The sequence below is a fragment of the Mobula birostris genome, chromosome 8 (genome assembly GCF_030028105.1).
Source record: "Mobula birostris isolate sMobBir1 chromosome 8, sMobBir1.hap1, whole genome shotgun sequence".
In the NCBI taxonomy this organism is placed as follows: domain Eukaryota; kingdom Metazoa; phylum Chordata; class Chondrichthyes; order Myliobatiformes; family Myliobatidae; genus Mobula; species Mobula birostris.
This window is the reverse complement of record NC_092377.1, coordinates 148,771,800-149,015,646: the sequence shown is the minus strand read 5'-3', so window position 1 is coordinate 149,015,646 and position 243,847 is coordinate 148,771,800. Positions and strand designations below refer to the sequence as shown.

The 243,847-nt window shown below is 44.5% G+C and overlaps 2 protein-coding genes across 2 annotated transcripts; both read left to right on the top strand.

The window, feature by feature from the left end:
- Window positions 1-11,122: 11,122 nt before the first annotated feature.
- On the top strand, window positions 11,123-157,833 carry LOC140201823 (lysyl oxidase homolog 2-like). Its single transcript, XM_072266527.1, has 14 exons — window positions 11,123-11,297; window positions 25,715-26,091; window positions 27,908-28,083; window positions 87,773-87,984; window positions 102,343-102,556; window positions 115,853-116,036; window positions 120,492-120,640; window positions 125,018-125,185; window positions 126,317-126,482; window positions 127,881-128,124; window positions 138,634-138,749; window positions 140,975-141,111; window positions 142,886-142,997; window positions 157,228-157,833. The coding sequence occupies exons 2-14, from the start codon at window positions 25,794-25,796 to the stop codon at window positions 157,305-157,307; spliced, it is 2,256 nt and encodes a 751-aa protein (XP_072122628.1). The 5' UTR covers window positions 11,123-11,297; window positions 25,715-25,793; the 3' UTR covers window positions 157,308-157,833.
- A 26,415-nt stretch (window positions 157,834-184,248) lies between these two features.
- On the top strand, window positions 184,249-229,826 carry LOC140201822 (mitoferrin-1-like). Its single transcript, XM_072266526.1, has 4 exons — window positions 184,249-184,535; window positions 219,481-219,709; window positions 225,347-225,403; window positions 226,782-229,826. Exons 1-4 carry the CDS (start codon window positions 184,317-184,319, stop codon window positions 227,306-227,308), a joined length of 1,032 nt encoding a protein of 343 aa, XP_072122627.1. The 5' UTR covers window positions 184,249-184,316; the 3' UTR covers window positions 227,309-229,826.
- Window positions 229,827-243,847: the final 14,021 nt, after the last annotated feature.

Sequence of the window (243,847 nt, the reverse complement as noted above, 5' to 3'; positions counted from 1 at the left end):
TCGGACAAAGTCAGCATGGATTTGTGAAAGGAAAATCTTGTCTGACGAATCTCATAGAATTTTTTGAAGATGTAACTAGTAGAGTGGATAGGGGAGAACCAGTGGATGTGGCATATTTGGATTTTCAAAAGGGTTTTGACATGGTTCCACACAGGAGATTAGTGTGCAAACTTAAAGCGTATGGTATTGATGTGGATAGAGAATTGGTTGGCAGACAGGAAGCAAAGAGTGGGAATAAACAGGACCTTTTCAGAATGGCAGGCAGTGACTAGTGGGGTACCACAAGGCTCAGTGCTGGGACCCCAGTTGTTTACAATATATATTAATGACTTAGATGAGGGAATTAAATGCAGCATCTCCAAGTTTGCGGATGACACGAAGCTGGGTGGCAGTGTTAGCTGTGAGGAGGATGCTAAGAGGATGCAGGGTGACTTGGATAGGTTAGGTGAGTGGGCAAATTCATGGCAGATGCAATTTAATGTGGATAAATGTGAGGTTATCCACTTTGGTGGCAAGAACAGGAAAACAGATTATTATCTGAATGGTGGCCGATTAGGAAAAGGGGAGGCGCAACGAGGCCAGGGTATCATTGTACACCAGTCATTGAAAGTGGGCATGCAGGTACAGCAGGCAGTGAAAAAGGCGAATGGTATGCTGGCATTTATAGCAAGAGGATTCGAGTACAGGAGCAGGGAGGTACTACTGCAATTGTACAAGGTTTTGGTGAGACCACACCTGGAATATTGTGTGCAGTTTTGGTCCCCTAATCTGAGGAAAGACATCCTTGCCATAGAGGGAGTACAAAGAAGGTTCACCAGATTGATTCCTGGGATGGCAGGACTTTCATATGATGAAAGACTGGATCGGCTAGGCTTATACTCGCTGGAATTTAGAAGATTGGTGGGGATCTTATTGAAACGTTTAAAATTCTAAAGGGATTGGACAGGCTAGATGCAGGAAGATTGTTCCCAATGTTGGGAAAGTCCAGAATGAGGGGTCACAGTTTAAGGATAAAGGGGAAGCCTTTTAGGACCGAGATGAGGAAAAACTTCTTCACACAGAGAGTGGTGAATCTGTGGAATTCTCTGCCACAGGAAACAGTTGAGGCCAGTTCATTGTCTATATTTAAGAGGGAGTTAGATATGGCCCTTGTGGCTAAAGGGATCGGGGGTATGGAGGGAAGGCTGGTGCAGGGTTCTGAGTTGGAAGATCAGTCATGATTGTACCGAATGGCAGTGCAGGAGCAAAAGGCCGAATGGCCTACTCCTGCACCTATTTTCTATGTTTCTATGTCTCACCCTTGCCCCTGTTGCAATTCAAACCCAGGGAGGAATTACTACTGACAATCACTCAATCGTTTACACCAATCTCACACTAATTCCATTTAATTCTTGCCACATTCTCATGAATTCCCTGCTGATTCTACTTCCCATCTGCATACTAGTGGTAATTTACATTCCGCGGCCACTTTATTAGGTAACTCCTGCACCACTGAGAGTATGTTCATTTCTATATCTGGCAGTAGTCCTGCAGCACAAGGCACTTTCCAGGGTGTAAGAAGCACGGCTATTAAGATGGTGAAGCAGTATAGCCTGTTAAACAAGGACACAGGCAGTTGGCCGTGTACGCAAGGGTCAGTGTTTGGAGATGTAACTTGTTTGCAGCGTAAGAGAAAGAATCTAAACCTTGCTTCTTGGAAGAGTGGAAAATTGGATGTGAACCAATTTAACAGTCTTAGAGGTTAGATACACTGCTTTGAAAGGAGAGGCCCCTTGGGTAAGAGTGACCATAATATGGTGGAATTCTTCATTAAGATGGAGAGTGACACAGTTAATTCAGAAACAAAGGTTCTGAACTTAAAGAGGGGTAACTTTGAAGGTATGAGACGTGAATTAGCTAAGATAGACTGGCAAATGACACTTAAAGGATTGACGGTGGATATGCAATGGCAAGCATTTAAAGGTTGCATGGATGAACTACAACAATTGTTCATCCCAGGTTGGCAAAAGAATAAATCAAGGAAGGTAGTGCACCCGTGGCTGACAAGAGAAATTAGGGATAGTATCAATTCCAAAGAAGAAGCATACAAATTAGCCAGAGAAAGTGGCTCACCTGAGGACTGGGAGAAATTCAGAGTTCAGCAGAGGAGGACAAAGGGCTTAATTAGGAAGGGGAAAAAAGATTATGAGAGAAAACTGGCAGGGAACATAAAAACAGACTGTAAAAGCTTTTATAGATATGTAAAAAGGAAAAGACTGGTAAAGACAAATGTAGGTCCCCTGCAGACAGAAACAGGTGAATTGATTATGGGGAGCAAGGACATGGCAGACCAATTGAATAATTACTTTGGTTCTGTCTTCACTAAGGAGGACATAAATAATCTTCCAGAAATAGTAGGGGACAGAGGGTCCAGTGAAATGGAGGAACTGAGCGAAATACATGTTAGTAGGGAAGTGGTGTTAGGTAAATTGAAGGGATTGAAGGCAGATAAATCCCCAGGACCAGATGGTCTGCATCCTAGAGTGCTTAAGGAAGTAGCCCAAGAAATATTGGATGCATTAGTGATAATTTTTCAAAACTCATTAGATTCTGGACTAGTTCCTGAGGATTGGAGGGTGGCTAATGTAACTCCACTTTTTAAAAAAGGAGGGAGAGAGAAACCGGGGAATTATAGACCGGTTAGCCTAACGTCGGTGGTGGGGAAACTGCTGGAGTCAGTTATTAAGGATGTGATAACAGCACATTTGGAAAGCGGTGAAATGATCGGACAAAGTCAGCATGGATTTGTGAAAGGAAAATCATGTCTGACGAATCTCGTAGAATTTTTTGAAGATGTAACTAGTAGAGTGGATAGGGGAGAACCAGTGGATGTGGTATATTTGGATTTTCAAAAGGCTTTTGACAAGGTCCCACACAGGAGATTAGTGTGCAAACTTAAAGCACACGGTATTGGGAGTAAGGTATTGGTGTGGGTGGAGAATTGGTTAGCAGACAGGAAGCAAAGAGTGGGAATAAACGGGACCTTTTCAGAATGGCAGGCGGTGACTAGTGGGGTACCGCAAGGCTCAGTGCTGGGACCCCAGTTGTTTACAATATATATTAATGACTTGGATGAGGGAATTAAATGCAGCATCTCCAAGTTTGCGGATGACACGAAGCTGGGTGGCAGTGTTAGCTGTGAGGAGGATGCTAAGAGGATGCAGGGTGACTTGGATAGGTTGGGTGAGTGGGCAAATTCATGGCAGATGCAATTTAATGTGGATAAATGTGAAGTTATCCACTTTGGTGGTAAAAATAGGAAAACAGATTATTATCTGAATGGTGGCCGATTAGGAAAAGGGGAGGTGCAACGAGACCTGGGTGTCGTTATACACCAGTCATTGAAAGTGGGCATGCAGGTAAGGCAGGCGGTGAAAAAGGCGAATGGTATGCTGGCATTTATAGTGAGAGGATTCGAGTACAGGAGCAGGGAGGTACTACTGCAGTTGTACAAGGCCTTGGTGAGACCACACCTGGAGTATTGTGTGCAGTTTTGGTCCCCTAATCTGAGGAAAGACATCCTTGCCATAGAGGCAGTACAAAGAAGGTTCACCAGATTGATTCCTGGGATGGCAGGACTTTCATATGAAGAAAGACTGGATGAACTGGGCTTGTACTCATTGGAATTTAGAAGATTGAGGGGGGATCTTATTGAAACATATAAAATCCTAAAGGGATTGGACAGGCTAGATGCAGGAAGATTGTTCCCAATGTTGGGGGAAGTCCAGAACGAGGGGCCACAGTTTGAGGATAGAGGGGAAGCCTTTTAGGACCGAGATTAGGAAAAACTTCTTCACACAGAGAGTGGTGAATCTGTGGAATTCTCTGCCACAGGAAACAGTTGAGGCCAGTTCATTGGCTATATTTAAGAGGGAGTTAGATATGGCCCTTGTGTCTACGGGGATCAGGGGGTATGGAGGGAAGGCTGGGGCGGGGTTCTGAGTTGGATGATCAGCCATGATCATAATAAATGGCAGTGCAGGCTTGAAGGGCCGAATGGCCTACTCCTGCACCTATTTTCTATGTTTCTATGAAATCAATGCAAGCCGTCATTTTTTTTGTATTCTACATATTTATTAAGCATTTGATGTGCTGGTTTCATTGCTCCATTTTGGTGTTTGTGCTGGCATTGTAGCTCCCAAATGGTCTGCACAACTGATACGTGACAATGTTCATGCTTCAGCCTACATCTGGTTATTTCATATTCTTGCTAGTTCCAATACAAAGGCTGCCGCTTTTGCAGCCTCTCCATAAGTCCAGCGCCAGGAAGGCGTTTGAATTGTCTTGGCTTTTGAGCTGATTTCTGTGCAGTCTGCAAGTTCAAATTCATTCACAGAATGCGGTGGTAAGGCTGTCATTTAATCCCCTCAGCAGCCTCTCATGAAACTGGTGTATTGCTAAACCTCTGCAATCCATATACATCAGTGGTTACTTTATCAGGTGCACGTGTACACTTTATTGATGCAAATATCTTATCAGATAATCATGTGGTAGCAACTCAATGCATAAACATGCAGACATGGTCAAGAGGTTCAGTTGTTATCCCAACCAAACATCAGAATGGGGAATGAGTGTTTGTGACGGGGTCCCGAAATATCCCTATGAACTGTGCTTTTGAAAAGAGAGAGAGAGAGCTGCTCAACAACAGACACCTTGTTAAAAAGAGAGAGAGAGAGAGAAAGAAGGAGAGAGAGGGACGAAGACTGCTCAGAGTTTGTTTATACTTTCCCAAGGACATTGCCTGCTTGTACGTTCTTACAGACAGAAAAGGGAGGAGTTATTTGAGAGACAGTTGGTACTCAGCACAGGCAGATAAATAGAAGGTCAGATGATAGACCTGAGACACATGGTTTTGGACACTGAGTGAGCTTTGTTGTGCCACAGAAAAAGTGGGTTTTGGAGGATCAATCAGGCGGATCGATCAGTGGCTCTTGCAGTGTGAACAGCGTGTGACCGGTGGGGAGTTATTTGTGTGTCCAACCCTCGCCTGGGTTGATAGCTCCACCACAGAAGAACGGTCCCCTTTTGTTGTGGTCACAGTCGGCGACTTCTAAAGGAATTCGGAGGACAACGGGAAGATCGATGGTGTCAGCTCACCTGAAGACTCAAATCTTTCCCTCTATCTCTCTCTCCATCACTACTCAACTCAATACCTTGAACTGAACTGAACTTTACCCATCATCGTAAGACTGTATCTATTTGCCCCTAGACCTAAAGAAGCTTGGTTTTCATATATTTCCACACTTACTGAAATACTTACTTATATATAATCATTGCTAATCTGTTTGATTTATCTGCATTTATATTACTGATTGTGTAGTTACTAATAAATATCATTAGTTAGTAGCAATACTGGACTCCAAAGTGTTTTCCATTTCTGCTGGTTCTTTAACCTGTCACGGGGTACATGACAGTGTTAGTGCAAGGCAGAGTGATTTGAGTATCTCAGAAAATGCTGATCTCCTGGGATTTTCACACACAACAGTCTCTAGGGTTTACAGAGAATGATGCAAAAAACAAGAAAGGTCTGGTGAGTAGCAGTTCTGTGGGTGAAAATGCCTTGTTAACGGGAGAGGTAAGAGGAGAATGGTCAGACTAGTTCAAACTGACAGAAAGGCAACAGTAACTCAGATAATCACGTGTTGCAACAGTGGTGTGCAGAACAGCATCTCTGAACCACAACATATCAAACCTCGAAATGGATGGATACAACAACAGAAGACCATGAACATACACTCAGTGGCCACTTAATTAGATACAGAAGGTACCTGCTAAAGTGGCCACTAAGTGTATGTGATAAGTTTATAGCTTTGAGTGGAAGTTTCAGGACTGAGACTCTTGATGTATTTATCTGGTCAGGGTGCAGTATAACTCAGAGAAACTTCCAGGAGGCTGTGCTCCCTTGATAAAGCCCAGTTCCCAAGGAATGAAAAAATAAATAAAATTTCTGGTCTCATTGCTCCAGCATCATTGAGGTGGGTCAATGGCTGAAAGGCTTTTCCTGTCCTGTATGACAACATAATTTTACAGTTGTGTTATTTTGTATGTTTCCCATTGTTGTCACTGAGCTCAGAAACCCAACAGCTTTACCCTCTGTTATCAGAGCTGAAAAAGAGCCTCACTGGGGTTCTTTCATTATCATGATGGACGGCTCTTAATAATAAGACAGCAGCAAGGCCTGACTGCTTGGCCTTAACACTGCCATGTGTCGCTGGATTCTGGATTTCTTGACAGAGAGACTACAGTCAGTCCGTGTTGGCAGGAACATCTCTGACTCCATCACACTGAGCACTGGATCCCCACAAGGCCGTGTGCTTAGCCCATTGCTGTTTACACTGCTAACACATGACTGTGCAGCCAGATTCAAGGAGAACCTGATCATTAAATTTACTGATGATACCACAGTGGTGGGGCTCATCAGCAAAAATGATGAAACAATGTACAGGGAGGAGGTCAAACACCTAGAGAGTTGGTGCAGGGATAACAACTTGATGCTTAATGTCACCAAAACCAAGGAGATGATCGTCGATTTCAGACGGTGTCAGCCTGAGCACACACCCCTCAGCATCAGCAGCTCCACAGTGGAGAGAGTGGAAAACATCAAGTTCCTTGGGGTGCAGATCTCAGACAATCTCATCTGGTCCAGGAACACCACTGGGATTGTGAAACGGGCCCAGCAGAGATTGCACTTTCTGAGGAAGCTTAAACAAGCATCACTCCACACTAACATCTTAACTACATTCTACAGAGGCGTGGTTGAGAGTGTGCTGACCTCTTGCATCACAACCTGGTACTCCAGCTGCAGTGCTGTCGACAAAAAAGCCTTGCAGAGGGTGGTTAGGGGAGCAGAGAAGGTTAATGGGGTCTCCCTACCTTCTGTCCAAGACCTCTTTCAGAGTCGATGCCTCCAGAAGACACGGTACATCATTAAAGACCCCTCACACCCTCTCCATGAACTGTTTGTTTTTCTGCCATCAGGCAAACGTTACAGGAGCATCAAAACTAAAACCACAAGGCTACTAAACAGCTTCCTCCCACAGGCAGTCAGACTGCTAAATAGCTGCTCTACCTGACTCTGCTTTGGACACTTTTAACTTGCACTGGACACTTATAACTTGATTTTAACTGACATGTGGCTGTTGTGTTTTACTATTTATTGTTATGTTTATTATTTAGTGTTGTGTTTGTTATGTTATGATTGCACTGCCCCTGAGAAACGCTGTCTCATTCTGCCCTGCAGAGCTGATGTATGGTTAGAATGACAAAGTTTTTTGAATCTTTGAATCTTTGATGCCTTCAAAGGAAGTTATATTCAGTACTGGGTCCAAATTATATAAATACTATACATAGTACTTGGAGCAGAGAAGTAACTTTTCAGACCATGTGGCTCTGACTGTTGATAATGCTTCACATTCCATTTTATCCTGTCAACATTAATACAGGTTATATAAGATTAATGCAGCGTAGGAAAGGCTATTCGGCCCACAGTATCTCTGCTAGCCACAGCAAATGAAACTAACCCTATCTGCCCGCACATGATCCATCTTCCTCCAGTACCATCATCTTCATGTGTTGTCTAAACATTTCTTAAACAACACTGTCATATCTGTTTCCACTACAATCATGGTAGGGTATTCAGACACCTGCCGCTCTCCATATAAAAAAAACTAACCCTTCCTATCTCCCTTAAACCTCCCCGCTCACGCTTCAGAGCTACAACCACTAGTATTTGACATTTTCTATCCTGAGAAAGAAACTCCCTTCATGATTACATAAACTTTTATCAGCTCTCCCTCAGCCGCCAGTTCTCCACAGAAAACAATCCAAGTCTATCCAACTTATTATTCGAAAGGTCTAATCCAGCCAGCATCCTGATGAAGTTCCTGTGTGCTTCTCTTCTTATCTCCCTTACATGCACCTTAAGCTGCTTTGGTCTGTGTTACAGTCTTCCAGTCTTAATATTGAACTGTACTACAGGTTTCTCACTTTTTCTCTTTGTGTCACTTCTGGCCATTTCCACTGTAAGTGATCCATCTGCGAAATTGGCCCGGTTGTTTGTCTCCTTCCTTAGATATAGCCTAACATATTGACTATGTCCTACTTTTTTTGAGCTATCTTAAACTTTGTTTTTTGGTGGTGCTCTCTAACTGTTGCCAAAAAAGTTCAACATTTTAAAGTTTGATGTACATGGATAATCAAAGTGTGTATACCATATGCAACCTTGAGATTCGTCTCCTTGCAGGCACCCACAAAACAACCCATTAAATAACTGCGCACAACAAAGACTGTTGAACATCCAATGTGCAAATAAAAAAAAACAGTGCAAACAATAAAAATGTAAAGCAAGTAACACAGAGAACATGAACCCTAGTGTCCTCAAAAGTGAGACTAAGGACTGTTCAGCACTGCAGCCAGTTTGGGTGCCTGATGGATGCAGGCCACAGCCACGGAGCTAGTTCAGCGCTGAGGCAAGTGCTGATGTTTGCAGGCCACAGCTGCAGAGTCAGTTCAGCGCTGAGCCGAGTAAAGCCTCATGCAGTAATGAGCTGAAGATCGGCTTAGTCCTTCACCCTCGACCTTGACCTCTTGATCTTTTTAATCTGGCTCAGCGCTTCAATTGGCTAAACATCAGTTTGTTCATCACTCTCAGGCATGGGCCCCATTGTTTCAATCTGGCCTGAAGTCCGCTGCAGCAAAGGCTGCTGCACATGTACCGGCATTCCCAAGAGACCAGTTTGCGGAATCTTTCAGTGTACCCCCAAAACGGCAGGTCACTCAGAAGGTTCAAAAGCACAAATCCCAAAGGAAAATTACAGGCTGTGGATTGGAGTGATTGTAGTCCAGAAAAAATAGAAAGTAGTTTTGTTTGCTGCCTGCAAAGCATCACCATGTCCTATCAGCACCATCTTCACGGATCCACAATCCACTGGAGCTGATGACGTGAGGAGAATAAAAATGGAATTAGTGTAGGATTGGTGTAAATTGATGCTTAATACTTGGCATGGATTCAGTGGGATAAATTGACTCTTTCTATGGTCTATGGTTGGGCAAGGGTATAGAGCAGACAGGTATCCTTTCTGAGAGGTTTACAGTCCTTCCCAAAAGGCAGCATATCATTGATTGCAACTTGATAATTAGTAAAATTTCTGGAGCGGGCTTGAACCTCTGACTCCTAACCAAGAACTCGGTTTGGGATTGAAGGCAGCTGAGCAGTAAGAAGGTGTCCTCTCCGTTTCACCATGAGTGTCTGTGGTCTTGCCAGTGGTTCAGTGGAAATTATGAAGCATATCATCTGTACTAAACATACATGCAGCCAACTTGGAAAGCCCTGTGACTGAGCCTTGAGAGTGAAATATGTCTGTGCCTTTATTCTTCTGTCTTCATCCTCCGTGGATTTGAGTTCCTAATAAATACAGCTACACGTGTCCTGTATCACATCCAGATATTTTCACCAATCAGCCATATCATTCTCCCCTGATCTGGCAATGCCACAGTTAAATATTCTCCATGGTCTCAGCCCTCCCCATGTCTGTAATCTTCCCAAGTACTTAAATTCTCTAAGGTCACTGCAATTGCATATCTATTGCAGCACCATTGTGAACTGTACTTTCTACTTCTCCGATCATTGAAATTATTTTCCTAAACCTCGCTGCCTCCCCATCTCTCTCCTCATTTAATATGCACCTCACAGCTTCTTATTTGAACAATAACATTGCTTTGTTATTGCACAGTATCAGTTTTTGTTTGATCATGCTCCTGCAAGCTTTTGTCACATTAGAGGCACTGAAGTGTGCCCCCCCCCCGCACACATGAACACACTAACAATTGCCAGCAGTAGTGCATTGTTCAGACCAATTAATCTCCATCACCGTACAATGTACGTTGATTGAATTCCATCACTGTGCAATGCCCCTATTATTGGTGCAACGTGACATACCACAACAATGGAAAGATAGCATGGTTGCCCATTTCATTGCATAGTTCTTACACAGTGGAGAATTGTTGCTTGCTTGTCATTGGGCAGTTGGGAAGGAAAGGGAAGAGGTGACCACACTAGCAGAAGCTAGCAGCTTGGAATTGGTGCTAAAAGAAAAAAGAGTTCTCACACTCATAAGAACCAAGGGAACCATACTGTAAGGGTGAAGATGTTGCTGAGTGATATAGCCACATGGGTAGGTAGGGTTATGGGCTCAAATTGAGCAATTGGGAGTGGAGGCCAGAGAAATGTTAGTTGAGCCAAGTGGCAACTTGTTGCCCAGTTTTAAAAAAGTCCAAAATATATCTGTTGTACACGTCTCGGTAGGTGAACCCTTGGGATTGAGAACATACATCTACCCCATTTCTGCAGGTTTGGGACCAATGTAGCATTCAAAGGCTTTGCAGTTGTGTAGCAGAATGTATTGGTGTAGAGTGTGCAGGTAATTCCTTTTGTGCAGGTTTCTGCAGAGTTCTGTTTACACTGAACCTCTCTCTGCTCCCACTCACTGTCAATCCAAATAATCTGAATGATAATGGACCAAAGATTCCCAGGAAAGAGCAGGTACACTGCACTTTCTCAAGGAGTCATAGAGAACATTTTGTATTTTTTTTCCTTCTGTCCAGATGATAACCTCGTCTACACATATGAATAAACTATGAATTTCTTAATGTGGTGTATGCATTTAAGTAGGTAGGGTTTGTGTATGTTCATATATTTGTGGAAGTGTGGTGTATGTGTGGGGAAAGTGGACTTGAAAGTTTGCCTGGAAGGGTTTGTGGGTATGTGTGCGTGCGCTTAAATTTGTGTATATATTGCATGTGTCTGCTTTTATACGGGAATTTATTTGAGTGGTATATTTGTGAGTGTATGGATATGTCAGGGACTTCGTGTATGTGTGTGTGCCTCTAGTCTGTGTGATTTCAGCAGGGGGCCGGGTGACCCCTTGTGCGACCACCTCCCAAACCCAAGCTCCGCCCCAAAAAGTTTCACATCTGGAAACTTTTTTGGGGCGGAGTGCAGTTTGAGGGAATCCCTTCGCTCAGTGGCTACCGCCGCTCAATCTATTACATCATCGTCCTGAGCACCAGTGAGATGTGGCAGGCAGGCGGCTGTAAATGACAAGGCACGGCAAGATGCAGCAGTAGAGTTGCGGGATCCGAACTGGGCAAACCGTATTGACTTTTTGCACTGGTGGCGGCAGCGCTCGGGTTCCAGCTCCCTAAATTAACGGGAGATCGGAATCTCTTTCGAGCGAGAGGAGCTGGATAACTTTTTCCCGGTAAGTACATGAAAATTGTTCCATGTCTTCCACTCGCAGAAACTTTCACTGCACTTAACCGAATAAGGTCGGTATACGCTGGATGTTATTAAGGAAACGCTAATGAAATCACAGATGAAACCACAGATGAAATTAAGACGTGGAAGTATTCAGGAACAGCAGCGAAGACGGGAGAATTGTGTGAAGGTGATTTCGGAGGGAAATCGTGATTTACACTTTCTTTGAGGCTCTGAAGTACCTTTTCTCAGCTTCTCCCCCAGCGGTTCCCGCAGACTGCGGAAGAGGCTGCGGAAGGAGTTCGGTCGGGTGATTGTCTGAGACACCAACAAAGAGCCGCACGAATAAAAAATGCAATAAACGGGAGAAAGATCTCTTTTAGTGGTGAGGCAATCGCCCAACACACCGAGGGGTTTCAGGAGAAACCATTGTACACAGAGAGGACCGAGATATGGAACTGACGGAGCATTGGAAGGGATATATTAGTAAAGGTAGTGGGAAAGAATGGAAAACGGTAAACACAAGAGATTGAAACCTTGAGCAACACACAAGAACACGGGAGAAACTCAACAACCCAGACAGCATCTACGGAAGGGAATAAACAGTCGACATTTCGGACCGAGACCCTTCATCTTGAATGGAAAAACAGTGCTGGTGACGAATTTCAGGAGAGGTCGTTGACTTGAAATGTTTCTTTTTTTTTGACTCAGCAAATGCTTCCTGACTTGCTGAGTATTTGAGGTATTTTCTGTTCTTAATTCAGATTCCTCCTGTCTGCTGGCTGTTGCTTTTGTGGGGGTCATGGTGATGGGCGCAGACAGGGAAATGAGTGCTGTACGCACCACGTCTGTCTGTGTAATACTCATGCACTGAAATCAGACAATCTGATGCTTCTAAGATTTGGCCGAGAAGGGGCGAGCGAAGCGTTAAACTTCAATATGTAAGGGGACTGGGAAAATCACGTCAGTGTCGGATCGCAAGGGAGGGAATTTGTTGAATGCCTGCGAGAGATGGCTTTTTAGAGCAGCTTGTGCTTGAGCCTACTCAGGGAAAGGCTTTCTTAGACTAGGTGTTGTGTAATAACCCAGATCTCATTAGGGAGCGTAACCTAAAGGAACCCTTAGGAGGCAGTGATCATAATATGATCGAATTCATACTGCAATTTAAGACGGAGAGGCGTAAGTATCGCAATAGAATAAAGGGAATTACTGAGGATTGAGAGAGGAGCTTGCCCGGGTGGATTGGAGGAGAATACTGGCAGGGATGATGGCAGAGCAGAGGCGGCTGAAGTTTCTGGGAATAGTTCACAAGGCGCAGGATAGATATGTACCACAGATGAAGACGTTATCAAATGGCAGGGGTGGGCAACCGTGGCTGACAAAGGAAGTTAAGAACTGCATAAAAGCCAGTGAAATGGCAAGTAAGGTAGCAAAAGTGAGTGAGAAGTTGGAGGAGTGGGAAGCTTTTAAAATACAACAAAAGGCAACTAAAAGAGCATCAAGAAGGGAAAAGATGAATTATAAGGATAGGCTAGCCAATAATATAAAGGATACCAAAAGTTTTTTTTCTGTTATATAAACAGTAAAAGGGAGGTGAGAGTTAATATTGGATCACTGGAAAATGCTGCTGATGAGGAAGTAATGGGGGCAAAGAAACGGCAGATGAATTTAATGGGTTCTTTGCATCTGTCTTCACTGTGGAAAACACTAGTAGTGTGCCAGAGGTCCGTGAGTGCCAATGCTATTACAAAGGAAAAAGTGCCAGGAAAACTGAAAGGTCTTAAGGTGGATAAGTCACCTGGGCCAGATGGACGACATCCCAGAGTCCTGAGAGAGGTTGCTGAAGAGATAATGGATGCATTGGTCATGATCTTTCAAGAATCACTTGATTCTGGCATGGTCCTGGAGGACTGGAAGATTGCAAATGTCACTCCACTCTTTAAGAAGAGAGGAAAGCAAAAGAAAGAAATGATGGGCCATTTAGCCTAACCTCAGTGGTTGGGAAAGTGTTGGAGGCTATTAGTAAGGATTAAGTCTTGGGGTTCATGGAGACTAATGATAAAATAAGTCAAATTCAGCATGGTTTCTGAGAGGGAGATCTTGCCTGACAAACCTGTTAGAGTTCTTCAGAGAAGTAACAAACAGAGTGGACAAAGGAGAGGCAGTGCATTTCAATCACTTGGATGTTCAGAAGTTTTTTTTTTAAATAAGTTGCCACACATGAGGCTGCTTAACAAGTTAAAATCCTATGGCATTACAGAAAGACACTGGCATAGATAGAGGAATGGCTGACAGGCAGGAGGCAGAGAGTGGGAATAAAGGTTGCCACTGGTTGGGTGCCAGTGACTAGTGGTGTTCCTCAGGGGTCAGTATTGGGACTGCTGCTTTTCTCATTGTTTGTCAATGATTTAGATAATGGAATTGATAGCTTTGTGGCAAAGTTTGTGGATGGTATGAAGATAGGTGAAGGGGTAGGTAGTGCTGAGGAAGCATTGTGATTGCAGCAGGTCTCAGACAAATTGGAAGAATGGGCAAGAAAAATGGCAGATGGAATACAGTGTTGGGAAATGTATGATAATGCATTTTGGTAAAAGGAACAATAGTGTGGACTATTATCTAAATGGGGAGAAAGTTCAAACATCAGAGGTGCAAAGGGACTTAGGAGTCCTTGTGCAAGACTCCCAGAAGGTTAATTTACAGGTTGAGTCTGTGGTAAAGAAGGCAAATGTAATGTTGGCATTTATTTCAAGGGTAGAATAAGGAGATAATAGTGACCCTTTATAAGACTTTAGTCAGGCTGCACTTGGAGTATTGTCAACAGTTTTCGGCCCCATATCTCCAAAAGGATAAATTGTCATTGGGGAGAGTCAAGTGGAGTTTCACGAGGATGATTCCAGGTATGAAGGGGTTAACATATGAAGATTGTTGGCAGCTTTGGGCTTGTACTCACTGGAATTTAGAAGAATGCGGGGGGATCTCATTGAAGCCTTCCAAATGTTGAAAGGACTATATAGGGTGGATGTGGAGAGGATGTTTCCTATAGTGGGGCTATCCAGAACTAGAGGGCACGGCCTCAAAATTGAAGGGCAACCCTTGAGAACAGAGATAAGGTGGAATTTTTTTAGCCTATCAATCTGTGGAATACTCTGCCACAGACTGCGGTGGAGGCCAGGTCCATGTGTATATTTAAGGCAAAAATTAATCATTTCTTAATCTTCCGGATCCTGAAGCTTCTCCTGGATTGTAGTACTGAGCAGGGGGCATGTGCCAAATGGCGAGAGTTCTTAATGGTAGATACCATCTTCCTGAAAATGTTCTCAGTGATGTGGAGTGCTGGCTGGTGACAATTGGCTAAGTAATCAACTCTTCACAGCCTCAATACCCAGGCTGTATTGTAACCAGTCAGAGTACTGTCCGCCATACATCCATTGAAATTTGTAAGAATCTTTGCTGACATACCAAATCTCCTCAAACTCCCAATGAAGTGGAGTCACTGGCATGCCTTCTTCTTATTTGCCCCTTGCTCTATATCCTGAAACTGAAAACCCTGTGTCCCTTGTTAACCTCTGGCTTATTAGGAAACTGAATTGCCCTTTCCACTTGTGTCACTTTGGTAAGTTTGTCGTCTGTGTCCCAGTAGCTAACTTTCTCCCCTCTGTGCCAGAAAGAACCTGGGTTCAGCTTCCGTTCCCAGACATGACCACTTGAATCTCGGCTGGTTCATTGGGTACAATGCTGAGGGAGCCTGATGTTGAAAAGCAGTTGTTTAGCTGAGAGGCTGCAGTGGGGTCTCAGGCAGATATGAAAGATCCATCTCGTACCAGCCTGAGTAGGGTGAAGGGAAATGGAGATTGTGGGGAGCTTCCCTCATGCTCTGTTCAGTAAAAGGTAGCAGCAAAACATGTTGACTGTTGTTTTTGCTGTTTGTGGAGCAAAAAACAAGCTGCTGCTGCAATCTGGAGCAAACATCTATCTGCTGGAAGAACCTAGTGAGTCAGGCAGCATCCGTGGAAGGAAAGGAGGTGTTGATATTTCAGTTTGAAACGGCAACAGTTCATTTCCTCCCACATATACTGTTTGACTCACTGAATTCCTCCAGCAGATTGCTTGAAACTGCTGGAGGAACTCAGCAGGTCAAGTACTGTTTGTAGAGGGAAACGGACAGTCAATGTTTTGGGTGCTATTTAGACCCTAAGACGTAAGAGAAGAATTATGCCATTTAGTCCAATGAATCTGCTCTATCATTCGTTTATGGCTGATTTATTATCCCTCTCAACCCCATTCTTTGGCCTTCTCCCTGTAATCTTTGATGATGTTACTAATCAAGAACCTATCAACCTCTGGTTTAAATATACCCAATAACTTAGCCTCCACAGTTGTCTGTAACAACGAATTCCACAGATTCACCACCCTCTGGCTAAAGAAATTCCTCCTCATCTATGTTCTAAAGGGATGTCCTTGTATTCTGAGTCTGTGCCTTCTGGCCCTAGACTCTCCCACTATAGAAAACATCCTCTCCACATCCACGCTATCTAAGCATTTCAATGTTCAATAGGTTTCAATAAGATTCCCTTCATTCTTTTAAACTCCAGAGCCACCAAATGCTATTTGCTACCTGCTGTTTATGGAATCTTTCTGTGTACAAGTGTGCATTTGCAACATTACATGGAATCTGTTCTTCAGAATTACCTCATTGACTGTTAGGCATTTTTGACATGTCCTGAGATTGTAAGCAACACCACAAATTCTTTAAATTTCAGAATCAAAAACTAGAAATAATTTACTGCTGCAAACATTTGTCAGCATACTTTATTTGCTTATGTGGAACAGCTGCGGAACTCTGTGGTTCTTGAAGTGACTGAGAGATAATCCACATAATTTATATAAAAAAAACTTTTGGGGTTCAGGAAAGGCCATTATTTATCGCTCATCACTAATCGCATTTGGGTGCAATTTCAACCACTGCAGTATTTCTGGCAAAGTGCTGAAACTAATACAAAAACTTGCAGATGCTGTCAGAATGGATCGTAGAGTTGGGAGTTCAAGGATTACTTGGGTTTTAACATTGCATCTAATTGCATTTTGAAAGATTATTTGAAGCATGGATAGGTTATACATTATGCAAACTCCACAGGGTCAACACTGGAGGTCAGGATTGAATCTGTGAAGCTGTGACCCAGTAACTCTACTAGCTGCACCATCGTGCATCTCTCTCTCTGTCCTCCATTCCTTTCCACCCAGAATCTCTCTCTACTCTCTCTCCCTCCATTTCTTGCCTTCCCTCCCCTGCCTCCCTGTACCTCCTCTATTTCCATGCTCTTTCCATTCTCTGACATTCCCCCCTCTTGCCTGCTGTCTTTTCCACTCACCTTCCAATTTTGCACTGTTCCCAATGAAGGAGTCATTTCCCTCGAGCTGGAGATCGCTGCGTCAAATCTAGTCTGTGAGTTGTGGAACATAGTTACTGTGGGGTAGTGTAGTGGGGCAAAATAAATGGTTTTGAACAGCAGATTGTGGGGTGGCAAGGAGAATTCAGGGGAGGGATGAGCAGCTTTAGCTTGGGGGTTTGAAACAGATGGTCGGGCTCATTTGGGCAGAGGGCTCTCTGTTCTCAGTGTAATCGTGAAAGTGGGGAATAAAGTTGATTCAGTCTCGACACTATTCACACAATGTCACTATTTTCACGATTCATTCAACTACCTCAGGATGCTGAAGAAATCTGGCATGACCTTGTTGGTACTCATCAATCATATAGCACGGTAACGTAACAGTGAGTGGACAGTATTACAGCACATGGAGTTGGGGTTCAGAGTTCAATCCTGGATTCCTCTGTAAGAAGTCTCTCCGTCCTCCAAATGGAATGCATGGGTTTTATCTGGTGCTCCTGTTTCCTCCCACAGTGCAAGGGTGTACTGGTTAGTAGGTTAACAGGTTATTGTAAATTGTACTGTGATTAGGTTAGGGTTAAATCGGGTTGTTGGGGGTTTCTGGGTGGCCTGGCTCAAAGGGCTCGGAGGGCATATTCTGTGCTATATCTCTAAATAAACAAATAAAGTAAGTAAGTTTTATTGAAGCATCACAGCTTGGTTTGGCTGCTGATCTACATGCGACCACAAGAAACTGCGGAGAGTTGTGGACACAGCTCAGCGCGTCACAGAAACCAGCCTCCCCTCCATAGACTCTTTCTGTGCTTGTCGCTGCCTCAGTAAAGCAGCCAAAATAACCAAAGCCCTCACCCACCCCAGACTTTCTCTCTCCTCTAACAAGCAGACAATACAGAAGCCCGAAAGCACGTGCCACGAAGCTCAAGAACAGTTTCTATCACACTGTTAAGAGATTATTGAATGGTTCCCTAGAACAACAAGTTGGATTCTTGACCTCAACATCTACCTCATTATAACCTCGCACATTATTGTGTACCTGCAATGCATTTTCTCTGTAGATGTTACAGTTTATTCTGCGTTCTGTTACTGTCTGACCTTGTACTACCTCAATAGATGTAGACCTGTGTTAACACTATGCAGGACGAGCTTTCCACTGTAGCTCTGTACATGGGGAATAGTAGGCCAATTCCATATTCAGTTCCAATTCCAATTCCAACTCCAACATAAAGGCTTTGAAGAGAGAACCAGTGAAGTACACAACCCAGGAAACTCTCTTCTAGGTAACTGGTACCCCTTCACTCTATATTTAGTCAATAGACAATAGACAATAGACAATAGGTGCAGGAGTAGGCCATTCAGCCCTTCGAGCCAGCACCGCCATTCACTGTGATCATGGCTGATCATCCACTATCAAAATCCAGTTCCTGCCTTATCCCCTTATCCCCTATAAGATATATAATATATCTTATTATATTTGTTTATTTTGTGTTCAAAAGCAATTTCTGATTACAAAAAGGATTTTTCTTGCTTGTAGGATCTTATGGCACAAAAGGAGGGTGCGTCATCATTACTGTAGTGTCTCTTTAGTCACCCTCTCTAGCTTTTGTCTCGTTGCCCTGAAAAGATATTTTTAATATTCCTGTCCTGATGAAGGGTCTCGACCCAAAATTTTGATTCTTTATTCCTTTCTATAGATGCTAGTGGACCTGCTGAATTCCTCTAGCATTTTGTATGCTTTTAGTACTAAATTAATTTAGACTTTTATGGTTTCCTTTTCACAGATTCCTTTCTGAAAACCATATGTTAGAACTGGAGTGAGAAAACAGACCTATAGGTTTTCTAGTTTATGCATAAGTCTCTTGTTGAACTTTTCCATCTGTCAGAGATGGATTTGAAGTTTTATTTTGGTCTTTTGTAGCATTATTGCATCATAAAATTAAGAACCTTTTGCCTTTCTTTCTCCTGCCCTCTTCTTCTGTTTTCCATTTTTCTGGCTTTCAGCTCTATCATTATTTCATCCTCCCTTAAATCTCTGGTACCCAATACACTGCCAATCCAGTTTAAACCCATCCTTGTAACACCAGTGGACACACCCAAGTTGATACTTGGCTTGGTCCTGCCTGGATGTAACCGGTACAGTTTGTGCAGGTCTCATCTTCCCAGAGCTGATCTCAGTACCTTAGGAATTCTTTTCTCTCTCCTGCACCATTCCTCTGTCCTCTGTGTCTACTCCCATACAGTGCATGGCACTGGCAGTCATCCTGAGATTACTATCTTTGAATTCCTGCTTTTCAATTACCTCGAAACTCTACACTTGCAGGACTTCATCCCCTATTTAACCTGTTACTGACCACCGCCACTGGCTGTAATCCTCCCCTCCAGATTTCCATGATATCCTCATCCCGAACACCAGCAAGACAGCATACCATTCTGGAGTTGGGTTCACAGAAGCAGAAATGTTTATTTCTTCCCCTTGTGATTGAATCTCTAGTCAATATTGATCTCCCATTCTTCTCCCCCCATATAGTGCAGCTGAGTCACAGACATTTACTGCATGGTGGTATGTTACCGCAAGGTATCGTCTGTTGCAAGGAGAATTGTTAAGTTCTCAAGGTAATGTAACAAAGAAGTGTTGATCATGGTGCAAGTCTGACCCAAGAAAACCAGGAAAAAAAAATGAGCCATAACCTGTTGGAATTCTCTCTCAACAGTTTCTTCCCCACTGCTACTGGAACCTGGACCCGTCACCCTTTCACACCCACTTCTATTGATGTTGCCACATTTTCGGATGCTTAGCTCACCCTCTCTCAGTTAGTTCATTATTGTATCATTAGCTTTTTTTACACACTACAATCTTTTCACCATTCTGCTTTGTTCTGAATTCCTATAAGACCATAAGACATAGGAGCAAATTTAGGCCATTTGGCCAATCAAGTCTGCTCCACCATTCAATCATGTCTGATCCTTTTTTCCCCTCGTCAATTTCATTCCCCGGCCTTCTCCCTTAACCTTGATGCCGTGTCCAATCAAGAACCTATCAATCTCTGCCTTACGACCATGCATCCACAGCTGTCTGTGCTAATAAATTCCACAAATCCACCGCCTTCTGGCAAATGAAATTTCTCGGCATTTCTGTTTTAAATGGACGCCCCCTATCTTGAGGTTGTGCCACGATTCCCCCACCATGGAAAACACCTTTTCCACATCTACTCTGTCTAGGCCTTTCAACATTTTAAAGGTTTCAATGAGATCCCCCCTCATCCTTCTAAATTCCTGCGAGTACAGACCCAGGGCCATCAAACATTCCTCATATGATAACCCTTTCACCCCGGGAATCATCCTTGTGAACCTCCTCTGAACCCTCTCCAATGCCAGCATATCTTTCTCAGATGAGGAGCCCAAAACTGTTCACAACACTCAAGGTGGGGCCTTATAAAGTGTCAGAATGATATCCCTGCTCTTGAATTCAAGATCTCTTGTAATGAATGCTAACATGGCATTTGCTTTTCTCATCACTGACTCAACCTGCAAGTTAACCTTAGGATGTTCTGCACAAGGACTCCCAAGTCTCTTTGCATCTCAGATTTTTGGATTTTCTTCCCAATTTAAAAAATTGTCTGCACATTTATTTCTACTACCAAAGTGCATGACAATGCATTTTCCAACATTGTATTTCAATTCCTACTTTCTTGCCCATTCTCCCAATCTGTCTAAGACCTTCAGCAGCTTACCAATTTCCTCAACACTACTTGCCTCTCCACCAATCTTTGTGTCATCAGCAAACTTGGCAGCAAGGCCATCTATTCCATCATCTAAATTACTGATATGCAGCATAAAAAGAAGTGGTCCCAACACCAATCCCTGTGGATCACCACTAGTCACTGGCTCCCAACCAGATAGGGATCTTTTATTCCCACTTGCTGCCTCCTACCAATCAGCTGGTGCTTTAACCATGTTAGTAACTTTAATGTAATACCATGAGCTCTAACTTGGTAAGCAGCCTCATGTGTGGCACCTTGTCAAAGGCATTCCGAAAGTCCAAATTTACAACATCCACTGCATCCCCTTTATCTATCCTACTTCTAATCTCCTCAAAGAATTCCAACAGGTTCGTCAGGCAAGATTAAGGAAACCATGCTGACTTTGTTCTATCTTGTCCTGTGTCACCAAGTACTCCATAACCTCATCCTTAACAATTGATTCCAATACCTTCTCAGCTACTGAGGTTAGGCTAACTGGTCTATAATTTCCTCTCTGCTACCTTCCTGCTTAAAGAATTGCAATTTTCCAGTCTTTTTGCACAATGCCAGAATCCAATGATGTATGAAGATCATTACTAATGCCTCCACAATCTTCACCGCTACCTCTTTCAGAATGCTAGGGTGCAGTTCATCTGGTCCGGGTGACTTATGTACCCTTAAGTCTTTCAGCATTATGAGTACCTTCTCCCTTGAAGTTACTCCCAGAAGTAATCGCACTTACTTCTCTTCCCTCACACACTACAACATCTGGCACACTGCTAGTGTCTTCCACAGTGAAGACTGATGCAAAAAGCTCATTTAGTTCATCTGCCGTCTCCTTGTCCCCTGTTATTATTTCTCCAGCCTCATTTTCCAGCGGTCCTGTATCCACTCTCAACTGTCTTTTATTGTTTACAAACTTGGAAAAGCTTTTACTATCCACTTTTATATTGTTTGCTAGCTTGCTTTCATATTTTATCTTTTCCCTTGTAATGATTCTTTTAGTTGCTCTCTGCAGGTTTTAAAAAGCTTCCCGCTAATTTTTGCTTTGTTGTATGCACTCTCTTTCATTTTTACATGAGCTTTGACTTCCCTTGTGAGCCACGGTTGTACTATTTGCCATTTACGTATTTCTTAGTTTTTGGAATACATCTATACTGCACCTTCTTCATTTTTTCCCAGATTCTCAAGCCATTGCTACTCTGCTGTCATCCCTGCCAACATCTCCTTCCAATTTACTTTGGCCAACTCCTTTCTCATACCACTGTAATTTCCTTTACTCCACTGAGTATTACAGATTGCCAGGTATGATGTTGTAGCGATCACTGAATGGTGGCTGAAGGATGGTTGTAGTTGGGAGCTGAATGTCTAAGGTTACATGTTATTTTGGAGGGGTAGGAAGGTGGGCAGAAGGGGTGGTGTGTGGCTCTACTGGTAAAGAATGGCATCAAATCAATAGAAAGATGTGACATAGGATCAAAAGATGTTGAATCCTTGTGGGTTGAGTTAAGAAACTGCAAGGGTAAAAGGATGTTGATGGCAGTTATATACAGGCCTCCCAACAGTGATTGGATGGTGAACCACAGGTTACAACATCTGAATCAAAAGGGCAATGTTATGGTAGTCATGGGAGATTTTACCATGCAGGTCGATTGGGAAAATCAGTTTGGTAATGGATCTCAAGAGAGTGAGTTTGTTGAATGCCTAAGAGATGGCTTTTTAGAGCAGTTTGTCGTTGAACCTACTAGGGGATAAGCTATACTGGATTGGGTGTTATGTAATGAACAAGAGGTGATTAGGGAGCTTAAGGTAAAAGAACCCTTAGGAACCAGTGATCACAATATGATTATGTTCAACTTGAAATTTGATTGGGATAAAGTAAAGTTTGATGTAACAGTATTTCCCTGGAGTAAGGGAAATTACAGTGGTATGAGAGAGGTGTTGGCCGAAGTAAATTGGAAGGAGCTCCTGGCAGGGATGTCAGCAGAGCAGCAATGGTGTGCATTTCTGGGAAAAATAAGGAAGGTGCAGGACATGTGTATTCCAAAAATGAAGAAATACTCAAATGATAAAATAGCACAACTGTGGCTGACAAGGGAATTCCAAGCTATTGTAAAAGCAAAAAAAGAGGCATACAACAAAGCAAAAAATAGTGGGAAGACAGAGGATTGGGAAGTTTTTAAAAACCTACAGAGAGCAACTAAAAATCATTAGAAAGGAAAAGATGAAATATGAAAGCAAGCTAGCAAATAATATCAAAGTGGATAGTCAAAGCTTTTTCGAGTACGTTAAGAATAAAAGAGAATGAGAGTGGATATAAGACCGCTAGGAAATGAGGCAGGAGAAATTATAATAGAGGACAAGGAGATGGCTGATGAACTAAATGAGTATTTTGCATCAGTCTTCACTGTGGAAAACACGAACAGTATGCCTGATGTTGTAGTGTGTGAAGGAAGAGAAGTGGGTGCAGTTACTGTTACAAGAGAGAAGGTGCTCAAAAAGCTGAAAGATCTAAAGATACATAAGTCACCCAGACCAGAGGAACGGCACCCTAAGGTTCTGAAAGAGGTAATGTTGGAGATTGTGGTGGCATTAGAAATGATCTTTCAAAAATCATTGGACGCTGGCATGGTGCTAGAGGACTGGGAACTTGCAAATATTACTCCAGTCTTTAAGGAAGGAGGAAGGCAGCAGAAAGGAAATCATAGACCAGTCAGCCTGACTCAATGGTTGGGAAGATGCTGGAGTCAATTGTTAAGGATGAGGTGATGGAGTACTGGGTGAATCAGGACAAGTTGGTACAAAGTCAGCATGGTTTCCTTCAGGGAAAATCCTGCCTGTTGGAATTCCTTGAGGAGATTACAAGTAGGATAGATAAAGGGAATGCAGTGGATGTTGTATATTTGGACTTCCAGAAGGCCTTTGACAAAGGCCACACATGAGGCTGCTTACCAAGTTAAGAGCCCATGGTATTACATGGTTAGAGCACTGGCTGATTGGTAGGAGGCAGCAAGTGGGAGTAAAAGGATACTTTTCTGGTTGGCTGCCAGTGATTTGTGGTGTTCTGCAGGAATTGGTGTTGGGACCACTTCTTTTTATGCTGTATATAAATGATTTAAATGATGGAATAGTTGGCTTTGTTGCCAAGTTTGCAGATGATACAAGGATTGGTGGAGGGGAAGGTAGTGTTGGGGAAATAGATAAGGATGCAGAAGGACTTAGACAGGTTAGGAGAATGGGCAAGAAAGTGGCAAATGAAATACAATGTTGGAAAATGCATGGTCATGCACTTTATTAGAAATAAGTGAGCGGAATATTTTCTAAATGGGGTGAAAATCCAGAAATCCGAGATGCATGGGGACTTGGGAGGTGGTGAGGAAAGCAACTGCTATGTTAGCATTCATTTCAAGAGGTCTAGAATACAAGAGCAAGGATGTAATGCTGAGGCTTTATAAGACACTGGTAAGGCCTCAGCTTGAGTATTGTGAACAGTTTTGGGCCTGTCATCGTAGAAAAGGTGTGCTGGCATTGGAGAGGGTCCAGAGGTGGTTTACAAGGATGATTCCAGGAGTTAATCTGTAATAGTGCAACAAGATCATCCACCTTATTTCCTATACTCCGTGCGATGAGATATAACACTTTGAGTGCTGTATTTGCTACCCTTTTTGATCTTGCATCCCTAATGCACTGATACCCTACTGGCTGCAATTTTGTCCTATCATCTTCCTGCCCTTCCTGACTGTCTAAGTGCACACTATCTTTGTTTTTTCCCATCTGTCCTATCCTGAATCCCTTCATTCTGGTTCACACCCCACTGCCAAATTAGTTTAAATATTCCCCAACAGCTCTAACAAACCTGCTCGTGAGCATATTGGTCCCCCTTGGGTCCAGGTGCAACCTGTCCCTTTTGTGCAGGTCATACCTCCTCCAGAAGAGATCCCAATGATCCAAGTACCTGAAACACTGCCTCCTGCACCAGCTTCTCAGCCACACATTTATCTGCCAAATCATCCTGTTTCTACCCTCACTAGAACGTGGCACAGGCAGCAATCCAGAAATTGCTATCCTGGAGGTCTCAGCTTTCTACCTAGCTCTCTAAATTTTCTCTTCAGGACCTCATTTTTTTTCCTTCCTATGTCATTGGTACTAATATGTACCAAGGCATCTGGCTGCTCTCCCTCCCTCTCTATAATGCTGTGGATACAATCCGAGATGTACCTAACCTTGGCACCCGGGAGGCAACATGCCATCTGAGTATCCTGTTCATGTCCACAGAATCTCCTGTCTGTTCCTTTGACTATTGAGTCCCATATCACTATTGCTTCCCTCTTCTCCCTTTTTACCTTTTGCACCATGGACCCATGGTCAATGCCAGCAACCTGGTCTCCATGGCATTCTCCTGGGAGGTCATCCCCCACAACTGTATACTTATTTTTGAGGGGAATGGCCACAAGGGTGCTCTGCGCTAACTGCCTATTCACATTTCCATTTCTCCTGACGGTCACCCAGCTACTCACCTCCTGCAATTTCAGGATGACCACTTCCCTGTGTCTCCTCACTCTCCTGTATAAGCCAAACGTCATCCAGCTGCTGCTCCAGATCCCTAACACGGTCTTCAAGGAGCTGCAGCTGGATGCACTTCACACAGATTATTACTGTTTATGAGGAATTTCATTCCAAAGCGATTTAGATTAGACTATTGTCATATACACTCAGTGGCTTCTTTATTAGGTACAGAGTGGAAGCCAGTGTGGCCTTCTATTTCTGTAGCCCAATCCTCTTCAATGTTCGACGTGCTGTGTATTCATGTGGTAACATGTTGCTATTTGTGTTACTGTCACCTCCCTATCAGCTTAAACCACTTTGGCCATTCTCCCACGATCTCTCTCATTAATAAGACTTTTTAACCACTTTTTTTTTCTTTTCACAGCATGCTCTGTAAACTCTAGAGATTGTAGTGCACTATAATCCTAGGAGATCGGCAGTTTCTGAGATAACTCAAACCACCCCATCTGACACTGACAATCATTGCATGGTCAAAGTCACTTATATCACATTTGTTCCCATTATGATATTCAGTCTGAACAATAACTGAACCTCATGACCATGTCTGCATTGTTTTATGGATTAACGAGAAGGTGTACTAATAAAGTAGCCACTAAGTGTACACCAGGAGCTCCTCCAGCTTGATGGCCCCACACACAATCAATGGCAAAGACCTTCCATAATCCAGTAAAACATACTGCTAACAGTGACATCTGTGTTCCCTGCTGAATTTGTGTGTTTCTCTGTTGTAGGATTCTTGAGCTGACCTTTAGAAGTCAAGCGCAAGGAGTAAGACATAGGTTTCTTTGCTGCCCGAGGAAGTGAGGAAGTATGAAAACCATCCTTTGCATTCTCCATCAATGTTTGGCCCTGGTGTTCCTCCACTGCGCCTTGGAGCTACACTGCTTGGAACAGAGCAAAGCGCAGCCAGTTCCCAGAATTCAACTGCGGCTGGCTGGCCGGAGGAAGAAAGGGAATGAGGGCCGGATTGAGGTCTACTACAATGGCGAGTGGGGCACTCTGTGTGATGACGATTTCTCTGTTGCAACAGCGCACGTGATTTGTAAGGAACTGGGCTTCATTCAAGCGGAAAGCTGGATGCCTGGCGCCAAGTATGGCCAAGGAAAAGGTAACCAAAGTTACTATTGTACCATATCTATTGGAATGGAGGGTTTGAAGATCTGTGGAAATCATTCATCTGGTGCATTACGTGATAACAGGTCCCATCACTTGGTCAAACCCTATGAGGCTGTTTCACTTTGACTAAGAATACAGTTGAAGTTCTCTCTCAAGTGTATTGTCCTGCCCAAACCTCCTTTGTATAACTTCTATATAGATAGATAGATATACTTTATTAATCCCTAGGGAAATTTGGTTTCGTTACAGCCGCACCAACCCAGAATAGAGCATAAATATAGCAATACAAAAACCCCCAACAATCAAACAACAAAATGCAAAACTATGTCAGATGGAAAATAAGTCCAGGACCGGTCTATTGGCTGAGGGTGTCTGACCCTCCACGGGAGGAGCTGCACGTTCGATGGTTACAAGCAGGAACGACCTCCCGTGCCGCCAGGTGTTGTATCACGGTGGAATGTGGCCGAAGTCCAACAGTAAAAAGTTCAATATCCAGTCTGCAAACACGTTCCTCGATCGTAATATACCCCGGATTGCACCATCCGTTGTTAGCCAGATCAGTAAGCACCCAACCCCTTTACGCTTACTGCTCTCAGTGCACTTCCGGTCAGCCGGAATGGTATTACCCACCGAACTCCTCTTCTCCAAAAGTCTCTGTTGTCTCAACCCAGTCCTCTTTCCTCGGCTTTGTGATCCCCCTCTGTGTGTTTTCCTCTGGATTTCAGCAGGGGTGTCCGCCACTCTGTTCGCTAAGCCGACCGGAATTTGCCGGTCCGTGGAATACACAATGTGACCTTGCTTCTGTCCCGCGTGTCGGGATGTAACCATTTCCAGCGTTAAAGAAAACCCAAATAAAACTCACTCTACCAGCATATTAGAGAGGGTGCAGCTTCAACGTGTTACCGTGAGAAAAAAATACAAAAAATATCATAAATTAAAAAGTAAGAAGAAGAAAGTAAAAGAATGGATCGGAACGGCTGTACCAGGCTGCATGCACGACTGGTGCATGCGTATTATACCTGTCAACCTGAGATGTGAATATACTCAATTGTGAACGCATAGGTGTCTAAAGAATCCAAAAGGTTCCCAATTCTCTGAAGGAAGAAATTCTTCCTCTCCTTAGATGATGCATATCCTATCTTGGACTCCTCACCTATCTCTCTAGCCCTTTAATGATTTAATGCTTCAGTAAGGTTACCTTATTCATCCAATCTCATAGGCTCATTTTCCTTGTTTCGCATCATGGTCCCTCTTCTCAAATTGAGAATCTTTGTTGTAAAACCTTCTCAAGGCAAGTTTACTTTTTGAAAAGGCCAAAAATGGATGCTTGTTCATATACATCGGGAAATTTAAAATCTAAGCCCATCCATTACATAACCGCGTTAACAACTCGGACAATATAATTGCATCCGGGCATAGTAAGCGTACTGGGAAAAGAGCAAAATTCCTCAAAGTTTCTCAGCTTTAAATAAAAATCCAAGTCCAGCTGATATGCACCGGATCAGTATATCAACCTGTGCTCCATCAGTAACTATAGCCGTTAATCCTAACTTGATTCACCGGGAAATAGGGATAGCTATTGAACCACACAAGTGGTTAGTGTAGCTGAATAAAGAAGGGCTTGGGTTTTAATTTCGGGGATTATTGGGCAAGAAATATCTGTAGATAGCTGAGGGAAGATAAGCACTTCCTAAACTTGTCCATAAGCACAATTGGATTTGCATGACCTGTGAAACTGAACTGATAGGCTGTTCCCCCAGACAGCTGTTGCCTCTGGCAGGGAACTAATAGTTTATTGTTGCCCACAGGCCGTATCTGGATGGATAATATCCGATGCACTGGTGCCGAGACCACCCTTGCTGCTTGCCAGTTCAATGGCTGGGGAGTCACTGACTGCAAGCACTCAGAAGATGTCGGAGTAGTGTGCAACGAAAAGAGGATACCTGGCTTCAAATTCACCAACACTTTTATCAATGATATAGAGGTGAGAAGATTGCTGTTTGTTCCTTGTTGTTCTGTTGGACGGTAACTACAGTGTCTGTACATTTGTAGAGGATCCTTTCGTTGAGCAGGCTCTGAGTTTAGCGGACTACTAACCATTGATGAAATGGAGAATGCGTTGCTTATGTCACCTGACACTCCATGCTACAACTGAGTTATTGATTTTCAGAGGTATACAGATGGACAGGGGTGCAGACTCATAGAAACAAATCTTCTGTAATCCAAACAGTCAAGGTCTAAAGGCCATTTTCACTGAAAAATCTCTCTCACTCATTTTAGGAGGTCCTAATGCCTTTCATGGCCAGTGATTTACTTCTAACAAGAAATGACAATCAGGTTTCACACAGAAAACTCTCAAATACTGACCACAGGAGGTTCTGCAGGTGTTGGAAATCCGGAGGGACACATACAAAATGCTGGAGGAACTAAGCAGGTCAGGCAGCATCTACAGGAAAGAATAAGCAGTTGATGTTTCAGGCCAGTGAAGGGCCTCAGCCCAAAACATCGAGTATCAAATACTTCATATTTTTTGTCAGGTTCCTATGGGATAAATATTGTCAAAAACATCCGATTCCCTGTGCTTTCTCATACTCATATTGTGAGATCTTTTCCATGTGTTTAGGAGAGCAGGTGGAGCCCTGACTAATATCTTACTTGAGAGATGACACACCCAAAAATTGCGGAACTCACACACCGCTGCACCGAGAGTATCAGTCAGATGTTATGTGTTCAAGCCTCTGGAATGGGATTTGAAACCTTAATGAGAGTGTTGACAGTTCCAGGGATGAAAAATGAGGTGAGAAGGTGAAAGGTTATACCAGTAAAGTGATGCCAGGGTTTGGGTTTGAAAGCCAAACTTAGCTCTGGTGGGAGTGGAGCTAGAATAGCTTTAAGTTCCTCGGGGTTAATATCACAAATGACCTGACTTGGTCCAACCAAGCAGAGTCCACTGCCAAGAAGGCCCACCAGCGCCTTTACTTCCTGAGAAAACTAAAGAAATTTGACCTGTCCCCTAAAACCCTCACTAACTTTTATAGATGCACCATAGAAAGCATTCTTCTAGGGTGCATCACAACCTGGTATGGAAGTTGTCCTGTCCAAGGCTGGAAGAAGCTGCAGAAGATCGTGAACACGGCGCAGCACATCGCACAAACCAATCTTCTGTCCTTGGACCCAGTTTACACCACACGCTGTCAGAGCAGTGCTGCCAGGATAATCAAGGACACGACCCACCCAGCCAATGCACTCTTCGTCCCTCTTCCCTCCGGGAGAAGGCTCAGGAGCTTGAAGACTCATACAGCCAGATTTGGGAACAGCTTCTTTCCAACTGTGATAAGACTACTGAACGGATCCTGACCCGGATCTGGGCCGTACCCGCCAAATATCCGGACCTGCATCTTGGTTTTTTTTTGCACTACCTTACTTTCCATTTTTCTATTTTCTATTTATGATTTATAATTTAAATTTTTAATATTTACTATCAATTTGTAATCCAGGGAGCGGGAAGCGCAGAATCGAATATCGCTATGATGATTGTACCTTCTAGTATCAATTGTTTGGTGACAATAAAGTATAAAGTATTAAATATTGTAAGTATTGCAATGGATAGGAATATAGCTCAAAAGCAACACCTCTAAATTGTGTACAGTTTTTCCAGTTGGGGTAAGTTTCTGTATTCCAAAACTTTGCACTGTTCAGACATGTTTGTATGTATTATCAGTCGAGTGACTCATCAGATGATAGATCAGATCTACCTGAGTGGACAGTTTATCTATCACCCCATCTGGAAAGCTAGATGGTTAAACCAAGCAGGTACAAGACTAAAGGGAAAGCAGCCTGTTGCCCCCAGTGTAGCCTGTGCTGGCTTTAATGCTCCATTCAAGCCTCCTTGCTACATTTTCATCTCACTCTCTCCATATGTTCTTCAAGTCCGTTACCCTGCAGTGTACATCCAGACTGACCTCTGAAAAACACATCTCTGCTTGTTCACCCCTTCATCTACTTCACATCCTTCATTCACCTCACCCTCTGGGTAAAGTTTCTCCTGAGTTCTCTCCTGGATTTAGTAGTGACTACCTTTCCTTGATTCAAACCCTTTCAGATTCAGATTCAGGTAGATTTATCCAATGTACATGGAAACATAAGGTGAAGTGTGTCATTTGCGTTAACAACTACTGCGCCTAAGGATGTGCTGGAACTGCTCTCAATTGTTGCCATGCATCCTAGCACCAACAAAGCATGCCCACAATGGTATGAAAATAAAACTTTTACATATTTTTGCTCCGTTTTCCTCACATATTTTCCTACCTAAACTTTAACAGTCTGAATTTCCTCTGTGAATTTTCTCACAGTAGTGTGAGTTTCCTCTGTCCCTACCTTTTGTGGGAACAAGGCCTACATTTCTTGTCCTGAAGAATTCCTTAAATTTCAGACCTTAATCACTTTATTTCTAAGACCATGATTGCTCGTATGGATTCTCTCCCTAGAGGAAATATCTTCTCCCTTTTATCAAATCCCAGAATACTTTAAGCATTATATTGCCATTACACACTCTCATTATGTGCAATACCCAGCTGGAAGCAATGAATGGGATTATAGCTCCATGCCTATTGGATCTGTGTACCCCACAGGGTTTTGATACATTATTGAATGGAGCAGTAGGCTCCTCCTCATTAAGGCTAACTAGAATTGGACTTGAATCCAGAACCTTGTGACTTTCCAGTTCTTTGAGGGCTCATTGATTCATGTAACTATCCAATATTGAACTATCCAAATCCCCGATTCCAAAGTTCCTAACTGTGTCTGTTAAAGCGCAATAACTGCTGAACTCCCAAGAATGTAGAGTCCACTACACTTACACCATCTCACTGCTTTGTACAAAGAAAGCAAAAACGATGATAATTTTCTTTAATATTTCACCTTCAAGGCACCATAAATGGACGAGAGTGGAGACGTTTACGGAGCAAACCTCGAAGCATGGATCTTAAGCAGTTTTAATATATGAGGAGTGTTTGACGGCTCTGGGCCTGTACTCACTGCAGTTTAGAAGAATGAGCGGTTAATATTGAAAGGCCTAGATAAAGTGAATGTGGAGAGGATGTTTTCAATAGTCTAGGACCAGGGATCACAGCCTCAGAGCTGAGATGAGGAGCAACTTCATTAAGGGGATGAATCTGTGGCTACATTCATTGCTACAGACAGCTGCGGAGGCCGTCATTGGGTATGTTTGAAGTAGAGGTTGATAGGTTCTTGATTTGTAAGGGCATCAAAAGTTTCAGGGAAAAAGGCAGGAGAATGAGGATAATCATTCAGTCATGATGGAATGACAAAGTAGGCTTGATCACTGAATGGCCTAATTCTGCTCCTATGTTTTATGGGCTTATGACTTAGCTATTTATTGGTCCTGATTAAATCTGGGATGCTTAAGACACTAGAGTTAGAGCAGCATGGAGAAGTGAAGATAAGTAAGAAAGATAGGGAGCAATGCACAATTGAGTTTATGGTGCAATTTGCTGTTAACAACCAAGTTAATGGGGATGGTTACTGGGAGTATTTTAAATTATGTAGAGACTAGTGGATAATGAGCTCACTTTTACAAGAACTTATAATTATTTCCTTCTGGCATACTTGTCGGGATGTTTCCCATGTAATACAGAACTTCAAGAAGTTAAGATGGAGAGAGCTGAGGCTTCGACGGAGCAAAGTTTAGAATCAAACACTGAAGACCTACTTGCATGGTTATTGTTACCTTTGCAGGAGGTACACCTGTGCTAAGCATTGAACTCACATACTCAATCTCTGTGTTGTTTTCTAAAATTACGTTCTCCAAAACTGAAATGCAGATCTGGATTTCCTGTTAGCCAAATGTAGCAACTAACCAATATTATCGGCAACTTGATGTTAATGTCTCTGTTAGTTAAAAATAAAAGGGTAATAGACACCAAACATTTTTCACTGAAGCTCACTCAGCTGGTTCATTGCTGAGTCTTTCTAAAGTTGGCAGCCGTTTGGTTGCTTGTAAATAAATGTAGTCCATTTATACTTTGGGATTAACCTGTCTTTGACTGAATTATGTAAGGAGCTTCTGGTTTTTTAAACGACACTGTGAGTTGTTTCACAATCTAGTCACATGGTTGTTATAAATCTATTTCTGATTTGATGGCGGAGAAAATTGCAATTGTTTCCTTCACTGGGAGGGGTAGCGCAAAAATTGCAGAACTAAGATTGATCTGCTGAGGATGTCAGGGGATCAAGCAGCACTTTTGGGAGGATGGGAAGCGCTGGATAGGAATTGTTAATGTTTTGCATCAAAACACTACATCGGGACACGAAACGTCAACAGTCTCTTTCCGCTGACAGATGCTGCTCAACCCGCTGAGTTTCTTCAGCAGATTGATTGTCGCTCCTGATTTGAGCATCTGCAGTGTTAAAAAAAAGGCTTGGCATGAACTGTCACATGTACGTCAAGATGGAAAGAGTGTTTGTGTCAATGTCCAACATAGTCTGAGGATGTGCTGGGGGCATGTTCATGCCACTATGCATCCAGCGCCAATGCAACATGCCCACAACTTACTAACTCTAACCCACATTTCTTTGACATATGGGAGCTAATTGGAGCACTCGGAGAAAAACCCTCATGGTCATGGAGAGAATTGACGGACTCCTTCCAGGTAGCAGAGAATAGCTGGTACTGTGAAGAGTTAAGCTACTATGCCACCTCCTCTGTGCTTTTGTGCCACTCCTCTATGCTACCATGCCACCCCTCTCGTGTCTCCTAAGACCGATCGGTTTTCACTATGGAAGTGAATCAACACAAGGCAAGTAGACGTGCACTTGAAGACCATGTTCTGCAGGGCCATGAACCTGGCTCCTGGAAGGTGACCTTGGTCCAGAAAGCTATTTTTTGACCAGCACTGACACTGTGTGCCGTGGCACCCTCCTGTATGGTAAACTGCAGGCCAGTGAGGTTTGGGCATTAATTTTTTGGGCTGTGTGAAAGGCAGAATGGCCTCCTCCGATTTGTGGTTTCTCGGATGTGGTTTCCCTTCTTTAACATTGGCTACAGATCATATTCCTGTTCTTGGCTTCATTGCCTCCAACATTCCCACTCTCCTGCCAGCATATCAGACAGAGCCATCGACCACTCTATTTCCACCAAGACGATTACTTTGCAAAAACAAACATCTTTGACCATTGCTGGATTAGTTCCACTGGACTCCAAGTCAATTTTAGTTTCACTATTTTTGTTTTGTTTCAATTACTTTATCATGATAATTTTGAGTAAGCATAACTTAATGTGCCTTAGAGAAAACCACTTGCAAGACATCTGTGGCCAGACTGCATTCCTTCCAAGTTATCTGGTTTATGGAGAGATCTGTTGTTCCCATTCTATTTCCTCCTGGTATTTAAAATTGCCTGGGAACTGAGGTATTGGCATAATTGACAATTGTCCTCATGACATCGGACTATTTTGTCCAATTTTTTGTCCAAGATTTTTTGCACAAATCTTTTCCAAGTGAACGTTAGGGCATGTGTGTCAATGTATATATCAGGGTGATGTCAGTAAGGAATACAAGAGGAAGAGGGCTTCCTAGACCTTTGTTCTTGTAACCGTGTCAAATAATGGACTGGATTTGATGAGATTCTATGAATTAATGCTGGAGCAAGTCTTTTAAGTTGCCCAGTGTTGTTGAAAAAGCCAGCATGTATTGTCCATTCATAACTGCCCCTTGAGAAGGCTGAGTTGAGAACCACCTTGAACCACTGCAGACCTTTGTTGACGATGTTTCCACAGGGCTGCTGGGGACATAGTTCAGGAGAGTGAAGGAGTGATGATATATTTCCAAGTCAAGGTGTGGCTAGGAGTGGAACCTGTGGGTGGTGGTGCTTCCTTAGTAGTAGTAGAGTCTGTGGTGTTTGGGCTTGCTTATGGACAGATATATCAGAGTACTACAGTGATCTCTGTGCACTGCTGATGAAGGAGTGTGGTTTAGGCTTGGTAATTGAACATAGAACATACTGTAGAACAGTACAGCACAGTAGGCCCTTTTGTCCACAATGTTGTGCCGAGCATTTAACCTACACCAAATCAGTCTAATACTTCTCTCCTGCATACTTTCCACTCATGTTAGCTATAATACAAATATTGGCGGTCAGTAAAGCAAGCTGCTTTGTCCAGGACATTGTCGATGCTCCTAAACGGGACAACACCTCTCTGTCACACAGAAAGAAATACTATGCAAACTGGAAATCTGAAATTAAAGTAGAAAATAGTGAAAATTAAAGCAATTAAAATGAAGAGAGAGATTGAAACATTAAGATGAATGTGGAAGGTGAGCTCTGGCTACCTGCTTTTTGACCGCTGATGGGATTGCTCTGTTGCCGGAGAGGGGAGACTGCCTTCTGATTGCTGGGGGATCGTTCTGCTATCAGAGGGAGGAGAGGCTGCACTGTGCCTGGAGAATGCAACCCAGGTTTTCTGCATTTTGGATATGGACTTGGAGTATAGACTTTTTTTTAGACTTACAGTTTTTGTTTATATTCTGTGTTTTTCACTTGATCTTTCTCAGTTTTGTATGCGGACGGGGGCGGTGGTTGGGGGGGGGGGTTGATGTGCCTGTGCCATTTTTGTTTCTTTTATGCAGAGAGGAGAGATTTATGGGGTTGATGACCGTGCTGCTGTTCTTTTCTTTCTTGATTTTGTGGCTATCTGGAGAAGAAGAATTTCAGAGTTGTATGCTTTAATAATAATTGAACCTTTGAGCCTTTAAATAAACCTTTGAAATACTCAGCATTTGCAAACTGCTGAATACTCTGTTTCACTCTTTGATTATAGGTGTTGAAAGTAGGTGTTGAAAGGACTCCGCCAAATGCACACATTAAATGTCTGAACCTATGGCTCCAATTGTACTGAGCAGGAGTACTCAGTCAGCTTATACAGCAGGTCCAGTTATATTTTGTGTGGAAACACTGATGGTAGAAGCAAGTCCTTTTGCAGTGACTCTGGAATAGAAATTCACCTTTTGCTGTAAGCGGTAAAAATGTGGGTCATGTGAGTGTTGAACCCCGCTGAATTTTTCTTCCATCTGGCACACCTTTCTCCTGGGCCTATGTGTTTTGCGAAGTGAAAAGGCTGGAAGCACTCAAGTTGTCAGGCAGTCTTTGTGGCAAAAGAAGAGGAGTTAATGTTTCGGATCTGAAACCCTTTGTCAGAACTGTGAAAGGGATATAACCAAGTTAGTTATAGCAGAGAAGTGTGAGGGTAGATGGGCAAGTGGGATATACCTCTGACAGTGTGAGAACAAATGACATGATGTAGCAGTCTGTGCCTGCCTGTGTTACGTGATGCAAATAGCAGAGTGCGCGATATGCCCAGAAGACCAGGCTGTACTAATACAGAAAGAAAATGGAACCAAAATCAGAGACGAATGATGTCAAAAATTGCCAAGTTGTTTCTTAAGAGTACTACAGCACGAGTACAGGCCCTTTGGCCCAAATGGTCCATGCTGACCAAGATTCCCAACTGAGCTGGTTCTATTTGCCTGCATTTGACCCATAACCCCCTGAAACAGAGGATCCCAACCATTTTTATGGCATGGTCACTTACCATTACCTGAGGGGTCCATGGATCCTAGGTTGGGAACCCCTGCTCTAAAACCTTCATATCTACCTATCTGTTCGAGTACTTCTTAACTGTTGCTATTGTACCTGTGCCAACCATTTCCTCTGGCAGCTCATTCCATATACTGACCACCTTTTGGGTGAAAAGGATATTCCTCAGATTACTCTGCTCTCACTTTAAACCTAGACTCGCTGGTTCTTGATTTCCCTGCCCTGGGGACCCTGATAAACTGTAAAAGGAAGAGACTTTCCTTCTGCAATTTGTCTGACTCCCTTCCTGCTGCACTCACAATCCCAATATTCGTCCAGATGCAGAGATTCGGGAGATGAGCTTGCTAGAACTTTGCCCTGTGATCCAAGAGGAATCCATTCCAGGTTTTTCAGATTCCCACATCCAGCAATTCAATTAAGTTTTAAAAACTGGGACAATTTTTCTTGTCAGGTATGAATATGTCTCCCAAACGTGGGCAAAGTAGCATGGAGCGCGGGAGTAAGAGATGGGGATTAGTGTGCGCTCACTGAGGCAGTGAGCTCTGTTTCTGATCACGCGCCTCGCCTGTGAGGGCGTTGAAGATGTGGTGAGGGGGATGGGGTGGGGGAGGGGAGGTGACTCTGACAGGGAAATGTCAGGTCCGTGCCTGCACGAGTGCTTCAAGCACCACCCCCTGCCATCTCCGCACAGATGTGTCTGAAGCTGCCGAGAAACGGCAACAGGCTTACCACTGGACCCAGAGGGGCAGTTTGAACAGAAAGAGGTATTTGTTCCGATCATCGTGTGAGCAGTGAGCTCATGGGGATGGCAGCTCTCAGTTTTCATTAGCAATGGTTGAAGGGAAATCTTAGGATGGGGCCTTCCCTTCTTTGTATTAATGCAGGCAAATCCCTGTTGGGCTTCAGTAAGCTGGAAATGCAAGAACCAGTATTCATTCTGTATATTCTATTAAAAGAGTGATGGTCCATCACTAAGAACCCTCACCATTTGGGACATGCCCTCTTCTCATTACTACCACAGGGGAGGAGGTACAGGAACCACACTCAGTGCTTTGGAAGCAGCCTCTTAAACTCTGCTATCAGGTTTCTGGAACAATCCACAAACATGGCTATGTTAGTCCTTTTTTTGTAGTGCTTTTTAATTTTTGTAATCGATCATGATTTAATTCTTTACACTGTACTGCTGCCACACAACAACCAATTTCATGTCATCTGATTCTAATCCTCAACTCTCCCGTGTCTCAGATTGCTGCAACACAGCATGGTGGGACTGTTTACTATGCTGAAGGCATCACGTGAATGAAAGTAGTTGTCGCTTCTCCTCTTGCTCTACACTTTCCTTCAGGTGACCCCCCCCCCCCCGCCCTGACGGTACGCTGACGCTCTCTGATTCCGCTTGACTTGCTGCAGTTCCTGGTGTGTGCTTGGGCATTCCGAGACGGTCTGGAAGCATCAGAGATGGGAGGAAGCAGATCATGGGTGGAGGGTTGGTTGGAATGCGGCGGCCAATCCGCTTCCTTCCCTATCCTTCCTCCTTACCAACCAGGTGTATTGACGGGCACAACAGTTAGTGTAATGCTATTGATGAGAGATGAGTTTAAAGGCCTGGTTGAAAGGCATGGGCAGAGTGGATGTGGCAAAGTTGTTTCTCATGATGGGGGAGTCTAGTACGAGAGGGCATGACTTAAGGATTGAAGGGCGCCCATTCAGAACAGGGATGCGAAGAAATTTTTTTAGCCAGAGGGTGGAGAATCTATGGAATTTGTTGCCATGGGCGGCAGTGGAGGCCAAGTCAGTGAGTGTATTAAGGCAGAGATTGATAGGTATCTGAGAAGCCAGGGCATCAAAGGTTGTGGTGAGAAGGCGGGGGAGTGGGACAAAATGGGATAATGGATCAGCTCATGATAAAATGGCGGAGCAAACTCGATGGGCTGAATGGCCGACTTCTGCTCCTTTGTCTTATGGTCTTATGGTTAGTAGTTAAGGCAATTTAAATTCTGTTCATGGTCAAGAATATTGAAAAAAATTGCCAATTAGTTTTAGCAATGACAACCACAAAACCCAATAGCCAGATTGTTGTGTGGAGTGATAGGTTTTTGATTAGTTAGGTTGTCATGGATTAGACAGGAGAATGAAGTTGAGAGGGAATACATGACCCTAGTGGACCAGACTTGATGGGCCGAATGGCCCAATTCTGCCTCTATATCTTATGGTCAAAACACTCCCAATTATATGTACCTGTGCCATGCATCTTATTTACTCAGTATATTGCAGGCCAATGGGACTGTCAGATGGACATGTTGGTCAGCAAGAATACGTTAGGCCAAAAGGCTTGTTTCCCTGCTGTATGACTCCACAGTTCTATATTCCACTGCTTCATTGTGTCAATGTTTCCAAATTTTTTGCATTCTTAGTTATTTCTTACTTATTTTTGACCTGCAGATATCTTTTTAAATGTCAATCTCGTCTGTCCAGCAGTGAGTAATCACTTTGGTTTCAATGTGCATGCCAGAGATTTTTGTAACTATAGTCTCCCATCAAGATCGAGCCGAATAAAATCTTTCTACTCACAGGGTTGAACAGAAGCTGCTACCAAAGAGAATCTGAGCCTTTGTCTCCAAGTGGCTCCCACATTTGTTCTGTTTGCAGCTTTCCCTGTTCATGAAGTAACATTTGCATGTGGCCAAGTAGTTAAGGCACTGGACTAGCGACCTGAAGGTCGTGAGTTTGAGCCCCAGCCGAGGGAACGTGTTGTGTCCTTGAGCAAGGCACTAAATCACACATTGCTCTGGTGCCAAGCTGTATGGGTCCTAATGCCCTTCCCTTGGACAACATTGGTGTCGTGGAGACGGGAGACTTGCAGCATGGGCAACTGCTGGTCTTCCATACAACCTTGCCCAGGCCTGCGCCCTGGAGAGTGAAGACTTTCCAGGCGCAGATCCATGGTCTCGCAAGACTAACGGATGCCTTTATTTTATTATTATTTATTATTTATTTGCTTCTTCAGACTAAGTTTTCTCTCTCCTGACTGTCCTTTCAAAAGAAGGAGGAAAGTGGATGGGTGGAGTGGGGGGGGGGGAGCAAGAAATTAAGGAGGCAGGATTTTTAAAGGGGCTGCAATTCATGAGGACTTCTGCTGTCCCTGTGACCTTTGGAAAGCTTAAGCTAAAACATACACCCTATCTGTCACTGGCGCATCATCCACGACATGCTTATATTACTCATCAAGGGCCCTTTGACATCTCGTCTTCAATTAGTAACTTCTACCAGCTGAACAGGCGCAGGAAGCAAGGATATCTACAGGATGTGAGTGCCTCTTCTCCCCTACCCCTGTGGTTCGAGGATGGCTCTTCACAACTTTCTCAGAGATGTTTTGGAATGGGTAATCAATGCTGGCCGATGACCTCCTTGTTATATGGATGATTGAGAGGTGAACGGTTAAGAAGGAGACTGAGTCAGATACTGACTCCGATTCAAGTTTATTTCTCCCGCGTACTGTGATATGTATCAGTTGCGTTATCAACCAGCATAACATAGGGATGTGCCGGGGGCAAGAGTCAACACACATTCCAGTGCCAACATAGCATACTCACAATGCTCGGCAGAACAACACAGAAAACAACACGCAACAAAACAGTAACAGCAATTTCCCAAGCTATAGTTCTATCTACTTCCTTGGAAGCTGGAAAATGTGTGAACTGTCAAACGGTTCAACTTCTCCCACCATGTATAATGGGCACAGACCCTTTCCACTGTACCCACTCCAAAGTTTAGCTTTATCAGAATCAGGTTTATTATCACCGGCATGTGACATGAAATTTGTTAACTTAGCAGCAGCAGTTCAATGCATTACATAATCTAGCAGAGAGGGAAAAAAATAATCATAGTAAATAAAATAAACAAGTAAATCAACTACGTATATTGAATAGATTTTTAAAAATGTGCAAATACTGTATATTAAAAAAATTGAGGTAGTCTCCGAAGCTTCAATGTCTGTTTAGGAATGGGATGGCAAAGGGGAAGAAGCTGTTCCTGAATCGCTGAGTGTATACCTTCAGGCTTCTGTACCTCCTACCTAATGGTAACAGTGAGAAAAGGGCATACCCTGAGTGCTGGAGGTCCTTAATAATGGATGCTGCCTTTCTGAGACACTGCTCCCTAAAGATGTCCTGGGTACTTTGTAGGCTAGTACCCAAGATGGAAATGACAAGATTTACAACCTTCTGCAGCTTCTTTCGGTCCTGTGCAGTAGCCCGTCCATACCAGACAGTGATGCAGCCTGTCAGAATGCTCTCCACAGTACGACTATACAAGTTTTTGAGTGCATTTGCTAAAATGCTAATTCTCTTCAAACTCCTAATAACTGTCTTGTGTTGTCACACGTATTTCTGAATAGCAGAACATACAGTGAGCTGCATAGTTTTGCGTCAATGACCAACACAGTTGTTCCTTGGAATGTGCTGGGGGGCAGTCCACAAATGTTACAGTGATTCTCACACCAACGTAGCATGCTCAGAACTTACTAGTCCAAACCCTAACTGCACGACTTTCGAACGTGGGAGGAAGCCCATGAGGTTGCGAGGAGAATGGAGAGTGGCAGGAATTGAACTCCAATCGGTGATCTCTGGCATTGTAAAGCAATTGCACCAACTTCTGCACTACTGTGCTGCCCTGGTGCTATACCAACTTTCTTTGTATGCATTCTAGGCACTCACATCGGCTACATTTGGCCAATAATATCCCTGCAAAGTGCCTTGAGAACTCACATAACCTCATTAAATATGCTTGTGCAGCTGTGATTTATTGTAGCTTTGTGGATCACAAATTAAATTGTTGTATGTTTATTAAATTTTTCATTTAATTGATCCAACATGAAGAAAGTTCAGATTAAACCAAGTCTACATAATACAAACAGGAATCATTCCAATGAACATCTGTTTCCCATTCTAAGGTGTCCAGTAGGGTTTTGGAATCACTGCCAGTTAACTTTTATACACTTCCAATATTGCCTTCCAGCTGAGGATTGCCACATGATTAAACTGTCATCTAGGCTGGTATTTTCTGGGAGGAGATTCCTTTGTAAGGGTGGTTAGTACGGGAGATAGCTTCTTCCCTTAGGCCATTAGGCTCCTGAACTCACTGTTCCATCACATTCAAAGTGTCACTGGTTAATCTGTTCGCTACCATACAATATTTAATATATGCACTTTATTTATGCTAATGCATTTGTAGATTTCATGCTTATTTTCATAAATTATTATGTGTTATGTGTCTTATGCATACTACAGTGCTTTACACCATGGTTCAGAGAAACATCTTGTTTGATGGTGTACATGATTATAGTTAAATGACAATAAACTTGACCTGACTTGAGACAATAACATAACCATAATTTTGAATGGGTCAGTACGAGGCTCTTGCAGAATCAGGCTGCCTGGGTTGAACAATACACATGATGTTCCTCAAGCTTTCAAGTTGAAGTTCAAGTTTATTGTCATAGGCATACATACCGAGGGTATAAATGTCACAAAAATTCAGCAGCAACACAATGCATTACACAAAGTTTTTTGTTACAGCTGTGGAGTGTTAAACTGCATGATTCCCAACTGAGTTTAACACATCTGTACATTGAGTAAATAGAATACTTTTTGATAAATGTTAGCACATTGAATATATAACCAGATGTGTACAGAGAATAGAGCGCTATTCCCCTGGGAACTTTCAAATACAATCATGTAGGATAAAGCTGAACTTTTGATGTCTTGCCTGTGCTTGCTATCTTGTATATGCTGTGTGTGCTTTGTGCTGTGACTGTTGGTACTGTGTTTTGCACCTTGACCCTGCAGGAATGCTGCCTTGATTGGTTCTATTCATGGCAATCTATGTCTGGTTGAATGCCAACTAAATTTAAATTGAAAACGGAATGACAAAGCTTGAAGACATACACCACCAGGCTCAAACACAGCTTCTATCCCTCCTTTGTCAGATTCTTGAACAGGCATCTCTGATGCTGAAGATGATTTCTTGACCTTCCAGCATTGGACTCCCTCTGTAGCTGCAGTACTCTATTTTGCATTGTTTTGCTTTTTATCACCTCAGTGTACTTATTTATGGCATAATCTGACTGGATGGAATGCAACAAGAGCATATCACTGTATGTTGGTACATGTGACAATACAAATACCAATGTTCTCTTCGGTGTTAACACTCTACAGAGGACTGAAGTTACATTGTGGGCTAGCATGGCACTGTTGTTGAGGCAGAAGGCACAATGGCTCAGTTGGTAGAGTTGCTGTTTCGTAGGTTCAGTCCTGAGCTCCACTGCTGTCTGTTTAAAGTTCCAAGTAAATTCATTATCAAAGTACATACATGTCACCATCTACAACCCTGAGATTCATTTTTGCAGCATATTCAATAAACCCATAATAGAATAATAACCATGAAATGAAAGAGTCCATCAAATGGGAATTCAACCAGTGTGTAAACAAACTGTGCAAATACAAAAAAATAATAATACCAATAAATAAATAAGCAGTAAATATCAAGAACATGAGATGAAGAGACTTTGAAGGTGAGTTCATAGGTTTTGGGAACTTTTCAGCGGCAAGACAAGTGCAGTTATCCCCTTTGGATCAAGAGTCTGATGGTTGAGGGATAATAAATGTTCCTGAACCTGGTGATGTGAGTCCTAAGGCTCCTGTACTTTTTTCCTTTCAAGAACATTGGTGTTTCCATACCAGACTGTGATGCAGCCAGTCAATATACTCGCCGCCACACATTTACAGAAGTTTGCCAAAGTTTTATGTGTCATACCAAATCTTCACAAACTCCTAAGGAAGTTGAGGCATTCTTGTGCTTTCTTTGTAATTGCACTTACGTGCTGGCCCAGGACCGGTCCTCTGAAATGATAGCACTGAGGACTTTAAAGTTGCTGACCCTCTCCACCTCTGATCCTCCAGTGAGGACTGGCTCATGGACCTCTGGTTTCTTCCTTCTGAAGTCAATAATCTGCTCCTTTGTCTTGCCGACATTGAGTAAGCGGTTGTTGTTGTGGCACTACTCAGCCTGATTTTCAATCACCCTCCTATATGCTGATTCATCACCATCCCTGTTTTGATCTACGACAGTGCTGTCATCGGCAAACTTACAAATGGGTTTGGAGTTGTGCTTAGCCACGCGGTCATAACGGTAAAATGAGTAGAGCAGGGCACTAAGCACGCAGCCTTTTGGTGCACCTGTGTTGATGGAGATTGTAGAGGAGATGTTGCTGCCAATCTAAACTGATTGGGGGCTGCAAGTGAGGAAATCGATGATCCAATTGCACAAGGAGGTATTAAGGCCGAGGTCTTGAAGCTTATTGATTAGTTTTGAGGGGATGATAGTACTGAGCTATAGTCGATAAAGAGCATCCTCATGTATGCATCTTTGCCGTCCAGATGTTCCAGGGTTGAGTGGAGAGCCAATGAGGTGGCACTTGCTGTGTAGGGTCTGTGTAGCGCTTGCTACGACTGCAGGTGTTTCCTCCGGGCGTTCTGCTTTCCTCTCCCGTCCCTGGGTGGAGGTTGGCTACTGTAATAAATGTCTGGGTGAGCAGTAGAAGCAGAAGAGTACTGAAGGAAATGGGAAGAGTATAAACTATGGTGCAAAAACAAATCATACTACTAGAGAACCTCAGCTGGTCAGTCAGCATTTGTCTGCATGGGATTACTGAGATTAATGTAAAGGGTGATTGGTGAACTTTGTGGACTCAGTAGGCCAAGGGCCTGTTTCTCTGCTTTATGCCTCTATAACACAGTAGCACTATTAGCAAACAAGATAAAATCTGCAGATGCTGTAAATCCAAGTAACACACACACAATGCTGGAGGAGCTCAGCAGGCTAGGCAGCAGCTATGGAAAAGAGTAAGCAGTCGACATTTTGGGCCCAGGAGTGCATTTTGTGTGTGTGTCGCACTATTAGCATTTGTTCCCCTAGTCTAGGGATAGGAAACAGCCCCAGCAGCTCAGATTGGCTTTATTTGTCACACATACATCGAAACATGCAGTGAAATGCATTGTTTTTGCATCTAATCAAATCAGTGAGTGCTGTGTCAGGTAGCCCAAAAGTATCGCCACACTTCTGGCGTCAACATAGCATGCCTACGACTCACTAACCTGAACTTGTACATGTTTGGAATGTGGGAGGCAATCCAGTATGCCCAGAGGAACTGAAGCAGTCGCAGCGAGAGTGGTCAAACTCCTTACAAACAGCAGTGGGAATTGAACCCCGATCTTACAGCTGGCACTCTAAGGCATTGCCCTAACTGTAATGCCGTTGTACCGCCTTACTGTATGCTAGTAAGATGTTGGGTTAATGGGTCAATAAATTGCTCTTCATGTGAATCTGTAGGGAGGAAATGGGAATGAAGAGAAATTTTTAGATGAAATAGAGTGAGTATAAATAGGTGCTTGATGGTTGGGGTGGAATCAGTGGGCAAAAGCATATGTTTCCATGCTGTGTGACCTTGACGCACAGACTTGTGGAGAGTACTGGATAATAAGGTACTCTTCTCATGTTGTAATCAAGTGGAAAAGTGCTGTTTTCACCCTTGAGTTTAACAGAGAAGGCTTTGTGGCAATCCTCTGTAACAGAACTTGGGACTCTGGCAATATCAGGGCAGCTACTCATGCCTGGAAAGTGAGAAGAAACTGGAACACTTGGAGGAAACCTGTGTGGTCACAGGGAGAATGTACAAACTCCTCACAGACATCTCCAGAGGTCAGGGTTGTCTAGGCTGTCATACCGACACTAGAATGTGTTTGCATTTTGAATGGAAGTACTCCCCTCTCATTGCAGGAGTGATATCTCGCTCTTCCTCGCTAGTGAGAGAGATAGAGCCTGTCTAAGTTGTCGAAGAGTTGGGTTGGACAGTAGTTTTTGATAGACTCTAGATTGTGGTTGCTTTGAGGGCTTTGTTATTGCCTGCTGGGTGGGTAGCTGGGGGGGCGGGGTGGTGGATGCTTTTACTGGAGCAAGTGGGGGAGGGGGAGGGGGAGGGATAATGCTTTTGCGGCTATTTGTGTTTGGGAGGAGTTGGGGGGCTTCTAATGTTTTCTGTCATTTATTCTTTGAGTTTTTTTTTGTTTTGTGGATGAATGTGAAGAGTAAGAATTTCAGATTATATACATTCTCTGATATTAAGTTGAACCATTGCGTTTCTACCCATTACGCCACTGGTGTTTAGAGCAGCAGTGAAGGTCCTCCATCTCTAGCAGTGGTCAGGGCTTCCTTCATCGTGTCAGTAGCCTCCTCTCGGTTTTCACTACTGTCAGACATGCGAGTCCCAGGTGGAGACTCAGGAATACCATCACACTCAGATGTTGAAGGTTCCTTCATTGCTGTTTCAATAAAAAATTAGTTTTACCGGTCAGGGTTGTTAGCCCTGAGCTGAACCCCCGAACCTGGAGGACTGGTGGAACGCTCTTAGCCTGGCCTCTACCCTTTGACCTGTTTGGCATGGGTGACCCTACCAAGAGCCAAAGCATACAGGCTTGACTCCAGCCAACATTGCTGTCCGGGTCATTGAGGCACACAAGCCTCCAAATCACGACACGTTTGTGGTCTTCTTGGAGGATTGAACCATTAGTGTATGGAGAACTATTCCAATAGTAGAAATAAAGGATAATGATTGATGTAACTTGTACATGTTGGACAGTCACAATGAATTGGAGATCTGCATTTTCACTGTGTGGATCAATTGTGTGGTTCCATTATGTAATTGACATGAGGGCTGAGCAGAACATGTCCTTCAGGAATAAAACTTTTCTTGCTTAATTATGCAATTTGTGTTAGTTTTATGTCCCAGCTATAGTGGTAGAGAAAGGTGAACCTTAGTCAAACTGCCACAATGTACAAAATAAAGCTTCTCGCCCAAACAGCATAGTTACACGCAAAGTGTTGGTGCTTTTTGTAATACAGCAAAAACCAAGCACCATGAATACTACAAATTCTTTCAAAAACATGATCAAGTCATGGACGAGATAGTTGGAAAGGGATTTTTATTGCACATAATTTCCCAGAAAGGAAGAAGTGGCATATCGGGAGAAATATAATAACTGTGGCTAAACCCTGAGCAACACGCACAACACGCTGGAGGAACTCAGCAGGTCGGGCAGCATCCGTGGAAACGATGGGCCGACGTTTCGGGCCGGAACCCATCGTCAGGACTGTAGGGGGAAGGGACAGGGGCCCTATAAAGAAGGTGGGGGGAAGGTGGGGAAAAGAAGGCTGGTAGGTTCCAGGTGAAAAACCAGTAAGGGGTAAGATAAAGGGGTGGGGGAAGGGAGGCAGGGAGGGGATGGGCAGGAAAAATGAAGAAGGAATGGGGAAAACACAATGGGTAGTAGAAGGAGGCGGAACCATGAGGGAGGTGATAGGCAGCTGGGGGAGGGGGCAGAGTGACATAGGGATAGGGAAAGGGAGGGGGAGGGAATTACCAGAAGTTGGAGAATTCTACGTTCATACCAATGGGCTGGAGACTACCTAGACGGTATATGAGGTGTTGCTCCTCCAACCTGAGTTTAGCCTCATCATGGCAGTAGAGGAGGCCATGTATGAACATATCTGAATGGGAGTGGGAAACAGAGTTGAAGTGGGTGGCTACTGGGAGATTCTGTCTGTTTTGGCGGACGAAGCAGTCCCCCAATCTGCGTCGGGTTTCACCGATGTAGAGGAGGCCGCACCGGGAGCACTGGATGCAATAGATGACCCCAACAGACTCACAAATGAAGTGTTGCCTCACTTGGAAGTACTGTTTGGGGCCCTAAATGGTGGCAAGAGAGGAGGTGTAGGGACAGGTGTAGCACTTGCGCTTACAGGGATAGGTGCCAGGTGGGAGATCAGTGGGGAGGGACGTGTGGATCAGGGAGTTGCGGAGGGACCGATCCGTGCGGAAGGCGGAGAGGGGTGGAGAGGGAAAGATGTGCTTAGTGGTGGGGTCCTGTTGAAGGTGGTTGAAGGTGGTGGAAGTTGCAGAGGATAATGTGTTGGATCCGGAGGCTAGTGGGGTGGTAAGTGAGGACAAGGGGAACTCTATTCCTGTTGTGGTGGTGGGAGGATGGGGTGAGAGCCGAAGAGCGGGAAATGGAGGAGGTGCGGGTGAGGGCATCATTGATGACAGCAGAAGGGACACCGCAATCCTTAAAGAAAGAGGACATTTGAGATGTCCTGGAACAGAAAACCTCATCCTCGGAGCAGATGCGACAGAGACGGAGGAACTGGGAATAGGGAATGGCATTTTTGCATGTGGCGGGGTGGGGAGAGGTATAGTTGTAGTTTCAAACAGTATTTCCAAGTGAGGCAACACTTCACTTGTGAGTCTGTTGGAGTCATCTATTGCATCCGGTGCTCCCGGTGCGGCCTCCTCTACATTGGTGAAACCCGACGCAGATTGGGGGACCGCTTCATCGAGCACCTCCGCTCCATCCGCCAAAACAGACAGGATCTCCCAGTAGCCACCCACTTCAACTCTGCTTCCCACTCCCATTCAGATATGTCCATACATGGCCTCCTCTACTGCCATGATGAGGCTAATCTCAGGTTGGAGGAGCAACACCTCATATACCGTCTAGGTAGTCTCCAGCCCCTTGGTATGAACATAGAATTCTCCAACTTCCGGTAATTCCCTCCCCCTATCCCTAAGTCACTCTGCCCCCTCACCCAGCTGCCTACCACCTCCTTCATGGTTCTGCCTCCTTCTACTACCCATTGTGTTTTCCCCTATTCTTTCTTCACCTTTCCTGCCTATCACCTCCCTGCCTCCCTTCCCCCACCCCTTTATCTTTCCCCTTACTGGTTTTTCACCTGGAACCTACCAGCCTTCTCCTTCCCAACCTCCCCCCCCACCCACCTTCTTTATAGGGCCTCTGCCCCTTCCCTCTACAGTCCTGATGAAGGGTTCCGGCCCGAAATGTCAACTCATTGTTTCCACGGATGCTGCCCGACCTGCTGAGTTCCTCCAGTGTGTTGTGAGTGTTGCTTTGACCCCAGCATCTGCAGATTATTTTGTGTTGCTAAACCCTGAGATAAGATGTTTGTAGGATTAGCTAAAGCTTCAATCAGGTTCATCAGGATCAGGTTTACTGTCACTGACATGTCATGAAATTTGCTGTTTTGCAGCAGTAGTACCAGGCAATACATAAAAGTTATTATAAGTTACAATGAGCAGAAACTAACGGTCCATTCAGGAATCTGATGGCAGAGGGGAAGAAGCTGTTCCTTAATCCTTGAGTGTGTACTTTAAGCTCTTCATCTCCTCCCTGTTGGTAATAATAAGAAGAGGAGATGTCCTGTTTGGTGAGTTCCTTAATGATGGATGCTGCCTTTTAGGGGCATCGGCTACTGAAGATGTCCTCAAGAAATGCCCCTTCTCAGTTCCAGAGCTCAAAGGAATGCTTAACAGTAATTTCATCATCCAGAAGAATCTGTGAATTGGAGATGAGTTAATGAACTCTGTTAGTATGGTGCAGAAAAGCTTGGAGGAAAATGTGGTACTGCAGAGTTTGTGGAACACAAACAGAATTGAATTTCTAGCAAGTATTTGATATTGACTAGGCAATAGAGACAGTAGCCAAGTTGATGGAGACAGAATTAGGAACATCATACAGTGAAGGTCCAGAACATTTAACAAGTTGAGGCAAAGGAAAGAACTGTCTGAAAAGGAGATGTTAACGTTATGGACTTCTGGAGATTGTTTACCATTGTCATGGAATCAAGGACACTTAGCAATAGTTTGCTAGAAAGCAAGGCAAAACCAAAGCAAGATTAAGCAACCAAGCAGATGAAGTCTATTAGGAAGAACAACAAAGGGTTTTATGTATGTGAACTAGGTGAAGAAACTGGGGATGTAGGTGGATTGCATGTGCTGGTTCATTTCCTGAGGAATTGTGAATGGAATTGACCATTGTACTATCATGGGTGAACAGCTTCACTTCTGACCTTATGATGGAAGGAAGATCACTGATGAAGGGGCTGAAGATGGTTAAGCCTAGTTAGGACAATAGGAGGAACTCCAGCTATGCTGATCTAGGGCGGGGATGATTGATTTGTGAAAACCACGACCATTTTACTTTGTGCAACTTCTGAGGCTTTGATCATTTGATTGTTTTTCTTGATGTCCATTAGCTTCAGTTTTACCAGGACTAGTGAGGCCGCACCTGGAGTACTGTGTGCAGTTCTGGTCTCCTTACTTGAGGAAGGATATACTGGTTTTGGAGGCAGTGCAGAGGAGGTTCACCAACTTGATTCCAGTGATGACAGGGTTAGACTACGAGGAGAGTTTGAGTTGCCTGGGACTGTTCTCGTTGGAATTCAGAAGAATGAGAGGAGATCTTATAGGAACATATAAAATTATGAAAGGGGTAGATAAGATAGAGGCAGGAAAGTTGTTTTCAGTGGTAGGTAAGACTAGAACTAGGGGACATAGCCTGAAGATTCAGGGGAGTAGATTGAGGACGGAGATGAGGAGAGCTGCTTTTCCCAGAGGGTGGTGAATCTGTAGAATTCTCTGCCCAATGGAGCAGTGGAGGCTATCTCAGTAAATATATTTAAGACAAGGTTGGATAGATTTTTGCATAGTAGGCAAATTAAAGGATGTGGGGTAAAGGCAGGAAGGTGGAGATGGCCAGATCAGCCATGATCTTATTAAACGAAGGAGCAGGCTCGACAGGCCAAATGGCCTACTTCTGCTCCTATTTCTTATGTTCTTATATTTATGCTCACATTGAATCAGATGCAACCTTGATGTCAATGGCATTCACTACCGACTTACCTCAGAAGTTCAGCCCTTTGCTCCATGTATGGTCCAAACTCAAACTCAAACTCAAACTCAGCTTGAATGACTTGGAGTCTATAATTGGGGCTTGATAGTACTGTTGATGATACCTTTTGAAAGCTGTTCATGTATTGCTATATGCCAGAAACGCTGCTGTAAGAATGTTTTTCATTGCATCTGTGCATACATGAACTTGTCCATTTAACAATATAACCCTTTTACGCTCTGAATTTTTTCGATGATTTTAAGTTCCCTGGCCCCCACTGCTTTATTTTCACCATGGATGTCCAGTCCCTATATACTTCCATCCCCCAACAGGAAGGTCTCAAAGCTCTCCACTTCTTTTTGGATTGCAGACCTAACCAGTTCCCCTCTACCACCAGTCTGCTCCATCTAGCGGAATTAGTCCTTACTCTTAATAATTTCCCCTTTGGCTCTTCCCACTTCCTCCAAACTAAAGGTGTGGCCCTGGGCACCCGTATGGGTCCCAGCTATGCCCGCTTTTTTGTTGGCTTTGTGGAACAATCCATGTTCCAAGCCTATACTGGTATCTGTCCCCCACTTTTCCTTTGCTACATCGACGACTGCATTGGCACTGCTTCCTGCACGCATGCTGAGCTTGTTGACTTCATTAACGTTGCCTCCAACTTTCATCCTGCCCTCAAGTTTACCTGGTTCATTTCCGACACCTCCCTCCCCTTTCTAGATCTTTCTGTCTCTATCCCTGGAGGCAGCTTATCTACTGCTGTCTACTGTAAGCCTACGGACTCTCACAGCTATCCGGACTATTCCTCAACTCACCCTGTCTCTCGCAAAAATGCCATCCCCTTCTCGCAATTCCTCTGTCTCTGCCGCACCTGCTGTCAGGATGAGGATTTTCATTCCAGGACGAAGGAGATGTCGTCCTTTTTTAAAGAAAGGGGTTCCCCTTCCTCCACCATCAACTCTGCTCTCAAACACATCTCTCCTATTTCACGCACATCTGCTCTCACCCCATCCTCCCGCCACCCCACTAGGAATAGGGTTCCCCTTGTCCTCACCTACCACCCCACCAGCCTTCGGGTCCAACATATAATTCTCCGTAACTTCCACCACCTCCAATGGGATCCCACCACTAAGCACATCTTTCCCTCCCCCCCCCCCACTTTCTGCAGGGATCGCTCCCTACGCAACTCCCTTGTCCATTCGTCTCCCCCATCCCTTTCCACCGATCTCCCTCCCGGCGCTTATCCTTGTAAGCGGAACAAGTGCTACACATGCCCTTACACTTCCTCCCTTACCACCATTCAGGGCCACAGACAGTCCTTCCAGGTGAGGCGACACTTCACCTGTGAGTTGGCTGGGGTGATATACTGCGTCCAGTGCTCCTGATGTGGCCTTCTATATATTGGCGAGACTCGACACGGACTGGGAGATCGGTTCGCTGAACACCTACACTCTGTCTGCCAGAGAAAGCAGGATCTCCCAGTGGCCACACATTTTAATTCCACATCCCATTCCCATTGTTATGTCTATCCACGGCCTCCTCTACTGTCAAGATGAAGCCACACTCAGGTTGGAGGAACAACACCTTATATTCCGTCTGGGTAGCCTCCAACCTGATGGCATGAACATTGACTTCTCTAACTTCCTCTAATGCCCCACCTCCCCCTCGTACCCCATCCATTATTTATTTATATACACACATTCTTTTTCTCTCTCTCATTTTTCTCCTTCTGTCCCTCTGACTATACTCCTTGCCCATCCTCTGGGCTCCCCCCTCCCCCTTTCTTTCTCCCCGGGCCTCCTGTCCCATGATCCTCTCATATCCCTTTTGCCAATCAACTTTCCAGCTCTTAGCTCCATCCCTCCCCCTCCTGTCTTCTCCCATCATTTTGGATCTCCCCCTCCCCCTCTCAAATCTCTTACTAGCTCTTCTTTCAGTTAGTCCTGAGGAAGGGTCTCGGCCCGAAACGTCGACTGTACCTCTTCCTAGAGATGCTGCCTGGCCTGCTGCATTCACCAGCAATCTTTATGTGTGTTGCTTGACTTTGGCTTTGTGATTTTTCCTTGGACCAGTGGTGGTAGGTGTGCCACAGGGAACATTGGTACTCCTCTGAAATTCTACCCAACTTTCAGAATTGGAATGCAACAAACTGACAAACACTTCATCTGGTAGTTGCATTGTGTGCATTGTGGAGACAACAATGGCCACCAAGCTCAGGAGCAGTTATTACCCTTCAACTAGCGTGGACAACTTCACTCACCTCAACTCTGAACTGATTCCACAACCTATGGACTCACTTTCAAGGACTCTATAACTTATGTTGTCAGTATTATCTATCTATCAATGTAACTATCTTTTTTTTTGTTCACACATATTGTCTTTGTTTGCACATTGGTTGTTTGTCAGCCTTGTGTGTAGTTTTTCATCGATCCTGTTGTATTTCTTTGTTCTACTGTGAATGCCTGCAAGAAAATGACTCTTTGATATTAAACTTTGAATTTTGAAAGCATCCACCTAAATATTTCTAAATATCATCAGGCCTGTGTAGTCAATAGAAAAAGTATGTACATTAAGATTTGTTTATGGGATGAAGAGGACAGTGGAAGGGGGCAGCTGCTAAGTATAAGAGATTAAGCAATGATGTTATTTTAACCAGGCAGCTGAACTTTAAGCCTAATGTTCCATAAATGAAAAGTTTACATGCAGGAATGTTTGAAGTCATTAAGATTGTAAGATAAACATGGATGAGGATTGTTGAGCCTGTCTTCAGCAGGTACTGTACATGGAGACACCCTTTGTTTCTTCCCAACTGCTGAACTCAAACCTGCACGTAGCCCTCTTATCCCTTTGTCAATTAGTAGTAGGCATAAAGAGCCTCCAACCTCCTAACCCTGTACATCTTGGAGAGCAAACTGAAATGTTTACATTAAGTGTATTGAACACTTGGAGCTTGCAAAGGGAACCCTGCCAGCATCAATCTCCAGGGCCCCTTTCTTGGAAGTGATGATGGATTCTGAGAAAGCAGGGCCTCCCCAGAGGAGGTTTCGCTCTTCAGGAAAAAAAACCCTTGCCCCTGCATTCTAAAATGCAAATTTCCATCACTCTGTGCAGCAAAATTCAGTTGCACCAACACTGCCATCCACTCTGGTTTTGGTCTATCCCTATTTCAATCACCTTGCATAAAGATTAAGAAGAGCTTTATTTGTGACATGTACATCAAAACGCCGATACGTACACTGGAATGCGTCATTTGCATCATCATTTTTTTTGCAATATGTTGGGGGCAGACCACAAGTGTTGCTATGCTTCCGGCATTAACATAGCATATCCACCACTCACTAACTCTAACCGTCCGTCTTTGGAATGTGGGAGGGAGCCTGAGCACCTGGAGGAAACACATGTGGTCATACGAAGAGTGTCGGGGATCGAACTCCGATCAGTGATCAGGGGTGCTGCAAAATGATTGCACTAACCACTACGCTGCCGTGCCGCCCATTAAGTGTAATGTATCCTAAGGTGATGCACACAAAATGCTGGGGCAACTCAGCAGGCCAGGCAGCACGATGAGGTCCTGATGAAAGGTTTCGGCCTGAAACATCGACTGTTCACTCTTTTCCACAGATGCCCCCTGGCCTGCTGAGTTCCTCCAGCATTTTGCGTGGGTTACTTTGATTTCCAGCATCTAGAGGTTTTCTCTTGTTTGGTGTGCCAAGGTGATGCTGGATCTTGCTGGAGCCTTGGTGAGCGCTGCTTACAGTAACAGTAACGGGAGGTTCAGTCTGTTGCTTGGCTTCCTTAGACAGTTTGACATCCTCCATAGTGTGTTGTAACTGAGGAACTGGCTGACTCTTGACCTGTCTCTTTACTGTTCTATGACTCTGGAACTGTAAATGACTCTGTTTGATGGAGACACAAGAGCACGAGACACTCCAGATCCTGGGATCTGGGGCAGCAAACAATCCACTGGAAGAGGTCAAGGGGTCAAGAGGCATCTGTGGGAGGAAAGGAAATGTCAAAATTTCAGCCCAAAACCCTTCACAAGGACCTGATGCAGAGTCAAGAACCAAAATGTTGACACAGTTTTGACAGATGTTCTTGAACGCCTGCTGTTTGACCTGCTGATTTCTTCCAGTGGAATGTTTGTGACTCAGTTTGATGTAAGGAACAATTTCATCAAAATATGTAATGCCCTATATGTCTTTTACTAGCATCACATGGCCCACGTGGACATCTCCAACATGATTTCCAGTACAAAGTTTGGAACTGTTTATTGTTAGTCCCGTTGTTCAGTCTGTTTATTGTTTGCTGGTCTGATAACTCTAACCCTCACTGAGTCAAAATTGTTTTCCTTTCCCTTGAAACATTATGCTTCAATCACTGTCTGCCTAATTACCTCTCAGTTAAGCTGTACCATGTGCAATTACATAGTACAGAATGGAACCTAAGATTAGCCAAGTTCTTACTCATCACAAATCTGAAGTAAACTTGGAGATCTCGCTTTGTTTAACACCTGTAAGTGGTGAGTGGGTGACCTGATAGAGGTATTTAAGACCACGAGGGCATTGACAGGGTGAAAGCACACAGTCACTTTCCTGGGGAGGAGGCGCTAAAAGCAAAAGGGCATAGATTTAAGATCAGTGTCAAGAGATTAAAAAGGGATGTCAAGGGCAGTCACCTACCAGCTCCGACTAGGAGTTGAGGATGCCATCATCTACCTGCTAAACCGTGTCTATGCCCACCTGGACAAGCCAGCGAGCACTGTGAGAGTCATGTTTTTTGACTTCTCCAGTGTGTTCAACACCATCCGCCCTGCTCTGCTGGGGGAGAAGCTGACAGCGATGCAGGTGGATGCTTCCCTGGTGTCGTGGATTCTTGATTACCTGACTGGCAGACCACAGTACGTGTGCTTGCAACATTGTGTGTCCGACAGAATGATCAGCAGCACTGGGGCTCCACAGGGGACTGTCTTGTCTCCCTTTCTCTTCACCATTTACACATCGGACTTCAACTACTGCACAGAGTCTTGTCATCTTCAGAAGTTTTCGGATGACTCTGCCATAGTTGGATGCATCAGCAAGGGAGATGAGGCTGAGTACAGGGTTACGGTAGGAAACTTTGTCACATGGCGTGAGCAGAATTATCTGCAGCTTAATGTGAAAAAGACTAAGGAGCTGGTGGTAGACCTGAGGAGCGCTAAGGTACCGGTGACCCCTGTTTCCATCCAGGGGGTCAGTGTGGACATGGTGGAGGATTACAAATACCTGTGGATACGAATTGACAATAAACTGGACTGGTCAAAGAACACTGAGGCTGTCTACTAGAAGGGACAGAGCCGTCTCTATTTCCTGAGGAGACTGAGGTCCTTTAATATCTGCCAGACGATGCTAAGGATGTTCTACGAGTCTGTGGTAGACAGTGCTGTCATGTTTGCTATTGTGTGCTGGGGCAGCAGGCTGAGGGTAGCAGACACCAACAGAGTCAACAAACTCATTCGTAAGGCCAGTGATGTTGTGGGGATGGAACTGGACTCTCTCACGGTGGTGTCTGAAAAGAAGATGCTGTCTAAGTTGCATGCCATCTTGGTCAATGTCTCCCATCCACTACATAATGTATTGGTTGGGCACAGGAGTACATTCAGCCAGAGACTCATTCTACCGAGATGCAACACAGAGCGTCATAGGAAGTCATTCCTGCTTGTGGCCATCAAACTTTACAACTCCTCCCATGGAGGGTCAGACACCCTGAGCAGATAGGCTGGTCCTGGACTTATTTCATAATTTACTGGCATAATTTACATATTACTATTTAACTATTTATGATTCTATTACTATTTATTATTTATGGTACAACTGTAACGAAAACCAATTTCCCCCAGGATCAATAAAGTATGACTATGACTATTTCTTCATACAAAGGCTGGCGCATATTTGGAATGAACTGCCAGAAATAGTGGTTGGGGTCAGCGCATTTGCAACATTTAAAGGCCATCTAGATAAGTACATGGTTAGGAGTGGTGTAGAGGCCTAGCAGCCAAATGCAGGCAGATGAGACTAGTTCAGTGGCCTCTTGGATGCATTTTTCTAGATGGCCTGAATGACTCTATGACATGTTGATACTGCTCTGCTGCCTTCTGAGAAACAGCGTGTAATGGGGGAAATCAATCAATGTTATATGCTGTTACACCCTATAGCGCTCTCAACTAAATGTAAAGTGAACTTTGATCCATTGTCAGGCAATACGTCTGTCGGTATATCAGGAGTTGCATGGATCCATCCCAACCTTTCAAGGGTGTGGAAGGTGTTGCCTTAGGAACTTTGGTGTGTCGTTGCAGTGCATCCTGTAGATAGTACACACTGCTGCAACTGTCCGTCGATGGTGGAGGGGTTGGATGCTGTGAATAAGTTGTGATAAGATGCAGCTCCAAGCCCCTTGCTCTACTTCCCGGATACACGTTAACCCTGTGGTTAACCAAACCCCTAATGCCATACACAAATTCACCACTGACAGCACTGTTGTTGGACGAATCACAGGTAGCGGGGTAGGACACCTGGTTAAGTGGAGTGGCACCAGCAACTTCTCACTCAGTGTCAGTAAAACTAAAGAGCTGATTGTTGACTACAGAAAGGAGAAAATGGCAAATATGTACCAATCTACATTGGTGGATTAGCAGTTGGGAGGGTCATCAGATTTAAACTCCCGGGTGTTAACATATCAGGTGATTTGTTCTTTTTTAGAAGGTTAAGCAAGTTTCAGCAAGCGACCGAACACTCAAACTTCTCCAGATATACTGTTAAAAGTATCCTGACTGGTTACATCATGGTCTGATGGAGCAATTCTAATAGGCAGGAATGTTAGAAGCTGTGAGAGTAGAGGACTCTGTCTAATACTTCACAGCACATCCCTCTCCACCAGCAGAAGTTCCTGGAAGTTCCTCAAGAAGGCAACATCCATTATCAAAGATCCCCAGCATCTGGGCCACGCCATCTTCTCGCAGCTAGCAATGTGCAGGAGGTGCAGAAGCCTGAAGTCTCACACCACCAGGTTCAAGAGCAGCTACTTCAGCCATTTGGTTCTTGAAGCAACCTGTGCGCCCTAATCCCTACCTTAGTATAGCGACACTAAGACCACTTTGATCACTTTGCACTACAATTGACTTTCTTTTTTTTCCCTCTAATTGTATATGACTATTGTCTTGACTTTGGAAATACAGTATTTTACATGTTGGACTTGAATCCAATTTGATTGTGTGTCGATAAGTACAAGGAAATAATTGTTCCTATCGTAAAGCTCAATGTAAACTAATTGGAATGGAATTCTGACAGCTCAGTCAGTGGCTGGAGCAGGCCACAACAACGAGGTTTCTCGCAGGTCGGAGACACTTGTTTAAAAGTACAGAAGGGACAAGCGGGATGTCCATTGCTGGGTTTAGGCAAGTGGTGACTGTAGGAGTGTCAGGCTTTGTCTCAAAGGAGGCTTTGGCTCTGTGTAAGCTTCTGTTAAGGTTCCCTTTTTTGTTCCCTTACTGTACCTAGTATGGTAAATGGCAGATGTGTGTTCTTCATGCTGTTGGAGTCATGGGAGACCCAAAGTCTCCAAGGGAACTACTTCTGAGTGAAGTGCATCCGGCTGCAGCTCCTTGAAAACCGTGTTAAGGATCTGGAACAGCAACTGGATGACCTTTGGCTTACACGGGAGAGTGAGAAGATAACCGATCAGAGTTACTGGGAAGTAGTTACCCCAAAGTTGCATGAGACAAGCAGCTGGGTGTCTGTCAGGAGAAATGGAAATATGAATAGGCAGTTAGCACAGAACACCCCTGTGGCCACAGGTATACCATTTTGGATACTGTTGTGGGGGGTGACCTCCCAGGGGAATGCCACAGAGACTGGGTTACTGGCACTGAGCATAGGTCCATGGTGCAGAAGAGAAAGAGAGAGAGAAGAGGGGAGCAGTAGTGACAGGGACTCAATACTCAGGGGAACAGACAGGAGATTCTGTGGACGTGAACGGGACACCCGAATGGTATGTTGCCGCTCAGCAGCCAAGGTCAGGGACGTCTCGGATCACTTCCACAACATTTTGGAGAGGGTGGGAGAGCAGCCTGATGTCTTGGCATATATTGGTACTAATGACATAGGAAAGAAACGCAAAGCCGTCCGGAAAAGAGATTTTAGAGAGCTAGGTAGAAAGCTGAGAAGCAGGACCTCCTGGGTAGTAATTTCTGGATTGCTGCCTGTGCCACACGTCAGTGAGCATAGAAACATGATGATTCGGCAAACTAGTACCTGGCTGAGAAGCTGGTGCAGTGGGCAGGGCTTCAGGTTGTTGGATCATTGAGATCTCTTCTGGGGGAGGTATGACCTGTTCAAAAGTGACGGGTTGCACGTGAACCCGAGGGGGACCAATATTCTCGCAGGCAGATTTGTAGGAGCTGTGGGGCGGGTTTAAACTGATTTGGCAGGGTGTGGGAACTGGAGTGAAGGGGCTCAGGATAGCACGGATGGTTAAAAAGCAAAGATAGTGTGCAGTCAGACAGTCAAAAAGGGCAAGGAGATGATAGGACAAAATTGCAGCCAGCAGGGTGAGTATCAGTGCGCTAGGGATGCAGAATCAAAAAGGATAGCAAATACAGCACTCAGAGTTTTATATCTCAATGCATGGAGTATAAGAAATAAGGTTGATGATCTTGTTGCACCATTACAGATTGTTAGGTATAATGCTGTGGCCATCACTGAATTGTGGCTGAAGGATGTTTGTAGTTGGAACCTGAGTGTCCAAGATTACACCTTGTATCCGAGGGATAGGAAGGTGTGGCTCTGCTGGTAAAGAATGGCATCAAATCAATAGAAAGATGCAACATGGTAAAAGATGCTGAATGCTAGTGGGTTGTGTTAAGAAACTGCAAGGGTAAGAGGTCTCTGATGGCAGTTATATACAGGCCTTCCAACAGTAGCTGGGATGTGAACCACAGATTACAACAGGAAATAGAAAAAGTGTGTCAAAGGGGTAATGTTATGATAGTCATGGGAGATTCCATCATGCAGGTTAATTGGGAAGATCAGGTTGGAAGTGGATCTCAAAAGAGTGAGTTTGTTGAATGCCTAAGAGATGGCTTTTTAGAGCAGTTAGTTGTTGAGCCTACCAAGGGAACAGCAATACTGGACTGGTTGTTATGTAATGAACCAGAGGTGATTAGGGAGCTTAAGGTAAAAGAACCCTCAGGAGGCAGTGATCACAATATGATTGAGTTCAACTTGAAATTTGATAGGGAGAAAGTAAAGTTTGACCTAGCAGTTTTTCAGTGGAGTAAAGGACATTACAGTGGTATGAGATAGGAGTTGGCCAAAGTAAATTGGAAGGAGATGTTGGCAGGGATGACAGCAGAGCAGTAACGGCATGAGTTTCTGGGAACAATGAGGAAGGTGCAGGACAGATGTATTCCAAAAACTAAGAAATACTCAAATGGCTGACATGGAAAGTCAAAGCTAATGCAAAAACAAAAGAGAGGCCATACAACAAAGCAAAAACTGGTGGGAAGATAGAGAATTGAGAGGATGAGGACGGTACAATATAGAACACTGGCCAATGAGCCATAGCATGCTCAAACCATCCAACCATTAACCCTCCCTACCATCCCTCATCACCACTACATGCACTTCATCTAGCATCACTTTATGACTTTATGTATGTACATACAGTCAGTCTATGTATATAACAGTTTTATATATATATATGTGTGTTATAGGACTGCTTTTATATTTATATTTACTGTGTTTTTAAAATTGTGTTCTTCATGCTTATTGTGTTTTTTTTCAACCGCATCAGATCCGGAGTACCAATCATTTCATTCTCCTTTACACTTGTGTACTGAAGAATGACAATAAACAACCTTGAATCTTGAAGGAAGTACTAGAGGACATACCCTTAAGATGAGAACGAGTGTGTTTAAAGGAGATATGCTTGGCAATTATTCTATATCGAGAGAGGCACAGGCTGCCGACAGGAGTGGAGGAAGCAGATGCTGCCGTGGTGTTTAAGTTACATGAACATGCAGGGACTGGAGGAATATGGATCATGTACAGGCAGAAGAAATTTAGTTTAGATTGGCATCAGTTTATTGCAGACGTCATAGGGTGAAGGGCTTGTTCATGTGCTATACTGTTCTATGTACTCCTCTTAAGTGGGAATGTTTGTGGGTGAGTGCTAAGTATTGGCCCAGAACACCAGTCTATTTTTCTTCAGAACAGTAGCAGACAGGGCAGTCATCTAACACCTCATTCAAAGAAGATTTTGAAGATTAGCTTTTATTTGTCACATGAACATTGAAACATTGAACCGTACAGTGAAATGTATCAGTTGTGCCAAGGACCAATGCAGTCCAAAGTTTCTGCTGAGAACAGCTCACAAATGTTGCCACGCTGCTGGTGCCAACATAACATGTCCACAACTTACTAACCCTTGCTTGTATTCCTTCGGAACCTGGGAGGAGACTGCAGCACTCAGAGAAAACCCACGCTGTCACAGGGAGAGCGAATAAACTTTTCTTAGACCGCTGTGGGAATTGAGTCGGAGGCGAGAGTTTGAAAGCAGGGAAAAATGTGTAGTCAGTCTGTGTTTGAAGAAGGGAAATTCTGCATTATGTTTTATGTTCAGCTTCCACAGCCTTCACCACATCCTTGCAGAAGCAAACCTTCACATTCTTCTTTAAAGCACTAACACTATTTCATTACAGCTAAGCAGTGAATGGGTGTGATGCTGCCGTGTTTCAGTTGAGCCAGATTCTAGGCAGCTGGATTTTATTGGAATTATGTTTTTTCCTTCACCCCTGCCACCTGGAATCAATCTGCTTAACAGTAATCTCACTGACTGCAGTAGGTGGGGCCCAGGAGTGACCCTAGTAGGGTCAACAATTGAACCACGTGCCTTGCTTGGTCCCTACTTTTAAAGGAGCATTCCAATGCATCTTTAACAACTGGTGAGAAGGCTAAATCAATATGGAAAGATAAAGCATGGTGGTTTCAAGTTGCCTTTCAACTAGCTCTGCTTTGTTGCCTTTGGAAGTAGATGGAGGCCTCACTAGATTGACATGTTCATTGTACAAGCAGAGATTATGCAGACTCAATGTGATCCCTTCTACCGTCAGATTTCTTAATGATCCATGAACACTGTTTCTGTTGCGCACAGAAAGATCCCACAAGTTGCGAACTGATGGTCCATTTTGGTGTTGTTGATTGAAGAATATGTATTCTACTGGATTTTGTTGTAAAATTCTCCCTGTTCTAGGAGGTGTTTTTGTTGGGAATTTTTGCAGCTAGGGAATAGTTTAATAACTTCAAAAGACATTAGCCAGACATTTGTGCTCAGGTCTGTGGAGAGGAGCCTGCTTTTGCAATTCCCTGACTCAGAGGGTATTGCTCACCGAGCTACTGGTCTCATTATAAGTCCGCAAAGTACAGATGTGAACTTGAGGAACACCACACGACTGGAATAAATCATCATATTTCGGAGGTTTTGTTATTTTTAAACTATTTCATTCCTTTGGGATGACTGGCTTGCACTGAAATTCAACACTCCATTCAACCTTGGGGAGACCTACCCAGTATGGTAGCTTCTCATTTGGATAGAACTTCCTTCATAGAGGAAACAATTCTTAATCAATCTAGTCTGCGAAAGAAAGTGGAGGCGACCTGTGGGAAAACAGTGCAGCAAGCTGTGGTGACTTGGAATGTGCAGTTTGAACGGGTGGCATGTTCAGGAGGGATTTTTGCTTATAGGTTTCAGATTTATTTATCGCACGTACACTGAAACCTGCAGTGAAATGTGTTGTTTACGTTAACAACCAATATACCCAAGGATTTACTGGGGCCAGCACGCAAGTATTGCCAAACATTCCAGCACTAACAACATGCTCACCATGTTCGGCCTAACCACACAAGTAGCAACAATAGCAACAACAATAAGACCCTTACCCACCCTCTCTCACACACACACACACACACACACGCACACACAGGCCTTCACCCCCCCAGGACAGGCCACCTTCCTGGCCTGCAGTCCTTGCCCCCGGACTCTCTGATATCAAGTTTCCAGCCTCCAGTCCCGGATCCAGCGTCGCAGACTCGGCCTTTAGGCCTCTCTCTCAGGGTTCACCAACTTTGGTCTTCAGCCTTCGGGCTTTCTACTTCCAGACTTGCTGAACTCTGGACTGAAATGTTTGATTTTGCCCTTCAGACTATCCCATTTTCCTTCATTCTCCCCATAATCCTTAACACCTCAACCAGTCTCTGCCTTGAATACGCACAATGACCTGGCCTGCACAGCCATCTGTGGCAATCATAAACACAAGAGATTCTGGAAATGTAGGAAATCTTGAGCAACACAGACAAAATGCTAGAGGAACTGAGTAAGTTGGCAACATTTACGGACGGCAATAAATAGTCAACGTTTTGGGCCAAGATCCTTCTTCAAGACTGGAAAGGAAGAGGGCAGAAGCCAGAATAAGTAGGTGGGGTGTGGGGGGGGAGGGGAAGGAGTGCAAGCTGGCAGGTGATAGGTGAGACCAGGTGAGCAGGATGTGGGGGGTGGAATTAAGTAATAATCTGGGAGAGGATAGGTGGAAGAGAGAAATGGTTGAAGAAGAAGGAATCTAATTGGAGAGTATCTTGAGACAAAGGGAAGGAGAAAGTGAACCAGAGGGAGGTGATAGGCAGGTGAGGAGAAGAGAATGGGGTGACAGCTGAACAGATTCACCACCCTCTGGTTTAAAATTCCTCCTTATCTCAGTTCTAATTGGATGTTCTTTTGTTCTGAGGCCACCCCCTCTGTCCCACACTTTCTTCTAAAGGAATCATCCTCTCCACAATCCACTATATCAAAACCTTTCAGTCAACCTTTCAGGTTGAGTCAGTAGTGAAGAAGGCAAATGCAATGTTGGCATTCATTTCTAAAGGAGTAGAGTATAGGAGCAGGGATGTGATGTTCAGGCTCTATAAGGCACTGGTGAGACCTCACCTGGAGTACTGTGGGCAGTTTTGGTCTCCTTATTTAAGAAAGGATGTGCTGACATTGGAGAGGGTACAGAGAAGATTCACTAGAATGATTCCGGGAATGAGAGGGTTAACATATGAGGAATGTTTGTCCGCTCTTGGACTGTATTCCTTGGAGTTTAGAAGAATGAGGGGAGACCTCATAGAAACATTTCGAATGTTAAAAGGCATGGACAGAGTGGATGTAGCAAAGTTGTTTCCCATGATGGGGGAGTCTAGTACAAGAGGTCATGACTTCAGGATTGAAGGGTGCCCTTTCAGAACAGAAATGTGAAAAAAATTTTTTAATCAGAGGGTGGTGAATCTATGGAATTTGTTGCCACGGGCAGCAGTGGAGGCCAAGTCATTGGGTGTCTTTAAGGCAGAGATTGATAGGTATCTGAGTAGCCAGGGCATCAAAGGTTATGGTGAGAAGGCAGGGCAGTGGGACTAAATAGGATAAAATGGATCAGCTCATGATAAAATGGCAGAGCAGACTCGATGGGCTGAATGGCCTACTTCTGCTCCTTTGTTTTATGGTCTTACATTAAGCCTTTCATTCTTGAAATTATTCCTAAGGCATACTCTTATACCTAGGTTCCAACATGCAGGGGTTGAAAATCTGCATTGTTTTAATTCAGTGGTCTTCTGAGATATTAAGACTGTTTCCACAACTGTTGGAACTAAAGTTTATTACACTGAAGGTACAGCTGTTGAGGCTGGGACTTGCTGTTTTGACTAAAGTGGAAAATAAAACAGTGGAGGTTAACAAATGGAAACTTGCAGTCATATTGTGCAGTAGCGTCTAATTACTCTGACAGCAAGGTGCCTAAGTGACTCATTGGAGCTTTATGTGAGGTTTCATCACATAACTTCATGCCTCTACGCACCGCCCCAAATTCTCCCCACTTTGTCTATCAGTCCCAACCTTCCCAATCCAATTGGAAGCTAAATGAATTCCAGATGACTCAATTGTAAACTACAATAATCAATCAAACAGCTTTTTTGTGTTCTCTTTCCAAATAATGCTGGAAGAAATTAAATAAAAAACTATCATCGTACTCTCTGCTGGCCTTTTGAAAGTCTATCCAATATACCTCATTTCCGACTCTTCATAGGTTTGTAGGGTCAGTCAATGATACAGCACAGGAGAATAGTAATTCAACTTCAAATCTACACCAACCCTTTAAGAAAGCTTTCAATTTCACCCAGCCCCACTCATCATTCCCTGCTCTTCCTCTTCAGCAGTATAAATATCTCTTCTAGAAATATTTATGCAATTCCCTTTTGCAAGTAGAATCAGGTTTATTATCACTGATATATGCTGTGAAATTCATTGTTTTATTGCAGGGGTCCCCAACCTTTTGCACTGTGGACCGGTTTAATATTAACAATATTCTTGCGGACCGGCCGACCGGCGGTGGGGGGGGGGGGGGTGGTAGGGTTGCCAACGAACAAGAGTAGCAGTCAAATGCTTTACTCACTCTTCCTTCAGTTAGTCCTGACGAAGGGTCTCGGCCTGAAACGTCGACTGCACCTCTTCCTACAGATGCTGCCTGGCCTGCTGCGTTCACCAGCAACTTTGATGTGTGTTGCTTGAATTTCTAGCATCTGCAGAATTCCTGTTGTTAGCAGTCAAATGCGTTGTTTACTCTAAAGACTACAATGACCATGAAGCCTTGCGCGTGCACCAATGCGCATGCGCGTCATGAGCTGCCGATTCCCCCACCCCTAGCAAATCCATTTTGGCGATTCTGTTCGTGGGGGTGGGTGTTAACCACTACCAGAATGTAGGTGATAAGTGGGTAATACACTCAATTTTGTTTCTAATAGGGTTTATCTAACGAATTTAATATTAAACACAGAGCGCATTTTCCTCGCATGAATATAATGATAAGTCAATTATCGGGGAGCTTGAAGTAAGTGTTGAACGAACTTCCAGTAGAAGTGGCAGAAGCAGGTTCGGTATAATCATTTAAAGAAAAATTGGATAGCTATATGGACAGGAAAGGAATGGAAGGTTATGGGCTGAGTGCAGGTCGGTGGGACTAGGTGAGAGTAGCGTTCGGCACGGACTAGAAGGGCCGAGATGGGCTGTTTCCGTGCTGTAATTGTTATATGGTTATATAGGTCACTTATAAGGCAATAGCATCATAACATTTTAAGTAACGTTTGGATATTAAACACACAGCACATATTTTTCCCGTATGGACATATAAAATCATTGCAACACACCAATATCGCTGAATCAGTGGGAGCCCTGGGCTTGTTTTCCTGCAACAAGACGGTTCTGTCGAGGGGTGATGGGAGACAGCGATACTCGAAGGAGGTTCCTTATGTCCAGTCTATTCCGCAGTTTAGTTTTCGTTGCATTCATTGCAGAAAAATGTTGGAAATGGAAGCAACGTTTTCCCTGCTTTCGTGGCTATCTCAGGATATTTAGCCTTGACTTTGATCCAAAATGCCGACAGAGATGTTATGTCAAACATACTTTTCAGTCCGCCGTCATTTGCAAGCTCGAGGAGTTGATCACCTTCTCGCCCTGACACGGATGACGCACGGGACATGACCTCGCGTGCGTAATGGCTGATCAGTGGCCGTGACAGGGAATGAGGAAAGGTGCAGCTGACTCATATCACCAAATCATATCGCCTCCTCGCGGCCCGGAGGTTGGGGACCGCTGATTTACTGTAGTGGTACAGTGCCAGACATTAAAATTACTAGAAGTTACAAATTAATATTACATATATATACTTGGCACGTGGCCAAGTGGTTAAGGCATTTGTCTAGTGATTTGAAGGTGGCTAGTTTGAGCCTTGGCTGAGGCAGGCTGTTGTGTCCTTGAGCAAGGCACTTAACCACACAGTGCTCTGCGACGACACAGGTGCCAAGCTGTATGGGCCCTAGTGCCCTTCCCTTGGACAACATTGGTGGCGTGGAGAGGGGAGACTTGCAGCATGGGCAACTGCTGGTCTTCCATACAACCCTACCCAGGCCTGCGCCCTGGAAACCTTCTAAGGCGCAAATCCATGGTCTCATGAGACTAACGGATACCTATATATAGAAAAAATAGAAAGGCAGGGTTGCTCTGGAATCTGCTTTGCCTGCCTTTCCAGGCAGTGCATTCCATCTGACTGCAGAAGAAAATTCTACTCACTTATTTTATGGTTTTTGTACCAAATGTCTGAAGTCTGTGTCCTCATGCAACCTATATTCCAACTATAAAACATCAATTTTCTCCAGTTTTGGCAGCTGTTTCTATCATCAAACTCTTTTTCTTGTACACTCTGCAAAGAGTAGTACATAATTATTGTCTGTGCCTTGGATCAGGAGCTGTTGTGAGTTATCTGCCTGTGCTTGGCATCTCCTTTTCACACTGAGGTTGTTTAGAACGCTTGTGAATGAACAGATAAGAAGCCTATACTCTTCCCCATAGTATATTGGATGGTCCATCACAGCCAGAGCTCTCTCCGTCCCTGAGCACATTTACAAGAAAGCAGAATCCATCATCAGTGACCGCCATTATCCCAGTCATGATCTCTTCTCACGGCTGTCATTGAGCAGGAAGCACAGGAGCTTTAGGTCCCACACAGCAGGGTTCAGTAACAACTACCACCCTTCAACTATCAGGGTCCTGAAGCAGCATGGATAACTTTACTTACCTTCACTCTGAACTGATTCCACAACCTGCAGACTTACTTTTTAGGACTTTGGATCTCATGTTCTCAGTATTATTTATTTAGTTTTAAAATTTATTATTTTCCTCTTTTGCACATTGGATGTTTGTCATTCTTTGTTTATGTATAGTTTTTATAGACTCTATTGTATTCATTTTCCTGTAAATGCCTGTAAAAAAGTAAATGGCGACATATATGTACTTTCAATAATAAATGTATTTTGAACTTTCTAATTAGCTTTTCCTGTCCAGCCCACAGACCCTAACACGGTTTCCTAGAATACTCAAGCCATAAGTTCATGGAACTCCACTAATCTTATAGTGATGGGCAACTTTAAATTTAAAACTTCATGAAGCCTGAGATCCATCCAGGGAGATTCTGCTCTGTCTGGGGTCTGTACTTCTTACCTCAAGTCTTCCATGCATTCTTGATGTATGGCTTTCAGTTACCCAGCTACTGTAGTTGGAACATGCTCACATGTGCATGCAATTTCCAAGCACTGAGACAGCCTCTATGTAGTTAATGTAGTCCAGTGCTACGTTTGTCACTGGGCTGTTGTGAATGGAAGGCAGCACTGTTCGTGGTTTGCTGCCACTTCAGTCAGAATTATCATGAAAAGCCCAGCAGTGAGAAGAGACCTTGACTCTAATTGTCAGGGACTACAAATTGCCTCTGACACATTGAATCCAGATGGAGCTTTGCTGACAGATTATCTGGCAGTTTTGATCAGAGGAGCTTCCTAGATATATTAAGTGATTATAATGGTGATACATCAGTAGGGCTAGGGCTCGCAGATGTGTCCAGATCAATGTGTCTTTCTGCTGTATATGAAGGGGACAGTGCTAGTCAACGTGTTGGAGGGGCTGGGTTGAAGAGTTCCTGACATGATGCACATTAATGAACATGAATGAGCTTGGTGAATCAAGATCAACTCTAAATTGGGCCAAAGTACTGCACCATTGAGTGACAGGGAGCCAGACCAACACTCTTCAGGTTGAGGCTTATGGAGCCTCTGAAGCCCCAGACAGCCTGATCAGGAAATTGCCACGTGTCTTCCCTTGTTACCTTTTGTAAGCGTTCATGGTTACTTCTCTATGGCCATATCCAGGGCATCAAGTTGGACTGATGGGTTTCATGCCTCAACTTCCGACTAGACAGGTCATGGTTTAGCATTGGCATTGTGCAGGTGAAACCCTGGAGACCGTCGTACTGAAGTCAGTTGGGTGGACAGGTCAGCAGCCTCCTTTATAAAGTTGATGTGTGGAACGTGGCATGAGGAAGTGTCAGCCTGGAATCCACAGAGGATTGCCTGGTCTAATGGCAGGTCACCAATGCCTGGTCTAATGGCAGGTCACCAATGCCTGGCCTAATGGCAGGTCACTAATATCAATGTTGCACAAGGTCTGAGCAAGCTCAGATCTGTTGCTCTGTCTTTTCTGAGTTTTTATACCCACCAGGAATGGTGTGGGGGTGGGTGGTGAGAGGGAGCAGAGAGAGAGAGAGAGAGGGGTGGGGGGTGGAGGGGAGAAGATTTTGTGAATGTGAGAGAGAAAGAGCGACAGAGAGACAGGGACAGAGAAATGCAGAAAGAAAGAAAGAAAGCCAGAGAAAGAAACAGGAACACAGGTGTAGTATGTGATTGAGGGATGGGAGGGCGGTGAAGATATATATATATATAACCAGGATAGTAACAGTGCCCAGGAAGTCCAGGTCAACCATCAAACACTCATATACACTAATCCTATACTAATCCCATTTTTATTCTCTCCACATTCTCTTCAACAACCTAAGATTCTACACTCTTATAACTACTAAGGGAATGACAGTGTTCAACCAACAAATCTTTGAGATGAGGCAGGGAGCTGGAGTGCCTGGAGAGAATATGCAAGCATACTGACGGCACTGGAGGTCAGGAATGAATATGGGTCACTTGTCTTTTATACTGTTTTTACAGATCAAATCATTGCACAGTGCCCTGAGGTAAAACAATGACAATGCAAAATAAAGTGTAACATCTCCAGAGAAAGTGCAGTGCAGCTAAACAGCAAGGACAAGATCATAATGAGGTAGATTGTGAGGTCCAGAGTCCATTTTGTCATATTAGGGAACTATTTCATAGTCTTATTGCAGCAGGGTAGAAGTTGTTCTTGAGCCTGGCAAGTACGTGCTTTCAGGCTTTTATATCTTCTGCTTGATGGGAGACAGGAGAAGAGAGAATATCTGGATTGGGTGGAGTCTTTGATTATGCTGGCTGATTTACTAAAGCAGAGAGGGAACACAATGGGGAGACTGGTTTCCAAGACAGGCTGAGCTACAGTATATCCACAACTCTCTGCACTTTCTTGTGGTCACGTGCAGATCAGTTGCCTTACCAAGCTGTTATGTATCCAGATGCTTTCTATAGTACGTTGATACAAAATTATTGTATACGTCCTACCCCTATTTGACTTCCCAAATGCATTACCTTATAATTCTGCCAATGCTTCACACAATTTTCAATCTGACCTATGTCCTGCTCTAAACTTAGACAATTCTGTTGCTATCCCTACTTACTTACTTACATGGGCCCTCAGCTCCCAGTGAAGCATAGACCATTGATGACCTGCCGTCTCCATCGTCCTCTGAAGTTGATCGTATGGTTGGAGTTAGACCATAAGACTATAAGATATAGGAGCAGAAGTAGGCCATTTGGCCCATCAAGTCTGCTCCGCCATTCAATCATGGGCTGATCTAATTCTTCCAGTCATCCCCACTCCCCTACCTTCTTCCCATGCCCTTTGATGCCCTGGCTAATCAAGAACCTGTCTATCTCTGCCTTAAATACACCCAATGACTTGGCCTCCACAGCTGCTCGTGGCAACAAATTCCACAGATTTACCACCCCCTGACGAAAATAATTTCTCTGCAGCTGTATCCTAAATAGATGTCTTTCAATCTTGAAGTCGTGTCCTCTTGTCCTAGACTCCCCTAGATGAGAAATAACTTTGCCATATCTAATCTGTTCAGGCCTTTTAACATTAAGAATGTTTCTGAGATCACCCCCATTCTCCTGAACTCCAGGGAATACAGCCCAAGAGCTGCCAGATATTCCTCGTTCCTGGAATCATTCTCGTGAATCTCCTCTGAACCCTCTCCAATGTCAGTATATCCTTTCTAAAATAAGGAGCCCAAAACTGCACATGATACTCCAAATGTGGTCTCACGAGTGCCTTATAGAATCTCAACATCACATCCCTACGCTTATATTCTATACCTCTAGAAATGAATGCCAGCATTGCATTTGCCTTCTTCACCACCAGCTCAACCTGGAGGTTAACCTTTCAGGTATCCTGCACAAGGACTCCCAAGTCCCTTTGTATCTCTGCATTTTGAATTTTCTCCCCATCTAAGTAATAGTCTGCCCATTTATTTCTTCCACCAAAGTGCATGACCATACACTTTCCAACATCGTATTTCATTTGCCACTTCTTTGCCCATTCCCCTAAACTATCTAAGTCTATCTGCAGGCTTGCTGTTTGCTCAACACTACCCGCTCCTCCACCTATCTTTGCATCATCGGCAAATTTAGCCACAAATCCATTAATCCCATAGTCCAAATCATTGACATACGCCGTAAAAAGCAGCCTTCCCAACACTGACCCCTGTGGAACTCTACCGGTAACCGGCAGCCAGCCAGAATAGGATACCTTTATTCCCACTCTCTGTTTTCTGCCAACCAGCTAATGCTCTACCCGTGCTAGTAACTTCCCTGTTATTCCCTGGGCTCTTATCTTGCTAAGCAGCCTCATGTGCGGCATCTTGTCAAAGGCCTTCTGAAAATCCAAGTACACCACATCTACTGCATCTCCCTTGTTTATCCTGCTTGTAATTTCCTCAAAAAAGTGTTCATCAACAATTCTGCAATTCATTCCATCCACTGTATGGGGGATTGGCCTATACAGGGTTACCAGAGCCCTTTAGGCCAGCCTTACCCATTTCCACCTCGCACAACGGGGATGTAGGGTTGGGCTTTGAGAGGCATTGCTATTCGTAGCACCACCAACTTTCAGCATTATTTGTGTCATTATTTAAATGTGAAAAGGTAGCTTTATACCTGATCTTTTTTTTTCTGCAAAGTTTAGAAGTTTTTGTTATATAACACAGAAGAGATTAAAAGGATTCCTTAGCAAGTTTGATCTGATTACTCACAACATGCAAAGTCCAAGCTCCACAGGGACTTGGGTAAGTTCTCTCACAGCGGCCTCGGTTTAGGGAACAAAGGAACCAGGAATGGTGAAAACAAAATGCATTTCTACAAACAGTTGGACAGCTTGTTAACAGATGTCAGCCAGTACCTTGATGTCAACTCATGTAAATATGAGCTGCTACATTAGCATGCAAAATGGAGGCAAATGATTTTACAATTTTTAATTTTTAAGCATCATTTGAACAGTTCATCAACTGTTCAAATCTGTTCTTACTTGGTTAAAACTGAGTGCAACATCAGGCCAATGAACTGGACAGATAGCTTCTGCTTTCCTCCAACTTTCAAATCCCTTACTCACTCTTCCTTCAGTTAGTCCTGCCGAAGGGTCTCAGCCTGAAACGTCGACTGCACCTCTTCCTACAGATGCTGCCTGGCCTGCTGCATTCACCAGCAACTTTGATGTGTGTTGCTTGAATTTCCAGCATCTGCAGAATTCCTCTTGTTAATGTTTTGTTAAGATACTTTTCCCATGAAGTCAGCATTTCTTTCAGATAGCAGGTGTGAGCCCAAAGGTTCCTGTCCCTGCCAGATCTAATTATTTGATGCTTTTTGGCATGGATTAACCACAATGTTATATAGTTCTTGAGTTTAAGAACTCTAGATTCTGGAAATCTGAAATGAAGAATAGATTGTGGTGGATATACTCAGCTAGGAAAGCAGAGCAGTGGAGAAAAAATAGTGTAACTGTTTCAGGCTGAAGGCTTTCATTTGATGAAATACCCACCTAAAATATTCTCATTGTCTCTCTCCCCACAGATGCTGCCTGACCTTCAAGGCACTCCGGGTATTTTCTGTTTCTAACTTAACTTTGTTTCTGGACAAAATCCAGACTTGATAGTGTATTCTTTAGAAGCCAGGAATACTTAGCGGTGTTGGTGGCCTGTGACTTACACAATTATTAAGTATGGAGGTGTTGTTGGTATTGTATTGGTTTATTATTGTCATGGCACTGAAATTACAAGAAATGTTGGGATAAGGTGTGACCAACTGGACCTAAATCAAAGTAGTTCTGATATTTGTTAAGTTAGTTTTGGACATTTAATGAACTTGTTAACAGATGCCAGAAGAAACAGACAAAGGCATAGGAAGATTTATGAAGTGCCATCGTAAATGGATCTTGCCCAGGTAATAATGCTGGGATGCTTAAAGTCCATTGCAGAGTGATGGAAGATCTTCTTCCAAATCAGACTCAGATTTATTATTACTGCCTTATACTCAGTAGCAACTTCATTAGGTACACTTGTACACTTGCTCATTAATGCAAGTATTTAAACAGACAATCATGTGCAGGAACCCAATGCATTAAAAGCATGCAGACGTGGTCAATTCTGTTGTTGTTCCCACCAAACATCAGAATGGGAAGAAATATGATCTAAGTGACTTTGACTGTGGAATGATTGTTGGTGCCAGACAGGGTGGTTTGAGTAACTCAAAAACTGCTGATCTTCTGGGATTTTCACACACAACAGTGACAAGTGTTTACAATGGTGCAAGTAAGAAAAAGACATCCAGTGAGTAGCAGTTCTGTGGACGTAAATGCCTTGTTAAAGAGAGGGGTCAGAGGAGAATGGCCAGACTGGTTCAAGCGGACAAGAAGGCAATAGCAAATCAAATAACCAGTGTTAAAACAGCATTAAAACAGTGGTGTGCAGAAGACCATCTCTGAAGGCACAATGCGTCGGACCTTAAAGTGGATGGGCCACAGCAGCAGAAGACCGCGAACAAGACTCGTTTAGTGACAGAAGTACAGGGCAAAGAAATAAAATAATTATAAATTACAGTAATAAATAAATACGGCAAAGAAAAGGAATAATAAGGTAGTGTTCATGGGCCATTCAGAAGTCTGATGGCAGAAGGGAAGAAGCGTCCTTTTGGGAAGGTGAACAGAACGTTGAACCTTTGATTACCCTGCTTCACTTCTGCATCCATACTTCTGGGGGTGTTACTGAACAAACCTATTCCTCTGATTCCAGTGATGCAATTTAAATAGTTAGACTCCGCAGATGCTGGAAATCCAGAGCAGCATACACAACATGCCAGAGGACTGGCAGCATCTGTGGGGAGGAATAAATATAATCAGAATCAGAATTGGGGTTATTATCGCTGGCACATGTGAAGTTTGTTGTTTTGTGGCAGCAGTATATTACAATGCGTAATAATAAAAACTATTAATTACTATAAAAAGTACATCAAAATAAATTAAATAAGTATTGCAAAAAGAGAAGGGAAAAATACTGAGTTAGTGTTCATGGGTTCAATGTCCATTCAGAAATCTGATGGTGGAGGGGAAGAAACTGTTCCTGAAACATTGACTGTGTATCTTCAGACTCCTGTACCTCGTCATTGACGGTAGCAATGAGCTCATGATAGAGTTGGCTGAGTTTACATCTTTCTGCCAGTTTATCTGATTCTGTGCAGTTGCCCCTTCCTACCATACTGTGATGCAACCAGTTAGAATGCTGTCCATCATACATCTGTAGAAATTTGCGAGTGACTTTGGTGATATACCAATTTTACTCAAACTCCGAATGAAATGTAGTCACTGTTGTACCTTCTTTGTAATTGCATCAATATGTTGGACCCAGGATAGATCTTCAGAGATGTTGACACCCAGGAACTTGAGACTGCTCACCCTTTCCACTTCCGATCCCTCGATGAGGACTGGTATGTGTTCCCTCAACTTACCCTTCTGAAGTTCACAATCAATTCCTTGGTCTTACTGACATTGAGTGCAAGTTTGTTGCTGCATCATCACTCAACCAGCTGATGTCTCATTCCTGAACTCCTCCTCGTTCCCATCTGAAGTTCTGCCAACAATAGTTGTGTGGTTGGAAATTTATGGATGGTGTTGGAACTGTGCCCAGCCATGCCATCATGGGGGTAAAGAGAGTACAGCAGTGGACACAGCACACAATCTTGAGGTGGGCCAGTGTTGATAGCAAGGAGAAGATGTAATTTCTGATCTGCATAGACTGTGGTTGCTCAGTCAGGAAGTCAAGGATCCAGTTGCAGAGGGTGGTACAGATGACCAGATTTTAGAGTTTGTTGATTAGAACTGAGGGGATGATTGTGTTGAACTCTGAGCTTTAGTCAATAAATAGCAGCCTGGCGTAAGTATTACTATTGTCCAGGTGATGAAAGGCAGATCGGAGAGTCAGTGAGATTGCATCCACTCTTAATGTATTGTGGCATTAGGCAAACTGCAGTGAGTCTAGATTCCTGCTTATGCAGGAGCTGATTCTAGCCATGACCAACTTCATCACAGTAGCTGTGAGTGCCACTGGGCGACAGTTATTGAGGCAGCTCATCTACTCTTCTTGGACACTGATATGATTGTCACTCTTTTGAAGCAAATGGGAACCTCCAACTGCAGCAGTGAGAGATTGAAGAGGTCCTTGAACATTCCCGCCAGTTGCTTGGCACAGGTTTTCAGAGCCCTGCCAGGTTCACCATTAGAGGCTAATGCCTTGCAAGGGTACACCCTCTTGAAAGATGTTCTGATCATTGGACTCTGAGACAGAAGTATCAGGATCATTAGATACTGCATAGATTTGCATAGATGAAGTTTTATTCTCCCTTTCAAAATGTACGTAAAAGGCATTGAGCTCATTTGAGAGTGAAACATCACATCCATTCAGGATGTCAGGTTTCGCCTTGTAGGGAGTAGTCACCTGCAAACCCTGCCAGAGCCGAGGTGTATTTGATTCTGTCTAACCTCAATTGGAATTAATTTTTTCATCCTTAAAATAGCTTTCTGTAGGTCATATCTGGACTTCTTGTATAGTTATGGATCACTGGTCTTGAATGCCACAGATCTAGCTCTCAGCAGACTCTGAATCTTCTGGTTCATCCATAGCTTTTGGTTTGGATAATGTCTGATATGTTCTTGAAGGCACACACTCATCCATACAAATTTTCAGTAACAACTGTGGTGTATTCATTCAGACTTGAAGACGAATCCCTGAATATTGTCCACTCCAGCGACCCAAAGCTGTCCTGTCAGCCCTCCTCTGCCTTCCTTGACCATACCATCTTGGTCCTCACCACTGGTGCTGAGGTCTTTAGTCTCTGCCTATATGCTGGGAGTAGAAGTACAGACAGGTGATAGGATTTTCCAAAGTGTGGGTGCGGGATGGCATGGTAAGTGTTATTGGTGGTGGTATAACAGTGGTCAAGAATGTTAGCTCCCCTGGTTCTACAGGTGATATGTTGGTGGTAGATATTCAGAGACTAATTCAAGCTGAAATCCCCCAAAATGATAATGAAGACATCACAGTATCATGTCTGCTGATATGTTATTCAGCTGCTCCAATGCCTGCATGACATTGGCCTGAGGTGGAACGTACATCACCACCAGGATGATGGCAGAAAATTCCCTCGGTAGATAACATGGATAACATTTGGTCGTTAGACCTTCCCGGCCAGGTGTGCAGGACTGAGACAAACCTGACACATTTGTACACCACAATGAGTTCATCATAAAGCATACTTCACCTCCTCTGCCTTTAAGAGGCTGAGCTGTCCAGTTTTTGCGGAAAATGGTGAAGCCATCGAGCTGCAGCATTGCATTCAAAATAGCGGGTGACAGCTATGTTTCCACGAAGCAAAGTACACAGCAGTTCCTGATGTCCCTCTGATACAGCAATTTTGCTCAGCCGTATTTTGGGCTGAGACCCTTCATCAGTACTGGACCTGAAGGGGGAAGAGGTCAGAATAAGAAGGTAGAGGAAAGGAAGGAGTACAAGCTGGCAAATGATAGGTGAAACCAGATGACGGGGGAGGGAGGATAAGAGATAATGCAATTAAATGCACTTATTTACACAAATCCTTCAGCAATCTCATTTTATTCTACCTTCAATTCCCCCAGATTCTACTATTTGCCCACACACTAGGGGCAATTTATAGTAGCCAATTAACTTGACTGCCTGTCTTTGGGATATGGGAGCTACTAGTCTTTGGGGATGAGGGAGAATATTGGAGCACCCAGAGCAAACCCACATGGTCATGAGATGGTGGGGCTGAGTGAGGGGATCAAGGACTGAGGACTGGAGTCCATGGTGAGTTGGAGCTGAATGAGGTGTTTGAGGGTTCCAGATTTAGACCAAAAACCATAGTAGTAGTGGGTGAACAGGGTATTGGGATTAAAGATCCAGGTATAGAAATTGAGATTCAGGATTGAGGATGGCCTGGAAGCCATGTGGCTCAAGGAATAGTCAATGATCACCACTTCTTGGGACAGCGTAATTTGAGCTACCCAGCAATGTTTCAAAGGGAGCACAGCCCATGGGCTGAGATTGTCCTGCGTGCCCTGAAGCATTTGCAACCAGGTCAACTACCATTGGTGTGAAATGACCTAGAAGTGTCTTTATTTGCATTACTCTGGCAAAAATACAATTGGTTTTCAACCGCATAACTGAAGGAACAATGCATAATTATGTGATTAAACTTACAGGAAATAGTTCCTTGAAGTTTAATTACATCCATAATATGTCAAGCTTTGATCTACTGCTGGTCCATTTGCAGATCTCAGCAATGCACCTTTGTAGAAGAATTGCCTGTTTTACAATCCTTGAAGTTTATTTTCCTACTGTCTGATCGAAAAGCTCACTAGAAAACTTAGGAAAGTCATGTATTCCACTACCTCAGCACATCCCAATGTGTCCTTTCTGGCTAAAGAAATGATTTTCAAGTGTTTTTGAAGGCAGATACCACAGTCTGCAAATCTTGTGAGGCAGCTGGGCAAGGTGAACCCCAATGTCTGCAAGTTCGAGTCTGAGTCTGGATGCTGAAGAGGATGGCTTGTCCCGGGAGGGAGGTTTTCCTGTTGTTCTGTTGCTTGTTGCCTTCTGCTTTGTTGTGTTCTGTGTTGTTCTGCCAGGCTTTGTGGAGACATGCAGGCACCAAAATGTTTGGCAATACTTCCGGGCTGCCCCCCAAGACATTCTCAGATCTCTTGGTTGTTAATGCAAACAATGCAATTCACCATATGTTTTGATGTAGATGTGATAAATTAATTTGAATCTCTTTGTTACAAACATGAAAAAATCCTCAGATGCTGAAAATCCAAGACAACACACACAAGATGCTGGAGGAACTCAGTAATCTAGGCAGCATCGATGGAAAAAGAGTGCAGTCAACGTGTCAGGCCCAGGGTCCTTCATTAGGAATGGAAGAAAGATGAGAAGTCAGATTAAGAGGGTGGGGGCATGGGGAGGAAGAAGTACAAGGTGGTAGGTGATAGGTGAAGCTGGGAGAGTGGGGGGGGGGTGTTGAAGTAAACAGCTGGGAAGTTAGTTGATGAAAGAAATAAAAGGCTGGAGGAGGGGAAGTCTGATAGGAGAGGGTAGAATCTCCTCCCTTTTCCCTTTCTTCCATTGTCTTCCATAGTCAAATTCCGCCTTTTCCAGCCCTTTCACCTATCAATTTCGCAGCTCTTTACTTCAACCCCTCCCTCTCTCCCGGTTTCACCTATCACCCTCCACCTTGAGCTTCTTCCTCCTCTCCCCCACCTTCTTATTATGACTTCTCATCTTTCTTTCCAGTCTTGATGAATGGTCCCAGTCCCAGCCTTGACTGTTTACTTTTTTTCCATAGATGTTGTCTGGCCTGCTGAATTCCTCCAGCATTTCGTGTATGTTGCCTTGAATCTATTTGTCATCTCATTTGTGCACAACAGGCTCAATGATACCACAAATAAGCAGATGTTCATTGAAGTTAAGCATTTGGTCTAAGAACCAAGGGTGATATAACCATATAACAACTACAGCCATCTCGGCCCTTCTGGTCCATGCCAAACCCTTACTCTCAACTGGTCCCACCGACACTCAGCCCATAACCCTCCATTCCTTTCCTGTCCATATAGCTGTCCAATTTAACTTTAAATGACAACATCGAACCTGCCTCAACCACTTCTGCTGGAAGCTCGTTCCACACAGCTACCACTCTCTGAGTAAAGAAGTTCCCCCTCATGTTATCCCTTAACTTTTGCCCTTTAACTATCAACTCATGTCCTCTTGTTTGAATCTCCCCCACTCTCAATGGAAAAAGCCTATCCACATCAACTCTATATGCCCTCTGCTGCTCTGCTTGTGGGAGAGCAGAGGGGAATTTGGTTTATATCTCATCCAAAGGTAGTGTATGATAACATACATTCAGGGGCCACTTTATTTGGTATCTCCTGCACCTAATAAAGTGACCAATGAGCGTATGTGTGAGGTCTTCTGCTCCTATAGCTCATCCACTTCAAGGTTTCATGTGCTTCAGAGTGGCTCTTCTGCAAGCCACTGTTGTAACGCGTGGTTATTTGAGTTGCTGTTGTCTTCCTGTCAGTTTGAAATGGTCTGGCCATTCTCCTCTGACCTCTCTCATTAACAAGAGGTTTTCGCTCACAGAACTGCCACTCGCTGGATGTTTCTCACGTCATTCCCTGTAAACTCTAGAGACTGTTGTGCATAAAAATAAAAAAGATCAGCAGTTCCTGAGATACTCAAACCATCCTGTATAGTACCAACAGTCATTCCATGGTCAAAGTCACTTGGATCACATTTCTTCCCCATTCTGATGTTTGGCCTGAACAGCAATTGAACTTCTTCACTGTGTCTGCATGCTTTAATGCATTGGGTTGCTGCCATATGATTGGCTGATTAGATATTTGCATTAACAAGCAGATGTACAGGTGTACAGGCCTCTAAGTGCATCAGTACTTTGATAAGTTCACTTAGAACTTTGAAATGTTGGCTCTTCCTGCAATGCAGCATTTACTTAGCATGTTTGGAGGGATTCATTCTGTAGAAGTTGCAGATTGAATGCAGCAGCATAGAAGAAGCCTGTTTTGTCCGTGCATACTTCATTTTCAACATATGGCTTTTATCCTTAGCTCCCAAACATGGAATGAAATAATTCTGTGATCCAGTACATTTTGTTCCTTATGCTCAGCTTCTCCAAGAGTCCATCCCTCCAACAGGCCACTCAGGATTGCTACAACTTTCAACAGCACATTTGCTTTCATTTCATTTCTGATGGCAGTGAGTCCTGGAAAGGTTTCCTTAGTTTAACACTGTTCGCCCCCGATCAGTGGCTCAGTGCACATGGAAATTGAAAGCAAAGTATTGTGGTGCTGGAAATCTGAAATAAACCAAAGTGCTGAAAATACTGAAAAGGCCTGTCTGAATCTGTGGGAGAGAGAAACTGAATAAATATTTCAGATGAAAAAAGGGAAAGCTTTGTAGTTCTGTATCCAATTCAAGATATCCCAATACAATTTAAAAGCTATGAACTATTTCTGATGTGATATATATACTCAGTGTCCTCTTTATTAGCTACTTGATAAAGGGTCTCAGCCTGAAATGTCGACTGTACCTCTTCTTAGAGATGCTGCCTGGCCTGCTGTGTTCACCAGCAACTTTGATGTGTGTTGAGTGTAGTTCATGGTCGTTTGCAGCTGTAGCCCATCCACTTCAAGGTTCAAAGTGTTGTACAATCAGAGGTGTTCTTCTGCACACCATTGTTGTGATGCGTGGTTATTTGAGTTACTGTCACCTTTCTGTCAGCTTGAACCAGTGTGGCCATTCTCCCCTAACCTCAGAATCGGAATCTGGTTTAATATCACTGGCATATGTTGCGAACTTTGTTGTTTTGTGGCAGCAGCACATTGCAATACATCATAATAAAACCCCTATAAATTACAATTGGAAATATATAAAAAATCAAATTAAATATGCTCTCTAAGGTACATCTGTAAAAATTTGCGAGTACCTTTGGTGACATACCAGGACTTCTCATGCTCTTAATGGGATGTGGGCATGCCTTCTTTGTAATTGCATCAATATTTTGGGCCCAGGGTATATATTCAGAATGTTATCACCCTGGAACTTAAAATTGCTCCCCCTTTTCACTTCTGATCCCTGAATGAGAACTGGTGTGTGTTCCCTTGACTTGCCCTTTCTCAAGTCCACAATCATTGGTCTTACAGACTCTGAGTGCAAGGTTGTTGTTGCAACACCACTTCACCAGCTGATCTGCCTCGCTCCTGTACACCTCCTCGACACCATCTCAAATTCTGCCAACAATAGTTATATCACTGGCAAACTTTTAGATGATGTTTGAGCTGTGCCTAGTAACGCGGTCATGGATGTAGAGAGAGCAGAGCAGTGGGCTGAGCATGCATTCTTGAGGTGCGCAGGTGTAGGTTGTCAGCTAAGAGATGTTATTTCCGTTCTGCACAGACTGTGGTCTCCCGGTGAGGATGTCAAGGATTCAGTTCCAGAGAGAGGTGCAGAGGTGCAGATTTTGGAGCTTGTTGATTAGAGTTGAGGGTATGGTCGTGTTGAACGCTGAGCTGTAATCAATAAACAGCAGCCTGGCATAGGTATTGTTATTGTTCAGGTGAACCATGGTAGACTGGAGAGCCAGTGAGATTGCATCGCTGATTAATAAGGTGTTTGCGCCCACAGAACTGCCCCAATGGATGTTTTTTTTTTGCATTTCTTCCCTATTCTGATGTTTGGTCTAAACAACTGAATCTCTTGATCATATCTGCATGCTTTTATGCATTGAGTTGTTGTCACATGATTGGCTAATTAGATACTTACATTAACTATCAGCTGCCCCATCTTGGTATATTTTAGAAATTTATGATTTCTCTTTGAGTTACCCACACCCTTCCACCAGTTGTCCTCATCAGCTTAATTGCTCATTGCTTAAACAAATATCTCCCAAAAAATGGTTAGCTTCTGTCATCACTTGGAATCAATTAAATGTACCTCAGCAGTAGTCTATTGGCTGTAGAGTGCTTTAGGACATAGTGAGGTTACGTCAAGTGGAGTTTATTTTCATGTGCAAAAGTACGGTGAGGTACTGGTGCAATGAAAACATGAATGCTGCAACGTTACAGGCACAGAAGTACAAACAACACACAGAATATAAATTATACAAAAAGCTACATCACACAGTGAAAATGAAAAACTACACAAAGTCAAGACCTTAGTGCAAAAAGAAACACAAAAGGCTCAATTGAAATCAAAACCATACTTGCTGAAGAGGTGGCTGTATTGCTCAGGTGGGGCTAGGGCGGTGCAAATCAGTTCAAGAACCTGATGGCTGTAGGGAAGTACCTGTTCTTGAACCTGGCGGTATGGAACTTCAGGCTTCTGTACCTCCTGCCTGACAGTAGGGCGAGGAGAGGGCGCGGTCAAGATGGTGGGGATCTTTTATGACAGATGCTGCCTTGAGGCACCAACTCCCATAGATGCTGTCAGTGGTGGGTCAATGGTGGCTGTCATAGAATATAGGACATAGAACAGGACAGCGCATAGAACAGGACAGCCCTTCAGCCACAATATTGTGCTAACCCATATAAATCTACTCTATCATCCATCTAACTTTTTCCTCCTACATAGACCGTTGCCCTCCATTTTTCTTACTATCTAAGTCTCTTCAATATCCCTGTTGTATTAGTCTCTACCAGTGTTCTGGTCGTGCATTCCATGCACCCACCACTCTGTGGAAAAAAACCTTCTCCTGTCATCTCCTCCACTGAACTTAAATGGATGTCAGTAGCCACTGCTACTCTATCTAAATTTCTCATGATATGATGACGATGATGATGATGACGTTGACTCAGACCTGACAGGCCAATGTTGGGCATTTTTGTGCCTTACGAGGCGCAGTTCGAAAGGCTGTGCGGGGCGCCACTCCTCGCACAGACATTGCGCAGTATTATTTTACGAGGCCGAGTTGCGAGCTCGACATCAACCCGGTGCAGATGGAGAGCACGCACGGGGGCGGCCTGTCACTGGATCGAACTCGGGAACCTCCATTCTCGAGCCTGGTGCTGATCTCACTGCGCCACCAGCCGACCGATATTCTACACCCCTAGAAAGTCACCTATCATCTTCTATTGCTCCAAAGAGAAAATCTCTAGCTCATAGAACCTTTCCTCAAAAGACATGTTCTCTGATCCAGGCAACATCCTTGTAAATCTCTTCAGCATCCTTTCTAAAGCTCCCACATCCTGCCAATAATGAAGAGACGAGAGCTAAATTGAATAGCACCCCAATGCCTGAATTTTGTCATAAGTGGGGTGCTTCCACATTTAAAACTGAAAAGCTGGAAGCTATTCTGCCTTTGTAACTTGTTGAAAGTCCTGTCCAGTTCATTTCTCCTTGTTCCGTTTTACCTTCATAGCCTTGGAATAGATTCAGGACAATGTATCTTTCTCGAAAAAAAATGGGAGCGTGGGCAAACTCCATCCTAGCTTTGAAGAATGTTACCTGTGTCATGGGTTCGAAGCCCTGGAACTCTCTCTTCACCAGTACGACAGGAGCATCCTCACTAGAAGGACTGCAGCTGTCTGAAAGTGGATTTTGCCAATGCCACCCATTTCTAGTGAATGAATGGAAGGGTGCTCTCTATAATACCTCAAAAAAGGGTCAAGATAGCATTACTGTATAAAAAGAGCAGTGGTACTAGGTATGTTTTCTGATGTTATTGCAGAGAGAATACATAGTAGAAAGGCTTTCCTTCCATTCATTTACTGGATGTGAATGTCATAGGTTCTGCCTTTTTCCAAGATAGCCTCAGGGTAATGCTGTTTGAACATTTGTCGCATGAAGATTAGAAAAGAGAATTGCAGATAATTGCAATGAGAAAAAATCCAGTGTTTTGGAAGGACTTGAGTTTTATGTTTAGTTATAGCAGTGAGGAATTACGATGTGTTTGCTTGTGGGAAAGACAGCTGCTCAGAGGCAAAGTGAGCTAATTAAACTGGGAGATGTTCATGTAGAGGCTGCGTGGGAAAGTGGAGAACCTGGCAGCCCTCCTTTTCAGTGGAGATCAGTTGATCCTGAAGAGACTGATGATTGGTGGCTCCTAGAGCAATGTGGCCAATTTCAAATGCAATGCTCCAGAGGAACATGAAGGAATAATTCAATATTTTTAATGTCATAGAATAAGGCCATTCAGTCTATTAAATCTGTGCTTCTGGGGAGCAATCCATTTTGTTCCTTTCCTCCTTGTTTGCCAATACCTGTTCAGTTTATTTTCTGTCAAAAATGCCTGGGTTAGTAAATTTGCTGATGACACAAAGGTTGGGGGTGTTGTGGATAGTGTGGAGGGCTGTCAGAGGTTACAGAGGGACATTGACAGGATGCAAAACCGGGCTGAGAAGTGGCAGATGGAGTTCAACCCAGATAAGTGTGAGGTGGTTCATCTTGGTAGTCAAATATGATGGCAGGACATAGTATTAATCATAAGACTCTTGGCAGTGTGGAGGATCACACATTGGGGTTCGAAGTCCATAGGACGCTCAAAGCTGCTGCACAGGTTGACTCTGTGGTTAAGAAGGCATACGGTGCATTGGCCTTCATCAATCATGGGATTGCGTTTAGGAGCCAAGAGGTAATGTTGCAGCTATATAGGACCCTGGTCAGACCCCACTTGGAGTACTGTGCTCAGTTCTGGTGGCCTTACTACAGGAAGGATGTGGAAATGATAGAAAGGGTGCAGAGGAGATTTACAAGGATGTTGACTGGATTGGGGAGCATGCCTTATGAGAATAGGTTGAGTGAACTTGGCCTTTTCTCCTTGGAGTGACGGAGGATGAGAGGTAACCTGATAGAAGTGTATAAGATGATGAGAGGCATTGATCGTGTGGATAGTCAGAGACTTTTTCCCAGGGCTGAAATGGCTAGCACAAGAGGACACAGTTTTAAGGTGCTTGGAAGCAGGTACAGAGGAGATGTCAGGGGTAAGTTTTTTACACAGAGAGTGGTGAGTGTGTGGAATGGGCTGCCGGTGACGGTGGTGGAGGCGGATACGATAGGGTCTTTTAAGAGACTTCTGGGCAGGTACATGGAGCTTAGAAAAATAGAAGGTAATGGGTAACCCTAGGTAATTTCTAAGGTAAGGACATGTTCGGCACAGCTTTGTGGGCCAAAGGACCTGTATTGTGCTGTAGGTTTTTCTATGTTTTTATATTTCTAACTCCTCTTTGATTCCTGTTGCCTTTCACCTTCACTAACATGTTAAACACAAGAGATCCTGCAGATGCTGGAAATGCAGAGCAACTCACACACAAACCACCTGAGGAACTCAGCAGGTCAGGCAGCATCAATGGAGTGAAATAAGCAGACGACATTTCAGACCAAGACCCCTGAGGCACTAATATGTCAATGTATTGTATCCAACTAACCCAACAGCTCATCTTTGGGTTGTGGGATGAGGCTGCAGTTTCTGGTCGGGGCATACTGTCACAGAGGGAACATGCAAACTCCACAGAGACAGTGCTTGTGGTTAGGTTTAAACTAAGATCACTGGAACTGTGGTGTATTAGCTCTATTCACTGCACCGCTGTTCCGTCGTGAATGCGAGTGAATGGATGCACGGATGGATCATTCAGGGAGCAATTGGGGCAACATGAAATAATCCGGAAATGATCATCATCAAATCTCATTTTAGGTAAAGTTATTCTCATCTGAATAAAACAATATCGGTGAAATTGAATCTGCAGCATTCAACTTCCACCGCACTTCCATTCCTAGCTCCTGACTGTTTTTCAGTACAGCCTTACCCAGGAGTACAAAAAAAATATTTTGGCTGGTGTAGTGGTAAGTCTTGCAATGAGTCAATGTTCACGTCCTATCGCACTGATTGTAGGAATTAATTCTTAAAGGGGTGCAGTGTTAAAAGATGCCCTGACACTAAAGCACACTGATTGTATTCTTAAAGGAATGCAATCTGTCACCTGTTCATGATCCAGGTCCACAACTGACCTGAGTTGAACTCGGTGCCCGCACCAACATAGTCGGGCACAGTTCTGGTTGCCCAGCTATAGGAATCAGAATCAAGCTTATTATCACTGATATATGTTGTGAAATTTGTTGTTTCCTGGCAGCAGTACAATGCAAGACATAAAAAGTATTATAACAATAATTAATAAATAAAATAGGGCAGAAGAGGAACAGTGGGATCATGTTCATGGGTCCATGGACCATTCAGATCTGATGGCAGAGGGAAAGAAGGTCCTAAAATGTTGTGTGTTGGTCTTTGTACCTCCTCCCTGATGGTAGCAATGAGAAGAGGGCATGTCCTAGATGGTGAAGGACATTTATGATGGATGCTGCCATCTCGAAGCACTGCCTTTTGAAGATGTCCTTGATGTTGGGGAGAGTTGTGCCCATGGTGGAGTTGGCCGAGTCTACAAACCTGTGCAGCCTCTTTTGATCCTGTGCATTAGAGCCTCCATACCAGGTGGTGATGTAAGAAATCAACATAATTGTGCACAGTCCTTGTCACCCGGCTACAGAGAGGATGTCATTGAATTGGGAAGGGTGCAGGAAAAAAATTCACAAGGATGCTACTGGGACTGGAGGGTTTAAATTATAACAATATGCTGGATTGACTAGTACCTTTTTTCCCCAGGATCATAGGAGGCATAAATAAGGTGTGTGACCACAATCTTTATAATGAGAAGTAAAAGATGTAAAAGGGACCTGAGGGAAAACTATTTCACTCAGAGGGTGCTGAGTATATGGAACGAGATGCCAGCGGAAGCCATAGAGCAGGTACAACTGCTATTGTCAAAATACTTTTGGACAGGTACATGGATAGCAGGAGTTTAGAGGGACATTGGCCAAACACGGGCAAGTGCCACTAGCTCAGGTAGACTTTTCAGTCAGCATGGATAAGTTGAGCGAAAAAACTATTATTTCACTCATCACTGCACTTTGAAGTAATCTGTTAGGTCATACAGTTGTATGAAAACTGCTGCTGTTGTTGCATAAGGCAACACCTCTGATCCAGAAATGAGCTGTAAATCTTGGTAATATTGTGGATAACCCAAAAGTATCCTGAGGATGAATAAAAAGGTAAATTCTTGATAGTCTATTGTATCATAGCAATTATTATTCTGAGGAGCCAGACCATAAGAATGTTATCACACCCCTCCTACTCCATAACATTGTGAGATACCAACGTTTCTCCAACCCTGGCATTTGGTACATCTCCAGGTTTAATTTCTGCCCTAGTGCTGGCCATGCCTTTGGCTACTAAGCTCTAAAGCTCTGAAATTCACTCCTCAGCCTCTACACTTCTCTCTTCCTCTTTTTCTCCAAACCACAGCTAAGGCCTCCCATATTGACAACATTTTTGGTCACTTGCACTAACATACTATGTGGCCTATTGTCAAATCATTGATTGCTATGTCCTTTAGACAATCTTCATACTTAAATAGTTACATAAATGCAAGTTGTTATTGTTAAAGATGAGGAAACATCCAGTTCCACAGCACCCTTCTTTAAAGTTCCTGCCATGTGCCCACTGCATTAAGCCTTGTAAATCTGAGGTGAAACTCCTTTAAAATGTGTAAAGTCTTTGGTTTTGCACAAAAAGTTGATTCAAGTCAGCAATCGGTTTTATCAGACAGTGAGGAAGCAAGGATGTGGGGAAGATAGCAAGGAAATATATTCACGTTGTGGATCTCAGAATAGGCATGGGCTTTGTTTATTTCAAGTACCTGTGTAGGCTGCTAACAATTTAGTACCCAGGTTTGGTGTGGAGATTTCTTTTGTCACTCATTTGATCGAAACCTCAGAGTCCAATACATAGTATAATCTCACCTTGTCAAAAACAGCTTGATTGGTATGTCACATCACAACTTGATCCCAGGGGTTGCAACTTTACATATCTTCTTTTGTTTTTCCAAGTACTACCTCCCTAAACCAGGCATCCTTCCATTTCTCCAGGTACTCCCCACCCTAAACCAGCCAAATCAGGAAGCATTTCCCTCTGAGAAACCCCTGGTTTGATCTGGGAGCCCCAGCTCTTTTTCTATCATTAACTTCTTTCTTCTCCAACCTTTAGATGTCTATGTACACTGGGGCAAATAATGTGAGGTGATCTCAGTGAAACACAAAACACAAAACAAATTTACTCACTTGCATGGAGAAGTAGGACAATGTTTTCTCCTTAAATGTGATGATCATAATAGTCCAATCATTCAGGGCATAGAGTTTTGAGTCTTTGGCATTCTCAACCCAAGACACTGAGTTATTAACATGAGGGCTTCATAGGTTTTTGCATACTAAGGGTTACAAAGGAGATAGGGTTAGTGTAGAAAATTGAAGAAGACATTTGTCATGCTTGCCCTCACTGGACTGGATCTTGAGACTCGACTGGATCTTGAGTACAAGAATTGGAAAATAAGTTACATTTGTAAGGATGTTTATGAGACTGCACCCAAATATTATGTGTAGTTCTGTTCTCATAGTCATTGTTATAGTCATACTTTATTGATCCCGGGGGGAAATTGGTTTTCGTTACAGTTGCACTATAAATAATACATAGTAATAAAACCATAAGTAGTTAAATAGTAATATGTAAATTATACCAGTAAATTATGAAATAAATCCAGGACCAGCCTATTGGCTCACTATAGGAATATTAGAGAGGGTGCAGTAAATATTCACAAGGATATTCCTGGGACTGAAGGTCTTGAGTTACAAGTAATGTTTGGATTAGTTGAAAGGAGGAGGCCAAGGGATGATACACATGTAGAGGTTTACATGAAATCACGATGGATGTAGATAAAAAGGACGGTCTAAAATTGGAGGGTATAGAGTTAAGGCGAGAGGAGGAAGACTTAAAAGGGACCTGAGGGGCAAAATGTTCACAGAGGGTGATGGATGTATGTAATGAGCTTCTCGAGCAAATGGTAATGATGAGTTCAGTTATGATGTTTAAAAGACAATTGGAAAGGTAAATGGATAGGAAAGTTTTAGAGCGATATGCAGGCAACTCGACCTGGCTCAAACAGACATTTTGGTCAACAAGGACGAATTGGGCTGATGGGCTTGGTTTCATGATGCATAACTTTCTGATTCTAAGACTCTTTGACCTTGTGGACATTTGACAGAGATTGTATGAATGCGAAATTGGTTAAGTTAGTCGTGGTCAGCAATTGAATTGGGGTCTCGGCCCAAAACTTTGACTGTTTGTTCATTTCCATGGAATCTGCCTGACCTGCTTCCTCCCGCATTTTGTGTTTATTTCCAGCACCTGAAGAATTTATTTGTTTAGGAATTGAATTGCATCAATTTGGCAGTGGAAGGGAATATTCTGAAGGGAAGTAGAAAAGTAGCATGGCCAGAGTGAAAGGAAAGGATGAGGCTAATGTCTATTTCTTCAATAGGCTAAATGGTCACTTTCTGTGTAGTAATATAGTACATTTTAATGCCTTCTGACTCAGGTGTAAAGCAGGTGTTAGAAGTGGAGGAAAGAACAGCACGTGCTACCTAATAACAATCTTTCATTTTAACTTCAGGAGGCGCAGCAACACGTAGAAGACATTCGCATTAAGGCGGTCTTTGGATCCTCCAGGAGGAGCTTGCCTGTGACCGAGGGTTACGTGGAGGTTAAACAGGATGACCAATGGAAGCAGATCTGTAGCACGGGCTGGACGGAGCTGAACACAAGGGTGATCTGCGGCATGTTCGGATTCCCGAAGCACAAAAGCTATAATGCCAGAGTTTACAAGTAAGGAGAAAGTTGGGCTCGTTGGAGCTTTCAATGTGATGTGGAAGAGCAGGTAGCTCACAAAAGGATAGGTATGCATCTCTCCCTCCTGTAGGATTCCGAGGCTGTACCCTACTGGTAGGAGTGAGACTCGTTATGTGGGATTGCGGAATGTGGTGTGAGGCTGCGGAGAGGAGATGAAGTGATTTAGGCCACCCTGTGTCTGAAATAATACCTTCATTGCACATTAAATCAGAATTAGGGCTTCCTTTGTTGATGAGTGCAAGCATCCTAAATCTGGTACAGAGCAGAGACATACATCTTTCAGCCTATCTAGTGCCTTCCAGTGTATATTCTCTACCATATCTTCACCCTAATAGTGTGCCTTTCCATCTTCTCTCCCCATGTATATCCAGGTTACCTTGGACGACCTGTCTGCCCTTCACTTCATCTGTCCTTCAGTCCATATTCTCCATTGGCTTTATTGGTGATGGTCTTCCATTGATGACATGAAGCCCTGACCTCCTTTGTAAGTGGAGACTGGAGCTTCACGTCACATTGTGTAACATTTTCTGTCTCTCTCTCTCTCTCTCCCTTTCTCACATCAGCCCTTTCATTGTCTAAAGTCGAAAGGCCAGATGGCTTAATTCTGCTCCTATATCTTATGGTCTTCAGTCAGATCACTCCTCAGTTTAGGGCTATTCAACATATCCTGATAGGTATAACCTCATGCTGCTGGCATCATCTCCTGGAATCTTTTTTTGTTTGCTCATTCTACAGTGGTGCTACATTTCATCTTCCTATAGAAACTGTGGTCTTGGTGGTCCCAGAGAACATAACTTACATTTCATCTGCAACCCTCCAGGAATGAATGCCAATGTTCAAAATGAAATTTATTATCAGAGTATGTACATGTCACCACATACAACCCTGAGATTGTTTTTCTGTCGGCATATTTAGCAAATCTATAGAACTGTAACTATAAACAGGATCTGTAAACTGTAAACACTCCATGCAAATGCAGGTTATAAACAAATAGCAATAAAAACCAAGCATGAAATAACAAGATAAAAGAGTCCTTAAATGGGTGTAGTTATTCCCTTTTGTTCAAGAGCCTGATGGTTGAGGGGTAGTAACTGTTCTTGAAACTGGTGGTACGAATCCTGAGGCATCTGTAATTTCTATCTGATGAGAAAAGAGTTTGGCAGCAATGAGAAAAGAGCATGGCCTGGGTGGTGAAGATCTTTGATAATGGATGCTGCTTTTCTATGGCGATGTTTCATGTAGATGTGCTCAATGGGCGGGAGGGCTTTACCTGTGAGGTACTGGATCGAATCCGCTACGTTTTGTCTGACTATCTGCCTAAAGGCATTGGTTTTCCCATACCAGGCCATAATGCAGCCAGTCAGCACACTTTCCACCACACATCTATGCAGTTTGCCAAGGTTTATGATGACATGCCAAATCTCTGCAGATTCCTGAGATGCTGTCGTGCTTTCTTCACAATTATATTTCTATGATGGGTCCAGAATAGGTCCTCTGAGATAGTAACACCCAGGAACTTAAAGTTACAGATTCTTTCCACCCCCTGATCCTCCAATGATTACTGGCTCATGGGCCTCTGGTTTCCCTCTCTTGAAGTCTACTATCAGTGAGAGTGAATGTTTGGTTCACTTTCCTATCTCCTCAATGTATCAGTATGTAGATGATAGATGAATCTCCCCACCTACTCTTTACCTGTTGCTGAGGAATATTATTATTTTCAAAATGCACCATTACATATTTATCTCTATTGAAACAGACTTGACCATGAAATGCTACTTTACAAGGTGTCTTGTATTTTGTCTTAAATTCCCCTCTGTGAATTATTTCTCCCAAAACAAATATAAGTGAGTTAGAAATTATTCCTCCTCCTGCCACTTATCCCTGCAAGCAGCAGAAATTCTACACCTGCTCATTCATCTCCTCCCTCAACTCCATTTGGGACCCCAAACAGTCCTTCCAGGTGAGGCAACATTTCACTTGCAAGTCTGTTGGGGTCACCTACTGTACTTGGAGCTCCCAAAGTGGCCTCCTCTACATTAGTGAAATCTGATGTAGATTGGGGGATGCTTTGTCGAGCACCTCTGCTCCATCCACAAAAAGTGGAATTTCACGGTGGCCGACCATTTTAATTCCTATCCCCATTCCCGTTCCAACATGTTTGTTCATGGCCTCCTCTTCTGCCACAATGAAATCGCTCTCAGGTCGAAGGAGAAACACCTCATATTCTGACTAGGAAGCCTCCAACCTGATGGCATGAACATCAATTCACTACCTCAAAGACTACCATCCAGCGGCACTGACCTGTACAATAATGAAGTGCTTTGAGTGGTTGGTTATGTATCACATTAAGTCCCATCTTCCTGCTACATTGGACCCTTTCCAGTTCGCTTGTCGCTCAGACCATTCCACTGATGATGCCATAGCTCCTGCACTCCACTCTGTCATGTCCCTGATATGCCAGGATGCTGTTTTATCAACTTCTGCTCGCCATTTAATATGTTCATAAGAACGTAAGAAACAGGAGCAGGAGTAGGCCATCTGGCCCGTCGAGCCTGCTCCGCCATTCAATAAGATCAAGGCTGATCTGGCCATAGACTCGTCTCCACCTACCTGCCTTTCCCCCATAGCCCTTAATTCCCCTACAATGCAAAAATCTATCCAACCTTGATCACCCCTTAGAAGCTGTTGGGTAAAATTGGGTCTCAACTGGATCCTGGGCTTCTCGACAGAAAGGCCACAATCAGTCCATGTTGGCAGAAACACCTCTAGCTCCATCACACTGAGCACTGGCACTACTCAGGGCTGAATGCTCAGCACGCTGTTGTTCACTCTGCTGACACGACTGCACTGCTAGATCCAGTTCAAACTGAATCGCCAAGCTTGCTGATGACACAACAGTGGCTGGGCTCATCAACAATGAAAATGAGACAGTGTACACAGAGGAGGTAGAGGAACTGGTAAAATGGCGTGAGCACAACAACTTGAGTCCCAGTCTGGACAAGACCAAAGAGATGATTATGGACTTTGGGAAGGTGTGAACTGACCACTCCTCACTGCACATACACAGCTCCTCCGTGGTGAGATTTAGAAACACCAGGTTTCTGGGATTGCACATAACAGAAGTTTTCAAGAAAGCACAGCAATGTGCTCTCCACTTCCAGAAGAGTTTGAGGCAAGCAAGGCTCCCCACCCCTCTATTCTAGACAATTTTTGTGGGAGCATCATCGAGAGTGTCCTGAGCAGCTACATGATCATCTGGTATGGAAATTGCAAGGCATCTGACCGTAAGTCCGTACAAAGAATTGGGAGGCATGCTGAGAGGATTATCAGGGTCTCTCTTCCTGCCATCACTGATATTTATCAGGAGCACCACGTATACAGTGCCCTTACCATTGCCATTGATCCGTCCCATCCGTCCAACAATCTCTTTGACACCCTACCATCAGGCAGGAGGTACCATAGCATTAGGACTCAAACCATTAGATGGGAACCAGTTTCTTCCTCCAGGCTGTAAGGCTACTATATTCCCTGGCATCGCTCAGGTATCATCACGTATGAAGTGCCAGCAGAGTTGTACAATTTACTTTTTAACTTGTGTCATAAATGTGCCTTATTATTTGTTAATTTATTTGTGGTAACATTACCTTATGTGTTGTGTGTGAGTTACATGTACCGTGTTGTGCACCTTGGTCTGGAGGAACATTGTTTCGTTTGGCAGTATACATGTGTATGGTTGAATAACAATAAATTGAACTTCAACTTGATTTCTCCAATTTCCAGTAATTCTTCCCCTTCCCCTTCTCTCATCAATTCTACACCTTTCATCCTTTCCCACCTCTTCCTCAAACCACTCCTCCTTCCTTTCCTCCTGTGGTTCCTTCTTCTCTCCGATTGGGTTCCTTCTTCTTTTCCACCTATCACCTCCCAGCTTCTTTCTTCATCTCATCTCCTCCACCCAGCCTGGTTTACCTATCACCTTATAGCTTCTCCTCATCCCCTCCCCCCACCTTCTTATTCTGGTATCTTTCCCCTTCCTTTCCAATTGTGATGGAAGGTCTCAGCCCAAAATGTTGACTGTTCATTCATTTCCATAGATGCTGCCTGACCTGCTGAGTTCCTCCAGTGGGTTGCTCTGGATTTCTAGCATCTGCAGAATCCCTTGTGTTTAGAAATTATGCGTCTGATTCCTAACTCCATTCAGGGGTATTGAATGAGCTGATCTCCCTTAACCTGTTCTCGGGGTAAGAATAAAAAGAGAGAGTGCAGGCAATGCTCAGCATATCGGCCAACATCTATGGAGTAAGGTGACCAGTGATGAGGTAATTAGAGGTCATGGGTTTCAGCTGTGATTGGGGGTTTAAGGGGTAGTCCATCAGGAACAAAGAGACTATAGCTTGTACTCTCTGGCAAACAGCAGTGTGTAAGGACTGTGACCATCCCATAATTACAGCATAATAACATGGCTACACTTCATCTAATATCAATTTGTCCAACACTTCTCCTCCATGAGATACTTAAGAGCAGTTATGATCATATCTCTCCCATCCTAATTCTGTAAGGACAACCTGCAGCACTGTTGCCCATTGACCCTTGTTTATGAAGGAGGTACCTTTGCCATGGTTCTCCCGCAGAGTCACATCTGCCAGAAGTGCATACGGCTGGGCAATCTGGAAGACCATGTAAGGAATCTGGAGCAGCAGCTGGATGACCTTTGACTCATAAGGGAGAATGAGGCAGTCATAGGTGAGAGCTACAGGGAGGTAGTCACACCTAGGCTGTCAGAAGCAGGTCGTTGGGTGACAGTCAGAGGGGGGAAAGCGAAGGTGAGCAGACAGGTAGTGCAGAGCACCCCTGTAGCCATTCCCCTGAATAATAAGTTTACCATCCTGGATACTGTTGGCGGGGATGACCAACCAGGTGTGAGCCACAGTGGCAGGGCCTCTGGCACTGAGTCTAACCCGGTGGTGCAGAAGGGTGGGACAGAGAAGAGGAGAGCTGTCGTCATTGGAGACTCTATAGTCAGGGGAGCAGACAGGAGATTTTGTGGACGTGAGAAGGACACCCACGTGGTTTGTTGCCTCCCGGGTGCCAGGGTCCGGGATGTCTCTGACCGGGTGCACGACATCCTGGTACGAGAGGGAAAGCAGCCAGAAGTCGTGATACATGTTGGTACCAATGACATAGACAGGAAGAGAGATGAGGTCCTGAAGTGTGAGTTTCGGGAACTAGGCAGAAGGCTGAAGAACAGGACCTCAAGGGTGGCGTTCTCAGGATTGCTGCCAGTGCTACGTGACAGTAATGATAAGAATTGGAGGAGATAGCAGTTGAATGCGTGGCTGAGGAGTTGGTGCAGGGAGCAGGGTTTTAGGTTTTTGGATCATTGGGATCTCTTCTGGGGAAGGTGGGACCTGTACGGATTGGATGGGTTGCACCTGAACTCGAGGGGGAGCAATATCCTTGCAGGTAGGTTTGCTAGCATGGTTCGGGAGGGCTTAAACTAATTTGCAAGGGGGATGGGACCCGGAGCGATAGAGCAGTGAAAGAAGTGCATGGAGTAAAGCCAGATCTAACATATAGAGAGGCCTTGAGGAAAAAGAAGCAGAATAAAGGGTGTAAAGGTAGTAAGGTAGGGGGGCTAAGGTGTGTGTATCTCAATGCAAGAAGCATCAGGAACAAAGGTGATGAACGGAGAGCTTGGATACATACATGGAATTACGATGCAGTGGCCATTACAGAGTCTTGGCTGGCACCAGGGCAGGAATGGATTCTCAATATTCCTGGATTTCAGTGCTTTAAAAGGGATAGAGAGGGGGGAAAAGTGGAGGAAGGGTGGCATTACTGGTCAGGGATACTATTACAGCTACAGAAAGGGTGAGTAATGTAGCAGGATCCTCTTTTGAGTCAGTATGTGTGGAAGTCGGGAACAGGAAGGGAGCAGTTACTCTATTGGGAGTATTCTATAGGCCCCCTAGTAGCAGCAGAGATACCGAAGAGCAGATTGGGAGGCAGATTTTGGAAAGGTGCAAAAATAACAGGGTTGTTATCATGGGTGACTTTAACTTCCCTAATATTGATTTGCACCTGGTTAGTTCCAAGGGTTTAGATGGGGCAGAGTTTGTTAAGTGTGTCCAGGATGGATTCCTGTCACAGTATGTGGACAGGCCAACTAGGGGGTATGCCATACTAGACCTAGTACTAGGTAATGAACTGGGCCAGGTCACAGATCTCTCAGTGGGTGAGCATCTGGGGGACAGTGACCACCGCTCCCTGGCCTTTAGCATTATCATGGAAAAGGATAGAATCAGAGAGGACAGGAAGATTTTTAATTGGGGAAGGGCAAATTATGAGGCTATAAGGCTAGAACTTGCGGGTGTGAATTGGGATGATGTTTTTGCAGGGAAATGTACTATGGACATGTGGTTGATGTTTAGAGATCTCTTGCAGGATGTTAAGGATAAATTTGTCCCGGTGAGGAAGACAAAGAATGGTAGGGTGAAGGAACCATGGGTGACAAGTGAGGTGGACAATCTAGTCAGGTGGAAGAAGGCAGCATACATGAGATTTAGGAAGCAAGGATCAGATGGGTCTATTGAGGAATATAGGGAAGCAAGAAAGGAGCTTAAGAAAGGGCTGAGAAGAACAAGAAGGGGGCATGAGAAGGCCTTGGCGAGTCGGGTAAAGGAAAGCCCCAAGGCATTCTTCAATTATGTGATAAACAAAAGGATGCCAGGAGTGAAGGTAGGACCAATTAGAGATAAAGGTGGGAAGATGTGCCTGGAGACTGTGGAAGTGAGTGAGGTCCTCAATGAATACTTCTCTTCGGTATTCACCAATGAGGGGGAACTTGATGAAGGTGAGGACAATATGAGTGAGGTTGATATTCTGGAGCATGTTGATATTAATACAGAGGAGGTGTTGGAGTTGTTAAAATATATTAGGACGGATAAGTCCCCGGGGCCTGATGGAATATTCCCCAGGCTGCTCAACGAAGTGAGGGAAGAGATTCCTGAGCCTCTGGCTAGGATCTTTATGTCCTCGTTGTCCACGGGAATGGTACCGGAGGATTGGAGGGGGGCGAATGTTGTCCCCTTGTTCAAAAAAGGTAGTAGGGATAGTCCGGGTAATTATAGACCAGTGAGCCTTACATCTGTGGTGGGAAAGCTGCTGGAAAAGATTCTTAAAGATAGGATCTATGGGCTTTTAGAGAATCATGGTCTGATCAGGGACAGTCAGCATGGCTTTGTGAAGGGCAGATCATGTCTAACAAGCCTGATAGAGTTCTTTGAGGAGGTGACCAGGCATATAGATGAGGGTAGTGCAGTGGATGTGATCTATATGGATTTTAGTAAGGCATTTGACAAGGTTCTACACGGTAGGCTTATTCAGAAAGTAAGAAGGCATGGATTCCAGGGAAGTTTGGCCAGGTGGATTCAGAATTGGCTTGCCTGCAGAAGGCAGAGGGTGGTGGTGGAGGGAGTAGATTCAGATTGGAATATTGTGACTAGTGGTGTCCTACGAGGATCTGTTCTGGGACCTCTTCTTTTCGTGATTTTTATTAACGACCTGGATGTGGGTATAGATGGGTGGGTTGGCAAGTTTGCAGATGACACAAAGGTTGGTGGTCTTGTAGATAGTGTAGAGGATTGTCAAAGATTGCAGAGAGACATTGATAGGATGAAGAAGTGGGCGAAGAAGTGGGCTGAGAAGTGGCAGATGGAGTTCAACCCGGAGAAGTGTGAGGTGGTACACTTTGGAAGGACAAACTCCAAGGCAGAGTACAAAGTAAATGGCAGGATACTTGGTAGTGTGGAGGAGCAGAGGGATCTGGGGGTACATGTCCACAGATCCCTGAAAGTTGCCTCACAGGTAGATAGAGTAGTTGAGAAAACTAATGGGTTGTTAGCTTTCATAAGTCGAGGGATAGAGTTTAAGAGTCGCGATGTAATGATGCAGCTCTATAAAACTCTAGTTAGGCCACACTTGGAGTATTGTGTCCAGTTCTGGTCGCCTCACTATAGGAAGGATGTGGAAGCATTGGAAAGGGTACAGAGGAGACTTACCAGGATGCTGCCTGGTTTAAAGAGTATGCATTATGATCAGAGATTAAGGGAGATAGGGCTTTACTGTTTGGAGAGAAGGAGGATGAGAGGAGACATGACAGAGGTGTACAAGATATTAAGAGGAATAGATAGAGTGGATAGCCAGCTCCTCTTTCCCAGGGCACCACTGCCCAATACAAGAGGACATGGCTTTAAGGTAAGGGGTGGGAAGTTCGAGGGGGATATTAGAGGAAGGTTTTTTACTCAGAGAGTGATTCATGCGTGGAATGCACTGCCTGAGTCAGTGGTGGAGGCAGATACACTAGTGAAGTTTAAGAGACTACTAGACAGGTATATGGAGGAATTTAAGATGGGGGCTTATATGGGAGGCAGGGTTTGAGGGTTGGTACAACAGTGTGGGCCAATGGGCCTGTAATGTGCTGTACTATTCTATGCTCTATGTTCTATGTTCTCCAGTGACCCTCCACTCATGCACACCCATAGAAATCACTATATAGATATCAATTTTCGCATTACAATTATGAGGGAAGATAACATGATCATGGAGGTGGGAAAAGGATACCTGACTAATTGGACCCTGCAGTACCCTCCAGAAGGGTAATCCCACAGATCCACACTCTCTATCTCAGAGCAGTTTTCATTATTTCATTCATCAATAATCTGCCAAGCTAACTTTTAAAAACTGCTAACTATCCTATTTCATCATTCCTTCTCAAAGAAACATCAAAGATTGTGAGAGGTCATTGGTCCATCAGAACAATGTAACCATATAACAATTACAGCACGCAAACAGGCCATCTCGGCCCTTCTACTCCATGCCGAACGCTTACTCTCACTGAGTCCCACCGACCTGCGCTCAGCTCATAACCCTCCATTCCTTTCCTGTCCATATATCTATCCAATTTAACTTTAAATGACAACATCAAACCTGCCTCAACCACTTCTGCTGGAAGCTCGCTCCACACAGCTACCACTCTCTGAGTAAAGAAGTTCCCCCTCATGTTACCCTTAAACTTTTGCCCTTTAACTCTCAACTCATGTCCTCTTGTTTGAATCTTCCCCACTCTCAATGGAAAAAGCCTATCCACGTCAACTCAATCTATCCCTCTCATAATTTTAAATACCTCTATCAAGTCCCCCCTCAACCTTCTACGCTCCAAAGAATAAAGACCCAACTTGTTCAACCTTTCTCTTTAACTTAGGAGATGAAACCCAGGCAACATTCTAGTACATCTCCTCTGTACTCTCTCAATTTTATTGACATCTTTCCTATAATTCGGTGACCAGAACTGTACACAATACAGTAGCTCCGATGTCTGTATTTTTTCTCCATAATCATGCATACTTTTCATTTCCACATGGATATCTCACTTCCCCTTGAAGGTTTTCAGTGAATCTGTTCCTGTTCAGACTCCACATTCCCACCACTCAGATTGGTCATTTCCTATAGCTTTGCTTAAGATTTCAAGCAACCGCTGCCATTTATATTCTAAGGAGCACTAACAAACAAGTGTTTAGTACCAAACCATTTAAATTGAAATTAGGGTGGATTATAAGAGTGGCGTTTTGTAGTTTCTGAAAGGATGGAGAGAAGTGAGAGCCCAATTTCTGGTTAAAGGAATAAAGATTATTGTTTGCTGCCAACAGGACAAGGCATCTTCTCACCCACAGTTGCTTGTGATAGCATTTGAGCCCACCTGATATGAGGGAATTGTGTACAGGAACAGGTTTTACCATAGGGAAGTATGGGCCATATCTCAGAGAGCTAGAATTATAACTAAGAGCCCATTTGATACCATCAGAAATTTTAGCTGGCACTGGTCTTCCTGGAGGGAACTGTGGGGAGAAGCCCAAGCTTTACTGCGAGGATCTGAGGGTTGGAACAGAATTACTACCCTAGAGGGCTGCGTGGAGGTGGCTCATGTGTCCCCAGAGACAATTGTGGGTAGGAGGTAGGCTGTCCTTGGGTAGCGCGAGGCAAGAGGTTGCCTTTCCTTGGGCAACGTGAGGCAGGATTTCAATTCCTGTCGCAGAGAAGAGCAGCGGTACCAGAGGAAACTAGGACTGCCATCCCTAGTTGGATGTACTTTATTCTTATTTGTTATTTAGAGCTACCGCATGGCAACAGGTCCTTCTGCCCGACGAGCTCACGCTGCCCAGATGCACTCATTGGACCAAATACTAATGCATTTATCTTTGGAATGTAGAAGGAAATCAGAGCACCTTGAAGAAATCCACACAGTCACTGTGAGAATGTGCAAACTCTTCACAGAGACCAACGGGAATTGATTCCCAGGTCTCTGGTGCTGTAAGAGTAATACTGCACTACTGTGCTGCCCCTTTTTAAAATGTAAATATTGCATTCCACTGTTTAATTATTTATATTAATTTAATTTCTTATTTACTTCTGGAGATTCCTCTGCCTTCAACAAATCCAGCCTCAAATGTCAAACGTTTGGCTATTTACCCATGTACAATATTTTAAGAACCTATTTTTGTCGTTTAACGTTAAATTGGATAGATATATGGACAGGAAAGGAATGGAAGGTTATAAGCTGAGTGCAGGTCGGTGGGATTAGGTGAGAGTAAGAGTTCGGCAGGGACTAGAAGGGCCGAGATGGCCTGTTTCTGTGCTGTAATTGTTATATGGTTATTGATAACAATGTTAAAATATGTAGTTATTATGTCTCTGCATCTTCTAGTTGGCTCACAATGTCCAAGAAATTCCTCCTTCACTGACGTTTGTTCCTAATGTCACCATATCAGTCCAATCAGTTGTGTAACTGCTTTGAGGTTTTAGTTTGATGTGTTGAAGGAGCATTATACAGTAAATGCACATTATTTTTTTATCTTGCTGTTTGAGGAGATATGTGACAACAAACTTTGACCAATGTGAACATAAATAAGTGTGGTTATTTAGCCCTCCATTGATATTCCAACACAGCCAATTGATTTTCCTTCCCAATTTACCCACATATGCTCCTGCTCCATTGATATAATCATCTAACAAAAATCTCTCCAAATCCACCTTGAAAATGATGGCTTGCAGAAATTCGGCCTTTGTGAAAAGAGGGTTGAGGATTCCACTGTTATTTATGAGAATGTAATGCTGCCAGATATTGCTCCTAGATGGTTTAGCTTTAGATCTAAGACTATGATACACGCATTTGGCATTTTAACTTTTGGATATTTAACTTTCAAGGTTACAGAGAAACGTGGCATAGGATTGGGAATTGTTGGATTAAATTATTCTTTCAGAGCAGCCAGTATGATTATGATGGGCTGAATGGCTTCCTTCTGTGCTGTGCAGTTTCGATTTACTTGATAAGTAACTTAAAATAGTGGTGAAGTATTGGTGTGCTGCTTTGTCAGCATGTGGTGCTTCTCTCAAAAGTTTTCCCAGGTGTTTAAACTAGGGCTGTTTTATAATGGGTCTATTAAACACACTTTAAACCAAAGGCTTCCTTCACCGTTTCCATGTAAGGGTTATTGGAGAGCTCCACCATGCTCCACTTGAACACTGCATGAGATGTTAACTTAAGGTTCTGTCCAGTAACTCAGGTGGATGCAATAGATCTCAGCATACTATAGTAAAGAGCAGAGTAGTTCTCCCTGGTGCTTCATTCAGATCTTTAAAACAGTGATTTGGTCATTATCACATTACAGTTTGCGGAAGCTTGCTGTGCATAAATTGGCATCATGTTATGGAAATAGTGACACTTCAGAAGGGTCTCATAGCCATTGAGTTATACACTATTGAAACACTTCCTTTGACCCACGAAGTTTGCATCTACCATCACCCACATTCGTGCTGACCCTACATTAATCCAATTTGTTATTCTCCCCACAGTCCCAACAACCCTCTCCAGATTCCACTGCCCACCTAAAAACTTAGGGCAAATTAACCTAATCAACTGATAAAAGTGTGAAGTGATTCCCTTTGGAAAGTCAAATGTGAAGGCAGAATGTGGGGTTAATGGCAGGATTCTTAGCAGTGTGGAGGAACAGAGGGGTCTTGGGGTCCACATCCACAGATCCCCTAAAGTTGCCACACAAGTTGACAGGGTTGTTAAGAAAGCATATTGAGTGTTGGCCTTCATTATTTAGGGGACTGAGTTCAAGAGCTGCAAGGAAATATTGTAGCTCGAAAACTCTGGTTAGACTGCACTTGGAATATTGTGTACAGTACTGGTCGCCTCATTATAGAAAAGACATGGAAGCTTTAGAGCGGGTGCAGAAGCAATTTACCAGGATGTTGCCTGGATTAGAGAGCATGTCTTATGTGGGTAGGTTGAGCAAGCTAGAGCTTTTCTCTTTGGAGCAAAGGCGGACTAGAGGTAACTTAATAGACGTATACAAGATGAGTAGATCGAGTGGATAGCCAGAGACTTTTACCCAGGGTGGACCTGGTTAATACAAGGGGACATGATTTTAAGGTGATTGGAGGAAAGTACAAGGGAAATGACAGAGGTAGGTTTTTTCTCCCTCTCTCTCTGGCTATCCATCCCATAGGATGATGATGGTTCCTTTCAGTCAGTTAGTGGGGTTACCCCCACTCCTCAGAAAGGAACAGCGTGTGCGTGAGTGGATTTTAGGTGAGTAGGGGGTTGCACAGGTCCAGACCCACCCTCTCGACATCCCCTCCCGGATCCAGCAGCATGGTGGGGTCCAAGACGGCTGGCGGAAGTTCTGTTGCTGCGAATGGCCAGACCAAGCTTCAATGCAAGGGATGCCCTTTCTGTGCTTCATGGCACGTGTTTCCCAGATGGCTGTTGACCCTACGAGAGGGTTCATCCGCCCTTTGACAGGTCTTGCTTTTCATCCTGCAGGGTGTCTAGCTACCCTCCTCACCAGGCAAGCCTGGTGGGGGAGCTAGTTTATTCGCCTACCACCCAACCATGCGACAGGTAGTACTGGGTTACATGGTACCAGTAGCACTCAGACGAGTGACCTGACCTCTGTTTTTTCACAGAGAGTGGTGAGTATATGGATCGCTCTCTCAGGGATAGTGGTGGAAGGAGATACATTAGAGACATTTAAGAAATTCTCTGATGGGCACATGGATGATAGAAAAATGAAGGGTATGTAGGCGGTTAGGGACCTGAGAGAATATCATGGGCTGAAGAACCTATGCTGTGCTGTTCTGTTCTATTTTGCCATGTGGGAGGAAACCCATATGCTCGTAAGGAGAACATGCAAACTCCACATAGACAGCAACCGAAGTCAGAATCGAACCCTGGTCACTGCAGCCATGAAGCAATATGTCTACTCATTGTTTCACTGGGCCACCCAAAGAACTTGGAATTATACTTTAAGAGAACTGATCACTGAGTATAAACACAAGTCTTTCTTCCTGTTTAAGTCCAACCTTGCAGCCTCTAGCCAATAATGGTTTGAAATGATAGAGGTTTGTTGGATTTTGAAAGGAGTTGGGAGGATAAGTTGGCTGAAACTGCTTAAACTGTTGACATTGATGAACGTGGGAGATTAGGACATGGTCAAATGATTTGAGTACCAGTCTCTTCCCTTTAATCATTCAGTTTTTTAACCAACCAGCAAAACCTTCATCACTAAAGTTCTGGCAAAGCTATGACCACTTTGATCACTTTGCACTAAAGTTGACTTTTTTTCTAATTGCATACTTTCTCATAAAAATTGTAAATAATTCATGTATACGCCACATGTATATGCCATGTTAGCATAGTGGTTAGTGTGATGCTATTACACTCAGAGTGTCGGAGATCAGAGTTTAATTCCAGCGTCCTCTGAAAGGAAGTTTGTACGTTCTTTCCATGTGTGCGTGGGTTTCTTCTGGGTGCTCCGGTTTCCTCCCACAGTCCAAAGGTGTACTGGTTAGAAGGTTAATTAGTCATTGTAAATTGCAAGGGTTAAAATCAGCGGATTGCTGGGTGGTGTGCCTCAGTGTCTCTAAATAAAAAAATAAAATAACTTATGGTCTTGAAAACGCTGCTTATCTGACGCTGTGTGCCTGTGCTGCTGACACGAGTAAGTTTCTCATTGCAAGCATGCACACATGTATTTCTGCAGATGACATTAAACTTGACTTTGACTTTGGTGGAAATCTTTCCACTGACCCCTTGCTCCTTGAGTTTCCTTTAACCTGAATTTCTTGCATTTTTGATGGCTGAGAACATTAGAGGAACTGAAGGTAGTGTGGGCAGGTTAAGGGCTGTATGATTTCCTTCTTGTTCCTGCTGAAGGGTGTATCGTTCATGGAACTGACTGGGTTTTGATTTCCCCCCCCTATCTGCAGGATTTTTGCGGGCAAGAAGAAGCACACTTACTGGCCCTACTCCATCAACTGCACAGGCACCGAGATCCACCTCTCCAACTGTGGCTTGGGCCCTCCCGCCGTGGACAGGAACAACACATGCAAGAGCGGGATGCCCGTGGTGGTGAGCTGTGTCGCAGGACGCCCCTTCACAACCATCACCTCCACTCGAATCCGGAAAGCCTTCCCGCTCAAGGTGATGTGATTTGTGCAGCTGTCCAGCTTGGGAGGGTGGTGGGTAAATGGTACCCAAGGTGGCTTGATAGAATTGAATGGTTTGAGTCGCTGAATAGTCTCATCCTGTTCCTAAACCGTGTTAGCCCGGGGACTCAAGGAACACAGAAAGTCACTGAAGACAGTGAACTCATCCAGAAGTTCAGGTGGGTCAAGAAAAGGAGGTCGGAAGGCTGAGCGTAGGCTGGAGACTCATTGGGTTTGGACATTGCAGTTCCAAGTGGTCCCTTGATCTGGTCATATGCTGGGCTCTGAATGAGTCAATTATAGATCTCTCTCGTGTATCCTGGTGGCGGCGTTGGTGGTGGTGGTGGTGTGTGTGTGTGTGCGTGCGCGTACCTATAGTTGAGTGAGCATATGCGCCGTGTATGGGTGTGCATGCTTTTCTGTATGAACACCTGCATTGCGTCTGTGAGTATGTGCACGCGCTCGCAGGTATGGGTGTTGTGTGCATGATGCGGTGCCTGTGTCTGCCTGAATGCTGGCAGGATCAATGTTTCTGCATAAGCTTGGAATTGGTTTGCTCAGGTAGTTTGCCCTGTCCTGTTCCAAACAGCTGGTAATTTTTAAAATGCATGCACAGTTCAATTAAGTACTGCAGCTGACGCATACACAGCAAGATCCTACAATGAGCAAAAGGGTAGAACATAGAACAATACGTTTATCAAACAGCCCACAAAGCTGTGCCGAGCCAATTATATTAGTAATTAATTGGCCAGCTAAGTCCATCCCTTCTGCCTACACCACGTCCATATCCTTCCATTTCCCTCCCATTCATGTGCCTCCTTAAAAGTCCCTTAAAATCCCTAATGTATTTGCCTCTACTGCCACCCCAGTCAGCGCACGCCAGCCACCCACCACTCTCTGAGTAAAAAATCTTGTCCCGCACATCTCCTTTGAACTTGACCCCTCTCACCTTAAGTGTATGCCCTCTGGTATTAGACATTTCAACCCTGGGGAAAAGGACACTGTCTGACTACTGTATCTATGCCTGTCATGATCTTTAAAACTTTCATTAGATCTCCCCTAAATAATCAGATAACCATCTCTGATGCTTGAGGGTGGACTGCTAACTTGGAGTAAACATATCTTGGAATGTTTGAACCTAAGACATTTGACTAAGTTGGAATTGTCGCCCTTCAGAGGTCAATTGTTGTCACAATCAAAGCTCATGCCAGTAAGGCATGGAGCCTGCAGAAACCACGAGTAGTTTTATAAACAGAAGGTGTATACTGCCGTTGCTAAGGCATATTAAGAACCTGTGGCTTGGACATGAAGGCTCTTATTAGTAAGAAGTATTTTCAAATAGTTTATATAAGCTTTAAGTTTGAAGCACAAGTCATCATGCAGTGCATTCCACTTACTGTATGTAATGCACATCAGAAAATAGAAGTCAGATGGATATTCTGGCTGCAAATCCTCTGCACGTATTAGTCAGTTCTGCCAGAGATTCTCTTCTTAAGTGACCAAACACAGATCAATAGAGATTTTTCCTGTGCTCCAACACTTCGATCCAAAATGTGAACTGCTCAGAAGTTTTTTAAACACGTGGTCCCTAAACTTTCTTGGCTGGTGAGAGGGTGGGTGAGGATTCCTTTGACATGAAAAACCGTAGGCTCGACAGTTTAGTCCCTCCTCTAAGCTCAGGAACAGTGGAGTGGGAGACTGGACAGAGAGAAGTGGATGATTCAGCCCTGATCCCTTGTGTGTGTTGTTCAATCCTCCTCTAATCCCTCCTTCCGTTCCCTTGCCACCAACCTGTGTCCCTTCCTGACCACCACACCAGTTACTTTACGCATTCCATAGCACCTGGCTATTAGACCAAGCTTATGGTCACCTGTGTTATTGTCACTTGGTGTCAAACGTTATTTGATATCACTGTTAGAGTCATAGAGTACGGAAAAAGGCCCTTTGGCTCATATGTGTCCATGATGGCCAAGATGATTCAAGTCCTCCCAAAGGGTTTATTAGATTAGATTAGATTATGAGGACATGCAGTCCTCTTTTATTGTCATTTAGTAATGCATGCATTAAGAAACGATACAATATTCATCCGGTGTGATATCACAGAAACACAGGACATACCAAGACTGAAAAACTAACAAAAACCACATAATTATAACATATAGTTACAACAGTGCAACAATACCATAACTTGATGAAGAACAGGCCATGACACAGTAAAAAAGTTCAAAGTCTCTCAAAAGTCCCACATCTCATGCAGACGGGAGAAGGAAGAAAACTCTCCCTGCCATGCCCGACCACAGTCCGACTCTGAGTCGTCCGAAAACTTGGAGCTCTGATCAGCCCTCCGACACCGAGTACCAAGCACTATCTCTGCCGAACGCTTCAACCTCAGCCTTGGTCGCCAGCAGCAGGCAAAGCCGGGGATTTTGGGGCCTTCCCTCCGGAGATTCTCGATCACACAGTAGCAGCGGCAGCAAACCGGGCATTTCAGAAATTTCCCCAGGTGTTCCTCTGCTTCTCACGTCTGTCTCCATCAAATCAGAATTGTGCACGGCATCCTACTTACAAATACGATATCATTTCACCGGAGAGCTGCGCGCGCTGCGTCGCGCCGCCATCTTCTCCTCCCGCCTCTAGGGCTTTGGCCCGAAACGTCGACTGTACTCTTTTCCATGATGCTGCCTGCCATGCTGAGTTCCTCCAGGATTTTGTGTGTGTTGCTTGGATTTCTAGCATCTGCAGATTTTCTCTTGCTCATGATTCAAGCGATTCCCATTTCCCAGTACTTGCCCTAAAGCCCTCTCAACTCTTGTCTTCCATCTACCTGCCCACATTATATTTAAACGTATTTAATGTACCTCCCCCATCCACTTCCTCTGGCCGCTGGTTCCATGTACACTCAGTTCTCAGTTTATTAGGTACCTCCTGCACCTTATAATGTGACCACTGAGTGTATGTTCCTGGCCTTCTGCTGCTGTAGCCCATTCACTTCAAGGTTTGACATGTTGTGCATTCAGAGATGCTCTTCTGCACACCACTGTTGCAACACATGGTTAGTTGAGCTACTTTTGCCTACCTATCAGCTTGAACCAGTGTAGCCATTCTCTGCTGACCTCTCTCATTATCAGGGCACTTTCACTCCACAGAATTGCTGCTCACTTTTTTTGTGTTTTGCACATTTCCCTGTAAACTCTAGATCATGCCATGGATGAATACCATTAAGCAAGGAGTCCATGGACTTTAGTTGGAAACCCCTGCAGGCTGTGCATGAAAATCCAAAGAGATCAGCAGTTTCTGAGATACTCAAATCACCTGGTCTGGCACCAACAATCATTCCACAGTCAAAGTCACTTCGATCACATTCCTTCCCCCATTGTGATGTTTGTCCTGAACAACAACTGAACCCCTTGACCATGTCTGCATGCTTTTATGCATTGAGTTGCTGCCACATTAGATATTTGCATTACTGAGTAGGTGTACTTAATAAAGTAGCTACTGAGTGTATGTACCACCCCGCCGTATAAAAAAGTTCAGAATCGGGATCAGGTTTATCATCATTGATATATGCCATGAAATTTGTTGCTTTGTGGCAACATTACAGAACAATACATTAAAAAATTAATATAAGCTATCAAAAGAAACTTTCAAAATAATCAACAGAGCAAAATAGTGAGGCCACAAACAAGAGAAAACCTGCAGATGCTGGAAATCCGAGCCACATTCACAAGATGCTGGAGGAACTCAGGAGGCCAGGCAGCATCTCTGGAAAAGAGTATAGTTGACATTTCAGGTCAAGACCTTTTAACAGGATGGATAATGAGTTATTGATGTAGTGTTAATGGGTTCACGGTCTGTTCAGAAATCTGTTGGAGGACAGGAAGGAGCTGTTCCTAAAACGTTGCGTGAATGGCTTCAGGCTCCTGTACCTCCTTCCTGATGGTGGTGATGAGAAGAAGCCATCCAGTTGGTGGTGAACTTGAGTTATCTTTTAAGTTCTTACTAAACCTTTCACCTCTCATCTTAAAACTACGTCTTGTTTTTGATAACCAAAATGAGGGGCAAAAAAAAGATCTCTCACCCTGTCTGTGCCCTGCGTGATTTTACAAATGATTTTATTCGGGCAGCGCGGTAGCGTAGTGGTTAGCGTAGTGCTTTACAGTACCTGCGACGTGGGTTCAATTCCCACCGCGGCCTGTAAGCAGTTTGTACGTTCTCCCCATGGCTGCTTGGCTTTCCTCTGGGTGCTCCTGTTTCCTCCAACATTGCAAAGATGTATCGTTTGGTAGGTTAATTGATCATTGTAAATTGTCCGGTGATCAGACTAGGAGTAAACTGGGTGACCGCTGGGCGGTGCAACTCAAAGGGCCAGAAGGGCCTACTCCATGCTGTATGTCAATAAAATTTAAAAAATACCTCTGTGAAACCAACCCCACCCCCGCAGTGTCACTGTTTTGAAGTACCTTGGGGTGTTTATACATTAAGAATTGAAAGATTTCAGAGTTGTATACTTAGATAATAAATAAACCTTTGAGCCTTTAAAAAAAATATTGTAGTTCTATATCCTCGCTTGCTTTATCCCAATTTGAAATCTGGATTTACAGTCAACATTAACCTATCGACCCCAATCTGGTCCTGAGGCCTAGGAAAGCCACAATGTGAAGGTACAAGTTTTTCATTTCATAACATGGCTAAAGGATGGAACTGTGTGTTAAATTAGAGCACCATTAAGAAACATCAGGCCAGATGGATTGAAAAGGCAGAGTGTCGGGTCCAAGACAAGGTTCTGCCGTCTGCTCAACGATACTTACTCCGCTCTGCACTGCACTGAGGCGGAGGCTGTGGCCTGCACCAGCTACTCTGGGCTTCGTGCCTGCGGACTCACTTCTGTTCCAAATGCTATTGGCTTACTTTTACTGTTCACACAATTTGCTTTTCTTCCCCCTCTGCACATTGGGAATTTGTCAGTCTTTTTTGTTAATGTGTTCTTTTGGGTTTCTTTGTTTTGTGGCTGCCTGTAAAGAGACGAATCCCAAGATTGTATAATGCATATATACTTCGATAATCAAAGTACTTTGAACCTGTGTTGGTTGGAGGTATTGCGGAAGTCTGGCATGGTGCTCGTAACCCTGCCCTCTGTTGGACTTGGAACGTGTGCCTCTCTTTCCTCTCTCTCTTCCCAGAGGAGTCACGTTTAACATTAATGTTCGGTATTCTGACATCCTCTCTGTGACTACGCAGTTGGTGAAAGTCAACCTTGTTTTAAACTTTGGGAGCATTGAATATGGAGCTCGACAGTGAACAGTAGGTTGCCCTCTTGGTTTCCTTTTCTAAGTTGCAAGTATCAGGCACCATTCCAAAGACTTAAGGCTATCAGTACTGTTAGAAGTGTAGCCTTTTAAACTTGATTTCTCATTAAGTTTTCAGATCCAAATCAGAATCAGGTTTTATTATTATTAACACTGACATATTGTATGTCATGAAATTTGTTGCTTTGTGGTGGCAAGATATGAAAATTACTATGTTATAGTAAAAATACAGTATATTAAATAAATAATACTAAAGACGAATAGTGAGGTAGTGTTTATGGGATCACTGACCTTTCAGGGCCTAAGATCTTGTTGCCCAGGAACTTGAGGCTGCTCACCCTTTCCACCGCTGACACGTCAATGGGGATTGGTGTGTGTTTTCCCAATTTCCTCTTCCTGAAGTTCACAGTCAGTTCCTTGCTCTTGATGATCATTGTGACAACATTTAATCAGCTGATCTATCTCACTCCTGTACACCTCCTTGTTACCATCTGACATTCCACCAACAACATTGGTGTCAACAACCTGAAATATTGGTATTACATTTCCCGACTAGATACCGCCTGACTGGTTGAATATTCCCAGTTTTTTCAGTTTTGATCTCATCGGCATTAATGCTTGTTGGGCCCCGTTCATGTCGATGTTGACCGCCATTTGTGGCTGTGTTAGTGTCTGCATCAGATTGACTTTCTGCTTTTTGGTGGAGAGGAGATTTAAAAACTGCTTTATTTGTTGTATGTGCCAACAAGCAACGCAGTTGGAGCGTTGTGTGGGGGAGGGGGCAGCCCACAAATGTAGCTGCAGCCGATGCTCAAGAGACTGTTACACAGTTCCCAGTACCTCAGTATCCAGGACATTCGATTGCAGTCCTTCCTCACAAAGCCTTTGCGCTGGCTGCACTCAGCGCATGCTCCTGCGGCCTTAAATGTGCCAGTCAACAGCATTCCCTCATGACCATAAGACAATAAGGCTAGCAGCAGAAATAGGCCATTCGGCCCATTGTTCTGCCACTCGATCACAGCTGATTTCAACTCCGCTCTTCTGCCTTCTCTCCGTAACCATTCACACCCTGAATAATCGAGAACCGTCAATCTCTGCTTTAAACTTGACCTCTGCAGTCCATGGTAATGAATTCCATAGGTTTACAACCCTCTGGCTAAAGACATTCCTCCACATCTTTGTTCCAAAGGAACATCCTTCTATTCTGAAGCTGTGCCCCCTGGTCCTCGACTTTCCTCATCATGGAAACATCTTCTGCATGTCTACTCTGTCTAGGCCTTTCAATATTTGATAGATATCAATGAGATCCCCCTCGTTCTTCTAAACACCAGTGAGTACAAGCTCAGAGCCATCAAACAATCCTCATGCGTTAGCCCTTTTATGCTCGTAAATCTCCTCTGAACCTCTCCAATGCCAGCACGTCCTTCCTTAGACATGGGCGTACAACTGTTCACAATACTCCAGATGTGGTCTGATCCATGCCTTATGAAGCCTCAGCTTACGGGCATCGTGTTGTAGTAGAAGACCAACAAGCTTCAGACACATAAGTGTACATCATTCTGCAGCTGAGTTTTCCACCTGGGCATGTGGGAATGGGGGTACCACCCACCCTATTGTGCTTGTCCCTTCTCCCAATAAGTCATCTGTAACCTCCTTCCATGCTCCTGCCTCATTCCCATCTCACCTGAAGCTTTTGATTATCACAAATCTATCATGTGCAGATTTAAAATGTACAGTTGACCCAATTTCTTACTTGTAGGGATGAGTTCCAAGCTACCCTCTGCTTGAGGTTTTTGATAACCAGCACAAAGCCACAGCTGGTAGAACCAGTGCCTCACAGTTGCAAACCTGGGTTTGATCCTGTCCTCCGGTGTTATCTGTGTGGAGTCTGCCGTTTTCCTTGTGTCCACATGGGTTTCCTCCGGTCTTCTCCCACATTTAAAAAAATGCAGATTGGTAGGTAAATTGGCTGCTGTAAATGTGTTGGTGAGTGGTAGAATCTGGGGCCATTGTTGAGAATGGGTCAGCATGGAGTCAATCGGCTGAATGGCTTGATTCAGTATTGACAACTGTTAAGTGTGCAACTTGGCTCTCTGTTGTCTTCCTAACCATCCTTTCTAACCACTCCCACTCATCACAGCCTGGCTCCTAGACTCTCCAAGCCATGGAGATGCCTACCAAGGGAATTACTACTCTATTCCCTCCTCAATCAATATATCCCTACCCTGAAATCTGGAACTCTGCTCAGTGTGGTTAACTAGTGTTTTTGCTCACAATAGGGAACTTCTACCCTTTGTGTTATAAAACCACAAGATATAGGAGCAGGATGAGGCCATTTGGCCTATCAAGTCTGCTCCTCCGTTTCATCATGGTTGATCCAATTTTCCTGTCAGTCCCAATCTCCTGCCTTCTCCCCATCCCTTCATGCCCTGATCAATCAAGAATTTATCAACCTCTGCCTTAAATATACATAAAGCTGCCTGTGGCAGAGAATTCCACAGATTCACCACCCTGGCTAAAGAAATTCCTCCTCATCTCCATTCTAAAAAGACGCCCCTCTGTTCTGAGGCCATGTCCTCTGGTCTTAGACTCTCCCATCATTGGAAACATCCTCTCCAGATCCACTCTATCAAAGTCTTTCACCATTTGATAGGTTTCAATGAGGTACCCCTCATTCTTCTAAATTCTAGTGAATACCAGGGCCATCAAACACTCTTCATATGACAAGCTATTCAATCCTGGAATCATTTTCATGAACTTCCTTTGAATCCTCTCCAGTTTCAACACATCCTTTCTTAGATAAGGGGTCCAATACTGCTCACAATACTCCAAGTGAGGCCTCACCAGTGCTTTATAAAATCTCATCATTACGTCCTTGCATTTATCTTCTAATCCTCTTTCAATTACTGCTAACATCGCATTTGCCTTCCCTACCACAGACTCAAACTGAAAATTAACCTTTAGGGAATCCGGCGTAAGGACCCTCAAGTCATTTGCTTCTCAATTTTTTGTATTTTCTTTCCATTTAGAAAATAGTCAACCTTTCATTTCTTCTACCAAAGTGCATAACCATACACTTCCTGACACTGTATTCCATCTGCCATTTCTTTGTCCATTCTCCTAATCCATCTACGTTCTTCTCTAGTCTCTCTACTTCCTCAAAACTACCTGCCCTTCCACCTATCTTCATATTGTCTGCAAACTTTGCAAGAAAGCCATCAATTCCATTATCCAAATCACTGACATATAACATAAAAAGAATCAGTCCCAACGCAGATCCCTATAGAACACCAGTAATCACTGACAGCCAACCAGAAAAGGTTCCCTTTATTCCACCTCTTTGCCTCCTGCCAATCAGCCACTGCTTTATCCACGCTAGAATCTTTCCTGTAATGCCATGGGCTGGTAGCTTGTTAAGTAACCTTGTGTGTTGTACCTTGTCAAAGACCTTCTGAAAATCCAAGAACACAACATCAACCAATTCTCCTTTGTTTATACTGCTTGTTATTTCTTCAAAGAATTCCAACAGATTTGTCAGGCAAGATTTTCCCTTGAGGAAACCATGCTGTCTACAGACTATTTTATCATCTGACCTGAGACCTCATCCAACATAATCCCCTCCAACTTCTTCCAAACCGCTGAGGTCAGACTAACTGGCCTATAGTCTCCTTTCTTCTGCCTCTTTCCTTTCTTGAAGAGCAGAGTGAAATTTGCAATTCTCTAGTCTTCTGGAACCACTCCGGAATCTAGTGATTCTTGAAAGATCATTACTAACGCCTCCGCAATCTCTTCAACCACCTTTTCGGAACACTGGGGTGTATACCATCTGGTCCGGGTGTCTTATCTACCTTCAGATCTTCCAGTTTCCCAAGACCCTTCTCCCTAGTAATGGTAACTTCACACCCTTCATCATCCCTGACACCTAGAACTTCCAACATACTGCTAGTGTCTTCCACAGTGAAGATTGATGCAAAATACTTATTCAGTTTATCCACCATTTCCTAGTCCCCAGTTACTCCAGCAGTCCGATACCCACTCTCACCTCTCTTTTACACTTCATGTTTCTGAAGAAACTTTTGGTATCCTCTTTAATATCACCTCTTTAATATAGCTTACTTTTGTGTTCCATCTTTACCTTCTTAATGACCTTTTTAGTTGACTTATGTCAACTGTTTTTAAAAGCATCCCAATTCTCTAACTGCCCACTAATTTGACGGGGGATGAGAGGTGACCTGATAGAGATGTATAAGATGATAAGGGGCATTGATCGTGTGGATAGCCAGAGGCTTTTTCCCAGGGCTGAAATGGCTAACACGAGGGGGCATAGTTTTAAGGTGCTTGGAAATAAGTACCAAGGGGATGTCAGGGATAAGTTTTTCACACAGAGAGTGGTGGGTGTGTGGAATGCACTGCCAGTAGCCGTGATGGAAGCAGATACAATAGGGTCTTTTAAGAGGTACATGTTAAGTAGGTACATGGAGCTTAGAAAAATAGAGGGCTTTGCACTAGGGAAATTCTGGCAATTTCTAGAGTAGGTTACATGGTTGGTACGACATTGTGGGCTGAAGTGCCTATAATAGAACATAGAAAGGACAAAGAAAACTTGCAGCACAATACAGGCCCTTTGGCCCACAAAGCTGTGCCAAACATGTCCCTACCTTAGAAATTTTCTAGGGTTACCCATAGGCCTCTGTTTTTCTGAGCTCCATGTACCAGGTGTCTCTTAAAAGACCTTATCGTATCCGCCTCCACCACAGTCACTGGCTGCCCATTCCACGCACTCACCACTCTCTGCATAAAAAAACTTACCCCTGACATCTCCTCTGTGCCTGCTTCCAAGCACCTTAAAACTGTGTCATCCTCCATCGTTCCAAGGGAAAAAGGCCAAGTTCACTCAACCTATTCTCATAAGGCATGCTCCCCAATCCAGGCAACATCCTTGTAAATCTCTTCTGCACCCTTTCTATGATTTCCACATCCTTCCTGTAGTGAGGCGACTAGAACTGAGCACAATACTCCAAGTGGGGTCTGACCAGGGTCCTATATAGCTGCAACATTACCTCTCGGCTCCTAAACTCAATCCCATGATTGATGGAAGCCAATGCACTGTACGCTTTCTTAACCACAAAGTCAACCTGCGCAGCAGCTTTGAGCGTCCTATGGACTCAGACCCCAAGATCCCTCTGATCCTCCATACTGCCAAGAGTATTACCATTAATACTATATTCTACCATCATATTTGACCTACCAAAATGAACCACCTCACACTTATCTGGGTTGAACTCTATCTGCCACTTCTCAGCCCTGTTTTGCATCCTATCAATGTCCCGCTGTAACCTCTGACAGCCTTCCACACTATTCACAACACCTCCAATGTTTGTGTCATCAGCAAATTTACTAATTCATTCCTCCACTTCCTTATCCAGATCATTTATAAAAATCACGAAGAATAAGGGGTCCCAGAACAGATCCCTGAGGCACACCACTGGTCACCGACCTCCATGCAGAATATGACCCGTCTACAACCACTCTTTGCCTTCTGTGGGCAAGCCAGTTCTGGATCCACAAAGCAATGTTCCCTTGGATCCCATGCCTCCTTACTTCCTCAATAAGCCTTGCATGGGGTACCATGTCAAATGCCTTGCTGAAATCCATATACACGACATCTATGGCTCTACCTTCATCAATGTGTTTAGTCACATCCTCAAAAAATTCAATCAGGCTCATCAGGCACGACTTGCCTTTCACAAAGCCATGCTGACTATTCCTAATCATTTTATGCCTTTCCAAATGTTCATAAATCCAGCTTCTCAGGATCTTCTCCATCAACTTACCAACCACTGAAGTAAGACTCACTGGTCTATAATTTCCTGGGCTATCTCTACTCCCTTTCTTGAATAATGGAACAACATCCACAACCCTCCAATCCTCCGGAACCTCTCCCATCCCCATTGATGATGCAAAGATCATTGCCAGAGGCTCAGTAATCACCTCTCTCGCCTCCCACAGTAGCCTGGGGTACATCTCATCCAGTCCCGGTGACTTATCCAACTTGATGCTTTCTAAAAGCTCCAGCATATCCTCTTTCTTAATATCTACATTCTCAAGCTCTTCAGTCCGCTGCAAGTCATCCCTATAATTGCCAAGATTGTTTTCTGTAGTGAATACTGAAGCAATGTACTCATTAAGTACCTCTGCTATCTCCTTCGGTTCCATATACACTTTTCCACTGCCACTGTTGATTGGTCCTATTCTCTCATGTCTTATCCTCTTGCTCTTCACATATTTGTAGAATGCCTTGGGGATTTCCTTAATCCTGTCTGCCAAGGCTTCTCATGGCCTCTTCTGGCTCTCCTAATTTCTTTCTTAAGCTCCTTCCGGCTGTGCTGTAAATTTCTATGTTCTATGTTCTAATTTTTGCTCTGTTATATACCCTCTCTTCGGCTTTTATGTTGGCTTTGACTTCTCTTGTTAGCCACAGTTGTGTCATCTTGCATTTAGAATACTTCTTCCTTTTTGGGATGTATATATCCTGTGCCTTCCAAATTACTTCTAGAAATTCAGCCATTGCTGCTCTGCCATCATGCCTGACAATGTTCTTTTCCAATCAATGCTGGCCAATGCCTCTCTTAGGCCTCTGTAATTCCCTTTACTCCACTGTAATACTGATACATCTGACTTTAGCTTCTCCTTCTCAAGTTTCAGGGTGAATTTGATTACATTATGATCTCTACCCATAAGGGTTCTTTTACCTCAAGCTCTCTAATCAATTCCACTTCATTATACAGCACCCAATCCAGTATAGCTGATCCCCCAGTGGAATCAACCATGAGCTCCCTTAAAAGCCATCTCATCGTCACTCTTGGAATCCAGCACCAACCTGGTATTCCCAATCTACCTGCATATTGAAATCCACCATGACCATTGTGACATTGCCCTTTTGGCATGCATTTTCTCTCTCCTGTTGTGATATGTAGACCCCATCCTTACTGCAGCTCCCATCAGGGTCTTTTTACCTTGACTCTGATTACAATGATTTAATACCTTTCAACCCTATGTCACCTCTTTCTAATGATTTGATTTCAAATGCCACCCATTCTGCCTTCCTAGCTGTCCTTTCGATACAACGTGTATCCCTGGACATTAAGCTCCAGCTAAAATCTTCTTTCAGTCATAATTTAGTGATGCCTACGTCATACATGCCAATTTGCAACTGTGCTACAATTTCATCGACCTTATTCCATATACTGCGCGCATTCAAATTTAACACCTTCAGTCCTGCATTGACCCTTTTCAATAGGTTTCAATTGGTAAGTTTAATATCAGAGAAATGTGTACAATATACATCCTGAGATTCTTTTTACATTGCAGCTCATCAATTTTTCCCTATCAGCAGCCTCTCTTCACTACACATTATCCCTGTTTGTAAACCAGCGACCTCATCTTCAGAACTATTATCCGCCTTTCCTATTAATTTCTTGCAATGAAATATACACAGCTCAGAACACTAGTTGCACCATGCTCAACCTTTTGATTTCTAACTTTGTCAGAGGTCTTACCAACATCTGCCTCTGTGTCTTCTAGTTCATAAGATACAATGGCCAGCAATTCTTTAGCCTTTTTAATTACTTTTTGCTTCCCTGTACGAACATCTTAATGATCTACACATGAAGATCCCTGCCTTGCGCCATTAAAGTTTCTTAGGACACTGATGGGGTTTTCCCCACTTGGCGGGTGTTCTGTTGCATCCATTTCCCTGAGTGCATCGATAATTCATCCTGACCTCAGTGCTTTCTCCTCCACCATCCTCTGCTCATCCTTCCCTGTCTGAATGGGGTAAGAGGTTGGGAATCCCAGCTTCCTCAAGCTGGCAATGTTTGCCGTAAGCAGTGCTGGGGCGCAGTATAGCAGGGCAGGGGAAGGGAAAAATTCCCACTGTTCTCTGCAGGTGTCTAGATGGCCAACGAATTGTTTTGTATCTACAGGAACCACAAGTTCGTCTCAGGGGAGGAGCCAGGATCGGAGAAGGCAGAGTGGAAGTGTTGAAGGACGGGAATTGGGGAACCATATGTGACGACCAGTGGAGTCTGGTGTCAGCCAGCGTGGTCTGCCGGCAACTGGGCTTTGGCACAGCCAAGGATGCCTTGGCTGGATCTCAAATGGGAAAAGGTGAGGCCTTCCCCACCTTCCGTCCCCTGTGGCCCTTCCCCTCCATTTTACTCCCACTGCTCCCTGATAACCCCATTCCTTCCCCTCCATTCCCACAGTCCAGGGTTGAGACTGAGTGTAAGCAGCAAAATTTGTTTTATAACCTCAAAGCATCCCAAATCACCTGAAGGCCAAGGAAATGTGCTCACCGCTGCAAGGTAGGAGATGTGTCGGCTAATTTATGCACAGCAGGATCCCAGAATTAGATAACCAAATCCTGTTTCTTGGTCAGTGCACCGGGAATATTTTACCACTCAGACTTTGGAAGTCTGGAATCTTTTACATCCACCCGGGAGAACAAATGAAACACATTAATGGGCTGTCAACGTAGATCATCTCCACTAGTCCCTTGAAGCCACTGCCTGTGATCCAAGACAACGGAAAGCTCGTGTGAGACCCTGCTGTGTTTTAAAAGGAGGTGTCGGGAACATTATTTGCTTTGTAGACTGGCTGTGTTCTCCCACATGCAAAGACCAAAGCTGGGTCACCCTCAGGCCACTGGACAGCTGCTGGCCCGAATTGGGAGTTTCCAAAGAGAGAGAAAAACGCAGAAGAAAACAACAATTAAGACACTATCATAAAAAAGATACATCTTCATCCTTGTGAACAGAGACTGAAGAGGTTTAACCAGATCCTGATCTCACAGGCAGAAATTACGTACAATGGGATATAAACATCCAGCATGGAATAATGCGTTCCACACCCTTGTGGACCTTGGTGGACTGGTAGCTTTATTTGCCTTCACAGTCATCTGGAGATTACACCTAGGTTTGTGCCTTGTATTTGGAGCATGTTCTCCAGCCCTCACTTCTCACGTGCAACAGTGATCAACCCATCCTGTGGTTCTGTGACCGTGCTGTAGTATCCAGGCTGTGCTGCATTACCGACGATATGCTGCAATACTGGGGGTATGCTGCTGTACTTGGGACTTCCCTTTAGAACAGATATGAGGAGGAATTTCTCTAGCTCGAGGGTGGAATTCATCACTACAGACTGCTGTGGAGGACGAGACATTGGGAATATTTAATGCAGAGGTTGATAGGATCTTGATTAGTAAGGGCATCAAAGATTATGGGGAGAAGGCAGGAAAACGGGGTTGAGAGAGAGAATAAGTCAGCCATGATAGAATGACAGAGCAGAATCATTGGGGCAAATGGCCTAATTTGGCCACTATGTCTTGTGGTCCTAGTATTGAAAGTATGCTGTATGAGGGTGTACCTCTGTACTAAGTGTGTGCTGTCGTACTGAAGGCGTATTGTTGTACTGAGTGTTTCCTGTTCCATTGCTTTTTGGTCCACTGTTAATTGAAGGTCGTATTGGCTCTCTAGTGTAGAAATAAAAGCTTCCTTTTCACATTTAAAAATATGTATGTCTGGGGCTAATTCAAGTATTTTGTAAAATTTTTCCTAGAAACCTCTTGCAACTATAATCTCACGAATTAAATGTTACACATGAAGGCATTACCATCTTCCTGATACACCACTGTTCACCAGTGTAGAATGTTCCTCGGTATGTTTGAAGCTTAATAATAGTAAATTGGTTCTCCATAATCTGCTGTACCTTGCCCACCATGTTTTGTCCATTGCTATTAATTGACCATTCGTTACTGTATATCAAATTAGCTGTTCACCCTGCGTTCTTGTCTGCATTCCACTTTTCATTGCTTGTCCCTAACAGTGTGCCAAGTCCCAGCAAGACATTTCAGAAAATTCTTGACTCCCTGCCAAAGGGGATCTGGCCTTCCTATGGCTGTTAGAGTGCAGCTGTTTATACGGCCAGCTGTAAAGCCTTCCCGAGGCACACAGCGAGGTCAGCACCAGCTATCGTCCCAGATACTTACACTATCTCTCTCCCTCCCCCCCCCTCTCTGTTTATTCTGTTTTCTTTCTCCGCCTCTCCCACCCATACTCTCTTATTCGTCTTTTGTTTCTTCTTTCATTCTCTCCATAAATGATTTTTCTTCCATTTCCCTGCTATGTCTTTCTCCCCTTCTGTCCTTTGCCTTTTTCTTCCCTCTGAAAATATCCTCCTCCCTTTTGCTCTTTCTTTCCTTCCTCTCTTTCTTCCTATCCCAGGTGATTTAACAATTCTTTTCATAGTGTTTTCCAAATAACAGAAAGGCTGGTGTTTCTGTAACACCTTTTACAACATCTGATGAAGGGCCTCCATGGATGCTGCTCAACCCATTGATTTTTTTGCAGCAGCTGGCGTGCTATTCTAGATTCCATTACTTGCATCTCTTGTATCTCCTCTCTCGATGTCCCAACTGTTCGACAATTAAAGAAAAAGTCTAGTCAATGTTAATTTAGGAAACACTGTAGCTTATTCATGACAGCAAAGTTCAAAGTAAATTTATTATCAAAGTACGATATACGTCACCATATACAGCCCTGACATTCATTTTCTTGCAGGCATACTCAATAAATTCATAGTAGCCATAACAGGATCAATGAAGGACCACACCAACTTGCAAAAGACAACAAACTGTGCAAATACAATAAGAAAGAAATAATAATAATGAATAAATAAGCAATAAATATCGAGAACATGAGATGAAGAGCCCTTGAAAGTGAGTCCATACATTGAGAGAACATTTCAATGATGTAGTGAAGTTGAGTGAATTTATCCCCTTTGGTTCAAGAGCCTGATGATTGAGAGGTAGTAACTGTTTCTGAACCCGGTGATGTGAGTCCTGAGGCTCCTGTATCTTCTTCCTGATGACGGTTGCAAGAAGAGAGCATGTCCTGGGCGATGGGGGTCCCTGATGATGGATGCTGCTTTCCTGCAACAGCGTTTCATGTAGATGTGCTCATTGGCAAACCATTTATGGCAAAACAGGACCATTTAGCCTGTTTCGATGATCTTGATAAGTTTCAGTAAGGATACTGGGGGACCTCCCCTGTTCTTTTTCAAAATTGTTCCTCAGGATCTGGAGACACGGGAGACTGCAGATGCTGGAATCTGAAGCAACATACAAAGTGCTGCAGGAGCTGAGTGAGTCAGGCAGCATCTAGTCTCAAATCTGTCTGGGTGGGGACAGGACAGGGGTAGCTTGCTTTAATTTTCTATCAGACAATTTGAGACGAGTTGACAAAAGAACTTGTGGATCAAAGGCCTCCTCTTGTGCCAAGATGAGGTCACCTTCAGGGTGGTGGAGCAACATTTTATATTCCGCCTGGGTACCCTCCAAACTGATGACATGAATATCGATTTTTTTTTCCTTCCGGTAACCAAATTACCCCTCTGACCTTTTACTTCTCATCTGCCTATTACTTCCCCCAGGTCCTCTCCTCCTTTCATTTCTCCTATGGTCCACTCTTCTCTCCTATCAGATTCCCTCCTCATCAGCCCTTGACCTTTCCCACCCACCTGGCTTCACCGATCACCTTCCAGCTAGCCTCTCTCCCCTCCCCAGCCTTTTTATTCTGGCATCTTCCCCCCTCCTTCTCAGCCCTGAAGAAGGGTCTTGGCCCAAAGTATCGACTGTTTATTCATCTCCGTAGATACTGCCTGACCTGCTGAATTCCTCCAGCGTACTGTATGTGTTGATTTGGATTTCCAGCAGACTTTCTCATGTCTGTAATAAAAGAATTGTTTGTACTGCCTGGTGAAAGTGTTGATGTAACAACAGGAGCATTAGGATTGTCAATTCATTCAACTCGAGCTCATAGTCACCTGCACAAGTATGGTAAGATGCAGGTAAGTGAAAATCTTGTATCCACGGGCGTGTGAATTTAGACAGCACAGAGAAATAATACACAAATTGTACAAAATGATGAAGAGGAAAAGGAAGCACTTGTGCAAAATTAGTCTGTGATATTGTAAGAGCATCTGTCCTTGAGGTTGGATTAGGATTGTAAAGACCAGTTCAAGGGGAGTTTACCACAATGGTGACCCTGAAGTTCTTAATTCTATTGTTGGAGTTAAAAACTTTATTTACCCTCTTGATACCAAAGCAGATCAAATCTAGACCCAAAGGGCATGGATTCACCATCTGTGATTTGCATTGGAACATTTGAAACACTGATTGTTGTCAGTCATTGATTTGGATCGGACTCAGCAGCCTAAACCAGGGGTCCTCAAACTTTTCTGCACTGCGGACTGGTTTAATATTGACAATATTCTTGTGGACCGGCCGACGGAGGGTGGGGTGGGGGAGTGTTCAAGTTCAACAGTGCATGACAGGGAATGAGGAAAGGTGCCCTTGACTCATATTGTTTCATATCACCAAATCATATCGTTTCTTTGCGGCCTGGTAGCACATGCTTTGTGGCCCGGTGCCGGCTGGGGACCACTGGCCTAGAGGATGCCTGACCTGGGTGTCCCTTGTGTCTCCCTGAGGTTTCAGAAACTGCCACAGGCCAGGGACTGGGAGCCGCATAATGCTCGCATCTCACCAAAGTCTCTCTCTCACAGGAATCGGCACAATTCACATGAGTAAGGTGTCCTGTACAGGCTTCGAGGACTCTATCACCGACTGCTTCTTCAACCAGTACGACTTGTGTAACCATGATGAGGATGCTTCAGTGCGGTGTAACATTCCAAACATGGGTTTTGAAAACCAGGTGGGGTAAAACCATTTTGTTTTAGAATGTGGAGACAGCCCCTTCAGTCCTATGCATCAATACTGACTAGGGAGCCCACCTCAGCTAGTCCCATTGCCCTGCATTTGGCCTATATCCCCCTATATGGATAGACTTTCCTATCCATATTCCTGTTCAACTGTCTTTTAAATGTTGTTATTGTACCCACCTCAAACCACTTCCTCTGGCAGCTCATTCCACATATGCACCACCTTCTGCACTAAGAAGTTCCTGCCAGGTCCCTTTTAAATATTTCCCCTCTTGCCATAGTCCCATGCCTAGTTTTTGACTCCCTTTTCCTGAGAAAAGGACTGCATGCTTGGTGGGGCTGATAGGACCCATACTGTTCTTTGCACTTTCTATTACTTTTAACGTAAAACATTCCAAGACGTTTCACAGGCTCAGTTCACAGTCACGTCTCTGATCCACAATTGTCTCCGGCTCTGCCTTATTCCATGGAGATTCCATCAGAAATCCCGCCTGCCACATTTCAGATTCACCCATAAATGCAGATTTCCTCAGTGTACTCGCTACTGCTCAGTTACCGTTGCCGTCACAGCTTGAAGTCCACATTTAATGCCCTCTGTAGGCATACGCACGCTCTTCCCCACTCTCTCCAGTAGCATGCACTCACTCTGTCTCAAGGCTCCCGAGTTCCTCAGTTTCACTTCTTTCTTTGTTGAGTTCAATGGTTTTGCAACATTATTGCCTCCTAACATTCACTGAGGATCACAAACTTCCAACAGCTTTTCAATTTAAACTCTCCTCTGGATCGACATTCCTCTCCCAACCTCACCCAACCATGCACATCGTCATCGCCAACATTCAGCATCATGGGTTCCACCAGTGATATTTTTATTAAAACGCATCTGCTGCCTTTACCTCTGTTCATTTATCTGGCCAGATGTCTTCTCCTCAGACTGTGGTCCCTTTCTTCTATCTCTAGAACTTACCATCCATGAAGATCTCTCCCTCTCACCACTTATATATATTCTTATCCCAAGCTGCCAAATTGGCATTAACCATTTTAATTTTTATCACTCCATTTGGTCACATTTTGCATGGATCTTGCAGCATCAGACTTAGAAAGCAACACCCGTGAGCACTGCTTTTAACCTGTTGACAAGGGCAGGGTTGTAGCATAGCAGTTAGTATAACACTTTACAGCACCAGCGATTGTCAGTTGGGGGTTCAATTCCCGCCACTGACTGGAAGGAGTTTGTACGTTCTCCCGGTGACCGCATGGGTTTCCTCTGGAAGCTCCAGCTTCCTCTCACATTCCAAGCATACACAGCTCAGGTTAGCGAGCTGGGGCATGCTATGTTGGTGCTGGAAGCTTAGTGATATTTGCGGACTGCCCCCAACACAATCCTCAGACCGTGTTGGTTGTTGCTGAAACCGACACATTTCACTGTACCTTTCGATGTTTCGATATAGATTAGATTAGATTAGATTATGAGGACACGCAGTCCTCTTTTATTGTCATTTAGTAATTCATGCGTAAAGAAATGATACAATATTCCTCCGATGTGATATCACAGAAACACAGGACAGACCAAGACCGAAAAACTAACAAAACCACATAATTATAACATATAGTTACAACAGTGCAACAATACCATAACTTGATGAAGAACAGGTCATGGCACAGTAAAAAAGTTCAAAGTCTCTCGAAAGTCCCACATCTCATGCAGACGGGAGAAGGAAGAAAACTCTCCCTGCCATGCCCGACCACAGTCCGACTCTGAGTCGCCCGAAAACTTCGAGCTCTGATCAGCCCCCCAACACCAAGTACTGAGCACCATCTCTGCCGAATGCTTCGACCTCAGCCTCGGTCGCCAGCTGCAGGCAAAGCTGGGGATTTTGGGGCCTTCCTTCCGGAGATTCTCGCTCGCACAGTAGCAGCGGCAGCGAACTGGGCATTTCAGAAATTTCTCCAGATGTTCCTCTGCTTCTCACGTCTGTCTCCATCAAATCAGAATTGTGCACGGCGTCCTACTTACAAATACGATATCATTTCACCAGAGAGCTGTGCGCGCTGTGTCACGCTGCCATCTTCTCCTCCTGCCTATACATGTGACTAATGAAGTTAATCTTAAAAAAAAAGACACAGATGGTACTGTGACTGTTTGGCTCTGCCTGTGAACCAACTACTTGATACCCCTTCATACCTGTGAACTAACACCACACTAGCAAACAGATCGTGTTCCCCAAACAATTACAACATCATTGACAGGGTTCTTCTTTTCACCTTCCTTTCACAGCCTCCAACCTCAACATGATAGCTCTCTTCTATCATTTCAGCCTGATCTCATTCCACAAAACTTTCTCTTATCCTGACCATTCTTTCTCCACCATTCTAGTCTCTGCCCACCTCCCTGCCACAGACCAGTCCTGTTCAACCTCATTTTTCATTGCATCCAATACTTGAATACAGGCATTTTTCTTTGTTTTCAGGCATCAGGGGTTGCAATCCTCCAGCCATCTTAAAACCAAAGACTCTTCTGGACACTTCTGACAAGTCCTGATGATCCGCGAGTCTCTCCCTGTTTCTCTCCTCACAGATGCCGAGTAATGATTTTATTTTCTGTTTTCTTTCAGAATTGAATCGTTTATAGTTCTGGAATTTGCTCTCAGACATTGGATGTGTTGTCCTTGTTTGCTCATGATCGCCCCACCCACTATTCACAATGCTGACAGTTCTCATCAAAGTCATAGGGAAATGGAGCACAGAAGTAGGCCCTTCTGCCCACCGAGTCTGTGCTAACCATCATGCACCCAATTACACTAATCCTACACTAATGACATTTTATTTACTCCATAACTCCATCAACTCCCCTCAGATTCTACCACTCACTCAAACACTCGGGGGAATATACAATGACCAGTCATCCTACCTACTGTCACACCTTTGTAACATGGGAGGGAACTGGAGCACAAAGAGGGAACCTACGTGGTCACAGGGTTTCCCATCACTAAACACACTCACGTGAAACACTGCCAAAAGGAAAACAGCATCCATCCTCAAGACCCCCACCATTCAGGCTCTGCCCTCTTCTCACTACTACAATCAGGCAGGAGGTCCCACACCACCAGGTTCAGGAACAATTATTGCCCTGCAACCATCAGGCTCCTGAACCAGTATGGATAACTTCAATCACAACTACTCTGTACTAATTCTATGACCTACACACTAATTTTCAAGGGCTCTTTACAACTCGTGTTCTCAGTATTATTTGTTTTTAATTTGCATGGTTAGTCTTCTTTTGTATATTGGTTGTTGGTCAGTCTTTCTCTATGTACAATTTTGCGTAAATTCGATTGTATTTCTTTTTCTTTCTGTAAATGCCTGAAAGAAAATGAATCTCAAAGTAGTATATGGTGAAATGTACATATTTTTATAATAAGCTTACTTTGAGCTTTGAGGGAGAATATGCAAACTCCTCACAGTCAGTACTGGAGGTCAGGTCTGAAACTGGGTTATTGGAGCTGGGAGGCAGCAGCTTTACTAGTTGCACCAATATGGCACCTTGTTGCCTGAAATTCTCCTTCCTAAATCCCTCCATCTGTCAGGAAATGTAAAGGAAGCTTGACCCAAAAGCAGTGCGGGTGATATGATTTAGCAGTAAGCAATTACTTTAATAATCAACTGCAAAATAACAAACCACGAGGACCATAAAACAAGAGAGAACAGATACTAAACTCTTAGGTAACAAGGTGACTAAAGGCCAGGAGAAACTGGTTGAGGCTAGCTAGTTTGATGAGTGAACAAGGATTGTGGATGACAACTGGGTTTAAATAGGCTGCAGATGATGCCAGTCATTTTCAACACATCACCTGCAGCCTATTTAAACCCAGCTCTCATCTACAGTTCTCATTATGAAGCAGGGCCCTCATAATGAACTCTCAGTGGGATAGATGTCATTTATATGTCATTTTCTTTAAAGAAATGTTGTCTTCCTATTGGATATAACTGAATAAAAATGTCTAAAGTTCATTAACACTCTCTCCCTCCATTTGTAACTTAAAATAAGATGATCAGCAAAGGTCATGGGACCATAGTCACCAACGTGACTTGGACTACTATTGACTATTCCCTCATCCTGAAATATTTTGTTAATAGTGAAAGGAACAGTACCACGACTTTCTCAATGGCAACCAGGATTGGCCAATTATCGCTGTCCATGCCAAAGATGCCCACAGTTGAGATCAGTAAAAACACCGAGATAATGTTTGTTGACATAGAAGAAGCAACCATGAGGAATATTGGAAGTAAGCAGCGTTGTCCTGAATAGATCAATGCCACAACTCATATCTCTTTCTCTCTGCCTCTGTCCTATTGAAATTTATGCTGCCCAGATTCGACTGGTTGGAGGTCGTACACCTTATGAAGGACGGGTCGAGGTTTTGGCGAGGAAGGATGGTACCATGAGGTGGGGCACAGTCTGCAGTGACAACTGGGGCATCATGGAAGCCTTGGTAGTGTGTCGGCAGCTGGGTCTGGGTTTTGCTGACCACGCAGTTCAGGTATGTTACTGGACATTCAAACACTAAAGGACGAACTCTCGGTCTGCCTTTTCATAGCCCATGTACTTTATTTGACTACCTGCACTGCACTTTTTCCATAACTATATCACAATATTCTGCATTTTGTTTCCTTTCTACTATCTCAGTGTAATTATATATGACATGATCTGTGTGGATGCAAAACAAAAATTGTATCTTGATACATATTAAACCAATAGCAATAACCAGAGTCCGTAACTATATCAACTTCATTCTGGGTAGCACCACTGCTCAGCACCTTTAATGAATACTTGACAGCAAAAATTTGCCTTGCAAATGTAATCTTGATAAGCATACCATCACTCCAAATGTCAGTCATTACATTGCACTAACTACATCTGTAGTTCTCATATCATTAGTTATGTATTGTCCAGTCCCTTGGCTAAGGAAACTATGTAGATGAGAAAGAGATTCAAGAAAGACTTAAGCAGATGACCTTGGAGTTGATCGTATCAAACTACCACCAAGGATTGAACAGGCTGGGATTCCAGTCGAAGAAAAGGCTGGGTGGGTGTCTGAAAGAGATCTTTAAAATCATGAAGTTTAGATTTGGGACTTGGAGAGAGAGTTCTGTTTGTGAAAGTCGTAAATACAGACAAGCATTAAGACAGCCAACAAAGAATCGAGGAGAAACATTTTTACCCTGTCTGTTTAAACATGGGGATGTCACTGCAGGGAGAATTGGACTTGACAGGCCACAGGACAAATCTCCTGGAACAGATCCAGCCAGAGACAGCAGCCTTTTTGATCCCTTGAGAGGCCTGAACACCCAGTTACTGTTTGGCCAGATGAGTTAATCTTTCTCTATACAGTATATTGCACAATTGCTCCTTTTCCCTTAGGATGAACATACTGAGGTAAAGGCAAGGTAGATAGCATGGAAGGTGGGATACAAGAGGGCTGATATTGAGGAGAGTGATAGTCCTGGGAAGAGGCAAGCATACCAATGACTCGGAGCAATTCTTCAAGGGATGCATCCAAAGTCACATGCAGGAATATTTGAGTCCCATGGAACATTTCTTATGATTTGTTTTCACCCCATCCCCACTGTGCCTGTGGCATCTCTAATTTTATTTCATTATTTCTTCCCAGGACTCCTGGTTCTGGAATGGCGACCCATCAGCAGATGAAGTGGTGATGAGTGGAGTCAAGTGCTCTGGGGCCGAAGTGTCCCTGTTCCAGTGTCGCCACCATGGTGAAGATCTTGAGTGCTCCAACAGCGGAGGGCGCTTTGCCGCAGGCATCTCCTGCACTGAAGGTAAGTCCCCCATTTCCTCACCTGGGTTCAATTGATCTAACACTCCAAAAGGCAGGGCAACGAGTTGTATGTCCGGTTACCACAATACAGTTAACCTGTGATTGCCCTGTGAAGAGCACTGATAGATGAACACGTTGCACGACTCTTGGACAATGTCTCCCATCCACTACATAATGTACTGGTTGGGCACAGGAGTACATTCAGCCAGAGACTCATTCCACTGAGATGCAACACAGAGCGTCATAGGAAGTAATTCCTGTCTGTGGCCATCAAACTTTACAACTCCTCCCTTGGAGGGTCAGACACCCTGAGCCAAAAGGCTGGTGCTAGACTTATTTCCTTCTGGCATAATTTACATATATTATTTAATTATTTATGGTTTTATATTGCTAAGTTTATACTCTATTCTTGGTTGGTGCAACTGTAACGAAACCCAATTTCCCTCGGGATCAGTGAAGTATGACTATGACTATGACTCGAATACGTTAACCAAGGAAAATGTGGAGGAGCCTGCTTGTTTTCCTTGGAACAGAGGAGGCTGAAGAATTTTTCAAAATTCTGAGAGGCTTTGACAGAGTGAATAGAAAGGACTTTTCACCTTTGGAGAAGTCAGTAAATCAGGGGCAGAGAACATTGAATAAAAGCATGGAAGAGTGCAGCACAGTACAGGCCCTTTGGATCATAGAAAGCTGTTTAGTGGTTACTTGTTTTCTGTAGTCCCAGCTTGGGTTTAACTTTCTGGTTCCTTCTTGTCTAATTGGTCTCTCGGCTTTTTTATTGGTGTTATCTATGCCCTTATGAGTTTATACAGCTCTGTAAGATCACCTGTCAGTCCCCTACTCTCAAAGGAAAAAAGTCCAAGACTGTTCAACCTCTCCCGATAACTCAGTCCCCCAAGTCCTGGCAGCATTCTTATCAATCTTCGTTGCACTCTTTCCAGTTTACTAACAACTATCCTGTAGCAGGGTGACCAAGACTGAACACAACACTCCTAGTGCAGCCACATTAGTCTCTTGCACAACCACGCGATGAATTTTTAACTTCCAGATGGAGGGGAGCTGGTTCCTTTGGGAATGGGAGCAGCTTGTATATGTTAATGTCTCTGTTTCTGTGCTCTGAGAAGAGTTGTTGACCTTTTGCTTTTTATATATTTTCCTCTGACCTGTATAATTCCGTATGCTTTATGTTCTGCCTGTTGTTTGAATCGACTATAGGTACTTGCAATGCTACCGCAAGTAGGTTTTTCATTGTGCCTGTACCTCACTGGATGTGTGCAATGGCAGTAAACTTGACTTAAAATGTGAACTTTTTTCTCTGTTCACAGCTGCTGCCTTGGCCGGCTGGGTTCATCTGACAGTGTGCTGCTTTTGTTTAACACCTCTGCTGTCTCATTTCCAGCTGCTTCCGACATCGTTCTCAACCCCCAGGTCGTTCAGGAGACCACGTACCTGGAGAACCGGCCCATGGCCATGCTGACCTGCGCGATGGAGGAGAACTGCCTGGCCGCGTCGGCCGAGGGGCAGCCCCTCCTCAGCAGCTTCCGTCGACTCCTGCGCTTCTCCTCCCAGATCCACAACAACGGCGAGGCTGACTTCCGGCCAAAGGCGGGGCGGCATGAGTGGCAGTGGCACGAGTGCCACAGGTACGTGGGCAAACCTGTCTCATCATGGCAGGCATCAGGCCTCCTACGTAACACCACCCCCTGGGCTAGCAGGGAACAATGGGCTGATTGGCCTCATGTTGCATCATTTTCACTGTGTCTCTTGTGGTCTGGTATCAGTAACCTCAGTAACCACCCTGCCCCTAACAGTGCCAGCACAGGAAGGAAGATTATTAACCTTCCAAGGAAAAAAGTCATAGCAATCAACCAGGTACTGACGTCCAGTGACTCACCATCAATCGCAGTGTTTATTCGACTCTGCCCATCAATTCCAGTGATTTACCTGACACTGGTAGCCAATTGCAGCGACTGACCAGACACCGACTATCGATTCTGATCATTCACCAGACGCTGATCACTGGCTGGAATCTGCTTACTGAATACAAATATGATAAGCTTTTAAATGCACATTACAGCTATGTAAAAATTTGGAAGGCCACCTTTGCAGCTCTGCTCAGGAAAGATGTGGAGCTTTGGAGAGGCTGTAGAAGAGGTTTATCCGGTAATATCTGAATGAGAGGGCATGTGTCATAAAACTTTGGACAAACTTGTGGTGTTTTCTCTGGAGTGGGTAATAGTTGAGGGGCACCTGATAGAAATTAATAAGATTTATAAGAAGCCAGTGTCCTTTCCCAGGGTTTTAGGTTTTTCTAATACAACGGGCCTGCATTTAAGGTGGGGGAAGTGGGGTTAAATTCAAAGGAGATGTGCGGGGCAAGTATTTTTACTTTAATAGTAGTCGGTGCCTGGAATATGCTGCCGGAGCTGATGGTGGAAGCAGGTACGATAAAGGCATTTAGATGGAATACAATGTCTGGAAGTGTATAGTCATGCACTTTGGTGGAAGAAATGGAAGGGTTGACTATTTTCTAAATGGAAAGAAAATACAAAAATCTGAGGTGGAAAGAGATTCAGGAGTCCCTTGTGTAGTAACCCCTGAAGGTTAATTTGCAGGTTGAGTCTGTGGTGAGGAAGGCAAATGCAATATTTGCATACATTTCAAGAGAACTAGAATATAAAAGCAAGGATGTAAGGTTGAGACTTTGTAAAGCACTGGTGAGGCCTCACTTGGAGTATTGTGAGCAGGTTTGGGCCCCTTGTCTTGGAAAGAATGTGCTGAAACTGGAGAGAGTTCAAATGAGGTTCACAAAAATGATTCCAGGATTGAATGGCTTGTCTTAAGAAGAGCATTTGATGGCTCTGGGCCTGTATTCACTGGAATTTGGATGAATGAGGGGGTGGCCTAATTTAAACCTATGAAATGATGAAAGGCCTTGATACAGTGGATGTGGACAGGATGTTTCCTATGGTGGGAGTGCCTAAAACCAGAGGACACAGCCTCAAAATAAAGGGTCATCCTTTTGGAATGGAGATGAGGAGGAATTTCTTTAGCCGGAGAGTGATGAATCTGTGGAATTCTTTGCCACAGGCAGCTGTGGAGGCCAAGTCTTTATGTATACTTAAGGCAGAGGTTGATAGATTCTTGATTGGTCAGGGCATGAAGGGATACGGGGGAAGGCAGGAGATTGGGCCTTAGAGGAAAAGTGGAAATGGCCAAATGCTGCTCCCATATCTTATGGTCATATGGTCTTATGAAGAGACAGTTAGATAGGCACGGAATGAAGGGGATATGCAGTGGCTGGTTTATTAGGTACACCTGTACACCTATACAACTGCACACCTGCTTGCTATTGGAAATATCTAATCAGCCAATCATGCAGCAGCAACCCAATGTATAAAAGCATGCAGACATGGGCAAGAAAATTCAGTTGTTTGGAGACCAAACATCAGAATGGGGAAGAAATGAGATGTAGGTGACTTTTACTATGGAATGATTGTTGGTGCCAGGTTGGCGGATTGAATATCTCAGAAACGGCTGACGCGCAACAGTCTCTGGAGTTTACGGAAAATGGTGCGAGGAAAAAAACCATCCAGTGAATGGCAGTCTGTGGACGAAAATGCCTTCCTTGTTAATGAGAGAGGTCAGAGGTCAATGGCCAGACCAGTTCAAGCTGACAGGAAGGTGACATTAACCACATGTTACAACAGTGGTGTGCTGAAGAGCATCCTGAACACACAACGTGTCGAAGCTTGGAATGGTTGGGCTACAGCAGCAGAAGACCACAAACATACAGAAATACTCTCAGTGGCCACTTGATTAGGTGCCTCCTGCAGCAAATAAAGTGGCCACTGAGGGTAGACCATGTGTGGACTGATAACACTAGTTAGCTGGCATCATGGTCACAGCACAGACATGGAGGGATGAAGGGCCTGTTCCTGTACTGTACTTGTCTATGTTCTATACTGAATTGCCTGTCTGTGCTACTGATCTTCAACATAACAAATTTATATGTGGTGCTCCTTGCAAGATCATTCGCCCTCAGTTCCGGAGTGCATTGGTGAGAAATGGGGATTATTGAAGCTCGGTTAATTTTTGCAGGGTCTTGGCAGATACGTGCTCATATTCCAGGCAACTGACAAAATGGTGCTGTCAGTAAAACATATATTGCAGTAAGCAACATTCTGAACTGCAGCTTTACACGTGGAGGTGAGCAGGCCATGGTGAAGCACGGAAGTTACGGTGGGCAGCTCCTGCGCTGGGTTAATCCTAACCACCGGGTGGCGACATTGGGGGCTGTGCTGGGCTACAAAAGGCACTAGGATCGCCCTCTGCTGTCTGTGACACTCAACAACTCTGACAGACGGAGAGAAATACCAATTCATTCACTTTGCGCTCTTATTTATCAGACGTATTCGATGCAAGATAAATGTTTTACAGAATGATAATTTATGGATTATTTTATATCACTCTAGAATGTTGACAGACTTCTAGTTTATTGGTGAACTCATGAAATGGCCCTCTTCTTGGCCATATCTTAATACACAACAGATTCTGCAGATGCTGGAAATTTTGAGCAACACACATGAAATGCTGTGGAAACTCAGCAGGTCAGGCAACATTTACGGTAGGGAAGTCCTGATGAAAGGTCTTGGCCTGAAATTTTGAACGTTTATTCCCTTCCATAGATCCTGCCTGATCTGAGGAGTTTCTCCAGCAGTCTGTGTGTGTTGTTCTATTTACCGGGGCAACTGGGAGTGACCATGAAAGGTTTTCCTGTGAGTGCAGACGAGATTGACAAGGATGTTTCTGGCAGTTGAGTGTCTGAGTTATGGAGAGGGGTTGAGCAAGATTGGAATTTTTTTCGCTGGAACCAAGGAGAGTGGGAAGTGATCTTAGAGAGGTGTGTAAAATCACGAGAGGTGCAGACAGGGTCCATGCATTTTGTCTTTTTCACAGGTTTGGGGAATCAAAAACTTGAGGGTATAGGTGTCGGGTGTGTGTGAAGAGGTTTAACAGGAACATGAGTAGCAAACTTTTCACCCAGTTTGTGGTAGTAAGGAAGGCAATTGCAATGTTAACATACATTACAAGAGCACTGGAATATAAAAACAAAGATGTAATGCTGAGAATTTATAAGGCGTTAGTTAGACTGCATTTGGAGTATTGTGAACAATATAGGGCCCCATATCTAACAAAAGATGTGCTGGGGCATTGTAGAGCATCCAGAGGAGGTTTAATGAGAATAATCCTGGGAATTAAAGGGTTAACATATGAAGGGTGTGGATGGCACTGAGCATGTAATCACATGAGTTTAAGGGAATCTCTTTGAAACCTATTGAATAGTGAAAGACCTGGACAGATTTGATGTGGAGAGGTCCAATAGTGGGGGGAGTTTAGAGCAAGCAGACACAGCTTCAGAATACTAAGACTTCCCTTTAGAACAGAGATGAGGAGGAATTTTTTTTAGCCAGAGCAGGTGAATCTGTGGAATTCATTGCCACAGGTGGCTGCAGAGCGAAGTCATTGAGTATGTTTAACGCAAAGGTGGTAGGTTCTTAATTAGTAAGGACAGCAAAGGATACAGGGTGAAGGCAGAAGAATGGGTTGAGAGGAATAATAATCAGAATCAGATTTAATATTACTGGCAAATGTCGTGAAATTTCTTGTTATGTGGCAGCAGTAAATTACAGTAAGTATATATAATAAAAGTTAGATTAAATAGGTAGTGTGAAAGGAGGGGGAAAAAGTAGTGAGGTAATATTCATGGGTTCAATGTCCATTAAGAAATCTGAAGCTGTTCCTGAATCACTGAGTGTGTGCCTTCAGGCTCCTGTACTTCCTCCCTGCTGATAGCAATGAGAAGAGGGCGTGCCCTGGGCGATAGGAGTCCTGAATGTTTGTTACTGCACTTTTTGAGGCACCGTTCCTTGAAGAAGTCCTGGATGCTGAGGAGGCTAGTGCCCATGATGGAGCTGACTGAGTTTACGACTTTCTGCCGTGTATTTCAATCCTGTGCAGTGCCAGTACCCCACCATACCAGATGGTGATGCAACAAATTAGAATGTGTTCCAAGGTACATCTGTAGAAATTTGTGAGTGTCTTTAGTGACATACCAAATTTCCTCAAACTCCTAATGAAATATAGCCATTGTTGTGCCTTCTCTGTAACTGCATTGATATGTTGAGCCCTGAACAGATTCTCAGAGATGCTGACACCCAGGAACTTGAAATTGCTCGCTCTTTCCACTTCAGATCCCTCAATGAGGACTGGTGTGTGTTCCCTCAGCTTACCATGTCTGAAGTCCGCAACCAGTTCTTTGGTTTTATGGATGTTGGGTGGAAGGCTGTTGCAGCAACACCACTCAGTTAGCTGATCTACCTCACTGCTGTACGCCTTCCTTCTTGTCGTTATCTGAAACTCTGTCAACAATAATTGTGCTGTCAGCAAACTTATAGATGACGTTTGAGCTATGCCTAGCCACAGCTCAAATCAGCCATGATAGAACAGAAGAGAAGACTTGATAGACCACCTGGCTTAATTCTGCTCTTATACCTTGTGGTCTCATGGTATTTGAATTGAACTGCCAGAGAAGGTGGTTTAGTTGGTACATTAAGAGCATTTAAAAGTACTTGTACTATGTACAGAAATGGTTCAGAGGTATATGGGTAGAATGCCGGTAAATGGGAGAAGCTTAGATGGAAATCTTTGTTAGCATGGACCACTTGGGCAGAATGGCCTGCTTATCTGTATAAGTACAGAACTGTGAAGGCTGGTAAGGTCAATCAATTTTATATCCCATTCCTCTGGACAGCTTTGATTATTCCTTACCACTTCACCCACCTGCTTCAGCCCCCACAGATCTCTACTCATCCCCCCACAGATCCCCACTCATCCAGGACTGAGTCTTGAGAAAATCCCCAGACGTCATCACATGCCCAGTGTTGCATGAAGGTTGGGGCTTTGAGATTATTCCTCTTATTCTGACCATCCCATTACCCAAGCAATCCATCAGGCCAGGGCTCCAAGCTTCCCCAGTCCTGACACTGACAGCAGCTAGATATTGGTATTGGTTATTATTGTCACATGCACCAATGAATCTCAAGGTCGCAAATGGTGACATAAACATTCTTTGACAATAAACTTACTTTGAACTTTGATACAGTGCTTTCTGACCATCCAGATACATCATAACATACATAGCAACACATACATAATGCTGGAGGAACTCAGCAGGTCAGGTAGCATCTATAGAAATGAACAGACAGTCGATATTTTGGGCCGAAGCCCTTCTTCAGGACTGGAAAGGAAGGAGGAAGATGCTGGAATAAAAAGATGGGGGGAGGGGAAGGAGGACAGCTGGAAGGAGATGGGTGAAGCCAGGTGGGTGGGAAAGGTCAAGGGCTGGAGAGGAAGGAATCTGACAGGAGAGGAGGGCGGACCATGGGAGAAAGGGAAGGAGGAGGGGCAGGAGGAGGTGATAGCCAGGTGATATGACGTAAGAGGACGGAGTGGGGAATACAAGAAGAAGGAAGAGGGAGGGATTTTTTTTACTGGAAGGAGAAATCAATGCTCATTCCAGCAGGTTGGAGGCTACCCAGATGCAACATGAGGTGTTGCTCCTCTACTCTGAGAGTGGCCTCATTGTGGCACAAGAGGAGGTTATGGACCGATGTGTCAGAATGGGAATGGGAATAGGAATTAAAATGGTTGGCCACTGGGAAATTCCGCTTTTAGCAGTTTGAGCTGAGGCGCTGGGTGAAGCGATCCCCAATTTACGGTGGGGCTCACCAGTGTAGAGGAGGCCACACCGGGAGCACCGGATGCAATAGATCACCACAACAGATTCACAGGTGAAGTGTTGCCTCACCTGGAAGGGCTGTTTGGGGCCCTGAATGGAGGAGAGGGAGGAGCTAAATGGGCAGGTGTAGGACTTCCGCCACTTGCAGGGAGAAGTGCCAGGAGGGAGATTCGTGGGGCGGGGGGGGGGCGGGGAATGAATGGACACGGGAATCATGGAGGGTGCAATCTCTGTGGAAAGGGGAAAGTGGGGGGGGGGCTGGTAAAGATGTGTTATAACATTCATAGTTACAGTGAGGCAGTAAAATGTGAACAAATGGTAGAATATAGTGTTTTAATTACAGAGAAAATAGCAGAGACAGAACTAAAGTTCAAGGGTCACAATGAGGTAGGCTGGAAAATCCAGTTCAAGATCTTGTCTTTTACTTTTCGATGGAAGCTGTCCTTGAATTGTGTGGTTCATACTGTCAGGCTTTTCTGTCTTCTGTTCAATGGGAGAGGTGAAAAAAAAGAATGCCTGGGGTGGAGTAGGACTTGGATTATGTCAGCTGCTTTCTTCAGGCAATGGAAAGTGCAGAGTGCATAAGTGGAGGGGAGACTGATTTTCATGATGGACTGAGATGTGCCCACAACTTTCTGCACTTTCTAGAAGTCATAGGCAGGGTGGTTAGCCATACCGAGCTGTAATGCATCTGGGTAGGATGCTTTCTAAGGTCATACTGAATTTCCTTGGCCTTCTAAGGAGGTAGAGGGTTGCTTCTTTGATCATAATATCTTTATGGCCAAACGTGAAAAAAAGTGTGGGTGATACTTACACGTAGGAATTTGAAACTCTGAATCATTCCTACATCAGCATAGATGCAGATAGGGACACGTACTCTATCCTAATTCCTGTTAATAATCAGCTCCTTCATTTTTTCTGATACAGCGGGAAAGAAACATTGTTGTCTTGATACCATGTCACCAGGCTCCATATCTGCTTTCTGTACTCCATCTTGTCATTGTGTAAGTCCCTGCTTAACCATCCATCAGTACCAGGTCCTGAGACCCTTCACTCTGGTCATCCCTCAGAACAAGGGGTCATCCTTTTACAATGGAGGTGATGGAACAAGAGAGAATTAATTCCCTCCCTCAGAAGGGAATTAGAACTAAAACCTTCTTTCCCGGAGAGCTGAGGAAGTGGAGTCATTAGAGATGTTTGAGAGAGAATTCTTGATTACGGGGGAGTCAAGCTCAACATGAAATTGGCAAGAAAATGCTGACCCTGAGATCAGTTCAACCAGAGTTGTTTTGGAATTAACCCCAAGGGCTCAATGGCTCACTCCTCCTATTTGTTCATGCAGGGATGGTTTATTTCCTTTCCAAAAACCAGTGGTGCCAACACTACAGCTCTTCCCCTCTGCACTGCAGTTACTGACACAACAGATTCAGCAGATGTTTGAAATCTTGAGCAACACACACAGAACTCTGGACGAACGCAGCAGGTCAGGCTGGGCCTCGGCCTGAGACATCCATTGTCTATTCTCCTCCATAGATACTGCCTGGCCTGCTGAGTTCCGCTATCAAACTTCTGTGTGCTGCTGCAGTTATGGAAAAGCCTGGTGGAGGAGGAGAGAGCAGGAGGATGTGCTGAGCGGGTGAGCTAAAGTGGGAAGAGGCTGCTGCGGACTATCGCCATGGGTTTATTTGGGCTTAATGGCTGGTTTCTGCCCTCTAAGTCCTGTGGAATTCCAGTCAACAAGAGGTCAATGTCCTCCTCTTCTGTTGACGAACACATGATGTCTTTATCACCTATCACCTATCATCCACTTGCCTCTGACTCCCAACTCCACCCCTCCCCTCTTCCTTCTGCCCATCATCCATCACCTCTCTTCCATCCTCAAATCAATGATTGGCCCGTCTCAACCCTCCCGCTCTCCTCATTATAACGGCTACCTTCCCTCTCTACGCTCAGTCCTGATGTGGGGTCCTGAACCAAATATTTAACAATTCCTGTTCCCCCACTGACGGCCTTTACCCACTGAGTTCCTCCGGCATGAATTAGGATGGGCACCCAGCTCGTGATCCATGTTAAATTGTGAGTTGTTGGACAATATTGTCTGCTCTTAGTTTTTGGGGCTTGTGGGCAGGTGGTATGCACTTGTAATGCTGACCCCACTGAATTGAATTGAATTGACTTTATTACTTACATCCTTCATGTACAAGAGTAAAAATGTTCAAATGTGTAAAGTGCAATTATAGTAGTTTATAATAAATATTATGTACAACAGGATAGTCAATATAACATAGAAATACAGCTGTATCAACATGAATTAAGTATTCTGATGGCCTGGTGGAGGAAGTTGTCCCGGAGCCTGTTGGTCCTGGGTTTCATGTTGTGGTACCATTTCCTGGATGGTAGCAGCTGGAACAGTTTGTGGTTGGGTTGTCTCGGGTCCCCAATGATCCTTCGGGCCCTTTTCACACACCTGTCTTTGTAAATATCCTGAATAGTGGGAAGTTCACATCTGCAGATGCACTGGGCTGTCCGCACCACTCTCTGCAGAGTCCTACGATTGAGGGAGGTACAGTTCCCAGACCAGTCAGGATGCTCTCAATCGTGCCCCTATAGAAAGTTCTTAGAATATGGGGGGGCCATACCAAACTTCTTCAACCGTCTGAGGTGAAAGAGGTGCTGTTGTGCCTTTTTCACCACACAACCGGTATGTACAGACCACGCGAGATCCTCAGTGATGTTTATGCTGAGGAACTTAAAGCTGTTCATCCTCTCAACCCCAGATCGATTGATGCCAAGAGGAGCTAGTCTGTCTCCATTCCTCCTGTAGTCCACAACCAGCCTCTTTGTTTTTGCAACATTGAGGGAGAGGTTGTTTTCTTGTCACCACTGTGTCAGGGTGATGACTTGCTCTCTGTAGTTGGCCACATTATTATTTGAGATTAGGCCAATCAGTGTAGTGTCATCAGCAAATTTAATTAGCAGATTGGAGCTGTGGGTGGCGACACAATCATGGGTATACGGAGAGCAAAGGAGGGGGCTCAGACATAGCCCTGAGGGGCACCTGTGTTGAGGGTCAGAGGGGCAAAGTTGAGGGAGCCGGTGATCTGATCCAAGCCCAGGATCCAGCTGCACAAGGCAAGGTGAAGGCCAAGGTTTCTGAGCTTCTTGTCGAGCCTGGAGGGAATTATGGTGTTGAATGCAGAATTGTAGTCCAAGAACAGCATTCTCACATAAACATCCCTCTTCTCCAGGTGTGTAAGGACGGTGTGTAGAGCAGTGGCTAATGAGTCGTCTGTCGATCGGTTGTGTCGGTAGGCGAATTGTAGGGGGTCCAGTGTGGGTGGTAGCTGAGTCCTTGACCAGCCTCTCAAAGCATTTTCTTATTATTGAGATGAATGCGACAGGACGCTAGTCATTCAGACACGTTACCTTGGTTTTTCTAGGTACAGGGACAATAGTGGATGTTTTGAAGCACTAGGGCACTCTACAATGGGAGAGCGAGAGATTAAAAACAGACCTGCTAGTTGGACCACGCACATTCTGAGTACTCAGGCCCAGGCTAGTCTTAACGATGTCAGTTTTAGATGGTTCTTGAGGGTACAATGCCCCCTGGTTAATCCCAGACAGGCATCTAGAACCTTTAACAGCCCAAAGGATCAGAGCTGTGGGGATAAAGACTGGTTGTATCTGCTGATCATTGTCACTCCAAGGCAGGGGTTCCCAACCTGGGATCCACAGACCCTTCAGTTAATGGTAGAGGTCCATGGCATAAAAAAGGTTGGAATCCTCTGCCCCAAGGGTTTGTGAGAGTCTTTGAATCTTGTGAAGTTTTGAGTCTTCAGAATGTAATGAAGCACAGCAAACATATAGTCAAAGGAGGAAGAGGTTTATACCAGACAGCACACTTACTACCCACTTGCTAAGTCTTTAAACTATTGATATATTCAGTCTGTGGTAGTTGCATGAGTTGAGAAGGAAACTCTGCCATCCAATGGGTTTACAGTATAACTATACAACCTGCCCAAGTGTTCCATTCTTATACTTGCCAATTATTTGTTCAAAAAGCAAAAATTTGGTGGACCATTTTGACACCTGACGGGTGGAGAGAGAGGACCCACTCTTCATCGTTATCCCAGTCTCTCCCACTGATTGATCATACCCACAAGAAAGGGTAAAGTTAAGCAGGAATGGCTGTCAATACTCACCTTTCTTCCTTGCCACTTACTGTATTTTTAATGAAGATCCCTTGGAGCCTCGTATGAATTCGGTAAACTGGGGATTAACCTGCAATGTTTGGTGACTTTAAGGGCGGTGTCCAAAGCTGACTAAAGTTCACTCTCTGTTCAACTTGCAGGCACTACCACAGCATGGAGGTCTTTACCAATTATGACCTTTTATCGCTGAATGGGACAAAGGTTGCGGAGGGTCACAAGGCCAGCTTCTGTCTCGAGGATACAGAGTGTGACTCAGGTAATGACACCGCTGCGGGTGGATGAGTCGGAGCGAGGTCCCGATTAGATCGGCTGTTTTCCAATTCTTGCAAGAATGCTGCAACGTAGCAAGAGGTGCTGCTGCCCAATGCCTCCAGTGTCTCAGGTTCGATCCTGACGTCGAGCCCTTTCTGTGCAGAGTTTGCATGTTCTCCTTGCGGCCTTGTGACATCTCAGCGGTGTGCTGGTTGTTAGGTTAGATGGCTGTCGTAAATGTTCCAAGTATAGGTGGGTGGTGGGTGAATCAGGAGGGTCTAAGTGTGTATGTGTGAGAGAATTGTTTGTTCATTATGACATGGGTGATCATAGTCTTTCCATGACCATGATTGTTCTTGGCAAATTTTTCTACAGAAGTGGTTTGCCACTGCCTTCTTCTGGGCAGTGCCGTTACAAGATGGGTGACCTCAGCCAATATCTACACTGTTCAGAGGATGCCTGCCTGGTGTCTGTAGTCGTAAAAACCAGGACCTGTGATTTGCACGAGCTGCTCATACAACTGTCCACCATCTCCTCCCATGTCTGCAGTTGACCCTGATCGGGAGAGCTAAGCAGGTCTACACCTTGCCCAAGAGTGACCCGCTGGCTAGCGGAGGGAAGGAGCATATTACACTTCCTTTGGTAGAGATGTATCTCCACCACGCCACCCAGAAAGTAGTAACAGGGGAAATTGTGGGGGAATGGGATTGCTGGGATTGGTCTGAGAAATGGCAGTGACTAAATGGGCCAAATGGTCTTCTCCTTTGTCATCTGAAAACAGATATAATATCTCTGTATAAACAAATCTTCCCCGGAGATCACTCAGATCTATGTTAGCAGTGGATAACTACTCTATTCAATCTCCCTCTGCCAGCTTAAACTTGAGGTCATCCAGATCCCAGCTCAGCCACATCCTGGTGCCCCCAAACTCCTATGCTGACCCCTAAGTGCTTTTCCACTTCAGATCCCCTGGAAGTTAAATCTACTTCAATTATTTCCTGTCTGTAATAATTTTATTTTGAATGTACACTGAGTTCAGCAGCGTTGTTTTTATGCGTGGTTTAGTGATTTAATTCATGTCTCCCATTTCCTTCTCCACGCTGGCTTGGGGACCTGAGTCCTAGGGAAAGATTGAGCAGCCAAGGGCTTTATTCAATGGAGTATTCAATGTTCCTGGTGAAGTTAGATGGGCCCAAACCAGGTTAGCATGGACTCAATGAGCCAAGGGGCCTGTTTCTGTGCTGTAGTCCTCCGTGACTCTTTGACTGTAGACAGCTCCCCGACCTGAACTGGTGTGTCATGTGGAAGGTGACGTCTGACAACATGGCGCACTGCAGTGTGAGCTTACACTGTTGTGCTCCCGTCTCTGGTGGAGAACCTGAACTTAAAATCTATTGATTCAGAAGCTGGAGGCACTGGCCAGCAGGGACACCTCAATGGCTCTAACATGCACTGGGACTAACTGTGATCTGGAAAAGGACCACAGGAATCCAAGTCTTCTCTCCACCTTTCCTCTGGCTCTCTGTCTTCATCTCTCTTTCTCTCCCCTTCCTTCTCGTTTCTATATCTTTCTTTCTCTCCTCTCTCTCTTTTCTCCTCTTTCAGTTCATCACTGATGCTCCTGATTATTTTCCATCTTTCCTTCTCTTCTTCACTTTTGCCTTTCATATGGTTCTCTCTCCCTCTCTCTCTCTCTCTCTCTCTCTCTCTCTCTCTCCTCTCTCCCCTCTCTCCCTCTCTCCCCCCTCTCCCTCTCTCCCCTCTCTCCCTCTCTCCCTCTCTCTCTCTTTCTCTGTGTCTCTGTGTGTCTCTGTGTCTCTCTGTTACGATCTCTCTGAATCTGTGTCTCTCTGTCTCTGTATCTCCCTGTCTCTATATTTCTGTCTCTTTATTTTCAAAGTTTATCTGTATTTGTCACATATTCACCAAAACACATTGCAAGGGTGTTTTGGGTCAGTCCACAATGTCGCCTTGTTTCTGGTCCCAATGTAGCATGCCCACAATTTACCTCCCATACTAATCTGTACATCTTCGGAGTGTGGGAGGAAAGCAGAGCACCATGGGAAACCCACATGATCACAGGAAGGACGTACAACCTCCTTACAGACAGTAGCAGGAATTGACCCCCAATCGCTGACATGGTGAAACACTATGCCAAACCCCATGCTGCCATGCTACCCACCCCCCACACACACCTCAGAGATTAACGATGGGATGCCTGCCTTTCAGAGGAGCGGAAGAACTACCAGTGCGCCAACTTTGGGGAGCAGGGTATCACAGCGGGCTGCTGGGATACATACCGGCACGACATTGACTGCCAGTGGATCGACATCACGGACGTTCCCCCGGGAGAGTACGTGCTGCAGGTGAGTGTGCCCACCCCTCGGGCAAGAGGGTGACCCAGAACTGGGCTCGTCTGTGGAAACAAAAGTCCTCCTGCAGTGAGGTCCTTCCAGGGATGCTGCCATGGTTACAGACAGATTGGTGTAGGATTAAAATGGCTGGCATGTGGGGGTTCCAGATGGTCACATGAACTGAACATAGCTGTATGGTGACACAGTCAACCAGCTTGTGCCTGGTATATCAGTAAAGGTATATTATTGGGAGGGACAGACACAGTGGTAAGATGATAAGAAGCATTGATAGATTGGATAGCCAGTGCCTTTATCTCAGGGTGGAAATAGCCAATATGAGAGAGTGAATGTTAAAGTGTTTGGAGGAAATTATAGATGTGTGTGTGTGTGTGTGTTCTCCAACTACAATTGGACAGATCCTCTGAAATGATAGCACCAAGGAATTTAAAGTTGCTGACCCTCTGTACTTCTGATGCCCTGGTGAGGACTGGCTCATGGGCTTCTGGTTTCCTCCTCCTGAAGTCAATAATTAGCTCCTTGGTCTTGCTGATATTGAGTGAGAGGTTGTTGTTGTGGCACCACTCAGCCAGATTCTCAATCTCCCTCCTATTGCACTTGGCGATTCATTACCACCTCTGACTCAGCCAATGACAGTAATGTCATCAAAAACTTAAATATGGTATTGGGGTTGTGCTTAGACTCACAGTCATAATTATAAAGCAAGTAGAGCAGGGGCTAAGCACACAGCCTTGTGGTGCATCTGTGCTGGTGGAGATTGTGAAGGACCCCAATCCGAACTGACTGGGGTCTGCAAGCAAGGAAATTCAATTGCACAAGAAGGTATTGAGGCCAAGGTCTTGAAGCTTATTGATTAGTTATGAGGGGATGATAGTATTTAATACCGAGCTGTAGTCAATAAAGAGCATCCTAATGTATGCACCTTTGCTGTCCAGCTATTCCAGGGTTGAGTAAAGAGCCAATATAATGGCATCTACTGAGGACCTGTTGGAGTGGATTTAAATCACTTCTCAGGCAGCAGTTGATATGTTCGTCACCAGCCTCTCAAAGCACTTCATCGCAGTGGATGTGAGTGCTGCAGGAGAACAATCATTGAGGCAGGTTACCATGTTCTTCCTAGGCACCGGTAAAGCTGAAGCCTGCCGGAGTGAGAGGTTAAAGATATCAGTGAACACTGCAGCCAACTGATCAGCACAGGTCTTTAGTACTCGGGCAAGTACCCCATCTGGGCCGAGTGCTTTCTGTGGGTTCATCCTTCTGAAGGCTGCTGTCCCGTCTCAGAGACTGAAATCACAGAGTCAATAGGGGTATTGTTCAAAGAAACAGTACACCAGCGGCAATGGTATTAACTTAATGAGAGTATGAATATAAAATAAACTGTGTACTGTTTTGTATGTTTTATGAATAAGTTTTATTTTTGAAATAATAACAAACCCAGTGGAAACTGGTGAACTAATCACTCATCTCCAGCATGTCTGAGCAGTCATCCTGAAACACAGTGGCTGAGAGTTCAGCACCAAATGCTGGAGTCCAGACTTCGAGGCTAAGCTAGGCGCCATATAAATGCAAGGTGACCAGGGATAAAATGCTCTTCCTCTCCTCCATCCAGCCCTATCAGCTCCCAGAAGCGAAAGGTTTTCCAGGTGTATGTGTGTGCGTATGCATACATATGTGTGAGTGCACTTAGGTATGGACATGTGTCTGTGTACGGATGTGTGTTCATGTAAGCTGTTCAAGGAACCCAGTTAACCTGTTCTTCCCTCCACAGGTTGTCGTCAACCCTAACTTCGAGGTGGCAGAGTCCGACTACACCAACAACATGGTGAAATGTCGATGCAAGTACGATGGGCATCGCATTTGGTCTTACAACTGCCACATTGGTGAGCCTTGCTGTGACCATAATCTTAAACCATAAAGGAAAAAGTCTTTTCTGCTGTCTATCAGCATGAGGTAAAATCAGATCCAATGAAATAAGGCAGGTTGGTGAAAGATTTACTCCCAAGAAGGGCTGAGATTCACACTCTCTCTCACACACACACATTTGGATACAGGTCTGAGTCTGAGATTCACGCTCTCTTTCTCTCTCTCTCTCTCTCTCTCACACAGTTAGACACAGGTCTGAGGGAGTTGATTGTCTCTGTCAGGTGTAAAGCGGTTGCTGTCAATCTAGAGGTTCAGACCAAACCATTCTGGGAGCTCCCAACACCTGCCTAGGCTGACTGAATGCACCTTCTGGGAGCAGGGACACTAGCTGTAGTTGAATACCTTCCTGGAGGCTCAGACCATTGTTTCCATCTACACGTCCCCTGTTCTGTCTTAACGTAATGTCACCTATCTCTTTAATTTTCCTTTCCACTTCCACTATGACCTCTCTGTCCTTGGCCTTCTGCGCTATCAATATATTTGAGGGACAGTACCTCATTTTTTGCCCTCAGAGCTCATGTTGGATTCAATCATTCCAGATAACCAGCCTTTCCTGTTTATGACAGAACTGAACAGTTCTGATGTAAGGCTACTCTTCTATGTCTGTAAGGTTAACTCACTATTTCTCTCCACAAAAGCTGCTTGACCCATTCATACTTCCAACACTCTCTTTTGCTTCTGAATTCCAGCAAGTGCATCTCACAGTTCCTTTCTTTGCTTTTCCCCTCACTAACTTCTAACTATATGGCACTGAAAGCATCATATCACCTGGACAACATGGGCCTCCACCCTTCCCAATTTCTGCATCATAAAGCAAACTTGCTTTCTCACCTTTCCACTTTTGACAAGAAGTCATCAGTCTGAACTGTTAACTATTTCTTCTGCTGCAGATGCTGCCTAACCGGCTGAGTATCTTTGTCGTGAACTTGTTCTTCTTCGGCTGTCCATCGATTTCAATGTTGACTGAAATCGATGGACAGCCAAAGAAGAAATTCACTACATAAATACTCAGCCGGTTAGGCAGCATCTGCAGCGGGAGAAATAGTTAACAGTTCAGACTGATGACTTTAGGCAGATGCTGCCTAACCAGCTGAGTATTTATGTAGTGAATTTAATATTTCAGTAATATACAGTATTGGTAATATTGTAAATATATTGTTTCATGTGTTGGCGCGTGGCCAAGTGGTTAAGGTGTTCGTCTAGTGATTTGAAGGTCGCTAGTTCGAGCCTTGGCTGAGGGAGCGTATGTGTCCTTGAGCAAGGCACTTAACCACACATTGCTCTGCGACGACACCGGTGCCAAGCTGTATGGGTCCTAATGCCCTTCCCTTGGACAGCATTGGTGGTGTAGAGAGGGGAGACTTGCAGCATGGGCAACTGCTGGTCTTCCATACAACCTTGCCCAGGTCTGCACCCTGGAAACCTTCCAAGGCGCAAATCCATGGTCTCATGAGACTAACAGATGCCTATATATATATATATATATATATATATATATATATACACACATACACATATAGTTTAATAAGCATTCTTTGTTTACATAATTAACTACGGGTTATACGTAAGAAGTATGTGCATGGCATACGTCATTATGCCACCACGTCGTATGTGTGCACCTCACAAAAGTAAAAATAAGAGTGACCGGTTATCCAGGGCTCCCGAGTTTTTATTTTAATGAGTTTCTGGAGTTACGAAACATAAAAGTAGTGATGGGTAAGATCTTAAAGTAACCCAAGACGACAACCTATCTGCTGAAGCGCAGCTCATTTTATTTTTTGGAAGAGGAGAGAGAGAGAGATGTTTGAGTTTAAAAAAACGTGTTTCTTTGGAAGGAATGGGAGAAACTGCTGAGTTTAAAAAAAAGAGGCAGAAACAGACAGAGTTCACAGGTTCATCATAAACAGAAAGACAGGGTGATAATAACTATAAATAATTAAAAAAAGCAGAAATGGCTGGCTACATTGGAAAGATAGATTCATTCAATATCACCACAGATAACTAGATGATGTATACTGAATGAATTGAACAGTATTTTGAAGCAAATGAAATAACCAATGAAGAGCAAGTGCCAGTGATATTGAGTACAATGGTGGGGGAAAAAAACAGTTTGCTTAGAAGTTTAACTGCTCCAACCAAACCAGCTGAAATGAGCTTTGCTGCTATCATGAAAGCAATGCAGGAACATTTAGAACCAAAATCATTACTGATTGCAGGATGCTTTAGGTTTCATGAGCAGAATCAAAAGGAAGGAGTCTTTTCAGCTTATGTGACTCAATTGAAGAAATTACCTGAGCATTGTCAGTTCAGTGATCGGCTTAATGATGCACTGAGAGATCATTTAGTTTATGGCATCTTACAAGAAATCATTCAAAAATGACTCCTAACTAAAACACAATTCACATTTAAGAGATCATGTGAAATTGGTGTGTCAATGGAAACAACAGCCAGAAACACAGTTGAGTTACACTCAGGAATGAAAATGAGTGTGAAAAAATTGCAATGTCTAAACAGAAAGCAGCCTGGCCTAACAAATTGTGTTACTGTTGTGGCTGGGGCTCACATATACCACACCAATGCAGACTAAAGTGGGACACATACAAAGAACATACAAAGAAAAGAGAAAAATATTTTCTTTTAAAAGTTAAGTTGCAGTTCCAAAAAGAGCACTAAATTGCATGTAGTTGATGACAAATCTGATAATGATGAGAGTGACACAAGACTCGGTAGCCTTGAGGTTTCCAATGTGAAAACTAACAGGAGACAAGTAATATGGCTTACACCAGAAGTGAATGGCAAATTAATTAAAATGGAATTGGATACTGGCTCAGCTGCTTTAGCCACTCCACAAAATGAGTTTGAATGGCATTTGAAAGGTACTGAACTGAGGCCTGCAAATTTTCAACTAAGAACTCATTAGAAAAGATAATTCCTGTGGGGATGACATTTGTAACTGTGAAATACAACAACCAACAAGCCACTTTGGGCTTGGATATGGTAAAAACAGGAGGGCCAGCATTGTAGGGCTATGATTAGCTGAGACAACTACAACCTGATTGGTGATCCATCCACTATTTGCATGCCACTTCGCCTGCCATAGAGTCAACTGAAAGTGAATTAGGAAAGGTACTGGATGATGCCATAGCAATGTTCAGGAATGGTATTGGAAAACTCAAGCATGCCTTTCAAGAGTAAAATAGTGTTATGTAAAAAATGCCACATCCAAGTTTTACAAAACCCATCCAATTCCTCGTACAATCTATCATAAAGTAGCCAGTGAGCTAGATCGCATGGAGACTGAAGGAATTCTTGCCAGGGTTGAATGGAGTCCATGGACAATGTCACTGGTCCCAGTAGCCAAGAAGGATGGGTCTTTCAAGATTTGTGGTGATCTTAAGGACCCTTTGCCCAAGATAGAGGAAATCTTGGTGAATGTTTTTAGAGGGAAACACTTCAGAAAAGGGACTTAGCTGAGGCCTAACTACAGAGGGAGATGGTAGAAGTGTCCAAGGCGTTTCTCACCATAAACGCTCACAAATGACTTTATCATTAAAATAGCCTTATTTTTGGAGTAGCACCTGCACTCTGGCAGAAACCTATGAACCAGGCACTGCAAAGCTGCCAAGGCACTCAGTGTTACCTGGATGACATCTTTGTTACCAATAAGGATGACAAGGAACATCTCCAAATTCTCAAGACAGTGTTAAAAAGATAAGAAGATTATGGGCTCAGAGCATGACTCAACAAGCGTGAATTCGTTAAGCCAGACATCACTTAGCACTGATGCACAAGATTTACACAAGTTTGCGGAGAAAATTCAAGCAGTGGTGGATGCTCCAAGGCCATAGGACATGTCACTTTTGAGGTCCTTTTAAGAACTTGTCAATTACTTTAACAGGTTCCTGGCAAACCTGCCACTGTGCTCCACCCATTGACTACAGATCAGGAAAAACTGGCAACGGACAAAGCAATGTGAGGTGGCTTTCCAAAAAAAAAGGAAATGGTGACATCAGACACATTACTCACACATTATGATCCATAACATCCAGTGAAGTTTGCCTGTGGCACCTTGCTTTATGATATAAGTGCAGGAATGTCACATGGTGTGAATAACGGAAGTAAACCCATAGCCTTTGCATCAAATTCCTTTACCAGTGCAGAGAAAAATTATGCACAGATTGACGGAACGGCCTTGAGTTTGGTTTGGGGTGTAAAACGTTTCAAACAGTACTTGTATGGGAGCGAGTTTACTCTCATGACTGATTATCAGCCACTCGTGTCCACTTTCAGTCCACAGAAAGGTGTTCCACTAATTGCACCAGAACGGATGCAGAGATGGGATCTTTTTTTCTTGGAGGACACAATTACAACATTAAATTCAGGAGGACGACTAATCACAGAAATGCTGATGGATTGTCCCGTTTACCCTTGGAAAAGGAAATACCTGAAAAATTTACAAAAGGAGACACTTCTCTTGATGTATTCTCACTAAAGCAGATTAAAAGCCCCCCAGTAGACATGAAACCAAAGGGAAACCAGAAAAGACCCCATGCATTCTCAGGCCTACACCATTTTTACTGCACCAGGATGAACTTCCCTTGATGGGGGTTGCCTTTTGCGGGGATTGAGAGTTGTTGTACCATCCAAGCTGGGCTTTAAAGTGTTGGATGAGGTACAAACCAGTCATCTAGGCATGGTCAAAATGAAAGCATTGCCTCACAGCTTTGTCTGGTGGCCTGAGGTAGATCAACAGATCGAGCAGCTTGACATGTACGGATTGGGATCCTGATATATGCATCCTTGATGTTCAAATGTTCCAGGGTTGAGTGAAGAACCAATGAGGTAGCATTTGCTGTAGACCTGTTGCACCAGCAGGCAAACTGGAGCACATCCAAGTCGTTTCTCACTTTCTTGGTAAAGAATAGATAGATAGGTAGATATACTTGATTGATCCCGAGGGAAATTGGGTTTTGTTACAGCCGCAGCAACCAAGAATAGAGCATAAATATAGCAATACAAAAACCACAAACAATCAAACAACAAAATGTAAACTATGCCAGATGGAAATAAGTCCAGGACCAGACTATTGGCTCAGGATGTCTGATCCTCCACGGGAGGAGCTGCAAAGTTCGATGGCCACAAGCAGGAACAACCTCCAGTGATGCCCAGTGTTGTATCTCGGTGGAATATAGCCGGAGTCCAACTGCAAAAAGTTCAATATCCGGTCTACAAACACGTTCCTCGATTGTAATATGACCCAGATTGCACCATCTGTTGTTAACCAGAACAGTAAGCACCCAACTCCTTTACGCTTACCGCTCTCAGTGCACTTCCGGTCAGCCGGAATGGTCTGGAAGCCGTCCATGGAGAAGTTTTGATCGGGTATGTCCTCGTGCAGCCCGGTTCCAGTGAAACACATAACACTGCTCTCCCGAAATGTTCTCTGACACCTGGCTAGCGCCGTGAACTCGTCCATTTTATTACCCACCGAACTCCTCTTCTCCATAATTCTCTGTTGTCTCGACCCGGTCCTCTTTCCTCGCCTTTGTGATCCCCCACTGCATCCTCTGTGTGTTTTCCTCCAGATTTCAGCAGGGGTGTCCGCCGCTCTGCTCGCTAAACCGGCCGGCATTAGCGCAAGCAGCTAGTCCCTGGAATAAACAATGCGACCACGCTTCTGCCCCGCTAATGAGACGTGTCGGAATGTAACTATTTCCAGCGCTAAAAACCCAAATAAAACTCTCTCTACCAGCATGTTAGAGAGGGTGCAGCTTCAACGTGTTACCGTGAAAAAAAAACAAAAAATAACGTAAGTTAAAAAAGTAAGAATACTCGTCGGAACGGCTGTAACAGGCTGCATGCACGACCGGCGCATGCGCACTTAAGGCATCAAATGAACCGTAGAAAGCATTCTTCTAGGGTGCATCACAACCTGGTATGGAAGTTGTCCTGTCCAAGACTGGAAGAAGCTGCAGAAGATTGTGAACACGGCCCAGCACATCACGCAAACCAATCTTCCGTCCTTGAACTCACTTTACACCACATGCTGTCGGATCAATGCTGCCAGGATAATCATGGACACGACCCACCCAGCCAACATACTTTTCATCCCTCTTCCCTCCGGGAGAAGGCTCAGGAGCTTGAAGACTCGTACAGCCAGATTTGGGAACAGCTTTTTTCCAACTGTGATAAGACTGCTGAACGGATCCTGACCTGGATCTAGGCCGTACCCTCCAAATATCTAGACCTGCATCTGTTTTTTTTGCACTACCTTACTTTCCATTTTTATATTTTCTATTTATGATTTATCATTTAAATTTTTAATATTTAATATCGATTTGTAATCCAGGGAGAGGGAAGCGCAGAATCAAATATCGCTATGATGATTGTACGTTCTAGTATCAATTGTTTGGCAACAACAAAGTATAAAATATGAAGTATAAATCATTAGAAAGATGTGACATAGGATTGGAAGAAGTTGAATCCTTGTGGGTTGAGTTAAGAAACTGCAAGAGTAAAATAACCCTGATGGCAGTTATATACAGGCCTCCAAACTGTAGCTGGGATGTGGACTACAGATTACAATGGGAAATAGAAAAGGTATGTCAAAAAGGCAATATTATGATAGTCATGGGAACCTTTAACATGCCAGTAGAGAGGAAAAATCAGGTAGGTAATGGACCTCAAAAGAGTGAATTTGTTGAATGCCTATGTGATGGCTTTTTAGAGCAGTTTGATGCTGAGCCTACCAGGGGATCAGCTATACTATATAGGGTGTTATGTAATGAATTGGAGATGATTAGGGAGCTTAAGGTAAAGGAACCCTTAGGAGACAGCAACCACAATATGATTGAGTTCAACTTGAAATTTGATAGGGAGAAAGTAAAGTCTGACATAGTAGTATTTCAGTGGAGTAAAGGAAATCTTTGAGGTATGACAGATGATGTTGGCCAAAGTAAATTGGAAGGAGATGCTGGCAGGGATGACAGCAGAGCAGCAATAGCTTCAGTTTCTGTGAAGAATAAGGAAGGTGCAGGAAAGAAGTATTCCAAAAAACAAAGAAATACTCAAATGACAAAATAGTACAACCATGGCTGATAAAGGAAGTCAAAGCTAATGTAAAAACAAAAGACAAGGCATACAACAAAGCAAAAATTAGCGGGAAGATAGAGGATAGAGCTTTTAAAACAATACAGAAAGCAACTAAAATAATCATTCAGAGGGAAAAGTATGGAAAAATATAGAAGCAAGCTAACAAACAATATCAAGGGGGATAGAAAAAGCTTTTTCAGATATATAAAAAATAAAAGAGGGATCAGAGTGGATGTAGGACTGCTAGAAAATGAGGCCAGAGAAAACATAACAGGAGACAAGGAGATGACAGATGAACTAAATGAGTATTTTGCATCAGTCTTCAATGTGGAAGACACTAGCAGTGTGACAGGTGTTGAAGGGTGTGAGGGAAGAGAAGTGAGTGCAGTTACTATTACAAGGAAGAAGGTGCTTAAAAAGTTGAAGGACCTAAAGGTGCATAAGTCACCCAGATGAACTGCACCTTAAGGTTCTGAAAGAGGTAGCGGTAGAGATTGTGGTGGCACTAGTACTGAACTTTCAAGAATCATTGGGCTCTGGCATGATTCTGGAGGACTGGAAAATTCCAAATATCACTCTACTTTTTAAGAAAGGAAAAGAGGCAGCAGAAGGAAATTATAGACGAGTTAGCCTGACCTCATTGGTTGGGAAGATGTTGGAATCAATTGTTAAGGATGAGGTTCTGGAGTACTTGGTGCTTGGTGACACAGAACAAGATAAGATTAAATCAGCATGATTTTCTTAAGGGAAAATCTTGCCTGACGACCCTGTTAGAATTCTCTGAGGAGATTACAAGTAGGATAGATAAAGGGGATGTTGTGGATGTTGTATATTTGGATTTTCAGGAGGCCTTTGATAAGGTGGTACACATGAGGCTGCTTACCAAGTTAAGATGGAAAGTTACTAACATGGTTAGAGCATTGGCTGATTGGTAGGAGGCAGCAAATTGAAATAAAAGTATCCTTTTCTGGTTGACTGCCAGTGACTAGTGGTGTTCCGCAAGGGTTGGTGTTGGGACCGCTTCTTTTTATGCTGTAGATCAATGATTTAGATGATAGAATAGATGGCTTTGTTGCCAAGTTTGCAGATGATACAAAGATTGGTGGAGAACCAGGTAGTGTTGAGGAAACAGAAATGCTGCAGAATGACATAGTCAGATTAGGAGAATGGGCAGGAAAATGGCAAATGAAATACAATGTCGGAAAATGCATGGTTATTCACTTTGGTAGAAGTAAATGTCCATATTATTTCTAAACAGAGAACTCCAAAAATCTGAGGTGCAGAGGGTCTTGGGAGTCCTTGTGCAGAATACGCTAACGGTTAGCTTGCGGGTTGAGTTGGTGGTGAGGAAGGCAAATGCCATGTTAGCATTCATTTCAAGAGATCTAGAATACAAGATCAGGGGTGTGATGCTGAGGCTTTATATGGCACTGGTGAGGCCTCACCTTGAGTATTGTGAACAGTTTGGGGCACCCTATCTAAGAAAAGATGTGCTGGCATTGGAGAGGGTTCAGAGGAGGTTCACAAGGATGATTCCGGGAATGAAAGTTTTGAGGATCGTTTGATGGCTCAGGGCCTGTACTCACTGGAATTTAGAAGGATGAGGGAGTATCTCATTGGAATCTTTAGAATGTTGAAAAGCCTAGACAGCGTAGATGTGGAAAGGATGTTTCCGATGGTGGAGAAGTCTAGGACAAGAGGGTAGAGGGTAGCCTCAGGATAGAGGAGCGTCTATTTAAAACAGAGATGTGGAGAAATTTCTTTAGCCAGAGGGTGGTGAATTTGTGGAATTTGTTGCCACAGGCAGCTGGGTGTATTTAAGGCGGAGATTGATAGGTTCTTGATTGGCCATGGTATCAAAGGTTACAGGGAGAATGCCAAGGAGTGGGGCTGAGGCGGGGAATAAAGGAACATTCGTGGTTGGTAGTAGTGGATGCAGCCACAAAGAATACAGAAGTGTTCCCAACAGCCTCCATTACAGCCTCCCTCACAGTAGATGTGTTGAGAAGCCTCTTCTCAGAGACTGGTGTTCCAGAAATTGTCGTCAGTGACTATGGACCACAGTTTGTTGTGGAACTGTTTCAGTTTTTCCTGAAAATGACATATTACACCTGCACGGTACCACCTAGCCGCAAATAGCTTGATTGAAAGGTTTCTACAGAGTCTAAAGAACATACTGTGAGCAATATCAGCAAAAGGCACTATAATAAGTGGAACAAGTGCTATACATGCCCTTACACTTCCTCCCTTACCACCAGTCAGGGCCCCAGACAGTCCTTCCAGGTGAGGTGACACTTCACCTGTGAGTCGGCTGGGGTGATATACTGCGTCCGGTGCTCCCAATGTGGCCTTCTATATATTGGCAAGACCCGACGCAGACTGGGAGATCATTTCACTGAACACCTATGCTCTGTCCGCCAGAGAAAGCAGCATCTCCCAGTGGCCACACATTTTAATTCCACATCCCATTCCCATTCTGATATGACTATCCACGGCCTCCTCTACTGTAATGATGAAGCCACACTCAGGTTGGAGGAACAACACCTTATATTCTGTCTGGGTAGCCTCCAACCTGATGGCATGAACATTGACTTCTCAAACTTCCGCTAATGCCCCACCTCCCCATCATACCCCATCCGTTATTTATTTATATACACATATTCTTTTTCTCTCTCTCCTTTTTCTCCCTCTGTCCCTCTCACTATACCCCTTGCCCATCCTCTGGGGTATTTTTCCCCCCCTCCCCCTTTTCTTTTTCCCTGGGCCTCCTGTCCCATGATCCTCTCATATCCCTTTTGCCAATCACCTGTCCAGCTTTTAGCTCCATCCCTCCCCCTCCTGTCTTCTCCTATCATTTTGGATCTCCCCCTCCCCCTCTCACTTTCAAATCTCTTACTAACTCTTCCTTCAGTTAGTCCTGACGAAGGGTCTCGGCCTGAAACGTCGACTGTACCTCTTCCTAGAGATGCTGCCTGGCCTGCTGCGTTCACCAGCAACTTTGATGTGTGTTGCTTGAATTTCCAGCATCTGCAGAATTCCTCGTGTTTACGTATAATAACATTGAATCAGAAGCTCGCCAATTTCCTCCCTGCATATCGCAATACAGCACACTCCGTAACTCGTAATAGTTGTGGAGACATGCAGCACAAGAATCCTAGACCCCCAAGACCCACAAGACATGTAGCACAAGACCCACAGAATCCTAGACAACCATTTACATTAGCCCTGCATTAATTACTTATTCCCTACACAGTAAATTGTATGCATTTTATGAGAATGATTAAAGAAATGCCCTTAAATACATATAACCCGTGCTAAGTATTTTTTTCTGCTTCACCCTTATTGATGACAAAGCAAGTTAATTCCATCACACGTATACTCATTGTGTAACAATGGAATATTTGCATATTATTCTCCTGGGACAAAACTTGAGCTCAATACTTTCCTCTTCCTTGTAACAGAGCTGTTTCTTGCATTGTCCCATTTTGTACTTTCCTTTTAGGAGATCTGAAAGTGAAAATGTTTAGAAAGGAAGTGCTTTTCTGATGTGCTTTGCTGGTGTGGATGTGCTGAAATCTTCACACAGTGCAGAGTTCCTGAGTCAAAGTGGCAGTGATTAGGAAGTGATTCATGGCTTGGCAGACCAGTGTAATGGAGGCGGTAAAATGAGATAGGAAGCACTGCGACCAGCAGAACTGAAGCCGCAGTCATGTTCACCAAAATAATTAAAGGGGACGGAGTTGCCACCAGATCAGGTTTATTTTAGTGATTGTCTGGACAGCCAGAGGGGCTGCCTAGCCTGCTATTGTTTTTGTAAACAGTACAAGAGTTATTTTAGCTGAGGCTATGATTTGAACGTTGCTTGCTTTGGGTGATATTGGTATTGGTTTACACAAAATATTCTGCAGGTGGTGGGGCCAAAGCGACACTCACAACACGCTGGAGGAACTCAGCAGGTCGGGTAGCATCCGCGGAAACGATCAGTCAACGTTTCGGGCCGGAACCCTTCGTTAGTACTGAAGAGGGAAAGGGCAGAGGGCCTATAAAGAAGGTGGGGGGAGGTTGGGAAGGAGAAGGCTGGTAGGTTCCAGGTGAAAAACCAGTAAGGGGGACGGTAAAGGGGTGGGGGAGGGGAACCAGGGAGGTGATAGACAGGAAAGGTGAAGAAGGAATAGGGGAAAACACAATGGGCAGTAGAAGGAGGTGGAACCATGAGGGAGGTGATAGGCAGCTGGGGGAAGAGGCAGAGGGAAATAGGGATAGGGGGAGGGAGGGGGAGGGAATTACCGGAAGTTGGAGAATTCTATGTTCATTCCAAGGAGCTGGAGACTACCTCGATGGTATATGAGGTGTTGCTCCTCCAACCTGAGTTTAGCCTCATCATAGCAGTAGAGGAGACCATGTATGGACGTATCCGAATGAGAATGTGAAGCAAAGTTGGAGTGGGTGGCAACCAGGAGATTCTGTCTGTTGTGGCGGACAGAGAGGAGGTGCTCGACGAAGCGGTCCCCCGATGTAGGAGGCCGCACCGGGAGCACCGGATGCAATAGAGGACCCCAACAGGCTCACAAGTGAAGTGTTGCCTCACCTGGAAGGACTGTTTGGGGCCTTGAATAGTGGCAAGAGAGGAGGTGTAGCGACAGGTGTAGCAGTTACGCTTACAGGGATAAGTATTGGTTTATTATTGTCTCATGTACCAAGGTACAGTGAAAAGCTTGTACTGCATACTGAAAAAGTTAATGTTGGACAATCATCAAGTCTTTCTGTTCAGGAAAAGTATGAAGATTGGCCTCCCAATCTATCTAAGCTGGAAAAGGTGCAGAAAAGATGAAATGAGATATTACTGGGACTGGAAGGCTCGAGTTATATTACTTTATTACATTGGACAACAAAGATTTTGCTTCCTGAATACTTTTGGGTGTACCTTATGGATTTTGGGCTGCTGATCATTAAAATCACCATGAAAATTCCCTTCACTCACTATTTTTTAAAATTGTCTGTATTTGTTATTTTAATTCATAATTCAAGTCAATTAAAATGTCGCCCACAATATAAGCTGAAAGGTTTTTATCCTGTCCAGGCATGCTTATGCAGGGTGAATGCTGCACAGCAGAACAGATTTTAGAAAGGCTATAAAAGCATCATGCATACAAACCGTTCTATACATTGAGTTCACATGTACATCGGTTTGCGATCACATTGAAGCGCATGCTCAGTGTGGATAGGATATTGTGTGTACTCATTATAATAAAGAAATTGTATATTCAGGAGTATATGTATAGCAAAATGTCTCGCCAATGTTGCAACAACCATGATAGTTTGTTTTATTTGTGGCGAGTATACGCCTAAATTTCAAAGGTGGAGCATGACTCCCCTTAATAAGAAAGCCTATGAACTCTACTTTGGATGTAAAATTGGCGACCAAGACAAAGCCTAGGCTTTCACATTTCTTGCACAACATGTGCTATTGATCTTGAAGCTTGGCTCAGAGGGACTCAGAAGTCAATGCCATTCATTGTCCCCGTGATATGGTAAGAGCAGAAGGATCATGTGACAGACTGCTACTTTTGTCTGTCCCGCTTGTCTGGTTTCTCTGCTAAAAGCAAGAAATCTATTGAATACCCTGATCTCCCTTCAGCCATGAGATTTGTGCTGTAAGACAACAGTTTTCCTGTACTGAATTCACCAGACACATGGGGTCTAGATGAAGCAGATGAAGCTGTCATGATGCAAGAGCCAGGAATGGAAAACAAAACTGATAGTGATACAAATTTTGAACCCTTTATGTCAAGGAAATCTTATCTGATAACTCATTCTGAGTTAAGTCAGTGGGTCAGAGACATGGGTTTGTCAAAGGCAAAAGCAGAATTACTGAGTTCAAGGCTGCAAGGATGGAATCTGCTGACACCAGGCACAAAAATTTTTGGGAAGTATTTTGATATTTGATACAGATGTTTTCCAGAGTCACAGATGTCAAGATTAAGGAAGGCACCTTTGTTGGTCCACAAATCAAACACATCATCAATGACAGGCAATTTAAAAATCTTCTAGTGGGACTGGAGAAAATTGCATGGAAGGCATTCAAGGAGGTTGAAAATTTTCTTGGTAACTACAGAGCACCGAACTATGTGCTGCTGGTTGGCAACATGCTTGAAGCATGCAAGAACAAGAAGAGCAACATGTCACCGAAGTTACATCTTCTGCATTCCCATTTAGACTTCTTCCCTGCAAATCTTGGCACTGTCAGTGACGAGCATGGTGAAAAGTTTCACCAGGACGTTGCAGTCATGGAGAAAAGGTATCAGGGCAACTGGAATCCAGAAATGCTGGCTGGTTATTGTTGGACACTTAAGCAAGAAGCCTCAGACACTGAGTACAGATGAAAATCACCAACAAAACATTTTTAGCTTAGTTGAACTATTGCAAAGTGTCGTTGTGCAATTAAATGCATTACATTTAATAAAAGTTAATTTCTTGTTTCTCCAAATTCGTACGTGGTACAAGTAGAATGAAGTTATATTTATGTTCAGTTTTAAGGGTTCTATCATAACCATAGAAACTTTCTGAGGAAGCAATATGTTTGAAAAAATTTGCTGTATAGTGTGCTAAGATAGTGAAAAGTTCGTTTCACAAACTGTTCACAAAGATCAAATCATTACACAGTGCAACAAGGTAAAACAGTAACAATGCAGAATGAAGTGTAAAAACTTCAAAGAAAATCCAGTGCAGATAAACGCAAAGTGCAAGATCATAACAAGGTGGAATATGAGGTCAAATGTCTATCTTGTCATATGAGGTCCATTCATGAGCCTAATAATGGTGAGATACAAGTTGTCGTTGAGCCTGGCAGTACATGCTTTCAGACGTTCATATCTTCTGCCCACTGGGAGAGGGGAGAAGAGAGAATGTCCAGTAGAAAGCAAGACAGAGCCAGGGAGTAACCAGCAGAGGGTAACAGAAGCCCCTCGCCACTTTATATCAGAGCTAGATGGGTGAGAACAGTAGCACAGCATCTACTGAGGAGGTAGAGATTTTTTTCAACCGTCACAGTACATAGGATGCTTTTAACCTTCTTCCTGTCTCTTTCTCATCTAGGTGGCTCCTTGAGCATGGAGACAGAGGAGCAATTCGACCACTTTCCCGGAGTGATGAGCAACCATCTGTCCAACTGGTAACGTCGCAGCCAAAGAATAGGTCTGCAGTAACGCTTGCCAATGGAGATGCCCAGTGAAATACTGTCAATGGCAGAGAGTGACACGGCCTCATGTGATCAATGCAACGTTGGTGCTATACTCCCACTTCAAGGATAAAGCAGGCTGCGGGGGTAAAATAATTCTCCGGTGTGAGGTGTGCTCCTGCCAAGGAAGCAGCACACTGAACGTTACCTACCAGTGTCAAAACACACACACATACACACACACACACACACACACACACACACACACACACACACACATACACACACACACACACACACACACACAGATGTACATGCATGCACAAACGCACACAATAGGTTATTTACACACAAATCTACACAGATGCATATACACATGTACATGGCAGCACATGTATGCAACCAAAGATTTGACCACACAAGCATGCACCATCTCTCATACCCATTGACATGCATGGCAGACACACACAAACACGTGTGCTTGCGCACACACACACACACACACACACACACACACACACACACACACACACTCAATTACACAGTCAGATAAGCAGAAACAAACACACACGCACACACTGTCTCGGCTTCAGTCTCTGACTGTGTCTCTCTCGATCCCTTGAGCAGATACTGTGGTCCAGAAGCTGGGACACGGTTCTCCTTGGCTCTTTGCCAGGAGCGCAAGGAGAGAGTGATCCAGCATGGGGTCTTGAAGCCATGGAGGGCCACACTGGAATTCAGGGTCACTGGCTGTTTTATTTTACTCTTGCGACACAAGTCCTCAGAAGGGGAGGCCACATCTCATGCCAAGGAGGAAAGGCAATGAAAATCACACCAAACTTGAAGAGTTAATAGGCAACAGCTCAATTTTTTGTTATGGTCCATATCTGAGTCTTTTGTACCCTCCCCAACCCATCTGCTTTGTACAGTAATGAAAACCACAGTTGTGCATCTCAAAGTTGGTTATTTACTTGGAATTTGCAAACAAAAAAAAAACCACTGTGTAATAAAAGAGTTACCGATGATGTTTCCTCTGCTTTGCTTCAAAGAGAAGGTGTTTCTGCCATGTATTGTAATGGTACCTGAGCTCCCTTCGACAGATACTACTTGAAATGATACAGTAACAGTTTCATGCTTCTTTTATACATGCACTTAAGCCAAGCAAGAAGAAGATGTGAAGGCAGCCATTTGAAAGTTTGGTTGAGAGGCAGAGGGATGTGGTGTTGGTGTTTGGGGTCTAGAACCCAGGCTGTGTTCACTCATCTAGGAAAGTAGATGAAGGCGAGGCAGTGGATGTTGACTACATGGACTTTTTCACGGCATTTGACAAGGTCCCCCATACGAGAGGTTGGTCAAAATGGTCCAGTCGCCTGGCATTCATGAGGTAGTAAACTGGCTTTATCGGAGAAACCAGAGAGTGGTAGTCGATGGTTGCCTCTCTGACTGGAGGCCTGTGACTAGGGAGTGCCACAGGGATCGGTGCTGGATCTTTTGTTGTTTGTCATGTACAGTATATCCATGATCTGGAGGATAATGTGGTTAACCAGATCAGCAAATTTGCAGATGACACCAAGATTGGGGATGTAGTGGACAGCAAGGAAGGCTATCATGGCTTGCAGAGCGATATGCATCAGCTGGAAAAATGGATTGAAATATGGCAGATGGAATTTAATGCAGACAAGTGCGAGGTGTTGCACTTCAGTAGGAACAACCAGGGTAGATCTTACACAGTGAATAGTAGGGCATTGAGGAGTGTGGTAGAACAAAGGGATCTGGGAATACAGGTCCATAATTTGTTGAAAGTGTTATCACAGGTAGGTAGGGTTGTAAAGAAAGCTTTTGGCACATTGGCTTTCATAAATCAATGTATTGAGTACAGGAAATGGGATGTTCTGTTGAAGTGGTATGAGCTGTTGGTGAGGCCTAATATGGAGTACTGTATGCAGTTTAGGTCACCTACTGACAGATAAGATGTAAACCAGGTTGAAAGAGTGCAGAGAGAGTTTACAAGGATCTGAGTTATAAGGAAATATTGAATAGGTTAGGACTTTATTCCTTAGAATGTAGACGTTTGAGAAGAGATTTGATAGAGGTATGCAAAATTATGAGGGGTATAGATAGGGTAAGAGCAAGCAGGCTTTTTCCACTGAGGTTGGGTGGGACTACAACCAGAGGTTATGTTTTAAGGTTGAAAGGTGAAAAGTTTAAGAGGAACATATGGAGAAACTTCTTCACTCAAAGTGGTACCTGTGAGCTCAATTTCAATTTTTAAGTGAAGTTTGGATAGGCACATGGACGATAGGGATATGGAGGGCCATGGTCCCAGATCAGGCCAATGTGAGTAGGCAGTTTAAGTGGTTTTAGCATGCACTAGATGGGCTGAAGGGCCTTGTACTTTTCTATGACTATGACTCATCAGTGGTGGAGAGATCAAGGCTGGAACTGGAGGAGGGCCAAGATCTCGGAGAGTTGTTGGGCAGGAGAAGTCCACAGGGACGGGGAGGGATGAGACCACAGACGAACTTGAAAATAAGTTTGAGCATATTTTAAACCAAACTGGTGGTGAAACAATAAAGTTTGGGAACACAAAGATAAGTGGAGATAGAGGTGGAGGGTTAAGGCAGAGGTAATAATTTTACCAAAGTGTGTTATGTCTTTAAATAGCACTGAAATGCGTGGGATTGGAAACTTCTTGCTGGGCCTCGTACAATGTCATAGAGTTATAGAGAGTTTGGCACATAAACAGACCCTTTGGCCCACAGAGTCCATGTTTACCGTTAACTACACTAATGCTACGTTAATCCCATTTTTTATTCTCCTATCATTCTCAGCAGTTCCCCTGGAAGCTACCGCTCACCTACACACTAGTAAATTTGACAATTAACTTACCTACTGCATGTTTTACAGATGTGGGAGGAACCAGAGCATCTGGTTAAAACCCAAGTGGTCACAGGGAGAGCATGCAAACTCCACACAGACAGCACCTGAGGTCAGTATTGAACCTGAGACTCGAGCGCTGTGAGGTAGTGGCTGCACAAGCTGCATCTCCGAGACCGAAAGTAGCTTTTCTCCTAGGCTTGGGCAATCATGAACCAGAGGGTATTGATTTGAGTTGAGAGGGGAAAAAATGAGAAGGAACTTGACGGCCAACATTTTTACACAGAGGGTGGTACGTATGGGGAATGAGCTGCCAGAGGAAGTGGTTGAGGAAGGTGCAATAACTTCTGAAAGGCAGTTGAGTAGGTAAATGGATTGAAGATAGTTAGAAGGTTATGTGCCAAATGCTGGAAAATGGCACTAGCTTGTATTGAGTCCATGATCAGCCTGGATTACTTGAGGTAAATGGCCAGTTTCCATGTTGTATAAATCAGAATCAGGTTTAATATCACTGGCATATGTCATGAAATTTCTTGTCTTTGCTCCAGCAGTACAATGCAATACATAATAAAAGACAAAAAATACATGAACTACAGTAAGTATATATATATATATTAAGTAGTTAAATTAAATAAGTAGTGCAAAAATAAAAATAAAAAGGTAGTGAGGTAACATTCATGGGTTCAATGTCCATTCAGAAATCAGATGGCAGAGGGGAAAAAGCTGTTCCTGAATCGCTGAGTCTGTGCCTTCAGGCTTCTGTACCTCCTTCGTTACAGTAGCAATGAGAATAAGGCATGACCTGGGTGGTGGAAGTCCTTAATGATGGCTGCCTTTGAAGGCATCACTCCTTGAAGATGCCCTGGATACCACGGAGGTCAGTGCCCATGATGGAGCTGACTGAATTTATGACCCTGTAATCCTATGAACCCATTTTGTACCAACTGAGACTGAAAAGTGTGGACATGTTGTATTGGCAGGACAAGAGTCCTTGGTTGTTGCTTTGAACCAGTTAAATGCCTTAGTAAATGGCTTAAACTGGTTTACCTCTACAGGTCTGGTTAAAACAGGAAAAGAACCGAATCAACAGGGACCTCCACAAGTGAGAATTGTGGACAATTGGCAGTGCAGAGGAGCTGAGAGAAAAGGTCTGGGTGACGCTGAGGCATTCAGTGCACTGGTGATCATTGTACTGACATCAAGCTTGTGTTGCCCAATAACATGGAGAAGCTCCTCTGCATAGTTCAGCCATGGACACTGGGAATCCTGCTCTGTAAACTTTGTATGAATGCCCAGGAGAAAGATCTTCCCCATTGCCTGCCTGACTGAAGCCCTTCAGAGTTTTCAGGAGCTCAGCTGAGTGATTCCAAGTATTCAGAACATTTTTCGAGAGGTGGGTGTTTCTCTATCTCAGACAGGCAGCCTATCAGTGAGAAGTGATCCTCTTTATCATGTCCTTTCAGCTTTGAATTTCCAGGAAGATTAAACCACAGTTTAATTTCATCCCCTCCCTGCTCCTTCTCCACCTGCTGCAGACCCCCTGAAAACAGCTTCTGTTCCATCCTGCAGTCCAAGAGGGAAAATCCAGGGCTGCTTGAGCTTGAGGGGCATTAATTGCAGAGCTGGGCTGAGGTTTAAGTTGTCACTTGCTGCTGGGGGAGCTTGGGCTTCCTGCTTGGGCGATCTATGGTACAGGTGAAGATGGAGGTCCCATTCCCCTCCGGCACTCTATCGGGTGCAAGTTCCCAAATCCAATCCCCACAGCATGCTCCCGTCCTTCTCACAACTCCTCCCACCCTCATGCTCCTCCAGTTTGGGCCTTTTGACCAACTCCACTTATTCACCACTGGCCGACGTGCCTTCAGCTGCCAGGTCCTAAGCTCTGGAATTCCCTTGCCTACTTTACTCTTCTCTTAAAACCTAACCTTTCCAAGCGCGCGAGTGCGCACGCGCGCACACACACACACACACACACATGCACACACACATGCACGCACACACACACCCGCACGCACACACACACACCCACACACACACACACACACACACACACACCCACCCGCACACATGCACACACACACACACACACACACACACACACACACGCAAAGTGCTGGACGAACTCAGCAAACCAGTCGGCGACAGTAGAGGGGGAATAAACAGTCAGTGAGTCTGGGTGAACACATGGTCGAAGTGTTGCAGAACAGCAGAGAGTGGTGAGACAAGGTCTTGCTGAGCCACTGTCAAAGAGAAGTGTGTGTTGCTCAGGAATTCCAGCATCTGCTGAATCTCCTGTGTTTATGATTTGCTACTTCACTGTGAAGTCTTTTCAAGGGAAGCCTACTCTGAAGTTTAAACCTTCTCTCCAATGGGGGTTCAGTAAGACCCTCTCTCACTGCTCCCCCTCTGTGATGTCTGCTGCTGTCCAACTCTGTGACTGTGTACTCACCCAGATTTGCTGACTGGTTATTCCTCTCCATAGATGCTGCTTGACTTGCTGAGTTCCTCCAACATTTTATGTGCCTTGCTCAAGATTTTCTTCCCAAAAAATCTTTCGTCATCTCTCCTAACATCTGCATATTAAGCACAGTGTCAATTATTGTGTGATTACACTCCTAGATAGACATAGTACAGAAACAGGCCTTTCAGCCCACAGAGTGCTGACTATCAAACACGCATTTGCAGTAATCCTATTTATTCTCCTCACATTTCCGTCAACTGCACTCAGATTCTAGCACTCCTCTACATGCCAGGGGCAATTTACTGTGGCCATTTCACTGACTAACCTGTGTACTTTTGAGATGTGGGAGGAAACCAGAGCACAGGAAGGAAATTCACATGTTGACAAGGAGAATGTGCAAACTCTGCATACAGACAGCATCGGAGGTCAGTATCAAACCCTTTATGTGGAGCTATGAGGCAAGAGCTCAGCTAGCAGTGCAACTGGGCTGCCCTAGTCTGGTCTGAAGGCCCTGAGAACATTTTTGAGGTTAAGAGCAATGTAGCAATAGGCATTGACGCTGCACAGTTCTTTTTCTATCTCTGTGGCTATGGAGCACACTCTCCTCAGGTCACGTGCTCAGTCCCGCACCACAGCCTATAGCCTCACTGACACTCCAGTATATACCTAAGGGATTGCTGGTCTTCAAATTTCAACTGCAATTATTAACAAAGTCCATCTAAGTCACCATATATAGCCCTGAAATCCATTTTTGTGGGCATACTCAGTAAATCCATAATACAATAATCACCATAATCCTCACCTGAGGAAGGATCACATCATGGCTCCTTCCTCAAGTAAGCAAAATCCCATAGCACACTATTCCAGTGACAGGGTGTTTTCCAGAATGCAGGAGTTTTTATGCCAGAAACAGCAAAAAGCTGTTCAGTTTGCCATCTGCTCAGCGACTCGGCAAAATCCCAGGTAATGTACGACCCAGTCCCCTCAATCTACCAATTGGCTGCTTGAGGCCGTCCTTCGAGAAGACAGTGTCTAACATTAAGGACCCTCACCATCCAGGATATGTCCTCTTTCCATTAGAGTGTAGGTATCTTCTTTTACGATTCTCCATCAAAATCCGATGACGACGCCCACTCCTTTAACAGTGAGATCTTTGATGACTATGCATTCCTATCCTGGACCCACAAGCAGGTGGGACATGTATATGTGTATATGTATATGAGACATGTATATGTATATGGGACAGGTAGTGGTGGTGGTAGTGGTGGCAACCGTGGCTGCATTTCTCCTGGCTCTCTTCTGCTGTCTTCTGGTTGTTCTTTCCATCTCCAGAATACGAACCCCGTCCCTACACAGCTGTTGCCAAGTGGTACAGTCAGCAGCAACATCCTCCAGGTCCTCGGGTCTGATCTTGCACTTCCTTAAAGCATTCTTCATCTGATCCTTATTGCGCTTCTTCGGCCCTCCAGCTGAGCGTCGACCATGATGTAGCTGGCCGTATAATACTCTGCGGGGTAGCCGACATGGGGGCATCCTTATCACGTGCTCCAGCCACTGCAGCTGATGCTGGGTCATCATGATCTCAATACTCCTGCAGTTGGTCTTTACAAGTATTTCAGTGTGAGGCACCCGCTCACACCAGGTAATTCCCAGGATGTGCTGGAGGCAGCTTATGTGGAAGCGCTCCAAGGACTTGATGTGACGGCCGTAGGTTACCCAAGCTTCACAGCTATAAAGGAGGGTGGTGACACAGACCGCTTGGTATAAGGCGACCTTTGTGGGGGGAAGAAAGCTCCTGTTCTGAAAGACTCTACGCAGAAGTCTCCCAAAGGCAGGTGATGCGGCTCTGGATGTGGTTGTCAATGCCGCTATCCTCAGAGAGAATGCTCCCCAGATATTTGAAAGATGGCACCACTGACAGCTCTTCATCACCAACAGTGAAGGCAGGTAGATTGGGTGGGACACTGGTACTCCACTGGCAAACCACTTCCATCTTGGTCGTACTGACAGTCAGCCCCATTCTGCTGTACGCTCTCACCGCCACAGCAAGGACAGTCTGAAGATCCTCCGGAGTATGGGCCACAAGAGCACAGTCGTCTGCGTACTCCAGCTCCAGGACCCACTCTCTACAGAGTTTGGTAGTGTAGGTATAGGAGCTGGAATATGCACACTCAGCATTTTAGGAACAATTTCTTTCCTTTCGCTATCAGATTTCTGAATGGTCTGTGAACTCATGAACACTGTGAACACTACTCACTATTCCTCTTTTTTATGACATATTTATTTTATTTTTTATTGTAACATAGTCATTTTTTCTATCTTGCACTGTACCTCTGCCACAACACAACATGTGTCAGTGATAATTGACCTGATTTGGATTCTGATTGCCTATATCCTTACATAACCTCCGTTTACTAAAAGTCACAGGCAGTCCCCAGGCTGGTTTCCTGTTTGAAAACTGTACACAATTCAGAAATGAAAACAGAGTGTGGGAGAGGATCACAGAGACCGCTGTGACAGGGAAACGAGCAGAGGCAGGAAGAGCAGCCGCCAGCCGGCCTTAATGATTAAGTGAGTCAACTCAGTGCTCCACTCAGCTCAGTTTCACACAATTGGTGCAGCTCAGGGGTTAAAAGAGGAGGGCTGAAGGCTGAAATGTCCCATTCCCACCTGGTAGAAGATGCCTGCGGCCCCACAGTAGCCAGCAAATCCATCCCCATCCAGCCCGCCGGTCTCCCAAACACTAATTGGTGCAATACAGGAAATCCATAAGTGGGATGTTCTAACCTGGAGAGGAGCTCTGTCATCTTCCTGATTTGAAAGGAACAAATGACTACATTGTTTCCTCCAGCATCTGACGTACTTGAAGTGGATTTCACTGGATTTCACATTTCACTGTGACATGACAAATAAAGCTAATCTTTAACTTCATTCCTTGAAGTCCTGATTGTAATTCTGTCCACTCTTCTCGCCATTGCTAGACCCCTGAAGCAGAGGAAAGAGTTTCTGGAGCAAAAACAGAACTGTTATAAACACTCAGCAGGCCAGGCAGCATCTGTGGGGAGAGAAACAGAAATAACATTTCAGATCAAAGTCCTTCAGCAAAACTGAGAAATAATTTCTTTCTAGCTGGCCTTTCAGTAAAGTCCTAACAGGACCTTGAAGTGGGCACTTGAAGGGACTTCAAATGGCATCTGAAAGGTTTAACACACAAATTATAGAGGGAGGAATATGTGAGAAGGTCACTGAAGCATGTAGACTTTCTCTGATACCGCTAGCGAACAAGTAACTATCAGTTAAGCCCATCGTTCTGTTTAACTGAGAAAGCTAATTGGTTCGGCTGTGATGTCAAGATCACCTGATCTTGTACATGTGATAATAATCAACCAATTCCAATTCCAATTAATTTGCTCAAGGAAGAAGAATTGCCGTCACGAGTGAAACAGGACCGGTGACCTTGTAATCGTGGATACTAAAAGGATAGAGCTTGCGTCCAAATGCCCATTCTGTCCAAAGGGCTTTCAGTCTGTGGTGGCCAGTGCGATCATGTTTGCTGTTGTGTGCTGGGGCAGCAGGCTGAGGGTAGCAGACACCAACAGGATCAACAAACTCATTCGTAAGGCCAGTGATGTTGTGGGGATGGAACTGGACTCTCTGATGGTGGTGTCTGAAAAGAGGATGCTGTCCAAGTTGCATGCCATCTTGGTCAATGTCTCCCATCCACTACATAATGTACTGGTTGGGCACAGGAGTACATTCAGCCAGAGACTCATTCCACCGAGATGCAACACAGAGCATCATAGGAAGTCATTCCTACCTGTGACCATCAAACTTTACAACTGCTCCCTTGGAGGGTCAGACACCCTGAGCCAATAGGCTGGTCCTGGACTTATTTCCTGGCATAATTTACATAATACTATTTAATTATTTATGGTGCAACTGTAATGAAAACCAATTTCCCCCGGGATCAATAAAGTGTGATTATGACTATGACTATAATCAATGACTCACTTTGACAAGAGTATATACACTCAGTGGCTAGTTTATTAGGTACACCTATATATCTACTCATTAATGCAAATATCTAATCAGCCCATCATGTGGCAGCAACTCAATATATAAAAGCATGCAGACATGGTCAAGAGGTTCAGTTGTTGTTCAGACCAAACATCAGAATGGGGAAGAAATGTGATCTAAGTGACTTTGGAATGACTTTTGGAATGATTGTTGGTGCCAGAAGAAAAGTAAAGGCATCTGTTAGTCTTGCGAGACCATGGATCTGCACCTGGAAAGTCTTCACTCTCCAGGGCACAGGCCTGGGCAAGGTTGTATGGAAGACCAGCAGCTGCCCATGTCTCCCCTCTCCACGACACCAATGTTGTCCAAGAGAAGGGCATTAGGACCCATCCAACTTGGCACCAGTGTCATCGCAGAGCAATGTGTGATTAAGTGCCTTGCTCAAGGACACAAAAACGTTCCCTCGGCTGGGACTCGAACTCACGACCTTCAGGTCGCTAGTCCAATGCCTTAACCACTTGGCCACGTGCCAGAAGGGATGATTTAAATATCTAAGTAACTGCTGATCATCTGAGATTTTTATACACAATGGTCTCTAGAATTTACAGAAAATTAAAAATACATCTAGTTCTGTGGTATAAAATGCCTTGTTAATGAGAGGGGTCAGAGTAGAATGGTCAGACTGGTTCAAGCTCACAAGGAGGCGATAATCACTAATAAGCAAGCATTACAACACTGAAGTGAAGAAGATCACCTCTGAATATACAACACGTCAGATGGGCTACAGCCGCAGAATGACAGAACATACACTCAGTGGCCACTTAAGTACCCAATAAAGTGGCCACTGAGTGCATATGGATCTCTCAACCAATAAAAGGTCCCCAAATTCTTGATAGGAGTGATATCAAATAAAGATCAACATTGAGCTGCATTAATGTCTCAATTATTTCAGCGTGTCGATGGCACTAATTTTCTTGATCTCTACCCCCTCCTCCAACCATCCAACTTTCCCTTCACTTCTGCACTGTTGGCCTCCTGTGCAGTCCCCAGTTTGAACTAAAAGTCTCCTGGTTACATAGATCCAAGAGACTCTGCAGATGCTGGCACGCACACAAAATGCTGGAGGAGACTAATAAATCATTGCAGTGTACTCATGGCAACCACATTTCCCACACCAAGCTCAGAGCATTGTGATAATAGTCAGACGATTTGCTTTTACAAGCATTGACTGAGAGCCAAGGACTGACCAAATATCTTTGCTCTTTGATACAGGGCAGGAGGCTAGGGCTGGGGCAGCTTGGTGTAGCATCTCGCATGGGGGTGGCATGGGATCGTAGCGGTTAGCATAAGATTGGGCTTCTGTTCCCGTCACTGTCTTTAAGGAGTTTGTACGTTCTCCTCATGATCTCGTGGGTTTCTTCTGGGTTTTCTGGTTTCCTCCCACATTCCAAAGGTGACCCCGTTAGGATTAGTAAGATGTTCGCGCGAGAAGCATGATGGCATTTGTGGGCTGTTCCCAGCACATCTTCGGACTGTGTTGGTCACTGGTGCAACTGACACACTTCATTGCAAGTTTCGATGCACCTGTAACAAATAGAGGGAAGGCATTAGTCCAGATAGTTATGCTGAATTGTCTAAGCTCAAACAATTCATCCCTTTTTGCCAAAACTCTGGAATTCTATCCCTGAATGTCACCCTACCTCCCGTCTTCAAACATTCCTCTTTGAAAAACTACCTGGTTGCCCTCAAATGTTTTCTCATGTGACTCTCTGTGGAATACTGCTTGATAGCCTTTCCTGTGAAGTGTCTGGGGATGTTAGCTTTGTGGTTTTATCAACTGAAACATTAACCGTTGATGGTCATAGAGACATGCAGTTCAGAAAGAGCCTTTTGGCCCATTGAGTCCATTCAATTAGTGCGCTGTGTGCCGGTCGTGCATGCAGCCTGTTACAGCCGTTCCGACTAGTATTCTTACTTTTTTAACTTACGTTATTTTTTGTATTTTTTTTCACGGTAACACGTTGAAGCTGCACCCTCTCTAACACGCTGGTAGAGAGAGTTTTATTTGGGTTTTTAGCGCTGGAAATAGTTACATTCCGACACGTCTCATTAGCGGGGCAGAAGCATGGTCGCATTGTTTATTCCAGGGACCAGCTGATTGAGCTTACGCCGGCCGGTTTAGCGAGCAGAGCGGCGGACACCCCGGCTGAAATCTGGAGGAAAACACACAGAGGATGCAGAGGGGGATCACGAAGGCGAGGAAAGAGGACCGGGTCGAGACAACAGAGACTTATGGAGAAGAGGAGTTCGGTGGGTAATAAAATGGACAAGTTCACGGTGCTAGACAGGAGTCAGAGAACATTTCGGGAGTGCAGAGTTATGTGTTTCACTGGAACGGGGCTGCATGAGGACATACCCGATCAAAACTTCTACATGGATGGCTTCCAGACCATTCCGGCTGACCGGAAGTGCACTGAGAGCGGTAAGCGTAAAGGAGTTGGGTGCTTACTGTTCTGGTTAACAACGGATGGTGCAATCCGGGTCATATTACGATCGAGGAACGTGTTTGTAGACCGGATATTGAACTCTTTGCTGTTGGATGCCGGCCATATTCCACCGAGATACAACACTTGGCGTCATGGGTGGTTGTTCCTGCCTGTGGCCATCGAACTTTGCAGCTCCTCCCGTGGAGGGTCAGAGCCAATAGGCCGGCCCTGGACTTATTTTCCATCCGGCATAGTTTGCATTTTGTTGTTTGATTGTTTGTGGTTTTTGTATTGCTATATTTACGCTCTATTCTTGGTTGGTGCAGCTGTAATGAAACCCAATTTCCCTCGGGATCAATAAAGTATATCTATCTATCTATTTACACTAATCCTTGATCAATCCTACATTAAGTTAGGTAACACGCACAAAACACTGAAGGACTTTAGCACGTTAGGCAGCATCTACGGAGGAGAATAAACAATCAAAATTTTTGGGCCAAGAGCGTTCATCAGGACCAGACTTAGGTTGAGTCGCAGAGTCATTGAGCTCTGCAATCACAGAAACATCTAGACAGCGCCTACCTGTCGTTCTGCAGAGTCCTATCGACCCACACTGTCCATACCCCTCTCACTATTGTACTTATCCAAACCGCTCTTAATACTTAAATATTGCAATTGAGCCCGCGACCACCACTTCCCCCGACAGCCCATTCCACACTCACACCACAGTCTGAGGTTTCGCATGCAAAAGGCGCCAAGCAGTGCAGAGAGTGCAGGAATATGGTGTTGTGATAAAGGAAAAGGCATGAAGAGTGAAGCAGGCTCAGGCCAAATGGTCATCTCTTTCTACCTTCCTGCCTTTTCCCGTCCCGTAAATGTGAATTGCTGCTGGGTGTTCTCGAGGTTGTTAACTGCACAAAGTAAATGCACGTGTTCCTTTTACTAACTTTCTCACCCCATCAATATCGGTATATTATTTATTTATTGACATACAGCACGGAATAGGCCCTTCTGGCCCTTCAAGCCATACCGCCCAACAATCCCCTAATTTAAACCTAGCCTAATCAGAGGACAATTTACAATGACTAATTAACCTATCAACCGGTATATCTTTGGACTGTGGGAGCAAACCCAAGTGGTCACGGGGAGGATGTGCAAACTCCTCACACAACGGCAGGAATTGAACCGGAGTTGGCGGTATTGCGAAACATTGTGCTAACCACTATGCTGCTGTGCCACCACAAATATACTGAGACATGGTTAAAATACTCTGTGTACCTTCCAGGCAGGTCGTGCCACGCATAAGCAATTTGAGCAAGTAAAAAGCAAACAGAATGCAGAGTATATGCATTAGCTACAGGGGAAGAACTGTGTAGGTGAATACACACTGCAAAATGCAAGATCATGCTGCCAGCTGGATGAAAATTTACAACTGAGTTAAGTGCACTTATCATCATTAGATTACACTACATTAGATTATCTTTCTTTGTCACATGTACATCGAAACATCTAAACATACAGTGAAATGCAACATTCGCGTCAACAAACGAATATGTGCTGGGGACGCTTGCAAGTGTCACCATGCTTAGCATGCTCATAACTCACTAACCCTCACTATTTCATACGTCTTTGGAATGTGGTCTTATCACTGTGACCGCTGACCTACTGTTGTGAAATAACAATCAGGATTTTGATTCCAAACAGTTACTTTCTTAAAGTCACGGCTTAACTTTGTCCCATGATAGCTGATGTTAACTTCTTTGAATACCTCTCCTTTACTGAGAGAATAAAAAAAAAACAGTCGAGGCTGGGTTTTGATTGCCACCCTTTCCTGAGATTAGAAGGGGCAATGAACCATGACCAGAACTGTGGTGGAATACTTAAAGCAGAATAATACGGTGCAGTACACAACCTTCGACCCATGATGTTGTGCCAACCCTTTTACCTAATCTAAGATCAATCTAACCCTTCCCTCCTACATAGCCCTCAATTTTTCTATCACCCATGTATCTAGCTAAGAGCTTCTTAAGTATCCTTAATGTATCTTCCTCTACCACCAACCCTGACAGAGAGTGTCATGTGTAAAAAGGTTACCTCTAAAATCCCCCGTACAAGAAGATCTCCAATGTATCATTACTGCCTTTGCCAAGATATATAAAGGCCCCTGGGTCTTGTCTTGAATATAAAAAAGACACAGGTCATATATCAGCCACCTCCCAAACAACCAGCCCTCCATAAAAGTTGACAATATCACCCTTAAAAATGTAGACCACTTTCTCTAACTTATCAATATTCTCTCCTCAAAAGCAGACATTGACTCAGAGATCAACCACTGCCAGAGTAGTCCAAGTGGAGCCTATGCAAGAGAGAGTCCTTGAAGACGACGAACTACAGGTCCAAACAAAACTTTTGGTGAATAGAGCAGTCCTCCTTCCTGCATTACTGTCCGGAACTGAACCATGGGCCACCTAAAGCCGGCACTGGAAAGGCCTGGAACAACATCCCCAAAGACCTTTACAACAGATTTTGAGGATCAGCTGGAAGGACAGACGCACTAACACTGGCATATTGGAGGAGGCCAACTTGAACAGCATCTCCACCATGACAAAGTAACACCAACTCCATTGGATAGCTCATGTCATGTGGGTGTCTAACTCAACTCCAAACAGATCCTTTACTCCCAGTTGCCCCTGCAGGGCAAAGGAAATGCTTCAAAGATAACATCAACATCAGCCTGAAAATATTTAACATTACATTTAAAAACTGGGAAGACATTAAACAGACACATCCGGAGGAAAGCTGCTCAAGAGGGAGTTGCATTACGTAAGATTGGCCTCCACTGTGCAGTAGAAAACAAGCAGCAGCTGTGAAAGGAAAAACTGAACAACCAAAAGACCCAGACACTAACCAGAATCACCACTTACTCTTGGCCACACTGCACCAGAATAGGTGGATCCCAGATCAACCCCTACAGCAACCTGAACACCCACCGATAGACAACCCCTTAGGAGGACATTGTACCCGACTCAAGTCATCGATCTACTACTATAAAGCATGTACATCTCGAGTTGTAGAGCTACTCAGCACAGAAGCAGGCCGCTCGTCCCATCTTGTCCATTCTGACCAAGTTACCTAACTGAGCTAGTCCCACCTACCAACAGACAACCCCTCAGGAGAACACAATACTCAACTCGAGTGAGCGCACTACTGCTACTTTCCTACGATCATCTTAAGATTATGTCCCGCAGAAAGATGTTTCTGTGACTTTCCCATTGGCCTGCTTCACAGCAGAAGCAGAAGGAAGGTAAATAAGGTCTCATCTTTCCCTTGGGTAGCTTTCAACCCAGCGTTATGAATAATGGGCTTTCAGTTTCAGGTAACTCATTGGTGTTCTATTCCACCCCCCCACCCCCCACACACACCCTCCTGTCCACTGAGTTTCACTCCCCTTTGTTCCCCTTTCACATACCCCCAGTTCCATCTGCCCCCATCCCCTCCTAATATCGCTCCAGCTATCACCTACCAGCCTCCGTCCAACCCACCTTCTGTACTGCTACATATTGGCACTCTTTCCTGTTCCCTCCCAGTCATGACAGAGTGACATACACCTTTAGCGTCCACAAAAAACCACAGTCCAGGCTCCTTCCATTACCAGGGGCTGTTGGGGAAGCCCATCAAACAACAGATGGGTGTATCATCCCGGGGGCACGTGAGTGGCAATGGTGTTAAAGTTTTTTTTAAAAGGGTTAACACTAGTGAATCTATTGACAAATGGCACTAAAAATGTAAGACACACAAAATGCTGGAGGAACTCAGCAGGTCAGGCAGCATTTATGAAAAAGAATAAACAATCGACACTTTGGGCTGAGACTATCATCAAAGGAAGGGGGAAGAAGCCAGAATAGGAAGGTGGGGAGGGGAGGTCCTGGATAGGCCATAACCTGTTTTGCACTGCTTCTATGTTATTATGAACAAACATTATTTTTGAAATAAAAGAAAGTTGTGGCTTGACCCTCTGTGTTCTTCCAATGTTCTGCTTTTGTTCTAGATTCCAGTTTCCATCGTCGCTGTTGTCATTTGCTTTCTGAGGTGAAAAACATTGGGCTGTGTCATCCGGCTCAGTAACTGATACCATTATCTGGTTATGAACATATGGACACAATCCATTTCCAGAAATGAGCACTAGTACCTCGGCCGATGTCCTAGCATACTAGAGTCAGGGTATATCACTGAAATATTGTCAGAGGTTCTGACTGTTAAAGACGAGTGTGGTAAACTGAGGGCCTGTTCTGCTTTCTGGGACATAAAAGATTCTGCAACCTTGCCTTGAAGAAATGCTTGTGAGTAACAGAGTTGGGCAGCTTGAAAGAAGGCCCTTCAGCCCACTGAGTCTGCCCATTTGCACTCATCCCATTTTATTCCCCCGCCCCCTCACATTCCCATCAACTCCCCCGAGATGACACCACCCACTCACACCTAGGAAGCAACTTACAGTAGCCAATTAATCTACTGACCCGCATGTCTTTGAGAAAGGGTAGGAAACCAGAGCCACTGGTGAGGGAGGGGGGATCCCACACATTCACAGAGAGAACATGCAAACTCCACACAGACAGCACTTGAGTTCGTGACAAGTGAACAGATTTTGGATCTTAGCAAAATGAAAGAATATGGGACCTGTACAGGAAAGTTGGGTTGAGTTGAAAGACCTGTTGCGATTTCATTGGAGGACAGAGTTGGCGTGGCTTCTTTTCTTACCCCAGTTGTTGTTCCTTTCACGCCTTGTGGCACACCAGGCAGTCACCCTGCCGTTTCTTTAGCGCTTTTGCCTGTTTTTTTTAACAAGGCCAAGTTGCTAGCTCAATGCTCAACCCAACATGGATGGAAAACGTGCTGGATTCAACTCCAGGACCACTTACCTCGAAGTTACTATGCCACCGGCCAGCACCTTATCCCAGTATTCACCTCCCAATTAATTTGCCCTATACCTTAAATACAAATTGTATATTTAGTATAGTTATCACAGTGTGTAGACTTGATATAAAGACTTCACCGGCCGTACAGTGATTAAAGACATACTGGGAATGAAGAGTTCTACACAAGTGCAACCCTCTTTTATCTTTTTATTTCAAGAGCCAAGGAGCTCCATTGTGCTTGAATGTGTTCCAGCCTGCCTTATAGCTACAGGGAGTCGAGTGAGTGCAGTCCATTATCTATGTTGCAGATTGTTGATATTTATTAATCGTTCCCCAGCCAGACAGCCTGCGATAACACAGGCAACACCTGCTAGAGGTCGAGCTGTCCTGATACGGAGTGCGCATTGTGCTGAGTCAGCTTAGGAGCGACCCGCGGCATCGGACAATGTCTCTGGTCAGCTCCTTCCCGCGCAGCCGGAGCCAAGAGGCCGGGGGTCCCCTTCTCAGCTTGGCACTGCGGCCGGATATGGGAGGCTTGGCCTCTGATGAGGGGACTCGAGGTCCTTGGTTGGGTTTACTCCTCCCGGCAGAGGAGGGTTTCTTTTGGGTTAGCGCATTCACGTCCCACGCTGGAGGCTCCAGTGCAAAAATCTTGGCTAAACACGGCAGCGCGACTCTGACCGAGAGAGGGTACAGAAAATATTCATGGGGACAATATCAGGGCTGGAGGGCTCAGGTTATAAGGAGAGACTGGATAGACTCTTTTCCCTGGAGTGAAGGAGGCTGAGGGGTGATCTCAAAGAAGGATACAAAATTTATGGCAGGCATAGGTGGATGGTCACAGTACATTTCCGAGGGTAAGGGAGTCTAAAACTAAAGGGCATAAGGTTAAGGTGAGAGGGGAGCTAAGAAATAAGACCTTCACATAAAGGCTGATAGTTATGGAGTGAGATGCCAGAGGAGACGGTAGATGTGGGTACAGTTACAATGTTGAAAAAGCACTTTGACAGGTAAATCAATAAGAATAGTTCATGGGTCAATGCAGGAAAATAGGATTAGCTTGGTTGGGAGGGGGTGAGTTGGTCTGAAGTTGTTGTATTACTCTACGAATCTACAGAGTGTTTTCTTGGACGACACAGCAGGGCTACACAGTGGCATAGCTGGTAAGGTTGTCACCTCCCGGTCCAACGTCCTGGGTTCACTTCCCAGAGCTCTCAAAGCAAGGCCTCGGGCCCTTTCCACAGTTTCTATTCCAGAGGTCCATTGGGGTTGCAGATATTTGCATGCTGCCGTTCGATGATCGAGACCAGTGAGATCTTAGTTCTGGAGGGGAGTCAAGAACTTCCTGTGTGTGCTGTGTATCAGCTCCACCCCACCAGGAAGCTTGTTGGGAGGTTGGGTGCACCGAAGAGAGTCTCAGTGACACACTGCACAGAAACAGGCCATTTGTCCCACCAAGTCCATGGTGACCATCACCCACTTATTTACACTAATCCTACATTAATCCCACTTACTTTTTTATTTGCCCTAACTTTGTAATTTCCTGCATTACTTATGAAGGGACTGTCTCAATGGCACATCCCGGTGTCTCCTCACTCTTGTCCTGATTATGATCTTGCTGCTCAATATAAGAAGAAAAGGCAATTTTCATACAGACTTATTGCCTTCGTCAATTTGTTTACCATTTTGTACATGCTGTTGGGATGTAAATTACCACTGTTGCTGAAACATCAGCCATCAGTTTTACTGGATTGGGACTTGCTTGTGATGTGATTCACCTGCCTCAATGCGAACTGTATTTTTTGAGGGGAAATTGTCACTTTTCATCGATCCAGTCTCTTAAGAAGCATCTGAGTTAATGGCTGGAGGCGAACGGGGTTCAGCAGCATAGAAAATGCTTACTGGGGTGGAAGAGCAGGGCAGAGGTCAACATAACATTATTACAGTGCTCGCGACCCAGCTTCAATTCCGCCACTGTCTGTAAGGAGCGGCAGGACTGAACCTGGGCCAGTGGCACTGTATTAACACTACACTGACATCTATCCCTGCTGTGCATCCTACCTCCCACTACCCTATTGTATACTCTCCCCTGACGGCGCATTTCTTTCAGGTGCTTCAGTTTCCTCCAACGTTCTAAAGACATACTGAGGCCTGGGTTCATTGTTCATGTCAGTGGAATCGGGTGGTGAGGCTGGAAGGGCTTGTTACCATCCTATACCTTTAAATAATAAAAAGTATAGAAAGCAGAAACCACAAATGTCACTGCCAAGCCCAAACCAAGGAGCAGGCGCAAACCATTTCAGAAACTCAATGGGTCAGGTAGCATCTCTGGAGGAAAGTGGAGAGTCAATATTTCAGGGCAAGACCCTTCAGCTGAAGCAATAAAGGGGTATTATCCCTGTCTGCCATTTATTCCTCATACAAAACCCATGAAAAGGTTCCTCTGGTCAGCTTCACAGTGCTGCCTATGGGAATCTCACCATGCATGCTAGGGGGAAATTTCTTTACGTGGAAGCAGTGGCTGGACATCCAGATCTCCGAAGTCTGAGGTGAATGGTGTAATAGAAATTTAAGTCTTTACGAGCAATACACATCAAAGTTGCTGGTGAACGCAATAGGCCAGGCAGCATCTCTAGGAAGAGGTACAGTCGACGTTTTGGACCGAGACCCTTCGTCAGGACCTAAGTCTTTACTACTTGACTTCTCAGACAGCGACGCAGTAATTCAATCACAAGCAAGGGAAAATCCGCAGATGAGAAATCCAAGCAACACACGCAAGGTGCTGGAGGAACTCAGCAGGTCAGGCAGCCTCCATGGAAAACTCCTGCCGAAGGGTTTCAGCCCGAAACGTTGACTGTACTCTTTTCCTAGATGCTGCCTCACCTGCTGAGTTCCCCCAGCAATTTGTGTGCGTTGCAATGCCTAATTGTTGGGTATTTATTCAGAGCTGAATGTCTGTGAGCAGGAGGAAATGAATAGATAGTCGACATTTTGGGCTGAGGCACTTCTTTGGGACTGAGAAGGAAGGGGGAAGATGCCAGAATAAAAATGTGGGAGAGAAGGAAAAGGATAGCTGGAAGGTGATAGGTGAAGCCAGGTGGGTGGGCAAGGACAAGGGCTGGAGAAGAAGGAATCTAATAGGAAAGGAGAGTGGACCAGAGGAGAAAGGGAAGGAGGTGTCTTCCCCTTTCCTTCTCAGTCCTGAAGAAGGGTCTTGGCCAAAACATTGACTGTATTCTGAGTTCCTCCAGCATTTTGTGTGTGCTGCTTTGGATTTTTAGCATCTGCAGACTTTCTCCTTACCGTTTGTCATATGTATTTAATAATTTGTAAATGCACATCATCTTCATCATTATGTACCAGGTGGGTGATCATAGTCTGTTGACCATGATTGTTCTTGGCAAATTTTTCTACAGATGTGGTTTGCCATTGCCTTATTCTGGGCAGTAGCTTTACAAGATGGGTGACCCTGGCCACTATCAATACTCTTCGGAGATTTTCTGCCTGGTGTCAGTGGTCGCATATCAGGACTTGTGGTATGCACCAGCTGCTCAACTGACCATCCACCTGCTTCCTGCTTCCATGGCTTCACGTGACCCTGTTGTGTGTACATAGGAGGTCTGATTAGTAATTTGCAAATGACATGAAAATTGTTAATGTTGTTGATAATGGGACGGGTAGAGATATTTCTCAGCTGGTAAGATGGACAGAGCAATGTTGGATGGAACTTAATCCTAACAAGTGCATGGTGAGGCACTTTTGGGGGGTGGCTTGGATATGTACTATGGATGAGGGGGGACCTTGGGGTGTTTACAGAAACAGAAGAATCTGAGTATGTAAGTCCATAGATCTCCAAAGGGTGCAGCATAGATCAATGGTGTGGTGTAGAAGACATATGGAAATCTGTAGTTCATTAGCTTGGACAAAACCTGTAAGTACATGGAGGTCACAGTACAACTTTATAAAACATTGGCTAGTTAAAGCTGGAGTATTGTGTGCAGATTTGAACACCACTCTATCGAAAGGGCCTGATTTCAGTGGAGAGAACGGAGTGAAGATTCACCAGGATGGTGCATAGAATGAGATGTTTCAGTGATGAAGAGAGACAGGATAGGCTGGGTTTGTTTCTGTTGAAACAAAAGCTGAGAGTGGACCTTATAGGGGTAACCAAAATGACAAGAGGTGTGAACAGTGAGAAACTTTTCCCCATAAAAGAGATGTCTAAAGCCAAAGGGCATAGGTTTAAGGCAGGATCTAGGAGAATGTGAGGGATCTTTATTTTAACCTGGACAACAGTTAGAACCTGTCTGAGAAGATGGTAGGAAATGTTATTTCACTCCATCTAAAATGTGTGGATGAGCACAGGAATCTCCATGGTATAGAAGGCTGTAGATTAGACTGGTATAATGAAGAAAGGTGTTGTCATGTGGCCAAGTGGGTTAGGCGTCGGTCTAGTGATCTGAAGGTCTCTAGTTTGAGCCTCAGCTGAGGCAGCGTGTTGTGTCCTTGAGCAAGGCACTTAACAACACATTGCTCCATGACGACACCTAGTACCCTTCCCTTCGACAACATCGGTGGCGTGGAGAGGGGAGACTTGCAGCATGGGCAACTGCCGGTCTTCCATACAACCTTGCCCAGGCCTGCGCCCTGGAAACCTTCCAAGGCGCAAATCCATGGTCTCACAAGACTAACAGGTGCCTATAAATGAAGAATATGATAGACACAAAATAATCTGCAGATGCTGGGGTCAAAGCAACACTCACAACACACTGGAGGAACTCAGCAGGTCGGGCAGCATCAGTGGAAACGACCAATCGACGTTTCGGGCCGGAACCCTTCGTCAGGACTGTAGGGGGAAGGGGCAGAGGCCCTATAAAGAAGATGGGGGGAGGGTGGGAAGGAGAAGGCTGGTAGGTTCCAGGTGAAAAACCAGTAAGGGAAAAGATAAAGGGGTGGGGGAAGGGAGGCAGGGAGGTGATAGGCAGGAAAGGTGAAGAAAGAATATGGAAAAACACAATGGGTAGTAGAAGGAAGCGGAACCATGAGGGAGGTGGTAGGCAGGTGGGGGAGGGGGCAAAGTGACATAGGGATAGGGGAAGGGAGGGGGAGGGAATTACCAGAAGTTGGAGAATTCTATGTTCATACCAAGGGGCTGGAGACTACCTAGACGGTATATGAGGTGTTGCTCCTCCAACCTGAGTTTAGCCTCATCATGGCCATAGAGGAGGCCATGTATGGACATATCTGAATGGGAGTGGGAAGCAGAGTTGAAGTGGGTGGCTACTGGGAGAAGAATATGATAGTATGGATGGACAAAAGGCACATTTCTGTGCTGTGGGACTCTACGATATTGTCCTTTGTGATGGTAGACAGCCAAGACGACAAAACCTAGTGAAATTTGTAGTCTTCAAAAAATCATCCCCTCTACATGAAATGCCATTATAGGAAAGCAGCATCCATCATTAGGAACCCCCACCTCCCAGGTCATGCTCTCTTCTCGCTGCTGCCATCAGGAAGAAGGTACAGGAGCCTCAGGACTCACACTGCCAGGTTCAGGAACAACTTCTACCCCTCAACCATCAGGCTCTTGAACGAAAGGGAAAACTTCACTCAACTTCACTTGCTCCATCATTGAAATGTTCCCACAACCTATGGCCTCACTTTCAAGGATTCTTCATCTCATTCTTGATATTTATTGCTTATTTTTTATTATTATTATTATTATTATTTCTTTTATTTGAAGTTTGTTGTCTTCTGCACTCTGCTTGAATGGACTTCCATTGATTCTGTTATGGTTATTATTCCATAGATTTAATGAATATGATAATGAATATGATGAATATTATGAATTTAATGATGTGGGCATGTGGCCAAGTGTTTAAGGCATTGGACTAGCGGCCTGAAGACGAGGCAGTGTGTTGTGTCCTTGAGCAAGGCACTTAACCACACAGTGCTCTGTGACGACACTGGTGCCAAGCTGTATCGGCCCTTGCCCTTCCCTCGGACAACATCGGTGTCATGGAGAGGGGAGACTTGCAGCATGGGCAACTGCCGGTCTTCCATATAACCTTGCTCAGGCCTGCACCCTGGAGAGTGAAGACTTTCCAGGAGCAGATCTACTGTCTCACAAGACTAATGGATGCCTTGTAATGAATATGCCCACAAAAATGTATATGGTGATACATACGCACCTAGATATTAAAATTTACTTTGAACTTTGAATGTTACCAATTACTCTCACAATATTCTACAAATGCACTATTGAAAGTACTGTGAATACTTGCATTCATAGCCTGGTAGGCAGTTCTAACATGGAGGAACATTGGAAATTGTAGAGAGTATTGGACATAGTCATCTCCACCATTGAGAGTATCTGTACGAGGTGCTGCCTCAAGAAGGCTACATCTATCATCAAGTATCCCCACCACCCAGGTCATGCCTTCTTCTTCAACACTCACAATACGCTGGAGGAACTCAGCAGGTCGGGCAGCATCCTGCTGCCCGACCTGCTGAGTTCCTCCGGCATGTTTTGTGTGTTGCTTTGACCCCAGCATCTGCAGATTATTTTGTGTTTACGACACGCCCTCTTCTTGCTGCTACCACTGAGCACAAGGCACAGGAGCCAGAAGTCCAGTTTCAGGAACAGCTACAACTGTCAGGTTCTTCAGTGATTTTAAACAATTCTAATCCTGCGTCACCAATGGAACACAATACACCACCTCCTGTACTAGCATCGACTTGTCTCTGATGTGGGCCAAATGGCCTACTTCTGCTCCAATATCTTATGGTAACACACAAAGCACTAGAGAAGTTCAGCGGGTCAGACACCATACATAGGGGGAAACGGACAGTCAACATATCTGAAGTCCCTTGTCTATGATTGATTTTTTTTTGCACAACTGTCTTGTATTGCTCAGTCTTTTTTATCACCTACTTGTACGTAAAAGGTACAAGTGCCTCAGGACTCACACCACCAGGTTCAAGAAGAGTTACTACCACACAACAATCAGGCTCTTGAACAAAAGGGGATAACTACACTCATTTGCCCATCCATTGAGAATTTCCCACAACCAATTATCTCACTTTAAGCAACACACATCAAAGTTGCTGGTGAACGCAGCAGGCCAGGCAGCATCTGTAGGAAGAGGTGCAGTCGATGTTTCAGGCCGAGACCCTTCGTCAGGATTAACTGAAGGAAGAGTGAGTAAGGGATTTGAAAGTTGGAGGGGGAGGGGGAGATCCAAAATGATAGGAGAAGACAGGAGGGGGAGGGATGGAGCCAAGAGCTGGACAGGTGATAGGCAAAAGGGGATACGAGAGGATCATGGGACAGGAGGTCCGGGAAGAAAGATAAGGGGGGGGGGACCCAGAGGATGGGCAAGAGGTATATTAAGAGGGACAGAGGGAGAAAAAGGAGAGTGAGAGAAAGGATGTGTGCATAAAAATGAGTAACAGATGGGGTATGAGGGGGAGGTGGGGCCTTAGCGGAAGTTAGAGAAGTCAATGTTCATGCCATCAGGTTGGAGGTTACCCAGACGGAATATAAGGTGTTGTTCCTCCAACCTGAGTGTGGCTTCATCTTTACAGTAGAGGAGGCTGTGGATAGACATGTCAGAATGGGAATGGGATGTGGAATTAAAATATGTGGCCACTGGGAGATCCTGCTTTCTCTGGCGGACAGAGCGTAGATGTTCAGCAAAGCGGTCTCCCAGTCTGCGTCGGGTCTCGCCAATATATAAAAGGCCACATCGGGAGCACCGGACGCAGTATATCACCCCAGTCGACTCACAGGTGAAGTGTTGCCTCACCTGGAAGGACTGTTTGGGGCCCTGAATGGTGGTAAGGGAGGAAGTGTAAGGGCATGTGTAGCACTTGTTCCGCTTACACGGATAAGTGCCAGGAGGGAGATCAGTGGGGAGGGATGGGGGGGACGAATGGACAAGGGAGTTGTGTAGGGAGCGATCCCTGCGGAATGCAGAGGGGGGGGGAGGGAAAGATGTGCTTAGTGGTGGGATCCCGTTGGAGGTGGCGGAAGTTATGGAGAATAATATGTTGGACCTGGAGGCTGGTGGGGTGGTAGGTGAGGACCAGGGGAACCCTATTCCTAGTGGGGTGTCAGGAGGATGGAGTGAGAGCAGATGTATGTGAAATGGGGGAGATGCGTTTAAGGGCAGATTTGATAGTGGAGGAAGGGAAGCCCCTTTCTTTAAGAAAGGAAGACATCTCCCTCGTCCTAGAATGAAAAGCCTCATCCTGAGAGCAGATGCGGCGGAGACGGAGGAATTGCGGGGAGGGGATGGTGTTTTTGCAAGAGACAGGGTGAGAAGAGGAATAGTCCAGATAGCTGTGATGGTCAGTAGGCTTATAGTAGACATCAGTGGATAAGCTGTCTCCAGAGACAGAGACAGAAAGATCTAGAAAGGGGAGGGAGGTGTCGGAAATGGACCAGGTAAACTTGAGGGCAGGGTGAAAGTTGGAGGCAAAGTTAATAAAGTCAACGAGTTCTGCATGCGTGCAGGAAGCAGCGCCAATGCAGTCGTCGATGTAGCGAAGGAAAAGTGGGGGACAGATACCAGAATAGGCACGGAACATAGATTGTTCCACAAAGCCAACAAAAAGGCAGGCATAGCTAGGACCCATACAGGTGCCCATGGCTACACCTTTAGTTTGGAGGAAGTGGGAGGAGCCAAAGGAGAAATTATTAAGAATAAGGACTAATTCTGCTAGACGGAGCAGAGTGGTGGTAGAGGGGAACTGATTAGGTCTGGAATCCTAAAAGAAGCGTAGAGTTCACTTTAAGGACTCTTTATCTTTTCATGTTCTCGTTATTTACTGCTATTTATTTATATTTGCATTTGCTCAGTTTTTCTTTTGCACTCTGGTTGGTCTTTCATTGATCCTGTTATAGTTACGATTCCATAGATTTGCTAAGTATCCCTGCAGAAAATGAATCTCAGGGTTGTAAGTGGTGAGATATATGTACTCTGATAATTAATTTACTTGTGTACTTTTTAGAATTAATGTAAGACTTATTTTTTGTATTGTCAGAATTCATGTGCCAATGATTCTGCTAAAAACGAGATTTTTCATTGTAATACATCACCGTACATGTGTCTGTGACAATAACTGACTTGAATAAGAGAGAAAGAACTTTAGGATCTACAGTATTTAGTTCGTACAGCCGACGAAGCAATATAAAATCAGGAGAGTGCAGGGGAAGAAAGTCAGGCTCACTCCGTCTTCAGGAGGTTGTAGGCCTGAAGAATGTTACACAACTAGGGAGACAATCGGGGAATTTGAAAGCAAGGAATGAGCAACTTAAACCGGAAGCTGATCCCACTTGGTGAGCACGGGTATATTACTCATGGAGCTGGCCACGTCATTTTGACCCTCTTGATTGCCTCATTGATTTGAAAATTTCGTGCTGCAGCTATGACTTCTCTACTTTGCACATTCGCCCATTCCTATCTGGTTCCCTCGTCAGCCACCTGCTCAGTTGCACGAAACCGTCTGTTTATCTCAAATGTCCATTTTTGCGAAAAGAGCCAGCTACGCCCGAAGGTTAGACTGACGTTAACAGTTGGAAATTTTGCCAAGTTAACTCTGCGACCAACTTCGACTTTACCTTAAGACGTTACTGAATTCGGTTCACCCTCAATGATTAAATCTGATAATTTAAAAAAAAACTAGATTCATGAAATGTGACGATTTCGCCCCAAAAATACAATTCACAGTGAATCGCACCACAAACAAATCCTAATCCAGTGAAAATGATTACTGATTTTTCAGAAACAGTGAAAATGCATATTTTTCCGCAAGGTAAAGTTGGATTGCAAAGTTGTTTGCAATATTTATTTTAACTTTGGCTCCGAAATCATCCATAAATAACCAGGGCGTTCCATTCACTAGGTGGGCAAGACTTTTACTGTCATTGGTCACTTAACGGAACGTTGCCCTTGATTGATAGGCATATAGACCAATCAATTTTAAGTTCATTCCGAATTTCCATTGGTGCAAATGGACTGTAGGCACCTCCCCGTTCCTCCATTTGATGGGTGCTGCCCAACAAATCCCGCCTCTTTTGCCCTCGTGACTGGAGGACATTTGCGAAGTGATTGGTGCTCAGGTCTGTCTGTCATGTTACGTAACGAGGGGGTACGTCTGTCACGCCGGGACGACCGTGAGCATCAGGGGGTGGAGCTTGGTCTATAAGCCGGGCGCCGGGAGCCGGGAGCGGGCTAGTCCCCCTGTCCATGGAGGTGGGTTGTGTCGGCTCGGAGCGCGGTCTCCGCCGCCCCCCTCGTCTCCTGATGGATCCCCGGGCGGAGGTGCAGGCCACCGGGCCGGACTCCGCGTCCGTTGACGTCTACGAGTCTCTGCCCGAAAGCGCTTCGGTCAAGGCGCACATGCTAGCGGGCTCGGTGGCTGGGATCCTGGAGCACTCGCTCATGTTCCCTATCGACTCAGTGAAGGTGGGTACAGCGACGGGAATTGACAGCCCCCTCCGTTCCCCTGGCACGTGGTTCGGAGCATGGGCCACTGATGGATGATTGGTGGCACGGCCGGTGGGTGCTGGGGCAATGAGTACTGGTTTGTTGGGCGCTTGGTGTTGGGGTGGCGAGGGTAGGTGCAGGGGCAGTGGATGCTGGTGTGAATGCCATTGGTGACTGGCAGTCAGGCAACTGAACACTGGGTTCTGAATAGTGTCAATAGTTATCAGCCAGCAGCACTGAATAAGGAGCAGGACACTAGGCACTCAGGTCTGGAGAGAAAGTTACATAAAACACTGACTCCAATTACCCAGGGCTGTTCACTTTACCAGTGGTAGAGTGAAAAGCTGGTCATATAGATCAGCTATATACATTGCATTGAAGTAACAGTTAAAAACAAAACAGGATGCAGAATCAAATACAATAGCTATTGAGAAAGTACAGTGCACGTAGACAATAAGGTGCAAAATCCTAATAAGGTAGATTGTGAGGTCAAGAGTCCATCTTATCATTCTAGGGAACTACTCAATAGTCTTATAACAGTTAGGTAGAACCTATCCTTGAGCCTGATAGTATATGCCTTCAGGCTTTTGACTTCGTTGGGTTGGGTTGAGTTGTTCTGATCTTGGTAATTTACTTGCAAACGTTTCGTCACCAAACAAGGAGACATCATGAGTGTGCTTTTATTTGTGGTGTGTCCTCCGAATGCTTAGCCTTTATATACTTTTGGTCGCATGGCAAAGAAGTGTTTGCGAGTAAGCTCCCAAGATTGGAGAACAGTTCAACCCTACCACCGACCGTCCGAGCTGCACATGATCTGAATTTTGGCTTTGTCCAATGGGAAGGGCCAGGAAAGGAGTGGGAGAGGTCTTTGATTATGTTACTTGTTTTACTGAGTGAGAAATACAGACCGAGTCGATGCAGGGTGGCTGGTTTCCCTAATGTACTGAGCTGTGTCCACATCGCTCTGCCGATTCTTGTGGTAACTGGTGGAGCAGATGCCGTAACAAGCTGTAATGCATCGATTAAAAAATTAAGGGTTGATGGTGACATGTCAAGTTTTTTTTGAGATTAGAATATTAATCTCTTGGTAAGGGGTCATGATGTGAAGGGTCAGGATATATGCCTGTACACTGCAGAATCAGAATCTGGTTTAATATCACTGGCATATGAATTGAAATTTGTTGCTTTTGGCAGCAGTACATAATTAAACTGTATATTACAGTAAGTGTATATATAAAACAGTTAAATGTGCAACAAAAGAAAAGTAGTGAGATGATGTTCATAGGTTCAATGTCCGTTCAGAAATCTGGAAGAGGGGAAGAAATTATTCTTGAACTGTAGTGTGTGGGTTCAGGCTTCTGTTCCTCCATCCTGATGGTAACAATGGAAAGAGTGCATATTTTGGGTGATGAGTCCTTGATGATGGATGCCATCTCTCTGAGGCATCACTCCTTGAGGAGGTCCTGGAAGCTGAGGAGGCCAGTGCCCATGATGGAGCTGACTGAGTTTACACCTCTTTGCGGCTTATTTCGATCCTGTGCCCCCCCCCCCGGCCCACACATACAATACCAGGCGGTGATACAGCCAGTTAGAATGCTCTCCATGGATGTCTGGAGAAATTAGTCAGTGTCTTTGGTGACATACAAAAGCTCCTCAGTCTCCTAATGTAATATAGCCACTCTCATGCCTTCTTTGTAACTGCATCGATATGTTGGGCACAGGATAGATTATCAGATGTTGACACCCAGAAAATGGAAATTGTTTATCCTTTCCATTTCTGATCCCTCGATAAGGACCTTGTCTTGCCCTTTCTGAAGCCCACAATCAATTCTTTGGTCTTACTGACTTTGAGTGCAAGGTTGTTGCGACATCACGCAACCCAGCTGATCTGTCTCGCTCCTGTATCTCTCATCACCTTCTGAATTTCTGCCAACAATAGTTGTATAGTTATAGAGATAAAGCACACAATAGGCCCTTCCAGCCCTTTGAGCCACACCCCCCAGCAATTCCCTGGTTTAATCCTAGCCTAATTATGGGACAGTTTACAATGACCAGTTAATTTACCAACTGTTCTGTCTTTGAATTGCGGGAAGTAACTGAAGCACCTGGATGAAACCCACGCGGTCATGGGGAGAAGGTACAAGCTACTCACAGACAGTGGTGGAAATGAACCTGGGTTGAGCTAATCTCTCTACCGGGGGGGGGGGGGGGCGTGCACTACACAGGATCGAAATAAGCTGCAGAAAGTTGTAAACTAGTGCCCCGCGTGAGAAACGAGCAAGCTCACGACCTTGAGATTATGAGACTGCAAGTTTATGGATAGCATTTGGGCTGTGCCAGGCCACACAGTCATGGATGTAGAGAGAGTAGGGCGGTGGGCTGAGCACACATCCCTGCTGATTATCAGTGGGTGGAGATGTTATTTCCAATCTGCACAGACCTCGAGGATCCAGTTGCAGAGGGAGGTAGGGAGGTACAGAGGTCCAGGTTTTGGAGCTTTTTTTGATCAGAGCCTTTGGAATAATTGTGTTAAACGCTGAGCCGTAGTCGATATATGGCATCCTGTCCAGGTGATGAGCCAATGAGATTACATTCACTGCAGACCTACTGTGGCGAAAGGCAAATTACAGTGGCTCCGGTCCTTGCATAGTCAGAAATTGATCCTAGTCGTAACCAAACTTACAAAGCACTTCACGCCGTAGATGTGAGTGTGCTGGACGATAGAATGAGAAATCATAAACCTGGCATTACTCTTTAATCTGGGATCAATCAGGAGATGACGATATCTGTTCTAATCTATGGTTGTGTATTCAGGGGCATTGGGACTGCTGTGATTAGTGGATTTCCCTGTTATTTCTGTAGCTGGTAGCATTATAATATACTACCTCAGCTTTATTCCTAAAGACACAAGTGCATGCTTACTGCATGCTAACCCGTAGGCTTTGTGACTCTAGGGCACTCTCTGGGACTGTTCATATTATAGAAGAAGGTATTCCTCCAAGGTTTGTGGGTCTAAAGTGGCTAAAGAGGGCAATATGAGAACTGCAGGTTCTTCCACAGATGAGGCAGGAGTTGGAGGTGGGTGGGAGGTGTGTATCCGCGATCTTTGGGACTGGATAGTATGCTGCATACAATAGCAGGCTAGTGCTCTGAGGTAACCTTATCCCTATTTTATCCCTCAATATTGAGGTCTAGGTAGTGTTTTCTCATGTTGCTTTCCTATTTGAGTTATAGCCCGTTGCAGGGATGCATGCTGCACGCTGAACACATTTTCCACCCGAGGCAGTCATCATTGTCTACCGTAATTGAGAGTTGCCTTGCGAGATGGTGGAAGTGTTTCAAATTTTTCAGTGTCTCTGAACTTTAACTGTCGAAGATTGATATTGTATGGCGGGGTGGATTGCTCAAGAGCTTTTTCACTCTCTTGTGAGCTTCATGGGTTGAGCTGGCTATGACTTTTGGAGTGCAGTCTCTGAGCGTATTAACAATTGCCACTTACTGGGATTGGGGCTGATTTTGGCTGTTGGACTGAAGATGTAAATAGAACTTTGTTCTGTGGCTTGGCTCCACTACAACAGTGAACTCAGTTAGAAGTAAGATGCACCACCGTGCAAGAAACATTAATAAGTGTCTTAGCGATGATAGAGCGTTGCTTGACACCACTCTGCACTAAGGTTTGTTTGTTGTGGTCCTGTTCATTAATGTCATTAATTCCATGGTGGCATAGTGTTTCTGCATCGTGTAGAAGAACTTCTGCAGGTAGCCAAATTTGGAAAGGTTACCTCCCACAGGCCACCCCAGCTGATGGGGTCTGGGGATAGTCTAAAGTCACCAAAATCTCTTGGTGGTTGATGCTGTTCCCTGTAGTTCTCTTTGGAAGATTATGATCATTGAAGATCATATCCATTGTGCCCCTAATCAGGGGTTCCCAATTTATATTATGCCTTGGACCAATACCGTTAAGCAAGGTTAGGAACCCCTGCTTTAAATGAATGGAATTCACTCTGGGAGAGGATGCGATTGAGGAGGAGACGCATGCCTCCAAACCCAACGACAAGGTTACGGTCCTCTTGGAGGAAGAGCCTCATATTAAGGGGATTCTCTAATTGTCACGGGACATTTGAAACAATACATTAACCATGCCTCTACACCTTGGCAAACTGGTGTGTGCTACATACAGTGCTGAGACTGTTTGTGAAATGTGCTGTTTTATACAGTAGAGGAAGCATTCATGTAAAGTAACAAGGACTTATATTCTTGGCCGTGCATTTTATGCAAACCAGTGAGACGTCTCTTTCAGAGAACACTCCTTTATATTGTAATTTGTACTCACCAGAAGTTTTTCTATATTCAGAGTGCTTGTCTGTAGGATAACTTGACCTTTGTACCTGAGGAGTACATCTGCATAAATCATTGACTGTGGGTTATATCATAGCAATGATTACGTTCTCTTGAGCACTGTGACTCTTGCCTGGGGTGCAATGCATCGTAACCAGTAGTTTATCCACTTGGGCAGGCATGCATTCTTTATAAAACAATGCAGAGACAGTGATGCCCTAGGGTATGAATGCATTCCATAAAGAAATAACACCGGGATATCTCTCTTTGTAGCATATTTCTCCGTGGTTTATTTGTTGAGTTAAGATGTATCTAGTTTAATTATCAGCTTGGCGCTGCTCTCTTGGGCAGCCTATAAGTTTACCGATGAATTATGTTTACTGAGAAGTTTACAACGAGACGACTTTCTGCTGTAGCAGTGGTTGGCTGTTCCATTGTAAGTGGCAGGATTATGGCTGTTACAAGTCAAATCACTCTGGAGCCTTTCTCTGCATGAATAGAATATTCAAATAGCCTGTCTGTTAAACAGAGCATTGCTTTAAACTCTATTCATGCTCCATGTGTTATTAGAGTCGTAGAGACAGTTTTGCCCAACTCATCCTAGCTGGCCAAGTTGCCCATATCTCTCTCCTGGGGTTCCCAACCCTTTTTTATGCCACAGACCCCTACCATTAACCAAGGGGTCCGTGGACCCCAGGTTAGGAACCTGGCAGTAAACCTTGCCTGTCCGTGTCCCTGCCTGACCGGCTTGACTTCACACAACTCTTTCTGCTGTACCAGAAACGGCCATTTGTGCTGGGAGCTTGTTCTTTAAGTTGCTGTGGAACTGCTTCCAGTACTGCGAACAAGCAAATTGAAATCATTTATCTGCATAGGGTATGGTATATTGCAAGTTACGTTGCATCAAAATTGGGTTAAATGCCACCAACATATGTCGTGAAATTTGTTAATTTAGCAGCAGCAATGCAATGCAATACATGACAAATATAGGAAAAAAATCAATTGGTGTGTGTGTGTGTGTGTGTGTGTGTGTGTGTGTGTGTGTGTGTGTGTATATATATTAAAAATGGTACAAGAACAGAAATGATAAAAAGTGAGGTAGTGTTCATGGGTTCAATGTCGATTTAGAAATTGGATAGCAAAGGGGACGAAGCTATTCCTAAATTGCTGAGTGTGTGCATGTGTCCACTGTCCACACAGACACAGTGGCACTGACAAGCTCCTGCAGCCCGGACCTGGAACACCTGTTGGTGAAGTGTCGTCCTTACTATCTGCCACAGGAGTTCACCTCGGTCATACTGACAGCAGTCTACATTTCTCTTCCCCCCGCCCCCCCCCGGCGGACGTGGAGTGTGCTCTGAACATACTGTATGCCAACGTTAGTGAACTTGAGACCAGGTATCTGGAAGCTTTGTTCATTACAGCCGGGAACTTTAACCAGACCAATCTCAGAAAGGCGCTGCCAAAGTTATACCAACATGTCTCCTGCCCCACTAGAGGCCAGAATATACTTGACCACTGCTACACAGCAGTCAAGGATGCCTACAGTTCTGTCCCACAACCTCATTTCGGAAAATCGGACCGTCAGGCCGTACTCCTTCTCCCGGCTTACAAACAGAAACTGAAGCGGGAGGTCACGGTGACAAAAGTAGTGTCGTGTTGGACAGAGGAGATGGATGAGGTCCTCCGTGACTGCTTTGAATCGGTGGACTGGTTAGTATTCAAGGACTTGGCAGCTAACCTCTGAGTATGCCTCAGCTGTCACAGACTTTATCTGGAAATGCACAGATGTGTTTCGCAAGATGATGCGGGTATGCCCTAACTGGAAACCTTGGATGAATTATGAGTTCAAGTCCCTTTTGAAGGCTAGAACTGCGGCTTTTAGGTCTGGGAATACCAGCCGCTACACGGAATCCAGGCGTGAACTCTGGAAAGCCATTAAGGGCGCCAAGAGGCAATATCGAGCCAAGGCTAACCAGAGGGATGCCAGCAGATAATGGCAGGGTCTAAATGAGATCACTGGGTACAAAGAAAAGGCTGGGAATATCAATAACTGTGGCACTTCTCTTCCTGATGAACTTAACATATTCTACACAAGATCCGAACAGAAGAGGAGTGTCCTGCTCCCTCTGGATGAACCGGACCTGGTGGCATCAAGATTCATCGTCACCGAGGAGGACGTTAGAAGGGCCTTCCTGAAGATAAATCCAAGGAAGGTGACGGGCCCAGATGGCGTCCCGGAACGGGTTCTCCGGGCCTGTGCAAGCGAGCTAGCTGGAGTGTTTGCTGACATCTTCAACTACTCCTTGCTTCAGTCTAAGATCCCCTCGAATTTTAAGGCAACGATAATCCCGGTGCCAAAGAAGAGCAAGGTGGCATGCCTGAATGACTATGGACCTGTGGCTCTGACATTAATTGCTATGAAGCGCTTCGAGAGATTGGTTATGGCACACATCAACCACAGCCTACCGGTTAACCTTGAGGCTTTACAATTCGCCTACCGGAGCAACAGGTCAACGGCAGATACCATCTCTCTGGCCCTACATTCCCCCTTAGAACACCTGGAGAATAAAGACACATATGTAAGGCGCCTTTTCATTGACTACAGCTCTGCCTTTAACACCATCATTCCAAATCAACTGATTCCTAAGCTGCGGAACCTGGGCCTTAGCACTCAGATCTGCAGCTGGATCTTCAACTTCCTCACAGACAGGACCCAGGCTGTAAAAGTAGTGGACAAGCTCTCCTCTACAATCACTCTGAGCACCGGTGCCCCAAAAGGCTGTGTACTCAGCCCCCTGCTGTACTCATTGTACACCCATGATTGTGTAGCCAAGTTTCCATTGAACTCAATATATAAGTTTGCTGATGACACAACAATTGTAGGCCGTATCTCGGGTAATGATGAGTTTGAGTACCGACAGGAAATTAGGAACCTGGTGGCATGGTGCGAAGACAATGATCTATCCCTCAACGTTAGCAAAACGAAGGAGTTGGTTGTTGACTTCAGAAGGAGTAGCGGACTACGTGACCCCATTTACATCCGTGGTGTGCAAGTGGATCAGGTCAAAAGCTTTCAATTCCTCGGGGTCAATATCACAAATGACCTGACTTGGTCCAACCAAGCAGAGTCCACTGCCAAGAAGGCCCGCCAGTGCCCTTACTTCCTGAGAAAACTAAAGAAATTTGGCCTGTCCCCTAAAACCCTCACTATTTTTTATAGATGCACTGTAGAAAGCATTCTTCTAGGGTGCATCACAACCTGGTATGGAAGTTGTCCTGTCCAAGACTGGAAGAAGCTGCAGAAGATCGTGAACACAGCCCAGCACATCACGCAAACCAGTTTTCTGTCTTTGGACTCACTTCACACCACACGCTGTCGGAGCAGTGCTGCCAGGATTATCAAGGACACGACCCACCCAGCCAACAGACTTTTCATCCCTCTTCCCTCCGGGAGAAGGCTCAGGAGCTTGAAGACTCGTATGGCCAGATTTGGGAACAGCCTCTTTCCAACTGTGATTAAGACTGCTGAACAGATCTTGACCCGGATCTGGGCCGTACCCTCCAAATATCCGGACCTGCCTCTTGTTTTTTTTTTTTTTTGCATTACCTTACTTTCCCTTTTCTATTTTCTATTTATGATTTATAATTTATATTTTTAATACTTACTATCGATTTGTACTCCAGGGAGTGCAAAACGCAGAATCATATATAGCTGTGATGATTGTACGCTCTAGTATCAATTGTTTGGCGACAATAAAGTAAAGTAAAGCTTCTGTGCCTCTTTCCTGATGGTAACGAAGAGAAGAGGGCATGTCCTTGGTAATGGGGGTCCAGAATAACATATGCTGCCTTTCTGAGGCACCGCTCTTTGAAGGGGTCTTGGGTACTCCGGGGGCTGGAACACATGATGCAGACAAGAATTGTCTAAACTTACTGTATTGCCTTCACTTTCCTCCTCCTTGTTCTCCATCTCCTTCCCTTTATTCCATGGTCTACTGTCCTTCCCTATTAGATTCCATCTTGTTCAGACCTTTCTCTTCCACCTATCCCCTCCCAGCTACTTGCGTCAATGCCACTTCTCATTCACCTTGATTCACCTATCATCCACCAGCTCGTTCTTCGCCCTGCCCCACAGCTTTATTCAGTCTTTCGACCTGATGAAGGGTCTCGACCTGAAACGTTGGCGATTCATTTCGCTCCATAGCTGCTGCCTGGCCTGCAGAGTTCCTCTAGCATTTCCCGTGTTTTGCTCCAGGCTTCCAGTATCTGCAATCTGTCTCGTCTGGATCGAAACGACTGTAAAAACGAGAGATTGTGCAGATGCTAGAAAGCTTGAATAATGCACGCACAATGTTGGGGAAACTCAGCAAGTCAAGCAGCATCTATGGAGGGGAGTAAACAGTAAAGAGCATAGTGGCCAGAATAAGGTGGGGCAGGGGGTAAGGTGTACAAGCTGATAGGTGAGACCAGGTGGGATGAAGTGAAAAGCTGGGAGGTGATAGGTGGAAGAGGTAAAAAGCTGAAGGGGGAGGAATCTGATTGAAAGAATAGTCAAAAAGAAAGGGGAGGGGAACCAGAGGGGGATGATGGGCAGGTGAGAAGAAAAGGGGCGAGAGGGTAACCAGAATGGGGAGTGGCATAAGAGAGGAGGGATGGGGGGGGTGCAGGGGAGACACATTATCGGAGGTTGGAGAAATTGATGTTCATGCCATCTGGTTGGAGGTTATCCAGACAAAAAGGTGTTGCTTCTCCAACTGGTGTTTGGCCAGACCGTGGCAGTAAAGGAGGTCATGGACAGTCATGTTGGAACAGAAAGTTGAATTGAAATAAGTAGCCACTGGGAGATCCTGCCTTTTGCGGCAGACAGAGTGAAGATGCTCGATAATGTGACCCCTCTTCTTCCCCCCCCCCCCCCCATCTGCAGCGGGTTACGTTGATGTAGAGGAGGTTGCACTGGGAGCGCTGGATACAATAGATAACCCTGACATAATCACAAGTGAAGTGCCACCTCATCTTGAACGATGGTTTGGAGTCCAAATGATGAAGAAGTGAAGGGGCAGGTGTACCACTAGTCACGTTTGCAAGGAGAGGGAGATCAGTGGGGAGGGACAAGTAGACAAGGGAGTCAGCACTGGGGCTCCACAGGGGACTGTCTTGTCTCCCTTTCTCTTCACCATTTACACCTCGGACTTCCAACTACTGCACAGAGTCTTGTCATCTTCAGAAGTTTTCTGATGACTCTGCCATAGTTGGATGCATCAGCAAGGGAGATGAGGCTGAGTACAGGGCTACGGTAAGAAACTTTGTCACATGGTGTGAGCAGAATTATCTGCAGCTTAATGTGAAAAAGACTAAGGAGCTGGTAGACCTGAGGAGAGCTAAGGTACCGGTGACCCCTGTTTCCATCCAGGGGGTCAGTGTGGACATGGTGGAGGATTACAAATACCAGGGGATACGAATTGACAATAAACTGGACTGGTCAAAGAACGCAGAGGCTGTCTACAAGAAGGGTCAGAGCGGTCTCTATTTCCTGATGAGACTGAGGTCCTTTAGCATCTGCCAGACGATGCTGAGGATGTTCTACGAGTCTGTGGTGGCCAGTGCGATCATGTTTGCTGTTGTGTGCTGGTGCAGCAGGCTGAGGGTAGCAGACACCATCAGCATCAACAAACTCATTCGTAAGGCCAGTGATGTTGTGGGGATGGAACTGGACTCGCTCACGGTGGTGTCTGAAAAGAGGATGCTGTCTAAGTTGCATGCCATCTTGGTCAATGTCTCCCATCCACTACATAATGTACTGGTTGGGCACAGGAGTACATTCAGCTAGAGACTCATTCCACTGAGATGCAACACAGAGTGTCATAGGAAGTCATTCCTGCCTGTGGCCATCAAACTTTACAACTCCTCCCCTGGAGGATCAGACACCCTGAGCCAATAGGCTGGTCCTGGACTTATTTCATAATTTGCTGGCATAATTTACATATTGCTATTTAACTATTTATGGTTCTATTACTATTTATTATTTAGGGTGCAACTGTAACGAAAACCAATTTCCACCAGGATCAATAAAATATGACTATGAGTCACGTAGGGAGTGGAGGTGGGCAGTGGGAGGAAGATGTGCTTAGTGGTATTATAGATGGAAGTTTTAGAGGGTGATGTGTTGTATACAGAGGGCCATTGGGATTTGGGTAAGGACAAGGAGAACTCTTATCTCTGTTATGCAAGATGATGATGGGGGCAGCATTGTTGGCAGTGGAAGGGAAAACTCCTTCTTTGGAAAAGGAAGATATCTCTAATGCATTTGAATGGAAAGCCTCATCCTGAAAACAAATACAAGAAAATGTGCAGATGCTGGAAACCCAGAGCTGGAGGCACTCAGCAGATCATCTCTAGAAATTAATAAACAGTCTACGTTTTGGGCCGAGACCCTTCTTCAGGACTAGAGAGCAAGGAGGAAGATCAGGATGAAAAGGTGGGGTGGGGGGAGGGAGGGAGGATAGCTAGAAGGTGATAGGTGAAACCAGGTGGGTAGGAGGCTATCCAGATGGAATATATGGTATCGTTCTTCCATTCTGAAGGTGGCCTCTTTGTGGCATGCAGAGATCATGGACCGGTGAGTCTGGAGAAAATGGGATGAGATGGCACCAGCTATGTCTGCCCCCTTGCTGGCCACTTAGGACGGTCCACGTTCCAAGCCTTCCCCGGTATTGCTCCCCAGCTCTTCCTCTGCTACCTTCACGACTGCATTGGTGCTGCTTCATACTGAGCTCGTCAGTTTCATCAACTTTGCCTCTAACTTCCACTCTGCCCTTAAATTTACTTGACACCCCCCTCTCTGGAGACAAACTGTCGAGCAACATCTTTTGTAAACCTTCTGATTCCTATGGTTATCTTGACTGTATCTCTTCCCATCCTGTCTCCTGTAAAAAATTCTGTTTTCTCAGTTCCTTCATCTCTACTGCATTTGTTCCCAAGATGCAACTTCTGTTTCTAGGACATCAGAGGTGAACTCAGTCTTCAAAGAACAGGGTTTCCCTTCCTCCAGCGTTGATGCTTCCCTCACCTGCATCTTCTCAGAGCCTTAACAATGGCAGAGTTCCTCTTGTCCTTGCTTACCACCCCATCCAACATCCAACACATTATCCTCCGCACTTCTGCTATCTCCAAAGGGATCCTACCATGAATCATATCTTTACCTCCCACCCCTCTTCACTTTCCACAGGGATCGCTCCCTGTCCATTTGTCCTTTCTCACTCTTTTCCCTCCCAGCACTTATCCCTACAAGTGGCTAAAGTGCTACAATTGCCCATTCACTTCTTCCCTTGCCTCCATTCAGGGGTCCCAAAACTGTCCTTCCAGGTGTGGCAACACTTCATCTGTGAGTCTGCCGGGGTTGTCTTATTGTGTCCGGTCCTCTTGATGTGGCCTCCTCTACGTTGGTGAGGTCCGCTGTAAACTAGGGAATGGCTTCTGTAGCATCTCTGCTCCATTGGCCAAAGCAGAATTTCCCGGTGGCCAAGCATTTTAATTCCCATTCCCACTCTGACATATCCACTCTTGTGCCAAGATGTGGCTAACCACAGTGGAGGAGCAGCACCTTGTATTACATCTGGGTAGCCTGCAACCTGACAGCATGAAAATCGATTTCTCCTTACAGTAAAAAAAATCCTCCTGCCCCTTCTGTAACCCACTCTGACCTCTTATCTCTTTTCACCGCCCCCTTGGTCCCTTCATCCTTCCCTTTCTCCTCTCTTATCACATTCCTTCATCTCTGGCCCTTTACCTTTCCTACCCACCTGGCTTCACCTATCACTTTCCCTCTCCCCCCCCCCCCTTTTTATTCTGTCGTGTTCCTCCTTCTTCTCCAGTCCTGACATAGGGTCTCGGCTCAAAACGTCGACTGTTTTTTATTTCTATAAATGCTGCCTGATCTGCTGAGTTCCTCCAGCACTGAGTGCGATCCTGAAAATGTGCAGCTGAGGAAAGTGCAGAGCATTTTTACAAGCAACAGGGTCAGAAGAGGTATCGTCAATATACCTGAGTCATTAGATGTGTAAAAGATGTCAGCGGGTGGTCTGTCTCCAAAGATGGAGGAAGCAAAGTGTCAGAGATAGACCCAAGAAAATTTGAGGGCAGGGTGGAAGTTGCAGGCAAGGGTGATGAAATTGACAAGCTCAGCTTGGGTGCAAGAAGCAGCACTAATGCAGTCATCGATGTAGCGGAGGAAAAGTTGTTAAGTATTACCAGTGTATGCTTAGGAACATAGACTGTTTCACATAGCCGATGAAAAGGCAGGCATAGCTGGGGCCCATGTGGGTGCTCATGACTGCCTTTAGTTTGGAGAAAGTGGCAGGAAACAAAAGGAGAAACTGTTGACGGCGAGGATAATTTTCACTAGACAGGAGGTTTGGTGGAGGAGGGGAACTGGTTAGGTCTGTTGTCAAGCGCATAGTGTTTTAAGGCCTTCCTGATGGGGGTTGGAACTGCTGATTCCCCTGGAGGAATTATGCAAATCACTTTTAAGTACTTATAGGAATCTGTGTCTGGGGCTGTTGCCGACTTCAATTCGCTTAAGGAGGCACACCTTGATTTACAGCTTGCGGTGTCATCTTGGTGATTACTTTGGTGACTGTAAGGGAAAAGAAGTTAGTTAAGAACTGTAGGCAAAATGACATCAGCAAAACAATAATGAGCAATTGTTGGCTGTTATGTGTGCTGAGTTGGCAGGTACATGACTTGTCTGGAGCCCGCAGTTTTCTCCTTTTACTGCACTGGCTGTCACCTGTCCTGTTTCCTAGAGCTTAATCAACCCAGAATCTGGAGTGGGGGGGGTCGTGGGTGGTGTAATCAGAAGTGAAGCTGTTCAGGATATGCACGCGTTCTGTTTGGCAGGAGAGAGGTGTGGGTGACGGTAGCGTCGAAAGTGGTAGAAGAAAAACCCTGTTCTTTGGGGGCGGGGGGGGGGGGGGAAGAGAGATCTCCCCCAGATGTTCCAGAATGGAAAGCCTCACTGAGTACTGATGCAGCCCACTTGAAGAAGGGAATGACATTTTTATGCCTGACATGTGGGAAGCGGTATTTGCAAAAAGACAAAAACGAGAAAATCTGCAGATGCTGGAAATCCAAGCAACACACAAAATGCTGGAGGAACTCAGCAGACCAGGCAGCATCTATGAAAAAGAGTAGAGTCGAGTCAAGTCAAGTCGTCACTTTTTATTGTCATTTCGACCATAACTGCTGGTACAGTACACAGTAAAAAACGAGACAATGTTTTTCAGGACCATGGTGCTACATGAAACAATACAAAAACTACACTGAACTACGTAAACAACACAAAAACTACACTAGACTACAGACCTACCCAGGACTGCATAAAGTGCACAAAACAGTGCAGGCATTACAATAAATAATAAACAAGACAATAGGCGCAGTAGAGGGCAGTAGGGTGGTGTCAGTCCGGGTCGACTTTTCGGGCCGGAACCCTTCGGCAGGACTGGTGAAAAGAAGCTGAGGAGTAGATTTAAAAGGTGGAGGGGAGGGGAAGAGAGAATCACAAGTGATAGATGAAACCTGAAGAGGGAGGGATGAAATAAAGAGCTGGGAAGCTGATTGGTGAAAGAGACAGAAGACCATGGAAGAAAGGGAGGAGCACCAGAGGGAGGTGATGGATGGGCAAGGAGATAAGGTGAGAGGGAAAACGGGATGGGGAAATAATGAAGGGGTGTGTGGGAGGCCTTACTGGAAGTTCGAGAAATCAATGCTTGTGCCATCAGGTTGGAGGCTACCCAAATGGAATATAAGGTGGTGTTCCTTCAACCTAAGTGTGGCCTCATCACGACAGTGGAGGAGACCATTGATTGATATATGGGAATGGGAGGTGGAATTGAAATGGCTGGCTACTGGGAGATCCCACTTTTTCTGGCAGAGGGAGCATAGGTGCTTGGTGAAGCAGTCTCCTCATCTACTTCGGGTAACTCCGATATACAGGAGGCCACGCTGGGACAACGGACACAGTATGTTACCTCAACAGACTCTCGGGTAAAGTGTCACCTCACCGGGAAGGACTGTTTAGGGCTCTGAATGGTAGTGAGGAAGGAGGTATAGGGGTAGGTGTAGCACTTGTTCTGCTTGCAAAGATAAATGCCGGGAGGGAGATCAGTGGGGAGGGACGAATGAACAAGTGAGTCGCATAGGGATCAATTCTTCTGGAAAGTAGAAATTCAAGGGAGGGGGGTGGAGAAGAGAGGGACAGATGTGCTTGGTGGTGGAATCCCGTTGGAGGTGACAGAAGTTTTAGAGAATTGTGTGCTGGACATGGAGGCTGGTTGGATGGTAGGTGAGGACAAGAGGAACCCTATCCCTGCTAGGGTGGTGGGAGGATGGAGTAAGAGCAGACGTGTGTGAAATGGAAGAGATGTGGTTGAGGGCAGCACTGATGGTGGAGAAAGGGAAGCCCCTTTCTTTGAAAAAGGGGGACATCCCCTTCGTTCTAGAATGAAAAGCCTCATCTTGAGAGCAGATGCGGCAGAGATGGAGGAATTGAGAGAAGGGGATGGCGTTTTATAAAGTAACAAGGTGGGAAGAGGTATAATCCAGGTAGTTGTGAGAGTCCGTGGGTTTATAATAGATATCAGTGGATAAGCTGTCTCCAGAGATGGAGACAGTGAGATTGGAAAGGGGAGGGGGGTGTTGCAAATGGATCAGTTAAATCTGAGGGCAGGGTGGAAGTTGGAGGCAAAGGTGGTGAAGAAACTTGGTACCGCTTCCTCCACATGGGCGCAGGAAGCAGCACCAATGCAGCTGTCACTGTAGCATAGGAGAAATGCAGGATGGTCTGTGTTTGGAACGTAGACTGTTCCATGTAGCTGACAAACAGGCAGGCATAGCTGGGACCCATGAGAGTGCCCATGGCTGCACCTTTTGTTGGAAGGAAGTGGGAGGAGCAAAAGGAGAAATTATTTAGAGTGAGGGCAAGTTCTGCTAGGTGGAGGAGAGTGGTAGTGGAGGGGAACTGGTTAGGTCTGGTGTCAAAAAAAGAGAGCTTTGAGGCCTTCCTGGTGGGGAGCGGAGGTGTATAGAGTCTGGGCATTCATAGTAAAAATAAGATGATGGGGGCCAGGAAACCTGAAATCATTGAAAAGATCCAAAGTGTGTGAAGTTTCACGGATGTAGGTATGAAGGGACTGAACTAGAGGGAATGAAACAGTCAAGGTATGCAGATATGAGTTCAGTGGGGCAGGAACAAGCTGAAACAATTGTTCTACCTGGACAAGCGGGTTTGTGGATCTCGGGTAGGAGGTAGAAAGAGGTGGTGTGGGAACTGAGGTTGGTGACGGTGGATGGGAGATCCCCAGAGTCAATAAGGTTGGTGATAGTGTGGGAGACAGTGGCCTTGTGTTCCTTAGTGGGGTTCTGTTTGAGGGGTAAGTAAGAAGAGGTGTCTCGTTGGCGCAGGGTCTCAGCAAGGTAGAGGTCAGTACACCAGACTACTACAGTTGTTGAGATAGAGACAGATTGAGAAAGGTAAGAGGGGTATCAGAGATGGGCCAAATAAGTTTGAGTGGAAGTTGGTGACAAAGTTGATCAAATTTATGAGCTCAGCATGTGTGCAAGAAGCAGCACCAATGCAGTCATCAACGTAGTGGGGGTAAGGTTGGGGAGCATTACCAGTGTCTAGTTGAACGTGGACTGTTTTACGTAGCCAATGAAAAGGCAGTCATAGCTGGGGCCCATGTGAGTTCCTGTCACTACACCTTTATTGGAGAATGTGAGAGGAGCCAAAAGGGAAAAAAAAATTGAGAAGAACCAGTTCTGCCAAATAGTGGGTGGTGGTAGAGGGGAATTGATTAGGTCACATGCATCCCATCACATGGGAATGCTAGTAGAAGGGATTTTTGGCATCTGTAATCTGTCTCCATTCTAATCAAACTGGGGAGTATCTGTCTTGGCACAGCAAGTTCCAGGGAGTCAATAGCGATGCCTTGGGGTCCCATCCAATGCTCACTTAATTGGGAGAAGAGTTTAAAAACTGGTACTTCCCATAGAAAGACTGTGTTTTCCACATTTGCAGAATCCCTTGTGTTTGGAGTAGTTTCAGTGCAGATGCGGGGAGTGTAGGGGCAGATGTGAGCTGAGGGAAAAATTGGAGTGTTACCGGTGTATGTTTGGAAACATGAAGCGTTCTACATAGCTGACAAAAAGGCACGCCTTCCTCGGGCCCGTGGCTTAGTTTGGAGAAAATGGGAGGAGCCAAAACGGGTGAGGAACAGAGAAAACTTACAGCGCAATACAGGTCCTTCGGCCCACAATGCTGTGCCGAACATGTACTTACTTTAGAAATTACATCGGGTTATCCATAGTTCTCTATTTTTCTAAGCTCCGTGTACTTATCCAGGGTCTCTTAGAAAGACCCTGTTGTATCCGCCTCCACCACCATCGCTGGCCACCCATTCCACACACTCACCACTCTTCTGCGTTTTTTTAAAAAAAAACAACTTGCCTCTGACATCTCCTCTGTACCTACTTCCATGCACCTTAAAACTGTGTCCTCCGGTGTTAGCAATAACATGACAGAACCAAACATTTCTGCCAGAGGGAGGATGGGAACTGGTTAGGTTTGTTGTCGAGGAAGAAAAGTTTTAAAGCTTTCAGTTGAACTACTGATTTCCCTGGAGTAATTCTTATGCAAATCACTTTTAAGTACTTGTAGGAATCTACCTGACTGGGGCTATTGCTGACTTCACTTGTGTTAAGGAGGTACACCTTGATTTACAGCTTGCTGTGTCATCTTGGTGATTTTAAAAAAAAGTGAGTTAAGTGTTTGCAAAATGACATCAGCAAGGAATAAGCAAATGTTGACTGTTATGTGTGCTGAGTTGGCAGGTACATGGCTTGACTGGAACCCACAACATTCTCCTGTGACAGCACTGGCTGTCAGCTATCGTGTTCCCCAGACCTTAATCAACCCAGAATCTGGAATGGGTGGTGGTGTATCAGAAGCAAAGCTGTTCGGGATATGCACACGTTCTGTTCGGCAGGAGAGAGATGCAGGTGACGGTGGCATCGATGGTGATAGAAAGGAAACACTGTTCTTCGGGGGCCGGGGGGCCTCACTCTGAGCACAAATGCGGCAGAGCCAGAGAAACTGAGAGAAGGGAATAGCACTTTTACAACTGATAGTGGGGAGAGGTATCGTCAAGATAAATAATAGTCAATAGGTTTGTAAAAGATGTCGAGATGGAGATAGGTTGAGAAAGGAAAGAGGTGTCTGAGATGGCCCAAATAAATTTGAATGGAAGTTGGAGGGAAAGTTACTGGAATTGCCGAGCTCAGCATGGGTGCAGGAAAGAAGTCAGTGATGTAGTGGAGGAAAGGCTGGAGAGTGTTACCAGTGTCGATTTGGAAAGGCTCTTCCACACTGCCAACAACAAAGGCAGGCATGGCTGTGGCCCATGAGAGTGCCCATGGCGACTGCTTTACTGGAGAAAGTGGGAGGAGAGAAAAGAATTATTTTGAGGGTAAGGACCAGTTCTGCCAAGTAGAGGAGGGTGGTGGTAGAGGGGAACTGGTGAGGTCACACGTGTTCGTCATGCAGGGGAGTGCTAAAAGGGATTGCAGCATCTGTAATCTATCCAATTTAATCAAACTGGGGAGTGTCTGTCTTGGCACTGCAGGTCCATAGTGACGCCCTGGGATCCCATCCAGTGCTCACTTGATTGGCACGTTGAGTTAACAACTGGCACTTTCCATAGAATGACTATATTTTTCGTAGTCATAGAGTAATTCTTTACAGCGCCAGTGATTGGTGCTGTATTCCTGCTGTTATCTGTAAGGAGTTTGTATGTTCCCTGTTACTGTATGGGTTTCCTTCCACATTCCAAAACCAGGTTGGTATGAGTTAGTGAGTTGTGGGCATGCTTTCTTGGCACTGGAAGCATGGCGACACTTGCCCACTGCCCCCAGAGCATCCACAGATTGTTGGATGTTCATACGTTTCAATGTGTGTGTGACAGAGCTAATCTAGAGAGATACAGCGTAAAACATGTTTTATGGCCCACCAGTGCGCGGTGGGGCAGCCGGTAAAGCCATTGTCTCCCAGCACCAGAGACCTGGCTTCAAATCCTGCCCTTGGGTGCTGACTGTGTGGAGTTTACCCAGTGACCATGAGGGTTTCTTCTGGGTGCTCTCAGTTCCTCCCCTAACCCAAGGGTGTGAGAATTGGCTGGTTATTTGTCAATATAAATTACCCCTGGTGTGTAGGTAAGTGGGAGAATCTGGAAGGACTTAAAGATATTGTAGAGTCTTTTAAAAAAGAATATTAATGTTGGGTCGGTGTAAATTGGTGTTTAGTGGCCAGCGTGGACTCATTGGGGTGACGGGTCTGTTTCCATGCTGTTTATCTGAGGCTACGTCCACACTAGACCGGATAAATCCGTAACTGAAGCTATTTCTCTTTGCTTTGACCCTCCGTCCACATTGAAACGGCTTTTTCCTCCCCCAAAAAATCGGAGCTTTTCTAAACATTCTCCAGAGCGTTTAAATCTGAAAACACCGGTTGGGCAGTGTAGTGTGTACGGGGTAACCAGTGCTTCTTAAAAACGCTGTCATGACGTGCCGGAACAAATGGTGGCGGCAGTGCGGCATTTCATTGTTTTCTTGACACCACAACAACAATGGCGGAAGGCTTCATGTGTGTGTTGTTTACTTTATTGTCTACGTTAATAGTTTGTTTGGAGTTAAACATAGCTATCTACCACGTACAGGCAGCATATCTACGTACAAAAAGGCGTCTTTTGTACTCACAGTCGTTGTGCAATGGATCTGCACAACGTCAACGTTGTTATCAACCGTACAAAGACTGGCGGTTTTGGAGATGACCCGTCCAAACCAGTGTCCTGCGCATGCCTAGTAGGAGGAGATTCACCCAAATACCTGTTTTAATGTGGACGGAGGTATTTTCAAAAACACCTGACGTGGACGTCTATCGTTTTTATGCGAAACCGGCGTTTTCAAAATTATCCGGTCTAGTGTGGACGTAGCTTAAGTTCACTGGCCTTCAACACCCATTTGCACTTTTTTAAAATCAGAAAATCCCTGATTTGTTTACGCTACAATCTCATTGGTTTCCCTCAGATTCTTCCACTTGTCTCTTCAGAATGGGTAATTAACACTGGCCAATTAACCTATCAACCCCGCTTGCTATTGGGATGTGGGAGGAAACCAGAGAATGTGAAGAAACACTTGCTGTGATGGGGGAGAGCATGCAAACTCCACACAGCCAGTATGTGATGTCAGGATTGAACCCCGATCACTGGTGCTGCGAGGCAAGCTGTACCTCTATGCTGCCCTTTAAAGTTTACAGGTTAAATGTTAGTTTTATTTGTCGCATGTACATCGAAAAATCAGTGACGTGTCATTTTGCGTCGATGACCAACGCAGATAGTGGATGTGCTGGGCGCAGCCCGCAAGTGCCGTGATGCTTCTGGCACCAACATAGCATGCCCATAACTTACTAACCCTAATCGATACGTCTCTGTATAAGCCAGGAGGAAACCAAGCACCCGAAATAAGCCCACGTGGTCACGGGGAGAGTGTGCAAATGGTAGTGGGAGCTGAATTTCCGATTGCCTGTGTTGTAAAGCTTTACGCTAACCATTGTGCTACCGTGCTCCTAATTCATTCAGAGGCCATCTCTAGCAAACTAGAGTCCACCATCCATCTCTAATTGTACTGTCTTTGAGTCTTTTTGGACAGAAGCAAAGAATGAACTGGATTGCTGTATCTCACAAAGTTGCTGGTGAACGCAGCAGGCCAGGCAGCATCTCTAGGAAGAGGTACAGTCGACGTTTCGGGCCAAGACCCATCATCAGGGCTAGTCCTGAGGAAGGGTCTCGGCCCGATACGTCGACTGTACCTCTTCCTAGAGATGCTGCCTGGCCTGCTGCATTCACCAGCAACTTTGATGTGTGTTGCTTGAAATTCCAGCATCTGCAGAATTCCTCGTGTGTGGATTGCTGTATGCTTGTAATCAATAGGCCAGATTGATGATGGAGACAGATTTCCTTCCTTAATCCATATACTATAAATGAAGCATATGTTAATTCCAGTAGTATCTGTGACGGTGAGCAGGAAGCTAACTTAATTCCAAATGTCCTTAATTGACTGCAACCAAGATGGTGATGGCTCCTGGTGTACGAGTGAAGCAACAGCACCCTTGGATTCGACGTCGGCGAGATCCAGGTGTATGGCTCCGGAAGGGGAAGGTGGGAGAACACACACCAATTGTCATTGAGAGGTCAGAAGTGGAAAGTGTGCAGCTTTAAGTTGTGTGTCCACATTTGGAGGATCCCAGCTGGGCTTGACATTGAAGTCCTGAAGAAAACACACCAGTTGCTCGATTTCATTGGAATTTTCAGGAGATGAGGTATGTCATCAAAAAAAAACTTGAGCATTTTTTTTCCGATGTACACTGGAGAACACCACTCTAGTTGAATTGCAAGCTAGTGTGGAGGCTTTAATGTGCAGGGTTCAGGAGGCTGCAGAGGGGCTGTAGGCTAAGCCAACTCTGTCAACGGCTCAGCCCTCCCCACCATGGAGGACATCTTCAGGAAGATGACATCCACCACAAGGGCTCTCACCATTCGGGATATGCACTCTCTCTTACTAATATTGGGGAGGGGTTACGGGAGCTAAAGGCCCACTGTCAATGATAAGAAACAGCTTTGTGTCCTTCATCATCAGATTGCTGAATAGTCTGGGATCCCTACCTTGTTATTCCCTTTTTCTCCCCTGTTATTTTTGTAATTTATAGTGTTTCTATTTCTTTGCACTGTGATAGCGCTGCAAAACAACAAATTTTGAATCTGTGATAGGCCAGATTGCACTTGGAATATGGTGAACAGTTTTGGACCCCTTATCTAAGAAAGATCTGCTGGTATTGGAGAGAGTCGACAGAAAGTTCATGAGAATGATCTTGAATATGAAAGGGTTAATATACGAGGAGCATTTGGCTCTGCAGCAATGGTCACTGGAGTTTAGAAGGAATGAGTATCTATTGAACGTAGAACAGGGGGCTCCTAACCTTTTTTATGCTATGGCCCCTACCATTAACCGAGGGGTCCATGGACCCCCAGGTTGGGTACCTCTGATATAGAAAGTCCTTGGTAGAGAGGATTCTTATAGTGGGGGAGTCTAATGCAAAAGGCTACAGCCTCCGAATAAAAGAGCAGAGATGAGGAAGTTGTTCTTTGAACCTGGAATTCATTGCCATGGACAGCTGTGGAGGCCAAGTCATTGAGTATATTTAAAGCAGAGGTTGATAGGTTCTTGATCAGTAAGCGTGTCAAAGGTTATGGAGAGAAAGCAGGACAATGGGATTGAGGGGGATAGTAAGCCATAATAAAATAGCAGAGCAGACTTGATGGGCCAAATAGCCTAGTTCTACTGTCTTCTCTGATTTTGAAATCATTCATTGGATTTGTATTTGCGTCCCAAGTCACACATCTGGAATGTTCTGCTATTCCATGTGATAAAATGACTGAAAGAGCGTTGACTACGTGGATAACAATGAGAGGCAAGGCAGTCTTAACCTGCGACCTGAGTTTCTCAAGGGCAAGCAGAGTCGGGACTATACAATGGAACGTCCAGTGTAGTCAGGCCTTGAATGTATCAACGCAGGCAGCATCTTTGGAAAATAGGAATTGTTTATTTTTACCAGTCCGGGAACCTGACTAAATGTTTCCGGCATTTTGTTTATTTCAGATCTCAATTGAATTCTCTATTTTTAGAAACCAGTACTTCATGTCAAATTGTCAAACTTTAGGTAATCCTCCTACTGTCTGAATCAAATTGGACCATTTCTGCCCCTATCATTTGGCTCAGTATTTCCTTTTCTCTGCAATCTGCAGTTTTGATTTTCTTTGACAATTAATACGGGCTTGAAAAGGGGACAGCCTCTGATCTGTAGCTGGGCACCTGTACAGACCTATATTATACAGATAATTGAATTATTTATATTCCAATCTTGTCACTTCTGGTCCCTTTCAACAGCTATCTTGTTGAAGGTATGGGCAGCTGATAAATCCTCAGATGCATTTGGTCCTCCAGCTCATTTGTGCTCTTGATGGCTAAGACACTGATGTAACCTAGACATACACGATACGCAAAAACAAGTCGGTGTCAGCTGAGTCTCTGTGGTGCTGTACCTGTGCCTCTCAGTCAGCAGGCTGTGGGTTTGTCAATCCAGAGACTTGAATGTATCAATCTGGATTAAGTTGTCAGAGGATGGGATGTTACTGAAGCTCTTGTCTGTTTTCTGGGTGTGAAAGGTGAAATGATAGAAATGTAAGGAAGGACAGCGCAAGCCGGTATTTATACCTCATCATCAGTGAAACAAATTATCCAGATTGTCCTACTAATATCAATCTAACCATTCCTTCCCACATAGCCCTCCATTTTTCTTTCATCCATGTGCCTATCTAAGAGCGTCTTGAATGTCCGTAATGTATCTGCTGCTACTTGACGCACCTGAAAGCACATTCCACACACCCACCACCCTCTGGAGAAAAAAAACCTATATCGCTCATTCCCCTTCCCTCCTACATTTTCCTCCAATCATCTTAAAATGATGCCTCTTCCACCACCCCCCCCCCCATTAGCTGTTTACGCCCTGGGGAAAAGGTCTGGTTAAGGTAGATTGTGAGGTAGAGTCTATTTTAAGTGCCATTGCAAAGAAGGTACGACAGTGCTTCTACTCCTAGAAGTTTGCACAGATTCAGCACGTCATCTGAAACTGATAAACTTCTGTTAGATGCACAGGGGAGAGTAATCCTTGCTGGCTGCTTTGTAGCCTATTTTGGAAACATCAATGCCAATGAATGGAAAAATCTACAAAAGATGGTGGATACAGCCCAGTCCATCATAGGTAATGTCCTCCCCACCAAGGAGAGCTACCACAAGAAAGTTGCATTCATCATCAAGGTCCCCCTTCACGCCGGCCATGGTCTCTTCTCACTGCTGCCATTGGGAATGAAGTACAGAAGCCTTGGGGCCCACACCACCAGATTCAGGAACAGTTATTAGCTTTCAACCATCTGGCTCCCGAACTAGAGTGGCTAACTTCACTCCTCTCAACCCTGAACTGATTCAATAACCTATGGACTTATTTACAAGGACTCTACAAATAGTGTTCTCAATATTATTTATTTGCTTTTTTTTTGTATTTGCACAAGCGTTTCCTTTTGCACTTTGGTTGCTTGTCAGTTTTTCATTGATTCTATTGTATTGCTTCTACTGTGAATGCTTGCAGGAAAATGAATCTCAGGCAAGTGCACCTAAGAAACAAAGACACTTCGTTAAAATGCTGTTTCTGGATTTCATTTCGACATTCAACACTACCATCCCACAGACATTGAACAAACTCGTACTCCTTGGTCTAAATACTCCACTGTACAACTGGATGTTGAATGTCCTAACTCACAGTCAGGGCGCACAACCGCTGCTCCCTCCCCATCATCCTGAACACAGGTGCTCTCCACCCCAGTGCTGTGTGCAGAGCCCGTTGCTGTACACTCTGCTCGCAGGCGACCGCATAGCTAAACACACAGATAAAACACCTCAATAATCAAGTTTGTTGATGTGGGGCTCATCACAAACAACAATGAGATGGCCCGCAGAGAGAAGGTGAAGGAGCTCAAAGCCTAGTGTCCCGCAAATAATCTCTTCCTCCATGTCAACAAGACAAAGGAGATGGTTATCAACTTTGGGAGAACTCTCACCACTCATACCCCTCTTTATATTGGCGGCACAGGTGGAAACTGAGAGCAGTTTCAAACTCATAGGAATGGACATCTCACACAACCTCCCATGGTCCCATTATACACCATCAAGAAAGCTCACCAACAGCTCTGCTTTTTTGAGGAGACTGAAGGGAACTGGACTATGTACATCTATTCTCGCATCATTCAAAGTTTCAAAGGTACATTTAATGTCAGAGAAATGCATATGATATACATCCTGAAATGCTTTTTCTTTGCAACCATCCATGAAAACAGGAGTGCCCCAAAGAATGAATGACAGTTAAATGTTAGAACCCCAAAGCCCCCCAGCTCCCCACTCCCGCGTGTAAGCGGCAGCAAGCAACAGTACACCCCCTACCCCCACTGGCAAAAAAAAGGCATCAGCACCCGCCATTGAGCACTCAAGCGTGAGCAAGGCAACAGTAAAGACAGACTTGCAGTACTCCAAAGACTGCATTATTCACCCTGCATTCGACATACCACAGGATCTCTCTGTCTCTCTCCCTAATAAGGTGTCTCTGTTTCGGTTGTGCAGTAGAGAGCATTCTGAAGGCTGATTTATACTTGCGCGTGCGGGCTACGCCGTAGGCCTGATTTATACTTTTGCGTAGCCCTGCGCTGTAGTGAGCATGCGTAGTTGTGTCTGCGTTGCTCTGCAATTCACCGCCAAAACGCTAGTTGGCGGTGGGGTTTCTATGCCACTGTGTTGAGTTTCTTCGTGACAGACATGGACGAGGAAATGCATCTCAAATGTTTTCGGATGTCGGCAGGTAGATTTGACGATTTGGTTCATCGTCTCTGACCATTTATTTTGCATCAGTGTACAGACATGGCGGAGAAAAGCAACCGGAAATGCGATGCTACCAAGCGGACCAATCAGAGTTGTTGCGGTCTGCATTGCTGCGACACGCGAGTTACAGTTTTGGGGAGATGCTTGTTACCCTATGGCATAGGGTACCCAGTAGCTGCGGCGTACATTTGATGCAGAAGTATAAATTGGGCTTAACACTGCATTACTGCATGGTACGGAAACTGCACTGCGGCTGACATAAAGGCTCTGCAACGGGTAGTCAAAGCTGCCCAAAGCACTGGCACCAGCCTACCTGCCCTCAGGGATGTGTATATAGAAAGGTGCTGGAAAAGGGCTACTAACCTATCCACCCTGCTCCTGACGAAGGGTCTCGGCCTGAAACGTCGACTGTACCTCTTCCTAGAGATGCTGCCTGGCCTGCTGCGTTCACCAGCAGCTTTCATGTGTGTTGCACCCTGCCCATGGATTGTTTGTCCCATTCTCATCTACGTAACGTCCATTCCAGACTCAAAAACATCTACTTTCCCCAAGCAGTAAGGCCGGTCAACTGCTCCACCCACTAATCCAACTCTCCAACCCCCCCCCCCCCCCCCCACCATTACTTTGTCAGTCCTGTCGGTCACCTTATGTACAGACACTCCTGTGCCTAGCATCACTTTACGGATATACAATCAATCCATGTATACAATCTGTCGTGTTTTTAAAATTATTATTGTGTTCTTTATCTTGAGGCTTCGTATCTAGAGTAACAATTATTTAGTTCTCCTTTATGCTGGATATGACATTATAATTTTGAATATGGTGATATACAAGTACTTTGATCGTATAGGGTCCAGGAAACAATTCAATTCTTATAATAGCAGGGCAGCTGCTGTACTTGAGCCTGGTGGTATGTGCTTTCAGTCTTTTCTATCTTCTGTCCAATGGAAGAGGGTAAAAGAGAGATCCCTCGGCTGGCTGATGCTTTGATTATGCTGATTGCTTTATTTAGGCAGTAAGGAAGCTAACAGAACTGATGCCTCAGCTCCAGGGTTCTGGGTTCAAGCCTGACCTTTTTGTGCTACCCAAGTGGGGTTCGCACATTCTCTCTGCAATGAAATATGTTTCGCCCAGATTTTCCAACTTCTGTCCACAACCTGTAGTGGGAAGCAGGATGAACTCTGGGTGGAGCAGCATCCGTGAGGGCAGAAGAATTGTCGTTTCTGGTCAAGACCCTGCTTCAGGATTTGAATCTTCCCCATCTCACTTGGGTTCACCTCCTCCTTTTCCTACCCGTTTTCCCTTTCCTTTCCAGTCCAATGAAAGTCTCGGCCAGAAACATCGCCTGTTTGTTTTCCTCCAGAGATGCTGCCTGACCCACTAAGTTCCTCGAGCATTGTGTGTGTGTGTGTGTGTGTGTGTGTTGATCCAGATTTCCAGCACCTGCAATCTCTCTTGTATCTCCCTAATTAATGTGGTTAGGTGCAAGTGAGTTTGTATGCACAGTTTGGATCTAGGCATGTTAACCAAAATTGCATTTGGCATTGTGGTTTTGAGAATGATTGAGCAGACTTTGTGTGTGTTTGCTTGTGGTATTTCTACCTCCAGGCACTGCACATTTGACTGTTTTACATTTTCTGACTGAGATAGAAATATCCTGGTTATAGTTTGATAAATTGTTTGCATGAGTTAATTGAAAAACATAGAAGGTTTAAAATGGCACTAGTTAATATAGCAATACCTTATTGGCAGCAAGCAAATCTGCTATCTACTCTTAATGGGTTTCTTTGTTTTGTGGCTGCCTGTAAGGAGACAAATCTCAAGGGTAAATATACTATGCATACTTTGATAATGAATGTACTTTAAACTTTGAAAGACAAGGCTTATAATTCTCAACCTCAGTAATTCCTGGTTTAAAGTTCACATTAAAGCCAATTATACCCTCTACCACTTCCCCATCAAAACCAAGTGAAGACAATTAGTTCAATAGTTAACCTGATGTTTTAGGTCATTCTGGGGAAAGGTTCTGTTCTTTTCTCAGTAGGGTTTGTGTAAACTTTTAGCCTAATGATTTATCTAAGCTTTCAATGAGTGTGGTCTAATGCTTCTGATGAAGACCTGGTCTTCCTTGCAGACAAATCTGTATTAAGTTTGAAAGATAATTATTGTGCTTGGTCAGTAGCAGCATATGCATTCCATGTTCTTTTGATATTGATGCATTTCATAGGAACATTACTTAGAAAATGATTCACATAGCTGCTGAGGTACAGATTTAGGGGCAAATGGCCAAAAACCTAGGCAAAAATCCTCATTAGGAGTGACACAAACCACGTTGGAGGAACTCAGCAGGCCAGGCAGCATCTGTGGACCAGAGTAAACAGTCAACGTTTCAGGCAGGTACCCGTCATTAGGACCACCACCACTGACTGTTTACTGTTTTCCAAAGATGCTGCTTGACCTGCTGAGTTCCTCCAGCATGTTGCGTGTGTTGCTTTGGATTTTTTTCTAGCGTTCATGAGGGAGGAGTAATGAAAATATTTGGGGAGTGAATTCTGGAGTATTGAGTCCAAGGAAGCTGAAGGTAAGGTTACCAATGATGGAATCATTTACAACAGTGAAAGCAAGGCAGAAATGGAGGAGTTATGAAATCTTGGATTGGGGAACGGAGACGGAGCAACAAATTTAGGGAAGGTGAGAATTTTCATGTATGACTCAACCAGCAGACAATTGAGGATAGGGAATGGGATCACCAAATTAGGATGTGAGAAGTACAGTTCTAGATGTGTGAAATCTATGGAGTGTGAGAGGTGGGAGTCTGGCCAGTGGGGCAAAATGTGTAGAGTGCAGTCAGTGTTCCCAATATCAAACTTTGGAATGCCGTTGTGAGCATTGGATTGATCTTAACCCTGGGTGGTGAATCAGGTTTATTATCACTGATGTCATTAAATTTGTTGCTTTGTGGCAGTAGTAGAATGCAAGACTTAATAATTACAAGAAATTAATATATAAGCACGAAAGAGTAATAGCAAGGTTGAGAGCAAGAAAAATATTGAGTGTTCATCTTTAGGTGTCTGTTCCTCCTCCCTAATGGGAGGGCATGTCCCAGATGATGGTCCTTAATGATGCCACTTTCTTGAGGCACTGCCTTTCAAAGATGGTGGGAGGGCTGTACCCATGAAGGAACTGATTGACTACAACCCTTTGCAGCTTCCTTCGATCCTCTGCATTGGAACCTCCATGGCTGATTTACCCAATGTACTTTGGTGAGATAGCAAATCTCCACAAACTTGTAGTGAAGTATGGTTGGTTTGCCGCCTTTGTGATTGCATCAATTTGTTGGGCCCAGGATAAATTTTCTGAGATGCTGATGCCCAGGAACATGAAACTGCTCAGCAATTCCACCAGTGTGACCCCTCAATGAGGACTGATGTGTGTTCTCCTGATTTCCTCTTCCTGAAGTCCACAATCGATTCCTTGCTTGTGCCGAAACTGAGTGCAAGGTTATTGTTGTGACACCTCTCAATCAACCGATCTATTTTACTCCTGTACGCCTCCTTGTCACCATCTGAGATTCTGCCAATAGTGGTGTCACTGGCGAATTTATAGATGCTGTTTGGTTTTGCCCCACCACACAGTAATGAGTGTAGAGAAAGTAGAGTGGTGGATTAAGCACACATCCTTGAACTGCTCTGTTGCTGATTATCAGTGTGGAGGAGGTGTTATTTCTGATCCGCACTGACAGTAGTCCCTGGAAGAGGAAGTTAAGGGTCCAATTGCAGAGGGAGGTATGGAGCTTGTTAATAAGTAGAGTGAGTGATGGTGTTGAACGCTGAGCTGTAATTGATAAACATAGGCCTAATGCTTACTGCGACAGCAGGTCTACAGCAGACGCAATCTCACTGGCTCTCCACTCGGCTTTGCAGCATTGGGACAACAGCACACATTAGGCCAGGGGTGTGCTGTGGTCCAGGTTCTCCAAAGCTTAGTGGAGAGCCAATGAGATTGTGTCTGCTGTAGACTTGTGGTAGGCAAATTGCAGCAGATCTAGGTCCTCCTCAGGCAGGAGTTAATTCTATTTATAATTAACCTCTCTAAGTACTTCATCGCAGTACTGGGCAATAGTTTTTGAGGTGGCTCACCCTGCTCTTGGCACTGGTATGATTAATGCCCTTCCTGAAGCAGGTGAGAACCTGTGACTGCAGCAATAGGAGATTAAGGATGTCCTTGTATGCTCCAGTCAGTTGGTTGGCGCAGGTTTTCAAGTACCTCATTGATGTCTGATACCATGAGAGGGTTCACCCTCCTGAAGCATGTTCTGACATTGACTTCTGTGACAGATGACAGGGTTGCCAGGTGCTGTGGGGATTCGCACAGATGTAGTTTTATTCTCCCTTTCAACATGTGCATGAATAGTGTTGACCTCGGCAGAGAGCGAGGCATCTGCCATTTATGCAGTTAGGTTTCGCCTTGTTGAAAATAATAGTATGCATACCCTCTCATGCATCAAATTGCCTGTAACCACACAGAATTGCCTTTTCGCTCTCGCAATTGCCCTCAGTATGATGTACCTAGACTACCTGTAGGGATCTGGGTCACCAGTCTTGAATGCCACGGATCTAGCTCTCAACAGACTGCAAATCTCCTGCTTCATCCAGGGCTTCTGGTTTGAAAGCGCAAACTTGTTCATGTAATTCTTGAAGTTGGTGACGTCTGTGACATATTCATACAGACCCAAAGATGAATCCCTGCGGATGGTCCTAGTTGACCGATTCAGAGCAGCCCTGTGAATGCTTCTCCACCTTCCTTATTCATAGAATCATAGAAATTCACAGCACATTAATGCTTTAACTGTCATTCATTTTTTGGGGCACTCCTCTGTTTTCGTGGATGTTTGTGAAGAAAAAGAATTTCAGGACGTATGTTGTATACATTTCTCTGACATTAAATGTACCCATCGAACCCTTTGGCCCACAATGTTGTGCCAACCATGTAACCTACACTAGAAACTGCCTAGAATTACCTACCACATAACCCTCTCTTTTTCCGAGCTCCATGTACCTATCTAAGAGTCTCTTAAAATACCCTAAGTACCTCTACCACTGTTGCTGGCAGAGCATTCCAGTGTGTTTGTATTTTTAAAAAAACTTACCTCTGACATCCCCCTTGTAGCTACTTCCAAGCACCTTAAAACTATGTCTCCTCATGTTAACCAGTTCAACCTTGGGGGGAAAAAAAGTATCTTGCTTTCCGCCCGATCAATGCCTCTCATCATCTTGTACACCTCTATCAAGTCACCTCTCATCCTCCGTCACTGTAAGGAGAAAAGGCCAAGTTTACTCAGCCTATTCTCATAAGGCAGGCTCTCTAATCCAGATAACATGCTTGTAAATCTCTTCTGCACTCTCTATATCCACATCCTTCCTGTAGTGAGGTGACCAGGACTGAACACTACTCCAAGTGGGGTTGACTATACCTTTTCATGGTCCTCACCAAGGTGGTTAACCTGGATACATAACGTGATTTGCAATTGTTAAAGTGTACATCAGTGGAATGTCCAAGTCTTAAGGGGAGTTAAAAGACAAACCCATTAATCAATTCTAGGGCTTCCACATCTGGCAGGAGGTTCTGTTATAATTGTCAATGAAAATGGACTAAATCCAAAGTGAAATATTTTCTTCATGTTTGGTTCACTGTTGATTGGATTTCCACTGCTTTAAGAGCAGGATACTTGCAAGATCATGAAAGGCAAAATGTCTGACTAGCAGGTGCATGATGTTATGTTCATGAAGTTGCTAAGTAAGCAATCCATCCCTAACAACTGCTCTGCGACAGATCCAGACATGAGCTTAGAGAAATCACCTGGCCTTCACCCCACATCTTTCTGCTACAACTTGCGCTGGAGAGTTTGTGAGGCTGCAGTTCAGAGTGACTGTTTATCCGAGTGTTGTTATACATCTCCTTTATGACTTCATGTTTATTATCCAATAATATTCCTTTGTGGGCAGAAAAATCTTGCCTATTGTTGAATGAATCGCCCTCATCTGTAAACCCTGCTTTCAAATCATGAATACCATGAATAAACTCTTCTCTCCTGATGAGAGATGGCAGTGAGGTGATTGAATCAAAGTGCTTGAACTTGTGAAGGGTTTTGATAGACACACTGATGGAAGACCACGGTTAGCGACCTCGACTATAGAATATTCCCAATGTAAGACAGCACTGAGCAAAGCTCAGTTCCAATACCACCTTTGCAGTGGTATGAAGGTGGAACTTGTTTTGCTGGGTTTGAAGTGAATAGGAGATGTATTTAAGGAGAGACTGGATAATTGCATTGGTGGGGGTGAGCCCAGATTACAGGGATGTATTGATTGTGCAAGTTAAAGATCAGGAGCAGGATGTGTGAACCTTAAATTGCTAGTCCGAACTGTTTGGGCTCAATGACCCCTCTGTCCTGCGGATCGTTGGGGGTTGACTTGATTGCTCCGGAACTTGGTTGGCCTGTAGGCATGCAACAAATGCATGAACGTTTGACAGCAAGCATTTCTCTCTGTGCGTCCATCAGGTCTGAAAATCAGAACACTGGTGTGAGTGTTATTGGTGAAAATGATGGTGAACATCTTTGCTCAATTGTCCCTTGCTCCTTGGAGTGTGTTTAGTATGGACACACCATCTGTTGAGCTGATAACTATGGACATGTGGAATTATATACTGTACATGTATTAGGAATTTGCTGTGATGTGTTAGGGTGTGTAGAGCAACAAAAAAACATTCAACAATATTAAGAATAAAGAATTATGCAGGGTAGATTCTAGTTAATTGGTCATCGGTTTATCAGGGCAGCCACTTATTTTGGGGCAACTCTTAATGAATGGAAACTAATATAGCAAATAGCTGGGATTCCTTTCGTTTATTTGGACACTGTGCTACTTAATCGGGACAGAAGGCTGTTGCTGAACAGTTTCTAACTAGTCAGTCATGTGCACTTGTGTGGCCGTTAGATGCTACACCATGCTTAGAATGAGCAGTTTTTAAATAGTGTCAGTTGTGTGCGATTGTGTTTAAAAAGCAGGGACTTTTGCCACTGATAATTGACAAGAAAGATATCAGCAAGACAATTCAGAACCGTTTTGCTCACTGCAGTCTAAGCCTTCAGGCTTGGAAATGCCAGAAATGGCTGGGAGTGAAAATGAAATGGGTAGGTTCGATGGGTACATTTAATGTCAGAGAAATGTATACAATATACGTCCTGAAATTCTTTTTCTTCACAAACATCCACGAAAACAGAGGAGTGCCCCAAAGAATGAATGACAGTTAAAGCATTAGAACCCCAAAGCCCCCCCCCACCCAGCTCCCTCCTCCCACGGATAAGCAGCAACAAAGCAGTGAACCCCCTGTTCCCCCACTAGCATAAAAGCATCAGCGCCCTCCACTGAGTACTCAAGCATGCAGCAAAGCATCAATAACGACAGACTTACAGTACCCCTAAAGACTACTCCTACACCCCGTAATTCGACGTACCACAGGCACTGTCTCCCTAATAAGGGAAAAAGAGGTGTCCCTGTTTCATAGCGAGAGGGAAGACATAACAAACAACTCGCCAATTTATGATGTTAAGTCTGTTGCGTTGCTTTTTCCGAGCTCTGTGCCCAGAGAATCCGCTCTGGATGCACCGCTCCAGATGTTCCGTGTTCTCCCGCGACACCTCAGTTGGGGGCGCTGACCTTGAATCAGCCTGTCGCCAGAGCCACGAAAATCCAGCACCCTGAATTCGTGCTAGTCTTCTAGGCCTTGTCCTTGGCATATCAAAAAGTGTCCGGTCGTGAGGTCCTGAGAACGGGGTCCCGTTCCCGCAAAGAACCGAAGTCAGTGCAACTCCAGGTCAGTCTTCAAAAGAACCTTGGAAAGGGAAAAAAGATATTTAAAGATGGAAATAGAGCTGTTTCCGACGATGCAAGCAAAGGAGTTGGTGTTTAGCGACATCTTAACTTAGCTCCGCCCTCCGATGCTACTTCAAGTTACGAATATGAAGAACTTGAAATATCAATCATCTTGAATGTTACCTTTGGTCCCCACTGGACACTCAGCTCTCATCTGTGGCTCCAAGTAGGTATTTGCATGTGACGGTGACTGATGAAATATCTTGGCCCAAAATGTCGACTGTTTGTTAATTTCCATAGATGCTGCCTGACCTGCGTTCCTCCAGCATTTTGTCTGTTGTTACACCAGGTAGGTTAAACCAGGCGAGTGTAGCCAGTGGGTTTCATACCCCGATGAGATTGGGGACATCCCTGCCGTAGCATGTGAAGTCAGCTCCAGGTGACTGAGTGAATGAGATCTACAGTGAGATACAACGGCCAGGAAGGCGGATCTGCAACACTATGTGAAGAGCAAAGAGCATGACTAGGAACATGGTCATCCAGTGCAACCAGCGAAAACCCAAGTTGTGAAGTTTACTCGTACCACTGGACCAGGACTTCTGAGTTGAAAGAGTGAACTACCTCAATGCATGACTTTTCCACTTTTTAAAAACTCTCCCGTGCTGGTTTCCTGTGATTCAGATATAACGTACAGCTGCCAGTACTGTCGGTAGTGTTCTAGTTTGTTCTGTATTTCATTTAAACATATAATTTATTTCCCAATTAAATAGTAGTTTGCCCTTTTTATATACCTTAACTATTTGCATGTTGCTTGGGGCAGCAGTTTAATTGGATGTAAATGTACTGGCCCAGATGGGTCCCAATTAACTGGATTCTATTGTATTAAAAGAAAATCTGAAGTGAATTGCAACATTGAGCGTAACAAATTGGCTACTGTGGACGAGAGCATCATTAAGACCAGTTGGGCATGTTTCACAGATGGGTATAGCTGGGGGATTTATAAAAGCACCTTGTGTGGCATGTCTTGGAGCTTGCAAGTTGTCGCTTAGCACCTTGCAACCGAATTGGCTTGTACTCAGGGCTATATTCAGAGGTAATGGTCAATCTGGCTGCAACAAACAGCAATGTGATAATGGAACTCAGCAGGCCAGGTAGCATGTATGGGGAGGGAAAAAAATTACAGTCAATGTTTCGGGCTGAACCCTTCGGCAGGACTGGTGAAAAAAGGCTGAGCTGATTTAAAAGATGGGGGGAGGGGAGAGAGAACCACCACTGATAGCTGAAGCCTGGAGGGGGAGGGATGAAGTAAAGAGCTGGGAAGTTGATTCGTGAGACGAGGTGAGGGGGGTAAAGGGGGATGGGAAATGGAGAAGGGGGGAGGGAGTTGGGGGGAATTACAGGAAGTTTGAGAAATCGATGTTCATGGCATCAGGTTGGAGGCTACCCAAACGGAATACAAGGTGTTGCTCCTCCAGCCTCGTGTGGCCTCATCACGACAGTGGAGGAGGCAATGGACGGACGTATAGGAATGGAAAGTGGAATTAAACTGGGTGACCTCTGGGAGATCCTGCTTCTTCTGGCTGACGGAGCGTAATAGATGCTTGGTGAAACGGTCTCCCAATCTGTCAGGTCTCACCGATGTGCAGGAGGCCACACCGGGAGCACCAAAAACAGTAAATGACCCCAACAGACTCACAGGTGAAGTGTCACCTTACCTGGAAGAATTGTTTAGGACCCTGAATGCTAGTGAGGGAGGACGTACAGGCGTAGGTGTAGCACTTGCTCTGCTTGCAAAGTGCCGGGAGGAAGATCAGTGGGGAGGGACAAATGGACAAGTGAGTCACATATAGAGTGATCCCTAGTATTCCACCACCTCCAACGGGATCCCACCACCAAGCACATCTTTCCCTCTTCCCCTCACTTCTATTTTCCGGAGGGATCGCTCCCTACGTGACTCCCTTGTCTGTTCGTCGCTCCCCACTGATCTCCCTCCTGGCACTTGTTGTTCCACCCCTCCTTGATCTGGTACAGTTCACAGGTTGGGGAGACTCAGCAGTGAAGAACTGCCCCAAGACACCCTCTCATCTCACCTTTTTGTTTTTTTTCCCCCTACACAGACGCGCATGCAGAGTTTACAGCCTGATCCCAAGGCACAATACAGGAATGTATTTGATGGTCTTCTGAGGATAATCCACACGGAAGGCGCCTGGAGACCTTTGCGAGGACTGAATGCGATGGTGGTCGGTGCGGGCCCTGCCCACGCTTTGTACTTTGCCTGCTATGAGAAAATGAAAAGGACTTTAAGTGACGCCATCAGTCACGGTGGCAATAGTCACTTGGCAAACGGTATTTGACAATTAAGTCCGATGAATTCTGTTCTCTAACAATCTGCTGCAATCCTGGCTCAGCTCTTGTACTTAAATCAGCCGGCGACTGTAAGCTTCTCTAAAATAGTTGTCTGTTGCATGCTTGTCTGTTGGGTAGCGATGTCTGCTTTATTTAACATAATTGTTTCTTTGGGTGGAACAAACAACTTGTCCCTTGTCTCCCTGTTAAAAGCACTGTTCCTGTTTGAGCTTCTGGGAATTAAGTGATGCCTGGGTTTCTTGAATTTACCACATTTAAAGGGCTCTGAGCGTTCTACTCCAGAGCCATCATATGTGACCTCTAGGTGGCAGTATCTAATCAGCTTGATCATTCTGACTCAGTTCTAAGTGAATGGGATGAGGTTCATAACACTATTACTACAGATTAATTGGCTTAACCATTGAAACTTTCCCATTAAATTTCATTTAGAGGGCAGTTTACCAGTCAAGGTGACTGGTAAGTAACTGAGACAACCACCTTCTAAATTGGGTCTGAAAGAGCAGTGAAGCAATATTTATGACTCCAACAAAGAACTAGTTTAGTAATGAAATAGATGCAGGCTGTATGTTACCGTGAGCCAGCTCGTACAGTCAATAAGGCAGGGACTTTTAACACAGTAAAGCTCTCCTGCCAATTCCTGGCTTCCCTCGTAGTCAAGTTTACACCTGATGGTGCCCTCCCGCGTTGCATCTTCATTCTAGGCGTGGGCAGCTGTTTCCTTTTGAGGTGTGACTAGGAATTGGATCCCACACCTCTGTGGTGCTGTCTCAGAGGGCAATAAGGAAACACTGCCAAGTCCAAGTGGGTCATAAGCTTCCAGGTGAGCAAAGATGAATGTATAACTAGAAATTCACAGAAGGAAGTTAAGTGCTTGAAGCTGCCATGAAGTCTGTGATTGCTGCCAGCAGCCTTGAACTCAGTCGCACCTAAATAACTGAGCGAAGACTACCGTGGCTTTCCGCTTTTTTTCCTCCTGATTTATTTTCCCATTTCTTTTAGGACGGTGGAATGGTGCACCAAAGCCAAGGCTGGACTGGGATATTGTTAGGTCAAAATATTGATTGAGCGTTTGGGTTTTTGTAAACATTGTTGCTCCTGGCAGCAGCTCATTATTTGGATCTTTGCATTATAATCGTCGCACTGGCGTAAGAAAACTGAGCAAAACGTTTTACAGAGTCTCAATATCCCAATCATTGAGATACAGCGACAGTGCAGACATCTATTTGTACAATGAACAGGTCCTCCACATCACGATGGGAGGTATACTGGATATCCTACTGAACAAATCATCTGGCAAGCCTGCAGGTTCAGATAACACCCTGGTAGTTTGGGAATGTGACCTCTACCTTTTCTCTCCATGTAATTGACTTGGCTTTCTTTTTATATAAAAAAAAAAAGCCCTTCATAAATGTCTTTAAGGGTAAGAGACCTGCCTTTGTGTGCTCTCTGTAGACTAAATGTGATTTTATTCTCAACCACTGTAAATCCAAATTTCACTCGTGGCCTAAAGAGTCAAACAAGGTTAGTGTGAAAGACCATTCAGTACACAAGATCATGGTGGCATTCAAGAGCAGCCTTGCTTAACCCACTGTTCACAGTCCTGAATTGTACTTCCTTTCAAATTCTCACCCAGCTCAATTTTACACATTGCATTTTAATCAGCTTAATTTATTACCCTGGGTGCGGGTTCCAGACCTTAATGACTTGCTTGTTAAATAAACTTTGATATTTCTGAATACGTATTTTAATAACTTATGCTACACTTTGAAATTGAGGTAACATGCTGTTTGTCCTCAGAGCAGATGAAGTCTTGGTTTAACATGTTAACCAAACTGTGGCATCCCCAACAATTGTGTGATCATTCAAGAGTCCTGAGAATAAGTTTTGAAGCTGTGACCTTGTTTGTGTAAATAGAAAATTCCAGCTCTGAGCTTGGCTGCGTGGCAGCTGAGGACTACGAAGCTCTGTCATTGTTCAGTCTTTCAGTCATATCGGTGAACGTTTTGACTTGTGGTGGACAAGACACAAAATGCTGGAGGAAGTCAGCAGATCAGGCAGCTTTTATGGAGGGAAATGAAAAGTTGACATTTCAGGCTGAGACCCTTCATCAGGACTGGGAAAAGAGGGCAAAAAACAGAATAATGAGGTAGGATGGGAAGAGTTGCAGGGTAATGGGCGAGTTCAGGAGAGGGGGACAAGGTAGGTAGGTGAAGGGGATGAAAGAGAATAATGTGAGAAACTGGGAGTTAATAGTTGGAGAATGTACAATATTGAAGGATAAGGAATAAGGATAGGAGAGAATGGTGGACCATGGAATGAGGACAGGGGAGGACGGTGGGCCATGGAATGAGGACAGGGGAGGACGGTGGGCCATGGAATGAGGACAGGGGAGGACGGTGGGCCATGGAATGAGGACAGGGGAGGACGGTGGGCCATGGAATGAGGACAGGGGAGGACGGTGGGCCATGGAATGAGGACAGGGGAGGATGGTGGGCCATGGAATAAAAGGAAGAGGTTGAGAAACCAGAGGGAGGTGATGGAAAGATAGTGAGAGGGGAAGAGAATGGGTGAGGGGGCCATGGGAATGAGGGAAAACAAAGGGGGGAAGGAAGAAAAACGAGAGGTTATGCTGAAGAGGGGATGAAGAAGCTGGGAGGGGATAGGTAGTGAGGTAAAGGACTGAAGGGAGGAGTCTAATAGAAGAGGACAGTGGACCATAGAAGAAAGGGAAGTCGGAGGGGAACCAGAGTGTGGTGAGGAGAAGGGAATGGGGTAAGAGAGTAACCAGAATGGAAAATGGAATGGGTGGCCACCAGATATCCTTCCTTTTGGAGGACAGAGTGAAAGTGCTTGACAAGGCAGCTCTCTCACCGATGTAGACCGGTAGGTGAAATGTCACCTCCCCTGGAAGAGATGTTGGAGGCCCTGAATGGTGGTGGTGGGGGGGTGGGTGTCCAGTGGCATGTGCAGCTCTTGTCCCAATTGCTAGGGAGGTGTCGGGAAAGAGTTCAATAAGTAGGGACAAGTGAACAAGGGAGTCACAGTCTTTCCGACTGAAACCCTGGGGACGGGGGCAGGGAAAGATCGCAGTGGTAGATGGTGGAGGCTACAGAGAATCATATGTTGAATATGGTGACTCTTGGTGTGTTGTGCAGAAGAATAGGTGAGGATAGACAGGGAGGAGGTGTGGATGAGGACAGCATTGATGGCGGTGGAAAGAAAACTGCGTTCTTTGGGGGTGGAGGGAGGAGGACATCTCACTCAGATGTTCCAGAAGGGAAAGTCTCATCCTGGGAATAGATGTGGCAGTCAGAGGAACTCGGAAGGAAATAGCATTTTTTACAACTGACATGGTGGGAAGAGGAAGAGGTGCAGTCAAGAAAACTGAGATTCGGTAGGCTTGTGAAAGACGTCAGTGGATAGTCTGTCTCCTGATATTAAGAAAGGGGAGAGTTGTCAGAGATGGAACAAGTAAATTTGAATAAGCTTGATGAAATTGAGTTCTGCGTGGGTGCAGAAAGCAGCACCAGTGTAGTGGAGGAAAAGTTGGAGAGCATTACCAGTGTAGTCTTGGAACTGCTCCACATAGCCGTCAAAAAGTCAGGCGTAGCTGAAGCCGTGAGTGCCCGTCACTACACCATTTTTTTGAGAAAGAGGGAGGAGCCAAAAGAAAAATTGAGGACCAGTTCTGCCAGGCAGGATGGTGGTAGTGGAGGGGAACTGGTTGGGTCTGTTGTCAAAAGCAGAGGGCTTCAAGGCCTCGATGGGGGTGGAAGTGTATAGGACTGGTTTATCCTGACTGCCTCATTTTCATGAAGGGCCAGGGAGCTGAAAAGTTATGAAAGTATTGGAGAGCATGTGAAGTCATGAATATAGGTAGGAAGTGACTGAACCAAGGGGGTCAAAATGGAGTCAGGGATATCGGTAGGAAGGGAATAAACCTGAAATTAAAACATTGCATTTTAATGCAGGAAATGCCACAAGCAGTTTGGATAGAAAAATCTTTAAAAATGGGCAAAACATTATGACTGGATAATATCTAGAGCAAAAGTACATATGAAACCAGGTATAAACATCTTAACCCAGTTGTCTGTTCTATTATTCATTAAGTATAGGTGGATTGTTAACTTTGCATTAATCATTGTTTACAAGAGCAGGCATGAGAGTCCAATTAGCCTGTACCTGTTACTGTTCAGTTTGTTCGTTATAATAGGTATTATTCAGCCAATATTACATTTATGTCCCTAACTGCTTGTCCTAAATCCCTTGATTCCTTAAGTCCAAGCATATATCAGTATTGAACATAGCAGCTAAGCCAGCATAGCCTCTGACTGATGTAATTTTCACTTGGCTCAGACCTGAATGGCTGCTTCATTATTTTGGGATTATTAACCCCTGATCCTAGTTACTCCAGTATCATCCCTACATCTTGCCTATCAACTCCTGCAAAAGAAATGCTTGGATGTTTCAATGAGATTGTTTCATTTTTCTAAACTTCAAATATAGGCTTCATCTGCTTCAGCTATTCTCACTGGATAGTCTCTTATCCTTGGAATCAACTTGGTTAATCTTTGCATTCTCATCATCTCACATCCAGCTATAACGTGGGAGCCTTACTTAGGTCCACATTTGAAGCTGGGTTTCTGAGGAATTCTTTAAACAAAGTTCAAAGTGAATTTATTAAAGTACTCATGTTACTATATATAACCCTGAGATTCATTTTAAGCACCCAGCCTTTGGTGTTAAATGTAATGACTTTAATTGGTGAAGTTTTATTGAGAGCTGAGATGTATCTGATCATTTGCACATGGGTAAAGTTTGGTTTCTGCAATGGCCTCTGTGTCCACAATTTCTATGTTGGGCAGGGATTTACTGCTTAGGTTAAATGTCCTGTGCAGTGAACTCTACTCACCCATTGTGCATAATCTAGCTAGTATTACTAGAGTGTGTGTTGTATTGCAGTCAAGGAAATCCAGTATACACTGAGAACACTTCTGCAGGAGAACTGATGCTAAGAGATAAATCTGCATTGTGACACAGCCCAACCGACCTTTTCACTGGTTTCCCAGACTCGCCTCAGTCCAATCAGTTCCTTCTCCAGCATCGATTGATTGTACCTCAAAGCACATCATTAGATGTGAATTGCATGCAACATCCCGTGATCATGAAATGCCTTGCGTCCCCATTGATTGTTTGTGTTGCTGTCTCTTCATTGATCCTGTCTCTAGCCCTCACCTTCATTGCATGCCTCCTCTCTCGTGAAACATCAAGTTGATAGCTAGTGAAGTCCCAGCTTAAGACTTCTGCTCTGTTATGTATTATTTCAAGGATCTATCTTCTTCCTGCTTCTCATGTCCCTCCTAGACGCCAGGGCTGGTGGCTGCTTAAGCTCTAAAACCTTGCCATGTGGCGTCATGCCATGCCTGTAGACGTGCTGTCCAGAGTCTCCTGGTGCCCAGACATTGCCTGTTTTCTGGTCGATGGGGGTGAGGTGTTTGATCTTTAGTTGCAGTGTTACTTGTTGAAGGTGCTGACTGAGTTGGGCCGTGTTGAAATCCCAAGGGTCTTTGGCATTGCCAAGAGCCAGCCTGCTGATGTCTCCCTTTCCTTCTGCAGGTATTGCCGGAGGCACAGCAACACTGCTGCATGACGCTGTAATGACGCCAGCTGAAGGTAAAAGCTCCTGCGAGAAGCTGCGGGTTGGGGTCGTTTCACGTTCTGCTTCCCAGTGTGTTCCATCAACACCCGAGGCTCTGTCATCTATAAATGAATGTGTTCAGTGTGAGCGTAGTATCCTGTCTCCTACACCCAACCCACAAGTTGCCTGGTCCACTTGCCACCCTTTAGTTAAAATTGCTACTGTGCTTCCCAGAAGCTTTGCTGTCTGGGTTCTGCAAGTTAACCTTAGCCCAGGAGCTCTTGCTGACAAGTAATTGAGATTTTGCAAGGCCCCCTAATTGGTAGCATCCCTCTCCTGCAATATTACTGCTCCTGAAGTGATTTATGTAAAGATACAGCTAATAGGTCCAACGAGCCTAATTACACCCTTACTTGTATGTCCTCCCCATTGGCAGGGGTTTCCTCTGGTGCTCCAGCTTCCCCCCTCAATCTAAAGAAATGCAGTTAGGTTAATTGTTGAAGTGTACAACCACTGACCAGGTCCATCTGTGCAGTGCCGGAGTTAGTGTAGCAAGGTGTTTTGTGGAAAGCTACCCTTTGGCAGGTCTCAGAACCTCGTCGGTCATATCAAAGACAATGGAGGATACTGCAACTCCACTCTGAGCACCACCAAGGTGGGAGGAGGCAGCCTGCACTTGGTTGGGCAAAGGTAGGAATTAGGGAAAGCAAAATTGCAGATGCTGGAATCTGTAAGAAAAGCAGCAAATGCCGGTAGATCTCAGCTAATTGTGCAGCATCTGTTGGGGGGTAGGGGGGGGAGACAAGACAGTTAAAAGTTTTGGATCTGAGCTCAGAAGAGTAGAGGGGTTGCAGTTTTCAAAGCAGCTGTGAGGGAGAACAAGATCTGACAGAATCCTCTCAGGGATGAGGAGGACCCCCCCCCCCCCCCCCCCCCAAGCTAAGTATAACCAGCAGTCTGCTGGAGGAACTCAGCAGGATGGGCAGCATTTTTTGTGGTGGGGGGGGAGAGGAATTCTTTGAAGTTGTGGGTTGAAACCCTGCATCAGGATTCTGAAACTTCAACTACACAGCCACGGGGACCCTGCTTAACCCAATAAGTTCCTCCAGCAGATTCTTTGCTGCTCCAAATTCTCGAATCTGCAGATTTTTCAAGGAAGATTGATAGGAAATACCTGGAAGAGAAGTAGTAGAAAGCAGATAAAACTGCAGGTAGTGGAATCTGAAACAAAGTCCTCTCTCCTTCTCCCCCCCCCCGCATCCCACACAGGCTTCTGAAGAAGTGTCACTGACCTTAAGCTTCATCTGGTTTTTCTTTCCGTAGATGCTGCCTGACTGGCCGAGTGTTTGTTCCTTTTTGGCTTTTGAATGGTCACTGCTAACCCTTTGTTCTCCCACTTTCCCGCTCCCACAGCCATCAAGCAACGGATGCAGATGTTCCAGTCTCCGTACAAAGGCGTTTGGGATTGCATACGGATCGTCCGGCAAGTGGAAGGGAACCGTGCCTTTTACCGGAGCTACACCACACAGCTGACTATGAACGTGCCCTTCCAGGCCATCCACTTCATAACCTACGAGATCATGCAGGAGTGGCTGAACCCCATGAGGCAGTACAGCCCCTTGACGCATGTGGTGTCCGGGGCCATGGCGGGGGCAGTGGCTGCGGCTGCCACCACGCCCCTAGACGTGTGCAAGACACTGCTGAACACGCAGGAGAACCTGGCGGTGCGAACACTGAAACCCAGCAGCGGGCACCTCTCGGGCATGGCCAACGCCTTCCGGACTGTCTACCAGATTGGTGGCCTCACTGCCTACTTCAAGGGTGTGCATGCCCGTGTCATTTACCAGATGCCCTCCACTGCCATTTCGTGGTCAGTCTACGAGTTCTTCAAGAGCGTCATTTTGGAGAAGCAGCAACAGAGCTTGTCATCCTCTTTGTGAGGGCGCTCTTTCTAGCAGAAATGTGGTACAGCTTTGAATGAGTGGCTCCCACGGAACTGAAGGTTGAACGAGGATGCCGAAACACTGTGTGTTAGCCCACCAACATTTTGGGTATCACACATTGACCTTTCCCCAACCGTCCTCAAAAAAAGAAAAAAAAAGAAAAAAAAAAATTTGAGGGGGCAATTTTAAAATGCAAGCCAAGGTATGAATGAAACAGAGGCATGAAAGAGCTGATTTCATATCCCAACAGAGCTTTGAATCCAGCCAGTGATTGAATTCTGAAACGCTGCAAACTGTCCAGCACCTTGGCTAAGTGTTGCAGGACTCAATGGATCAGGATATCACATTTAATAAAACCTGCCTCCAACCAGGGAAATTAGCATGGGGCTTCATTTGTAGCAGCCAAGGTGGTTAATTTTGATAGAAGGGTAGTTGCATGAGGAGAGGCATGGGAGGGGGTTTATATGCAGTGAGATTGGTGGACTGTTTTGTGTTTGACCTGGTACGCGCACACGGCGGTTGGCAGTGTACTCTTGCACGGGGATTTTAAGACCCTTAAATCTATGGTGACATTCATTTAACACTTGATCTCTGATCCTTGTGGGTTTGGTTAGGAGAACTTGACTCAGCTTGGAAGGAAGAGATTGAGGTTTAAGGACAAAATCGTGGAATTAATGGAAGAGGAAGATGAAAGGTGAGAGAGTGACGGGAGAAGCTGTTGGAAGCATGAAGGGGGATGGATGAAGGAATGGGATTGAGGTTGGTGAAGGAGAGGAGTTGTATGGAAGTGCTGGATGGGTACTGGAGTGAGAAAAAGGTATTCTAGGAAGATAATGAGGGGTGGACGAGGAAATTTTGGAGCAGTGAGATAAAAGCAGAAAATTGTGTTGGAGGCAAGTGGGGAGGAGTTGGACACTGAGTAGTGGAGCAACTAGGAATTTGGTTTAGTTCACGGTGTGCATACAATTTGACCCATCTTCAATGGTGGCAAATCTGCAATGGGAGTACACTGTAGATAAAGGGGAGGGATGCTGGGTCTATCTTTCCCACACCACAGTGGCAGTGAATGGGTGACTGTATTGGTCTTGGCTGGCCCTGGGCATGGTTTGGAGAGGTTCCCCTACACTATTTGTCCAGAGGGAGTATGGTGAATATGTTAAAATTGAATGCATCACATAGGTATTTTTGTCTGTCCAGGGTGAGGCATTTTAGTAGTTCAGCTTTTTTTCTACCAATTACTGGGGGAAGGTGAGTGAATGTCTTTGCCCACTTCCCAAATTCCTGATACTGATTTTGAAGAAAGATAAGGCATAGGAGGAGGGATTGGTGGGAGCTTGAATGTTTCACAAGTTTTTATAGACTCGGAGAATGAAGATTACCAGATGGCGAAATGTGCACAATTTGAAAAGGTTTCAACCTTTTTTTGACAAGTTTGTCCCATTTGACAGACAAGGCAAGTGGAAGCTAAGGTATTCTGTATGGTGCTGAATGTCCATTGTGCCTGTGCAAGATGCTGCTCCTCACTTTCTTGTCCTCCTGTTCTCTCTTCTGCAACCCTCTCCATTTGTCTGTTCTTTGGCCACGGAGATCAAGACCCCCTCAACCCAATCTGATCATACAACAAAAGCCACTAACATGTTTTTTAAAAATTTTCAGATATAGAACAATTTTCTCTTTCCATTGAGTCTCTCAGTCACTTTTCTAAGGTTGACCAGTATTTTCTGACAGAAACCATAGTGTATTATGGTCATTATCCATTTTATCTAACCCAACCAATCCTTGGGCTGAGGAGTTGGGGCGGGTGAGAAAATGAGTTTGGAGTCTTGCTAACAGAGGTTATCTCCTAGATCATCGACCCTCTCTGATGCTGTGGTTGGTGAGGGAGCTCTTCTGGCACCATGTCCTGCAGTAGATGTTAGGGGTGGCCATGCTGGCTCCTGTTATGCCCGATACTCCTTGCAGTGCTGAGCAAATAATTCTGTACTGGGATGGTACATGTTGAACTTCGATTTTTAAAAAGAGCAAAGTTGGATCGAGGGGATAAAGACTGGATACAAAAGCATTGACTACCTCAACACTTCAAGTACTGCTGTGCTTCTCCGGGTCTATGCATTGGGTAGTCAGACTCTAACCGCTCACAGCTGCTGTCACTTTTGGTGTTTTTAAAATTGTCTCCCGGTATTTGTGAAAAGATAACTTATTGTCTCATTTTGAGAGGACTTTATGGAAGTGTGGACTAATGTTCATGTGAAATTTGCAAGATTCTTTGAAATGAATTGCCATGTATTTTTAAACTGCTAAATTAAAATATATATGTATATATAATCTGGGTGTGTTACAATATATGAGTGAAATTGACATGTAACAGAATTGACATTGAGTAGTTGGGTTTCAAATCTGTTGGGGTTGCACAAGTTGATGACATTTAATTTATATTCCGAGAGCCCCAAAATAGTTGCTGACTTTGTATCAGAGTGTGTGTCTTGATGAATGAAAACCCATTTAAAGAAAGCCCTTAACTCTGTATTTTTTTTTAAAAAAGAAAAGAACACTCACACAAAATGCTGGAGGAACTCATTCAGCCCAAGACATTGACTACACTCTTTTCCTATAGATGCCAGGTGGTTTGCTGAGTTTCTCCAGCATTTTGTGTGATGTTCAGATTTCCAGTGTCTGCAGGTTTTCTCTGTTTGTGAAAAGAACATCTCCGAGCGTTTGTTTCCAGCTAATCAGAAACTGGAGCTAGTTTATGATGGCTTGTTGCAGCATTCATCAACCGTCCTCCAGACATGAGTGGCAGTGGTGAGAAACCAGTGAACTCTACAAGGCAAACACAAGGAAATCTGCAGATGCTGGAAATTCAAGCAACACACACAAAAAATGCTGGTGAACGCAGCAGGCCAGGCAGCATCTCTAGGAAGAGGTACAGTTGACGTTTCAGGCCGAGACCTTTTGTCAGGACTAACTGAAAGAAGAGATAGAAAGAGATTTGAAAGTGGGAGGGGGAGATATGAAATGATAGGAGAAGACAGGAGGGGGAGGGCTGGAACTAAGAGCTGGAAAGTTGATTGGCAAAAGGGATACGAGACTGGAGAAGGGAGAGGATTGTGGGACGGGAAGCCTAGGGAGAAAGAAAGGGGAGGGGAGCCCAGAGGATGGGCAAGGAGTTATAGTGAGAGGGACAGAGGGAGAAAAAAGAGAGGAAAAAATAATAAATAAGGCATGGGGTACAAAGGGGAGGTGGGGCATTAATGGAAGTTAGAGACGTCAATGTTCATGCCATCAAGTTGGAGGCTACCCAGACAAAGTACAAGGTGTTATTCTTCCAACCTGAGTGTGGTTTCATATTGACAATAGAGGAGGCCATGGATAGACATATCAGAATGGAAATGGGACGTAGAATTAAAATGTGTGGCCACTGGGAGATCCTGCTTTCTCTGGCAAACAGAGCGTAGGTGTTCAGCGAAACGGTCTCCCAGCCTGCGTCGGGTCTTGCCAATATATAGAAGGCCACATCAGGAGCACCGGACGCAGTATATCACCTCAGCCAACTCGCAGGTTGCCTCACGTGGAAGGACTGTCTGGCGCCCTGAATGGTAGTGAGGGGACTGCTGCAGTTCAGTGCAGTGCCCACAAGGTGGTGCTGCAGGATTTGTGGTCAGAAGCATTTACTGCAGGGCAGTGGCAACTTTTTGATGTGGACTGGCACTTAAGTCCTAGTTAAATGCTTCATTGGCTTCATGCTTACTGAACATCTGTCAACCAAGGTTGTTGTTAAAAGACCCCATGAGAAACAGCAGATGTTGCCTTTGCCCATGCTTTTCCATACCCTCCACCAGAGCAAATTAAAATGGCTCAACCACATAAATGGTGGTGTGGGCACTGTTATAATATAGAGATATGAGTGGGATTCCTGCTCTCCACTTTGCCCACTGCAAGGCTTGGCTGATATCTTATCCAATATCAATCCCTCTGTCATATCGCTAGAGCATCATCTGGTCATTGTTGTTTTGGGGAGCCAGCTTGACCCAAGTTTCCTTTCGGCCTTGCCTCTGTTACAGCATTTTCTGTAAGCCTGACACTAAAGTACATTAAGACATCCTGCATTGGTGAAATAAAAGTTTTCTTGGGGGTGATGGGACTGAATGTATAACCTATGCCAATTCTGCTATTGCCCAGTCAGACTTTGCCACATGTCTGATTTAGATTGGTGTGTGAGATACTTGTGCAAAAGATAAAACTTGCTCACTTTGGTGGTGTAACATAGTCAAGGAGGGTACAGTTCAGTGGTCATTACTTGTCGATAAGTCTGCTCCTGGCCATACTTCAAAAACTTAGATGTGTGTCAATGCGATAAGCTGTTGTATCAATTCATGTTTTAGTACCTGCACAGAAGTTGGTGTCTCAGGTGTAGATACCATCTGCTGATAGGATCTTTCTGTTAATTATGCTGAGGGAAATGGTCAGCCTTGCCATGAGCTCTGTGTGAGGTAGTTTGACAGGAATCCCACCCACTGCCTGCAGGTTCTCCTCAGCTGGTGTATTCAGTAATCTTGTGCTGTGGCCATCATGTTTAAATACAAGGATTTGCTGTTATGCTCCATCCCATGGCTCTTTGAAGACCCTAGTGCTCTATGCTTCTGAATGAAAGGATGCTGTGAGGACCTGGTATGGTTTCTGGAGGTAGTATTCTTTGTGCATTGCAATCATGGAGATCATTATGGGCCCTAGACAGGTATTGCAGGCAGATGGTGTGCACAGAAGTGTGCCATCTCTGAACTCTAAGGAAGGTTGTTCCTGTGGGCTGAAGGGAAATTTAGATGTCACTCAACCCTCTTGGGAGTTGAATAGCCTCCATGCTCAGCAGAACTCTGCACTGGTAGCTTGAGAACCGAGTGTGATCGTGGCCCCGATCTCCTTTGCTAATACAGTCATGGCACAAGTCAGGGTCACAAATCTCAGTGAGGAAGGCTTTGTGGCCAAGTTTGCAGATGCTACAAAGATAGGTGGACGTGAAGATAGTGTTGAGGAAGCAGGGAGTCTGCAGAAGTACAAGGGGTGATTGATAGGTCCATGGCCTAAGGTAGAAGGTGTCAATTTTAGAAAACCTAGCACATTTATTTTTTAACATAGTCTCCTCCTACATGTCCACACTTAGTCCAGCGGTTGTGGAGAATACGGATCCCTTCTTTGTCGAAGTGGTCCACAGCAGGGGTGATTGATAAGTTTGTAGCCTAAGGTAGAAGGAGATGAGTTATTAACTTCAAACTTTTTGCATTATCACTCAGAGTTGAACTGCATGTGCATGTGAAAAGAGGATCTTGGACCTCCAGGTGGTCCACAGCAGGGGTGATTGAGAAGTTTGTGGCCTATGGTAGAAGGAGATGAGGTATACCACTTTTGTTACATGCACGTGCAGTTCAGCTATTTGAGTGAAAATGCAGAAAGTTTGAAGTTAATAACTCATCTTCTACTTTAGGCCACAAACTTATCAATCATCCCTGTTGTGGACCCACTTCTGGAGGTTCAAGATGCTGACTTCTACAAAAAAGGGATCTGGATGCTCCACAACTGCTGGACTGAGTGTGTAAATGTGGGAAAAATAAATGTGCTAGGTTTTCTAAAATTGACTCCTACCTTAGGCCATGAACTTATTAATCACCCCTCGTACTTAGGCAGATAGGGAGAATGAGCAAAGATGTGGCAGATGGAATATAGTGTAGAGAAGTGTATGGTGGGGACTTGTGTAGTGTCCACTACAGTTTAACTTGCAGATTGAAATCTGTGGTAAGGAAGGCAAATACTATGTTATTATCATGAGGAAGTCTGCAGGTGCTGGATATTCAAAGCAACATACACAATGCTGGAGGAACTCAGCTGGTCAAGGCAGCATCTATAGAAATTCTTTATCCAGAGGGTGGTGAATCTGGAATTCATTAACATGGAGGCCAAGTCTATATTTAAAGCAGAGTTTGATGCCCTGACTAATCAAGAATCTATCAAAGGTTATAGGGAGAAGGCACGAGAATGGGGTTGAGAGGGATAATAAGTAAGCCGCGATGCAATAGCGTAGCAGACTCAATGGGCTGAGTGGCTTAAATCTGCTCTTGTGTCCTCTGGTCTTATTCACAGCTGATGGGTCTTTCAGGGACAAACATTTGGGTGCCAACTATTCCCAATCTATACTGATTTGTCTGAGGGAAGCTGAAGGTAACATTTCCAAGAATACCAGTAATAGTTCAATGGAAATCAGAGCATTGAAGTGGGTACTAAGACTTTGTTGGTGGACAGCAGTATGGCAGGTGGGCAGTGCGGAAAGCATAGGCTCACCCATTTTGTAGTAAAACTATTTTAAATAGAGAGATTGGAAAGCAATGCTGAAAGGGACCTGGGTGACCTCGTACATCAGAAAGTTAACATGCAGGCATAGTAGATGAATGTTTTTTTTAATAGATTAAGGGTCCTTGATCTGAAATATTAACTTTATTTCCAGTCACAGATGCAGCCTGATCTGGTGAGTATTTCCAACAATTTGTCTTAAGGCAGTTGATCAGTTGGGCTTTGCTGTAAGTGGATTTAAATATGATAGTAAATATTACAATTATGTAGGGTCTACACATCACTTCTGGAGTATTGTGCACAATATTCTTTTCTCTTATCCAAAAGACATGCAATAAGTATTCACACCACAGCTCATGGGATCAGATGTGTGAAGAGAAAGCAAGGAAGCTAGAGCTCTTGGGAGTGTAGTGCAGTTTTTAAATGGTTCAGCAAGGATGCAAGCAAAGATGCAGGACTGAGTTGAGAACTTTATCTGAGGGTGATGAATCATTGGATTGCATTCAAAGCAGTGACAAATGTCTTTACTCAGGAATCCAATGAAATGGGCACAGAAAATGGTACCTGAGGTTAGAAGAGCAGCTGCTGGAACAGGCTCCGTGCTGAATCCTGCTATTTATAAATTTCTCATACCAGAAGGGCTTCAAGATTTGGAAATATCTCACCAAAGAATTAAGAACAGGAATTCCCTAATGTGGAAAATCACATTTTGCAGTTGAGTCAACTTTCAATTCTATTGCACCATGTGTAAGCAAACTTTTTTCCCTCAACAGTGTTGTACCTTCTCAGTATTACCTGTTTTAATGTTGGACTAACTTGCATCCATCTGTTTCGGAGATCAAGGCCGTTGCACTGTGAACCATCTGGCTAGTTGACCAGTCACTTGGAAGCGTGGCAGGCTGCTGTTCTTGGAGCAAAGATGTAAATGCACAGGTAGTCACATAGGTGCACAGGATGTCACCCACATGGTGGTGAATGACTTTGAGCAGAACCTCCGCTACACCTGCCTTTGTCTTTCTAGATGGCGAGGTTTGCAGGCTTAAGAGATGCTGCTGAAGATGTCTCCATGCAACACATTGGTGTTCTTTGTGGTACTGCCAGGATTCCCTTCTGGAAGATGTGGCAGGTCCACGATTTTAAAAAATGGGATGAAGCTACTTGGCGCCTCAAGCCAGACTTCTCATTAGGTTGTGTCTTAAACAGACTTGCAACAGGGCTCAACCTGGTGCCAATGTGGAGACTGCTGATGTCTCCCTGCACAGAGACATTACCAGTGTCGACCTGTTCCTTGTCATTTGCCTCTAATTCTCTTTGGAAATAATATTCAAGCCCAAGTGTCTTGAAATACAGTTTTCCCTTCTATTGTGGCTGCATTCCAGGCCTCTGTTCAGCCAACGACTTCCTGAACCTATGGGATGCATAGCCCTCCATTCCAAGAAGAAGTCCCACTCTCCCTTGTGTTCCCAAATGACTAATATCCCAGTCCCTGTGTCCTTAATGCCAATCAAAGCCTAAACCTATCCTTGCGTCACTCCCTTTTATCCTTAATATTATATCTGTATAATCACAATCTCTGTTCACTTTTCCTTTGTATCATTCCCAGGCTGTCCTCCGTCTCCATCATCTTTATTACACTCAGTTTAATCCCCCTTTCCCTTCATTTGTGACTTGTGCTCTGTGATCAGAGGCTGAGAATTCCACATGTTAGGACTTGCTGCTTGAGTCAAAACTTCCTTGAATTCAAGCCTGCTGTTTTGTATGGGCTGCTCCTCTGCCTGTCTCTGGTGCTGAAGCAGCTACAGATGGAAATGACCTGTCTATGACCTATCATATCTGGTTCCCATCAGAGATCTATCAAGACCAATCTTGTGCCAAGCACGGATATCTGTGCGATCAGTGCTATTGGTGTGTGTAATTAATTTGATCTGGAAAGGATGGCTTTTTTAAACTTGGCTTTGGATAATGGAGGTCACAATCTGAGCATTTAATTACCTGAGTAAGACGGTGCTAATTTATTTTATTTAGAGATGCAGCACAGTAGGAGGCCTTTCCAGCCCAACGAGCCCACACCACCCGATTACACCCATGTGACCAATAGACTCACTAACCTGTGCTTCTTTGGAATGTGGGAGGAAAACCCAGAGCACCTAGAGGAAGCATGCAGTCATGGGTAGAACATACAAACTCCTTACAGACAGCGGTGGGAAATGAATCCATTCTGATGGTGTTGCAATAGCATTGTACTAACTGCTATGCTGCTGTAAGTTACCACCTTGAAACCACTGCAGTACATATGGGCACAGTTGCCAAAATGTCCAGAGCATGATTACTCCAACTTAGCAGAATTCCAAGGTTTTTATCTAGTGGAAGTGGAGAAAGAATAATTCCAAGCTGCAGTGGTGCACAATATGGACTTCAGCTGCCTTTGTCCATCTAGACAGCAGGGTGAGGAGATATTGTACCCATACTGCATCGGTGGTGGAGGGAGAGGATACTTGGCGCTAGTGTCAAATACGAGGAAGTTTTGTCATCCTACATCGACACAGCTCTTGGGGCAGCAGAAGCCTCCTGTGTCTGACAGTGAGAATTTCTTGTGTTCCTATGTTTAGACTTTTTCAGGAGGTTGCAGCTTTTGCATGAGAGTTTTGAAATTTTCACCAAAGACTGTCCATCTGTGGGGCTCAGTCACTGTGAAGCAGTAGGTTTCATTGCACGAGGGAGAGGGGGTAATTTTGGGCTGTCGTACAGCATGGAAACAGTTCCTTGGCCATCCAACTTCAATGATGACTAAATACCTGCTGTTCAAAACTGATTTTATGGCACTTATTCTGTAGTCTTCTATGCACTGATGATTCAAATGTTTATCCAGATGCATAGAACATGCTACTCGTCCAGCCCCTGGGACTGTGATGTGCTGAGCTGAGTAGATTAGTAATTAAATACCCAATTAAACTATTCCCCTCTTCCTACACAATGTCCTTATCCTCCATTCCCTGCGCATTCATGTGCCCAAGAGCCTCTTGATTGCCTTTTTTCATATTTGCCTTCATTATCATTCCAGGTTCCCACCACTTAGGAAAAACTTGCCCTGTACATCTCCTTTGAACTTAACCTCTACCATATATAAAAAAAAATGCAGTTTCAATTTTGGGAAAAATGCAGTGGCTATCTACCTCAATCTTCCATAATCTTGTAAACCAATGTCGGGTCTCATTGCAGCTTCTGCTGTTCCAGAGAAAACAGCTCAAGTCTGTCCCACCTCAGCACTGCCCTCTAATTCTGACTACGTCCTGGTGAAAGCCTCTTTTTGCACCTAATCCAAAGCCTCAACATGTTTCTGATAATGCAACCAGAATTGAATGCAAGGGATGACCTATTCAGTGCTGAGATCTCCTGTCTTCAATGCATTCCAGATTCTAAAACCCCTCAGGGTGGGGGGAAGGAAATTCACTAGTCCCCTTCAGAGATTCGAAGTACAAGTATTGTCAAAGTATTAATGCTGTATACAACCCCAAGATTCATCTTCCCACAGACAGCAATGAAACAAAACCATGGAGCCCATTCAAAGGAAAACATCAACCCCCTCACCCCCAATGTGCAAAAAAAAATACTGTACAAACAGCAAAAAAACCTACAGAATATAAAACAGCAAAAAAAAACCCACAGAATATAAAACACCAATCCACAAAGTCTTCATTGAAAGAGTTCAGACTTGTTCAGTTCAGTCTAGCACTGTCATTGTCTGCAGGCCACCCCAATCAAAATCAGACAAAATAGCAACAAAATCAGAGGGACTGAATATTCTTCACCTTAACTGCATGCCTTCCAGATTTGTGTGTGTGTGTGTTTTTTTGCATATGGAAGTTTCTTGCTATCTATCTTAGCTATGGTTCTTAATTTTGTGTTCCTCTGGTCACCTTTCAGCCTCCTCTGCTTCAAGAAAATAAGTCCTTTATGGGACCTATGCTTTCCCAGATTACTCTCTAGGCCTTGATGTTCTTGTACTTGTTCTTGAGCTCATGTTGTGCACTACTGCGGGTTGGAAATGTATTATTCTTTCTCCATCTCCATCAGTGTTTTCCACCAGTAATATTTCATGCACTGTCCTAATTTCCCTTAAGTATTCCCTGCATATTTTGTATTCCTAAAGTCCCTTGCCTGTATTATCTATCTCTCCTGTATGGTTATTTTCTCTTTATCCAGTCCTCCGCACCTTGGATTTGCTCTCTGTTCCTTTCACCCTTGTGTGAATGAGTCAGCCTTGAATGCTGTACTTTGCTTTTGAATAATTCCCATTCAAGTAGACGTACTACTTCCAGATCTGGTCTTATGACAATGAAATTGGCCTTTCCCCAAATTCAGTAGTTTAATCTCCAGGCCACCCGTATCCCTTTCTATAACTATCTTGAAACTTGAGGATGATATTTTCAAGTGTGTTCCAGCTAACATTTCAACCACTGGCTTGGCTGCAATCTCAAACATCTGGTCCCATTGTGCCTTTTCTGTTTCAAAAATAAACTTCATTCATAATAAAAATATACCAAAATACTCAATGCATTGTGAAAGTTTTTGTGCTCATGGTCTATATATTAAGATATGTTAATTTTTAAAAATTAAAATTATAGCATCCATTACAATCTTTTCAGTGTCTGAGGACCTTCCCCACTCGGTTCAGCCCCTCCCTGTGCAGTAGTGAAAGGAGTCCACACTGCGGCCTTTCCTCACAAAGCCTTTGTTGGCTGCACCAAGCTTCAGCATATGCGCCCACAACCTGGGATGTGCCAGTCGGCAGTATTCCCTGATAGATGTTTGCTGTGCTAGAAGAAACAAGTTTCAGGCAGATCACCAAGTTCATGACCTACCAGCAGCATTTGATAAGTGACCACTGGGAGCAGCCCATGGGTCAGAGAGTTCCCTGTTTTGCAGCTGCTTGGGATTGCCTAGGGTAAGAACCCTTGCATCCCTCTGCACACTTTCTTAGTAGATCCACAGCCTACAAGCAGGAGAGTCAATACTGCAACATCCCCTGTCATCCTGGTGATCCTATACCCGGAACGTCCTGCCCTCAGTTTGCCCACAGCAACTGTCCTGAGGGCAGTGTAAATGGAGATGACATTTTGTCTGTACAGGATCTGGTGTGAGCGGCCTGTCTAACTACAAACCACGGTAGGTATCTGTCCTTTTTGGTGAGTTCTTGCAATGAGGGATTCTGCCAGATGGGAACCATCTCATAGAATCCATTAAATCCCTGTCATGCAGTACCCTCAGGCTGAATTTTTAGTATAGCAAAATAAAACTTTATTCATAAATTATTCACAAGAACATGCTTTCTATATAAATGTTAAGTTGATTCATAAGAATAAACCATACAATGCCTTTTCATTCTTACGTTCATAGTTAATGTGTTAAGTAATGTTCTATTATATTCCTTAAAACCAATAGGATTGCTGCAATAACCCTTATTGCCTTTTCTCTAGTAGGGGCTACGCATCAGCCCAAAAGAGATCTCCAACCCTTCCATGTTTTTCTCATTAAAGTGATCCAATTTACTATTGAGGAAGTTGAAATCCTCCTACGATAATCTTGTTGCTCTTGGATCTTTTTGTGATCTGCTCAGTTTTCTTTTGTTGGCTGTAAGAAGGTCTCTCATTGGTCCCTAGCAAAGTGGCAGCCCCTTGTGTTTATGTGCACTTGAGGTGTCTTCTGTGATATACTTCCTCATTTCCTCGGGAATGGACTAATCAACATTGCAAAGTCCCCTGTCATTCTGGCCATTCTATACCCTGGAATGTTCAGCTGGCAATCCTGTCCTCTCAAACACTCTGAGAACAATATCATATTTCTGTGTGCTGATCTAAGCTCCAAGTTCATCTGCATTTCCAGAAACTTTGCATTCAAAATGATGTCATTTAGGCTTGTATTTTTTCCATGGTCTTTTATGCACCTGTCTTGTGTTTACTGCACTTCCTACTGTCTATAGTTTCCTTCATTCTTTCCCCTCCTCTCACCCCCCCCCATGAATGCAACCTCAACTATACATCTGTTTTATTTCACCCTACCAAATTAATTTATTCCTTTTCCCCCCCCAACAGCAATGGCAAATGGCCTTGAAAGGTCGTGGGGTCTCTCTGGGCTCAGTGGCAATCTGTCCTGCTGCATCACCTGATCTCACCTTTATTTGCAATGGTCCAATACTTTAGGAATCTAAATGGTTTCCTGATGAGCCCCCCCACCCACTTATACAAACCTTCACTTTAGCTATCCTTTCTGGCCTAGCCTATGCTCAGTGCTGTTACTAAGCTCATCGATGTGGGCTGGCTTCACCACAGAAGGGACCTGGCACTTCCTTGTCCTGTTGACCCGTGTTCACCAGACTGTATCCCACCTGCAACTCCACAAAAACAAGATAACTATTCTTTTTTTTTAAAAAAAAATCTAAATGAGACAAATTCTGGACTTGCCCAGAACTGAAAGGAGTGAACTGATGCCTTCATGTTGCACCTTAATCTGATTTAGTTTGCCTATCAGGAAAGATTTATTCAATCTGAATTCCCCCCATGCAGATAAGGTACAGTAGCAACTTGACTGCGATAAGATTTAAGAAAACAAAGGCTTATTCTGTGTTTTCTGAAATATCTGTGTCTGTTAAACTTTAAAAGTGATTGAAGGTAGATGATAGTGATGTGTAAACAAGGACCTGAGGGTCCCAGACCTCTAGCAACAAATGTGAGGAAGTCTTCAGATTTTGGCTCTGCCATTTATTCAGCCTACGAGGAGTGTTCCTGCTTTTATTTTGAGAGGCGTGGGTTTATCAGTAAACTCTAAGCTTCCCGCATGCAATCAAGTTGAATTGGCCTCTCTCTCTAATGCTCTCCTCTGTTTATGCAGTTCAGGGATGCTACTAATCTAAATTGTTTCAGCTCCATCAAACTGTGAAATTCTGCAGTTGCATCATACACTGGAGAAGATGAGTGTACACCTGTCCTAGCTTGATATCGGGCCTCTGACTTCTCTGGTGGAATTGCCAACTTTGTCTTCAAACTTCGGGCTTTGATCTCCAGTATCAAGCCAGGCCTCGAACACCCAGCTTGCTGGCCTAGGGGATCACAGGCCCTCATGTCTCCCTCCTGCATGTACTACTGATCCCCAAACCTACCAACCTGTGCAAGTTACTTGCTGGCCTGGGGTGGGGGTCACCATCCAAAAGTCTTCATTCACGGTGCTTGGTGTGTCTTACTTTTTGAAGAGATGATTCTTCCTGAAAATTTACCTTGTGAAACATTAACCTCTCAATTACTACTAGATTGTTATTACATCGCGGCTTATTGAAGCTTGCTGAAGTTTACAGGAGCTTGCTATGTGCGAGCATGCAGTCATATTTTCCCACACAGCATCGTTGATTCATTTGTTATAGAAGGTCACCCTAGGGGTGAGAAAGATGCTTCTGAAAATCATCTTTATTCTTCCATGAGGAATATATTTCTCAAAATGTCACCTTTAGGGACTGCCAGTGAATCAGTTTTAAGACCTCCCTTAGGAAAGGAAATTTGCTGTTCTTGATCCATGAAAAGATCCCAGAACACCACCAAGAATTGTTAACAACTGTTCTAAATAGCCAGCCCAGCCAATGGGTATGTAAGCATTGCTGAGGGGAAAAAGTAGGCAAAGGGTAGTGGTCATTGAGCACCAAGAGGCATTTGAACTTAATCCATTGGTATGAGTAAACATACCAACATTCTGAATAAAAACTTTTGATTTGCTGAACATGATCCTAGGCACAAAGAGAGAAATAGTACAAGCTAATCCAGTCTTTGAAAGTCTGCAAACTGGGTCAATGATTGAAAAGGTACTTTGAGAAACGTCCCATATGGGAGAAACATCTTGCTCATCCCCAGGCTGATCTTCTATATGGAATGAATTATACTGTATAGTCAGACTACGGAATTGGTTTAATATTGTCAGATCTACCAAAATGCAGTAAAAATAACTTGTCTTGCATACTGTTTATACTATCTCAATGCACAGTGTAATGATCTGATCTGTATCGAGTAAAACATTAATACAGAATCAAGTATAAAAGATGGAGGAAGGTCACAAGGTAGGTTGTGCGGCCAAGAGTCCATCTTACACTCTGTCCTCTGAAGCAGGAAGAGGACACACAAACAGAACGTTTCTATGATAAGCTGCAGGATGGGGTGATAAATTGCCGCCCTGTTGCAATGCAAGCCAAGGGGGCACAACGGCTTGAGCTGCTACCTCAAAATTGCTGCCTGCAGGGAGTCTGTATGTTCTCCCCGTGACTGCGTCGGTTTCCTCCCGCAATCCAAAGACGTACTGGTTGTGTGGTTAATTGGTCATTGTAATTTGTCCTGTGATTAGGCTAGAACTAAACTGGGGGATTGTTGGGTGGTGCAGCTTGAAGGGCCTATTCCACGCTGTATCTCAATAAATAATTTTTTTTAAATTCAGAAACCTATGTTCAATCTTGACCAGAGGTGCTGACTGCTGTTTGCAGTTTGCATGCCCTTGCTGTGATTGTGGGTTTCCTCCAGGTACTCCAGTTTTCTCCCACGTCTGGGTGGGAGGCTAGTTGGTTCTGGTAAACTGGTTGATGATAGAATCTCATGGAGCTGATGAATCAGGATTGTTATCACTGTCTGATGTGAAATTCGTTTTGCAGCAGCAATACAACACAAAGTTATAAAACTACCATAAATTACAAAATAAATCGTGCATAAAAATAGTGAAGGAGTATTCGTGGGTTCATGGACTGTTGGGAAATCTGATGTCCAAGGGGAAGAAGCTGAGTATGGTTCTTCAGGCTCCTGTACCTCTTCCCTTATGATAATAATGAGAAGAGGCCATGTCCTGGATGGTCAGGGTGCTAACTGAAGGATTCTGCTTTCCTGAGGCACCGTCTTTAGATGATGTCCTCAATGGTGGGGAGGGTTACTTTAAGATGGCATCTACAACCCTCTGCAGCCTCTTGCGATCCTGTGCATTGGACCAGGCTGTGATGCAACCAATCAGCACTCTCCATTTTACATGCAGTACGTAGAAACTTGCAAGTCTTTGGTGGCACGCTGAATCTCCTCAAACTCCTGATGAAATGGAGCCACCTTTGTAATTGCAGCATACGATGAGCCCAGGACATAGCCTCTGATGTTGACACCCAGGAATCTCTAAGCTCTAAGCAATATTTATCCCTCAATCAATTTATCTCAAATGTGTTGTTACCACATCTCTAGGAATTAACTATGTTGGCTTTTGTGCTTCCTCCATTACAACAAGCACTATTCTGCATAAGCACCTCTGGTTGTAAATCCCTCAGTCCAGGTGCTCAAAGGGCTGTAGAAATGAAAGTTTTTCTTCCTATTCTGGTGACTGGACTACTATACCCCTTAATACATTTTCAAAATTCTACCATTTATTTATTTAAACTGGTGGAGAACAAATAATCTGGGATTTGCCAAATTGTTCGTTTTATTGAGAATGCGTTTTTGTAAAGAAGTGGGAGAATTCTAGAGGAAATTCCCATTGTTCCATGATGTCTGTGATTCTGAAGAAGTCATCCCCATTAATGTACTCAACTAATCTCTCCAGTGGCAAAGGTGTGAAAGGCTCATATTTGAAGAATTAGGTCTCCTTGAAGTTTTCACAAGACAAAGTGTTGCTATCTCTCTCCTCCACTGCCTTGCCCAGATCTATGGTAGCATTTAATTAGTGGAGAGAGAAATCCCCAACACTGGAGACTAGAAACTTGTTTCTTAAACACTGGGTTATCATGGAGTAATTACAGATCAGAGCCAGATTGGGGTTTATGTATTTGGACCAGGTGACTTCTGCACAAAGTTTAGGCTACTGCCCCAGGAAATGCTGATCAATCGTTCATTTGGGTGACTCCCATGTTATGAGGGGTGGGGGATGTATAGATTCATTCCCAGAACACTGTCCATATTGTACTGTGGACCCACAGCATCTGCACATATTAAAACATGAGAGCTGGAAAAGAATATTTTGGTTATTTGTTTCTCGCATGTACATTCACTGAGAGCAAGTTTTTATTCCACATCATGGTGTGTAAGTGTTATGAGTTACCACAGGAAGTGGAGGCAGGTACAATTAGTTTTAAAGGACACTCAAATAGAACATTGGTAGGAGAGATGTGGGAAAATCTAAGGAAGTGGAACTTCTGGG

Bases quoted from the DNA above. Each gene is read 5' to 3' on its own strand.
- LOC140201822 (XM_072266526.1), top strand. From the start codon at position 184,317: ATGGAGGTGGGTTGTGTCGGCTCGGAGCGCGGTCTCCGCCGCCCCCCT. The intron at 184,536-219,480 runs GTGGGTACAGCG...CCCCCTACACAG, and splicing joins TCCCTATCGACTCAGTGAAG to ACGCGCATGCAGAGTTTACA. The intron at 225,404-226,781 runs GTAAAAGCTCCT...CCGCTCCCACAG, and splicing joins TGTAATGACGCCAGCTGAAG to CCATCAAGCAACGGATGCAG.
- LOC140201823 (XM_072266527.1), top strand. From the start codon at position 25,794: ATGAAAACCATCCTTTGCATTCTCCATCAATGTTTGGCCCTGGTGTTC. The intron at 128,125-138,633 runs GTACGTGGGCAA...TTCAACTTGCAG, and splicing joins CAGTGGCACGAGTGCCACAG to GCACTACCACAGCATGGAGG. The intron at 142,998-157,227 runs GTGAGCCTTGCT...TTTCTCATCTAG, and splicing joins GTCTTACAACTGCCACATTG to GTGGCTCCTTGAGCATGGAG.